At 41.4% G+C, this 267,973-nt stretch overlaps 1 protein-coding gene and 1 long non-coding RNA gene across 5 annotated transcripts; one reads left to right on the top strand and one right to left on the bottom strand.

Moving 5' to 3' along the window:
- Positions 1 to 46,217: 46,217 nt before the first annotated feature.
- Positions 46,218 to 88,990, bottom strand: LOC118026619. Its single transcript, XR_004683632.1, has 3 exons — positions 88,935 to 88,990; positions 48,217 to 48,293; positions 46,218 to 46,238 (listed from the first exon to the last, which is right to left on the bottom strand). It is a non-coding gene; the product is annotated as an uncharacterized LOC118026619 (long non-coding RNA).
- Positions 88,991 to 91,179: 2,189 nt separating this feature from the next.
- Positions 91,180 to 227,170, top strand: NRP1 (neuropilin 1). 4 transcript variants are annotated; one of them, XM_035029533.1, is made up of 17 exons: positions 91,180 to 91,717; positions 95,142 to 95,316; positions 148,295 to 148,476; positions 153,675 to 153,902; positions 160,117 to 160,272; positions 162,268 to 162,434; positions 186,649 to 186,804; positions 190,015 to 190,159; positions 196,941 to 197,272; positions 201,883 to 202,027; positions 205,232 to 205,315; positions 209,709 to 209,768; positions 214,991 to 215,128; positions 219,032 to 219,303; positions 219,801 to 219,897; positions 222,134 to 222,184; positions 224,293 to 227,170. In XM_035029533.1, the coding sequence occupies exons 1-17, from the start codon at positions 91,645 to 91,647 to the stop codon at positions 224,580 to 224,582; spliced, it is 2,751 nt and encodes a 916-aa protein (XP_034885424.1). In that variant the 5' UTR covers positions 91,180 to 91,644; the 3' UTR covers positions 224,583 to 227,170. The 4 variants fall into 4 exon arrangements, with proteins under 4 accessions (XP_034885424.1, XP_034885423.1, XP_034885421.1 ...); XM_035029532.1 differs by having other exon boundaries at positions 219,029 to 219,303; XM_035029530.1 differs by having other exon boundaries at positions 205,232 to 205,336; positions 219,029 to 219,303.
- The last annotated feature ends 40,803 nt before the right edge of the window (positions 227,171 to 267,973 follow it).

The raw sequence follows: 267,973 nt of genomic DNA, 5'->3' as shown, positions 1-267,973 counted from the left end.
GATAGATAGATAGATAGATAGATAGATAGATAGATAGATAGATAGATGATAGATAACAGATAGGGGATAGATGGATAGATAGATGATAGATGATAGATAGATAGATAGATAGATAGATAGATAGATAGATGATAGATAGATTGATTGATTGATTGATTTACAGCAAGATGCATTAACATTTACTGCCAAATATTTGCCCAGTTGGGGAAAAGGAAGTTCCCCACTTTAAGAGAGAGTAGGCTTACAGATCTCTTCACTCCATACCAAGTATAATACACGTTGTTAAGTATTAAGGGTCAGGATTCCACCACCTACGAGGGGGGTATGGCTTTATCTGCTCAGGAAAAAGACAGCAGTTCTGCTAGGCACCTTCTTTTATAATGCTCCCTGAGTCTCCTCATGGCCCTCATTGATAGTAGCCAGGCCCTTGCTGGCTGTGCTACATAAACAACTCATCAATCCCTTCAGTCATAAACTCATAATTCAATATAGGCAAACTGGGCCTAAATTTTAGCTACTACCCTACAGCTAAATTGCATTTTATTAGTAGTAGTTTAGGACTTGTGTGTTTTAACAACTGAGGGGGAATTTGGAGGCAAAGCATTTGTTTGAAGAGGCAGGTCCCATAAGGGTTTGTTTGGTTTAGGTTAGATTCCTTAGGAGTTCACCATTCACAATTTACTTACATAAATAAATTACCATATCTAAACCTTAATTGGTCAGTGGAAAAACAATGATAGAATTAGGAACTTTGTTAGACATCCCCAGCAGGATGTTTGTGAGACTTTCAATGACAATGCCTATGAAAGTTCTTAGCTAAGTTCATACCACTTGACCAACAGGAAGCAGTTTTAAGCCTGCTTCATTTCTAATATTCAAACATTAAAATTCTAATCACATTGGATATTTGTTACAATATAACCCATTTGAAGGCTAATAACTCCTACATTTTATGACCCTGAAGAAAACTTTAGTGAGCTGTTCATAGAGCCAAAACTTCTCTTAGCTTTGAAATCATGATGGGGCAGAACAAATGTGGGCCCATGACATGGCCCTGACATTAGGAAGTAAACATCACATGATGTCATATGCGTGGAATATGAAATGTGAAAGCCAAGCCATTCTTTAACCCTACCTGTCATATGTTAGGCCCTGTATTAATGTGCTCTGGCAAGATGGGATCCTTACTACTAAAGAGACATGAGAAGTTTGGACTGGGTCCAGAGGAGAACGTGACAATTATTAATGACTTGGAAAAAAGACCTATTAAGAAAGGTCAAATAAACTCAGAACTTTTCAGAGAAGACTTAAGTATTTTCACAACTTCAAAGTGGGCAATTAACCAGTAGGAAACACAAAATCAAGAAGAGTAGTCTGACTGTTAAGGTTGTCAGACAGAAGTTTCCAAGGGACAACATGGAATCTTATCTGGAGGTGATTTGGGGTTTGATGGTCTTTGGGTTGGATAGTTTCAATTTCATGTTATCTCATCTCCTAGGCTTAAACTTGTGGACCTCTTGAGGTTATTTATAAAAGGGATGTTCAGGCTTATTTGAAGGGTGATGTTTATTCCCCATGTCAGCGTGGAGTTGGAACCAAAAGGAAATTGAGACTGCTCTTTCATTCTGGTAACTAAATTGTCATTCCCTCAATATAATTTGTTGAAAGAAAAATCCACCCACTATATACAAAAATCATCTGAATGTTCAATTTTGGTTTTAGTTCTTTCCTTAAGATACCCTATTTAATGTCCCACACACATTGCTGAACACACCCTGAATTCACTCCATACTTCCTTATATCTGAACCTTTTCTTATGTTCTCTTCTCCCCCAGGAATGTCTTTGTTCACCCTTTCCATCTGTTAAAATACTACTATTTTATTTCCTATTCCTCAAGGCCAATTCAATTGGCATTTCCTCCAAGTAAACTTCCTTAGTTTTCTCCTTCTACTCTGTTGGAACTAATCTCTCCCATATGCACATATGGAAGTATAGCTTCTATAGCACTTTGTACGTTTATTTTACTTCTGCTTTTGAAAATAGATGCTCAATTATTCATTTGCTTTTCTTCTAGAGATAAAGTTCCTTGAGGACAAGAAAAACTAATTCCCTCTTCTACTCCCCATAGTGCTGTGCATATAATAAATAAGAATATTTCTCAGGGGCACCTGGGTTACTCAGTTGGTTAAACGTCTGCCTTCAGCTCAAGTCATGATCTCTGGGTCCTGGGATCGAGCCCTGAATTGGGCTTCCTCCTGCTCAATGGGGAGTCTGCTTTTCTCTCTCTCTCCCTCTCTCTGCCTCTCCCCACTGCTCATTTTCTCTCTCTCTCTCAAATAAATACATAAAATCTTTTTTTTTTAAGATTTTATGTATTTATTTGACAGAGAGAGACACAGCGACAGAGGGAACACAAGCAGAGGGAGTGGGGGAGGGAGAAGCAGGCTTCCCGCGGAGCAGGGAGCCCAATGCAGGGCTCCATCCCAGGACCCCGGGATCATGACCTGAGCCGAAGGCAGACGCTTAACGACTGAACCACCCAGGCGCCCCAAAATCTTTTTTTTTTTTAAAGAATACTTCCCAGGAAATATTCTCTGCAGTGATGGACATTATATGTCTTTGAACATTGTCTTCTATGTAACTGGAATCTGCCATCTTATCCTAAGAAAAGTAATCTGTTTTTCTCCTTTAAAACTCTGCATAGAATTTATACCTTCTATTATAATTTTTTAAACTAATTCCAATGAGATATTGGTTCACATTATCGTAGACTCTAGACCAAAATCTGTATTAGTTACCTATTGTCACATAATAAATTACCCCCAAAGCTTAGTGGCCAAAATTCTTATTATCTCACAGATTTTGTGGGTCAGGAATTGAGGTACGGTTTAGCTGGTCCTCTGCTTCATGTTCTCTCACAGATTGCAATCAGTATCCATCCAGGGTCTGCTGCTGCATCTGAAGTATCAACTGGGGAAGGATTCCCCATAGGGTTGTTGGAGAGATTCAATCTCTATGGGGCAGTTGGCCTGAGGTTCTTTGCTGGCTATTGGGAGAAGCGTCCCTCAGTGCCTTGCTACATTGCCCTCTCCAAAATGGCAGTTTGCTTCATCAAAGCTGGTAAGAGAGAAAATCTCTACAATGTAAAATTTCCACCATCTTATTCCCAGCTTATTTATTTACTTATTTAAGTGTCTCAAGCCACCTTAGATTACTGGAAAAAAAATCAATTCTTCTCTTTCTATAAGTCCTGGTGGTACACCATAGTGCACAAAGCAGGTTTGGCTAAAGATGTTCCTTGATGAAATTCAAGTAAGCTGGACAAATGTAGCAAACTATGTAACTCTAGAGAAGAGTCACAAAACAAATAATATATTAAAAGATCTGTAATATATTGCATCTCCATGGTAAAGAAAACTGTTTAATTTTGTTTTTTCTAGGGTTTCCCAAATTTTTTTGGCAAGGGACCCCTATAGCAACCTATGAAACTACTATTCTGCAGAATGTACTTCTATAAATATGGTATTAATATAACAAGAAGTCATCACTTCTGAGAATGCACCCAGAACACAAAGAAACTGAAAGCACTTGAGCGGCATTTTATTTCATGTAAGCTACCCAGGAGAGTGGGACAGAAAGCTGAGTGGTAGTTAGAAGCAGGCATCCTTGGACAAATGCTATGGAGGAGTTTGCTAAGCAGTGGTTTGGGTGAGCTCAGCACACAGGTGTGTGTAGGAGGTACACATCCATCCAGGAAGCCAAATTATGGGTCTTGCTTATGCAACCTACTTCAAATAGGTAAATTATTAACCTTCCTCTTGCAAAACTGGGGCATAGCCCCATCACTCTTTCTCCCCAGAGGACTGGTGTGGGAGCCAGGAGACCAGGGTGATATGCCATACATAACTCTGATGTGAACAGTGCCAAGCTAGGATGGGGGTGCAGTTGGGGGAACAGTGCAATAAGGCACTTCTAGCAGAGGACCAGAAGGTGTTTCAGACAGCTCTGAAATGTGCTGAGCCATGACCAACTGCCCACCAGCCACCGATTTTATCCTCCAGTGAGACTTCTTTGCTTATTCCTCCAAAGCACGGTCTTAATAAATTGTTCTGGAAAACATCAAAGTTATTTGAAAAGGTCCATTATGGCATATTATTTCTTTATGCAAAATGGCTGTTTAACAAGATTGCCTCCTTGAACTTTTCACATGAATAAGAAAGCCAATCTCATTTGCTAATGGAGGCTTTACAGCAGATCCTTTCGCTGCCCTTGTCTCTCTTTACCATTATTTTATGGCTAATAATTTACAATTTGTGTAAGCTATGGGGGAAAATACTCTAGAGCATAGGGTGACATTCTCGGTGCTGCCATATGGTGTGAACATCCCTGAGGCACATTTGAGAGAAGCCAGCCCTACCCCCGGTTGGCAGTTTGATGGGACGTGGAGAAGGGCAGGTGATCCTCGCCCCTGAGGTGAGGCCAGGGCTAACTTTGTCAGCTCCCAACCTTTGCTCAGAAACTCCCTTCATGAGATGCTGTTTGCAGCGGTTATCGTTCAGAAGGCAGTGGATTCACAAGGAAGGGGGATCTGTGCACAGAATGGATGATGTGGATAATTAGGCTTCTGCTGCTGCTAGTGATTATTCAAGTGAATGAGGGGATAGACAAGAGTGAGCAGTAGAGATATCTTCACACACAAAAAAAGTGTGCTGAATGGGGAGTGAGCACAGCACTCAGATGCTTAGTAGACACCACTTGAGTGTGGGCACCATCTATAGAAACTACTTCCTTGATATCATGGGAGGTGTTTTATGTTCTCTATTTGGGGAATTCCTATGTAATTTTATGTTAAATGGATGGATTCCCTCTGAGCAGCAAGCAAAGATGTTTTCAATTGCTTTTCAGAAGGGGGAAGAAGAGGTTGTAACAGACAGCCCTGGTTCTCTGGGTAGGAAGAGAATAAAAAGAGAGAGAATTGAATTAACGACGCAGGGTATAATAAGATAGAAAGAGAAGGAAGTTAAGGAGTTATGGAATTTAATTTTTTCAAAGGTGATGTTGTGAGCATTTGAATGATCTCTGGGATATAATTTTGGGGCAAGTGTACAATACAAATTTAAGTAATTTAGCTTTTATTTTGGTTTGGTTCTTCTAGCCACAAATACAGAGTAACTGAAAATAATATTTTGGGAGAAAGGGAAGGGTTGCAAAATTACTAGTATATCAACATTTTTATTAGGGTGAGAAGATTATTTCTGTTGTAAAACTTACTTTTATCCACGGACAAGTAGAAAACCACTGGGAAAAAAAAGTAAGTCTGTTGACCCTGATTTTGTGTACTTTGTAACAATTGTTATTTAATCTCTCCGGATGTTAGTTTCTTTGACTCTGTGTGAAATGTACCATCCTTTCGTGCAGAGGCCACCTTAATCATGGAAAGAATTGCAGGACATTCAGAAACTATGAGCCTTGGGTAGGAGCCAAAGGGCAGGGAGATATTTCTTTCCTGCAATTTCTTTTGGAGAATTTGATACTTCTTCAAGATTAGCATGATATAAGAATGCCAAATCAAAACATCAGAAAGCAAAATATGCCTTTCCTTCTTCAATCAACTTTTATCCTGTGTAGAACCACTTAAATTAAGAGTCATAACTGATTCAATAAAATAATAATTATAAAAAGAAAGCATACCAGTTAAAAATAGTTAAAATTGAAAATGGACAGTCTTGAGAAATTTTCAGTGGTATGTGTCTGTGTCTGCATGGCCAAAAGACCTACTCTAGCTGACAGAAAAAAATGGGATCAGGAAATGTACCCTTAAAAGATGAGAGATAAAGAGACCCAGTACCTAATGGTGATGCCAAAAGCCCCATCAAAATACCTGGGGATAGCGGGAGGCAATGAACCCCTTGATCAGGCAATGGTCAAGTTGATTGTCTATCGGCATGCGCATGACAAAAAGCTATCCACCATGAAACTAATCAGGTAGATGAATATTGCTGTGATTTACTTAGCAAAACATTGACATCGTTTAGCAAAAAGGTCATCATTTAATGTTTTGCATTGTGCTTACCTATTATTATAATCAAAAAGTACCAATTACCCCTCATATTGGTCAATATGGTGGTCCATGTTAATTCAAATATTTATTGAGTTCCTCCTATGTGGAAGACTTAGCACTAACCACTGTGGAAGGCACACACGCTCACACACACACATACAAACTGAATGAAACATAAATCGTGCTTCTGGCTTCTTAAAATGTATGGGTACTTTTATCAGATGACAACTTGAAAGTATTATTCCCATGGTGGGATTACTTTGAATTATATTATTTACGTAATCCTGAAGAGTTTGTATGTAAATATTCACAAACGGGATTATATTTTAAATGCTCAAAGAGAGTTTTCTAATTTAAGAATTGTAAATTGTTTTACATAAGGCAAAGAAAAGGAAGGGCAGAGAAAGAAAGAAAAACTTCTGGTAGTTCCAGTAGTCCACATTAGTTATAATTTCTGAATTTTATACTTATTTAAAAGAGAGCATACCTGTTATCTTGTAGAGAAATTCCAGTCTTTAAACAAACAGCAAAATATATCCAACTTCTCTTTTTAAAAAAACTGTAACATAAACATTGTCTTTTCACAAATGCCAGAAACGTTGCTCTAACAGGATCTACCCCAAAGGCACCTCATAAAGAGCAAAAAAGTTTCCTTTCACATGAGAGATAATTTCTAGTACATGGTGTGGCAAAGAAAATGTTTACTACTTACCCATTTAAAGAAAACGTCTTTTGTTCACTATGTTGGACAGTACTTTTATCCTGTACTGTTAAAAAGGTGAAAGCAACAGAATACATTTACACTCCTATTTTAAGAGAGAATGTTTATTTAAAAAATATCTTTTCTCTCTTAAATGAATGTGGAAACATGAAAAATGTAATTTAAATGACCTTTTTTTGCAGTAACCTAATGTACGTATTTCCTGACATAATGCTAATTTATACTACTATAGGTTTAAAAAAAAAAAAACATAAAGAACAAGCAAACATTTGCTGGTTGCAGTTGATATATATATGTAGTATACAGATATGAAGGCTTGTGTTAAAGTTTTAATGTGAAAAAATATTAGAATGCTTTCTTTTCTATGGCAACATACGTCTGCAAAGAAATGGCTATGAAGGTCAAAGAGAGATCAATCCACAGAGGCCAGTAAAGTTAGACGTAATTTAATTAGGGTTGTCTAGATCTGAAATATCATCTAATCCACTTATTGCTGGTGGGGAAATATGTGTATCTATATTTGTCAAAAGTGATTATGTACTTTTATAACCTGCGAAGAATTATACCACAAACCCCATGAAGAAGACAGCCCTACAGAAAAAAAAAAAAAAATTAAACTGGCAATATTTAATGTCATGCTCGATATTTTTTGCAAGTACAACAGCACTTTTTTCTTTCTATATAAAAAGTGCATCCTAAGAACCACAAGGGATCAGCTAAGAAGTGTTATGCCCACACAGCCCCTTGCCAACTTGTCACACTGACAAGGATGACATCACATGGTCTTTGAGTCCCTCCCAGCAGGTCACATTTCAATGTCATGTTGGTTGCCAGTGTCATAGAACCTACTGTGTTGGAGAGAGGCCAACAGGATCGGTCGTCAGCACTCACCCTGACCAGGGTAGTTTGAGAGGTGGGATTGCAGGTGAAATAGGATAGAGAGGCTGTGAGGCGGGATGCAGAACTTGGGGCCCCCGAGAAGCTTTCTGGCTTGCTGGAGCTCTCATTCACCATTTCCACAGGACACCATGTGAGTGGCCGCTCCGAAGGGCTGTGTCATTCCGCTGCGTGGCCCACCCAGGAGGTGCCGTGCGTGCCCGGTGGGCAGAGGGCGTCTGTTTCATTATTCCCTCTGTAATTCCTGAATGCTCCTGCCGACAGGGCCTTGTTAGCTAGGGGGATGTCTGTTTTACAGAAACCTCGTCATTTTCTGTACTCCGTCTTTCTTTGTAGGCACCAAATCCACAGAGAAGCTGATAAGAGAAATTATAATTAACAATAAATAAGTCTCTTCAGCAGGAAAGTCCCTTATTCCCAAAGGCTTCTAGATGCATTTAGTGACTAATTGCATAAGCAATTCTGTCACCTGTGACCTTGCATTGAGATCTCTCATTATAAAAAAGGCTTCAGAGTTAGTGACTGTGTTCCAGGAAAATGGAGTTGATGTAGAATTTCAGTCCTGCCTGTAAGAGTTTTCAAAGTGCAGACGTATGTTGCCTAGAGCTCAGCTCCAATGAGGTTTGAGGCTTTTATTAAATTATCCCCATTTCATCGAGCATTTTCCTGAGTCCTGCAAACCTCTAAGTGAATATAATGTTAGCTTTACCTCTTTTTCATGGGCCTATGTGGGGCCAAGGGAGAGAGGGGGACAAGAGAATGAGCTTTGAGTTTATTGGACCCCACAAACTTCTGAATGGGCCTCACGGTGGACAGGGACTTTTCATCCCTGAGGGGATGGTAAAATGGTCTAACTTCAGATCTGCATTTCTTTTGCAGTCCTGAATCTAAAGAGCCAAGGTTTGTAAAAGTTTAGACCTCTTTTTTTTTTTTTTTTAATGAAACAAGAAGACAGTATTTAAATGGCGACAAAGAAGGGAAGCTGTTAGACCATTCCCATGATTGGCTTCCAATGGAGCAACCAGAGTGGAACAGAACTTGAGGGTTTGGTTTTGAGTTCCAGATTGCCATATGGGTTCAGATGAAAGTTAAAGTCAATGAGTTGGCTACTTTTCAAATCAGATACATGAAGATTTGGTAGGAACACAGGGGTGGGTTTAAAAAATATACTTTAATTAAAGATCACAACATGTTTTCCACAGCTTTTCTGTGTTTAGGATTGGCAAGCCCATGAGGAGTCCACACTAATGACCACGGACAGAAAGAAAACTACTTGTGTCTCATGTTTTTATAACAGTGTTTATAGACTTCTCTTATGGTGCTTATAGATTTATGGTAAAAAGATCTTGATACATAGCACCAGACAGACCGGGTTTTGAATCCCAGGCATGCTACTCACTGTGTGACATTGGACAAGTTACTTAACTTCTTTTCTTTTTTTTTTTAAGACTTATTTATTTATTTGAGAGAGAAAGAGAGAGCGTGAACAGGTGGAGGGGCAGAGGGAGAGAGAGAAAAAGAGAGAGAAATCCTCAAGCAGACTCCCCAGTGAGCACGGATCCCAATGTGGGGCTCAGTCTCACGATCTGGAGATCATGACCTGAGCTGAAATCAAGAGTCGGTCGCTTAACCCACTGAGACACTCAGGTGCCCCAAGTTGCTTAACTTCTAAGTTTCCCTAGTGTTCTGGCTATCTATTGAAGTATGGCAAAACACCCCAGAACTTGGGGATAAGGTAACAACCACTTTATTATGCTCGTGGATTCTGTGGATCGGGAATTCAGTCAAGCCATAGCAGGGATGGAAGATGGAAGATGGAAGATACAGGCAAATGGAATCACCTGGAAGTTTTATTCAGTACCTGGGTTGGGATAAATCTAAGGCTGGCTCAACTAGGACTGGCACCCAGAGCAGCTATTTATGCCCTGGGCTTCCTAGCAGCATGGCGGCCTCATGATGTACTTCTGACATGATGGTTCTGGGCTCCATGAGCAGATGTTCCAGAGGCCAAGGCAGAAGGTGCATGGCCTTTGAAGGCATTTTATCATTTATGTTGAACTCTACTAGTCGAAGCAGTCACAAGCCTGCCTAGATTCAAGGGGAGAGGATATAGACCCCACAAAGAGGGTATCAAAGAATGTGTGGCTATGTTTTAAACCCACCAATACAACCTTACGGGAACTGTGAGGATTAAATGAGAAAATATAAAATATTATCATAGTACCAGAGAATTAACAGGTACTTCGTAGATGGAGTTCCGTTTAGTATCCTCTTGTGGTTACTACAGAACAAATCTTATCCACCCAGCTAGGAGCTCCCACAAGACAAGGTCAGGTGGGATTTCATGGGGTTGCCCTTTACTCATGCAGCACCCAGACACATGCTCCATATACCTAGCTAAACATTTACTGGTCTGTTTTTGGTTACAGGCCTGAGACTGTGAATGAATTAATGTTATTTTTGGAATCTTGTAGGAAGCAATGATACCCAAGATAGTTTATTAGGAAATACTGTTCATACCCCAAAGCACTTAAAGTGGTGCTTTAGAATTACTGACAAATTACCATTTGGACATTGATACCGATAAATGTGCCAAGGCAATGATTTAATTTCATGAATATATAAGTACGTAATTCTTTTCAAAAGCACCGGGATCGATCGCTTATTGTCACTTACCAATACCATTTAGTTCATCTTAGGAACACAAGACTTTTCCTTAAGTTCTTGTTGCTGTTATTGTTTTAATCCACACTGTCTGAGACTGTGCAAACCAATGAAAGGAGAGGTTAGATGGGAGAATTTTCCGGCCAAAATGAGTTTGCACAGCTGTGAGCAATAAAATACAGCAGCCATGGCAACCCTCTCCAGTGTCCCGATAACACATCTGAAATGAGGTTATTAGAATTATTAATTCACATTAGTGGTTATTAAAATTACTACCTGCAGATTTGCTGCCTGAAAATCCTTTTTGTGTGTGTCAGAAGAAGGCCTTGTTTCCAAAGGGATCTAGAAACTTAAATAGATGCAATCTATTGTGCGTAAGGCATTAGAGGAAGACCAGTGGATAATAAAGCTTGCAGTGAAATTGGGATAGCCGCCTTGTGAGGCAAGGAGAGCAGATGTAATGTTTTGTTCTTCCAATGATGGCAAAGGACCAATAGGGCTCTGATGGTAGGAAAGATAACTGAAGGCTCCTGAATTCCCAAGAAGGTATTACTTAAAATCCAACCCAGTGTGGGCTGTTCCATGAAATTCTGAGTGGCATATAAAATATTCTACCTTGGCAAGGCAAAAACAAAATCAAGAGAAATCAGCTGAAAAGTAAGACATTTGTAAGGGGGTTATGGGGAATCTCTGAGAGCCTATGGAGACTTGGCTAACTCCCTTCCATCCCCCATTAACTCAACTCAAAATGCAGACCCCTGCTGTTTTAAGCAAAAGAAGAAATACCATTACAGAGAGGCCTTGGTAGGAATGAATCAGGGGAAGCAGCTATACGGCTGAGAAAGAACATTTTATTTACGGAAATGAGCAGGAAACACACACACACAAGGGCAAGAAAATATACAGGTATAGGGCAGAGACAACAGCGTTGAGACCAGAGCTGCCTTGTAGCTCGCACCTGCCATGTAAGTAGTGTGTGTAGAACCGGACATCCACGGAGTGTCTTCCTGGTGACAATGGTGTCCCCCAGTCCCTGAAGCAGGAAGGAACCCCTTTCAGTTATGCAGAGTGTCAAAGAAATGGGACACACGGATAAGAGGTCCTGCATCCCTTCCTAATTCTGTTCTCATGAGTAAAAGAGGTACTCCATACTTCTGCCTCTTTGATCCAGCTCTGCTGGGTTCTTCACCCATGCAAAAGCAGTCTGCCCTTAGCTTAGGGAAAGTTGTCAGCCAGAAGCCACATTGCCAAAAAGGGGGGTCTTTTTTTTCTTTTAATTGAAGTATAATTGGGGCGCCTGGGTAGCTTGGTCCATTAAGGGTCTGCCTTTGGCTCAGGTCATGATCCCAGCTTCCTGGGATCAAGCCCCACATCGGATTCCCTGCTCCGAGGGGAGCCTGCTTCTCCCTCTGCCTCTGCGTCGCTTGTGAATAAATCAATAAAATCTTTTAAAAAGAAAAAAATAAAAATAAAAAAATCTATTAATTGAAGTATAATTAACATATAATGTTATTTTAGTTTCAGGTGTACAATATAATGATACAACAATTCTATATATTTCTCAGTGTTCATCAAGGTAAGTCTTAACCTATTTCACCCAACCCCCACCTGCCTACCTCCCCTCCAGCAGCCACCAGCTTTTTCTCTGTATTTAAGATTCTGGGGTTTTTTTTGTTTGTCTCTTTTTTTCTTTGTTCACTTGTGTTCTTTCTTAAATTCCACATACGAGTGAAATCATATGGTATTTGTCTTTCTCTGTCTGACTTATTGCATTTAACACTATACCTGCTAGGTCCATCCACTTTGGTGCCGATAGCAAGATGTCATTCCGAGAAAGGGAGCCTTTTATAACCTCTGCATAAAGTACCAGTAGAAATTGCAAGGGTTTTATCTCACCCTGCTCTGAGTCTACAGAAGTGGGTGTGGGAGCCAGGAGACCAGGGTGATATGCCATACATAACTCCAGCTGCCGCACTGTCCAACCAGAACGTCAGACGCATGATCCGCAGAGGACTTGGGTGTTGCTCCCAGATTCTCAGAGCAGTCTGAGTCATAGGCAGTTCAGAAGTCAGAAATGCTGAAATTGCTGGGACATTCCTATGGTTTGTGGGATGATTTGATAATATGTTTGAAATTGAATCTGGCCTAGAAAACCCAGAGGTATGTTTGCTCAAATAGGTCACACACGGAGACCTTCCTAAATAGGAATTTGTCATAGAGACTGACCTCAAAGAACCATTAACTTCCATCCAAGGAGAAGAGCTTCCATGACATTTTCTAGTAGCTGAGACTAGATCTTACCTCTCTAGGGTATGTACCTGCAAAACTCAACTCTATTCACAATTCCACTCCATCTAACAGGTAACTACTGAGGACTTTAAAAACATATGGTAATTGTTCTTAGTATTTCAAAATCACATTGCCTTAAAGTTCTTACCTACTGGCAAAAATGCCACACCTCTTTCATGGAACTACATGAAAAAAGATTTTTTAAAGGATTAAGTGCTTTACATACTTGGGCATTAAGATGGCTCAATCCTCCATTTGGCTTGATTTTCAGTTAGCTGGCTTTCTTAATCACAAAAAATAAATATCTATTTTTCTGATTACAAAGTAATTCAAATGTAACATCAGGCAAAAGCACAAAAGTAGAATATGACTACTATTCAAAAAATCACCACCTACAGGTAACCACCTTCTAATCATTTTCCTGTCGTGTGTGTGTGTGCGTGCGCACTTGTGTGTGTGTGTGTCTTAGTGGTCTTCAAAACTTGCCTCTTTGTCTCTTGCTCAGTATCTGCTGCATCCACTTAGATTCCAGATCCCCCAGACCTTCACCATGAGTCCCATAGGGTTCTTTTCTTCAATTGCAAAAATTCTGATGCAGCCTCAGCAATAGCTTTGTGCATCTCTGGCCCTTAAAGTCATGCATTGTGTTTACTTCTGAGTCATTGATCACTTCATTGATCAGTTCTCTGCTCGTCTTACCCTTTAGCCCTGGTGCACAAGTCAGCATCAGAAACTTCCCATCTTGTGGAACCTTCACCTGCTAATTCTGCCTTTAACTGCTGAGAATAAAGGGATGGGTGGGGGTGCTTTTGTTTCTCTAGGAAAAGGACAGGTGGCCCTGGCCATCTGGGTGTCGTTTATCCCAGACATTTGCCTCTGATTTCCCAGACGTTTTCCCCAATTTCTTCCAGAACACTTGTCCCTTTTCTCTGTCCCTTGCCACCCACTCTCCTGTTCCTTCACAGCTTGTCCTCTGTCACAGTTTTTGCCACTTCCTCTGTACTTTCAAAATCAGTCTTGTGTTTGTCTTGTCAAAATCTTATCCGCCTTCCTTCTAGCTATTTATAAAGTTTTATTCACGTTGCTACATAAAAATTCTGACTTTTATCCTTCCCTTTATCCAAGAGTTTTCCCATCTCCTCTCTGTCCATTCTTTATTAAGAATGTCCAAGATCCATTCTTTGCAACTACACAAAAAAGCCGATTCCACAACCTCTGTGATTCAGACAAATGCACTGGAAGGTACACAGATGGAGGTGCACAGAAAACAATAAAATCTGGACAATGAAGCCATCTAATAAACTCTGAGCCAATCGTGCTCATGTTCTTCGTGTTTTCACCTCTTGCTAAATTTGACCCTGAAGACTTTTCTTCTGCATTTGTGGAGTGAGTCATGCCCTGGGTGTTGCAATCCCCTCTGCCCCCTATTTCCTAGACACGTCCTCTCTCTGGTCTTGACTCTTAAATGTTTCTCCTCATACATCAAATAACCAACCTGAAAATGAACTCTGTTTGTTTCCTTTTTAAGACACCTTCTTTCCCTTCTTGACTGTCAATAACACCTCCCCGCTTCCCAAACTTGGGGGCTTGGAACCATGTATTATTCTTCCATTTCCTCCTCCGGCCACATTTCATTCCCATGGGACCATTGCTCCACTTCCTGAACAGAAATCTTACAAAGTGAACGCTTTCATTCTCACTTCCACTCGGACTTCAGTTTAGGCTGAAATAATTTCCTGCTCAACCTGCATGCAACCCCGACTTCCTACCTTCCAAACTCTCTTGCTTCTCTGTTCTCATTCCTAGGAATCTAACATTTTACTACCAAGGTATTTTATTTTGTCAACCCACTTCCATAGATGTACTCCTTTCATGTATCTGTTCTCTTAGATTTCCAGATCCGATTTTTTTTTCATTTTTCATATACAATTCAGTATTTCACGATATTTGTGTGGTCCTCCCTTTTATCTCACCCTCGGCCACCTTTCATTCCTGCCCGGCATTAGCAACCAGCTCTCATAAGCACCCTGGCACAGCATCTTTTAACTTGTAGGTTTATTTCATTTTAACTCACTTGACTTAAAGCTTGAGCGCTACCTTATACCTATTTTACATATTGTATCCCCTTCTAGAACAGTTTGATTGCAAATAACAAGGATGCCCTTTATTCCTATATAACAAATGATTTCTAAACACTTCTTTTTTTAATATAAATTCAAGTTAGTTAACATATAGTGTAGTATGGATTTAGGTTTCGGGAGTAGAATTTAGTGATTCATCACCTACATACAACACCCAATGCTCATCCCAACAAGTGCCCTCTTGAATGCCCATCACCCATTTAGCCCATCCCCCCACACACCTCCCCTCCAGCAACCCTGTTTTTTCCCTTAACTATAGAGTCTCTTATGGTTTGCCTGCCTCTCTGTTTTATCTTATTTTATTTTTCCTTCCCTTCTAAACACTTCTTGTTTTGAATCACAATAAGCAATGCCACAAGACATCATTGTTATTATTACTTTAAGAATACTCTGAGACCTTGTACGGGAAGTAGGAAGTGGGACAGTCCTAGAATAGCCTTGAGGAAATGTTGTGTTGTGGAAACTGCTATGGGGATTGCATGGGACATTTCCTAAGACCCAGGTAAAAGCAGAAGCAAGAAAAGATCATCTCAGCTGCTTCCCAGGGAGTTTTCATGCACTGAAAACCACAAGAGTGTCTCCACGGCTCACTTAATGGAGAAGGTACTTGAGACCTTGGGACTGATGTGTCTAACTTTGGTGGAGTTGGACTGGTGCCTAATAGAAGCACGAGGACAGTGGAACCAACAGCCTGCTTTCTGAAATCTTTCCCTTGGTTCCAGACACCTCCTCTGCGGTGTTTACACTAACTCTTCAGCTGGAAAATCCTTTTGACGCCTATAGCAATGAAGACCTATATTTCCTCCAGTCCATCTTAAACCTGTTCATCCATTGCGTAATAATCAGCGCCGTGTGTTCACGTTCTCCCTTTGACTTTGGACTCTTAGGTATCACCTTGAGCACAAAGATGCGTTGAAATGGCTGATGCTGTACACCTGTCACAATTGAGCACTCAGTGTAAATGTTGCTTCCTAGAAGAATCAGTGATCGTCTTAATGTTGCCCCAAGCTGGGCCCCTCAGACCACTTCTGGGGACTCCGTCCCAGTTGCTTGCGCTGTTTCACCTCTTAGATTTCAATACATATTAGCAAAATCCAAATGAGATTTTTCACTGGGGTCATTTCAATTTCTTCCCCAAGAGGGGCAGGGAAAGCAGCAGGACACTTTGCTCGCTGCAGCTTTAGCGCTTTGATGGAAGGATGCAAACTCTGTCTTTATCTCTTTATGGATCACAAAGGCCTGAACTGATTAGTACTTATTAGAAAGCCAATTAGAAATACATTTTATTTCTCCATGTGGTGTAAATGGAATATAGCAAGGTTGATTGTGGACTGAGATATGCTCTCTGGCACTAATGCAGGAGTGCAAGCTCAGGGTCTGGAGAGCACTGTGCAGAGAGTGGGGGGGGGGTTCACCCTGTAGGTGGAGGGGCACGAGCTTCTCCTTCTCACATGCAAACTGGACCCAATGCCATGCAAATGTTGGGTCTAGGGCTAGTACCCATATGCTTTGGGTAATAAATATCCTTTCCCAACTTTGATCTAACATCCCTAGCATTCCAACAGGTCCTGTTTCCACAGTATTTCTTTTCATTCACATGTTCTTCCTTCTCAAAGCTACACAGGCAGGATTTCATATAACTGACTTTAGACACCAAGAGCTACACACATGCATCGTCTCTTTCTGAGAACCTGCCATCTTCTTCCCTGACAACAATCTTATTGAGTTATCCAAAGGTGCACAATCAGGGTTGATAAATTCCTCCCTCCCCCTTTAACACTCTATCTTGTACTGACCTTAAGTGTGCTCCTGATTTTCCTCCTAGGGATGCCTTGCAAATTAGCTAGGTGATGAATCCAAAGGATTCAGAGCCATATTTCTCTATAAATTTCCCCTTCACTCAACTGATATTAGAATGCTAATGATTATTTACCAAATATAAAATTCATTATATGTCTGTGTATGTGTGTCTCTCTCCATTTGACCATCCATCTAACCATCTATATCTATACAACACTCTCTCTCTCTTTTTCTCTTTCTGTCTCTCTCTCTCTCTTTCTCGTATGTACACACTTTAATGGCAACCGATATAAGCTTAGGAGGTTGGGAGGGAGATGCCTTTTCCTGTCGTATTCCTCCTTTTGATTCCGACTTGGTAAGTAAACCATTTACTTTTTTTTTTTAAAGATTTTATTTATTTGACAGAAAGAGACACAACGAGAGAGGGAACACAAGCAGGGGGAGTGGCAGAGGGAGAAGCAGGCCTCCCGCAGAGCAGGGAGCCTGATGTGGGGCCTGATCCCAGGACCCTGGGACCATGACCTGAGCCAAAGGCAGCTGCTTAATGGCTGAGCCACCCAGACACCCCGGTAAGTAAACCATTTTCGCCCCTCCACTCACAGCCTGGGTCTTTATGTGTTTATGCTAGGTGTCACCTCTCCCCTCATTAGATGCAGTGCTTCTTACTAGCCAGCACTGTGTCCGGATCACAATGGATATCATAAGCTCAGCACCCTCCATGTGGACAAAAATTATTTGCTAATTACCAGAAGTACTTGCTCAGGAACTTGGTTGTGCCCCCCTGTTACTGCTGAGCTGACTAAGCCATCTGCTAGCCTGTTTTCTTTTATTGTACAGTTTGGGGCCTCCCATGTGTCATTCTGAAATCTGCCACTGCTACTCCCTAAATTACTTTCCACTGCTCATGTTCTTTATTGCCTTTGTCTTATTTTAGAATCGTAGATTGTTCTCATTCTTCACCTGCCTTTGAGGTTAAACAAAATTGACCCAGTTGTATGGGTCACACTTTATGGTTATTCACAGTTAAATGAAAGCCTTGGAACAGAAAGGTCTAATAAAGACATTTGCTTATTTTATCCTGTAATATCAATGCTTTGGGGAGGGGCAGGGGGGTAGGGACAGATTTTCAAGGTCTGTAACTCTAAACTAAAATGCCCAAGAAATTCCATTACCCATAAAGTACAGAATAAACAGACATCCACAGAAAGATCACATTCCTTATGCCCCTAATATTGCCTTCCATGCGCTGGCTACCTGGCTGACATTTACACTGCATTTTCTTCTAGTTTTTCCATGAGATTTGCTTCCTCCCCTCTTCTAGGCATCTCCCTGGTATCAGTTTGTTATAAGTCGAAATCTCTCACATGTTTCTTCTTATTCCAGGTGCCAAATAACACATGGAACCTCATTGGTCCCTCAGATCAACTCTTCCTTTTTGCTCCAGGACATTATCCTCTGCTTTTGTATCCCTCACTCATAGATCTTCATTTTAGACAATCAAGGGTTTACACTCATCTTGTGTTGATGAATGAGCCTTTGATTCTTGGAAGAAAAATCTGAGACTAGATTTTTGAATCATTCCTGACCCAGAGATGCTTCTAGCATTCCCCTGTCCTCAAAGCCCTATCTAATACAAAGAATGATCCAACAGAATCTGAGTTCATTGGCCACAAATTAAAAGTGTAATTCTTTCTCTTTTCAAAGATTCCAGGGCATTGGCATGCTCAACAATGAGCTCCCCAACCGTACAACATATTTCACATCATCCTTCTGTGTTACATATTATTCATTCTTTTTATGTCATCCCCAGCCAAGTTCTTTGTTATTTTATTGTTTGCTGATGCTGCACTTTTTATACATTTCTTCAGCACCATCCTCGGCTTCTCTCTGATGGGTTAAGCTCCTGCCTGTCTCTTTGAGTCCTGTTCTGTAACTTCAATGCATCATGACTGACTATTTTTCCTACCCTTCAGGCTTCAAGAAAGATCTGTAAGTGCAACGCCAGTTCTCTCCCCACTTTTCTCTGTTGGGCGATTGGACGGGTATTCCAAAACTTGTTGCTTAGCTCCCCACTGGTCCTGCTGGGACCACCCAGATCTAAGTGGCTTCTACTCTAGGGATCAGAGTGAGCTCCCAAGGTAAATGTAGCTCTTGCATTTGCAGTTTTTCTAATGCAGGGTGGGTCATCAGAGACTTGTATGGTCCCCGGGGAACTGAGACTGCTGGCATAGCAACACTTTCTGAGTAATTAAAAATGCATTTTTGTTATTTATCAGATGTGTTGGATATGATTTAAACTTCCTCAGTGATGGTTTTCATATCTAGAAATCACACATGCATTTTTAGTATCTCTGATAGATGTACACTTTTTCGAATTTGGCAATCCCGAGGAAGCGAGATTATGCCTCAGGATGATGATTTCTAGCAGTTTCTTCTATCTTTAGTTCCTTTCTTAGAGACCTGGACTTCTCGGACTTTGGGCAACAGAAGTAAATACAGCTTTTCCTGCTGCATGAGGTCACAAAGCACCACCTCACCCCGGGTACCACTGGACCAGGTGCTCACGCTTGGACTATGTGAGTCTGAGCAAATCATTAGTAATAACGTGGTCTCTGAATACACACAATGTATGTGAGCAGTATGCAACCTGCCTGTAGCTATTGCCCCCCTCCTTCCCAGAAAGTGATTTCAGAACATTTATTCCAGCTTCCCTTCGTCATCCATACCCCACATCAGTTCAGGCATCTAAGGCAATGCCTTCCTTCTGTCCATCCAACTCTGTCACCACTGATAACTGTGATCCCTCAAGGACATGCTAGCAGCTTTTATCCTTGGCCTAAGTATCGGTAACACTGCCAAGCCGGTGCTCATCTTGTCCTCCAGAAGAAGTCGGAAACCACTCTATGGCTAAAGCTGCCTCTGTACTCTCAACTCTGGAAGCTGAATCACAAGCAAAATGTGTGTGAGTCAGGGCCGGAGTTTAAATAATGAAAGTTCCCAGGACCCGTGTGCCAGGGGGGCAGACACTGACTTCTTCAGCCCTCGTCCTGGTGATGACTCCGCTTCCAGCTCTCGTGATTTGCCTGCTCTTCCCTCCGTTGGCCCATTTATCCCTCTGAAACTTGAGAGGAATTAACTGATTAATTCTACCCATGCCAGAAAATTCAGCCTCTTCAGCCAAATGTTTCCCCAACCTTGCTATTTTTCCTTCTTCCTTCTTTTTCCTTCAGGCAGTAACGACCCCCATGAGGTCGCCTGTTTATCTCTTGCCTGGCTTTTGCTGGCTGCTCCTGCTCGAAGGAGCCCCTCGCTTTTGGAGGGAGTCTGCACTCTTCCATGACATTCTGCGCAAGCCCTGATTCTCTCTGTGGCTCTCACAGCTTCCCTTACCTTCAACTCCATCACTCTCTGTGGTCTTTGTAGGAGCTCTCCCTCTCCCTCCCTCCTCCCTGCAGAGCGGCCTTCAGGTTTAGCTTATGCATCGCTCAGATTTTTGGCAACTTGCTCAGAGTATAAAACCTCAATCGCATGACTGGACTTTTAGGGAAATGGTATTTCCCATCCATCCCAAACTGTCCCTTCCAGAATGGACAGGGAAACTAAAAAATGGTCAATTTAGGTGACAAAACTATTCAGAACAAAACAAAACAAAAAACCCTATAATCAAGACTTTAAATTACAATGGCAGACAGAGTGGCAATGAACAGAGAGCTGTGAACAATCTTTCTTCAGGCAGATGGGCCAAAAAGTATGTGATCGTCTTCCTTCCTTCACCCGCACAGATACTAGAATTTTCTCAATAAAAAGCCATCCGCTCTTGGGATTTTTTCCTAACACCCTGTCTTTCCTAAGCATTCTTGGTGCCACTAAGACTGTAAGTGAGCGTAGGTAAGAATCCCTGCCCTGCCAGAGCATTAGGGGCTCCCTACCCGTCTCCATGTCAGATGAACAACAATCTCATGGAGATGGCTCAAAACTCAGTCAAAAACTGTATTGATTTTCCCCCAAAGTGGGCTCACTTTCTCACCATTTCATCCCCACCCCCTCCACTGTGGTGCAGCCAGTGTTGAGTTTACTGAGACCTTAAGGTTGGTCTCCCTTCCTTATCCCTGACATCCAGTCTGTCACTGTTTTTTAGACCCTCTCTTCTTTTTCTTTTTTTCTGTTCTTTAATTATTTTATCTCTTGCCACCTTTGATCAGAGTTTCATCACCACGCCTATCTGGTGGATAGGAACCCTGGCACCTCGTGTTTCCTGACTCCTGCCTATAATTTTGGGCCATCACATTAAGCTTCCCAGACCCTGCTCTCAGGACATCCTCTCTTGCTCAAGGATGTACCATGGCTTCATTTTACCTATATGCCAAAAGCAACCACACTTCCACTATTTGGCACTCCCTACTTGATTTCTGTCAATCTTTGCTTTCTATTGTTCCATGTTTTTCGTTAAGTGTATGCAGTGCATGATTGACCTGCTGTCCTTGTTCTTTTAAGCATTATGTAATGTCCTATTTTTGCCCCTATTAATGTTTCTGCCTTAAATTCCAATTTGTCTTATTAGTATTACCAAATGAAATCTCTTTTGGTAAATATTTCTATGGTGGTTTTTCGGGTTTGTTTTGTTTATTTCTGCTCATCTGTAGTCTTTCTGTGTGGTTTTAAATTGTCTCTTTTAAGTAATATACACCTAGATGTTTATGATATTATCCAATTGAATGATCTCTCTCTTTTAATAGATATTTAGTTCATTTACTTTTATTGAGAGTAACCATATATTTGGACTAATTTTCACCATCTTCATTACCATTTTTTTTTCCTTGACTTTTTTTCACCTTTGCCTTTCCCTGTGATAAAATGTTTCTACATTTTTGTTTATATGTTGTTTTCCTCCACTGTTTTGGTAATTAAAGCTTGTGTTTCCATTCTTTTAGTGTCAGCCTTTAATTTTTTTAACATATATACTGTGTCCCTTGATACTTATATCCTTCTCTTGACCACAACAACCATACAGTATGATTTAACACCCACTGAAGAATGACCTTCTCTCCTTATCTTATGTTTATTTGTTAGACTGTGTTTGACACCTTGTAGTTATTTTATGGTAAAAATTAATAAATAAATGTAATGTCTTTTAATCAAATTCTGTGTTATAATTGCTTTTAAATTAAATTGTTTTTAATGTGCTTTTAAAAGTTTTTATTTTGATCTCACTCTTGAGGTAGTTTAACTGGTTTTTAAATCATGCTGACAATTACTTTTCTTCAGCTATTTATCTGCCATTTTGTTCTGGATAATCAATCTTTTCTGTGTTGTGGACTTTAAAATTTGCTCTTTATCTCTGATATCTACAAGTTTATTATCAAGTGAACAGGTACAGATTTGTTTTTATTTCTCTTTCTGGATACGCAGAATGTACTTTCAATATGAATACTGATGACAGTCCTTTCTTCCCACCTTTCTCCTCCATTCTCCTCTCCTGGAACTCCTACTAGATGCATACTGGAGCTCTTAAACTGATCTCCTTGTCTCTCAAAGGCTTCTTATGCATATTTTCAAGTCAATCTCTCTCCACCCCACCCCACCTCCGTTTGGGGCATGCTGAGTATGCTATATCTTAGCAATGTCTTCCAAATCTGTGGTATGCTCTTCCACAGTACAGAGTTTATCCTGTATTTGAATTTTTATTTTTATTTAATTACTATATTCCTCAATCCCAAAATTTTAGAATTGGTTCTTGTCCATATCTACCCATTCTAGTTTTATTTCTGCAATTTGTTTCCTAATTATACTTTATGTCCGTATGGTTTCATTTATCTCTTTAAGCACCCTAAATGTAGGTCTTTGTCCAGACTTCACCTACGCTGATTTCTTGTCCAGATTTTTTGTCTTGTTTACTGTTTTTCTTACTATTAGTTTTCTCCACAGGGTTTAGAATTTTGTTTTGCTGGTTCACCTTGTTTGATTGGTTTCTTTCTCTCTTGCTCCCCCTTACACCCTTCTTAGTCCAATCATTTTGCATCTGCTTTCATTTGGTTCCTGGGTCCCCAGTGCAGAACCAGACTTTATAATGGTCCTTGGGGCCGTAGCATGTTGGAGAGAGGAGAGACGTCACCGATGGAGTTCCCACTCCTGAGACTGGGCCTCTACCTCCTACCTTCCTGGACTTCCAATTGCCATCATCTCTAGCCCCTAGGCAGCAGTTGATAACACTTTTTCCATATCCTTTTGAGAGCATGGAGAGCCCCACCTCAGCCCCTGGCTCTGGTCCCCATCTCCTGAAATTTGTTTTGTTTTTTTTTAAATCTCCTTCACCCTGTAAGAACTTAACTCCCATTGCCTGCTACCTGACCTGGACTCCATCCCACCCACGGCTTTGATCCTGCTTACCACTTTGTATTTTTGTTTCATTTTTGGTCCATGGAAATGCTTAGTAATACTTCAACTTAGCTATTTTCCCATTTAATACTCAAACATTTCTGGGTATTTGAAACAGATGGGAGGTGTGCCAAAGACCTGTGTACCTGCACAAACTTGTCCACAGTCCAACATTACTTCCAACTATTCACCAAAATAAGACCTTTGGTTCAGTTAGGAAGCCAAACGCCTCTGCCCATGCTGTATCCAGTACCCTTTGAAAATCCTTTGAGCCTTATCCCAACTCCCTGGTCCTTGGCAAAGGCTTCACCAATGCTCCAACCCTTTCACCTTCACTTCTCCTTTGAATTTCCCAAGCGCTGTAGATCTCAGGCAAATGGAAATGTCACATTCATAGCTCAGTCATTTTATGAACTATTTAGAAGGCCCACACTTTACAATAACTTGTGATTTGGTTGAGGCATAACTAAACGAGTTGTTAGTAAAACCAGATAACCCCCAATAATGCTAATCTTATTGCGCTCTATTTATCAGTTAGTTGGTTATTACCAAAAAGTGGCCAAAAACTTTCTCTTTCAGATTTAGAGAAGTTCGTTAAAGATTGCTATTAGGCATCTACTTCTATACACATAATATAGTCAAAAGTTCATTTTAGTTGGAGGATTAATTTTAATAATGTATAGTTTTTAGTTCTATACCAACATAGTTTTAAGTTTTGAATGGGACCACTGTATTTTTCAATTATATTTTATTAATGTTTCGAAAGGAGAAAAATGCATTTTATAAAATGCATTATATAAAATCTGGAGGATTTACAAACATCTAGAGACATCTTTCATCAATGTTAAGAGTCTACTCATAAAATGTTCCAGTCGGTACCCATGGCTTAGCCTCCAAATTTACTTAATAGTTCCACTCCTATTTTCAGTCTTTCCAGCTGGATTATAATCTCCTCGGTAGTAGAGAATGTTCTGCAGGGACTTGAAGAGAGGGACTCAGCTGTTTGATCATGCAAACCCAAGACTTGGCACAAGGTTTTGTACACAGAAAAAGCTCAACAAATGGTTTCTTGTTTGGTTGTTTGTTTTGCTCCAGTGCTCAATCAGTTCACTTTTATCTTCTTCAATCTTATCTGTAGTAGAGAAATAAAAATTGGCCAGCAAATGCCTGTTACTTGTGAATGGCTTTGTTCAATGTGATGCATAAACTACAGTTAGGACACGGAGACCATGATGATACTATGAGCCACTATTATTTGGGTTGTTTGAAGGAGCTTTTCATGTATCTCAAAGTTCCTCAGGGACAGGGTTTTGTCTTCTACTTATTTTTACCTCTCCCTTAATGTCTAACAAAGAAACGCATACCTATTGAGTACTCAACAAGCTCCTGTTGTGTGAATGCCACTTTCAGAGACACCTATGTGGTGAATTTGGGAGCTCGAAAAGCTCCCTGGAGGAGTCAACCTAAAACGGGATTGGGGAGACTGGCATCAGCATAAGGTAATGTTTTATTATCAGGTGTTGGACTCCAAGACATATTACTTTGCCAGTTGGATCAGCAGTGTGGCAAGCCGATCTCCAGGGTTAATATTAAATTCTCTATCTCTATGTGTACCCTTCCCCAGGTCCCCTAAGTCCGATGGCTTGACACTTTTAGATAATGCAAAACAATGGTAGTGCTTGGTCTTTGTCTGATTTGTGATTAGTTTTTCTTGGTTATTTTCGTACTTTAGCATTTCATCTGCCTCTCAAGACTTTGATGCTAGGCACATATTTTATTTATCTGAATTTTAAAACGTTACCATCCTTTGTGAGAAAAGATAAGTAAAAGTGCTTTTCAGTCCCCCTGTGGAGCTGTTCTTTGTTTTATCAGTAATGCGTGTGCTAGAGAACAACTTTAATGGGATCTGTTCTGAGTGTCTGAAGGACATATGCAGATTGGAATTCATTCCTCAGTGAATTGTCCTCAGTCTGAGAAGACTGCACTATCCTAGCTATATCTCTGCTTTTGCCTTTGATTGCTGTGGTAGGCTGAGTAACAGCCTCTGCCCCCACCCCCCAAGATGTTCATGTCCCGACTCCTAGAACCCATGAAGGTTACCTCATGTGACAAAAGGGTCTTTGCAGGTATGATCAAGTTAAGGGTCCTGAGATGGGGAGATTATCCTGGATTGCCCAAGTGGGCCCAATATAATCACAAGAGTCCTTAGAAGAGGGTAAGTGGAGGGGGATTTGATGACAGAAGAAGATGAGGTGGTATGACAATAAAAGCAGAGAGTGGAGGGGCGTCTGGGTGGATCAGTCAGTTAAGCATCTGACTCTTGATTTCGGCTCAGGTCGTGATCTCAGGGTTGTGAAATCAAGCCCCACATTGAGCTCCATGCTCAGCAGGGAGTCTGCTTGGGATTCTCCCTCTCCCTCTCCCTTTGCCTCTCCCCCGCTTAAATAAATAAATCATTTTAAAAAATCAGAGAGTGGACTGATACTCATTAAAGATGGAAAAAGCCACAAGCCAGAGAATGCAGACAGCCACTAAAGTGAAAAAGGCAAGGAAATAGATTCTCCCCTCAGAGCTACCAGAAGGAGTCAGCCCTGCTGACATCTTGACTTTAGCCCCGTGAAAGTGCACTCTGACTCCCAGAACCGTAAGAGAAAACAATTGTGTTGTTTTAAGCCACTGAGTCTATGGCAATTTGATACAGCACCAACAAGAAATTAATGCTCACCCCATACAGTGTCAGCATCCAACTTGCTTATAGAATGACAGAGAACCCTAGAAGCTCTCATTTAAACAGGGCTCTAACAGCCACATAGTCCAACAGCCCAAGTGCTGTTTGAATCCCTGTTATGTTATCCATGGCAGTAATCACTGGATGGAGGGAACGTCTGCCTGGCATGTAGTCCACTTTACCTCTGATAGCTCCATTCAGGGGGGGATAAGACATAGTACAGTAGTTTTTCCCAAGACAACCTTGATGCAATGGAAAGAGAGAGTCAGACAGATAGGTTTAAATCACCTAAGACTCCTCATCTGCACAATGAGGATAAAAACATATATCTTACAGGGTTGTCAAAAAGATTAGAGATCCTAGCAGAATCCCTGGCATGTATGAGTCACTCACCAAATGATAGGCACCATAATTTTTACTGTGCGCCAAATCAATTTTTCCTATAGCTTCGCCCAATTGGACAATCCATACTTTACCGCTATACCGGAAAAGTCTAATCCTTCCTCTTACACAGAAAACCTTTCCAATACTAAAAATAGCAATGTCTCTTGTGAGATTTTATGTATCCCAGCAAAACATTTCCAGATTCTTCAGCTACAGCTCCTATGTCCTGGTTTAAGTCTCCTTCATTATTTTACAATCTCAAACTTTATCCCACCCTTAGTATAGAAATAAGGCATGTGGATGAGGATCCATCTGAGAGGTTCACAGCACCTTTGCATGAGGAAGACAAGATATAAGCCATTAAGTCTACCACCCAGCTGCTATGGGTCAGTGCGGAGGATGGACCTATGGGTAATAAACTGCCAGATGATAACCTCTGTCTTTAATCTGACATTTGAGGGAAGATCTTTTTGTAACCCAGTACCCAGTGCCCCGAGGATAGGCTAGACTCAGGAAGAACAATTTGATGGTTGTATATATCTAAATATAATAAATTTTGTATGTATATATGCATACATATATATATGTGTGTGTGTGTGTGTGTATATACATATATATATAAAACACCTCTAAAACACAGTGCAGCGGCCTCCATGATTTCACTTTCTCGGGATAGCAAGCAAATGGTCTCAACATGCAATAAAACATTGCCCTAGTTCTGTCTTTCTCATCATGTCATTGGCCTGCATCAAGCTCGCTGATAACTGTCTTACTTGGCTCTTGCCTCCTCCTGCAGCCCTCACCTCCTGCCGCCTCGCACACATCCCCTATATCCCCACCATAGCAAACTTCCGGCAGCTTGGCAAAGTGCCACTTGCCTTCTCCTATGAGTCACCCTTCCTGGCACAATCTTCTCCTCCACTTCTATTTCACCTCCTATTTCACCTTCAAGATCCATCTCAGTCTTCCCCTCATCCAGGACCTCCTTCTTTACCCATCTCACCCCATCATCACCACAGGGAGGAATCAGAGCTCCTCTGTACGTGGGCAATACCGTGTACTCGCTGCCATCACAGCATTTATTTATATCTTACTGTATTTGATGATCATGTGTCTCTCTCCCATGTGAGTGTTTGACTTTTTGAAGGCTGGGATTTTCCATTTCTATATTGCATGTACTTAGCACAGAGCTAGACTATGGAAAGAGTTCAATGTATACATGCTGAATGCAAAGATAAGTGCTCCTGGGTTCTCTGGTACACCTTGACTCTCTTTGGTTTTCTGTCATCATGCCACCAACAGAGGTTGTCATACATCCATCCCACATGGTAGTCTAGATGCCAGTTCTATTCCAGTACAACTTCTCCAGGACGCAAATGCTCAGATAGACCCAGCAAACCCATAACTTTAAAAACTGGAAATGATTTACCCAGGAAAAACAACATGGAACAATCCTTTGAGCTCTCTAAACCAGTTGGCATCTCACAAGCTAGAATGTGGTTTCTGATTGATGTTGGGTGCTTGAATTACTTAACCCTGTCTCCCCTTTAATCAATTAATCATTTATTTTAAAAAGGCAAAATAATATAAATGATTATTTATTTATTGCTTTGATTCCCTTCTTTAAGCACTCTCTAGACTAGTCCATATTTTAGTGCATGTCAGCTCTCTTCAATCATTTTTTCTTGATACACGTCGGTTTCAGAATTGGTATTTATTACGACCTATTTAATATACCGCTGTGTGGGGTGTTTTTTTTTTTTCTGATAGCACTTAAAAATATGTGTTTATACTTCCAGAGAAATTGTTGCTAATTTTTCAATGCATGTTTATGTGATAATTTTGTTTCAAAAAGAAATGGCACAGTCTTACATAACTCCTTGGGTTATATCCTATGCTGTGGAGAAAATCTGTACAAAAGGCTATCACTGTAAGTTCATGTGGAGAAAGTGGAGAAAATCTTCTCTTACACTTTCTAGCACGTCTTTAGTAATTCGTATTCCCCTCAATTCACTAATCACTGAAGCTTGATCTTCTCTTTGTTTATCAAGTTGCATCAATGCTGATTCAGCAGTTATGACTTATTTAAGACAGGTAAAATTTATGTCTGCCTCTTGAACCCATTGGATAAAAAACCACAAATAGTAAATCTAGGACACATTTCACACAAGACACCAGAGGAGGTGAAGAGTATCAGATGCTGAGCGATGGTCTTTTCTGAGTGAGAAAATTCTGTCAGTTTCCAATCAAAACAGGCAACTATAATGGTTATTCTCTGCTCCCTACCTGCCATGCACCTAACTGCTTAGTCAACAATTTCCTTTAGAGACGCACAAATAATAAGCTTTCGTTGGGCCTGAAACCAGGCTTTTTAATCTTTTTTTTTTTTTTTCTGCTTAAGCACAAACCCCATAGAACCAGCCTAAGTAATTAGTTGCTCTTCGGCACCTGTGTATAACACAAGAGACTGGGAAACAGCCAGTGGCTTTGAGGGAAAACTAGGATGCAGGACAAATCTTATTTGTTTGTACAATAAAATGGCTCATGCATAGTAAAAGTAAACCATCTAAATGGAATGTGTGAAGTTTACTAAGACTTTTGATTCTCTCCCATGGAAAAATCTCCTTAGTGAAAAACACAAGATAAAATTTAGACCATTTTCTGATTAGATGAATGCACAGGAGGCTGGGAGTAAAAACATGCTAGAATATAACAATCAAATTAGAAAATAGGCAAAAGACATAGACACTTCACTGAAAAGGATATACAGATGGCAAATAAGCACATGAAAAGATATTCCACATCAGTAGCCATTAGGGAAACGCAAATTAAAACCACAATGCGATATCACTGCACACCTATTGGAATGGCTAAAATAAAAAAGTAACAAATGCTTATGAGAATGTTGAGAAACTGGATCTCTCAGGCATTGCTAGTGGGAATATAAAATGGCACAGCCACTCTGGAAAAGAGTATGGTTGCTTCTTAGGAAACTAAACACATGCTTCCCACAAGACCCATAAATTATACTACTAGATGTTTGTGACAGAGAAATCAAAACTGATGTTCACACAAGAACCTGTACATGAATGTTTGTGGAAGCTTTATTCCTAATAGCTAAAGCCTGGAAACAACCCAGAGGTCCTTCTATGGGTGACTAGCTAAACGAAATGTGGGCCATCTGTACCGTGGAGTACTACTCGGCAAGAAAAAGGAACTTTGAACTATTGATACAGAGAACAATTTGGATGGATCTCAAGGGAATTATTCAAATTTAAAAGGTTATATACTGTGGGCTTCTGTTTATATAACATTCTTCAAATAACCAAATTATAGAAATGAGGAACATATTGGTAGTTGTCAGGGGCCAGAGAGCAGGAAAGATGGAAGCCGTTACTGCTATAAAGGGACAGTCCAGGGTATCCTTGTGATGGAAATGTTCTGTATCTTGACTGTGGTGGTGGTCATATGAATCCACACGTGGATAAAATTGCAAAGAACTAAATAGACGCACACATAAATAAATGCATGTAAAACTGGTGGATTCTGAATACTGTTGATCAGTTTATCAGGGTCAATTTCTTGTTTGTGATACTGTAGTCTAGTTACCCTTGACGGGGAAACGGGATGAAAAGTGCACAGGATCTCTGTGTTACTTCTTACAACTGCCTATGAATCTACAATTATCCCAAAAAGAGAAGTTTAAAAAAAATGTAATGTTAGAAGAATGCTTGTAGTTTACTGATTGTTAAGATTAAGGTTTTAGGTTGATAAATTTGTTCTTCTGAAAAAACGGTCACTTTAGGGACAAGTGGCAGATGAGTGCAAGGTTTAAACATAACTCAGGGTACTAAGGCAATGGATAACAGACCTGGACATCATCCTCAATTTTTCCTTGTCTTCATCTTCTTCCACACTAACTCATCAAGTTCTACTTCCTATACATTCCTTAAACATTATGTCCTCCCTTGCTTCCACTGCCATTGTCTTGGTACCAATCATTATCATTCCTTAGAGACTATTCCAATAGTCTCCTGACCAGCCTCGAAGTCTTTGTTCTCTTCTTCTTTGGAGTCCATTATCAAAAGTGTAATAGGCTAGTCATCTTTCTTAACAGAAAACTTGCTGGGGCACCTGGGTGGCTCACTTGGTTAAGTGTCTGCCTTTGGCTCAGGTCATGATCCCAGGGTCCTGGGATCGAGTCCTGCATCAGGCTCCCTGCTCATCGGGGAGTCTGCTTCTCCCTCTCCCTCTGCTCCTCCCACATGCTTGTGTTCTCTCTTGCTCTCTCGCTTGCTCTCAAATAAATAGATAAAATCTTTAAAAAAAAAACCAACTTGCCTTTCATCTGCTTCATTGTCTCCCAGTTAACCCCAGTATAACAAATAATTCTTATGTATTAGAGAGAAGCCCCAGCATGCTCAGTATCTACCTTTATTACCCATCTCCTGCTTCTTCCCTCCCAGCACTTGATACTTCAAGGATTTTAAACTACTTGGAATTTCTATTCATACCACAAGCACTTATGCTTCCATACTTTTGTCCAACTCCTCCTTCTCCTTTGAGGGATCCATTCCACCCTCTTGCCTGCCAGCCAATCTTCTAGTCTCCTGCAAAGACCCAACTTAGATATCTTCTCTATCAAACCTCCCTTGAAGCCCTCAGAAGAATTTATCACTTCCTTTTCTATCTTAAACATACTGTTTAATTTATAATATTGTCTCATATTTGTTGGTTTGCATGTCTATTTCCCTTCTTAGACTATGAGCTCCTTGAGGGCAGATTCCATGTCCTTTCGTCTTTATCTTCTTAGGATCACATATAGTGTTTATCAAATAATAGGCACTTGATAAATGTGTGCTGAATTGAGTTAGGAAAAAACTATGGAACTCCAGCAGTCTGACTGAATTAGCTGTGGCTATTTGGTGTCAGTAATGAGAATTATAATGGTGATTAATTGCAATGATGGCCCCAATTAATAGCCTCCCATTACAATGTGCCTTTGCAGTTCCTCCCTTCAGGAAGGGTAGTCTATTTCCCCACACCTTGATTCTGAGCTGGCCTTGTGATTTGCTTTTGCAAACTGAACATGACAGAAGTGTCAGTCTGAGCCTAGGCCTTGAGAGAGCTTAAGTGATTCTGCTCTCTTTCTTGGAACCCTGCCCAGCCACTATGTGAATGAACCAGGCTGGCCTGCTGGAGGACAAGAGAGCACATGAAGGAGAGCCCAGTTTTCCTAACCAGGCCATGCCAGACAAGTCGACAGTGAGCCAGCCCCTAAGACAGGCCAATAGAGCTATCTACATGACCTGAAGCTGACAGGATATATATAAGTGAGCCAGTGTAGACTAAGAGGACCATCCAAATGACCTGTAGATCCATGAACAAGATTAAGTGATCATTATTGCATGCCACTGATGCTTGGTTGTTTCTGATATAACATTAGTTTGGTAATAAGTAACAGTGTGGAAATTAGTACCAGAAGTGGAATGTTGATGTCACCAACATCTAAAGTGTGTGGCATTGATTTTGGAACCAATGAGTGAGTGTAGGATGGGAAAGTGGTAAGCACACTGTTAGCAGAGGCTGGAGAAATGGTGTAAAAATTGTTTGCAAAGCTAGAAAAATGGTGATTGTGTTTTGAAGTAGCAAAGCTACTTGTAAAATGGTCACTCCTGCCCGTTACATGAGGTGAAAGCAGCCAGTGACAATAAAACCACATGTTATATAACTATGTTTTCATAAATGGCCAGAATAGGCCAATCAGTTGAAATAGAAATTAAATTAATTAATGTTTGCCAGGGGCTGGGGGATGGGAGTAATGGGGAGTGACTACTATTGGATACGGGGTTTCTTTTTGGAATGACAAAAATGTTCTACAATTAGATAGTAATGATGGTGGCACGATCACTGAATTATACAATTAAAAAAGTGAATTTTAGAGTATGTGAATTATTTCTCAATAATGCTGCTATGGAAAAAGCTATCACCTGAAGCAAAATAAAGTATATTTTATCAATCAATTGATAGATTGATGATTAATCAATAAATAAAGTATCATATATATATGATAAAAACCTAACAAATGCTTGATTTTGGCTAAGTGGATTCCCGAGGCAAAATGTTAAAAGTGTTAGCTGGTTGCCTCTAGTTGTATTTGGTAAGGTACATAAGAAGGAGATGAGGTAAAGAAAGAACTGGATAATTTATAAGCAGGATGACTTGATGGGTTGAAAAATAAAAGTTAACTTTTTTCCAGTCTCTTCAGATAGCAAAAGATTCCTAATGCAAAATACTGCCTGAAGACACAGATCAAATCAGGGTATCATTGTGTGACCACTTGTTAAAACCTCTGAAATAATTAAGGGACACCTTGAGATAAATGACTCAATTGCCACTGAACCAAAAGACTTCTAAAGTATTAATGGTAAAATCTCTCAAAAACCTAATCCCAAAGTAGCAGTCAGTAAATCTAGAGAGACTTATCAACAGAACAATCTTGGGTATTGGCTTTGTCTTATGAAGTGAATAAAATAATCAGATTAAATAGATGTCCACTACATTTTTAAGGAAATTATACAGGCAAAAGTGCTGCTATTCTATACTAAAAGTGATTGAGATTGTCCAAAATGTTCAAAAGACTCTGAGCATCCTACTTTCTATAGGCAGAAGCAGGTTAAGAAAGCCATTCATCTGCCAACACAGGCTATTTCTTCAGAGGTAGCCAAGAAGGATGATGGAAAAGAAAAAACATCTCAGAGTCTAGGAGCAGGAGCTCAGAGGATGGAGTAAGAACTTAAAAAAAAAAAAAAATCAAATAACCAGTCACAAGAATCAGAATCAAGGTCTAATCAGGAAACACTCTCCACCCCAGAGTTGGGGAACGTGACAACATTTACCTGGTAAGATCTCAGAATTGCTATGGGTCAATTACTGCTAGTGCCTCCCATCCTTTCTCTTCTTCAAAAGGAGTATTTATTGCAGTTGCCTTGACCCTCTGCCATAATTATATGTTGGGTCTCTGGGTGCAAGTAACTTGTCTCTACATTTCATAGACCTCCAGATCAAGAGGAGCCACATTCAAAGAGCCACATGCAGAACTAATATTGAGTTTAATGCCATGATCAGATGAGATTTTGTCAGTCTTAGAAGAGTGTGACTATATTTTGCATTTAGGACGAGTGTGAATTATTGAGACAAGAGGAAGACTGCTGTGAATTGATTGCACAGATAGCCCCAACTAACAGCCTCCCTGTATCTACCCTCTGCAATGTAACTTTTCTGCTGTTCCCATCAAGAAATGGAGGCTAGCTCCCTAGCCCCTGGATCTGCTAAATTTTCTATTTGCTTTGACTAGTAGAATATGGTGAGACCAATGTATGCCAGTTCTCTGTCTAGGTCTTGAGACCTTTCACACTTTCACTTTCTTTTATAATCTTGCTTCTGCCATAAGAACAAGCTCAGTTGCCACTGTTACTTCCTACCCAGTGACTATAGAAATTAACTAACTTCCAGAAGCAGAGCCACCAGGCCAACCTGCAGCCTACTGCAGATGCATAAAGAAGCATACCAACAACAACAATAACAACAACAAAAAAGAAGCCTGCCAAGATGAACCACACACTGAACCCAATCTAAATTGCCAGCCCAAAGAACTGTAAACTAACTTAGCATTTGTGGTTTTAGGCTACCAAGCTGGGGGTGGTTTGTTATGTAGCAGTAGTTGACTAATACAATAACTAACATAAACTGAGCACTTACTCAACGTTAGGCATTGTTTTATGTACTTTGTATGTATTAGTTCTTTATTCCTTACAAGAACTCTGAAGTAGGTGCTTTTATTATCTCTGTTTTATAGAGAATGAAACTGAATTAAAGAGAGGTGAAATAATTTGCCAAGGTTACCAGCTAGATGGTAGTAGAACCTGGATTCAAACTCAGAAAGTCTGGAGCTAGAGTCCAAGCTTTTAAGCAGTATACTATATGATGACTCATTGAGCAAGTGACTTGAGGATAAAGACTCTGATTTATTTACTTTATTTTTCCCAATGCTTGGCATCAAGTAAAGGCTCTATAAATAATGAATTTTTCATTTGTATCAAAATGTATGAGCCCATTCTTAATTTCTACATGTTACTAACTATAAGCAGCCATTACCTGAAGAATAAAGTTCAAATCCTTTAACATCTATCTACAAGGTAGCCTAAAATGTAATTTCCCCTAACTTTTCCCCTCCGTGTATATACTATTTCTTGGAAGTTGTCCATGAGTATACTACTTAGGTGTTCACAAGTGTTCAGTAAACATTGATTGAGTACATATGGTATGGTAGGGACTGGTCCTCTTGCTTTTTATGCATTACAGAGGGTTCAATTCTCACAACTCTATGGAGTATTTTATCCTAATTTATAAATGTGCACAAGTATATTATTTTTTAGGATACAAGTACAGTTATAATAACAGAACCAAAATATCAGTGATTTAAGCAATAAGGAAATTTATTTCTCACTTGTTTAAGAGTCCAAAATTAAACTGTCCAGATTCAGACACTTCTATCTTGTTACATTATCCTCAACCCACAATTTTTGCTGTATGGCCCAAGATAGGTGCATCAGTTCCAGCCATCACATCTGGATTCCAGTCATCAAGGAGAAAAATAAAGGCAAATAAGAATGCATGTTCCTTCCTTTCAAGGAAATAACCCAGAACATACCCACTTTTTTTTCCCCATGTTCCATAGGCCAGAACTTTATCATATGTTCACATCTAGTAACAGGGGAGGCTGAGAATTATAATGTTTAGCAGAGCAGCCATGAATCTAGTTTTAAAAATTGTGTGCAATGTGAGAACGAAAGAATAGGTATTGGGAACAACTTACCACTGTTGTCACATCCACTGTGTCACATTCAGTTCACAGCTCTGCCCTCCTCTCTCTTGTTCCCTTAGCAAGTTGTTTGTGCTTTTATTGAAGCACTCATACTGTCTGTGTTATAGTCGTTTCTGTGCCTATTTGTCTCAACCATGAGACTTCAGGACTCCCTGAGGTCACAGAGCTATTTTAGTCCTCATTCTTGCTCCTAAGCCTTCAGTATAATCCCAAGGATAATCATGTGCCAGGCAGTGTGCCAGACCCTTTGCATTCATTCATTCCCCACATGAAGAATACCTGACTGATATACTCATTTCAGAGACCAGGGAACTGACACTTCAAGAGATTAGGTAACTTGCCCAAGATCACGCAACTAGAAAGTGTCCAAATGGAGTTTTGCATCTGCACTGCTTGCTTCCAAAGCCCCTTTTACACTGTCCCTCCGAGGCCAAGCTCAGCCACAGAAAGTCATGATTTGCATACAGCCCTCCCATTCACGCAGTAAGCTACTTAATGATGACGCTGAAACCATTCCCTTGGGAATTATAAAGAAGAATTATTTTTGTCCTTGTTCTCCAAGATTTGTTGGGTTGACTCCATTGGTCTTCTTCTGAGAATTTACTCCTTTCTTACTTAGCCTTATACTGGCGTTTCCTGTCTGCTGATCTTATTCTTTCCTGGGGAGCTTCTTTCTCTCTTTCCTTTAAGGGCAGGTATCCCACAAGTACCTTCTCTGAGGTCTGCTTGCCCCTCTTTTTTTTTTTTTTTAAAGATTTTATTTATTTATTTGACAGAGAGAGACACAGCCAGAGAGGGAACACAAGCGGGGGAGGGGAGAGGGAGAAGCAGGCTTCCCGCCGAGCGGGGAGCCTGATGCGGGGCTCGATCCCAGGACCCTGGGATCATGACCTGAGCCGAAGGCAGACGCTTAACGACTGAGCCACCCAGGCGCCCCTGCTTGCCCCTCTTTATCCTCTCTCTGGAAGATATCTTCAGGAGCACTCCCTGGGAAGCTCTGCTCTGGGAAAGTCCCTCATGAGTCTTCCTCTCAGCCCCTCCTTGTCTCCCCACCTCTCCCGGTCCATACCCACCTGCCTGTGGGCACCTCCTCCTAGTAGCGATGCTAGCCACCTCGACTGCAACAGCTGGCCTTTGTTCCTCCTCCAACCCCACCCCAAAACTAAAAACTGACTCTTGCTTATTTTCCTTTCTGTATCAGGGTGTCGTTCTTTTCTGCATTACCCAAGCCTTCAATGCCATAGTTGCCTCTGACTTATTTTTCTCCTTAGTCCAGTCCCTTCCCCCACCCCATAAAAGTACGATTCCTTCTTTTCTCACTTTTCTTACTCTAGCGTTACCCCTGTGACAGACTCCAGACCCCTGTGACAGGGCATTGACCTCTCACAGGTCTCTCTGCTGCCCCCATGTCAGGCTTCACACTGGACAACCAGTGTGCGTTGGGACTTGGGGCCTATCTCCCTGTGGCTTTCTGTGTCCCTCCTGGGTTCCCAGAGGACTGCACCCTGGCTCCCTGGGTCCAGCCAGCCTCCTCTACCTGGCTTCTGCTCAGCAATCATGGCTACCCTCCGCTCCCAGAAGGGGGTAAGCAAAGGCTCAGGGAAGGTCACAGCTGGACACATGTGCCTTGCAGGATCTCAGGGTGGAGTGTGGCTATGGCCCTCCCTGGCCCAGGTTGGCAGTATCACCCACCATTGGATGGAAACTTGGCAGGGGGGAGGTTCTCATGCATCCTGATCCAGGAACCTAGCCCATACATCAAGGTGCAATGCCCTGAGGACCCCCATCTGCCAGGGGTTAGGACAGCAGGCCGTGGAAGGGAAGATGCATGGTTTGACTTCCTCACAACAAGCCAGGGCAAAGCACACTGGTACAACTGCTACTGGGAGAACCTAGCAGCTGCATGATGGGCTCTTGCCAAGTTGTGGAATGGGGCCCCCAGGCACCATGGAGCACGACCTTCCCTTGAGAGTATCCTGTGCCCAAGGTTGCACTAGGCTCTGTATATTATCCCCAAAACAGCCCTTCATTCTAGTATCTCCTCACTTACTGCACAACCTAGCAGACAGTCAAGCTGCAAGTGCTTTAGCCCAGTATGTAAGTTGCTCTTTGCTCTGGACTGGTGAACATCACCAGCATCATCTCTGCCTATCTTTTTCCTTCCTCCTGCTTGCTTACCTTTGCTCGTGCCGAGCTCCTTGGGAAATGGCAGTCCATGCTTCAGCCCCATTGGATTCTGCCTACCTGAATCCTGCTTGTTGCTCAGGGCTAGGTAAATATCCCCTCCATGAAGTCTCCACGATTCCCGAGGGATGAGCTCTCACCTCTGAATTCCTCTATCACTCCTGTACATTGGCTATTTTATTGCCTTATGTTTTTATCTCTTACACATGTGTTTCTCTTCATTCTAAGGGGATTTTAAACCCTCTGAGGAAACTGCCTGGGTCTTAAAGATCTTTGACTATCATCAATCTCTAGCACAGTGCTTGCACACAGAGAGTAGCTGTTGATTGTTAGAACATGGACAAGCGTGTGCAGCTCAGGCAGCCCGGGAGGGGCAAAGGGTATCTGCGAGGGCATGGGGGTGCAAATACGTGTAAGGGAGAGAAGGAGGGTACAGGGAAGGGGGTGAAAGCTCAGGGAGGAGACTTCGTGACAAGGGCTGGGGGCTCTGGCAGGGAAGTGGAGCATTTTAAGAAGTCCCACGTCACCGTATTCCAGAACTGTCAGAACGGTTCTGGAATCCTCAGCACAATTTTGCGTTCCCATTCCAGTAGCCCTCAGGTGCTGTTTTCATACACTGATCTCCCTAATTGTATCTCACTGTTCGTTTGAAATGTGATTTGCAAATCCAGCCCACCGCTTCAGAGCCTGGGTCCTGGCAACTGCCTGACGGATTCAGACAAGGCTGTGTGAGGACACGCTCCTCCCCCCACCTTGCTCATACTTGCTCAAGTCCTGTCTCTCAGAAAAGGCCTCTGTGCCACCATTTTACAATAATATTTTGGGTAAAATGTTTAGTTTCTTCTTTGTGATTCCAGTCAGAGAAGATCTGAGCTCAGTGTGCAGGAAAGGGCACAGGATCTGTAATTTTCCTTAAAACGGTTCCTGGCCAGAGCCCTTGTCTAATTTGTATGATGCATTGCTTGACAATGTTACGCAACACCATGCTGGCCTACGAGGCTAATTTATGGAAATTACAAACATGCATGGATTGGGTTCTTTTTTATATCATAAAATGGTTTGACGTTTTGAATTTTTGTTGGCTTTTTAGTCGCCGAGGGATGAGTGAGCCCAGAAACTTCCTGACATTCCCGTACATCAGAATCTTGCTAATCTTTTAGTGGTCTGTGAGTCCAAAGGCAGCAAAGCCTTTGAAAATGCCTCCTGCATTCTGTTCCACATTGCATTTCAAAGTTTCTTTTTGATGATTTTATTTTTGGAGGACCTTCAGAATCCTGTTTGTGAGTTGGCTATTTTGTTCACCTTGCTTGATATTTCACTAACATCTCAATAGACAGTACTTTTAGCCAAAAGTACCCTGGACTCATACATCAAAGAAATCCTTAATGAAAGGACATTAAAATCAGCTTTCAGGGTCTGACTTAAATCACTAGAAACACATTTACACTGTAAAAAATTTAATTGAAAGGATTTCTTTTTTTCAAAAATATATGTAGTCATCTGAGCCTAAGTATATTCCAAATCCAAGGTCATCTTTATAATAAAGCAAATAGCTACTGATTTGCTGAGCTTTGATGATAAATTCCATTTTTTTTTTCTAGGTGCAATATAAACCACCAAGGATTTGTCTATTAGGAAACAAGGGTGATGCACTGGGTTTTGTCTTGATTTACTATATAGGTAATTGCTACCTGAGATAATGTTTAAATAGGTCCTAGATACTCCTTTCATACCAAGAAAGGTAACCTACCACCTGTTTTTGTCTAAGTGAACAAGGTTTCTAAATAATAAAAATACATTTTTTGCCTCTTTAATCAATCCCTTCGTCCATCCTAGAGACCATAAAAACAAAAGCAACACGTTTCTTAAAGTCTTATATTACTCTCTCATCTTCTCCTTAAAAACTTCAATCAATTTATTCCTGAAATCTTCCTTATAATTAAAGTATGGAATATTTTACTTTTTATTCATTCATTCATACCACAGACATTTTCCCTAAGAATTCTCATTTCTCCATTCCAATTTTGGCTTTGCAAGTGAGCCTGCTATTTATTTCTGGTACTGCTTGATGTCTCTCAATTTAATCCTCAAATAATTATATTCAAACACTCAAAGAGCACAAATGCAGCAGCCTAACTATTTAACTCAAATTCTAAATCACTAGTTATTCATGTTAATGGTTATAATGAGTTTTTAAAGCATATATTATCATTACTTAACACGCCAGAAAAGGAGTTCAGTGTTTCTTTTCCCCATGAAATTTCAAAAATCACTAGAATTAAAATCGCACCAGACACTTTTGGCTGACCTGTGGGTTTCACAGGGCAGCGGTCTTTGCTTCCCATGACTTATCACCCTCTTTCTCATTCAGTGTTCTCTTAGGTAGAGAAGAAACAGCAGCAGAGGATCAAATAACCGTATCTTTTCCGTATTTTGTCCACACATTCACACAGGTCTAATTGGCAAGATAGTAAACATGATGATCATTTTCTGAAAAGAGAGCTTGTGAAATCCTGGGTATTCTCCATACCTTTACGGACAAACACACACACACACACGCACATCCAGGCACTGTTACTGCTCCCTGGCCTCACACCCTTGTGAAATTGCCCCAACTGTCTATGCTGGGAAAACTGGGAATACCAAGTCCTCACCCTGCTGCATGTCAGCTCATTCAGACAATGAAAGCCTGGAAGTGAGGACTTGGCTTTGCTCTTCTCCCCAGAAGAATGCAAATACCAGTGCTGTGACCAGGCTCTGTACCCACCTCACCGCTTCCTCCCACTTACCCTGCCTCATCCAGGTCACTCCCAAACCCAAGCCTGAACAGAGGAGAAGAGCCACAAACACTGGGGGCTTAGACCATAGTGGAGCAACAAGTGCAGAAGACTCAGTCATGATCCCAAAATGATTCCATGTCCTAACACTGCTTTTGTTACTGTACTGTACTGGGGTCCTTGGACCCAGCTGCAGTAGAAATGAGACTGGACCCAAAATTTAAAGGTACAGGCAAGGCTTTGTTGGGGACAACACCTGCCGCCAAAGGGAGACACAGTCAGGACAGAGGTGTTCAGGGAACCAGGCCTGGTTCCCTGAATAATAGCCAGGGAAAGGTGTAAAGGGGCTGATGTGCTTGAAAGGAATGATGCTTAAGCATGGAGGGGCAGAGGTCCCAAGAAAGTGGATGCAGAGGCCCAGTTGACAAAACATGCTCTGGGTGTGTTTTTTAGCATTAAAATGAGGAGGAAAGTTAGTGAAAGGTCAAATCTGGTGACCATCCTGTTTCGGATCAGTTTGAACCAGTCTGGGCTGGCTCCTTGGTCCTGCTTCACTCTGGAAAGAAAGCGGTAAGAGCCAGCAGGGAGTGCCCTGGGTGCGTAGTGGCTGTTTGTCAAGGTCCTTTCCTTTGTCTCTCCTGTTTCAGCCAGGGTTCCCACGTACTGGCCTCTAGGGCCAAACTTAGGATTTTCTTTAACCTCTCTTAAGCCTTCCTTTACCTCCCATCTATCCCCATCCCCAGTTTCCAGAATTTCTTTCACTTCCTTTCCAGAAGGCCCAAGAAGGACTACTGGAGTCCACTCTGTGGATTCACCCCATTCAGCAGCCTCTCCTAAATTGCTGGTCTGCTGGGTGACAACTATACCTATGATTCTGGAAAGAATCTCCTTGTTGGGTGTATCATCACTTCTCAGTTGTAAACAACAGTTACTGGAAGGCTGTTTGGTATATGGGCATTTGTGAGTATCATCTAGCTATGGTGCCTCGTGATGCTATCTGGCCACTTCTGAAACATATTATCTAAGCCAAACACTATAACTGAAATTTCTACTCATTCAGAATTAGCTGCCCCCACCTGCCTTTCTGAACACCAGTGACTCAGTGGGAACCTCTCTCTATCAATGTCAGAAGGTCTTTGGGATGTTCTTTTGGCTGTTTCCAATGTCATTCCAAAAAGCATTCTTTCAGTGCTGTAATAGAGGCCAGATTTGATATTCAACAGCACAAAGACTTCTTATTCCTTCCTGCCAACTTGAGACATCCTAATAGCTGTAAAGGACAAGAATAGTCAGCAACTGCCAAGACTGAATGACTCAGCCCCCAAAAGCCATAGTAAAAATTATGTAGGCAATAACTGACCAAGAAAACCCAGTACAAAACAATGGTCATTTTAAGTGTAAATTTCATGGCCTTTGTGTTACAAAAAAAACAAATTAGTAGAGACCTTAGCCTCAAGGAAATTAGCTTGGAATTTAGAAAGTGTGACAAACAAATTTAAAGATTTTAACAAAAATTGGCATTTTTTTAGCCAAAGCACAAGCCTTGTATTTCATCAAACTTCTTAGATCATAAAATGCTCCATTATGAATGTAGCGGAAACATGATGAACTATTGTTTTTGGCTTGTTTGCAAGAAAGCAATAAAGTTGCCTTTTTCTTGGCTGTCATCTAGATTGTTGTCATTATCCATGACATTGTGTGAACCTGCATTATCTTTAATTTTGTTTTTGCAAACTAATAGTCAAAAGAAAATCTCCTTTTTTTCCACTTAGTGAATTATTTTTGGTCCCTTTTTTTGGTATGACCTCAGGGAAAAGGATTTGAGGAACTCGTAGGAGACTGACAAGGGCAAGGGATTGCAGTTGGCAGGGAGAGGCATGACAGAGCCCTGGTAAATCTGTAAAATTTTGGCTTAAATATCTTAAGTACCATTATTGTTCAAAATCTGCCCCAATATAATGGTGGTAAGGAAAGACTTCCAAAATGGTGGCCAGTTGAGTGGGCACTCCCCTTCCTGTGTGACCTAGCACTGTAGGACAACTATGCTCAGGAAGCTTAACAATGATGTCTGACGGATGTGTGAACAGCCAGCCTGGCATATGAGGAGAAGGGTTTGGGCCAAAGTAGCTAAATTGGTTCTCCTTAAGACAGCAACATCGGTTCTGAGACAAACCCTTTAGTGTCTTCATATTCACCTTAAAGTCCCAAGGCCAGCCACTCTAGAGTCTTGTCTCATTGCTTACAGCTCGGGGGATATTATCCACAGAGCAAGGTGGGGGCCCATGATGGCAGCAGAAAGAGAAAATGATTATTAAAGACATTTCAAGGATCCCAATCCCTTGCAAGTTTAGAATATGAAGCAAGCAAAAGGAGAAAACTTCATGTTTATCAAACAAAAAAGCATCCTAATGGAGAAGAAATATGAAAAGCTTAACACCAAGTTAAGGCAAAAAACAACCAGGGCTGGTAAGGAAGGAGACAGGGGAAATGTGGGCAAATGCCGCTAGCATGTAGAGAGTGACCTGGCTAATCCAGGACGTTCCAGGTGGAGGAGCAGGGCTTTCCCAGGCCCTGACTTCCTTCTGTCTGCTGGGAGCCCCTTTATTTTAAAAGGTCAGTTAGTTAAAACTTTAAGACACCTACAGTAAAACTGAGCACCTTACAGGGGAAAAGGTACACCTGTAAACAAGACCCCTGGCCTTTCAAGGTCCTGGAGGATGACAAGGGAGTAGTGTAAGAGGCTAGAAATAGATACTATATGAGTACTGCGAGGGGGCCATTGAAATAGACCTTGGGGTGAGGGTGGAAGGATCCCAGAAATCATGCAATTGGCTCTAATCTTACAACTGAGGAAAGAAAGAGATTTGTTCAGGATCACACAGTTACCAGGAGAACCCGAGTCTTCTACTTCCTCTATTATGTAGCACTACCTCTCCAGGACACAAATTTCTGAGGAATAATGAGGCTAATGGAATTAGATAACTCATAACCCAATTTCTCGTTTCTCAGTGAGATCAGGAAGGGAAATATGAAGTCAGGATGTGTGTGACAACAAGATAGGGCAGTTCAAAGAAGACCAAGCGTAGACGGGGGATTGTGCTGATATCTATCAGGAAGGTGACTTCTGTCCAGGGTCTGGGAAATCTGCAGAGGTGTGCAGAAAGGGCTGAGAATTACAGCAGGTGTGCAGGGAACAGGCACAAAAGTCAGCAAAGCAGTCCAGACCAACCTTAGCACCAGATATGGTGCTAAGAAATGGAATATTTACTCAACCCAGGTCAAAGGCTCTTTGTCTCCCAGTTTTATGCTGTTAGAAACAAAAAAGACTATCCCGAAGAGAGGCATGTTTTACAGGTCCTGATAAATGCCACTCACAGAAAATCCTGGGTATCGGCTTCTAAGAATGAGGATTTAAAGAAGCGAGCAGACTTGCCCAAATAACCAATTAAACGAGAATAACTGAGAAGAATGTGTGCGTATATATTTATCAGTCTCTGGAAATAAGTAACAAAACTAATTAGAACTATTTTTCACCCAAAAAAGAGGGAAAAAGGGAAATTTATTGGCAACATACAAGCCACCCTATGGAACCCAAGGTCAAGAAAGCCTCAGGCTTCAGCGAGGGACTGGGAGTTGCCAGAACTCTCCATTTGCCCTGTCTGCTTTGCCCTGCGGATTGCTTCATTCTTCCCTCTCTGCATTCTGACTACCACTGCCTGCTATCCACACTGAGCAGGAGGCTGCCACCTCCAAAACTCCCCAATCCATGGGTCACAGCACAGCCACAAGCAGATTCTGACTGGCAGGACGGCAGGTCTCACCAACTCCCTGGAAAAGAGAATCTGTTCATTCCAGCCTGATCCCAGAGTCCATCCCTGTCCTAAATGGCTATATCCAGCCAGGAAAAGTGCTCCTGCAGAGTGAGATGGAGTTGGGGGCTGAGCAGATGGTTTCCAGAAAAAGAAGTGGTGGTAGGGCTCTGAGGCATCTACCATGTGCTCGTTTCTGGAATTTAAAACTGGGGACACCCAAGAGCTTCTGGGCCAAACCAGCCATTTTGTAAATAAAGAATGTGAGGCTCCGAGAAGTGAAATGCTGGCCAAATTTACAAAACACATATATTGCAAAGCCAGAATTAATCTGAAGTCCTCTTATTCCCTCATTCATTCATTCAACTCATGTTGACCTACAGCTTGTCAGCTTACTGCATGTCAGGCCCTCAGCCAAGGACTGGACATAAGGCTGTGTCGCACACCAGATAGGATCTTCTCCTTCTTGGAGTGTACAGACATGTACAGACAATCACACAAATAATAAAAGGATAATTCTAATCAGTGTTAAAAAAACAAAAACAAAAAACACAACAGACCATGCCTATTCTCATTTTGCTGTTACATGTCATCAGTCAGATCAAAAGAGTAGGTCCCAGCATCAGCACTCAGAAGAGGAGTTTCATCTAAATAAAATTTGATAGGCGTGACATCACCAAGATGGCAACATAGAAGGTCTCTGACTGACCTTCCTCCTATGAACACACTGAGTGTACAGCTACCCATAGATCAGTTGCCTCTGAGAGAAATCTAGAACTAGTTGAGTGACTCCTGCACATTGGATGACACAGAAAATACCCACATCAAAACAAGTTGAAAAGGCTGAGAGCCACTCTTGCCATAAACTGCACCCATGGCGTGGTGACATGCCATCGGGAGGGAACCCCCAACTCTCAGCTTCTCCCTGAGGACCAAAGAGTTTGGACCATACATATAGTATCCTAACTTTTAAGGCTGCCATTCAAGGGACAGCCTCTCACCCAAAGGACAGACTCCCAAATCACCTAGCTCTGAGAGTCAGTGAGATTGGCATTTACCAGTCCCACAGCACTATAGCAAACAAAGAAGCAGTTGTTAAATGGACATGTGAGTACTCCCCTTGGCTATATCCCCAGCTCAGTGCAGAGGGTGCAAAAACACCCATCCATCAGTTTCTTCCTGGAAGGGGTTTAACTTCATACTTTCCAAGTTGCTGCCTATGGGTCCAGCTTCTAATCAGCCCATTTCTAGGTGTTGATTGGGGTCTTCCCCAGAGCCCAAAGGAGCTGGTGGGCACTTTCCCTGCTTTCCCCCTCTGGCTCGCTCCAACAATAAAACCAAGTCTCCAGCTTCTCCCTGGAAGGAGCTTGTCCACCCAATTAATGCCCCAACTTCCCAACTTTTGTGGTGGCCGCCCAAATGGACGGGCCCTTAAATTACCTAGCTATGATAGCCAATAGGGCTCAGCATTCACAGGACCAGATCAAATAAAAAAAGCAAATTTCAATGGATTTGCAAGTACTTCCTGTAGCTATCCCCACCCTGGGCTCAGCACAAATAACAAAGGAAAATAGAGAAAACAATCCCATTTACAATAGCATCAAAAGTATTCCTAAAGTACTTAGGAATGAATTTAACCAAGGAAATGAAAGATCTATACACTAAAAACTATAAGACATTGTTGATAGAAATTGAGGAAGACTCAAGACAAAAAGATATTCTGTGCTCATGGACTGGAAGAATTCACATTGTTAAAATATCCATACTACCCAAAGTGATCTACAGATACAATGCGATTCCTATCAAAATTCCAATGGCGTTTTTCACAGAAGTAGAAAAAATAAATTCTTCTGGAACTACAAAAGACCCTGAATAGCCAAAGCACTCTTGAGAAAGAACAAAACTGGAGGCATCACACTTCCTGATTTCAAACTACACAAGGCTATCGTAATCAAAACAAAGTGTAGTAATGGCATAAAAACAGACACATAGGTCAATGGAACAGAAGAGAGAGCACAGAAATAAACCCATGCACGTTAGTCTCTTAACTTTTGACAGGGATGCCAAGAACACACAGTGGGGAAAGGACAGTCTCTTCCATAAATGGTGCTGGGAAAACTGGATATTCACACGCAAAAGAATGAAACTGGCCCTCTTGTTTTTTCTTATACCATACATAAAAATCAACTCAAAATGCATTCAAGACTTGAATATAAAGCCTGAAACTGTAAAACTTCTAGAAGAAAACACAGGTGGTAAGCTCCATAACATTGGTATTGGCAATGATTTTCTTTGGCTTTACACTAAAAGCAAAGGCAACAAAAACAAAAATACATCAAACTTACATCAAACTTAAAAGCTTCTACACAGGGGTGCCTGGGTAGTTCAGCTGGCTAAGCGTCTGCCTTCGGCTCAGGTCGTGATCCCAGGGTCCTGGGATCAAGCCCCGCATCGGGTTCCCTGCTCAGCAGGAAGTTTGATTCTCCTTCTCCTGCTCCCCTGCTTGTTCTCTTGCTCTTTCTGTCAAATAAATAAATAAATAAAGTCTTAAAAAAAACCAGCTTCTACACAGCAAAAGAAACCATTGACTGAATGAAAAGACAACCTATGGAATGGGAGAAAATATTTGCAAACCACATATCCAATAAGGGATTAATATCCAAAATATATTTTAAGAAAAAACTGATACAACTCAACAGCAAAATAAATAAATAAACATTTAAAAGTTAAAAAAAAAAATCAAAAATGGACAAAGGACCTGAATAGACATTTTCCCATTTTTCCAAAGACACACATATGACCAACAGGTACATGAAAAGGTGCTCAGCATCACTCATCATCAGGAAAATGTAAATCCAAACCACAATGAGAGATCATCTCCCACCTGTTAGGATGTCTATTATCAAAAAGACAAGAGATAGTGGAGAGGATGTGGAGAAAAGGGGACCCTTGTCCACCAGTGGTGGGAATGCAAACTGCTGCAGCCAATATGGAAAACAGTATGAAGCGTCCTCAAGAAACTAAAAATAGAACTACCATACGATCCAGGGATCTCCCTTCTGGGTATATAGCCAAAGGAAACAAAATCATTATCTTGAAAAGATATTTGTAGACCCATGTTCATTATAGTATTCTTCACAATACCCAAGGTACAGAAACAACCTAAGTCTCTGTCGAAGGGTGAATAAATAAATAAAATGTGATATATGCACATATATACACAATGAAATATTACTCAGCCTTATAAAAGAAGGAAATCCTGCCTTTTGTTAGACTATGGATGGACCTAGAGAACATTATGCTGAGTGAAATAAGTCAGACAGAGAAAGACAAATAATGCATGCTTCCCTTGTGTATGGAATTAAAAAAAAAAAATGGCCTTACAAAACAGGAGAGTAGAAAAGTGGCTGCCAGGGGCTGCGGAGTAGGAGAAATGGGGAGAGGTTGGTAAAAGAGTACAAACTTTCAGTCATAAGATGAATAAAGTCTGAGGATCTAATACATAATCTGGTGACTATAGATGATAATACTGTATTTTATAGTTGAAATTTGCTAGGAAAGTAGAACTTAGAAGTTCTCTCACACACACGCAAAAGGTAAATAGGTGAGGTGATAGATGTGTTAATGAAATCAATTGTTGGCATCCTTTAACAATGTATACATGTATCAAATCACCACATTGTATACTTTATACTACAATTGTATTTATAATAAAATAAACTTAGGCACTTTATATTGTTGTCAGTTAATATATCATATGTACATACACTATGCTATTATAGAGTCTTAAGAAATGGCTTAAAGCACCTGTCACTATGGCACAGTCCTCAAACTGTGATTGTTTACCGGCAAACAGCATCGTATCAGTAGACAATTATTTTGCGTAATTGGCATTGGCTGAACATTCAGAAGCAATGAAAATATTCTGTCAATTCAAAATACAGTCCTTTGCAAAGATTCTTATAGTACAAGCATCCTAGCTATTTCTTTTTCAGATACTTGTGACTCCTTAACTGAGACGTTGTCATCAAAAATGTAAAAGCCTATGAAAAATTGAAATGACTTTGGTTTGGCTGAGGCCCTGAGCTGGAAGGATATCACCACATGTCTTCACTTCTCTTGTATGTATGGAATTATACTTGGGAGATTTTTCTTTTCTTTTCTTCTTTTTGACTAAAACCAAGACAGTTTCAAAGTAGCCAGCTGCCATCCTTCTTAAGAAAGTACTCTTGATTTTTGTGTGTCCTTGTTCTCTCCTATCACAATGCAGTGGGTTCCTCTAAACAAGGGGCATTCCTAATCTTTCCTTCCATTCCGTGCGACACAAACTGAGTTGGAAAAAAATAACTCCAAAATAGCATCCTTCTATTTTTGCAGTTTTATATGATTATAACATGCTAGAAATGTCACTATAATTATAGCAACAAATTATTTCAACAATCCTCACAAGTGACGCTATTTATAGACAATCAGAGAAGTATATCGAGGATGAATTTACCCTGGCCGAAAACCTGCTAAGTGGCTGTGCTGGAGCCTCGGTCCAGGACCACCTGGCACCAGGTGATCAGATGCGTCCTGTGAAAACAAGAGGTTCCATGAGTCTTCATTCAAACGCAGAACATAAGAGATGGAATAAATAAAAGAGGACGTTTAACTGATTATAGCTTGGCATTCACTCCGCATTCCTCATGTGTTAGGTACTATTTAAAAAATCACAGTGGCTGCTTCACACTGCTTCAAGACTTAAACCTGATGGTTCTACCAGAGAGACCTTGCGTTCGGAAGAGGTAAATGGCAAGAGGGAAATGTTTAGGTCAGGAGAAAAAATGAGGTATCCACCGGTCTCTTACCTGCGATCACTTAGAGATTATGAAAGCTGGGAAGAATACAAACAGTTTTTATGGGCCATGCTTACTTTCTTCATGTCAGCTTAAGCAGGGGAAAAGAGTTGGCTGGAAGTGCTTGTTGGTTATCGGGTTTTCCCTTTCTTTGTCTTTAGCTTTTTTCCTTTTATGGCTTTTATATAGTTTTGCTTAACAAAGCTGTAAATTCAGGGATGAAATAAATTTCACAGTGGCTCTTTAACCTCTACTGCTAGGATGCTTTTGCAGAAACTTCACTTTGGCTCAGGGATCCAGCTTAGGATGAGGTTTAGAGAGGAGGGAACATCATTTAACCAAAAGCAATCCCTCAGTAAATCACAGTTGGCTCCAAATTATCTGCGTCTTTGCATATTGGTTGATGAAGCTCTACTCACTAAGTAGAGTTGAAAGTGTTGTCATTTGGACGGTGATGGGTAAGTAACTTCCCTTCTCTTCCCAAAAACCTGACCATGCCTCTCTGGGATGCCTCCCAGGGAAGCATGAGCACCAGCTGAAGTAGCTGATAATGGCAACTCTATGTTGGACTTTTTTTTCCTAGCAAACAAAAAAGAGGTTCCTAATTTTCCTAATCTTATTGTGAATGCCCACCTCCATGTCATTAAATGTTCATCTAGAGTATTTTAGACTCAATCAAAGATTGCTTCTTTCCTATCTGTCTTTCTCTGATGTGCATTATAGCCTGAGTACGTGAAGGTAAATTTGCCATTAGTTGACTGTCATTATGTTGTGGGCGCGTACATACAGAGTGAAGCTTAATGCAGGACACGAAGTTGAACTTCAATGACTGTTGCATGGTGCCGAGAAAGTGATCTGGGGACACACCTTATGGGTAAATGACAAGTGCGGAACGGTGCCTCCAAGGCAGAAGACAAAGATTTCTGGAATGAATTGCTAGTAGCTTCTTCTGAGCCATGTGAAGGGCCAATCTAGGTAGGAAAGATAATAACAATAACAACAACAACAGCAAAACCAAACGCAATAACATGTGTGCAGCAGGACCTGCAGCCTCAGCTCCATTTGGAATGAATAAACATGTGTTAATCATTAGAGTTTGAAACTGATCCCAGAGTATGTTGCATTATAGCTACAGACGTGAAAAATGAATCTTTGCACAGACAATAACTATGAATGTTTAGATGGAGACAAAGCCATGTCTAATAGCATGGAGCTCAGGACGGGCTGGGGAGGACAATGTGATGTCACGGGTCACATTTAAGGAAGAAGGAGATGAATTTTCTTCAGAAGCAGCAGGATGTTCCCGGGCACAAAACCTACCAGCTTTTGTAAGAGAGCTCCAGATGGATGCTGAAAATAAGATACTAAACACAGCAACACCATGCTCGTTGGACAGCTACCTGACAGCATTCGAAGAAGCCTGCCGAAAGGGTCCCTTCATTAAGCTAATAATACACCGGCTTATGTGGTTAACTGAAGCCAAGGGCTGGGGATAATTTTACAAAAAGGAAAAAATTTAGCTGCCATGGTAACCTAGACAACGACAGATCTTCTGGATGTGACAAGATTCCAGTCTGAATTACACAAAGTCACCATAAGCCCAGAAAGCAAAATGGATTTAATTAGTTGGTTAAGTCTGCAGCACTGGAAAAATGGTAACATTTGTCCTTTATTCTCTTTCCAAACTAACAACGTTTCACTAGTATGAGTGTTCCTAGAAAAGGAGCATTTTTAACTAAGCACGTGATGGCAAAATGATGCTTCACATGGGAAATCCCCAAATTTAAATTCCCTCAAAACTCCAGATCCAAATTAGCTATGACTACTTGAAGGATGCCCAGGGAACAGGCTACATTACATGTAATTTCTATACACAGAGCCTTCAAATGTCCCTCCCCATAGCCGCAGATGCCAAGATTACCACTTCCTAATTTTAAGTCTATTAAGATAACTATAGCACAACAACCTTCTTCATCTTATTAATCAAAATATATTTGGTAAGTACATATGGCGTTGTATTGAATATTAAATAAAGCAACTCTCAACAGAGCAGATTCCCATAAACTAAGATTTACTATCCAAAATAACACCCATGTTCTCATAGCCGGATCTGGGGGCGGGAGGATATTAAAGGGCACTGAAAACTTTTCTAAAATGGGAGAACTTATGGAGCTGTTGCACATGTATTTTGCCTTCCTATAACTCTCGTTTCCTTGCTGTCTTAGCTGTGTTTTATAGACTATTACCATTACATTATTATTATTATTATTATTGCTACTATTAATAGTAATTACTATTATTACTATTACTATACATCTGCTTTTTAAACTCTTCTCCTTTGGTTTTCCTAACCCCCATCCTTGAGTGCTCTTGGTCCCATCCACAGCTCTTCACAGGATCCCGTTCTCTCCTGCTCTAACATCACTGTAGGCCCCTCATCTCCCCTTTCTCCAATTGACCGTTCAATATTTACATGTCTCCCAAAGCATCCTCACATATCTAAAGGTGAATTCTTCTTCCCTTTTCCTTTATTTCCCAAGCCTTCTATCAATGCTGCCATCACTCTTCCGAGGCTTCCAGTCAGAACTTCAGAATTGGTCACCTTCACATCTCATATCTAATCTGTCACCAAGTCCTGCCGGTTCTTCCTTCAGAATCCCCCTCAAACCTGCCCACATATTTTACACTTGGCAATGTCAAAGGAACTACAGTTCTGTACACGGACCATGGTCGCTCAGGTCTGCATTCCTTGGAGTATGTGCTTTCCTCAAGTATCATTAGGTAATTAGCAATAGAAACTCAACAAAATTCTCAATAAAGGGGTATTGATTGTAAAGCTTCAGAGAAATCTTGTGCAACTTGAGGTAGGAAGCCAAGTCCAGCTGGCAGGCCTGGAGCTGAGAATGGGAAAAGGGCCAGGAACCAAGGGGGTGCTTCTCTTTACTCAAGAGGTGCTTCATTCCCTCAGTTTGCTGGAAGGCCAACTCTGTTTATTCATTAACATGCAAATGACCCCCAGGCATCAAGACCTACGAGCTCTACTTTCTGTCACCACTTGGCAACATGCCTGGGTCTCTTAGTTCAAAGTTCAAGGGAAAGAATAGATTGGACCCCCTTACCTGTTCAACCAAGACCACACATGTGTTTGGTTGCTGGACCCTCGATAGGCTGCCCTTGTCTCAGGTAGCATGTTTCTACCCCTTAAGCAATCAGCCCCGCTCAAGAAGTGGGAGCCATAAATACCACTGCTGTTTTGAAAGACTGTGGATGGAGGACAGTCTTTAGAAAGGGCCATGGAACAGGCAATGAAACAATTCTTGTCAAAAGTGCTGTTTCCTAGAATACTATTTCCCCACCCATCCACTCAGAACACTCCTCCTACTCATTCTTTGAAACCCAGAAAGGGTCACTCTTTTATTCCCCCATTTCACGTATTTTGCTCAGAGCCCCAAGCAGAAACAATCACACCAGCTCTGCGCTGTTACTCTTTCTTGAGCTCATATCTATTACTGTATATAAATCACTAAACTGTAATTATTTATTTGCATGATTGGGTCCCCCACTGGACCAGACGTCTCTTAAGGACAGTTTTGAATTTTATTCATCGCAGTATTCCCAACATTGAACACAGTATCTGGTAGTAAGTACTCAACAAATGTTTTGTTGACTGAGTTGCTTTTAATATGCTAATTAATTAATTAATATTTATGATTGTTGTCTCCTAAGTCTGCCCCTTGCTTTAGGGAATTAACTGTATGTAATTGAAAGGGCAGGAGTTGCAGTTAGAAGCAATGAATTAGAAGCATCTATAGAAATATGGACAAATCTCAAAAATATAGTCCTTAGTGAAAAACAGGAAGAAAGAGAAGATATATAATTAATATCCTTTGGATGAATTAAAAATAATGCACACAAAATGTGATAACATTTAAGAACACATACAAAAAACAAATACACAACAAGCACACTGAAATTTTTGACTATGGAAAGAGAGTAATGGAAACAAGGCATAAGAATTTTTCAAAGGGATATAAATAAATAAATAAATAAATAAATAAAATAAGGAAGGGGTCTTGCACAGATCAAAGAGAGTAATGTGCCTTAATCTGAGGAGAATGATTGACTCAACCATCTGCTTGACTTCAAAATAAAGAATAACAAATAGAATGAACTTTAACATTATAAACATTTAGGTTCCTATCATAGCTCAAGTTTGTTGGTGAATTGATACTGGGAAAGTTACTTACATCTCCTTGCACCTTAGTTTCCCTATTTATAAAATTGGGATATTATTATCAACTTCATGGGGTTGCCTTAAAATTAAGTTAGAAAATGTATATAAAACACATGTCACATAGTGACCCAAGAACTGTTCATATACATGGATTCCTACACAGTCTCCCTGACTGCTTTTGTCTTCGGGTTCTTCCAGTTCAAATTTATCCACTACCATATCGATCTTTTGAAGACAAAGACATCATGCCCCTACTCAAAATTTTTCTACTATCTCCTGCTTCTTATAGTTTCTATTTACCAGTTTATTGGAAATTGGGTGGTTAGTGGTAGCAAGGAAGAGGTGTTAGAGATGATTTCTTAAATCTCAACTGTGAGTGGAATAGAGCAAGGAAGAAGTGCCTGAGGGAGACCTTGAGAGGGCAGGGAAGGATTGTCCCTGTACCACAGAGTTAGACCATGGAGTTGGCTACTGGAACAAATCCCACACCTGTGATCAGAGTGGAGTGTCACCCAGTGATCCACTAAGCAGTGCTTGGCAACTCAAGGCCATTCTTACCAACTTCCTGTCATAAACATTGAGCTCCAGGTAAACTGATTGTGTCATCATTCTCTCTGTAGGGGCACTGACATTTCCTGGTCTATGACTTTACTGAAGATATTCTACACTTGGAATGTATTGTCTTTTGTCCCCCTGTTTCCATATTATCCATTCTTCAGGGACCAGCTGAAACCCCAGCTTCTGTAGAAAGCTTCCATAGATCCCTTCAATTTTTGAGTAAGTGCCCTTTCAAGATGGTCACACTTATTTTGGCATCATATGCCACCTTCTCATAAATTGGAGTCCTCTGTTCAATCTGAATTGTATTTATATTGGTTGTATAGACTTTTTTTATTATGTTATGTTAATCACCATACATTACATCATTAGTTTTTGATGTAGTGTTCCATGATTCATTGTTTGCGTGTAACACCCAGTGCTCCATTCAGTACATACCCTCTTTAATACCCATCACCAGGCTAACCCATCCCCTACCCCCTCCCCTCTAGAACCCTCAGTTTGTTTCAGAGTCCATATTCTCTCATGGTTCATCTCCCCCTCCAATTCCCCCCCTTCATTTTTCCCTTCCTGCTATCTTCTTCTTCTTTTTTTTTTAAAAAAAAATATAATGTATGATTTGTTTCAGAGGTACAGGTCTGTGATTCAACAGTCTTACACAATTCACAGTGCTCACCATAGCACATACCCTCCCCAATGTCTATCACCCAGCCACCCCTTCCCTCCTACCAACCCCCCGACTCCAGCAACACTCAGTTTGCTTCCCGAGATTAAGAATTCCTCCTATCAGTGAGATCATATAATACATGTTTTCTCTGATTGACATTTCGCTCAGCATAATATCCTCCAGTTCCATCCACGTCATTGCAAATGGCAAGATTACATTCCTTTTGATGGCTGCATAATATTCCATTGTATATATGAACCACATCTTCTTTATCCATTCATCTGTCGATGAACATCTTGGCCCTTTCCATAGTTTGGCTATTGAGGACATTGCTGCTATAAACATCAGCATGCATGTTGTATAGACTTTTATTCTAATGGTATCTTTGTACCTAAACAGTGATTTGTATGTAGTAAACCCTCAAAAATATTGTTTTACAAAGAAGCCACTTCAATAGCTTAAAATTACATCATTTTCAGGTGAGTTAATTGAAGACTAAAATCTCGACTTATTCAGTCAGTGGAGACAGCGGGCAGAGGAAATAATCACATCTATGAGTCAATGAATACATTTGTTCTTTTAAATTATGAGTTCCCCTGTCTTTTTCCTAATCCATCGAAGTTTACAGGGATATCTTCTTGGGATAAGACACGATCACAATGGGCCTTAGTTTCACCATTTGTAAAATGAAAGTGTTTGAATAGAACTTTCTTCAATCGAAATCTTACAGAGAAACCCAATCAACAACACACACACACACATGCACATGTGCGCGCACACACACACAAACGCATAGTTGCTGTGATTGAAGTTGGGGAGGAGATGAGATGCCCATCTTCTTGTCCTTGCTCCATTCACCAGCTTCTTGGAAGTGGAGTTTGAAACCCCCAGAATGGAACTATCCCAAAGGCTCTCAGACACTTATTAGTTGCTGACTCCATAACTGTAGGAAAATGAACGCCCTCTTGCTTCTTTCATACCACCTTTCCATTTGGCTGGCTTTCAGGGTGGTACAAATTACTTAATAGGCCATTCAAAATAGTAGGAGCTTCACTGCCTTCCCAAGGTTCTGCAAAGATCAAGTGAAATAACATAGGTTGAAGTGTTTGCCAATAATAAATCTTAGCATAAAGGCAGAGTGGTATTAATCATATTTAGGTGATGATTGTTGTCGTTTTTACTATTTTTATTACTAATTTGCAACACTATTGGGGATACTAGTTTTACTTAAAGATGAGGAAATGGGGGCTTAAAGAGGTTAACTAATCTCAAATCAATGATAAAACAGTGATTCTAATGCAGGCTTTTCTTATCCAAAATCCATATTTTCACAACAGCATGCTGCAAGTTGAATTTAAAAGGGCTACCTGAAAGAAAAGATGGTTTTTGTTTTTGTTTTTGTTTTTGTTTTTTTAAAGATCTTATTTATTTATTTGACACAGAGAGAGACACAGTGAGAGAGGGAACACAAGCAAGGGGAGTGGGAGAGGGAGAAGTGAAACAGACTTCCCGCTGATCAGGGAGCCCGATGCGGGGCTCTATCCCACAACCCTGGGATCATGACTGGAGCTGAAGGCAGACACTTAACGACTGAACCACCCCAATGCCCCAAAAAGATAGTTTTTGAAAAATATGCTTAAAAGAACACAACTTATAATGTCCTCCATGACAAGAACCCTAATTAATATCTCTGAAGAGTTTGGAGTCAATCTTGTTTGATCCTTGGGGCCACCCTGAGACATGGGACATGTTGGGGGTGATGGAGTTACAGCTTTTCATGGGCTTGGGCTGCAAAAAAAGATGTCAAAGGGAAACAAAAGCTGGCTTGTAGAATTTACCAGGAGCCAGAGATGAGTGCTTCTGGCATGAGTAAAACTCTAGTCTCTGGGCTAGTTCTCTGGTTCCTGTTTGTCATCTCTACTCTTGGTAATGGCTGGACACATTTCTATGCTCGGTTTCTAGGCACTCCCAAGCACATCCTAATAAATTTAATCTTGGCTTCCCATAGATCTGACTAATACCTCTCATAGATAAGACCTGCACACATCCACATAAGTACTTACTGCTTTGTGGTGTCAAACTTACATACTTGTTTTTCACTCTGCCAACTCAAGACCCATCAGGCATGACAGGTGACACATTGATGCTGCCTACATTACTCAGACTAAGTGACTGCCCAAAATCATAGGAACAAAGAGACAAATTCAGTGTCCAGACCCTAAATCCAGCTGTCTCTCTACCACATGGGTTTGGGATGAAGCACTAAAAACTGGCCTGCATATGACTACATTGCCATCTGATCCCATTAGTAACATACAGGCTATGGGAAATACAGTGTTTTCTTCCTTGGGAAGCCATGTGATTCTCATACCATCAAACACTGCAAATGTTTTATTTCATGTCCTTGAGATCGACGTGGATGGTGACGGAAGTGTGGCTTGTTTGGTTTCAAGAAATCTCTACATGGGGGGTGAAAGGGAGCAGGTATTGGAGAATACCCATTTGTTTGACTTCAGTTTATTTTCTTTTGCAAATCCTTTTTTAAATAATTAACTGGACCCAATGAATGGGCCTTTCTTTTCTCCTTCTAACTCTTCTCCTTCTATAACCCCCTCTGGGATCACAAAGACATCTATTCAAAGAAGAGAGCCTGAGAGGCACAGAGGGGGCCATGCCATGGAGAAAGCCTTCAGTACCTGCCCCCTCATAGGGCTCTGTGTGTTCCAACAACTCTACTTCCAGGAAGTGGTGGCATGAGCCTTCAGACCCAGACCTCTACTTACAACCTCTGCCCTACTATTTCCAGAGAACCTAACTCTTCCCTCTAAGGTTTCATTTCTGGCCTCAATACTTCAAAAAAAGGACATGTTTTCAATATAATTCATAAAAGCTAGTTACATTCCATAAATTATTAGTAAAAACTAAATAAGTTTCAGTTCAACAAAATGTGAACCTAATGTCATTAGGTGACTTCTGTGTAGAATTTCTATCAACCATGTTGAGTCTAAAACTAATACAAAGCTCTTTCAATTCACCAAATTTTAAATTTTGCATTTCAATTTAGGAGGAGAAACAGGAAATGAAGAAAGAAAATTATTACAGTTCCAAATCTCTAAAAATGTTTAACTTTAGTTTTTTTTTTAACTTGGTTTTCATTTTATTCAAATTAGTGTAGGCACTGCAAATAAAATTTTAGAATGCAGACAGAAGGTCTGTGAAGCATAAATTATAGGTGTTTTCCCAACTGGTTTGTATAAAGGATTCGCTAGATCATAAAAGTTTAATTCACTAAAACTCAATTCTTCTGAAAAATAAACTAACTTGGTTTAAAGAATCACATTCATTCACTTTAAAGAATTTATACAGGGTGCTTAGGATGTGCCAAGCATTGTGCTTAGTACCATGGGAGACACAGATATACATATTTCTGACATTAATAGGTACACAATCTAGAAGTTTGGTTGGAGTTATTTGAAAAAGAGGAGGAAAGGGACAGAAATATGTATCTGTAATACTGGAAATGCTGGGAAATCTGGTTTTTGGAAATATGGTGTATGTTGAATTTCTTCTACTGCAATTTGGTTGCATATACCTTATTTATAAAACAAATATTTGTCTAGTTTTTAAGCACTAATGATGATACAATAATGAATAATCCATAAGCTCTGTCCCCAAGGAGTTTACAATCTTGTAACCAATTTGATAACTAGGTGATTTTCAAGAAAAAGAGGAGAGCTCTCTGTTCTCCCAAAGTAAGGATGGAGAGCTCTGAATAGAGGAATTAGGGAAACAAAAGAACTAGGCAATATCTGGGTTGGATTTTGTCAAAACGGGGTCATATTCAAAAGACTAATAATTAACTTATGAGAGACAAGCTCAACATAGAAGAAAATTAGACTGGGGGAGCCTATTTCAATTCCTGGGCCAAGAATTAACTATGGCTTGGATGGATGATCCAATCTGAGAAGAATCTGTAAGAATGGCCTCTTTATCTTTACAAAGCTAGATACTTTATCTTCGGTGCCTACATGTTCTTATCAATAACGGACTGGTACCTATTTCTGGTTATAGTGAGTGATGACTCCTGTCCCCCAAAGGAGGTTCAGAGATCCAAGACTAAAGCTCAGAAACGAGAAATGCAGAATACACACTCATCCTGCTCCTCCACCTCAAGCAGAGTGCACATGGCCAGTCCTCCTTCTCAGCATCGAGAGACAAAGCTAGGCCACTGAAGGGACTACGTCATGTCCACGGTAATGGTAACAACCAATTTAGATCCTTAATGACCGTCATCCTGCACTTTCTCCCTATGCAGAATATAGATGAAATAACAAGCACATCAGAGATGAGGGAAGTAAGAAATTGAAATCATAAACTTGGACTTTAAAATTATACCTTAGTGTAACATTTAAATTTTAGTGTTAGAGATTGTCTATCTACTCATAATAATAATAATTAAAAAAAAAACAGTAAGTGTTTTAAAAATCTGGGTCAAAAACTTTTTCATGAATTGACAGATTTGAAATAGAATCTATCACAATGTGCTCTCCTGAAAACTCATGAATCACTTAGAAAAGTATTCCAGAGAACCACAGAAACTTAAGGCACGGATGTTACCTTAGGAGATAATATTCATAACTGGTTATGGGATTCTCCTGGAAATTCTCTACTGGGAATACCCACAGTATTGGTGATTCTGTACTGGAGGCTAAGGGTTACCTATCTTTCAATATTCCCCCAGCATCATCCTTGATATGAACTGCCTGGGTAAGAATCTGTGTTACTCAACATTCCTTAAAGTAATTTGCAAATGGGATTCTCTGTTTGCCTCCAAGAGTTGGAACAGGATCATTTTAACAACAAAATTTAATTTGATCTAGGAAACACACGAGGGAATTTAGCCATTCAAAGCAGAAAAAAAAAAAAAGATAATAAAGGAAGCTTTTCTTTTCCCTCACTTTCCTCAAAAACTTGAACTTCTGGCATGACCTTGTTCATTCTTTCACTTCTCAAACCCCTCATTCTCTGTTCTGAGTTTTTATCTTTTTCTTTAATACCCCATTCTCCTTATTTAAAGCCAAATGTGGAGTTATTAAAAAGCCATGTTTTTTAAAAGAAATAAAATTTGTAGAATACATACCAAAAAAACCTACATTTTATAAATTATAAATCTGAGGCATAAGGAATTTAGTGCTTTGTTTGAAGTCATACAGGGAACACATCAAAAAACCAGGAACCCAACTTCTAGGAAGATTATAGTCAGATAGACATTGGCTCTGGAGACAGAATAATAATGAGATAATGCTTGGAGATTAGCTCCAAACCTGGCATATAGTAAATACCTAATAGAAATCATTGTCATAAGTTTCTGTCCTAAAATATGTCAGGATGATAAGTGCTACAGAGAAAATTTAAAAAGATAGGGGGAGGAGAGTGGGGAGTAAGGAGGGCTGCTAACTTCATGGATGGGGATCCTATATCAGTTCATGATAACCCTTCCCCTTTTATCCTGGCTCTTTGCTTTAACACCATTTTTGCCTTATATCTTTTGCTTCATCTACTTCTTTGAATACTAAATGCTGAATACCCACTAAGATCAAAAATACCAGCTCTGCACTCAATAAAGAGAGGTGAGTGACATGGATACAAAAAATTACTTCAACAGACTGTGTAGAACTTAGCTTAATTTTTGTCAAATGTAAAAAAATGGTTTAAAGCCTTAAAAAGCAAATCCAAAATATACAAAAAAAAAAAAAAACCCACTAAATTTTGTTGAAGGCCCATTAGGCTCTGCTCATTTGTCTCAGGATAGTTGCAGAAAGGTGAGATCCATTAAAATAAGCAGTGGTCCCTAAAACAATATTTTCAAAGAATCATCTCCTCCCCCAAACTCCTCTGCCTGTGTTTCATTGACCTACTCTTATTTTTTTGAGTATCCATCAAATATAATCCCCACACACTGAATTGAAAAAAAGAGTTAGAGTCAGAGTATTCAAGCAACTTAGAATTTCTATAGCAGTTGACATCTATTAGTAAACTAATTTTTACCTGTGGGATAAAACTGAAGCGTTTTATGGGCATCTACCTTTATTTTCTTTTGAAAATAACTGAATACATGTTTTGATAATCTCTCTTTCAGACTACTCTTTTTTGAGGAGAGTAGATTCACAACAGCTCTGGCTTCTCAAGCAGGAGAGTATACTGAGGGACACAAACCTTTAAGAGCAATTTTAATGTCAGTCAGACATGATCTCATCAAACCTAAGATGGCAGCATGGAGTAGTGAGAAAATCTTTGCCCTGAGATTCTGGTGGGGTTGGGAGGGGAGACAAACCAAGGTTTCTAGTACCAAATGTGCTGGAATTTCCTATATGGCATTTGAAAAGAAACTCCTTCATTTTTCTAGGTCCCAGTTACCTCACCTATAAAATGATGGGGTTATGCCTGCTGCCAGCTTTAGGATTTTTGAAACTTTTGGAGTTGGCTTCACTACCGAAATATCTTCCCTGTCTTGCTTCTACCCCAGTCTGACCAATGCCAATCTACCTCACAAATGGAAACACCACTCACTCGGGTGGTCACACCTGTCACCTAGAAGATGTCTTCCATGCCTTTCTTTCTCTCCCAACCCAAATTCAATCCACGAGTAAAAGATTTCTGAACATATACCGAATGTGAATCTTTCTGTCTGCTATAATTGCATTCCAAGCCACCTCCCTTTCACTTCTCTCCTAACGTATTTTCCTATTCCCACTTTTGCCCTGGTAAGGTTTATTCTCTACAGAGCAGCCAGAGTGATCCTTTTAAAACATAAATCAAACCCTGTCCCTTCCCAGAACAAACTCATCCACAGGTTTCCCTTCAATCTCGGAATAGCTTGGGAAATCCTTACCATCTTCTGCAAAGGCCTACCTGGGTCAGTCCTGGCCATCCAACCAAACGTGTATATACTCTCCCTCCACCTACTGGCCTCCAACCACTGTGACCCCCCGTCGTTCCCACTCCCGGCCTTTGTACGTGCAGCTCCTCTGGCTGGAACCCTCTCCCCCACACCCTCATGGCCCCCTATTCTACTGCACGGGTCTCTGTCCTATTGTCACCTCCTCAGAGAGATTTGTGCTGACCTCCATATCTGAAATAACTGCCCTATCACTCTTTATAAATCCCTTCCCCCTTGCTTTATTTTCCTTAGTACCCCTTATCACCCATGTGTTAGATGGTTTCCACAGTGGTCCACAATCAATCATGGCTCCCGTGTCCCTGCCCATAAGTAGCTTCTTCTGAACCTGTGGGACATGAACAAATATGATGCACTTGATAAATGCTTGTTCTTTGGTGCTTGTTCCCATGGCACCCTAGAACTACCTAGCGACAAAAGACCACATGGACAGAGGAGTCCAGCCAGCCCAGCTCTGCCAGCTGAACAGCTGACCCTCCAGTTCAAAGCAGTCATATGAGTGAGCCCAGATAAGGCCAGCAGGAAAACCACAGCTCACCCACAGAATTGTGGGAAGTAATAAACCATTGCTTAAGTCACTCAGTTTGGGCTGGTTTTTTATACACTAAAACATAATCAATACAGCTCCAATGGCATATTACTTTTCTTTATTGTTATCTTCCCATTAGAATGTGTAGTCCATATACATATAGGGACTTGGTAACAGAGAAAGTTGTGATGGCAAAGTGCCAGTGAGGATAGGAAAGGTATTTGAGAAGGTAATCCCAGTCAGAATGAGTGCAGGGCAATCAGAAGTATCTTACATTTCAGTTCATTCACACAGTCAGTGCCCATGACCAAAACCACTGCTGTGCCCATCCTGTCTTCCCGCTAAATCAGAGTCCCCTCGAGCTGAAACCTTAGCTCACTGTGTTATTGATTTCTTAACATTCCCATCACTGAGCTTCTAGACCCATGGACAAAGAACAATGTACCTTTTAAGTAACAGTTATTTCCTATAGGGTATAATTATAATTTTAAACCTGCCATTCCTCCCACCACACACTCGCAACCTCAGACCCTGATGAGTAAAGAAAGCCATGTTCATGGAAAGGCTGTCATGATGATGGGGAATCTGGATTGAGAGGCCAGACCTAATACCCTGTCCCCTGCACAGCAGCCTGGTAGAGCAGACTGGGGGAACCGACCAGAGAAACAGGCACCGAAGCTTTAAATAGAGCCTTAAACTGAGCCCAGAAGTGAGCAGACAGTAGATGGCAGATACCACTTGCTTTCCATGGCCACTGCCCTTGGGGACAGCCCGGTAGCAGGAAAAGCAGATCTGTGAACTAGGGACTTGCTTGCCTGGGAGATGCTCTTGAATCTGCCCACTCCACCCGTGGCCCGGGGCAAGTTCATTCAGCTCTTTGGCTTGGAGTTTTCTTATCTGCAAGATGAGGAGATTATCCTAGATGAGATCTAAGGCCCTTTAAAGCTTAGAATATTTGGGGCCGAAATCAGTAATATCAGAAAGATACCACCCCCACCTGAGAGATGAACGATGAAGTCACTATTTTTAACAACTGTTAAGCACAAATTAATAGTCCTATGAAACAAACAGTTTTTATGAATCTGCTTCCTAGATGTTGCATTTGCATCCAAAGCAAACATCATGAATTGACTCATCCAGCATGTGTGTATCGACCATCGCTGCCAGTGTCAGTGGGTGCAAGCATGCGGGCCAGGCGGGAGGCACAGAACACAGCCCCTTGTGGGAGGCTGCAGTCAGTTAGTAAAGGATCCTGAGTCCCTAAGGGCTTTAAAGGAGGGACTGACTGGTGAGCGTGGTGCAGAGGACGCTCATTCTGGTGTCAGGGCTGCTGGAAGGGGAAGAAGCAGATGGTGGGGAAGCCAGTAAGAAGGCTGCTGCAGTAGTGTGAGCGAAAGATGAAGCATAAAGGTCTTCATCTGTTGTGCAGGCCAATTGCTGTAATGAAGAGACCCTAGCATGCCACAGCTCAACTCGAGAGGCATTTCCTGGGCGGTGGGTCAGCAGCAGGGGTAGTTCCTCCACATGGGTTCTGCCATCGGCAGCTGGCCCACCCCACGGGGCCTCATCATGAGCAACGGTCAGCTGGCAGAGGATGAAAGAGCACGGAAGCCCTTGTCCAGCAAGCTCTTAGCGACCACACCTGAAAGGAACACATGCCGTTTCTGTTCTGTGTCCCTTGGCATGGCCTGGATGACACAGTAGACCCTGGGAAAAGCATGTACTCCATGATGTGCCCGGGAAGACAAAGAGAATGGATTTTGGAGAACTATTGGAAGTTTCTGCTTACAAGATGTGAGCTGACAAAGTAGCAAAGAGGATAATATGGAGGAAGGATGGAATTAGGAGACATTTCTGAGTTTACTCACAGAACGTGGTGACACTTTGGAAGGAGACTAGGGAATGAAAGGGAGACATTTGGTAATGACCCTGAAATTTCTAGCTCAGAAAACTAAAATTAAAAAATATGGCTAGCAAGATAGAATTTTTGGAGGACAACTTAGTGTTATTCATCAAAACCTCAAGTGGAGCATATCTTTCACACACACATTCTACTCTCAGAACTTATCCTACAGAAAAATTGACTCTCTCTCTCTCTCTCACACACACACACACACACACACACACACACACACACACACACGCAAAGATGTTTATTGCAGCATAGCTTGCATTAATAAAAAAAAAAAGGAAAACAAACTAAATGTCCATCAAGAAGACAAAATATAATGAATTATACTATAGCCACGTAAGTGACAACCATTAAAAATTGCAAGAGTAATCTATATGTATTGACAAGAAAAGATGTCTAAACTGTACTGTCACATTTAAGAAGTAAGTTGCAGAATGTTATATACAACTTCGTTTTGGAATTCATTGAAGAAAAACTCTAAAAGAATGTACCAAAAACCATTAAGTCACTACTTTGAGAGTTATATATTATTTAAAAGTATTTTTACAGAGTTGCTGTCTTCACTTGGGTAATCAGGAAAATATATGATTGGAGTTTATTTATTTATTTATCTATCTATCTCTCTATTTTATTTCTTAGACTCTATAAGGCCATGCCTGTTCGGGGTAGGGGAAGGGTCAGAATGTGAGCATATATGTGTACATGTGTATATGTGTGTTATTTTTGCTGTTTCTCCAAAACACTTTGTAACATCAGCAGGTTTCCCATTTTAGAAAAGAGAAAAGAGGCTCAGAGAAGCTAATGTGCTTCCCCAAAATCACAAGCATCTATCTGAAAGATCTTTCCTAAGGCTTCAAGGGAAATATGAAGGCCTTCCTTTGCCACCCTTCCCTGCACAAGCCCTCCAGAGGCCGACATTAGTGGTGGCCTGGTGGGACAGGAGGGTGGGTGGAGTGGGCAGGGAGAGAAAGGCAATGATCAAAATAAAGACAGCTGTGCCTTCTTTCTGAAGAACGTGTTGGAATGTCAGCTAAACAACCCCTCTATTTTCACTGCCTTGTTCTTATTTCCCTTTGCTCTTCTTGCTCCTTCTCTCTGACTCTCCCACATTTTTTCCCCCTCTGCCTCTCAACAAAAGAAATAAGAAGATGATAAAGAAAAGAGATGTAAAAGACAACAAACCTTTCAGTGGTCTTCTCTATTTTGTAAATGTTGCCTTAGGATTTTTTTGTTTGTTTTGTTTTTGTTTTTGTTTCTAATCACAAGCCCTTGAGAGATACAAGCCATGCAATTTTGAAATTTTGTACCGTGTCTCCTACAGGGACATAGTCATGCCCATACAACTCTATTATTAAGCTCTTGATCACAGGTACCATCTGAGAAATAAATGGCAATTTTTGAGTTTTTTAGTTATATATTGATGCTACCATTTAATTTTTGTTTTTCTCTCCTTTCTTCTCAACGCAGTCAACTTTCTCAAATGCATTGAGTGAAATAAATAACAAGGGTGTACATTTTGTTTTATTGTCTTATTTTTGATGAATCATAAAAAGATCCATATGAAGAATGTGAAAGGAATTTCACATGCAAAGTATTTCACAAAGAATGAACCTAAGATATAAAATATCACATATATTTGTATCAGCTCACAGAAGCCTATTATTTCCATGTAATAAGACATTCCATAAGCTACATGTGAAATCTGTTTCTTAGCTTTATAGTCACTAAACACACACACACACACACACACATACACACACACACACACACTGGGGGGTGGGGAGACCGATTTGGCTTAGCAAATATCACTAATAGCCAGTATTATTGCAAATTCATCCTTACTGCTTTACTTACAAAAATAAATTTAAGTATACATTTAAGTAACTAAGGGGATGCTTTTGCATTTAATGTAACAATAAGTTTGTTACAAAAATAATCATTAGAATGCAGATGGTGAGACTTTGTTTCTAAAAAGAGTTAGCAACATCTACTGAAGATGTTTTATTAGGTTCTTTTTTAAGTAAATGAAAATGATAAGCCTCAATGTGTGTAGGGTAAGTCTGTATCACACAGGTTTACTTGGAGCATAAGAATGTATAATTGCTTCAAAGTTATTGCAGTGTATTCAGATGAGAAGAAAGAAGGTACAATATTTTAATTTGTAATGAAATTCCATGTAATATGCTTTTCAAAAAATATTATTGTGTGGATATCTTAAATGGCTATCATTTCTAGGAATCTTCTTTAGCTTTCTCTGCCCTCAAGAAAATCAAATAAATTACACTAGACCAAGCATTAATTGGTTGCCAAGATTCATTTTTGCAAAAATCATTTTGGAGTTATAAATGTTTATAAAAAGACTAATTGCAAAGTGGTTTAAATTATTGTTATTATGATTTAATTGTTCAAAACAATTTTCCCTTAGGAGTATTTTTTCCAAGTCATTTATTTCACTTTACCAAATGACCTTTTAAAAAGTTCTATAATCAGCATACTTTGTCAAGCCAAAATAGGAAATATGCAGAAATACTCTAGCACTGTTCACCCTCTTTTCTTTTCTGTCTCTGTTCCTTTCTTTCTTTCTCTGGGAAAGCCATGCTTCTTCTTGTTAAAGTAATTCAAAAAGGTAGACACCTATAAAATTAAAAATAAAAGTTCTACCTTTAATTCTCTTAGGCTTATTCAGCTTTATATGAAAAATAAAAACAGTATTTTAGAGTAGGTTACTATTTAATATGAAAACCATTTAATATGGTTTATATATAATGTTAATATGTAATCTAAAATATAAAATGCAATACATCAATATAGAATGTGAATATATTTATCTTTATGTTTCTTTCACACAAATCCTAATTGTCAGTGGAGGGTAGAATTTTGTATTTAAAGTCTTCCTTGTCGGAAATCTTTGAAAGGCCCAAAAGATTTTCCTTTCCACAGAGTACAGTTTAGTAACATTCTCTTTCTGTGTACTGACTTGTACCCAAACATTTCAATATTCAAAATATGTACAGAAAAAGAAATACAACTCAGTATATTTTCATCTGCCTATTGTGAAAATTTTTATTATATGTCATCTGAGTTCTCAAAGCAGAGGTGATTGGAACTTGATAGTCTAGCTTGTGGCTCTTTCTCTCCATACATTGACCACAGGGTCCATGGGGTAAATATGAAGATGGGGCCTGACCTTCCAATCTTATGAAGAGGCTGAGTAAAGTAATAAAGATGGGAAACAGAATGGGGTTCGTCTACAGATGATTAAACTCAACATTCTTTTACAGCTAAAAGCTGTGTGCATTTAAAATAGAATTTGTTCTCGGTAATAGTTTGAGAGTTTCATCTGTATAATATTAAATAAGAAAAACACAGATTTATCAGATTCTCTCTTTTTTGTTGTTGTTTATTTATTTATTTATTTATTTTCTCTTTTAAATCGAGTCTTATCTCTGGTGTTCATGTGGTATAAGAGGGTGGTGACCAGTGTCACATAGGCACAAAAAGTGTCTCTTACCAAAGAAATAGAAATAAAAGCATCGGCAGGTGTAGTATGCATTAACTGCTCTTTAGAACTAGGTGGCCATGGCAGGAATATGGAGGAAAAACAGAAGGTGCAAATGTATGCAGATGAAAGGATTTTGTTATGGGTTGAATTGTGCTCCTTCCCCCAAATTCATATGTTGAAGCCTTACTTCCAATGTGACTACATTTGAGTATAAGACATTTAGGGAGTGATTAAGGTTCAAAAAGGTCATATGGGTGGGGTCCTATTCCAACAGTGATGATGTCCTCATAAGAACAGAAAGAGACACCAGAGATTGTTCCCTCCACTAGTGCATAGAGGAATTCCACGTGAAGACACCATGAGAAGGTGGCCAAGTGCAAGCCAGAAAAAGAAGGTTCACCAGAAACCAACCCTAACAGCACCTTCAGCTTGGACTTCCAACCTTCAGAACTGTGAGAAAATTAACATTTTGTTGTTTAAGCCCCCCAGCCTGTAATGGCAGCCCAGAAAGACTAATACAGGATTAAAGTGTGTTTCCATTCATTAGCTAATGGAAAGCGAATGAAAAGTAAAAGATGGGAGACACAGGACAGGAGCCAGAATGGATTGAACAAGTCCCAGAGGAGACCAGAGACAATGGAGCCCTGAACATGGATCCCAGAACACAGAACACAGGTGGCTTTCATTGAATAAATGTTCCAGAAACTTTTAGACAGAACTTAGAGAATTTAATGAGCATTCTGACTTTTGGTAGGTACAATATTTTTAAAAATGCCTCAAAGTTGTACCCTTTCCCCTTTATCTCTTAAGAAGGAGCTCCTGTTCCCAAACTAAACTTTCTGTTTATGCATAGGATTTCAAAACTTCCCACCCCCTGAAGACCTCTTAGACTTTCTTTTCATTACATTCCTGGCCGGGCCTCTCCTTGAGTCTCTCTCCAACCAGCACCCAGACCCACATACCTTGTGCCCTAGTCCTGAATTTTCCAGTCTCTTGTAACTCATGAACCCTTTTCATAATGATCTAGCAAATCATCTCTTTTAAAATTTCTTCACAGTATAAAATGAAGAAATTTTAAGTTGAAAAATTTTTTTAAATTTTACATCAGTGTATTGTTAAAAACCATATTGCAAAATTCATTTAATATATTCTTCTATAATATTAATTCTATGTATAAAAACTTTAGCTTTTTTCCATTTGTTATATGACATATATTGTTGGATTTACTTTAATTATGTAAGAAAAAAGAGATGGTTTAGTAACAAATCTCAAAATGACACTGTATGCCATTTGGAGACTGATGTATGTTAAAATGTAGATTAAAATTTAATTACGTGTTACATCATCAAGATTTGACTACTTTAGTAGCTGATATTTAGAATCCCTACATTTTGCAGTTTAAAAATCAACTGGTTCATTTATATAATTGTTAAGTTCTAACGATGATATGAAAGGAGTTTTCAGGCTGTTATTTACAAGCACTTTCCAAATAACATATCTTTATTAGATGAAAAGCCAAACTAGATATGATAACTATGGTGTTTTTCTCTCTTTTTCCTGTTTATCTTTTTAAGCATCTGAGACATCTTGATGAGCTTTTTAAGAATTTTGATATATGATTTGTGGATCTGGTGAAGATCATGTTGAGGCAAATTTGCAAAATATTATCATGTGCTTTTCAATAACTTCTCACTTCAACATTCCTTACTTTATGCCTTAAACCAGAGGCCCCTTTGTCAGTCCCAGTATGAGATTGAAAAAAATCAATTAAAAAACTATATGATGATTGAAACCCAGTGGTGTTCAGCCAAGTGATAACTGCTTATTCCAATCTCCACTTACCTCCATGCTTGCCACCCTTCCCTGCACAAGCCCCCCACAGGGCACTGCTCCATCATTCTAGACTATCTGTGTTCTCCATTTGCATTCCCAGCTCCATGCCTGGCATTTCCCTCCTGGAATGCCTCCTCCCACTCTTGTCACTCCCCACTCCATCCTCTGAGCTCTACCTGATGACACCTTAGGCACTTCAAGGCAAAATTTACTGCTGCTCACTCTAGCAAGCTTTCTATTCTTCACAGAGATCCCCATGTTCTCCTCTGTGAGACAGCTAGGTGGATGCTTGCCCAGCATGCACACATTGAGGACAAACTACGGGTTAGGCTTCAAGGAAAATGTCCAGAACACAAAGATGTGTAAACTGCAGATTTTCCATTTGAGGAGACCTCATTTATGGATCTCACTCTCACTGGCTGAGTTGAAAACTCCTGGATTGTGAAAACTATGTCTTATTAATCTTTATATCCCCTAAAGAGCTTCATGAACATTTAAGCATTTAATAAGGTTACTTCTAATTTTAATTGACTCCTGAAAAATATTATTTACTTATTCAACAAATATGTATTAGATGTGCCATGATGAATGAGGCAGACCTAATCCCAGCCCTTATAATAATAAAGACAGTCATGATGATTTATTGAGTGCTTATTATCTGCCAGACACTATACTAAGTGCTTTATATTTATTAACTCATTTAAACCTCAAAACAAGTTTATATGATGGGTACTGTAATTACTTTAATTTTACATTGAGAAAGTCTAGGTAATCTGCTCAAGGTCACACAGCTAGGAAGAAAAGGAACCAGGCTTTAGAGCCCAGGCAATCCAGCCTCAGAGCCATGCCATTTACCATGATACTACAGCTGAAGAAACCTATTTTAGCAAGGGAGGTGGACAGTAATGAAGAATGAATTAAATACAATCCTACTATGAATTATGAATAAGAAGTACAAGATGCTATAATAGTATATGATGGGAGGGGCAAACACAGTGTTTGGGGATGGTCAGGAAAGGCTTTTTTGAGAAAATAATTTCTAAGCTAAAACATAAAGTACAAACAGGAGTAAAGAAAGCAAAAGAAGAGAGAGTCAAGTGGTGTTACAAGTCAAAGAAAAGCCATGTCCTTAGTTTGAAAGGAATCGAATGTTTATGTATGAAAAGATGCAGCTGAAGAGAATACCAGGGGCAGATCATTCAGACTCATACATCCTGTTGAGGATTCTGAAATCCACCCTAGGAACAATGGAAGCCCCTGCAGTTATCTATATAAGACAGTTGTATGGTGGGATGGAAAGTAACAAATACAAATATGGATAATGGCTGGTAGGCTACTGTTATAGACCTGGCAAGACAGAAACATGGCTTACATTATGGTGTTGGCAGTGAAAAAGGTGAGAAATGAACGGACTTTAGCAAGATCAAAGAGAAAAGGTAAAACTCATTGCTTAACTGAATTTGAAGGCTGAGGGAGAAGTGCCAACAAGGACTCTGGTTTCTGTCTTGCAGAGAGAGGTGACAGAGAGTGACTGAAGGGTGACTTTAAAATTGAAACCTGAGTGATAAAGAAGAACCAGAAATGTAAAGATCTAGGCAGGGAAATTGCAGGCAGAGGTGAAAGCAAGTTCCAAAGCCCTGATGTGGGAATGAGCTTGATGTGTGTGGGGAAGAGAAAGATGGCAGTGTGGCTGGGGGGCAGTGCGAGAGGGAGGGTATGGAGGAGAGTAGAAAAGGAGCCTGGACCTGGATCGTCACAGCCTTGAGAGCCAAGGCAGAGAGTTCAGAATTATTCTAAATGAAATGGGAGCCACAGAGGAGTTTTAGACAGGACAGAGAAATACACACACGTTTAAAAATTGTTCTAGCTTCTTTGTAGAGAAATGTTTATAGAGAAACCAGAGTATACATAGGAAGACTTGCAAGAATCTATGATAATAGATTAGGTGAGAGATACTGGTGGCTTAAACTAGGAAAATGGAGAGAAGACAATGGAATCCAGATATATTTTAGATGTGAACATGGTAGAAGTTACTGATGCATTTTACTTAGCAGGTAAAAGAACATGGGTGTTGGATTTTGGCCTGAACAACCTATAGATGGTGGTATTTGTTATTTACTAATATGGGGTATGCTGGGGAAGAGCCACTCTGGTGGGGGAAAATCAAGGATTCTGTGTCCAATGTGTTGTTAAGGCACCCAGAAGACTTTCCAGTGGAGTTACACTGACAAGTAGATATGTGGGTCCAGGAACTCAAGACCAGGGCTACTAAGAGTACATTTGGAGTTTTATCTAAAGCCATGGGATTGAATAAGATCACTGAGAGAGACAGGGGAGAGGAAGGGGCACAACACTGAGCTCTGGGTTATCTCAACTTGTAGATGTTGGGCAAACAGCCAAGAGAAGGACATAACCAGGAAGGTTATGACAGCAGATTCTGCTGTCACAGAAGCCAAGAAAAGGAGAGAAAGGTCCAATGTGGGACCGCTGAACGGTTAGGATGAGACTGGAGAAGTGCCACGCATATGGCCACCTGTAAGTCATTGTGACCTTGACCAGCGTGATGCCAGTAGTATGTTGGCAGTGATAGCAGCATGGAATCATAGTGAGGAGAAAACGCACTGGGAGTGATGCTGATTACTTCTGTCCTAAATTGTGTTGTGACGAAACCCAGGGGAGCGGCATGGTAGCTGGTCGGGATGTGGGAAATACTATAGCATATTTGGGTGCCAGTGAGCCAGAGTCAGTGAATAAATTGGTGATGTGACAGGGGGTGGGTAGAGAGAGAGAGAATAGCTGTAGGACTAAGTCCTTGAGAAGGCCAAAGGAGGTGACAGAAGTAGAGGAGATGGCTTTAGACAGAAAGATAGTTCGTCAATTGAAACGAGAGAAGGAATACTCTGTGGGCATGGCTAGTTAGGTTGGTACAGATACAGAGAGCAGTTGGGTGGGTAGATAAGGTGGAGGGAAGATGAATTAATTTGTTTTCACTCTCTGCTTATATTTTTTCAATGAAGAATGAGTTGAGGTCATCAGCTGAGCAGGAAGGGTAATTGAATATAGATACTTAAAGTAGATTAAAAGGTGTGACATAGTCATAGAAGCAAGTGGAAAAAGAAACTACCAGGGGAAATAAAACAGGGCATACAACAATGTCTAGTACAGATTCTGGTTATGAATTTAAGTGAAACCAGTCAGCACAATTATGTAATTTTTTTCCCCCTAACATTTCTCAGCTGCTTTGAACATGGGCCGATGGCTAATTGGCTGAAACCAGGGTGGAGATACACCAGGCAGGTACAATAAAGGAAGAGAGGCACAACAAAATGAAGGAAGTGGTTGTCATGATGGGCTGTGGAAATTAAGGTGGGTTAGGAGGGAAGGAAGAGAGATCACTAGATTTGAGATCTTGATAACATTTAAGAAACTCTGGTGGGAGGTACTAGAGCATGTGAATTAGAAGGATAGGTTGTGGTGTCTCAAGAGGGTGAGGTTTAAAACCAAGATAGCCTCTCTAGCATTATAGCTCATAATCACTTACTCAAAGCTCCTCTGGCCAGATGTATTCACTATTCAGAATTTTTCAAAGTCCCTAAAACATATGTGTATATGTGTCATATCCCAATGGGATACAGGGACACCCCCCAATCAAACACATTAATATTTCTGTAGCAAAACCATTAATTTTCACACAAAGTAGGATAAATAAAGACTATTAATAGTCTAAGAACAAGTCAGATCAGGACATCTTGCCAAGTGAGTTGTCAGATCTGGTCAGATTTGGCCTCTGAATGAGTAGCAAATAAATAAATGAATATTAAACCAAACGAAGGTGTCAGAGCTATTTGATTTGGGGATTTCAGATAAGAGACTGTGAATACAACAGCCTCTATGCCCCCAAGTCATTTGATTTTTAATTTTGTCTTGTTTTCTTTTTCTCCAAGAAACTTCATGTACTCCCTAAGACAGCCATAACACTCAAACAATAGGCATAACTTTAAATGTGCAATTTCTCTGAATGTCACACGTTTACCATTGCTCATCCAGAGAAATAAAGTCTTACACACAACCCATGAAAAACTTAACCTCCTATAAAAATATGTGAACAAAAGTAGACTTGCTTCCATTCAGAGAGGAGATAATTATCCCAGAGTGCATCAGCTCTGGAGTTGCTCTGGGGTCACCTCATCCCTCTGGTTTATATTCGTGGGGAGGATCCACCCAACAGCTGTGCTTCCATCATCTATAGAGACACTGTCTCCCATCCCCTACCCCAAGTTAGTGAATTGTAATAAAAAACAGAGTTGAATGTGCTGGTAAATATACATTATGTTCCATTGTGTAACTGTGTAATTATTGTACTATATACATGCTGTACCAGAAAATGACTGAAAACTGAAGAATTAAACAAGTTGTGGCTAAGCCTGGACCAAATCCAGCAGGCAGATGAACAGGACAATCCTGATATTTTCAAGGCCACAGCTATAGATAACTAGGGCTATAGAGCTGGGCATGGGGTAAGTGAAAGAATTAGTAGAGTGAAAGTTTAGATTAAGAGGTTGATGAATGTGACAAGTTTGTCCAGAATGATCTCTTAGGATGGGTGTTAAACAAAGAAAGAAAACCACATGAGATATGAATATTATTTTACCAATCAATAAAAAGTTATATAACCTTAAATTTTAATAATCTTTCTATGTATCAAGCAATGTTTCTATGCCAACATTTAGCAATGTTTCATAGTGTTGTTGAAAGTACCAACCTTCTTTTTTTCTTTTGTAGTTTACTGTAGTAAATCTGTTTTCTTTTAGGATAATCTTTCTAACCCAACATTCCTGACCTACCAGAGTTTGCAAGAGTGGTCCATTAAGAATTTCATTTTTCCAAAAGCTTAAGAAAACCATATATTTAATTATGTTAGGGCTAAGAAGCTAATTAACCTTGCAAGTATATTCCGGAGAAAGAGTGAGTGAAAGCAGAACGGTAGAAAGATGCACATGTCCAGGGAGCTCATTCCAGCAGGACAGAGTGTGTAGGTAGAATTAATGAAAGTGGAGAGCAGAAATGAATGTCACCAGCCAGTTTTGAGGCTCTTAAATGCTAGACTGACAAATTGGAATTTAGTTTGTTTGCAAAGATAGCATGAAGGTTTTTTAATAAGACAATGGAATTATCATATTTATATAGCTTTTTCCATAGAATTCAAACCACTTCATATTCTTCTGAGTCATTAAATACGTCTGTGGCTTTAGGGTAACATCAAGTTAATTTGAGTCCTTGTCCTAGTTTTTACTGACTTCCAAGACCTGGAATCTATAAATTAAGCCTGCCAGTGACTCAAACTCTCTGAACTTCATTTTACTTCTATGTAAGTGGGGATAATAATACTAATTTTATAAAGTCCCTGTGAGGATCAAATGAAAGAATATGTAAACCACATTGTGTAGTATATGGTACAAAGTCAGTGCTCATTATAAGTCAGTTCTCCTCCCAGGCCTTCCACGTCTTCTAATAATTAGAATGATAACATCAGAAAGAAAATATCCCCTATGTAAGCCTTTTTATTATTTCTTTATTCAATTTGAGACACTTTTATATGGCAACTTGCTAGACCCTAGGACACAAAGATGAATAAAATAAGCCTCTTTCTCTCAAGAATTCCATAGCCTAGTGAAGGAGGCAGAAACCACATCAATAAGCAGAACACCAAGTAAGGAGAATTAACAAAATACGGGGGATGTTGAGGGCGGGAGCTAATCCTAGCCAGTGGATCTGAGATTGCACACTAGAGCAGATAGTTTAGCTAGGCTTTGAGGAATGAGGAGGTAGACGTGTGAGCAAATCACAGAGGCATAAAGGGGGAGTTCCTAAAGCAAGAAGGCCAATAGGGTTCACTAATCCAATATGACTCCAGAAGGAGTATGAGACCAGGTTATTAAGGAATATATTTATCCAACTGTGAGTGTGAGTTTTATCCTGTACACAAGGAGAAACCACAGAAGGTGTTCAAGTAGATTTGATATTTTAGACAGTAGTGCAATAGGATGGACTAGAACACCAGAGCAGGAATGCCTCCCAAATCCACAGAGACCTTCTTCACATTTCCAGTGTTGGTATCATGACAGAAACTGTAACCAAGATGAAGGGTTCAAGAAGAAGTAGGGAGAAGTGGGTTGAGGAGTGAGATAAAATTGTTTGGGACTGCTTAGACTTGAACTGGCTATGGCCCAACCAGACAAAAATCTGAGTTTGAAGTTTAGGAGAAAGGTCACTATGTGTTCAAGGAATCACAGATTATAGGTGAAGGCTGGGGCCAAGCATGTGATCAGGTTCAACCATGAAAATTTGGAGTGTGAATGAAAGAGGACTAAGAGTAGAATGATGGGGCTCACAGTGTGAAACATCATGTGAAAAAAGAGAAAAGATTGATATCAATAATACAGGGGCACCTGGCTGGCTCAGTCTGTAGAGCACGCAACTCTTGATCTCAGAGTCAGGAGTTCAAGCCCCATGTTAGGTGTAGAGATTACTTAAAAAAAATAACAAATAAAATGAAAATAAATAATACAAATGGAAAGGAACCAGGAAAAAGAATGTCTAGGAAGTCAACAGAGAAAGCCAGAAAAGACCAACTGCATTTTAAGCAGAAAGAAGGTCAAAACATATTTAGAGGCAAAATACATATATATGTCTTTTTCCTTTATATATATAAAAAGTAAAAATATAATATATGATAACTATATAAAAATGAATAAGTATATAAAATAAATATATATCATATGCCCATACTACATAAAGAATATATTTTTACTAGCCATTTAAAAAACATTTAAAAAGAAATGTTTATCTCATTTTTTCCATGTCTTATGTAATGGCTCCAAATAGAAACATTTCCTGAAGAGAATATTAGTTTTTCTCATTTTTAGGTGATCTTGAAGGCACCATTCAGTCTTCCTGTGTCCACTCTCTTTATAATACAATCAATCCCATATAGTGACACAAGATACATTTTCTTGAGACTACCAAACTGCTACTTTCCTATTCAAAGAACTTTGAGTTACTCCTAATTGCTTATAGGATAAAGAATAAATCCTTATCTTTGTCATTAACCACCCTTCAGATGCAAGCAACAACCTCATGTCCTGTTAACTCTATTACATGAGTGTTCTCTCTCTGGTTTATTTAGTCCTCAAACTAATCCTATGCATCATGCTTCTAATAGTTTTTTAATACTTTAATTCCCTCCACCTTACACTTAGAAACAAACAGAAATGCTGCTATGGAATTCCAGTGCATCTTGAAGACTCAGCTCAAGTCCCATTCCTACTGAAGTCCACTCTGCTTTCTAGACCTTTGATAGTTTTTATTTGGTATTTATCAAGCCAGAGGCAAGAGGATCTGAGCTGGGCCCCTAAATGACTCTGTAACCTTTGGAAATATCTCTGGCCCTCAGTTTTCTCATCTGTAAAATGAAATAATTTTCAAGATTCTCAAGCTCCAAAATCATTTTGTGAAAGTAGGCATTAGGTTCTAACAGGATACCTGGAGACCAACAAAGAGGAAGTCATGGCCACTATCAGTCAGAGGCCCATCCTGGCAGCACTCCACAAGAAGTCAAATCAAACCAGACAGACTCAAGATGGCGGATGCCATGACAGGAAACTTCTGACCAAATTAGGAAGAAAGAGCATGAAACCCTGCTTCCCACCCCAAGTAATGAATATTCCTCCCCCTAGTTAACAACTATCAATACAAGATAGAAACCCAACCCCCCGGGGCATGCAGCTGTCTCTCCCTCTCCCTCTCTCTCTGTCACCCACTCTCATATCTCTAGAGTGTACTTTTTGCTTTAATAAACTTTCCTGCTTGTATTGCTCATCTGCTGTGTTGTACATCTGTCCTTGAAGTCTTTCTTGAGACAGGACCAAGAACCTTGGGCGCCTCCTTCAGGATGGGCTGGGTCTAGGCCCCAGGTCTCGGGGTCTCCGTGGTTCACCCAGAAACAATTTGACCCTATATGCTGTAGTGTATGTTTAGCTAAAGAGATAAGAACAAAACAAAACAAAACAAAACAAAACAAAACCATGTTACTGGGTGTGTGCACACACAAAATATTCCAGCAAGGAATGAAATTGAATATCTTCTAAAGAAATGAATGTGCTGATACTAGCACTTTGCCAATGAACTTGGGTTTGGGAAAGAACATATATACAGAATAGACTGACAGTAAATGTCATGAATCAATTCAAGCATTTCACAAAATTGGAAGCTAAAGGCCTTGAACAAACCTAAGCTTTCAAAAACATTATCAATAAAATGAATTTAGGGTTCCTGTTGCCTGACTTTGATGACCTCTTGAGACTCATCTCATATCCCCCTCTCATGCACATTGTCCCATTTTGAGGTGGAATAACCTCTCAAGTCTCTCTGAGTATACTAGTCATAGTTTCCATATTTTTTTTAAGTTCTTTTCTCCTCCCTGAATTATCTCTCTTTCCTTTGCGTCTATTTTTCTTTTCCGGTGTTTTGCTTTCATGCTGCAGGATTTTCTCAAATGCTTGGTGATCCATGGTTGGCCCTTCAGACTTAAGATGAAGGAACAAAAAAGTTGTTTATGTATCTGCTTTTCTTACTGCAACAGTAAGGTCTTTGAAGGAAAGGATTATGTTTTGTTACCTTTTTTTTTTTTTTTTTTTGCTAAAATTCTTTTGCAAACTTGGTATGCAGTGTTACAATTATAATACTTAGAACATAGTAACTGACCACTCTTTTCTATTCACACCATATTTGGAGTAAGGGTAACATTAAAAACCAATAAGGAGACTGAATCCATTATGAAATCTTTTCTGTAATCAAAAGTTGAATAAATGGAGAAGTTTCACTTGGAAAAGAGGAGGCAGAAGGAAGTAAGGGAAATGGGACATTAAAGGCAAATATCTGAATGAGTATGCCTGACTGTTGTACAAATACCATTTACTATGATAGGCACTTGCCCTATTTCAGGCACCATCCCCAAAATTAAATGTGTAACTCTTCCAATCCTATGAGGTAGGTATTATTTTCTGCCCCATTTTACAGATGTGAGATCAAAAGACAAAAATATTAAGCACTTTGCCCAAAGCCACGCTGTTCATAATTGGCAAAGCTAAAATTTGTATCCAGGCTATTCCTAGAATAGTCATTTAATCTCTGTAGACCTAATTATCATACATTAAGGGCTTTAGAATTTAGAAGTGAGTGAAATTTATTAGAATTTAGAATTTCAATTAGAAATTCAATTCAATTAGAATTTCCCAGTGATGAACTAATAGAATCAAATGGCAGGGATGTCAAGAGGGCACATTTGCAATGGTCAAGAAGTTAAGACTTCAAGATCCACTCCCAATCCAAGAGTCTCTGATGGCAGTTTTATGTGCATATATGTAATTATCGTCTCCAAATACAATGTAAGATTCAGGGGGGTATGGATAATTTCTTATCCTTTTCCATTTTCCATGTTCTTCTCTCTGTGTGTTCTCTATGCATAATAAGCACAAATACTTGTTTAATTTTGAAATACTTTCCACTGACTAGCCTTTTAGAACGGGGTCGATTATCTCCTCTCTGTGATGTTTAGCATGAAGGCAACAGAACAGATTGATGACTTCTAAAGCTTCCTTCCAGGGCTATGATTTGGTAGGGGACAAAAATAGACAGGAAAAAGCACCAACATCCTTATGTCCTTCTGTGGCACAGTTGGAGAGTGCTATACCAGGGTTTCTGATTTTAAAGGTTGTTTTAAAAAAGAGAGAGGGAGAGATAAAATGGAGATCTGAGCAAGTCTCAAAATGGCTTATTGATCATGTCATGCAGGTCTTCTAAACTCCATCCTGGATACATACAAGATATCAAATACATCTTGGGAAAAGGAGCCAACCTTTCTGATGGCTCAAGGATATGTCAGACATAAGAGCAAGCTATCTAAATATTTCTAGGCTACAACATTCAAGACAAGACAAGACAGGCAATCACAAAGATTTTACAAAACAACTGTCAGCAATAAGAACATATCTGACAAACTATAGCAGGATTGGGGGTAATATTCCTTAAATGTCTCTCTAGGTTGTTTAAATCCATTTGAAATCATCATTTTGCCTCCAAACAATGACAATTTGATATTATAAGTAGCATATTATAGTGATTTTAAAGCAAAAGTTACTGGGGTCACCTTGCAACTGACACTGTACTTGAATACATTATGTTATGCTTTTAAAGGCTAAATGAAAGTGCAAAAAATTGAGTCAAGAAAGGGAGAGTATAGGATAATAATAACCCTTTAAACCTAGTCTTGAAAATTTTAAAATAGTACATTGCATATAACTATTTTCATCCAATAACAAAAGCATAAAGACATGATTCGAGCAAAGAGAACCAGATGTTCTTGTGTTGAGAGAAAAGTGGAAGAACATACCTCAAAAGTCTTTGAAAGCATCAAACAATCCTGTAATAGTGAGATATGGTTGCTTGCAAAGTTATAATTATACCCACCTTGACTCAAACAGCTCTGAACCTCCAAATAAGCTGTTTACAAAAAGGAAGCAATTTCTACTTACCTGCCCTACCCCCCCACCCCCCACCCCCCGCCCCTCCCAAAACCACAAAGCTGTCCCTGGCCTCACTGATGACAGCTGTTCCCTCTGACCCTCTTCTTCAAGTGGATGTCTCCAGCTTTTAGGGCACTTCCTTCCAGGAATATGAGTACTCTTAGAACCTCAACCAAGCCACTATTTTTGAGCCCCACTATCTAGAAAATTCCCCCTCTCGATCCCAGGAGAGGAACCCAGCTGCCAAAGCCTAGCTTTTGTGAGCCTTCCCCTATTATTACCCTATTGACTTAGTGTCCTCGTCCTTCTTAAAAATAACCAGGTCTCTCTTAAAAATAACCAGGTTTAGGATCATAAGGGGCCTCACAGCTGAGGGCTACCAGTAATGAAAGTTCAGCTATGGGTGAGTTTAAAATGTCTTAGTGAACAGGCCTGTGGCCTATCTTTTTTAACCTTGTCTCTGTGGGGAACCATGTACAACTCTAATCAACTAATTTTGAAACAGATATCTAGAGCATAACCCATTCCCAGGCTAGGGACCACCCATAATAATAATCACCCAAAATAAGCAGCAGGAGCTGAAATTACAGAATTGAAAATATTCCACCAGGGAAAGAAGAGGAACTAAGATATTGGGAATATATATTTAATAGTTGTAGTTATAGGAAGAGAAAATAAATTGGCAAAAAAAAAAAAAGTCAAATTAAGAAGGCTTTTTAGGTGAAACTACTAGCTAATAATGCTGTCATGGGAACACTGATAAAATGCTTACATTGCAGTCTAAGAGATACCAGAATCCTCTGATGGTCTAGGAAATCAAGTTATTGAAAGCAGCATCATTTGTATTTAGAATGTCTTCTCTGCTTTAGGCTAAAAAAATGTGTCAACACTAGATGTTAACAATAACCAAAAGGAAAAGCAAGCAAGCAAACAAACAAACAAATCAGTCTCCTTTTTCTTCTTTTCAAATGGAAGCACCAGAAGAAACAGAAGAATAACAAGGCCATGGTACTAATCTAGTCAGAATTGAAAGGGACGTAATAAAGGTCACAACTGTGTAGAGTGCATGAACTCAACACCAAGAGGATTTGGAAGTCATTTGGCTTTGACTTAATACTGTAAAAGCGTTTGTGCTTAATTATGGAAGCCCTTGGGGGTTCTTCCTTTTCCCCTTCAAATATGGGGAGTCATCAGTAATGGAAATTACCTGGTTGTGAGATTAAGGAAGACAATGTACTGGTCGCCAACAAGGGGCCAACATGGTTCTGACAAATTACAGCCAAGCCTCTCTTTTAGGGCGGCAGGATATCACTCTGGGGGATTTTTCCATCAGCCAAAGTACACCTACCTGGATCTTTGTAGATGTGACCTTCAATTAAGGCAATGATTTCCTCATTACCCATTTTCCACAGGCTTATTTTACAGAGAAACTCCCAGGGAGCATGAAATAGGAAAACTCAGAGGGAACAAGAAAAGGGATTTTAAAATCAGGATAGTCATTAAAGCCTCAGGGGAAAAGGAGGAATGTTTCGGGAGCCTTTATAAAACTTTATTTTATTTATATTGTTTTCCAAGGACAGCTTTTACTAAGGGATGTGGTTGTTAAAATCACAGCAAAGACATGCTCTGTCAGATGGACGAAGCCGCTCTACTCTGATCCCCTCATGCTTTGGACCAGGATGACACAGGAATATTGTTATGTTAGCAACAAAACCTACCTCCTAGACTTAATAATATTAGGAAAATTTGCTAGAGCCAACCACCGTTTAATCAGTATGAGCCCATCTAAGATCACTAAGAACCAAAAATTGCTCCAGAAAATTCTTCTCTGTCAAAAGCGTGGTACTGCATTGGTAGATCTTTCAACCTCATGAGCAAGACTGTAATTAAGCTCAAGATTGGTCTGAAAAATAATATACTCTTGATATAGAAGCTAGAGGTAATATAAAAGGAAACCCACAAACCAGATCATTTGTCTTCAGCTTGACCTAGCACCGCCTAGGCTCCATTATTGCTCTCCTGAAGGGAAGTGGGAACAAAGGAGCAGAAAGGAGTCTGGTGCATATTCTGCTTCCATTGATAAGGGTGTCCAGAAAGACAGAGCATTTCTAGTAGCACATGATCAGAAAAAAGTAAAGACGAACAGCCATGGTTTAACCTGTATTTTCTCTATAGACCTTTGCTTAAATTTTTAATCTAGTTGACTCACAAGGATCCTTCATGAAATAAATACTCCTTTCCCCAGCTGAATAGGAATCCTGACTTGCCCTATACGTACGAGAAATCAGGCAGAGAAGAGTTTTGGTGAGGGGTGTGTTGTGGTTTCTTTATTTTGCTTTCTCCTGTGGTTTTGGCTATTCCTCCAATAGTACTATTTTATTTTATTTTATTATTTTATTCTTACTGAGAGCTGACCGTATATACAAGTAGACACAGGACACGGTCTTCAAGTCCATTTCAGAGCTTCATGGTCCACGTTAGGAACACAATTCCAGGAAGAAAATACACTGAGAAGGTTTTACATATCAGATAAGCAAAGGAGCCATTTCGTGTGAGCTATTCCATGAGCTGTCCTGGTACAGCATCCATACATTCAAGGTCTCACAGAATATTGGAAGATGACATGCCCACTCTAACTTATTTTCTAAAAACAATGTTGCAACTGATAGGCCCTGAAAGATTACTGAACCCAATGACTGTCTTTTACAGATGAAAATACTGGAAGCCCAGCAGGATGAAGCGATGTGTTCCGAACAGCACAGAGTTGTGGTAAAATGGTAGCCTGGACCATCTGGGTCTGTACTCTCAGCACAGTGCTCTGAAATTAAGTTGTGCTTTCTGCTATATGCTTTCATAGGTGAGAGTCTCCCTGACACTGTTCCCATCTCCGTTTAAGTTTTTAAAAAAAACTTAAAAAAAAAAAAAACAATCTGGCACTATAAATGTGTGTGGGCCTGTTCCAAATATATCTCAATATAGTCAAGTAATTCTTTTGTTCCATGAGGCTTAACATACCTCAAGAAAACATACCCCACAAGATTGACAGAAGAACATACTGTTCCAAGTTCCTTTTATGATGTGATTACTGTTTATTGCAAACTTCATACTAGAGTCTACCAATCATGTCACCCTAAAAACCTTTCATTTGTTGAAGAAAACAAATTATTTTATAAGTGATTCTTAGGCCATGTCTTCACGGCAATCTCTCCAAAGTAAATATGTCCTCATTTCCCCCTCCAAGGCAGCTTAACATTTTGGAACCCCAGTGGAGTATTCTGACACCAGTGTGCACAGATTCCTTATTCATATCCTTGTATCCTGGAAGGTTCCTTGCCTCTAAAACCTTCCCCACTTGGATAACATAGCCCCTGAAATCTCACCATTTATTGGGTTAAGTCTTGTGTTCTTACAGTGATCTATTTCTCTAAAGGCCTTTGTGAAGGAGCAGGGAGAAGAGAAATAAAATGCAGGAAATTCACTGAAAAGAAGGTGGAGTTAAAAATGAACTCCTTCACCTGCTTTATCCTTTTACTGACACTAACCCCAAATAAAGTTTGAAATAAAAACTATGGACTCGTCCTATCTGCCACAGTTGGATATTTGGATAAAAATCTAAAAACAAAGGAAAACAAAACAAACACGACACACTGTCATCAACCATGATAGAAGCGAAAAACTAAAAGTTTCATACACTGTCCCTCGAAAACAACAAACAATAACAAAAAGAGTGGTCTGCTGAATAATGGACACCTGTGGCTTCTGGTGACCAGGGACTCCTTCCAATTTCCTCACAGAAATCAGAGACCCTCTTTTTTCTCTTGGAGAATTCCGTCTATCATGCGCCCTCACACTCTTGTTCCCACAGCCCTGGTGGGCAAGTGACCCAGGCTGACTAACAAGAGGAACCCCTCTCCCTTGACAACTGACTGCTCCAGGGATGGGCACATAATCCAAGTGGAGCCATCTGGATTTTATAATTACATACTTTGAGAGAGAAACTACCCTATCTCTGAACCCTTTCTCTAGAATCACAATCTAGAAGGAAAGAAGCTTTAAGCATAGAGCCACCATTACCCTTAACACTGGCTGGAGAGTGCCTACTGGAGAATGAGGCCAGCTCTGATGAAAACACAGGTATCCTGCTGACTGGCACCAATTGAACCTTTGGCCCAGCTATGCCTGTGGCTAGGTCCACACCTTGATTTCCCAATTATGATCATTAAATCATCTGTTTGTTTAACCTAATCTGGACTGACAACTGACAACCCTGATTACCCCTCATCATGTATCCTGGAATTTATGAGATGCTTCCTTTTATACATGACAGGAAAGTTGCTATCTTCTATCTACATAATAAAAGATATTCACTTGACATGATTAGGACTAATATCAACTATATAGATATCAGAGTTGATCTGTCTCAGAAAGATTCCTGCTTAAAAACCCAAGGCAGACAATTTCAAACCAAGTTCCAAAGAATCTTAAAAATCAATGAGACAGGAGTTTGTTTGGCAGACAACATTAAATTTGAGTATGAGTAAATCTGAGTACAAGTTAAATTTGAGTATGTTTGAAGACATCCAGTCCATGTCTCAACCTAATTCCAAAGTCTGAGATCTCACAATGGAATTTAAAAATCCAGAAAAAGAACTACAATGGAGAAATATGCCTTTGCATACCAAACTAGAGACAATAGCACAGTATGAATTTAAGATGCCATTTGGCCACAGAAAACACAACCTAATGGATATTACTGTGAATTTTCAAAAGAATAAACCAATTGTGTTAAACTTATTTTATAGCTTTACTTCTACCTTCTTTAAAACATAAACATAAATTCAAAACATGAATTTCCCACAGATTATTCCATCACAGAATTGCTGCATAATCTTGCCAAATTTGAACTCTCAATGTATTTGATTCTTCTACCTGTGGCATAAGAAGGAGAAATGATGCATTTAGAGGCTGGTGAGACCCAGGTCCACTTTGAAACTCTGAATGCAAATTATAAGTAGAAAGTTCTGATGGACACTTGCTTCTTCTTTTTTTTTTTTTTTTGGCTTTACATTTCAAAATGCAAACCTATATATTTCGTCTTCTCACCTATCACTTAACAACTTTGCAGTCTCAACTTTTACATGTCTATTATTTTCAATTTCTACAACTGAAAGTTACACTGAAAAAAACTGAGAAGAGAAAGTGCAGGAATGTCTCCTACCAAATATTTTTCCTTCCTGTCTACATTGCTATTTACTGTCCCTGCTGAGGTGTTTATAACATTTGTGCAGAAGGAGAACATGCCTGCAAAAGGTAACTTATGAATAGTCTGAAGACTTTTTACAATACAAAAGTTCCAAAAAGGCCTGCCTTGTTTTGCATGACTTCCTCAGATCATATGAACGTTGGTGTGGCATTAGCGCAAGGCCATCAAGGCAATGAATTTTGTAGCTGAAAATCAACCAGCAAGTATTAATTTATCACTTCTTACATAGGAGGCAAGGCACTTTGACAATCTGATGGTTTAGCATAATAAACTAAAGGAAGTAGGCTTTGTTGAAAATGATGTACACTGACAAGTAGTCTACCCAATACACTTGATTGAACTTGATAGGCGGGAAATTGTAGAACAACTCAAAGCAAGCAAAACAATCACATATGTATTTACAAAAAGTGTGTGCAATGTTGTTGAATCTTGACTTTACAAAATTGAAGAAACATTTTAGGTTATTTAATATGGAATATCCAAACAAGCAAGTCTGTGGATGTCTGGTATAGGGGGTGAATGACCATTTAAAATTCTTCTTGAGTCATCTCTAGAAAGATAAAGGACAAAGAAGAGATTGGGTGGGAGTGGAAGACACTATTGCAAAGAGTTGTTGGGAGTGACACTTTCCTGTACATTAATTTGTTATAAATAATAGAAAAATTCCATTTTCTTCAAGGATTATTGAGCACCTACGTTGAGTCACAAAACTGAAATAATACCATTAATATTCTATTACTACTTTAGGAGGAGTTAAGCAAACTTTGTTCCATGAAATACTAGCCAATTTTTCTAGGAAAATGTGTTCCTAGCCCAAATTTGCAGCCTACCAAATTATCAAAACAATAGCAACAGCTTCTCTGGTCAGTCTGCTCTTCATTTTAATTACATTCCTCTCCGGAAACTTTCAATATCTCCCCCTGTCCCTCTTATTACATGAGACAGGAGAAAATGGAAGACAGTAGGGAGAAACCACCCCCCTCCCAGAAGGGCAAACTTGCTTGCAATTATACTCATCAGCTCCTCTTTCCCTACACAGTTATGACAGAGGAGCTGTCCCACTTCCAATCTAGGGTAAGTCTGTCCTTCTGGCCTCTATACTATATCTCCTCCTGCCTTCTCAAGCAATTTACATCCTGATTATCTTTTCTGTGACTTATTTTCAATACCTTCTCCAATACTAGATTCTACCCATTAGCATTCAAGAATGTCCAAGGGCACCCATCTTAAAAGCAAACAAAAAAGAAAAAGAACCAACCTCCCTCCACACCTCTTCCTTCCAGATCTATTGTCTGTCTCCCCTACCTTCAGTAGAAACTTTCAGAGAGAATTATCTTTGCTCCTTGTCCCTATTCCCTTACCTTCCCCTCACTCACTAGTCCACTCCATTCTGGCCTCTAGCCCTGTCTTTCCATCACTCCACTGAAAAGGCTCTTATTAAAGTCCCTCTCAGTAACCATCTGGCACTATATCCAATTGGATTTCAGTCTTCATCCAGCTAGGACTCTGAACAGTATTCAACTCATTTGTCTAGCACTTCCTTTTAGAAAGCTCCCTTCTACTTGAATTTTATGACAATATACTCTCCTGGTTTTCCTCCTACCTCTCCAGCTGCTCATTCTCAAGATCTTTTGTTGAGTCATCCTGACAATCCAGCCTTGAAATGTTCTTCATCATTCTGTCTTGGCCTCCTTTTCCAATTTCCTTAGCAATTTCATCCATTCCTTCCACTTTGATTACTAATTTATTATAGTTACTGTATTGTGATATCATGATATATTACTACATATCAGCAACACACAAATTTATATCTCCCATCCAAACCACTCTTCTGTATTCCTTCTACATTTGATTGTCTCAAAGATACTAAACACTAAACCTAGATCAGATCAAACTCATGATCTTCCTTCCACACTAGTCTGCTAGTGTCCCTTGCCTATTTAAAGGCTATCACCAACACCCATCGGGTTATGAAAGCCAGAACCTTAGGGGTTGTCCTTGACCACACCCTCTCCTTCACTGGCATATCCATCTCACTATCTGCCCTGTTGATTATACCTTCTAAATACACCAGAAATACATCCTTTTCCAACCTCCACAGCTACAATCCTTGCTCATGTTCATATTTAGATATACCATAGTTACTTCCTAACTGGTCTCTTCATTTCTTCCCTTGTTCTACTCATAACCCATTCTCCATGTAGCCCCTGAAGTTATCTGATAAGAATACAAAATAAAACTAAATTCTGTTAGGATAAATTTGACAATTCTTAACTGTGGGTTTGTGTTCTTTCATTGGTTGTTTTGGTCTTTGTTTTAAATTTTAAAATTATTTTTTACTCATTTTTTTCAAAATTCCTTAAAATTTTAGTTCTCTTTATAAAACTGTAATTAAATGTTAAGAGAGAGCTACTTCCCTGCTTAATTACTCAAATTATATTTTATAGATTCTCCTATTTAAAAACAGTCCTACGGAAATTTTGAATGTGTTCTCTCTAATGATGTTTTTATTGGTCTGATGAGTGTTTCTACTGGTTATTATCATCTTAATTTTGCTAATTAAAAAGTAATTAAGTGAAGGCAGAATAATCTAAGATTGTTCTTTCAGACAAATAAAAATACACAGCTTTCAAATTCTAGCCCTAACCTCTAACACCAAAAAATGTTTTGAATCCACTAACACTATTCAAATTTTAGCATTGTCTTCCTGCATCTTATTAATGCACGTGCTTTAATACAAAAACTCCGTATGATAACGTTAGATGGTAGTATTTTCTCCAATATTTGAAGAATTTTTTTGAGATTTATTTATTTATTTTAGAGCGAGAGGAGAGAGAATGTGGGGAGGGGCAGAGGGAGAGGGAGAGAGAGTCTCAAGCTGACTCATGCTGAGCAGGAAGCCCCACGTGGGGCTCGATCTCCCAACCCTGAGATCAGGACCTTAGCCCAAACCGAGTGGGAGGCTTAACCGACTGTGCCACCCAGGTGCCCCAGCAGAACTGTCATTTTTAGTAGAAATTTTAAAAATAATAGTAGGGGCTCCTGGCTGGCTGAATGAGAGCATGTGACTCTTGCTCTGCGGGGTTGTGACACCGAACCCCACACTGGGTGTAGAGATTACTAAGAATAAATAAACTTAAAAAATAAAATAATAGTAAATTATAAATTTTTAATCTTTTCCCAGTTTCACTTCTTCCATTCTTCTATTTCAAATGTAGGTTAGCTCCTACTAAAAATATGTTGTTTTATTGCTTTTCTGAAATATGTGGGTTTGATGCTTTAAAAAACTTGACTAGACTTGATATAGTTTTGAAATACCAGCCTCAATCTCCATATTGCATCAACCTGAAATACTTTGAGGAAGTTAGTGACTCAAATAGCCCTCTGGGAGCAATGGATCTCATCTTATTTCTGACAAATTGATGAGAGCTTGATGAAAAGAACCTAACATTTACCACCCAGTCTATTCTTAAAAGTGGGCAAAGATTTCAGCCCTGCTCAGGAGGTCTGAGTGCCTTATTCCTGCAGCAGCTCCTGCGTGGGAGTCTATGAGGCTGGGTATTGCCCACCCAAGGCCCAGGCCTGGCATTGTGGAAGTGTGCTCCTTGAATCTTCCCTTCAATGGAACTAGGTCCTATCTAGTCTGGGGATTTGTGATGTCAGAAAGAGTGATGTGTTCGTAAGATCAAAATAAAATCAACTTAGGAACACTGCCAAATTCTTCCTCTGTCTATCACTTATTCTCATATAAAGGTCGGTCTGTCTCCGTTGCTGGATAATTGCAGAAATCTAAAACTGACCCTTTTCAGCACTTAGTGGAATCTAACAGCAGAGGAAAGAGGTTGTTAGCAAGGACGATTTGCTCTGTACAAACCCACTAGCTGGCAATTATCAATCAGTGTGGTAGGGCTCCATTACCCAGTACTGTGGAGAAACTAAGGAGTCTAGAAAAGCCTCAGATCAGGTAAGACCAGAAAAATCAGAGGCAGAACTTAAACTTGATATTTCCTCCACAGCACATAGTGCATGTCTTATTAGTTGGTTGGAGAAAGCCTGGCGAAAGTGCTCAGACGGTGAGCAAGAAAGGAGACAGGGGTTTTCTGCGTGTTGACATACTGGAGGAGCCCTTCCCCGGGAAGAGCGGAAAGGGAGCCAGAGAGAGCCAGGTTGCGGAGTGGGGGCAGTCCCTCTCTGCGTGCATGATCCGGTGGCTTTATTTGTTAGCGTGGTGGGTCCAGGCTGGGAAATGCACACTCAGCACGGAAAGGGGAAGAGAGATTGGCGGCAATTTTATAAAAACAATACAGCTCAAGTCTCCCGCGTGTGCCCGCTCGCTCACCCCGCCGAGGCGCAGTCCGGTCAGAAACGGCTCCCCGGAGCGAGTGCGGCCTCCTAGTTCCCACCAGGAAGAAGGCGGGGTATTTGTGACTCGAGGACGCCCTGACCGCTGCACACACCCCCATTCCCCTTCTCTGTCAACCTGCCAGTTCTGAAAGGCGCCTCTCTCTCTCTGAGCCTTGGACTGAGGTCGCTCTGGGTCACCCCAAATCTGATGATGCAGGGACTGGGACTGGCGGGGTGCGCTAGGGGCAGAGAGGACACGGGGAGGAGGCGACGTGCGCCCGTCGGAGCCCAGCGCCGGGGCTTTCCTCAAGAGCGCTTGCTCCCCCGGGTCTGCGCTGGGCGCGGCTGGCGTCCGGGTCTCGCCTCCTTCCCGCCCGCCCTCCCGCCTCCCGGGGCCCGGACGCTGGGCTCCCCGCGGCCCCGCCACTGTCCCTTACGCTCGACCCAAGCATTTGATTCCCGGCCTCGAAGTACCACCTCCCCACCCAGCGCCTCCCGGGGGGCCGAGAGCCAAGACCCGGGAAACTGGTGAGGGAAAAGAGGAGCCCGGGGGCAGGGCCCGCTCTCGGCGCGCCAGGGGGCCGGGTCTCCAGCTTGGAGGCGGGGGCTCCCCGCGCGCGGGCAGGCGAAGGAAAAGCTGGACCCAGAGAGAGAGCGCGGCGAGCGCTGGCGCCGAGGGTGCACCTCCGCCCGGCGCCCAGCCGGCCGGCACCCCAAGGGGCGCGCCTCATCGCGCCCAGCCGGGCCCGCGCGCCTTGGGCTGCCCTTCTCCCGTCCCGCCCCTAGTTCTTCCGCCAAAACCCTTGACCAGAGTCCCCTTGCCAACATTCTTATATGTCTTGTGCCAGCTCTTTGCGCCAGGTAGGAATAAGGCTCTGCTTTCAGGGTGTGTACATAAACGCCAATTCCCAGAAGGTGTAGTGACCTTTTCACCTTCCCCACGAACTCCTTGGGAAGAGGTCCTTGGGAGGGCATTCACCCCCTCAAAGGCCAGATTGGTGGCCGAAACCTGTTTGTTCCCTGAAATGTCTTTGCTATTCATATCCTCAGGGGCCTTCTGCAGCAGTTCCCGGAAAGCCCTTGGGGTGGAACTGGGGGGCATCCAGCCCACAGTGAGGACGCGCCGCCGTGGGAGGTGGGGGTGGACAGGAGCTAGAGGACTGGCGTGACAACTGCCTGTGGCCTGGGGTGGGCACCGTGCGGGCCCTGCCAAAAGCCCTCCTCCCCCACCACTGTTCTCCCTCCCCCGAGAGGCACCGAAACGGGGGCCACTGGACCCCTAATTGCCAACCCCGGGAACACCTGGGCTCCATAGAGACATGAGGCTGGGCGGGGTCGGGCGACGGCTGCCCCCTAGCTGGAGAGGCGCATCACCTCCCACCCTCCGGCGTTCCCTCTGTCCCGGAGGAGAGGGCACCAAATCTCGGTTAACAATGGAGTCCTCGGTGTGCGGCGGGCACCCGGGCACGACTGGCGCCCGGCAGCGCGCCCTGCTACCCGGCAGAGAGGCCGAGTGCGGCTGCAGCCCAGCCTCGCCCGATCGAATGGCCTGACTCGGCTTTACGCGGCAGCGACGCTGTCGACCCTCGCCCGGCTCTGTGGTGCGTCTCCCACTCCAGCCTAGCTTTCCCGGGTCTCCGCAGGCCCGGCCCAGAGCGTCAGCGGCGCCCTGCTGCTCTCTGCCCCGGGCCTCGGGCCGGCACAGCGGGAGTGACGCGACTGGCCCCGCGCTCCTCGCCGCCGCCGGCCGGGGATTCGGAGTTGGGAGAAACTGCAGCCACCTCCCGGGCGCGCCGCACTCCTCCGCGGCTGGATCCCGGAGATCCTCCGCGAGCTGCCGGTCTCCCCCGCCCCCCCCCCCCCGCCCCCTGGTCCTGAGCGAGCAAGCGGAGGTAGGCTAGCCCGACCCAGTCGCTGGCACCGACCTCGCAACCTCCTCTCCAAACACACACCCACACCCACACGCCCTGGGCGCAGACCCCCAACGCCTCCCTTCCCGCGGAGATCCTTCGGGGCCTCCGGGAGAGAAGGACAGACGGACGGGGCAAGCACACGGAGGGAAACTTGTTCCTCCCAATCTCCTGTCAGGCAATTACTGGCGAGCCTGTGCCGGCAGAGGGGAGGGAGGAAGCGAGGGAAGGGCTCCAGAAGGGGAGGGGGAGGACGGAGGAGGTGGGGGAGGCGGGGGTGCAGTTGGTGAAACTCCTCTGTCTCCCGCTCATCTTTTCATTGCTTGCTCCTCTCCTTCGCGCAGACACCCCGGACCTCCCCTGGGCGCCAGCTCCTCGGTTCCAACGGGTCCAGAAACAAGTCGGATTTTTTTTTTTTTCTTTCTGGAAATTGGCTTTGGTGTGTTTCCCTACCTCCCTCCTCCCTCAGCTAGCCCCCCTCCTTTTTTTTTTTTTTTTTTTTTTTTTTTGAGACATGGCCCGGGCAGTGGCTCCTGGAAGAGGAACAAGTGTGGGAAAAGAGAGAGGAAACCGGAGCTAAATGACAGGATGCAGGCGACTTGAGACACAAAAAGAGAAGCATTTCTCTGGCATCAAGGCATTGCCTCGCTGCCCTCTTTTCTCCAAGACGGACTGAGGATTTCACAGCTCTAGGCGGAGTTGAAGCTCTTCAGATTGTTTAGACTCCCCCTTTGCTCTATTTTCCCCGCACGTTCTCGTTCTCCCGCTTCTGCCTGGGGATCCGGCGAAGGGAGAATGGAGAGGGGGCTGCCGCTCCTCTGCGCCGCGCTTGCCGTCGCCCTCGCCCCGGCCAGCGCTTTTCGCAACGGTAAGTGACAGGCGGAGGCGCGTGTGACAGCGCGGCGCCCGGGCTCACCGGTTGCCCGCGTCCGGCCGGGGTTTGGCTTCCCGCCCCAGCCGCGGGACTCACGCAGAGCTGCCGGGGCGAACCGGCAATAGCCACCTCCTGGGCGAAGGAAACTTTTGTCCAGGAGGAGAAATAAAGAAGTAAGATAGTCGGTTTAGGGCAGGAAGATTTCAAGGCCACTGCCTCCCTTCTGAAGTTGCTTGTTTGGTTATGGGGGTTTTCCTGCCTGTTACACGGCAGAGCTGCCTACCTTCTATGATCAGCACACCAATTATCTTAATAATGTTTCCTCCCAAAGGCAATTAGATGAGACTCCCTTTCAAAAATTTGATGGCTGTTGAAAGTTAATGAACACTTTACCAGGAGAACTTCCTGGTTCTTCTGCAGCTCTTCGAAACCGTTTCCTCGGGTGGGTGCCTGCAAGAGATAGCGGGTTTTTTGGTTGCTGGAACTCCCTCCTCCGCCTTTGCAAATCGCCCCTAATGTGTCTGTAGTATGAATGAAAGTTACATAGTGTCAATAAAGGAATCTGATATATACAGTGTAAGACACCAGGATATCTGAAAATCCCTAACCTAGTTGCAGCTTCCACTTAGCTTTTAAAACCACTAACTGTTAAGTAAATGAAAGAATGCTGGGTTATAAACAGTATCCCCTAACCTAAATAATGTATTTTAAAATGTGATCTGGTTGTAGGCATGTTTAACTTAGGCTTTAAAGTAGGTGAAGGCAAGAGTATGAAATTATCTTTACAGTAAGTCTTCAGCAATTATTATTAACTAATTATCAAATATTTACTTTTGTCTGGCTTAGATTTCAATCAAAGTAATTAGAAGAAAAGAACACCCACTACTTACTGTGGTATATTGTTTTAATAAGGGACCACAAGTGGAGGGGTTCATACCAAGAGGAATTTAAATCACGTCTTTATGATGGAAGTTAATCTCTTTAATATGCTTTTTGGAGGTTTTATGATTGAAGCAATAGATTTCCCCCCAATAGCTACCAAGCGGTGTTCTAAAAGATATGCTTAGAGGCAACACACATACACACACACACACACACACACACACTGTGAATGTGGAGTTCAATTTATTAATGAACCTGAGTTGGTGGCATCTTTCTATAATCTGGCAAAGGATAACATTCTCCTCCAATTGAAAGAGGTCAAGTGGTTAGACTTTAGAAATTACAGTAACCCAACCTCTGCCCTCTACAACTCCTGAGATTAAATCCATAGTCAAGATGTTAACAGGATGGATTTGAAACCTAATGCAAATAACTTCCAGACTTTAGGTTGTGAACTCCATGTATATGTGTGTGTATGTGAATGTATACACAAATGTATATATATATGAAATATATTTTTAAATTTTCTTAGCAGAAATCTAGGGAATGCTGAGAACCTGAGCCTCAGTCTGTGAGCGTGACTGGTTAAAGCCATGTTGCTATGCTTGCAGTGACCAGAGTCAGTAAATGCCTCTATAACACAGCAGACCTCTTAAAGCCATGTCCACCTCCTCGGAGTACCAGTGTCTGCTAAATTAATTCATTAACCTTATTTAGGTCTAATGGTCCAGAGTCATTAGAAATTGCTCTTTCTTAATCAACTGTTAGAGAGATTTAACAGAGCCAGGGAGTCTAGCAGTCCACATTATCTTATTACACTGTCACTTTCTCAGAAGTCACAGATTAAAGAGCTCTGGTGTGGTACCGAGTCCACCTAAATGTCTTCTGAAGTGACTCTGTGGAGTGACTAGAAGCAGTACTGTTTTATTTCACTCCTCTAACGGATGCCAGACACTGCCATGATGTTTGTATAGAGCTGGAGGAGACTTAATGAGATGGGGTCACTTTCCAAGTTTTCTGCACATTTAAAATAATGGAAGAGCCTCAGTAGAATCACATAACAGAGTCCAATATAATCATTAGTTGAGATTCCGAACTCCAGTTGCAACATTTCTTCTTGGCAAACCTTAAGCCTTTAAAAGCTAAGGCAAAGGAAACCAGTATAAGGGTACCCCCAGTCTAAGAAACATGGTCAGAAATATCTAGCAATTGAGAAAAACAATATGATTTATATTGTCTTCTTTTTAATTTATGAGAAATGATTTCTGTAATGCATGTAGCTTTATGCATTTTTGATGTGCACTTCATCTTTCATTTCCATTTGACCTGGTTTTCCTGTAATAAAATTCTGTAGATTTATAAATTCATGCTGAGAGCAAAGAATGCCATTCTCTTTCCACAGGGAATCTATTAGATGCAATATTAAAATCTATATATACCATTACTGAAAATTTGTGATTGATAGGCTTATATATTTCACTGCTTTCATACCTATTCCTCTTACATAGTTTATGCACCAAATTTTTATTGCTTAAAATTAAGCATCAGTAAATGTGGCAGCATTTCGGGCTGAGACTTTCCAGCATGAAATTCATCATAAAAAGTGACAATGAGAATCTACACTGAACAATAAAGCAGCCCAGTGACTGGTTTATTTGGCTCTCAGTGAATCACTTCAGCATTTGGGTTTTTTGAAATGAGGGCTCAAAACTAGTTAGCTCACCTTTCCCAGAATGTGAGACTGTGGCTTACCATATGTGATATCCAGACCTTGGTGTGGTGGGTTGCTGTTGTTGTTGTTGTTGTTGTTTTTCCCCAACATCTAGGTAATTAGAATTAATGCTATGTGGCTATTTATTTTTCTTTCTGCCCAGTTGCTTTGATCTGGTCTCTAAGACTGAACAACTTTACTTGGAGCAGTAGAGCAGAATTATTTCTGCTTCACCAAATACACTTTGTTCTTTGTTGATCTGGATCTCCAGAGCAGAGATAACTCGAAATCACTTAGATTTATGGGAAGATAAAACAACAACACAAAAGGTTTGGCTTTAAGCCAATCGAAGTCTTGGATGACAATCCCCACTGATCAATGACATAGACCAGGCTTATCATCAAAAAGCCACACAAGGGGTCGAATAGCTTCTTTTAGTCACCTTCCACTCAGAACTTGCTACTTAATGCGATTACACTTCTTGGGGGGGATAATTAAGTCTAGCAGGAGCTCCCTGGGGACCATGTTAACATCCATTGAGAGGATTTAATGTTTTTAACGCTGGAAGACCTTTTTCTTGGGAAGGAACTTTGTGGGGGGTAAGGGTGGAGTCCTGTCAGATCTTAGTCTACTTTTCTCCTGACCTAACCTTCCTGGGATCAAAGAGTGTTCCTTGGCGGCGGGGTTGTATCAGTGCCACCTGAAGGACCCACGGGGAGTTCCCCCTAAAAAGTTATGGAATAATAACCAGTAATTTATATATAAAGCTAGAATACCTAAGTGGTTGTCAGGGGAAGATTTACCAAAATGTTATTTTTATTACAGATAAGTGTGGCGATACGATAAAAATTGAAAGCCCCGGGTACCTTACATCTCCTGGTTATCCTCATTCTTATCATCCAAGTGAAAAATGTGAATGGCTGATTCAGGCTCCCGACCCATACCAGAGAATTATGATCAACTTCAACCCTCACTTTGATTTGGAGGACAGAGACTGCAAGTAAGTGAGAAAGTATTTGAACAGGGCACCACACCGCCATCTCGTGGTCATGGATGTCTAAGGGGGAAAGTCAGTGTGTACAGTATGGGGTATAAATGAATCCAGGAGGGATTCTAATCTAGGCCAGATCATATGTCAATGGTATGGAAATTAAATTATGGTAAGCGATTTCTGAGTTCCCCAAACTAGGAATATTATGTTGAAATGTATAATCCCTCATATTCTTTCTCCTGTTAACACTTTTGGTTTCAGAACTCTTTTGTTAAGAAATGTGTCTATGTGCTTCTTTTTCTCTTTGTTTTCCCCTGAAAAGAGGAAGAATGGAAACCCAAACTTTCGCTTGAGTTTTTATTAAATATTGTGGGTTACTAGCATATATAGCATCAACAGATGGTGAGGTTGGATATTTTTTAACAAATCTGTGACACATTTTGTGATTTAAGGACTGTATCTTATTGAGTTTGACATGACAAAAACAAATTGTCATTGAATAAAAATGAGGCATATAGTATAAGTCAGACGAGGGTTTTTTTTAGTAGATTAATGATTGCAAGTCTTAATGGAAAACGCAAAAAAAAATTGTTAATGCACAGTGAATACAATGGGGCTCAATTATAAATTGATATTTCATCCATCAGCTTTAGTCTTGCTAACTCCTTCTATTGTTAAGTAACTAAGCATCAATTTATGTCAGATTTCATTATTATGAAAACATTCTCACTATAGAGACAGCCTAAATTATATTTCCTCACTTTATATGAAAGTACTAGTTGTGCAAGTTTTGCTTTGCACAGTATGGAAAACGTATTTTAACTTTGCAGGCGCAAGCAGTCCACTCAGATCCAGGTTTGCTCTTCTCTCTGGACACCAAGCAGACCACCTGTCTCTGTCTTGCCCACATTACCCCATTCTGCCAACCTGCACAGGTTATATTCTGCAGATACTTGAACCTGAATATCTATCTTTAATGAAGTTTGGATATAGAAATAGTTTTAGCAAAGGAAAACAATCTACTTAAATCTCAGTTCCAAAGTGTTTCTCAGGGACTGATATGTTTTCCGAAGTTTTAAAATGGGTCAGTTTGATATAACTGTATACAATGTAAATAGGTTACAAGTTCCGTTGGATATAAACATTATTGTACAGGGACATTCATTATTAAAAGTGTTCTATTTGCAAACACATAGCCCTTTTAGGGAAGAACAGAATGATATGAAAAGGTTCCCACCTGTAGGAGGTCCTTAACAACCTATTGAGTTGGTGCGGTAAAACTAGTGTTTTGTGCGCAGGGAAATGAGGTCATCTGGTTAGTTCAACATTCTGGTGTGTAAAGAATTAGCATATATTCATCGATCAATTTCCAGATAATCAGCATACACTACAGTGTAATAGAATTATGCCAATTCCAATTTAATCCTTGTTCTGTGCTTCAGGGCATTATATTGACTTCTTAATCTTGTATGAAAGTTTCCATTAATAGTGTTCAGTGACTGCTAGGAAACAGGGAGTTTGTTGTTGTTGTTGTTGTTGACGATATTCTGTATGGTGATTTTACAATGTCAGTCACCTAGACAACCTAGAGATTTGTTTTCTCTTTCATTTTATTTTCGTTTGTTTTATTTTATTTTTTTTTTGCTTTTTGACAATACTTAAATTTCTCTAAAAGATATTTTTAAGAAACTCAACGTAAAACATACTCAAGTAATAACATTATTCCCAAAGATAAGGTGCCATTACATTTTAGTAAACTCATGTCTACTAAATCCTGATCTGAGAGTCGTGACCATGTCTGTGTATAATATAATAGTTCAAAAATTCAGAATAATCAGGAGTCACTAACAGTGGTGTGCTGGTCAATGCTGAATGACCGGATCTTGAAAGGGGGTGGTTCAAGACCTCATTTGTAATATTTAACAATTCCTGTCGTGTAAATATTCCCACTGTGACCAGTTTCAAACTATCCATGTGATGTCACTGTACGCAGACTTGTGTACTTGTGTAGTCCTAAAGAGACATGTGCGATGGGTTCTTGTGAGCTGGTACAAGCCAGTTCCAGCACATAACTGGGGAAGCCAGTATGAAGGGGAAGCCAGTCGAGTGAATTAATACATGTTAAGTGCTTATAACAGTGCCTGGCACACAGTAAGTCTTCAATAACTATTTGCTGTATCATGATGTGAGGTGGAGTATGGTGGAATTGGAACCTTCTCAGTTTTCCTTCTTCCTTCCTTTCCTTCCTTCCTTCCTTCCTTCCTTCCTTCCTTCCTTCCTTCCTTCTTTCTTTTTCTTTCTTCCTTCCTTTCTTTCTTTCTTTCTTTCTTTCTTTCTTTTAACATTTTGACGCCTTCTTTTTCTTTTTAATTTTATCTATTTATTTTAAGATAGAGAAAGAGAAGGAGTGTACACACATGAGTGGGGGCAGGGGTGGAGGGAGCAGAGGCAGAGGGAGAGAATCCCAAGCTGACTCCACGCTGAGCATGGCGCCCGAGGTGGGGCTCAATCCCAGGACGCTGAGATCATGACCCAGGCTGAAATCAAGAATCAGATGCTTAACTGGCTGAGCCACCCAGGTGCCCCTCAGTTTTCCTTTTGAAAAATGACAAGAAAAAGGATAATTAATATTTATAGGAAGGGACAATTTTAGTGATATCAGCATGGTATTCAAGAAACTGATATGGGCAAGAAGATTGTTTCTGTCATTCCACTGGTGAGACTTTTTTAAGGCTACCAAGTGAAGTGGTTTCTTAACTCTAGCAACTGGAGGGTTTGTTTTCTCTGAAGGTGCCATCTCCTGGCCAGCCTCAGAAGGCTGATATATTTAGCCTGATGAAGTCAATGGAGATTATGGCATAGAAAATATTTTTCTGCTGTGTTTGGAAGTGTTGCTATCTGACTGTTTTATCAATGAAAATCCCAAAAATGATAGAGGAAGAGCAACTGAAGACATTGCTGTCACTATCTTTCCAGGTTGGTCCACATGACTCCTGGTCACTGTTGAAGGTTGCAGTTGAGATTCTACAAATGGGGCACAATTCTTACAGTCTTTTGTGAAGTCTGCAAGAAGAATCCACAGCTTTAATTTAAAGTTAAAATTCCCTACAAAAATAGAAAATACCAATAACCCTTGGAAGAACAAATTCATAGACTTCAAAATTTTATGTTGAATGTGCAAAAGCATAGTTTCGTTTTTGTTTTTGTTTTTATTTTAGTGGGCTTGGGGCTTGTTTTTTGTTGTTTTTTTTTTTTTTGTAATTTACATTAGGCTACTTCCATAAAAGGAATTTGAGATAATACAAAATTAGGTACAACAAACCACATCCAACGAGCTAGCAAGCTTGTAGTTACATTCCTGTTGAGATCAAGCTGTTTGTCTTATTGGAGATATTTAATATCTGTTTCAGCTATATTATGTGTCTAATAGCAATAAAAAGTACTTGCTTTACCAATGTAATCAGGTTATTGGTAAGATAAAATGGGGGAGTGGATACGAAAGCCTTTTGAAAAGTTGAAAGCTTTCCTCAAAAGAAGTTATCATTGCTATTATGATATCTTGAACAACTTGGTGATAGTTAGAACATTTGGAAATATGAAACTTAAGCATATGTCAAACTAAATATATAGATCCAGTAATGGGATGACCTGCATAAAATACACCCAGCAATTTCTCTCGAAACCATCCAGTATATGTACAGTCAACTTCCACCATGTGAAAACTTAAGAAATCAATTCCTTAGCACATTTGCTTGTTGAGAAACATCCTTAAAAGCCAAGTAAACAGATTTTTTTGTGGAGTGTAGGGATGGATGAGTAATTATTTTTATTGTTATGTTAATCACCATACATTACATCATTAGTTTTTGATGTAGTGTTCCATGATTCATTGTTTGTGCATAACACCCAGTGCTCCATGCAGAACGTGCCCTCTTCAATACCCATCACCAGGCTAACCCATCCTCCCACCCCTCAGTTTGTTTTTCAGAGTCCATCGTCTCTCATGGTTCGTGTCCCCCTCCGATTCCCCCCCTTCATTCCTCCCCTCCTGCTATCTTCTTCTTTTTTTTTTTAACATATATTGCATTATTTGTTTCAGAGGTACAGATCTGTGATTCAACAGTCTTGAACAATTCACAGCGCTCACCATAGCACATACCCTCCCCAACATCTATCACCCAGCCACCCCATCACTCCCACCCCACCACCCACTCCAGCAACCCTCAGTTTGTTTCCTGAGATTAAGAATTCCTCATATCAGTGAGGTCATATGATATATGTCTTTCTCTGATTGACTTATTTCACTCAGCATAACACACTCCAGTTCCATCCACATCGTTGCAAATGGCAAGATCTCATTCCTTTTGATGGCTGCATAATATTCCATTGTATATATATACCACAACTTCTTTAGGGATGGATGAGCAATTAAATAGATGAATTCTAGGAGGAATTTTTATTTTTATTTAAATTTGTATTGTTTTATTTATAATTAAATTAAGAACCATTTCATAGTTTTAACAATACAGTAAAATGTACACAGTTACTACTTTTCATGTGAAGATCATGAAGACTGACCTAATACATAAACAAACTATGAACCTAACCTTACAAAAAGTTTTTAGAGTGAGTATCAAGGGGCATGATTTCCTTAGGAAAGATGAATGTTCAGGTTGTGCTGGTAGTTTTAAAATGCAACAATCTATGTTTCAGGTTCCATTATGAGTCAGGTTTCATGACAAATAAGCATCAAAAACATAGTATTATAGCTCCCTGAATTCTTTTATTGAACATAGTGTGGTATCGATCAATCAATCAGTCAGGCAGGAGAACATCTGTCTGTGGGCTAACGCTGTGCTAGGATGTGTAGCAATACCAGCTGGTTTTATTGTTATGTTGATAAAAGGTGGTTAGAGAATGTTCTGAAGGAGAAGGTGTGGAGGGAATGCACCCTCAAAATCCTCCATGCTTGTGAAGTATCGAAGCACAGTTACAAGCAGAAAAGGAAGAAAAAAGCAACCTGCTGGGTGTTTTTCAGAAAGCAATGTTCATTGTGCACTGTAAATGGTTTTCTGCATTTACACTGAGCTAGTTAGATCTTACTCAGTGATAGTTTTCTTCGGTGGTAACACAGACATCTTGAATCTCATAAAAGTTTATATCTGCATAATAAACAAGAATGTCATTGATACAGTAGTTAGAATTTATGGAACTTTTCCGGTTTCCCAGTAATGCAAACTATCAGCATGATAATTTATAATGGGTTGTGACAAATACCGCTGAGCAAAGAGGTGTGTGATTACATTCAGATCAGATGTCATCATCTGGGGAGCAATAAAAATTTCACAGACATTGGGTTAAAAACATTAAGAAAATGAATGTGGAGCTCCAGAAAGAGTCTAAAAAGGTGGTAGTATTGGAGGGAGAAAGCTCAGTAGTGGTCTTCTTACTCACTGGTTCCTGACTTCAATGCCTGATTTGTCAGTGCCGTTTTGTAGGATTTCACCAAGACTCAGGCTAACGTGGCACAGATGCTTTTCTGTCTATAACTTGGATGTGTAATCCTTTCTTAGTGGAACCAAAAATAGGTGTTTTTTTCCTAATTCAAAGCAATCAAAGGGAGGTTTCACTTTTGGAACTTCGTATGAAGTTTAATTACAAGAAAATCTTAACTAAATGAGATGATATTCAAGTTTTGGAATTTTGTTGGAATAAATCACACATCGTTTCTTTAATGCTACTTTTAAAATTACCTAAGTTATAAAAAATAAATAAAATAAAATTACCTAAGTTATTACAAACTTTGAAACACTGGTCATTTCATTTATTTTCATAGACCATAAACTCACTGAATGAAAATTAATCTTCCATTAGTTTCTCAGATCTGATAATTTTCACAAATTGAATTATACAGTGGCCACTTTGTCATTTATTGGCAATTTGGGGAATATAAGTTCCATTTTTTGTATCCCTGAGTACTATTTTTGTTTCCATCCTTTCTTTTTTTACTTTGTTCAGCATGGGTTTTTTCATTAATTTTAATTTTTAAAATGCTGTGTTAAAATATTATTTACCTTGATTGGTGAGTTTTTGGCTTTTTGTATATGAGGCGAGTGCCTTACTCTAGTCCCAGTCTTGTGTTTTAGAGTATCACTTAGACCAAAATGAAGTCTTTGTTTTATGGAAAACAGTGAGTATTTTAAGCCAAAATATTTCTCCATTTTCCGTATTAAGTATGGAAGTCTATGTACTTTTAATTAAAGTACAAGATGTATGTAGAAAAATACACACAGTATAAAGTTTGATAAAATTTTACAAGGTGAGCACAACCACATAACCAATCCAGAGTAAACATTTCCAGCTTCCTACAAAGAATCCCCCTTATGTTCATCTAGCCTTGGGCTTCAAGGATGACTACTGTCCTAACTTGTGTGATTCCATTTTTATAAATTTCAAAATGAGACAAAACTAAACTATAGTCTTAGAAATCTGTAGGCACTATCCTTTGAATGTGGTAAAACTCTTTGGCATAGAGATAGAACAATGAATACCATTCCTTTTCTAATAAAAAAAAAGAGTCATACTGAAGTGTATTCTAATGTTTTTCAGTGACTACTGTAGAAATATCTTGTATTCGTTACATATACTATGGGAATGTTAAAATACGCACAAAGTTTTCGATCTAGGGCTTGTTTTAGATGCAAGGCAAACACAGAAAAATCTTCCCCTTGCTTTATTTTTCAGTTTTTCATTGTTGGTTTTCATCTCAAGTAATTTCCCAACATGGGCAATGTGGGAGGAACCACCACCAAACTCGATTCAATTAAAAAACTTTTAATTGGCTGAGAATGAACCCTTCTCAGAACAACTGCTGGACAATGTTGTTGCTACCACCTGCAGCATCCTTGGTTACTACTCAGGCAGATAATTATCTACTTTCTTCCTTTTGATATTTTTCCCTATTAGCACTTATTTAATTTGAACAAAACCCCATGTGTTTAATAAAGTTAATGTTCCTTTATTATTTTTTTACTATAAGCAATCACATTTGATCATAATGAATTTTGAGCATTACAAGGCTGTTGTGTGTTAGGCATTTCTGTAATTTGAAAGAAGCAACCTTTATGAGAAGCTAAAAGAGAAGGTTACTTGAAATCTTATCAAATTGAATCAACATGTGCATGGCATTTCCAACCAGATTTCACTTGGGGAGCAGACACTTAAAAATTGATCCAAGTGAGACATATGCCTTCAGCCGGCGTGCACATTCGCAGCTCCTTTTTTTTTTTTTTCCGGCATAAAACTTGATACTTGCCTGCATGCTGACATACTCCGGCAGAAGCACACACACAAACACATATGTGCATGTGTGTGTGTGCTTGTGAAGGAGGCTACAAAATAAACTTAACTAATTGCCGTTGTAGTTATTCATCAAGGCTGATCATTAAGCCCAAAGAAGAACAAGAGACAAGATTAGTGTTCAGATCAGGTTCCAAATGCCTTCTAATTGGGTGTTTGTAATCAATCCTGATTGTAGGAGTCAGTGACTTGGCAGAACATAGCACCTCCAAAAAAAGATTTTTCCTGCTCTTCTGTGGTTGATGGAACTGTGTCTAGTATCTAGGTCAGTTAGGGATGGCATGAGGTCAGGATGACTCTCAGATTGGCTGTGAAGCATGCCAAACACATTATGCTGGCTTATGGTTGAAATCAGTCTTTGCAGTTAGCTTAGCAATTGAACTTCCTTCATTCAGAACTCTACAAAATTCTGCAGAAGAGCAGAGAGGAAAAATAATCTTTTGGCTTCTCTCCACTCAATTGCCTTTTAACTTAACTATTTTTCCCGCTCGAGCCTAGGTCTATATTGTACACATCTTATATCTTATTCAGCCACCATGTTTAATTTTCTCCCTTAATTTAAGTAATCAATAGAGTGTTTGGGAAGGAATGGTCATGGCTGGTTCTTCCTGTCAGGTCCTCAGTCTATGCCCTCCATGACACCCACTAAGCACTCTGTGCACATGATCTCACTCAATCTTCCTGTCATCCCCATTTTACAGATGGCAGCACTGAGGTTTAGAAAAGTTAGATCAACTGAACCCAAACGCTCAGCAGCTGCACCAAGTTATTTTTCCACCTTTGTGACTGATGGGGCTTGGGACGTGCCTTTTGAAGGAGGAAGTTCTTATGAAGTGTTGCCAGCTCATCTGGTATCCAAACAGCCATTTTCTTCTATGAAAGACCTCACAAAAGTTTGAATACAAACTAACTCATTCTGAGGAAGGACTTAATTTTTAAACTCTCGGTTCAGATTAGGTAAGAACTGCTAAAAACTGTGCACAGAAACTTCCAGCCAATTGGTGATTTTCCACTCAGTAAAAACTTGCCTGAACCTGGGGATGAAATCCTAGCAGAAAATATCTAAATTCCACTCCTTTTGGTTGATGGAGTTTGAAAGCACAAAGCACATACAAACACAATATTTACTTAAAGCCTGATAACCAGGCAGCACAAGGGTTCGATTTATACAGTTGGTTCGAGGGATGTGTGAGATCCAGCTGCATGCTGCGCTTCCTCACTGCCCGAAGTCAGAAGGCTGCCTTGTCTTCCAAGTACTGCTCGTTGACTTCATCTCAGGCAAATGTCAGGCAAGTTTTGCTCTCCCACATCTCCCCTGTTTGTAAAATTTCAATACTTGTATTTGCCATGATGACTCTGAAGGGTTAAAAGGGAGAATGTTTGCTCAGGCACTGGATTCCTATGAGAAACAGAAGAGTGTTTTTTGAGAAGAAACAGATGCTCCAGAGTATTTTGTTTTTATCTGGTCAGATACTTGTATAATCAGCCGGCCAGGTTGGAGGTGATGGCTTGTTGCTTCTGTGAGTGACTGGCATGTCATGGAGAGAGCAGCCAGTCCCAGGCTGAAAGAGGACGCTAAATGTCTCCTTCTTCAAGTTGTTAAATTTCTTTAGAACAGCCAGAGGTGGCAAAGGCCAGGCAATATATTCCCGATTCCAACTTCTTGCTTGACTCTCCAACCAACAGATGCTACGAGCTGGGAAAGTATTGTGTGCAGTAGAAGCAATCACTGAAATGGCATGGAAAAAAATAAAATGTGGTCAAAACCTTAGTCCTCCAGAGATAATTTGTTTTTTAATTAAAAGCACTAACTTCCCAAATTTAAAGAAAAAAAGAACACGTTCTTGACTCGAAGAAAATAAAGGACACAAAGCCCCCCAAGCTCGGTCACTTGACTTCCTCTCACTTGGGGTGATGTTGTTTTAGATGGAGCAACACCTGGCAAATGAGGCTGCTGTTTGGCCTTTTCTCTCAGTTCAGACCTGCCCATCTGTTCTTGAATAACTTGGGAAAGTGGGCGTTTATTTGTAACACAGATGGTCACAGACAAAGATGATTAAAATATATGAAAACTTCAATTTCTGGATCAATCCACTCTTGGAAAAAATGGCAGCCACCAGAAATGGCAAGTCCTCATGAATTCGACAGTGAGGCTGTTATGCATGCGGCTCTCACAGACCACCCATCTGCCCAGGTTCATCATTCTAACTGTACAGGTAAGGGTTGGTCTCCCCATTAGGTGGTGAGCTCTTTTAGGGCAGACACCGTGTCTGACTTATATCAGTCCCCACAATGCTTTGCACATAGCAGGCACTAGATTAATGGGCCTCCACAGCTGACAGTTTTACCGAGATTGAAGACCAGAAAGAATAGAGGAGAAGCAAACAGTGTTGAGACAAGTAGAGTCCACGGTTCACCGTAGGCAGTCTGGAGGAGAGAATAGCAAAATTCAGTGAAGGGAGAGCAAAAGGGGCAATTTTGAAAACTACTCAAGCGGGTGGTCAGTTGGTCTGAGCGCCAGCCCTTCGAAAAGACTTGACACCAGCCACTTCCTGGACACAGAGGTGGTAGCTGCATTTTTGTGTTCTCAAAATCTGTCCGGGTCCCTCCTCCTCCATCCCCACCTACCCAGTCAGAGCCATCGGAACTGGGACTTTGGAGCTTCAGTCCACAGCCACAGGCAGGAGGGGCCGAGCCGGAGGGGCAGGCTCCCCACCCGTACAGCCTGCTGCCCCTCTACTGTCTATGTTTGAAACGCATTTTAGCCCCGGCTCCACGGGAGCCAAATCATCACTAAAACTGCCCTAGCAGCTTCTTCACTTCTACGAAAGGTAGCCCCTAATTTTATTTTCCATTGAAGGTTGTTGACCCTGGGCAGAGGGAAGAGTGGGGGTTTTTAGCACTGATTGGATTTTTCTTTTTTTTTTTTTTTCTTTTAAGATTTTATTTATTTATTTGCGAGAGAGAGCACGAGTAGGAGGGATGGGCAAAGGGAGAGGGAGAAGCAGACTCCCAGCTGAGCAGGGAGCCTAATGTGGGGCTCGATCCCAGGACCCTGAGATCATGACCCAAGCCGAAGGCAGATGCTTAACCAATTGAGCCACCCGGTCACCCCCCCCCCTTTTTTAAGGAAGAAGTTTTACATTTTCCTTATCCTTTATTCCACTGCCAATTTCTTTGTCCCTGAGTAATTGTTAGGTGATCTTGGTTCAGTCCTTTAAGACACATCCTCATTTCCTTCTTTAGCTCTTCTAGCCTCATACCTAGTGTGTGCGTTAGTTCATTAACTCGAGCTGGGGATTTCTGACTGTCAGGGGACTCTGTTAGCAGCTCCTGTGAAAAGTGTTCTGGTGAGGATCAGGGGCGTGTGGATCATAATTGCATGTCTGCCCATCATCCCCATCTGTGAGGCAGGATTCCGGGCAGGAGGGCTGGCTCACAGTCCGTGAACGGCTTGGTTATGGCCGTGAATACCGTGGCTTTGACAGTGTCGACCAGTTCAGCTCAGGAGGATGTAGCATCAGGCTCTGATGGACCCTCACAGCACAGACACAGCCTCAGTTCATCTTTTTCCTTCTCTTTTTGAAGAAAAAAAAAAATGCTTTCCTTCCCCTACCTATCTCAGTGACACAGTGTTGATGACATAATGAAGGTGGAAGTATCTTATGAATACAAAAGAAATATGTTACATAAAGCCTAGGTATTACTATAACAGGAAGTGCATCCGCAGGTTTTGTTCCTTAAAATAAGTTCAGACTATAAACAATAACGTCTGCATCCTCAGCAGGAGGCACTTATAAATATTTCAAAAGCACCGCACATGTCCGCAACAGATAGTATCTCATGCTCAGCGTGTATTCAGCAACCAAGAGTTTCTGAATGTTCGTATAATAAGTTGGCTGGATAAGTGGGTTATAATTGCCATCTTCTAAAACTCCTGATGGGTGGAGTTTCTGGAAAAGTCCCACAGAAGATACTATCTCAATGTCACAAACTTGATAATAGCATTAATGGCTTTAAAGAAATCATAATTTCTTCAAGTGTGCCTGCGAACTTATAAATATATTTGGCACATCCAGATGGTAAAGCAGTCCATACTTTATGTAAAGCAGGAGCCAGGATCATGGTTGCTGTTACCACAAGGATGCCAGTCCTTTCCCATCAGTTAACCAAAACTCTGCCATTACATTCATGTGCAAGAAGGAGGAAATTAGGTGGATTTTGTATTATAAATCCATAGAGAAAAGCAACTAGGAAAATACATGTTTTTAAATTGATGGTCCATCCCATTCTCGTCCCTTTCCCTCCACTTCTGGTGACCCCAGGTCCTTTAACTTTGCCATCTCCTTCCCACATTTCTGGTTGGGTTGGATTTCCCAGTAGTGAGGAGGGTCTCAGTGACTATGATGAAAAGCTACTTCATCCAGCAGAAGGGGTTTGCTTTCCTTCTCGTGGGACCGTTGTGGGCCTCTTCGGGTCAAAGAGATTCTGTGGGGCTTTCCTACTCATGAGTAAAAGAAGTCCTCCTGGGAACTTGTTACCCTTCAAACAAATATTTCATCCTCTGCCTTCCCCATTATGGTCACAGGTACTGAAAGGAGCATCTACACTCTACCACTCTACCTTCTCTCTTAAAACTTTCAGCATCATTTCTGAACCCTCCAGTTGACTGAAACTGCTTGCTTAACTGTTCCATTCCAATTACTCTTCTAATGTCCAGACCACTGGCTTTGCCTTGACCCTGATTTCTTCACCCTTTATACAACATTACACGCAATTGGCTACTCTCTATACATCGGAGCTTTCTTCTTCCCTGCATCTTGTCATACTGCACCATCTTGGATTCCTCCCTACCTCTCTTTTTGGACTTTCTCTTTCTCCTCTAACACTAAAAGACAGGCATTGGCCAAGGTTTTGCCTTTGCCCTGAATGTCTTCTCCCTGAATAGCTTTATTGATCTTAGCCACTCAGCTCAAATAATACCCAAATTTAGGTCCAACCCTACATTTGACCTAAGCATTAGACTCAAACTTCCAAATCCATTCTAGACAATGTTGACTGCCTGAGTGGTAGACCATTGCCACAAATGAAAAAATCTGATTTTGCACCACCCCTGCCTTTTCTTTCTCTTATTGAATCCTTCCTTTCCTGTGTATCCAAATTTGACTCTCTGGAATGTCTCCCAATTCCTATTTGTCCCCCAGGTGCTGTCAGTTTAAGGTCTCTGCATTACAAATCTAAAATACCCTTCTTGTTTATCTTTTCTGTTCCATTTCTACTGCTACTGCTCAAATCCTAACACTTTTCAACCCATTCTTGGTGCTATTGCAGTAACCTCATAAAGGGACTTTTCTCGATTCTTCCTCTTTTAAAATCTTGAGCTTCCTGTTCCCTGCCCTGCTCTGTCTGTGCTTCTCAGTCTTCTACAACATAACTTCATCCTGTCCCTCTGGTCTATCTCCTGTGGCACCCCGATATAGTCTTGCCAAAATATATTGTAGTTCTTTAGACACTCCTGCTTTCTCACCCCATGCCTATTCATTGAATGTGTTCTTCACAGATGTGGGAAGGGTAAACGCCCTTCACATACCTTGTGTCCCTGTCAAAATGTTACACATCTTTCTAGTTCCATCTGAAATGCTTCCTTTGTAAAGCCATTTCTGATAACCAACGACCAATTAAATGTGGTCTCTCTTTCTCTGTCCTCCAACCCCCCGCCCCAAGAACCGTGTTTCTACAACTTCCATGTTCTTTAAAATATTGTCCTGTCATAATGTCATAATCATTAATATTCTGCTACTCTTCACCCAACTAGTTCATAAGATGCTCAAGAACAGAGAAGGATATTGTTTTCTACCACTCGCAGAGCCTAGCGTAGTGTTTGGCCTGTAATAGGTGCTTAATTAACATTTCCGAATTGAATGGACCAACTGAAGCCTAGAGAGTCTTCTCGAGGGTGTTCACCTAGCATGGAAGAACCAAGTCAGCTTTTTAGGAAAAGCTCTCACTTAATCAGACTTCTCATTTACATGGTAAACCCTTGGCTTCTCATTTACATGGTAAATCCTTGCTTTTTGTGGGTAGTGGAGTCAACTTTACATTTTTCCCCTAAAAATCTTTATTTTAAAAAAACCTAAGATTTCTACATGTCAATAGCTTTAGCTAAATCTCAACAAATAGGCAGAGGTAGTGCTTGACTGAAAGTTTTGCTTTCTGTCTCATACTCATCTCCATAATCTGTTTTGGAGTTAGAGTCATCACATGTATTAACGGTACAGGCATATGTCCTAATTGCTGAGTGTTTTCTGACATCCCCACAACTCTCGGGACTTTGTGTCACTACTCTGGAAACTTTGTCCATTGTATGTTCATATCTGGGCTCATGGCCAAGCCACCTTTATATAAATTTAGCACAAATAATTTAGAGCCTTGTTCCATTCCAGCTGGCAACCCCAATACGTGCACGTTAACTTAACAGCAGGCTTGCTGGGGAAGTTGTATAAAGTGAGACTCTCCGGGACAGAAGTCAACACAGGATGCATAGTGTGCAGAATGGTGTAAATATGTTAGTCTGTATTGCCAGCTAAATACCAAGCCCCAAGTCTTGGTGCAACTGCATGAAGATACTACTCTGGGGAGATACTAGACTGAGCTAGCCCAGAGGTTGCTGCAGGGGGTGATTTCTGAAATAGACAATAAGGGGTTTTAGCTGCTCCCCTGGTTCACACCATCCCAATGTTTCCTAAGTGTTTCCTAAAACTGTGTGTCACAATGAACTGGTGTCAACCCAAGAGGAAGAGATGAAGAGTGGCGGGTGCATGGTTACATCTACAATAGTGAGTCATCCCTGCCACCACAGCTCATTTTGTATTTCTTACTACCTTATACTGAGTTCTCTGGGATACTTCCAAATGTTTCTGCTCTCTGTCTAGTCTAGAAACCCATAGCACACCCCCATCCTCCCATCTCCAGGTTGTCCACAACCGGGGAACAGAATGTTTAGATGATAAACTCTTGCATTTCCATGGGGGTAAAAAATGAGCTGGGGCAGAGGCAGAAGTGCTGCCTGATCATGCCCTTGATTTATTCTCCGTTGTGCCAGTCCCGTGTTGACCACGTTCATCATTCCCTTGGGAGACTTGCTTAGCTAACAGTGTGGCCTTCATGTGTGATGCCTATAGGATCCCATCGAGATCCTGAATTCTAGAAGTGACTCAGCCTTTATATAACTGTGGGCTGTTTCATCTTTCTGGGCCTGCATTTCGTCATCTGTGAAACGAGAGGTGGGTTCTGTGCTTTCAGCCCCTTTGCCTCTAATTTAACAGGGTTCTGTGTGTGCAGGGGAATCCTGTTGCCATAAGAGCATATTCCAAAGATGTCTTTTCTGATGATTTAGTCTCACCCTGATCCCTGGTCCTTCCTTTGTCTTTGACAAGACCCCCCACACCTTTTCTCTTTTGTCTCTCTTAGCTCTAAGCTACCCCAGCTCAGTCCAGACCCTCCCTGCCTTTTGCAAAATAGCCGCTCCCCTTTCCTTACTATTTCTTTTCCTCCGAGACACTCTTTTATGTCAGTTTTCTACCCCTAAATTTTATCAGACATTTTAGATTCTATTTCGGCAACATTTATTCCAGGGAATTGCCCATTTCCCCACCTTGACCTTAATCTTCTCCATTAACAGGGGATTATTTTAACTAATCGGTTATTTGGAAGAACTGGGAATGTGCTCCTAAGAAATGCTCGTTTCTTGTTCTGCTGTCACTAAATATGATATTTGCAAGCAGTGGAAATTCTGTGTAGGAATGAGCTGTTTATTCTTGAAACTAGATGGGCCACAGGCCAAGTTCGAGGTATAATTTCACTGCAGATGATAACCTAAGTGTTAATCAAAACTCGGATTTGATCACTAACACAGAAGTAGCTCTACCTTACCTTTCTGTTCAGCATAGCTTATTAAAATTAGATTGTAAAAAATAGAAATTACATTGGAAAAAATACAAAGGAATGACAACAGCGATTTTGTTAATGAATCCCACCTCACTCTTTATGTCTCAGAGGCAGCGTAAACTATGTAATAAGCTATGCATCTATTTGTAAAACAGTCTTGAATTAAGGAGCTTATTCAGATGCCATTGTAAAAATAATTTTCTGAAATTGTGGTCTATCAACAGGAGATAAGATGGCACTTTGTTGTCGCCTGCTGGGGCCCATTATGAATATTCTATTTCAGAGGCAAATCACACCGTAAATACAATGTTCAGATTCATTTATTTCCACAATAGCATTTTTGCAAAGGTGCAATTTCATAATTTGATTTAGCACTGATAGCACATCATCATTTCAAAGCTCTTTATAACCACTGGTTAATTCACACATCCTTGGGAAATTGTTTGTACCAGATCCATTTTAAAGTGAAATCACCAACAACATATAAAGATAAAGAAACTTGCCAAAGGGGATAGAGATGTGATTAAAATGTGCTGTCCTTCTATCTGTATCCTTTCCTTAGCACATGTGACTAGGCACTTCTGAACATGCATGTGTTCCCAATAAAAATGAAGGGCTCTATTAATGATTCTATTACAGGCAGGAAACTTGGTTTAAAACAATAAATCCAAATCATTCGAGATGCAAATGCAAGCAGGACCTGAAATGAAAGAATGTATTAATTGTACTTTTCACCTCTGTTGGGTCCTCCTGAGCCAGATTTTTATTAAAGCAAATGATCAATGGTGGACAAAGGCTAAAGTTATTTAGCTAATTCCCAGCATTAATTGGAAAATGTCTAGCATTTCTAAACACCTCAATAAAAAAAGAACTTGAACTGTCAACCCCCATTATTTTTGTCACTACATCTTTCCTAAGACGGACCTTGAGATTTAAGCTATTTATGTTTCTTACCCATGTTGTTTCAGGGTTTGGTGTAGATACTGATTATACAGGCCCTGAGACTGATGATGAACGTGAGTTCACTGTTCAACATCCATCACAACATATAGTCAAGAAAAATATATGGTAATAAATTCAGAACTTATAAACTTTTAAGTTGAGGTAAATTCAGGCACTTTCCAAAGCACTGTTTATTTGGATACCAAAACTCTTCCTCTGAATACCTCAACTGTTGCCTGCTACTTCATTCATTCATTCATTCATTCATTCAGCAAGTGTTTATTGACCACAGAGTATGTGCCAATTACTGTTTAGTGATAGAGCAGTGAACATAACAGACATCATCCCCTGCCTTCATGGTACTTACATTCTAGAAAGACGATGATAAACAAAGGAGAGCTGTTTGTCAGGAGATGTCCTTTGTGTTCACCCTGTGCCCTCCAGCTTGATCCTCATTATCCTCATCTGCAGTACCAAGACAGGCCTAGTCTCTCTGGGACCTGACTCTCACTCCAAACAAGATGTATATAAAAATATCTGGCTGAGGCAATTGTTGGTTGAATGTCACGTGTGTTTCTGGTTGCTCATGCTCTCTGCTTGTAACCTCTGCTGGGGTTCCAGACATTCTACAATTCAACCCTCAGCCACTACTCTTGCTTCCCAAGTTCACTCAATCTCCAGCCCTAAATACTTGACCAGTACATGAAAACTCTCCACACCCGGTACTGGCTAGCAAGGTCTCGCTTCAGACCTTGGCTCCTTTGTCTATAATTATGGATCCCAGTCCATCTTCTTTTACTCTCCAGCAGGCCCTGAGTGACAGGCCTCAGGAAGCAATGGACAAGGACACAGTGAACATGTGGCTTCCAAAGCTTCAGGATGATTTGGGGTTGCTTTACAATATATGTTTGCCAGAGCTGGCTCAGAGGGGCTGCTGGGGATATGGCCTCTGGGTGATTCATATATAGGAATCTCTCAGTGGGAACCAAGCACAGTCAGGTCTCATGTTCTGGAGTTGGTTTATAGTCTCGGCAACCATTTTACTGGCTCTTCAAGTGGCACAAATTAAATAGAAGACAGAAGGAAACTATAGGAAATCTTTTCTGCCTCATATCCCTAGTATAAAAATAATAATTCTTCAACAAAAATATTAATGACTAAATAAATGAGAAAATGCTTTATCTTACCATTCCATCTTTGACTCTTTCCACGAAAGGCCCCCACCCATCTCCTGAATGTAGCTAGTGGTGATAGAAACAGAAATGAAAAGATAGCCTTAAGAAGACATGGACAGGGGTGCCTGGGTGGCTCAGTTGGTTAAGCGACTGCCTTCGGCTCAGGTCATGATCCTGGAGTCCTGGGATCGAGTCCCGCATCGGGCTCCCTGCTCGGCAGGGAGTCTGCTTCTCCCTCTGACCCTCCTCCCTCTCATGCTCTCTGTCTCTCATTCTCTCTCTCTCAAATAAATAAATAAAATCTTTAAAAAAAAAAAAAAAAAAGAAGACATGGACAAAACCTGACCAGTGATTGGATTTGAGGGGAGACGGAGGCTGGGCGTTAGTGACTCTCAGTGTCCCTATCTTCAGGCCTAAAAAAACAATAGTACCAGCAACATAACTAGTAAAAAAGCAAGACGGTAGGTCCCATTGTGGGCATTTTGAGATGCTTTTGAAATATACACATAACATTCTATTGCTTTGGAAGTAATGTGATCAAGTTCAATGGTGATAAAAATGGGTTTGACCACTTCGTCTTAATGGAAGAAGGAAAACTAGGATTAACTTACCAAACCTGTGACGTGGCCCTGTGTAGGATGGCAAATCTGTTCAGTATGGATTAGCAGTGACCTTCGGTAGTGCATCTGAGAAAACTGCTTGGCGAGGAATAGCACAGTATACTGCAGTGCCTCCCACGGGCTTGAAAAGATGTGGTAGCGATCTCCATCTTTAATCTGTACACAGAAGGGCCTCTTCCGGAGACAGGCTAACCACAGAATGGTAGAGAAGAGTTTTATTTGGAACAAACATTTTGTTGATTAAATTAAAAGGCATGCAACTTATTTTTCTTGAGCACAGAGTTATCAGAAATAAAGTTTTATATTTAATTCCTTTGTTTTAAAAAAAGTCTAATGTATGTATTCTATAGAATCAATTTTTAAAACTCAAGATTTGCAGATACTGGAAAAATATATGTTATCATTCTTATAGTTCTAAATAAAGATTTGTTCTGTGGTTTGGCAAACCCTACATTCTGTTTTACACAATAGGCCTTTTATGGAGACATACACATCACACTGAGGTCGCCTCTATGTCTGATGGAATTGGGCCTCATATTTTTCCTTTGAATAAATATTGGGGGGAAAAACACAAGAAAATAAGTCACCCATAATCATACCACTCAAAGATAACACTATCTTCGTTTTGTTTATCTGTTTTTAGCCTTTTCTCTTTGCATCTAGAAATATGCGTATGTTAAAAAAGTTGAGATAGACACTTTTTATCCTACCATTTTCTCTTAAAATTACATTTTAAGTATTATATTAGGCCCTTAAGTAGTTTTAAAACATGCCTTTTATAAATCACATTATCTTTGCAAAATAATAATTTTTATCAAACTGCTTAGGACATATTTTCAATTACTCAAAATTAAAAGTAATAACAATAATGGTGAAATGATATCTCTATGAATATCTTTATGTATCTTTGAGAATTTCTTTAGAAGAGATTTCTAGAAGTATGATTTCTGAACTGAACAATAAGGACAGTATTAAGACTCTTGATACAAATTACCGGCTTATGTGAGAGGGTAATTCTCAGGATAGGGGAAGTTGGTGACATTTACTTTAAAACTACATCTACATTTCAAAGAAGTTGATATTTGTATGACATAAATTGCGATTTTATTTTTTTTAAGGATTTTATTTATTTATTTGACAGAGAGAGACACAGCGAGAAAGGGAACACAAGCAGGGGGAGTGGGAGAGGGAGAAGCAGGCTTCCCGCTGAGCAGGGAGCCCGACGCGGGGCTCGTCGCGGGGCTCGATCCCAGGACCCTGAGATCATGACCTGAGCTGAAGGCAGACGCTTAACGACTGAACCACCCAGGCGCCCCATAAATTGTTATTTTAAATCAGGAATTGGCACACTTTCTGAAAAGGATCAGATAGTAAATATTTTAGGCTTTGCTGACAAGATGGTCTCAACCTGAACTTCTCAGCTCCTCCATTATAGTGTGAAAGCCCGAGACAAGTAAATCAATGAGCATGGCTGTGTTTCATTAAACTTTATTTATAAAAACAGGCTGTCAGACAGATTTGGTGTATAGGCCATAGTTTGCCAACCCCTGTCTTAATTGAAAATTCTGCCATGCTATGAAAAGATCTAAATTTGTCACCAGCAAGATTTGGGAGCAAGTGTTCCCTTTGTAAAAATTTGAGCTTATAGGATTGTGAATCCCAACTATAGTCTAGGGAAGGGAGTAAATTTTCTTTTGTTGCAAGGCAATTTGGAAACCAAGCAAGGAAGCTATGAATCAGCCTGTTGCTTTAACATAGGTAGAATATGGAGAAGTCTATACAGTTAGGCTTCTGTTTGCCTCTGTTAGGCAACTGTAGCTCTGCCTTGTATCTTTTCTCAGTGTGCTTTCTTGAGGAATTCACTCTAACTCTCAAGAAAGTAGTCACATGTATGTATACAAACTATTTTCACTCAATATTGATTCAATCAAGGGCTCCATCACTCATTAATACAAGCATTACTGCACAATTCCTAGGAAAACAAATCTGATGCTGGAAGAAAAAGAAAATCTTATGAGAAATAACTTTGTTCTCATGAAACCTACCAAACAGGGAATATTTTCCCCAGATGTTAAGCATGCAATTGCTTTTCCTTAGGTGACCCTTTATGGAACAGCTAAAAGACTACCTTTAACAAAGGTGTAAAACAAAGGAAATAAACCAAGTGTAATCTCAATAATGTCATTGTGTCATAGATAATTAGCAATTATCTGTCAAGGAAATTAGTAAACTGACCAAGGGGATGATATATATTTTATTAGTCTTTATGGCAAAATAGAGGATGAAGGAAATTGCTTTCAGGGACTATCAGATCTTCCGTAGATGTGCGTGTGTGTGTGTGTGTGTGTGTGCACATACATATCCTTCTGACCTCAAGAATGCAAAAGCAGCTGCTTTGGTAAACACCACATCTGAGTCCAGCAGTAGTTTTATGCTCATTGTTTCTGTCTCTTTTATTTATGCTAGAGAAACAATGCGAGCTAGATGCAGACAGCTCTCTGCCAATAATAGAAGTGTGTTTGCCGGTGAGCCCAAGCAAGTAACAAAGAATTGGAAAAAAATGGATTTGACCTTAGCAAATTAATATAAACAATAACTTCCCTACACACATCACACACACTCATACACACACACACACCATATATGTATAACAGCTACAGTCACAATTTTGGTTAGAAATACTTTTTTTTTTTTTTTTGCTAGAAGACCCCAAATTGTGTTCCCATCATAAGCTTTTAGACCTAACACACAGTTTTTAAAATGTGCAGACGTTATAAACACATATACTGTTTGGCAGCTAGCTAAGAAGGTAACCTCAGATTTATATTCCGACCCTTCTGTTTGATGGATGAAGAAACTGGAGTTTTGAAAGTGAGTGACTTGCCCAGGGAGTGGGTCTGTGGTACAAACTTATTTCTCCTGATTCCCAGAACGATGATCTCCTCACCCATTCGTGCTTCCTCTTTGGCTATGTTGCTTTTCCTGTTTGTTATTCGGTCCAGGTAGTGCATATTCGTCATTCGTTGTTTGGGCATACGTGCACTCCTTTTGCAGCTAGTCCATCAGGGGTTGAGAACTTACTCTGTGTCATCTTGAAGGGTAGAAATTCTAGTCCTAATACCCCATAACAAACCTTCTAACTTTCATAAAATATGACTTTCTGGGAACATAGTTTCAATCTTGAGCTAGTTCAACTTGAAAGGTTTACACATTTGAAAAAAAATGATTTTAGTACATTATATATGTTTGTACAAATGCAACTCAGGGCCTTATAATAGTTGTTACATGACAGCCAATCTTCAGGCGGGGTTATCACGAGGTCACCCTAAATCACCGATTCCACTACCACTGTGAGCTGTGCACTGGGCCATGGTAAGGCCTCAGAGAGCCTGTCTGTAGCCTGGCAGCACCCCCATCATGATGCGCAGTTCTATAGCAAATCACTCTTCAATGACAAAGAATTTATTTGATTCTTTACATTACTTTAAATCCATCTGGTTACATGGATGCTTTTGCTTTTTTTTTTTTTTTTTTGGCTTTCATTGTTTAGATTCAAAGTATATGGTTCTCTACTCCATTTCTACTCCGGTGAGGGACTGTCTCATAAAGTGGTGAGCTCCCCTTACCCCAGAAGCTTTCAAGTAATGGCTTGCTGCCATCCGTGAGGAGTGCCATGCATTCCTGGACTGAATTGGGCTCACAAATAAATGGAGATGAGTAGATTGAGTGCCAACCCCACGGCTGCTGGTTTGGATGGGGTCATTTTCATTTCATTCCCCAGAGCACATAATGAAAGACACAACTTATCTCAGAGCTAAGTTCGAATTGAATAATGGCATCACAACAGGGCAATCATCGTGTTCTAGATTCCTGTGCCCCTGGCTGCTGAGGAGCAACGGAACCAGTGAGGCAGTATTGGTTAAAAATAAGTAAAAAAATAAAAGGCATCCCAGCCAGGAGGGGTCTTGTAGAGCAGGACAGACACGGCTGACAGAGGACCTCGTGGAAGACAAAATGCTACCAGGTTTCTCTTACGGTGGCGTTTGTTTTCTTCCCCGTTCTTCTCCTAGCTTTCTGTTTTTTGCAGTGATGATTTAGTACTTCTGGGGGTAGAGGTTCGATTCAAATAAAGAAAAGTATATCAGTGAAAGGAGAGGAAATGGAAAACAAAAATAGAAAGTATTGCAGTGAAAACATGTCTTGGGTCAAACCCTAAACTAATTCTTATAATGGATTTCGGTTATTTTCAACTGTTCGGCCTTTGTTCATGTGTTGACCAAATTACCTTTCATTCCCAAGAACAGCTGAGCATCACACAGGGAATACCTGTTCTGTCATACGATTTGGTTGAATGCCCCGTTTATATCTTGATGGGAAGACAGGCTCTCAAAATTTGAAAAAAAATCAGAATCTTCATTTCTTCTTTCTCATCAGCATGCCAATATTGTTTGATCATATTCAGGAACAACAACAACAACAACAAAAAGGCAGGGGTGTGTATCATATGTCAGTACCACAGTCAGCCCTGGGTGCGGGAAGATGAATAATGCCTCGTTCACTGTCCTAGAAGGGGTCACGGCAGATGGGGGAGACAGGACTGGTAAACGGATATTTTACAGTTTCAGACGGCAAATGCCGTAACGGGTGCATAAACGAGATGGTTTCTAAGTTGCTACCCAGTTTGGTTGTGTGGGCAAACCTTCCCTTTTTTCTCCAGCCGCTTCCACCACATTTAACATTACCAACCTCTCATTTAGAGAGGAAACTGAATATCCATTCCCAGGCCCACAAGTTTTGGCCACCCTTGCTTCATTTCCCTATTATCATGAAAGAAGGCCCCAGTCATTGTCAACTGGAAATGAAATGAGGTAGAGAAACGTGAAATTGTTACTGATCCGTAGTAGCTACGAAGCCTGGAAGGGAGAGACAAAGAATTGTACCCTGGGATTCATCCCTTGGGATTTACAAGTTAATCATCTCTTTCGGAAGATGGAGTTTATCCCAGTAATAAGATAGCGAACGAAACAAGGCCGTCTGTAAGTGCCAGCCGAGTGTTACACAGGAATGTGCGATAAGAATTCAAAGTGCCCGTTTTTCTTGTCAGGTAATTAAAAAGAAGAATGAGTTCTATAGATAAGACCAATACAAGAAAGGTCTCCTAAAAATGTTTGTTTGTTTGGGTACACTTTGATCTATTTGCCCAATTTAGAAAGAAGATAACTGATAGTGTTGATTGCTCTCTCTCACTTCACTCTTACATAATGAGGTTCTCACACAGGTGAGATTAACTAGAAAGGAATGCAAAATATCGCTACTGTGGAGGGACCAATTTTGCCTGAAATTTGTAGATCGTAATGAAATTACAGAGGGACGATTAGTTAACCGCCTTGGACAAAGAGGTGCTCAACTTTAAAAATGGGAGCTGTGACTATAAAGTAATAAAGTTTCCTCGACAAACAAACATACCTGGAATTTTTGCATGGGATGACGTCTCCAACTTTTACGTCATTGACTGTGCTCCCATTTCTCTAAATCACTTGTGAAGTGGCCTCAGGGCATTTGCTAATCACAGGGATAAAAGCGATCTTTATGTTTAGAGTTATTATTCTTACTTCCAACCGTTGGGGTCCCCATGGTTGCCAGAGCCCCTCCCACAACTTCTCCGTCCCCCTTTGTACTGGGAACAGGTCTGATGGGAGTGCCCTCCCCAAACGTTAACCAGGAGGGGCTCCAAGCCCGGGCCCTGGCTCAGAGGAAACCTTTGCTTTTCTCCTGGCCCCACCTCCTCATTAACAGACAGAGCAGCTGCAACTTACCCTCCTGCAATGTCTGTGGGGCCCTTGCACTCCTGGCAAGATGCCGGCCCCTCTGCCGCGGATGGTAGGAATGTGCCCCCCAAGAGAACGTCTGATCTGCAAAGTGTTAATGGCTAAGAACCGGGGGGAAGTCCTTATCCAAAAGCCATCTTTGGATCAAGGAGGGGCCCTCTGCCTCAGAGGAAATCTTTCCTGTTTACAGACTTCTGGGGCCTTTGAAAAGCCTTGGCAGGTTATGGACCAGGCTCCTTAGCTTTTACGCAAAGGGGCAAACAGGATGAGACCAGGATGGAAACTACATATCATAGGAACCCAGAAGGGCAGGAAGCAGCAACATAAGAGGGAACTCTTGATTAAAAGTATAACTGGAAATGTTCGTGTTAGGTAGGAAGGGGATAATAGCATTAAAATATGTCTGTAGATTTTGTACGTGTTTGTAATAATACAACCATTAGCCCACCTTTCCTTCAGTTGGTTTTTTTTTTGTCACATTATTCTCCACTTTGGAAAAATCTGATTCCACACCCCCACCCCCGCCCCCCACCCCCACCGCCACCCCCGCCCTGCCCCGCATGGAGATTCTGCGCTAAGTCTATTTGGGAGAAAACACAGTCAAACTACATTCTTTTTATTATTGTTAATTTCTGTGTGAGATGGAACCCGGGAAAGACCTTATTATCCTTAGTAGAATTAATTATTCTAGAATAATTAGGAGATCAAAAATAAAAGAAGTATGTAAAGGATGAGGTTGCTATTTATTCACTATGCTTTTTCTACATTCTGTTCTCCAAGAATGCCATAGATGTTTGTGAGTTCTTTTTAATAAAATGGCGTAGACATTACTATGAAAGGAACAAATTTTTTGCTTCAAAAAACTCTGTGTGTGTGGTGGTGGAGGCGGCCGTAGTGGCCGTTGAGATCCCCCGTGTGGAGTGGGGATGTCCACGAAACGCCCCACTAATTTTATAATCCCTTTGCTGGCTCCACCCAGCCTGCATGTGACCATGAGCCACACCCACCCAGCTCTACACCCCCCACCACAGGATGAGCCACGATCATCTGTTTCCAGACAGAAGTCGGTAGTAACATGTTTTATAATTGTAGTCCTATGCCAACTAGAGAATAAATTGTCATTACCAGATGGCTCCGTGGTGCAGAAAATGTGCTCGTACAGAATTCTGCATCAGCCTCCTTGACTTGCACCCAGCAGGTGATATTTATGGACTGTTTACAAGTTGCTCACATATGGCATTCTAAAGAGGTTTGTAACTTTTATATGCTGTCATCCAGTTTATTTATTTTATGAAAATCCCACTCCAAAGGTCAGCCTCCCTCTATCTACCTCCCTAACTTCAGACTGGAGGAAAAATCCTGAATGTGATCTCAGGACAGAGTTGCTAAACAAAGAGGCTTTCAAGGCCTCCAAATGTAGTGCTCCCCCCACACACGTCCCTGATAGGCTGCTCGTCCTGACTGCAGGCAGAACCCCAGTGAGAATGGGGGTAGCCTCCTTACTTATTCAAATGATACAACATTTGTGTTCTTTTGTGTGGAAATGATTTGTCAGCTTTGGGCTTGGGTCAGCTCCTGTGGAGGAGAGAATGGGGCAGGCACCTCGCAGAAAGGAGGTGGCCAGTGTCCTGGGAGGGCATGCAAGCCAGGGGCACTCAGGTGGGCCCAGGCCAGCAGGTGGGAGTCCTTCTCAAATCCTTTCCTGGCCACTGCCCAGAGTGGAGCCTCAGAGTTCCCACGGAGGCAGCGACAGGTCTGCACCTGAAAATAGTTCTTCCTGACACAGATGGGCGTTGTTCTGGACATTGGCATTCCTGACTTAATCATCCTCAGTCCAGGTAGCCACTCAAAGTGGGTAGAAGTTTTATTCATTTGTAGGTCAGTGGAAATAGGACGAAGGTATTTTCTTGTCCTCGTGAAAGCAAATCTAGAGGAGTGACGTTATTTGGTCATTGGAAAGATTTCAATACTGAGACAAACACAGGGTGTCCCCATGGTGGAGGAAAGGGGGAGCAGGCTGTGCAGGAGCCCCGGGAACTGTGGAGATTGCAGACATCTTGAAAGTCATGTCAAGTTCTTCACCTTCATTTGGTAGGAAGTAGGACACAGCAGGAAATTTTTTAGAGTGTGAACTTTCTCAAGTGACTTTTCCAAGTCACACAGGTAATCTTTTCCTTTTCACGTATTTCTTTAGGTAATTAGAGAGCATTTAATAACACAGATTTCAGATGGGGAAAAGGGAGAGGTCAGCGGCTCTACAGTCCCATAGGCTCTGTCAGCCAACCAGGATCTGTTTGTGATGCTTAACCAAACACACCCCTCAAATCAGTTGCCTGCAGCAATTTTCAAAAAATACCTAAAATTAGGCCCTGCCTCAGATATACTGAACTAAGAGACGGGGATGGCACTCAAGCAAGGATGGGAGACAATCCCGGTGAACAGCACAGACAGAGACCTGTCTCAGCACCTAGGCCTCTGACCTGCAAGCCCATATGCTGCACCCAGCCTGCAGGGCAGATGGACCGCTGCTTGGGGGAGCCAGGGGATGGGAGGAAGGTTAGTTCTGGGGGCAGGGGGCAAGGCTTCTGTGGTGGGGGATGAGGCAGGTTCGGCTCAGCCTCCAGAAAGAGTACGGCTCTGTTTAGCCAGGCTCAGCCACTTACTCTGTGACTTTGGGCAATGTGACCTCATTAAGTCTCATTTCTCTCAAGGACAAAGTGGACGTAAAAATAGTACCTTTGTGGGTTTATTGCAGTATGCAATGAGATTATAGAGGGCAAGCGCCTAGCAAAGTTCCTGGCATGAGTAAATGCTCATGAATAGTAGTGGTGGTGGTGGTAGGAGTATTCTGATTAGTGGGAAGAATACGGAGTTTACATTCTGGCACCGTTCCAGCCTCAGCCTATAACAAAAACAGCGACAGTTCACGTGGTGTCTACGGTGTGCCTGACGGTGGGTGTGTATCTTTAATCCTCACAAGCACACTGCAAGATACTGTCATCCCCATTTCACAAAAGAGAAATGAAGCATAAAAAAGGTAAAAGCTCTGGCTAAGATTACAGAACTTGAAGTGGCAGAACAAGGCTTTGAAGCCAGGTCCTTCTGATGCCAACCCACCATACCGTCTGCGATACCCAACGAGATACTGAATTATGGGACCTTGTGTTCCCTTCCAGCTGACCGGAGGAGATCCCAGAGCCCTTGACTGCATGACTGGTCCTAATGTACTTATTTCCTGGGCAGTAACTGAAAAGCACTTGGGATCTTGGGAATTAGGCATGACATAAGGTCAGGGCATTAAATGGGCCCTTCGACTACGAGGTTGAAAATTCATCAGGCTTTTCTCAGGGTGAAGGATGGCTGTGAAGAATGGACAGAGGCTGTGGAGAAGGGTGGGGGCTGCCTGCACACAGCCAGGTCCCTCAGATCCCCCAGACTCCCTTCAGCCTGGGCAGCATGTCCCGGTGAAGCAGAGACTGCAGGAGGCCCGCCTGCATCTCTGGTGGTCCATCCAGTAAGTCCCTGGTCAGTCAGGGCAGAAATAAGTCTAATGTGACATCCACATGCTGCTCCCAGGACCAGGGCTGAAAATAGGTTCTCTTGCAGTTCCCTTTCACCAACTGAAAAAAAATATTTCTAGGGGATCCCAAGATCTTAAAACCCTGCTTGGCTCCAGAAAAACAGGTATGCTTTAACGCCTGCCAAAATGAGAAAGATTAATAGGATATCTGAATTTCCACTGTGAACTGAAGTCGATAAGTATATTATTAATAGGAAGATGTAGTACTCATTTTCAAAGACTAATGTAATTCCTGTGAATTTTTTCTTAGAGCAACATCCAAGAGTCTAATTTTCTAGAGCCATGAAGCCAAACTCCATCTGACTATCCCAGTAGCTCACGGAGCAGGCGGCCCTCTGTTTCACCCTCCCCTCCGTCTACCCTCAGGCCTGCACAATTTAAGGTAGTTAACCCTACCTTGAAACCCAAAGTGTTTGAAGGAAAAGTAGGTTTGCTGGAACAAGGTGTACTTTGACTACATAAGTTGTAAGATTGGAAGTAAAAACTGCAGAGGCTCCAGAAATATTTCAGGATCCATATTTATATTCAGTCGAAATCTAAAGAAACTGAGAAATTCATAGCGAATGGCTTCTAGGAACATCCTTGGAGAAAACTGTTCATTCACAGGCTATAGATGAAATATTCACCCCTTAAAAGTGTCCTGCTTCTTATAATAAGACACACAGCCTGTGGCTGTAACTAAATTTGCCATAAGTTATATGGCATCACCACAGATAGTCGTGTTTAGTGTTTGGTTTGTGTTACAGATTGTGTGGACTTCCAATCTGTAATTTATAATCAATTTGTAGAGTATTTAAAGTTGCACTGAATGAAAGATTTTGTCCTTGTTTAAACTGGATTATTAGGACTGAAATGCTAATCCTCTCTGAGCTCTGGTGGCCCCAGTAGGCGCCTTCCAGGGAACGGACTGACTTGCCTAAACCAAACTTGGTGTGTAGTCTTGGAGCACTCAGCTTCCACATCGCCTGTTCCCATCCTACCCCTCAAGCTCTAGAGTAAGAATAGACCCCCCGGGCCACCCCCGGGGCAGTTACTGCTCCAGATCAACCTTCTCGGCTCTGCTGTCTGCATCCAGGCCAACCCCAAGAGTCCAGAAACTTCTTGTCTTCATCAGAGAGCAAGCCTGTTTCCAGATGGCTCTGGGCTGGCTTGGGTATAAGAAGTAGGATTAAGATGAAAAGAATCATTTTTCATAGGTCCACTTGAAGTAACCAAATGGAAAAAGGAGACTCTAGAGAGTTCCAGAACAATCAGACTAACTAGAGAGGTCAATGGACCAATGGGCAGCCTGCTTTCAAACAGACCTTCTTGTCTGGCTGTCAGGTCCTGTCCTCACTGAAAAACCTGAGGATACAGCTCAAAGAAAAGTATTTCCCAAACTTAAGGAGTATACTGACCACCCTTTCAAGAAAAGCATTCCCACCAATCTTGAGTGTTGAAAATTATATTTTTATTATATTGCTTACTACATATGTACAGAAAACATATTCATACCTTACTTATGTTTAGCGTTCCCATAGAATAAATAAAATAATGCAAGTTTACACATTAATCCTAACATAACAACAAAACCAAAACACTCAGATGACAACATCAATTTGACGTGATGAATCATGGCATTTGGCAGAAACAAAATAATAAAAAATTATTATGTCATTGGGTAACATAATAATAGTATGATGTGTTTGCAATTTTATGCTTTACTTAGTATTAACTTAATTTCCTTGAGTTTCAGCATGATGGACAACCCTTTTAGCTATTATCATCGTCTTTGCTGGTTTTTAAAAATTTTTTGTTTAATTTGTTGTAGCCACTGATGGTGGTTCAAAGTAATAGTGTATTAACAATGGATTAACTTAATGGTGTAGCCCAAAATACTACATTGGAAAATAAATACCTTTGTAATGAAAAGTCCTTTATTGCCTATTTATGTCTAGAATTGTTACTTGTGAACTACCGCTTATGAATTTCCCAGTGACTTAGACCATTGTGCCAATGGCCAGGATGTCGGTGCTTTGGAGGTCAGTTGTATGTTACTCCCGTGTTCCCAGGTGACGGATGACTCACCCATCCCAACCACTTGTATCTGTTTGAATGAATGGGAAGCTTTTGTCCACACAGACAGCCATGCCTTCATGTGGTCCGCACTGGGCGCTCATTTAATCATAAACAAATACACACGTGGCCACAAAAAGACATGACAGTGTTTCTTATATGGTGGTTATCTAGGTGATCTAGAACATGTTCACAGTGAAGTTTTTAAAAGATAATCATCAGAAGGAAAACCTAAAATTTTTAAATTCTTTTATAACTGTTCAACACTTGAAGAATGACTGGCCTTGGGTCCAGCTACCCATGTCTGACATAGTAGAAGTGGTTTCCGGGCAAGTCACAGGCTCTAGACCTTGATCAGAGCTATGATAAAACCAGAGTCAACATGACTATTTTTGAGTCCTAGTGTGTTGTTAATGAAAAGGGCTTTTGAGATCTTCTAGGGCAATCCCTTTAGGTTACAGATGAGGAAACAAAGACCCAGACAGGTCAAGTGACTTGCCCAGCATTACCCCACTGTTGAATGGCAGAGTCCAATTTGGAACTCTGCCCTCCTGACTTTTTGACCTAGGCTCTCTCATCACAGCGCTGGCTTTGGCTGGGCAGTCAACTCCGACAGCTCAGCAGGTTGGTAGCTATGGTGCTGAGGAAATGCTGCTTGTTTAATGTGATTGGTTTTGCTCAGATTCAAAACGGATGTTGGTTCTCTCCCAGGTTCACGTACATATAGGGTGAAACCTTCAGGATTTCACAAGAGTGGCATATTACTGCTTTTCTTCCTCATTAACTTTCCAATGCTTACTCTTCTGGCCCCTTGTATGTCTCAGCACAGTTATTAGAAATGAGTTTTGCTGAAGCATTATTCTGTAAAAAGATCAAGCCCCAGAATGAGGACTGAGGCACGTTAGCAGAACGTCAGATGTCACTTTAGACTCTGTTACAATTCTCACATTCTAAGAGCTTATCAGAAGCATTTGGAAAATGTAGGAATCTCACCACTACATAAAACATCACATATACATAAAAACCAGTAGGAGATCAACATCTTATATTGAAAGAAATACAGCGATTTTAACTTGAGGTCACAAACCACACTCTGATTGTATATAAAGTTCTACTTAGTTGAATTTGCTCTCAATGGTATTGTTCAGTGCTAACATGAAGTAAAGAATGTATTTAATTGGTATTAGTGACCTCTTGGTTTGCCTGAAGAAAGAACATTATCCACACCATAACTGTGATGGATAAAAGACTCCACACGTCGGGTATGGATGAGTGAAATTCATTCATTCACATGGTAATGCAGAAATTGATAAATCCACAGTATGGTAATAGTGCCACATCCCTATCATACAAATTGGCTATGTTTTAAGGGATTTTTGTGGATTTTGAGCGCACCCATGCTTGTGTGTGTGTGTGTTCACTGTTAGCAGATGCCAAGCATTCTTCTTTCAAACATAACAAATATGTTTTCTGTCTTCCTCCACTGAATGCTGAGTGTGTTTTAATAGAAGCGCTGGATTTAGGAGACAGAATCCAAAGTCCAATTCTGCTGCTGTCTCAGGGTCGTATGACCCGGAGCGGTCCACAGGGGCTCTGTTTCCTTATCTGTAACATTTAAGAGCAGAGAAGATGCCCTCCAAATTCCCTTCTGTAATTCTTGTTCATGAGTTTTCTTTGTTTCTAGCACAATAAAACAAATTGTGTGTGATTAAATATGCCATCACCGTTACAAAGATGTAACAGTCCACACAGGTTGTAAAATTCTAAGGAAGCACCCTGTTTCTGTTTTCCTCCTCACTAGAAGCCAAGATATCTACTAAAGATGTTAGAATCAAAATTGGCTGGGCCAAAAACATTCCAAGGAAGGAAAAGCCTGGAAAAGTCCCTGTCCAGATTACTGTGTTAAAGTTTATATTTTACAAATGTCTCTTATCTTGTCTGAAAAGAAATAGAGAATCTAAGTATTCTGGGATAAAAATAGATTGTGTTATTTAAGTGTATGTGCATGTGTACATTTAAATAAATTGGAAAAAAGAAGAAATTTTCTGAAACTGAAATGAAACAGATTGGAACTGTCTTCAAAAATTTTCTTCAAAGTAGAGGTTACAGAATGCAGGAATAAGTTACTAGGGATGCTGTGGAATTTCTTTCTTCGATGGGTTTTTAAAGTAGGACAGACATGGGGTGCCTGGGTGACTCAATCCGTTAAGCATCTGACCCTGATTTCGGTTCAGGTCATGATCTCAGGGTCCTGAGATTGAGCCCTGCATTGGGTTCTGTGCTCAGCAGGTAGCCTGCTGGAGATTCTCTCCCTCTGCCCCTCCCCCTGCTCTCTCTCTCTCTGTCTCAAATAACAAATAAATAAGTCTTTAAAAAAATAAATAAAGCAGGACAGACACAAATCTGCTCATCTGCCTCAACTGGATTAGGTTCTACAAATGAACTCAAGTCTTTTGATGTTCATTTCCACTAAGATGCTCAGATGCCTTTCTCTGCCCATTAAGATTCAGGGTCAAAGTCAGCCCAGTGGCACATGCATAAAAAAGTTAATTTTCTCTCTACCTTTATTTGTAATTAAATATTAACTGAGCCCATCAGAATGCTTGAAAACATGTATTTTTTTGAGTGGAGATTTTAAAAATCACTTTGCTTAGTGTTCAAAATACGCTAGAGATTTAAGAGAGCCCACAACTGCAGAATTCTGATCTTCAAGAAAAATCGGGACAGAAATACATTTGTAGAGAAAGTTCACATTCTTAAACTGCACAAGTGAGAAACATATTTGGAAACTCTGTGGAAAAGTAGTAGATAGAGAATCAGAAGACCTGAGCCTTTAGATGCTAAAACTTACTATTCCACCTCTCTGTCTCAGTTTCCATATTAAAAAATAAGGAGATCAAACCAATTTTGCAGGTCATTTCAACTTGAAAATAGATATATATAATCTTCTCTCTCTTCCTCTCTCTCTCTTTTTATACACACACACACACACACATATGACTATATAACAATATATAAAACATATGTGCATGTAGATATATATAAAATTCTTCTAAATTTTGTCCCCATTTAATTGACTTTCTGCTTCCAGGAAACACTCTTGACCTATGTTTTAAATGTTTATTAAAAAGGAGTTTGCAAGCTCTCTGAGTTTTCTCCAGAATTCACACCAATGCACTTTTGAGGATTCTATTTGCATCTACTCTATGTGCCCCCACTAATGTCTTACTGCACTCCATGTCCCCACAACACAGCTCTGTTTAGTGGCGCGCTATGGTTGCTGTTGTTCCTAGTTGTCTGGAAAAGTCTTGTCTCCAAATTACAATGGCTTTCTTTTTTCTTGCCCTGAAGCAACAAATGATGGGAGAAATATGTATATGTTTCTGTTCTTCAGAGTCAGAGCTGCCTCGAGCATAGAATTCTTAACCCTCTAGTTTATTCCAAATGCAATGAATCACTAAGTAAATGAGAGCCACGGGCTGCATATCAGGGCAATTGTGTAAGTTAAATTAATTTTTAGAACCAGATTGCATTTGTTAAGCCGGGGCTCTTAATGTGTGCCGACAAAAATGTCCAATCAGCTTACCAAGGTGCCAGAGACATATTGCCCAGATAATAGCTGAAAATTTGAACTTGGCAGTTTTATGGATTGGTTTGTATCTAAAAAGCAGGCAGCTTTTAAAAGCCCTGAATAAACATTGCTTTCTGTGGACACCTATGGCGTAACTATTTATAAAAGTACCCAATCATTTTTCCCCTCCTAAAAGTGCTATTGGCAGAAGAGGGCTTGGTATTTAATCCATAACCTGCAATGCACTGCACCCTACAGTGGCAAAGAACACACAGAGCCAGAAGAAAGGGATCAAGAAAGCATTAAAAATGTCAGGCCACAAGACCATGTTTAAATTATTAGGTGAGATGCCGTCCTGCATTTAACAATGGCCCAGCACACCTCGAGGCCCAACTTCCTCTCCACTTGCTCTGTTTTGATGGGTTATTGCAATCTGTTCTGAAACTGAATTTTGGTTTGTTTCAGTAGCATTTTGCAGTAAATAAGGGTGACTCTGGTATCTTGTTTGTGAATCTTGATGTAATAATCAGAGGTAATTGAAGTATGCACAAGCCACAGAGACTTATGACATGTTTTTAAACAAGTATTGACTGATATGAAACTAATTTAACAAAAACTGGAAATCAGACTCCTCTGAGAAGGCGTGCACAGAATACAGGGTCTGTTGCAGTTGGACTTTTTAGAGCTGGCCTCTAAAAAACAGCTTGTTCAAGTTTCCTTACCTTTCCTGAAGGAGTTTAGGTGCAAGTTACTGGCAGCCAAGGTTGTGACCCCATGGATAGGGCTAATCATCTGACAACCAGAATTAATCATTTGTCAGTCCTGTGGTTTGGATTAACTGGGGTCGGTCATCCCCTACTGCCTCGGTGGCTCCTATGGATAAGAAAATCTCTTGGTGTCAGAGGCACACAAAATCAACTCCAAATGGCAACATTTTGTGTAAACCAGCATAGCTTTGGAATCTTTTTATTTTGTAAATTAATTTTCTTTAGATAAGATTGCAATCTTTTGTATTTATGTTCATGCTTATACGGTTATATATATATATAGACATATCCCATAAAAGCATTATATACATTCTCACTTGCAAAATGCCCGCTGGACTTATATTCCATTTTAATGCTAGTTAGATACTAAAAAGGAGAAATAACAGAGCAAAACCTGTAATTTACATCTCTAAGCCTTAGTACAGACAAAGATTATTAGAACAGGTCGTGCTATTCTCCCTAGGCTCTGGATTTAAAGCGGGTGAAAAGCATTTGAGGATCAGAATTTGAAATTCAAATGATGAAAAAAATAGTCTAAGATGTTGGCTCCCACAGATACTGACCTTACGTACAAATGGTGGTGAATTTTTTTGTTCATGCACTAAAGAGAAGAGAATGGATTGTGTGTAGTTCACTCCGAAGATTGGTGATAAAGCCTCTTAAACCTTTTGCTGCTTGTCCCCTAATTGAAGGAAGTAGAGGAGATGGATAATGCAGGGAGGGAACATAACGGGAAGAAAATAATTAGCAGCTTCATTAGGCAAATTTTACCATTTGAGTGTGTTTCTAGCACACACTAATGTCAGTTACATTGAGACTTTATGCAGAGCAAATGTCCTTAAAAGACAATGAATTAAAACATAAAATTTGAAATGCATCAATGCCACCCTTATCAGTAACACTGCCAGAGATCCCAGAAAAGTTGAGATCTAAACAGTTTATTTTTCTAAATAGAAATCTTGCAGATGTGGACCTCATTAGAACTATCATTCCACCTGTGGAAACTGAAACAGGATTGACAGAGTGACTAGGGATTTATAGACGTAATACTTATTATCGCTAATAGGAGTTAGGTACCCGAATCCCAGGATGATAGATGCAACTATGCCCTTAAGTGTTTGGTATGCTCTTCAGCAGAAGTGTTGTTGTCATGATGGCTATTTTAATAAGGTTTCATGTAATTGGAACAAAAGCAGAACCACCCAGTGTCTTTGCGTTTTCCCCAAAGTGATTTATATCATTTGTAGAAAAAATTTCTGAAAGGGTAAGACGTTTTCCTTCACAACCATTTAGTAAACAAGTTAGAGGATTCAGTTTCAATGTTGTTAAAATCAATACGAAGGAGTTGGACTACCTGAGTTATGCGATGTTTATTCTGGTTTTTCTTGTTTATTCATTTTCTCCGTAAGCATGAACTTTTTTCCCGGGAACAGTTTTATTTCTGATTCTCATAAAAGCCCAAGATAAATAGACATATTTTCTACCTGCAAGAAGGATGATTGGGGTGCCTGGGTGACTCAGTCAGTTAAGCATCAGACTCTCGATTTCGGCTCAGGTCATGATCTCAGGATGGTGAGATCAAGCCCCTGCATCAGGCTCCACACTCAGTGTAGAGTCTGCTGGAGATTCTCTCTCTCCCTCCATCCGCCGCTCCCCCTGTTCCCGTGTGCTCTCTAAACAAGTAAGTAAATAAAATCTTAAAAAAAAAAAAGGGGGATGATCTTATCAGGGAAAAAAACTATGGCATGGCAGCACCTAAACAATAATTCCAGTGCAACACTGGGCAAACATAATTAACTAGTCCATACTGGCTAAGTTAGGGCTCCATAAACTCAAGTGGAGGAAACATTTACAGGTGACTGAGGATAAGAAAAGCCTCACAGAACAGATGAACCTTAAATTGGGCTTTGAAAGAATGGAATTTGGTTCTGCAAAAATAAGAAAAGAGAAACTTCTAGGAAACTTGATGCCAGAACAGTTCTGTGCAGTTATCCTTAGGTAAGGGGCATCAGGGCAGCTGTCTCTGACCTTTGGAAGAGCTGGTACCATCCCAGGGGTGGTGACTGGGCAGAGGCTCAGAGCAGAGACCCACAGGACTTGCCGGGGGAAGCCTCTTTCAGTTTGTGCCTTAAAACGAAAACCCTGTAACTAATACCTGGCCATGCATTTGACTACAAGTCGTCCTTTCTATTTTCCTTTTTACCCTGCCATTTCTCTACTAGGATTCATATTTTATCTTTTTCCTTTTTTAAGGTCATTATCAAAATTTGTTTTATCTACATTCAAACAGTTTTTCTTTCCTTTTTTTTTTTTTTTTTAAGATTTTATTCATTTATTTGAGAGAGGGAAGAGTGAGAGTCAGAGGGAGAAGCAGACTCTCCGCTGAGCAGGGAGCCGATGTGGGGCTTGATCCCGGCACTCCAGGATCATGACTTGAGCGGAAGGCAGACACTTAACTGACTGAGCCACCCAGGTGCCCCAAACACTGTTTTTCAAAAGTCTGGGTTAGAACATAGAGGGAGATGCTCCATGTTGTTTGCAGCCCTAGGAGAACCAGGCTTAATGCTACCTCGAGCTCTGAAGTTTTGAATGAGCAGAGCGTGTTCAGGAGGCAGTAGAAAACACGTTACTAGAGAAATGTCATCTAATTATCTTCAACTGGCACGACTTTTATTTTTTTTACTTCCTCTCTAGCATCCATGTTATTGGTTCGCTTCTGGGTCACTGACAGTGAAGTCCAGAGCCAAGGATGAGGAGTTGGCTCTGTCTATACCACCACTCATCCCCTTGACTCTATTCCAGGCACTTCTGTGTGACTCTAGGTGAACAATTCAGGAGTTAATGCAGCGGATTCATTAGTCAATTCAGTAAAGAATCGCCTGTGACACCAGTGGTTTTACAAAATCGACCAGCTATTCTAGTCGTGATGGGGACACAGCTGCAGTAAAGACACGCTCACATGTCGCAGGATACTACCTGTTCACTTTGTCCTTTCAAGCCTATATAACAATGCCAAGTCTGAAAGCTCTCTCAGCTTTTCAAAAAAGAGAACTACATAAATATAAACTATTATTTTTTTCACCAAAAATTATATATACATATACATATACCACACAATGCTAAGAATACTTTCCTCCTTAATTGCAAAGCGTAATGGGAATAAAAATCAAAGCTTTTGCTAATGGTCTACCATTTGTACAGAAAATTTCCATTGAACAGATCAATATTATTGCTGTTCAAACATTTACACAGTCTGTGTTTAACATGTCTGTCACCCATTAAAGGGAAGTATTTTTGCAGACATTGGATTTTAAAGAAGAAAAATTAGAAAAACATCAAATTGAAGTTATTATTTTTAATGATTGCCAAACCCAACATTATTTCTGCTTTGATAGTATTTGAACTGTTAACCTATGTTTCTGGAGTGTATGTTCATCAGTGAATAATTAGGGAGGAATTCAGTAGTAAGTAACCGATATAAAGGCCATTTGACATATAAATTTACAAAAGCCTATTTTAAGGTTAAAAAAAATAATGAAGTCTATGTATGTGCTTAATTAGTGAAAATAGGTATTTGGCCTATGTCTGGCAAGGAGAATTATTACAACCTGTCATTAGGAAAATATCCTGAATCAATGACATTTTTACCATACAGCCATAATCTTACTGTATTACACACACACACACACACACACAAATGTTAAAGGGACTAGCAGTTGGCATGAAATTACATAGTAGTATGAGGAGGGAGGGAGTAAGAGAAAATTCATTCTAGAAATTTAACAGTTACAAAAATAGGAACATTCTCAGGCCAGAATTTGGAGTTCTTGGCTGGTGTGCCTAGTTTGTAAAAGAAGCATCAGCAGAATAAGTTAAATTCTTTCTCTGGCATCAGAAAGCCAACCCTCAAAATGGATGTGGAAAATGCTTGTGTTAAATTGTCACCCGGGCGTCTCTCTGGCCCTCTGGCTCCTCCATGGGGAGACCCAGATCAGCCCTTCCTCTGCCTTGCACCTCTCTCCATTACCTGGGTCCTTGCTCCACTGAACCGATTTGTCATTCCCATGGCAAGACCCTGCGTCAAGATTGCCGAGTCCCAAGTCAGTAAGAAGGGCAGAGGCTGGAGAGTGTGGGAATGGAGGGAGAAGGACGGCACGGTGGGCTGTGGAACAGAGGAGAATACAAGTCTAGCCACCTACCCTGCCTTTTGCAGCACAGCCACAACTCCAAGCCCCCAGAACAGTTACAGAGCCTTTGAAATACATCAAAGTGCTCACCAACCTTGTCATTGCTAGAAGAAGGTTGTCTGGACAACCTTTGAGCAATTAGAGAAGTGGTCTTCTTACTTATCGATGGTTTTGCCTGTTTTTAAAAAGTGTCAGCCTCATATATTGGTTCTTTAATTTTTTCTCTTCTTACAATACCAAAAACGTTAGAAACGTTAGGGTCACGATGCTTATCCACAGATATCTGAAGGGCTCTCCTGTGGAGGAGTAATTAAATGTAGTCTTAGGATAATGATGGAAGCTACACTAAATACTGAAGAAACATTTATTGAGGGAACAGAGCCAAGGCCAAGTAATGAACACAGTAATCATCAGGGCGCCAAGGACAGAACGAGCTATCCTCTCTGGACTCATGTGCCTCCTCTTCCTATAGGTTTTGGAGCAAGGCTGAGCATTCCCCTAGTAGGATTTTCAAATCAGAAGCAAACCCAGATGAACATAAAGATCCTCTCTCATCATCTCCTCACAAATGAGAGGTAGTGGTTTGTTTTTCATCAAAATACAGTAGAATGGAGGGGCGCCTGGGTGGCTCAGTCGTTAAGCGTCTGCCTTCGGCTCAGGTCATGATCCCAAAGTCCTGGGATGGAGCCCTGCATTGGGCTCCCTGCTCAGCGGGAAGCCTGCTTCTCCCTCTCCCACTCCCCCTGCTTGTGTTCCTTCTCTGGCCGTGTCTCTGTCTATCAAATAAATAAATAAAATCTTCTAAAAAATACAGTAGAATGTACTGGTTCTTCTGCTAACTGGATTTGAAATGTTGTTCCAGTCCTCTTAAGTGTTCTGGGCTTTAGCTTTCTCATCTATAGACTGTAATATTGGTCTACTGTCCCTTAGATCTCTTCCCACTGTACAATTTTGCTAGTTCTATTCATGGTGGTCACCGTAACATGAACTACAAAGTAAAAACCAGGACATTTCCAATTCCCTGCTCTCAGAGAAGCAAACTGGAGTAATCTATGCCAAGGACATCTGTCAGGCACAGGCCAGCCTATTTTACCAAGTATAGGCAGTCTTCAGTATCAGCATTGTACTTGTTTAGTTAGAAACAGTTGCTAAAACAGTTCTCCAAGCACTGATTAAAATTAAATTCCTAACATTTAAGGCAGAAAAGAAGAAGGAATTAGGTTGCCAAATTTATCTCTGTCTTCTCAAATTTGTCATCACATACAAAATCGATTCCCTTATGAATGTTTTATTACTGCTGACCTGTGGCTAGTACAAAGTCAGTGACTTTCCAAAACAGGACATTGAAAATATTTTCTTTTTTTTTTTTTTTAAGATTTTATTTATTTATTTGAGACAGAGAGAATGAGAGACAGAGAGCATGAGAGGGAGGAGGGTCAGAGGGAGAAGCAGACTCCCCGCCGAGCAGGGAGCCTGATGCGGGACTCGATCCCGGGACTCCAGGATCATGACCTGAGCCAAAGGCAGTCGCTTAACCAACTGAGCCACCCAGGCGCCCCGAAAATATTTTCTGATGAACACTTGTTCCACAGGTATTCTGTAATAAAAGAGTCTTAAGACCAATGAGATAGGCATATGTTGGGTTAAATCAAGTTAAATCCAGGTTTCATACCTGTGGGACTCCTCAGAGCTTTTAATATACTGACATAAATTGTGAAGATTCATGAAAGGAACATTATGACATGTAACATTCCCAAGTGATTTGGGGGAAAAAAAAACCTTATTTTTTCCTTGAAACATTTCATAAGATAAGTATTCTGGGGAATACATTTTAGGACCAATTCTCTACTATTTCTACTTCTTACTACCAAAAAAAGGGCGAGGCGCCTGGGTGACTCAGTTGGTAAAGCATTCAACTCTTGATTTCAGTTTAGGTCATGATCTCAGGGTTGTGAGATCAAGCCCCACATCAGGCTCTGCGCTGGGTTTGGAGCTTGCTTCAGATTCTCTCTCTCCCTCTCCCTCTGCCCTCGACCCCCCACTGGTACATGCACACACTCTTTCTCTCTAAAAAAAAAAAAAAAAGCAAACACAACAGATTGGGAAGTGATGAAAACAATAATATGATCTATGTAATTTGCCATTACTAGAGAAAAAAGCAATCAGAATTCATGAAATATCTGAAATGGATATTTTTAATGTAATATGACAATTTTAAGAACTTACAATGTTTTAAATAAGTTTTCCCTGGAAGGATTCTCAAGGGGCCTGTTTTATTGTACATTTGTAAGCAAGCACTTATTTGTCCCCAAATAATTCAAGAACTAAAATGCTGAAAAACCACCTTGTGATTTTACACCATCAATTCTCTTAAGAAACCTTTATTTATAGATAAAGTGCAGTAAACTTGAACCCTCTACATTAAAAGAAGAAATTCATTTCAAAGAAATTAGGCTGTTTAAATGTAGTGAAATGTTAAATCGTTTTATGTATTCTGGTTTGTAATGCAAAAAAAAAAAATCACTTTCCTTATGGAATAATTAGTCAAAGCAAGGAAGGTAAAGCACAAACTTCTCTCTCCTTTGCCTATCTGTCTTGTTTTTACAGCTGAGTCTTTAGTGTTATCAAGAGGAAATTTTTTATGCCTTTCTCTAGCTTACGTTGTACTAAAGAGAAGACTGTATTTGGAATCCTCCCTCTATGCTCCCTTTTATTTTTAATGAACTTGACCATAATCCCTTTTCCTTTTTGTTAAGCTTGCCATAAAGATACCTTAGGGTCGGGGAGTACTTTAGATGGTAGGTCTGAGATTGTCTGATCTCCCCATTGAGTTAAATCCATGCTCCAACTACAGAGCCATTTCGGCGAGCTGACCCTCTTTGTGCTCATATGGTTAAACTTAGGTGGTGTTCCTGCTCTTAGGCTACTGGCAATGTTTATGGCCACTGCTTTCTTTTCTTCTAAACACACAATTAGTCCTTAAAGTCTGTATAAATCATGAGGCCGCCTAGGTCATTAAAATCCTTTCTTCCCTCCATGAGCTCACTCCTAACACACAGATTGTTCAAATCTTGCTCTTATGCCAATTAATTACTAAGTCTGTCGTGCAAGTCAATGATAAAAAAAAAAAAAAACCATACAAACTAATGTTTAGGCCAGTAACCGACGAGTCTCTGAATATTTTGTTTTTTAACTGAGTTGCATGTTGTAATATAGAAAAAAAGCCCTAGTTGACATTTAAAGTATTTTATGTCCACAGATACACTTCTCATTATACATTTTTTTCTCCGTATTACAAATTGACTTGGGGTTTCAGAATACATGCATGCTAGGTAGTAAAACTAATAGTGGCCCAGTCATGTGCAGCTGATACACCTGCCTTTTGAGTTAATAGAATTTTAAATAATGAAAATAAATAGAACAAATACTATACACATGGATGTATCAGACTCTAAAGACGACTTAATTGCAAACAGTATGCTGCTTTCAATAAACATTAGGGATTAAGGAAAAGGTAGATCTCCCTGTGACATGATCTATTTTTCTCATGTGCATTTCTTTCTAGTATCATCAATGCATTAGGCTAAAAGATTTGTGTTTCTTGGTTATGGGTAGATTGGTGGTTTGTACCCTGAGTAAACTTCAGGGTCTACTGAACAGAATAGCAGAATTCCAACTTCGGTCAGTGTCCCCTGCCCAACTTAAAATTCAACTCAAGTTTGCTTTCACTACTGGTGTCACTAAAAGGAAAAGAAATCTAATCTGTGTCACTAGACCCATTTTTCTTCAGCATTTTTTTCTTTTCACTTTTTCAGAAAAGATGGGTAGTCATTTCAGGGTAAGGGATTTCTGCTTTCCAGAATGAATAATCTCACCTACCTGACACCAAAATGGGTCTTTTGTAATTACTGCCCCCCCAAAAAAAGAAAGAAAAAGAAAAGAAAAACCTTTAAAAAATGAATATTTGCCAACTTTAGTTCCTGCAGCTTTGATTTGCAAACTACCTAGATCCCCACTGAATAATTACTAATTAATCAGGAGGATATTTTAAAAATTATTATAATTAGCACATTAGGTCCTATAGTCTAAAACAGAATTATTGCTTTATTTATTTTTCCAAAGGATGAGAAAGGAAACTTGAGGATTTTGATGTTGTGACACCATCAGCCAGAGTCACTGCCTTTCTAGAATGGGCAGTTTCACTCTGGGTGCTTCTATCATACCTAATAATTAAGGGGGCTTTTTGAGCAAATTCAGCACTGCCTGCTAATAGCACTAATCCAACTGCAGATCATTAAATCAGTTGGGTACATCAGTGAATATACTTAACAGATTTAGTGATTTAAAAAAACATATCGTGGTTATATATAAATTGATTTCTTTAATTCCATTATTGACAGTGGCTTTAATTGATTGATTTTTGGTGGTGGTACTGGAGCAGGACCTACTGTCATTCCAAATAGTACTTTTCAGAATAACAGGTTCCGGTCATATTCTGAGAGTTAGCCATCTGACTGACAGGTCCCCCTGGGAGCGGACAGGAGCTATAATTCCTGCACCAACTCGACTACAGTCGGTTTTGAACTGGGTAGTATACCTTTTGGAAAACAAAACTGTGCTCCCTCTTCTTTTTATGTCTTTGTCTCTTTCCTTCTCCTGCATTCCACCCTCACTTGGGAAGGGACATCAAGCCCTGTAAAGACATTATGTCATCTAATCCTCTCTATCAGCCTGTAGGTTAATTATCATGTTGACCATTTTACAGGTGAGCAACTGAGGCTCACAGAGGTTGGTTAGTGACCTGCCCAAGACACTCAGCTGGCCAGGGTCAGAGTGTGAGGACTTGGATCATAGTCATCCCACTTTGACTAAGTTGACTGCCTGATGGTCAGGCAGGTGGCACTTCCTTGCCTCATTGGCCCCTTTGACACTTTGTAAGAGGTCAAATATAGTGACACTTCTTGATAGATCAGAGGTGCAGGAGTGGCTCCTGAAGTTCAGAGCCTCAACCGAAACGCAGTCCTTCCTGCCCCAGCTCTCTCAAGCGGACCATGTTAAAAGAGGCTCAGTTAACTTAAAAAAACACAAAATTATTCCCTGTGGACAGCCGAGAGGAGAGGAGCAGAGAGAATATCCTTTATAGAAAAAAAAAAAAAAAACCCTTAAAGATATAAGGATTTAAAATAAGTAAGAAGGAAGTAAATGTGTCCAAAAAGCCCCCTCTGTCACTTCCTGATGGCTTGACTTGCTATATAAACCCATCTTGAGACAATCCATACAAGTAATTCCTTTTTTTTTCCCCTGAGAACAGTGGAAAGTTGGCAAGAAGTAAAAATTCTCTATGAAACAGGGAGGCGAACAAGTTGTAAATGATGTTAATATCTTCCAGATGGCACAGTTTAACTTGGGAACTGAATTTATTGTAATTAAAGGCATGTGAATTTTTCTATAAATACTGAACTTCGCAAATTTGACACTGGAAGACTCCATCACTTCTAGAGCATAGTTGTTTTAAGGGAGGCCTTCCTTCTCTTCCATTTAAAATGCATCATTGGATTTCATAATCTGAGTTAAATCATAGAAATATTTTCCCATGCGGAAGACTTTTTTTATCTTCCATGCCAATAAATCTTAATTACGAAGTGAGATTCCTCAGAAATGAGAAATTTAAACTCTAAACATTTTCTATTAAAATTATGTATTTTGACCATTATTTTACACCACATGTCTTGAATTCCTTTATATATTTATTTTTAAATTAAGCTATTATCACTTTTCTGTCTCCAGACATATGTGTTGGGCAATCTTGGAAGTTCTGTTTTTGCTTCAATCAGGAGACTCTGGCTCACTCCAGAACCTTGCTTTCCTTTACACTGCAAGCAATGCTTACAGGCTCAGAGCTCCCAAACCAGCAGCCAACATGACATGAGAACATGAAAATTACTTGCACAATTACTTCGGTTTCCTAATCCCACCCTTAGTCTTACCCTGGATCTACTAGTCTCTGCTCTATCGGGTAATGCAAGAGGATGATCCCTCTTGGCTTTGGTTTCTACTGCGTCTTCCAAGCTCCAGGTGTCCTACCAGAGCTTGGTCTGTGTGGTAGGCAGAATTCAAAAAAAGGCCCCCAGGGTCTTTAGCCCCTGGGATGCACACACCTCCTCCCAGTTATTCATTAATACAGGGGCTGCTACAAAGGGATTTTGCAGATTTAATTAAGTTACCAAACCAGCTGACCTCAAGAAAGGGAGGCTATTTTAGATGAGCCTGACCTAATCAGGTGAACCCTTAGAAAGGATTGAGCTTTTCCTGAAGAGCATTAGCATGAGAAGAATTCATTGTGAGGCAGATTTTCTGCTGTTGGCTTTGAAGCTGGAGAGGGCCATATGATGACAAATGCAGGTGGTCCGTAGGATCAGTCCCCAGCTGACAGCCAGCAAGAAAGTGGGGAGTACAGTCTTGCAACTGCAAGAGACTGAATTCTGCCCTAACGGTGTGGGCTTTGACAAGGACACCAAGCTCAAGATAAGAACGCAACCCCGCCAACAGCTTGATTTTGGTCTTGGGATACCCCGAGCAAGGAACCCCCCAGCCAAGCCATGCCAGACTTCTGCACTATGGAAATGGGACCTAATAAATGTATGTCATTTTAGCCCTTCCATTTGTGGTGATTTGTTATGCAGCAGTAGGAAACTGTCTATTACTTGCTGGACATTTATTGCCTCAGTTTCTCTCCTGTCCTGGTCTATGCTGGTCTTGACTGGCAATGACCCATGGCAGCCCACGGGATCAGTTGTCATCCCTTTGCACTGTTGCAGGGAGAGCCATTTAATATCTCTTTTAATTTTACTCCAGTAAAACTTTTTTCTTTAACATTTTCTTTCTTCACTTTAGTAATGCCTCATTTCCTGGGACTGTTAACTCTTGTACATATTATTATGTTACTATCTAGACTATTAATCATCAGTTTTCTATAGCTGCAATAAAGTTATGGATATTCATTATTATGACCCTGAGGCATCACAAAAGCTTAAAGATGAAAATTTTAATGTGTGAGATTAGCTTTATGAGTTTTACTATACTCTGATTATTGAGAACAAGTTCTCAACTACCTACATATAGAAACTCTTACTCTACGGTATCTGCAGAGCCACCTTCTGGAAAAGATGCTAGGGAGACTGTATTGTGTTGGGATTTCCTGGAGGAGAATTATCTGGAAGCCTGTAGACCAGTGCAAGATTAACACCATGTGGGCCTTTGAGGAGGACAATGAGAAGACAAAAGACAGAAGTGTTTGCAACAGTTTTTTTGTTCCGAGAGAGGTGAGGGGGTTGGTGTCCCATTTACAATCAGTGGAGTTGGTTACAGGAGAGATGGTTTGGCTTCGGTATATCCAGCAGCCCCTGAGCAAAGCTACCTGTTTTCTTTAGCACCAAGTACTTCCCAAGCTCTGTGGCATGGACCCAGCTAGCCAGGGTGTCCTCCTTGCACTCTGGAACTTGTCCTCTGTACTGAGGAACTCCGGGGTGGGGAAATGGAAATGCTGATAAAATGTTACTCTCCTACAATGAATGGGGTCACCAATATGGCAGGCAGCTACCCCCACTGAAAAACCTGACACCTCATGCCCTGACAGTGTCAAGAGCATATTACTTAGTGCAAATAGGCATAAACACATAATAAGTATAGATATGGTTAGGCTATGGACTAAAAGTTAGGGGTGCATCAAAAGGATAACTAGACTTGGGATGTATCAAAAGAATTGCCAGAACAGAAGTAAGGGAGACTGAATTTTAGAAAAGGTCAATACACGTGAAAAGGAGCGCTAGTTCAAAGACTAATGTCCTATAGTCCTGCTTATAATAATACACAGTGTGCATACAGGAAGAAAAAAAAAAAATATATATATATATGAAAAAATATGTATCTTTAGGAAGGTATTTCCCATTATTTTAATGGGGGGAAAATTACTTTCTAAACTTAGAAACAAACCTTAAAGGGGAATATGACAAAATAATAAACAAAGCAGTATTTTGTCTATTGTACAAATTTTAAAATGTTGTCAGATTCAGAATGGCTTGCATAGACATTGGCATTTGGTAGAACAGGCCAGGTCATAACCCAGGCTCTGTGTTCCTCCGAAAACGTGGAGGACTCTCTGGCCAGGCCCTCTCCCTGCTCTGAGTTTGGGGTGTTGCCTGTAACCTCCTCCAGGAGGGGGAGTGACCCAGGCCAGCTCCAGCCCCCCCCCCCACCCCAGGGCCTGCCCTTCCCACTTAGCCATCCCAGGGAGCGCAGCCCAGCCTGCATAACCCAGGCTCCGGCCCCGCTCCATCTTCACTGGAGCCATCTGTGCTCAGGGCGCCGCATGCTGGCACTGGGAAGAAACCCAAATTCCAGCTGGTCTTCGGCACCCCTCCCCTGCTTCATGTCGATTCTCTACTGCCAAACCTGGGCTGGGCTTCTCATCACGTCGTCGCTGAACATCCAGCCGAGCGGGAGGACCACGACCAGGACTACGATAGCTCTAGAAGGAGGCCCATTCAATGGTCACCATCAATTCCACTGCAACTTTCCACTCATGTGACTCCCTGGGGGCCAAGGGCTCTCTCTGTCTCTGTCTCTGTCTCTCTCCGTCTCTTACATATACACACGCACATAGACCTCTACACACCGAAGATGTCTGTGTCTATAGGTCTAGTGCACTGGTACAAAAAATCAATGAAATATTAGTTGATGTGTCATGTTTCTAGCAACAATGACCAGTTACAAAATGAATTGAGCTGTGAATGAATAATTCTAAATTGATAAGGTTATACTCATCCTCTCCACCCCCCAAAAAATATGTATGAAAGGGAGTAACAAGAGCAGAAATTGGAATCAAATTTGCCCAAAAGTAGGCAATGTCGAAAGGATACAAATTACTCCATCTCTATGCCTCCCCCCAGTGTTTCCCCAAGGCTGTGCTCCCTCTGGGCTGCCGCCTGACAGGTGCCTTCCTGGGATCACCGGACAGACTATGGTAGACAGTACATCTGACAGCACTTTGTAACACGGAAATTACTGAACAAATGGCAAGTGTTACTGCCAGCATCTCAGACAGTATAAGATCAAATCTGATTCATTTTAACATTCGAGTACAAAAAATAATAATAAAATTTTTAAGTGCTGTGAATTGTGTAAGACTGTTGAATCACAGACCTGTACCTCTGAAACAAATAATATATGTTACAAAAAAAAAAAAGAAGATAGCAGGAGGGGAAGAATGAAGGGGGGGAATCGGTGGGGGAGATGAACCATGAGAGACTATGGACTCTGAGAAACAAACTGAGGGTTCTAGAGGAGAGGGGGGTGGGAGGATGGGTTAGCCTGGTGATGGGTATTAAAGAGGGCACGTACTGAATGGAGCACCGGGTGTTATATGCAAACAGTGATCATGGAACACTACATCAAAAACTAATGATGTAATGCATGGTGATTAACATAACATAATAAAAAAGCACTAATGATGTATTGTATGGTGACTAACATAACATAATAAAATTAAATTAAATTAAAAAAATTTTTTTAGGGCGCCTGGGTGGCTCAGTTGGTTAAGTGACTGCCTTCGGCTCAGGTCATGATCCTGGAGTCCCTGGATCGAGTCCCGCATCGGGCTCCCTGCCCTGCAGAGAGTCTGCTTCTCCCTCTGACCCTCCCCCCTCTCATGTGCTCTCTCTCTCATTCTCTCTGTCTCAAATAAATAAATAAAATCTTAAAAAAAAAAAAATTTTTAGGGCACCTGGGTGGCTCAGATGGTTAAGCATCTGCCTTCGGCTAAGGTCATGATCCCAGGGCCCTGGGATCTAGTCCCACATCGGGCTCCCTGCTCAGCGGGAAGTCTGCTTCTCCCTCTGCTTCTCTCTCTCTCTCTCTCTCTGTCTCTCATGAATAAATAAATAAAAATCTTAAAAAAATTTTTTTTTTAATTTTAAAAAAACACACAGAGACTTTCCATGATCTAGTTGTTTTAAAAAAAAAAGGTAAAGCCTTTGATTTACTTCCAAATAAAATATCATAAAAAATAGTGTCTTCTGACCAAGAAATAAAAAAATTATTAGCTAGGCAATAGGTATTGATTTGCTACTTTATATATAGGTAATTAATAATTTTCAAAAAAACTTCTATTTGGTTACAAAGGAACACTTACTTGGGTGCCTGGATGGCTCAGTTGGTTAAGCATCTGACTCTTGATCTCAGCTCAGGCCTTGATCTCAGGGTTGTGAGTTCAAGTTCCACATTGGGATCCATACTTAAATAATAAATATAAATAAATAAATAAATAAATAAATAAATAAATAAAGGAACACTTACCCATTGTAAAAATTTTGAAAAATACAGAAATAACTAAGGAACATCATCTCACTACGCAGAGATAATCACTTATTCACACGGCTCGACATACTTCCAATTCTTTTTCTGCATATGACTAAGAACTGAGAATATACTGTAGATAGGGGTTTATGTTCTGATTTTTCACTTAATGATATCATTAACGTTTTTCCTATGTTATAAAAAATATTTTATTGAATAGGCTTTTTAATGACTGAATAATATTCCATGATATGATTGTATATAAATTTCTTCTTGTTTTTTTCCTGCCTGCCTTATGTCCATTTTCCCCCCATTATTCTAAATAAAGCTTCAGGCATTGGTTTTGCATAAATATTTGACATTATTCCAGGTTATTTCCTTTGAATGGATTTCTCAAAATTGCTTTTACTAAATAAGAGGCTATGAACCTTGTAAGCCTCTTCATATATCTTGATTAGGACACTGCAAGCAAGCCAGAACTTAGGGGTGAATCTCATGTAAAATCGCTCAGAAACACAGATGCAGACTAATTGGCTCCTCCTAGCTCCATCATTGTATATTTTTATTTCCAAATCCTCTCTCTAATGCTCTGAGAGTAAAATCTGTTCTCTTCTGGGGAATATGTAAGGTAATTCTTGGACAGTGGCGTAGTAATCGTTTACAGGTTGTTCAGTAGGGATAGCTACTAATGCCTGGTGCAAAATAAACCAAAGATCCAAAGAAACACATTTTTGCAGGTGAAAATTATGTTAGCCAACATCATTTCTCACTCTGGTTTATGATGTCAGGTATCAAATTTCTCCATTATTAATGTACAGATGCACATGGGGGTAGATCCTCCTGGAAGGAGATTAAAAAGCCGCCAGCACCTATAACCCCTCTACCTAGTCATGCGAGCATGTCCAGGAGCTGTGAGGGGTTGGTACAGTAGCTCCCCCATCCAGACAACACCCTGCAGAGGATTAGCTTTCTTTCCATTAGTGGGCTCCACCACGGAGAGTCAGGGGTCATTGTACTCGCAAGAGAAAGCCTGACTTGAGTAAAATGTGCTATCCGTCTGTTCAGCACTGCTTACCTATAAAGCCTCTGAAACCGCTCTTTAGTGACGGAGTACATTTCTCATTTTCCCATCACTTCTCCCCCTACTTGGCTATTTTCCTAAAACTCTAATTCAAACTTTCCGAAAGAAAAAATAATCTCTGGGTAATCCTTTCAAGAGTTCTTAGAAGGAAATCTTTATTCTTTTATCACTCTTAGGGGAAACCTAACTCGTGATTAGTATTAGGATTCAGAGTGTTTTTACCATGCGCATATAGGGTGAGAGCTGGGGAGTCTGGGAACAAAAAGTCCTTTGGCTTAAGGAGCTTGCACTCTCAAGCTGGGGACGCTCCTGATAAGAACCACCGGCGTACTCTGCCCTAAAATGGGAACCATGGAAAGGTATCCTTTAATTGTAAAAAAGTTTGTTCCTAGTAAATATGGGCTGCTTTACCACTATGAGCACAGAAAGAAAAAGTATTTAGGCAGGAGATTTAAGAAAAGAAATGGCAGGATGCCTAAAGGGGGAGGAGAGGTTGGTTGTCGTCTGAAATATTCAAAATACCCACATGACATTTACATTCCTGTGATGGTAAGTGGGCAGGATGAGGTTTGAGGAAGGGCTTTCCTGGCCGGGACCCATGTCTGCTCTGGCCCAGGCCCCTGCACAGAAGGGTGGTGCCCTTTGGACTCAGACACGGCTCCCCTGGCACCTGGAGCATTCGCTTTCTGGAGCAGGGCTCCGAACGGACAGACGCGTCCACTTGCTGACCCCTTGTCTAGCTTTTGTGTGTCAGATTCCCGAGACGCAATTCCCAGCTCTCCTCTGGCAGCTGTAACGTGTCGGTTCAGAATGAGAGGCACACACATGCCCCTGTTGTCACCTGCGTAGGTCCCGCTGTCATGACCAGGGATCTTGGACATTCCAAGAAATGCAGCGTCTGCCACGCTGGAGCAGTAACAGAGCAATGTACAGCAGGCTGGGGGAGCGAAATTTGCAAACTCAGGATCCTGGGCCTCAGGCCAAGGCAGGCTGGGTGCGTTGCTGTGGTGACACATTTAGTCTCTAGGGAGGGATGCTGGCACACTGGCTGCATTCCTGGCACCACGTTTGCCAGCAAGAAACTTATGGAGTGGAACTGGTATCAACTCCAGAGGGAGATGCAAGCTGCTTTCCTAACTTCCTTGGCAGTACTACCCTTTGCAACTTGTGCACTTAAATCCTCCTGAATATTTACATGAACTGCTATTTGTGACACTCTTTGGGGCCCTGTTGGATGGTACTTTGAAGGGAAGTGCTAAAATGATAGCAGCATTCCAGTTTATAAATGTAACTATTGTGTCCCTGAATAATTCAATTTCCTAAAATTGGCACTTAATGATGAAATGACTTATCTCTTGCTGGGAGGAGATTCTAATCCCTCTCCTCCTTTTAAAAATAGCTTTTCCTGTTGCCAAGAGGAGAGCCTGGTATTTACTATTAGAAGATACGTGAATTAAAATACCAGCTTCTTTCCCTGTCACAACTCACTAGCACTATATTAGCTGAGCTCTCTCCTACCTGGGAGAAAAGGTTCCTCCCAGAAGCGCCCTTACTTCTTAGGAAAGCCTGACCCACCTCTCTTACTGGTGCCTGGAAAGCAAAATGCACTCGGAGTTGGCCACTTAATATTCAGACCATGTCAAGATTCAAGTAAAAAAGCCTGTATTGCATCGTCACCAGACCCAACCCAACCAACAGTTCAAATCACAGTTAAATCACAAGCAAGCGTGGGGCAAAGCGTGCAGACCTGTCTAGTCAATGAAGCAGTAGAGATAAAAGGAATTACTACCTAAATGCCAACGAGGAGGCTTTAACGAATACAGAGATGGTGTTCTTTCCAGGTGCCCCCAGTCGACTGTAAAAGGCTCATAAGGATTTTGAACCTAATGCTTTCTTCCTCCTCATCCTCCACTTTTTCTTCTCCTCCTCCTGCTTCATCTTCTTTTAACATGCAAAGCATCTCCCAAAGTACCGAGAACTGAACAGTTCCTCTGTGTATGTCCATAGTTTTGCAAAGGGACAGTGATGCTAACAGACCAGTGATTACTACTGGAAACATCAGATGCAGCAAAGGAAATGCAGTTAATACAATAATTCACATATGTTAATGCTTAGTTCCATCAATGTCAGCTTTCTTTTCTTCTTGATATACACAAAGCTGGCAGACAATTTTAACTGATGAGGTAATGTCATTTTTAATTTAGAGAGCCTTAAGCTGTCCACTCTAACTAGTGATATCATCTTTGCAGTTCTCTCGTGAGGCTTTATGTAAACATAAGTAATGTGTCCTGGACAGTTTGAAAAGAGATTGTTAAAGATGACATTGGTCATCATGAAGATTTCCCCCACTTTGATCTCTTTTAAATTGCCAGATACAGTTTATATTGCTGCCATATTTTAGCCATTCCTGTAATTAATATATGCCAGGACTTTTGAACCAAGTTAAACACAGAAATAAAACGAAGGTTTGAAATGAGCGGATTGTAATGTTTTCATGTCAGTTCTGGAAGAAAAATGGAAGACAGCTCAGATTGTCTGGCTCCTAGGTGACTTGGTAAATAACAAGAGAGGAAAGAGAAAGACACTAAGAAAAGGATAACACCAAACAAACAAGAATCTTCCTGTTTTCCAGGAGGATGCCAGTCTACTGGAGACAGCCCCCCACCTTTTGGAGATAAAGAAACATATGTGTTAACTCAGTGCAATATTTAGAATAATATTTTATCGTGACTTCCTTTACCATTTGTCTCCTCAGTGTATTATTATTCAGCCTGAATTTTTTTTTTAATCACATCACTTTGATGACTTCAAGTGTGTCATATTTCCTTTTCAAACAACAATGTTCCTTTAAAGATTGAGGCTGGTGGGTGTAAACAAAGTAACTTCCCATTTTTAAATAAACGTTTTTCTTCAGAGAGATTATGTTCTGCAATTCCAGATAGTTTGGGGGAAGATGATCTGTGTTTTAACCACTGTGGATACCGAGAGAGGGTTTTTTCCTAAGAGTCTGGAGTTTGGTAGAACTGAGTTAAATAGTAAAGAATCTGTTTATTATTCTGTGGCCATATGTTTAGAGGGTTGCTCACAGAAATCAAAGTATTGTTCATGGAGAGCTCCAGCCAAGGAGACATTTTGAATCCATAAAAGAACTTCACAGTTTGAAAAGAATGCATAACATTATGTATTGACACCCCACCACCATAGACAAAGGAACACAATTTAATAATAAAGAATTATGCTCATGAGATTTTTCTTGTTAATTGGTTACTTTAAGTGACATTGTCTGCAAGTATAATGGACACCATTATTCTTAATAGTTCTGTGTTGCCAGATGATGTATACAGACATGATGTAGTCCATTTTAATTATTTCATTTTGCTGAATTTTTCTCCCTCCATGAAGTACAATGGTGAATGCAGATAGCACTGTTTTCCTGTGCTGGATGATGCTGCCTGCTAAATCATTCAAATTAGAAGGGCATTTCTCGCTCACCTGTTATTTCCTTCCATATTTATGTGCTAGGTATGACTACGTGGAAGTCATCGATGGAGAAAATGAAAATGGACGCTTATGGGGGAAGTTCTGTGGGAAGATCGCCCCTTCTCCTGTAGTGTCTTCAGGGCCATTTCTTTTTATCAAATTTGTCTCTGATTATGAGACACATGGCGCTGGATTTTCCATACGTTATGAAATCTTCAAGAGAGGTGAGTGACTTCCAGTAGAACAAGTGTGGCTCAATGTTCATTCACATTGTTTGATTCCATGAAAGACAGCGAAAAGAAGACAAGGCGTAATACTTTTATCTTTTTGTAAAAAATCATACATTCTCACTACAAAACTGTTGAAAAATACTTTACACAAAGAAAAACTACCTGATGTATGGAGGAAGTTATGTTTAAATATTTTTTTCAGTATTTCAGGACTCAAAATTGCATCATACTAATATGCTGACCAATGTTTATAAGGCATGCATTCTGTAAAACTCTTTTAAGAGCCTTTATTCTTAGCTTGCTTCTTCAAAAATAAGTCTAGTCTGCTCTCGAGGTTTGATTTCCTTCATTAAAAATGCGTGAGTCCCTTTTACCTTAAAGCCATGTACATCCTGATCCCTTTGTTTTATTACAAAATTCAAAACTGGTATTTCCCAGGAAAAGCAAAGCAGTTCACTAGGCTTAGAGTTTCTAAAGCTATTGAAGGAAGAAGAGCTTTTCTATTAATGTCTGTTAAGAAGAATAATAGTTGAGGAAAGAAGCTCTTGGAGGAAACAGAACAGTAAAGCTTTAAATGGTATTCCCCTTAGGAAATAAAGATCCTTCTCCCCCTCCAATATAATCACTTAGTAATCTATTCCAATGGTATATATTGAGATGGATAGAATCTGACAATTCATAGTCTCCCAGCTTTGAGGAATTGAACGCACATATCAGTCGATTGATAAACAATGTATCTTTATCTGGATGTCACTGTTTTTCACAAGAGCTAGTAGATTCCTTTAATGTGTTAAATTCAGCCTTCCCTTTTAAGTTGACAGTAATGTGGGGGGTGGAGGGGTGGCAATCCAGGGCCAGAGGTTCAACGTTTGAGTGTGTTGTCCTAGAATATAGGAGAAAGCCTTTTTTAATAGAAAAAAAAATCTAGCCACACCAATTACAGATTCTCAGCAGCAACTGAGAATAAAAAAAGGAGTCATTAAGAGTTTCTGGGAACACTGGTACAACTTCTTAAAATTTCAAAGAAATCTGACACTGTCGCCATATAAGTATGGATAGATGGAGACAACTTTTCTTCAAAAATTTATATAAGCACAAACTTAGAAAACCTATAGCATAAATAATAGTCTATATACAACATCAGTATGTGTAGCTGATTACATATGTACATACCTTCTTGTGTGGAAAGCTGCTTGACCTGTTATATCTGAGCCTCAGATTCCTTATCCGGTAAATGGACAACAGTGTCTAGCACAAGTTTGTGGTGAAGATCAGTTGAAATGAAAACGTGGGAAACATGGAGCCAGTGCCTGTCACCAAAAATGTCTTCAGTAAACACGAGCCATTACAATGCTTATGGATAGAGATGGTGCTATCAGATTTCAGAGCCCTTGCTCCCTAACAGTTTATGTCCCTTAACCTCCAGGGAAACCTGGCTCTAAACTTATTCTTCTCAGGAAGCTTTTCCTAATTCTTCTACTTTTTTTTCCTACATTTCTACCCAACTTGTTCCCTACACATGCACACAACACACACATATGATACACATATATGCATACTATATATATATATATATATACACACACACACATACATATACAGATGTGTTTCACTAACCATTATGTTTCTCCTTAATATTTTCAAATTTGTTCATGTGTGCATAGTCCATTTCCCAACCAGATTGGTACCACCTGAAAAATGCAAAGAAAATATCTTCCCCCCCACCTCACTGTACATACTGCATCCTAATAGGTGCTCCATAGAAAGTCATTAACTAACACAATACACTTATGCATACATATACGAGTTCATGGACATTTTTTTCCTCAAAAGCCATTTAATGATATTATAGAATCCATGAATCTCCTTAAAAACAAAAAAAAACAAAAAACAAAAAAACACCACTTCTTCCAGAATGCAGCAATTTCAAGTCTCCTCAAAACACATAAATTATACTAATCATAGTTGAACCAATAAATGAGTCTTTTCACCTGTCGAGCTTGAGGTTTTCTGCAATAGATTACAGTTCTAAGGAATATTTAGGCCATTCCTGCATCCCTAAGGTTGCATTTCTAGAAGACCACCTTTAACTGACAGCAAAGCCAGTCCCCACCTCTTCCCATGCCTCCTGGAGCCACCCTGGACACCTAATTTTCTCCCCAGGTACCCCACTTTCCCCTTCTCCATGTCTTTTCCTAGACGCTGAAAGCTTGGGCCACTGCCCTAAAATTATTCCCACTCACTTAAAAAAATTTCTCCACGAAACCCATGCTTCCCACCCTATCACTCTTCCTCTGTTCTTCCCTTGGCCTGAGTCATCCCAGCTCAACTGCTGGAAGAAGCTGGAGACATTTTCTGTGGGTTTCTATGCGGGGAAGGCACATTTGTTGAGAGCAAGATTGGTCACTTCTTACATTATTTGATTAAGAGTATCTCCAAAGAGAGTATCTTAGCTATTATTATTGTATATCCTAATGTCATTAACAGTGAAGCATGGCCTTCTCACAGCTGCACAAGGTCCCCTAAGTCTTACAAATAACATCAAAAGCGCAGTGCTCACGGGCTGCCAATGCCACGTGTGCATCTCTCAAGCAGCAGCTCACTCCCTCATAGGCATGTGGGGCTGCTAGACTCCCTCCTATTTAGTGCTCGTGTACTCTCTGCAGAATTCCTTAACCCATGCCCCTGCCTTGCTCCTTTTTGGGAAGTGCTTGCTCAACAGTGGCAAGCCTATACAACAGTGAACAAGAAAAATATCAACACAAATCTTGATGTTTCCTGGAGGAAGCAGGAAATTATAGAATCTTTAAGTTTGAAGGGCTCTTTTTTCCAAATCCCAAAGCCCACCTCCCAGTTGTTATACACAGAATCTGAGGACAAGGAAGGTTAGGAGGCCACCTAAGTTTACACAACAGGTTAGCAGTAAAGGCAGCACTGGAACTCAGATCTGGTGCTCAATCCAGTTCTCTTCCATTACCCCATGGAATTTCTCCAATTTTTGTCACATACCTGGGCTAGCTTCAGTGAAAGCATTGAAATTTATTTGATTTTGAAAGTATGCCCTTGGGGCACCTGGGTGGCTAAGTTGGTTGAGCATCTGCCTGCTGCTCAGGTCATGATCCCAGAGTCCTGGGATCCAGCCCCGCATCCGGCTCTCTGCTCAACGGGGAGCCTCTTCGCCCTCTCCCTCTGCCTATTGCTCCCCCGGCTTGTGCGCGCGCTCTCTCTCTCTCTCTTTCCTCTGTCAAATAAATAAGTAAAATCTTTAAAAAAAAAAAAGTATGCCCTTAATTCTTGTCATTTTTTTTTCTCTCATCAAATCTTGATCTCGCCTAGGCATTTTATCTTTTTAAGAAGGAGAAAATATTAGTATCTGAATGAAACCCTGCTATCAGCTTTGCCTTACAAGGGCCTAGCCAAGCATTATTTTTGCCCTGGGGAGGAAGCTGGAGGTCTCCAGGGTCATTGTTCCTACATTTAAAAAAAAAATAAAAGGGCTTCCAGTATCATATATATATTATTTGTAAATTGATGGTTTACATTAGCATAGTCACTGTCATCTTAGAAGCAACCCATTAACTTGGAAACAGATTATAAACAGTATAGCACATTTCATAATCTTCTCACCTGTAATTGACATGGTAAAATGCCACATGTTAGTAACTTTAACTATAATCAAATAGATAAGTATCTGAAGCCATCATGGTGAAGGGTGAGCCACATCTGAAAAGGCTTTCAGAGGCATTTTAAACAAGTCAGACCTCTACAGGCCAGGTTTATTGTGCACAGTTAATACGTTTTATTCTTCTGCATCTCCAGGGCCATAGACATCTAATATGTACATGGGGAGCAAGAAATTGATTTGTTTCTTCAAAAGGCTGCCAGATGCACTGAGGTGGAGATTCAGTCTACCAACCCTAGACACTAAAAATAGAGATCTGCTAGTTAAATTTAATCTGTATTGATGACCACACTGTTGCCTCTAAAGTACTTGGCTCTGTGGGAGAATATTTAGTTGTGAACACTCTCAGCAAACCTCCTTATTTAGGGTTGAACCCATGCATACCATCACAGGATGCCCATCAGTGAGACAATGGCCCAGGAAAAGAATTGTTGAATTGGACATTCCCCCAGGTTGGATTTGAGGTTCAAAAGGGTCAAGTCATCTCTGATTCCAGGAGAGTCTTAAGATCTCTTTGAAAATCATGGCAGTGGTGGCAGTGGAAAGGGCCAAGTTGAGGTGCTCACAGTCTTGCAGATGGGCCATTTTCAATGGTGGTGAGGACCACCCCATGTGGTCCTGGATGCCGTGAACTGAAATTGTGGTCATCCGTACCGTCAAAAGGTCAACTTGCAATATATGTGTGTATGAGCTTGACCAATTTAAATTACAAATTACCATAATTTGTATTGATAACACTGACTAGTCATTAAAATTATGCTCTATAAATATACACATTATACACCCACACATATATATTAAAAAATAATTTTAGAATGGCGCTGTATCTGATACTTTGGGGAAGGCAACGATGTCAACATTGATATCAAGTGACTTCTAGCAACACGGCCTGTAATCACAGTTTATCGTGCCCTCACTAACAGCCACACTTTACCGGCACACCTGTGTCAACACCACTCAGAATGAGTCACTCACCCTGGGTACATGTACGAATTACCTTTCACATTTAGTTTGTCAAAGAGGCATAGGTCACATCTGGCAGAGTTACTGAGTCACTGGTGTAGGAATCTGAAACCCAAACTCCCTCCACTGAATTCTCTCCCTCGCCTTTGTAAATGTTCTATTTCACCAATAAAGGGCTGTCAGCCTCAAGATTTAAAGATTCAAGCTTGAAGGGGCTATAATTATTTCTCTAGGGCTCTGTCGAGATTTCTGTAGCTTACTCATTCATTGTTCCCACATGATTTTATATTTGTCATTTTTTTCCTCTGCAACAGCAGAAGTTTTTAAATTGCTTCACACAAATGGAAAACTAAGGGGAACACAATAAATCTGAACTTGACTTTCCATACCTATCACTCCTATGAAAAGGCTGATAATGAATGATTGGGACAGTGATTATAATAGTGAGCTTTTATTAGAAAGATATGCTGCCTTTGCTCAGGTTATTTCTCGGTGAAGTCGTGTGAGTGGGATTTTCACTTTGCTCCTTCTTTTCTTTTACTCACAGGTCCTGAATGTTCCCAGAATTACACAGCACCTAATGGAGTGATAAAGTCGCCTGGATTCCCTGAAAAATATCCCAACAGCCTTGAATGCACTTATATTATCTTTGCACCAAAGATGTCAGAGATTATCCTGGAATTTGAAAGCTTTGACCTGGAGCTCGACTCAAATCCTCCGGGGGGGATGTTCTGTCGCTATGACCGGCTAGAAATCTGGGATGGATTCCCTGATGGTAAGAAGGGCAGGAAGCATCCCAAAAAGGGAAGAATCTGGGGGAAGGGCACTCGGATCCTTTTACAAGTGTCATGATACATGCATCATTTGAAAAAAAAAAATAGCTCAAAAGGAGGAGGGAAAAGAAACCAAAATGGTAACTCTCTTTATGCACAGCAGCGATGAAATATTTGAACTTAAAAGACAGTAATTATCTTGTCCAATTTCTTCATTTTATAGATAAGGAAACTGAGGCCATGAAAGATTATACATATGGTGTCATAGCATTTGTGTGCATGTGTGTGTGGTAGAATTGGGACCAACACGTGGTTTTCCTGACTAAAGTATTTTGCTCATTTCATTGACCTTCCTACTGGTCATTAATTCATAGACCCTAAGAGAGCAATTAAGTCAAACCATTCACTTTACAAATGCAGAGACTAAGGACCAGAGAGGTTAAGTACTTGATATAATTTTAAGGGGGAAATGTGCGTCTGTTACGTAGTTACCAAAAATTTAGAAATTTAGAAAAGGAATGAGAATGTTTGAACATTCCTAATTTTGGGGGGGTGGGGGGCATTGCTAATTTAGACAGATTCCTTGTCTGCTCCTAGGGAATTTTTATCTTTGGCAATTTGAATCGCCTCAAAACATCCTCTATCTACATTGCTCTTATCATCTAAATTCATCCTACATTTTAAAAATATTGACTGAACACCTACCACGTACCAGGCACTGATCTAGCCACCTGCTAAATAGAACAATCAAAGATGACTGCCCTCTCAGAGTTTCAGTTCTGCCAGGGGAACGGGACAATAAACAATACACATTATAGATGAATGAATTATGTGACTGGAATGTCAGAAGGTGAGAAGTTCTATAAACAACAACAGCAGCAAAAATGGAAAGAAAGAAAAAGTAGAGGAGAGCAAAAGCATGAAAAGTGCTAGGGTTAGGAAGAGGGATGTGTAGGTTGAAATTTTAAATAAGGTGGTCAGGTTCAGCCTTATTACAAAAAATGCCATTTTAGTAAAGATTTGAAGAAGGGGGTGGGTAGCCATGTGGACAGCTAAATGAAAGTTTTCCATTTGATTCCTTGTGAATTAGGAGGTGAATGGCAAAAATACACACCCAAATCCTGAACAGAGGGAGATAATATCAAATAATTTGTTGCAGCTGCATTACTTGTCTTGTGTTTAGTCTGGTTTAATATTAAGATTTCTCTAGAGAACACACTCTACACAGATCAGAAAGGGCAGCTTGGAAGTTCGTACAAATCATGCAGTTAGAGATGTATAACCATCTATAAAATAAAGTCAGATATTATGATCAGGCTGGAGGGAGGAATATTTAAATAAATATTAAATTGTAAATGAAGGGCAAGTATCACGTGAAAGAGATTGCCTTTGCCTTTGAAATGACATTAAAATTATCAAGGTAATTCAATTCAGCTGTGTTCCTCAGCAGTAAACAGCAATGGAGATAAACTGGGTTTAGAGAAAGCTTATATTGTCATTGGAGTAAATGGGTGAGCTATCACTGGTTTAGTTTCTTCTTTGGTCTATTACTATATAAATAGGGTTATGATGATCTTATCGAAACTCATTCATTAAGTAATGAGATTTGCCCAAACAGAGTGCTGATTGATTTCCAAGTATTCAATCTGATAATTAGGAAAACAATATTATAATAGTATTGTAATAATAGTTGGAACATTTAATAATGGGTTTGTTTGTTCACAACCCAAATTTGCAGCCTTCCTTTCCAGAACTTACATTTAAATTGACATCTGAAAAGGAGGTCCAATCAACCAACTTATTTAGAATACTTTCAGAAAGAAGCACATTGTTATTAGTGTCAAGGGTTTTTCAAAGTAGTAATTTTCTGGCTCTAGAAAATCACTGAGTTGAAGCGAGGAACAATTAACAATAAGAGTTATCAGCCTTGCAATTCTCATGTTTTAAACTATGGTGCACTTGACTTATTCCCAGAGAAAACTGGCCTTGGAATGTGAAAACTGTGTTTGTATATTTGTTAAAACTTATCTGGCTTCGTCCAGCCTACGCCAGCAAAAACAGCTCTCTTGTTTTTAGGCAAAATGGCAGACTGCCCCTCCTGGGTTTCTTGTCAGTGGCACTAGAAACATTTTTGTCATACTAGTTCAACACATACAGTTCCTTGCCAACAAAACTGCTTTTACTCTTTGATACCCCTTCTAAAAACAACAACCAGAACATGCTGAAGGCTTTCAACCATCAAGTGATTTTTAGGTTGCGTTTTATCATACACATTGAATGAGATGACTAAGTAATTGAAAGCTATTCATTGATTCAGATTGACTTTGAAGAAAAGCAATTTTACTCCCGAACTCAAAATCCGAGGCATGCACGGGGTGAATCACACATCCCCATGTATCACTCTCTGAAGCTCCACGGATTCACAAGTAGCGACCCTGAAGTAATTGGTGGAAGTTTACATATGGTTTGTGAGCCATGAGCTGAGCGTGCCACCCTGGTGGGTGTTGCAAATGTTTGTGCTGAATTATGGAGCCAAACACGAATGCTTAGCTCACATGGTGTGGGCATGCATGAAGTCAGCTTTCCATCTAGGCTGGGCCAAAGAACTGGAAATGCAGTTGTTACCTACATTCCAAAAATTATCAACTATTTGAGGAATAGGTTTCATGAAAACTAGATTGAGTTCTGTTTGGTTTTTATTGACTTACTATTAATATTAAAATTAACCTTCTGAGATAGAAATATAAAAGTGATATCAGCACAAAATATACACATTCCAAAATATAAATGACACAAATGTGCACATTTTTTTTCTGGGGAAGAGTTGCAAAGTCCAGATATTCTCCAACAAAAAGTTTACTATTGTAGGAGAAGAGTACATGGTCTATTTTGTACCTTTTCAAAATGATTCCCTTCCTTGTTTAGTTATTCAGAATGTCTCATTTTAAAAGTACATCTTCATAGTAGATTCCTGCCCTTTTTTATCCATATAGAAAGGGGGCAGAAAGCAAGTTTTCTGATTCAGAGGTGGGGTTATAATTACTGGAAAGATTAATGGAAAAATACAGAGAACAGGGTACTGCCATTCAGGGTTGCTGGTATATCCTTTAAACAGCATAAATACTGTATTGCCTTCACACCTGAAAAGATATGATCACTGTGGACCTACTGTCCCCACAAGAGATTGCTTAGCACACATTGCTTGCTTAAATTATTCAAGAATACAATTTTTGAGTTCTACTGCTGTTTTTGTGACAGTTTCCATTCATGTCCTTGGCCTTTGGGTCTACAATAACGGAAGTAGGAAATCCAATAGCTGTGTTCATGTAAATACACAAATGAGCACACACAGGAGATGGATAGGAATACTGCATCCACTCTTGCTCAGATCAATATTGCATTAGCTTGCTCAGCTAAGGTCTTGCTGTTGTTCAGGAAAATTCAATACTTCTTTGTCTGATGGTCGAAAAAGCCTTTTCACTCTCATATCTCGAGGGCTCCTAAAGAGAGTTGCGCACTGCTGTCCGGGGGCAATGTTCTAAAGGACAGAAGGCAGATTTACCCAGCATGTCTTAAACATTATAAACCAGTGAGTCATGGAGACTCTCTAAATTATGAGTCTGCATTAGACAAGTTCTCTTCTGTTTGCTCTTTCAAAGGGACTTCCCCTCCCCTCCCTTCCCCAGAGGAATGGGGTGGTAGTGGAGGGGAAGAATCTGCAGCTTAAGGGGGCAAGGCAGCTTCCCTTGTGCACTTGTATTCTTGGAGGGGTCAGTGGCTGTGGGGATTAGAGAATGCCTCCAAGGACTCAGGCTGTCAAAGTTTGCCCACAGACTAAAGAAAAGGAAAGTTATGAAGCCACAATAATAGAATTTAAACGAGGGAAAAGAGTGAGAGCATATGAATGGACTCTGGGCCTCTCGTTAAGATTGTAGATCAGAAATGGGATTATTTGTGAGGAAAAGAAAGACCTGAGTTCATGGCTCTAGCATGATGTTTTCATGAATGTGTCATGGGCAACTTTGCATTCCATAGGGAAGAAAAAAAAGTGTTGAATTCATTCAGGATGAAGAAAATCTGGCAAACATGGGGCGCCTGGGTGGTTCAGTCATTAAGCGTCTGCCTTCAGCTCAGGTCATGATCCCAGGGTCCTGGGATCCAGTCCCACATCGGGCTCCCTGCTTGGTGGGAAGCCTGCTTCTCTCTCTCCCACTCCCCCTGCTTGTGTTCCCTCTTTCGCTGTGTCTCTCTCTGTCAAATAAATAAATAAAATCTTTAAAAAAAAAGAAAGAAAGAAAGAAAATCTGGCAAACAACTAACACTTGTAGAAGAACCTGAGGCTCAGATTAAAGCTGAAGAGAAACAAAACAGAGTTTCATCTCCTGAGATGCTTTCTTCTGCCAGCTGGGAAGTCTGATATAACAACATTTTCTTCCCATGATGCAGAGCCACTGTTCATGACCACGTGGTGCCCTGTAGATAATAGGTATATCGATGCCACTAATGGGCTATGTCCTTGTTTTCTTCATGATAAAGCAGTCTACACACACACACACAATGTTTGGTTGCTGGAGAGCGAGGGGTTTCAGTAGAGAAAATTCTTAGAACTCAATCAAATCAATTACTGTGAATGCATGGAGAAGTTATCAGATATTCAATGTAACCACTTTACACTAACTCAAATGTGGAAACACTTTGGTTGGTTTTTTTGTTTTTTGAGTTTTTTTGTTTTGTTTTGTTTTATTCTGTTTTAAGTGGGTTGGCCAAGAGCTGAAAACCTGTTAGCCAAGGATCTGAGTACTCTAAAAAGCAGGGTGCTCAGACTAGCCAGCTGCCTACCAGGAACTCAGCGGGTACGTGCGGCTCCAGGGAGATCAGCTCTTCTGAGGCTCACTTTTTCAATCACATTTGAAGCTTCTCCTAGTCCCCATCAGCTGCCTTCTGCATCCAAGTTACACACACAGGCCTTGGCACACTGTGTCCCCATCCCTCCAGAGAGGGGTCCACCTACTGTGCTTCCTTGAACAAAGCAATAACTCTTACTTGAAATGCAGAGAACCATGGATTTCTTGGAGGGGAAAATGGTCCACACCAGATTGTCCTTCTAAGCCCAAACCATCTGGTATGTTTTTACCATATGTGCAAAAAAAAAAAAAAAAAAAAAAAACCTACAGAAAAGGGGATTTTTTTTTTTTTTCTTTTTTGCCTTGTTGATGATCTGGACAGGGAATTGGAAAGTTCTCCAAGCCCAGAGGGCTTGTGTACTGTCTATAAGGCAACTCACAATTACTAATTGCCAAGGTTTATCTAAAAGCTCTTCAATAAAGGGGTGGCCAATTTAAGCCAAACAGCAGTTTGACTTATCAAAATTAATCAGTGTTCCCAATCTTTCACTGCCTTGGGTCCTTCCTTTTTTCCCATAGTCTAATGGCTGCGTTGGGCCGTCTTTTGGCCACAGGACACAAGTGCAATGCAGTCACTTCTCTTACATTTGGGAAAGAAAAAACTGGAAGAAAAGTCAGATGCTTTTTCTTTTCGTTTTGTTTACAACTTATTGTTATGTATAAATTATTGGTATCTGTAGCTTGTATTTTTTTCAACTGTTACAATTATTAATTAGCCTGTAGATAGAGCCCTGAGTAGGACATCATCCTTTGTCCAAGTCTGTGATGTTCCTTGTAATAAAGCTCCAGGACTAAAAGATGGAATGAAGAAGGACATCAGGGTTACTCACTGCTGGATCATATTCCTGATACTGGTCTGGTTCCATCCAGGACCAGTTCCCAGGATCTCCTCCTAGTGTGGGAGAAGTTGAGTAAGGCAACTTCAGGAACCCTCGGTGATCACAGCATCTCTGGAATCTCAGCACTGGGCAGTGTGTGCAGTCTGGTCCTGGAGATGAATGTCAAGGTGCCCCTTGACGGCCCAAATCTCATACTTTGCAGTTGAAGCAAGCATTTCGATTCTGTTCCTAAACACAGTCCTGCTCAGTGAGAAATGTAGTTACATTTGTGATTGCCCTTCTGAGCACACTTTAAAATCCTCTCCACAAACCTGACCAGTATGTTCATTGCAAACCAATTAACCAGGGAAGGCTTGCTTTGGGTAAGAAAACACTTCTGGGTTCTGCAGGGACCCATGTTCGCAAATGGTTATTCTTGCATCTGCTGTGGAACAAAAGATATTTAAATGTTCTCTGCATTTCTCCCTTTCTAGTTGGCCCTCACATTGGGCGTTACTGTGGACAGAAGACACCAGGTCGGATCCGTTCCTCATCAGGCATTCTCTCCATGGTTTTTTATACTGACAGTGCAATCGCAAAAGAAGGCTTCTCAGCAAACTACAGTGTCTTGCAGAGCAGTGTCTCAGAAGGTCAGTATTTCTTCATCTTGCAAAGCGCTGTGGTAAACACTCCCTGTTATTCCTCCTCACACACCTTGTGGCCACAGGAAACACTAAAGAAATGCTTTGTGAATTGGAGTGCCAAGTATTTGTTTTTCTCTTTTAAATGGTTTTTATGAACATCAATAGGAAAAACTATTTGGTGTGCCTTCTTAAGAAAATCGTGGATGAGAAGGCTGCTTGTAAGCCTCTGAAATTATGGGAGAAAATGGAAAATGGCAAAACAGGGCCCTGAAACAATGAACTATAGCCAGACCTGTCTGGCACCCTTGAATGTGTATTGGGTTGAGAATCATAGATGGACAGGCTTCAATCAGAAGTGACAGGAACACATATGTGGTGGCTTATTGACAGGGCAGGCTTATAGGATAGATGCTAACACATATGGTTTGGGTTATGAAGACCCAGACGGAAGCCATTTTGTTTTTCTTTCTTATGTGAATAGAAGTGGATATTTGTGTAAAAGAAGCATGTTTCAATTCCTGATCTAACTTTCCACAAAAGAAAGAGAAAGTAATATGTTTCGCATCTTATTAAAATACGCAACTCAACAAACTCAACCCTTCCATGTGGTGTCCGGCTCTTTCAAGGGCCCAAGGAAAACATCAGAAAGAACAATGAATAAAATTGAGTGTTTCAACATATCTAGCTTTAGGTTGTATATGACCTAGCCTGTAGGACAGGTCTCCAAACATCCCCCATCCTCTTCGCTAAGTTATAGCCAGACCACCTGTCTGGCACCCTTGAATGTGTATTGGGTTGAGAATCATAGATGGACAGGTTTCAATCAGACATGATAGGAACACATATGTGGTGGTTTATTGACAGGGCAGGCTTACAGGATAGATGCTGTAGCAAAGAGGACGGGGGATGTTTGGAGACCTGTCCTACAGGCTAGTCTCTTTTTTACCAGATCTTACTGAAAGATAAAAAGGCCAATTAAATCACAAAATCTTATTTGTACTTAATTTGATTAATTAATCTATGTATCTTTGTGTCTATAAATATTTCTATTACAAAATAACAAACCTAAGCTTAAAAGTATGAAACCGGTGAAAGAAAACATTTTATGCCCTAAAACTTTATCTATTATGATAAAACATTCAGAAAATGTGGAAGTTTGGTTAATTGAGAGTTTTCTTGATCGTTGAGAATCTTTAATCTCTAAAGCTTTTTTTCACCTTAGCACTTTAGATTCACATTTCCTAAAGTTGATTATTAATCTCCCTTTATCATATTTCATATCAATGTCATATTTCATTGTTTCACTGAGTATATGAGGCCTAATGGAATACATGCTTTTGTGATTCATCGTCATCATTGTGAGTGTTATTATTTTATGTTGTAAAGTGGTGGTCCTCTTTGGGACTATATGATACTGCAGTTTACTTCTGATGGATACTCCCGTGTTTTAATGATATAAACTAAAGACGTGAATAATCATGCCCAGGCCAGAGGCAGGAGGCATGAGAATGAAGGGAGTCAAGGAGAGGTTGCCTGGGTGCCAAATACAAGGAATCTGAAAAACAGAGAGTTAAGGTCTGCTGTCCACCAAATATGGATTATAACACAGACATGGGGTCTTTTTCACTTTTATTAGATATTGAAGAAAATAGTAAAATTTTATTTAAATATAGCTTCTATGTTAAACTTTGAAAATAAATAAAAATTCCCATTATTTCCTAATAAATTTCTAATAGTATTTCTGTCAACCTAGGTCCAGTGAGGAAAATAACTAATCACTATGAGATCTTCATAGCCTTGCTTTTAAAAATTATTGCCATTATTACTATTATTGTCACATATCAGTGCTACGTCCCAGTAAGTCCTTCACTGTTATCTTCTGGAAGATATTGTTGGTGAACATCAAAATGGTTTTAGTCTGCCAGATTATAAGAAGAAATATGCATCTCGGTCGGGTCCCTTATGTTGTGATGACTTTGAGCCCTTTTACTTCCCCTTCAGATTTCAAATGTATGGAAGCGCTGGGCATGGAATCGGGGGAGATTCATTCTGACCAAATCACAGCTTCTTCCCAGTATAGCACCAACTGGTCTGCAGAACGTTCTCGCCTGAACTACCCCGAAAACGGGTGGACTCCTGGGGAAGACTCCTACAGAGAGTGGATACAGGTACGTAGCACGAGACCTGGCACACATAGGGTGGAAGATTTAGGTCATCTAGAAGGGTTGCTGAAAAAAAACAGTGCCATTCCAAATGCCTTCAAAAGCGAAGAGAGGAACAATGGGTACCGAGTGTAATCTCCCTGCAGGATCATCGCGTCACCACAATCTGAGAAAAGCAGGCCCAGTTGATGTCCCTGAAAATGCATTTGTTTTCTCAGATACGTATATACAACTCTTCAGAGAATTTGAGCACAGATGTCTCACTTCGGTAACAACTAAAAGATCTGATTTTTCCCCACAACTACACATTTTCTATTCATACACTTCCTCCTACAACAGATTTTTATTTCCTTGATGAAATACATTAGCTCTAGCAGACTTGCATGAAATAATTGTATCTAAGTATAAGGCTTCTTATTTGTTTGTTTGTTCTGAGTAGAAGAAGGGAAGAAAGGGGTTGAGGTTTACTTTTCCTATAGGTATACATAGCACATGCCCAAGGCAGCAGTCTGATTGAGGGCTCGGGTCTCTGTGGATTATGTATATACACATATAAGTATGAAATGGACACATTTGTATCCTTATGATGTTGCTTCTGCTTTGCTTCCTTTGCCCTGGCCCTCCCTTCCCTGCCCTTGTCTCACATTCCCCAGAGACTCTCCTCCCCTGCACCACGACTCCCCTGCCCCGACTCATCCTTGGCACCACTCCTAATATGCCTCAGCTTTTCCAGCCTTGAGGTCTGGATACTCCCACCCAAGGCCTGACGCTCATGTTCTTGACTTTTTCACCCACTGTCAAATGAAACATCCATATCTGGATGTGGGGGTTTAACTGTGGGCAAATTATACAGAGTTATTTGCTGAAGGATCCAGGCTTCCTTCTCAGAGAGTAGGCAAAGCTTGACTTACATTCATTGCTAAATATATAAAAATGACTAATTCCCAGAGAGAGTTTCTAAGCAAGAAAAAAACCACGATGATTAATCCCCTACTTTCTACATCTATTGCTGCTTCAGTCTTTTGAGCACAAATACCAGATTTTGTTTTACTTTGAGAAGGTCAATATTAGTTTAACATACACTTAAAGTGAAATGGCCTATTACGGAAGACTGAACTCCTGCTAACCTCTAAATGATAACACTGAGAAATGTGTCGAGAGTGAGAAAAGATGAGACTTGTACCTGTGGATTGCTGAATCCAGCTCTAGATTAAGTGAGAAGTTAAATGAATTTGCCTATGTCAAAATAGCTCTTGGCAACTTGTTTTTCCACATCCCCAAACCAACAAATAGTTCCATATGATTGACAGACGCGCCTCTAGAGGAGAGCTTGGATTTTGCAGTGCTAAGCATCTTTGCATGGTAACGTAGTCCTATTGGTAATGTGGAGAGTGCTAGATAATTTAGGGACAGTGGTCTTGCAAGAGTTCTGAAATTGCAACTGTAGCAATTCTTCTGTGCAGGGCAATTCTATGTCAGGAGAAACACGGAGACAAAATGGGCTCTCACAAAGCATTTGTCAACAGGACAGGATTCACATCATTCTCAGGAGTTAGGCAGAAGAAAAAAATCTGAAACGGCCCAACTCTTTCCACCAAAGCATAGAAAGCAATGGTTAGGAGAAGCTAGGTAATCAAGCCCCCCCAAAATGAGGTTTAGTTCAAGCTCAAGCTTCTTGCCCTCTTCAACTCCAGTCGGCTGGGGGTCTGCTCCACATCTCACCCCAGGACCCAGACAGAGGGAGTGGCCATCATCCCAAACGTTGCTTGTCACCAAGCAGAGGGAAAAAGAGAGGACGGCCATCGTGCTAGCTCTTAAGTTCCCCTCGAAGAACACTTCCACTATTTTCATTGCCAAAGCACGTCCCATGGCCACACTTAGCTTCTGAGGGGCAGCAATTCGATGTGTGCTGGAGGAAGGAGAGCTAGAAATTTGGTGAACAGCATTCATGACAATTGTGCCATTCATAGAATAGTTATCATTTATTGAGTGTTTACTATGGGGCCCAACTTCTGCGGAGTACTTGACATATTTGCATTTAATCCTCCCAGCGATCCTGGGAACAAGGTGCAATTATCCTCATTTTAAAAATGAGGACACTGAGGTTCGGAGAGATTAGTAAATGCCCAAGGTCACAGTGAATGACCGGGCTGTCAGACTCCCAACACCTGCTTCTTTACACGTTGGTCTGCTCTGTTCTATCATGCGTTACCTTTCATATAAATTCAGGTGTATCTTGCGACACGACTCCCTTTATGCTTTTCCTCGGGAGAAGACGCACCGAGATGAGCTGGGTGCTTACTGTTTCTGAACCTAGAATTCAGTGCCTTTATGCCCTCTCCATCCCTATGGAAGATGAATGTCAGAGAAACTTAGCATCAGTGCACCTTGAGGTAAAATTATCTTGTGCTCTTTCTGGAGCTGAGCAGGCTCATTTCCATGCTTGTTGTGTCTGCGTACGTGGTGGGGGTTCTTATCGTCACCCATCACCTAATTATGAATAATTTCATATGTTTCCAGCTTTTCTGAAACTCCTTGGAAGTGGTTGGCTTGTTGTTTTCTCTGGATAGATGTTTTAAATTAACCAACAAGTAAAGCATAATTGAGGCTGAGGGCAAGAGGCACATACCTCTAGTCACAGGAAAGTTAGCGCACATACATTTCTGTTTATATGCACATCAGTATGCGGATGGTATTTGTTTTCTTTTTCCACTTCTTCACATTTTGCATGAAATATACCCCACAAAACATGTTGCTGTAGCAACAAGGACAAACACTTGCATGTGTTAAATTAATAAGGCAGTATTGGAAGCCGACTTTCCTTCAAGACAGGAACAGTCTTTGGTTGCCATTGTTTTCTCTAGGAAATTACTGAGTGACATAAAAAAACAATGCGTCGTTAACCATGGGTATGAACGTCCACCGTGGGGCTTCCTGTGAGATCTGTTGTCTGCCAGAAAGCTTAAAAACAAGTCAAGAGGCAGTTTGGTGGGAAGGGGCATAAGGGAAGTCCCGGCTCGGAGCTTTGCACATGGTCATATCCTGCTCAAAAGGCCACTTCATATCCTGAGCAGCTAAAACCTCTTAATTGTCCACAGCAGAGTTAATCACACTGTGAAATTCGCCCATGTTTTTCAGAGTATGCCATTCTGTCCTGTGTCCTAGAGCTGCTTATCTAATTGTTAATTTAATCTTTTTCTTCCTTTTGTTTCTGGTTAAACAATCAAGGATTCAAAGTAAAGACTCAGGATATCAGTGGTGCTGTAACAATTCTTCATTTTCGAGCACCTCATTAGAGCGCAAGCCATTAACTTCACTGAAGCTGAGTTTCTTCCCCTGTAAAAATAAAGGTACTGTAGGCTTCTCCATTCAAGCTCTAGCCATTCGTGATACTGTGAATCTTGGAGAGAAGCAGTCTCCGTTTTTCTTCTCCTCTCTGTATACTAAGTGCGTTGCGTACTGTCTGCTCAGGGAACATGTTCTTATAGATGCTAAGTGTAGCCATTCACACACAATGCAGAATTTAATTCGTTAATTATTTCAATGTTTTATTAATGATAGTGTTCACACACTGTAAACAGATTTATCCTTCTCACTTTAATTAAAGCTCTTGGGAGTGCTTTCCTCAAAACAACTGTGACTTTTCCCTGATTAAAATGCCAGGAGACAAGGGGGGAAAAAAGGCAAGATATAAAATGCCTGGATGGGATATGAACTTTGTTGATCCAAAGACATAAAAATGGCGCCAGGGACTAATTGATTACCACACCCCCAGTGACTTTAGAAATAGAATTACTTGATAAACCAACTCAGGCTGGAATTCCGCTCTTCCCCAGATTTGGGGGCATTGTCTTTTGTGGGAAAATTTTGGGTACTAGATTATTTATGCCCTCACTTATTCCAGAGAAGCAGAAAACGAAAGCGGTTGGCTCCTAAACCCTATCCTGTTTGGTTTGGTGAGACAGCCCTCATTGATTAATCACACAGAAGAAGAAAGCCTCATGAAGACACTCTGTAGCTCTAAGAATACATCAGCAAGCCCCCGGAGCAAAAGTGCCTTCTCTCTCTACTACATTTCCTTGCATAGATGTTCATTCTGAAGTATGAGGAGGAGGAAAACTCCAGAAGAGAGGAGGTAGTGCTAACTTTATGGGGAAGCTTGTTTCTGTGTTTTCCCTTTGCCTTATATGTATTTCTCTTGGATAATATTCCACATTTTCTAACTGAAGGAACTTGGAAAGCAGACATGAGCAGCAAAAGGCCTTAGTGTGTGGAAAGGAGGTAGTCTGAACTGAGTCAGAACACACCCACACAGCACATGCACATTCCGTTTACTCACTGGCAACTGTAGCATCGAAGACAGTAGGTGCCCTTGTTCACACTCAGTATGAGAAACTGGCCAAATCCAGGAGGCCTTTAGGTTGCTTTGTGGATTTTAAAATTCATTGTAAGACGTGTTCTAACAACAAAGCCTTATGTTTCTATAGCACTTCTCCTTTATTAAAGCACCTTTTTGGACGCAGCCCATTTTAGTCTTCAAATGTACGTTAAATAGACCAAAGATTCACATCCCCATCTTCACGTGAGAGAACAGAGGTTCAGAGAAGTTCAATGGTTCATGAATCCCAACGTGGGGAAAAGATGCGACTTGTGGGAAAGGACGTGGACTTCCTTCCTCAGACTTGGGAATGGAGTCAGTGGGCACCGAGAGGTCTGGAAGGCAGACAGCAGCTGCTGAATCACCACTTGTGGTCAGGCCTGACACAGGCCCAGTGCTCAGCTGGCCTTTGTGTAGCTCTCTGACCATTCGAATTGTGGGGCTTTTCACCTTACGCTGCCTCAAATGAGGTAAGCGGGGCAATTGCCCCACTCCACCTCTACAGAGAAAAACTACAGAGCCTTCAAAGTTGTGGGGCCTGCCAGGTCCCAGAGGAGTTTGTATTCAAATAGCCAGGTTCCTAGAACCCCCAGCCCCAAGGGGCTTTCCTCTAATGCCAGGAGGTTCACTTCCCAGAAGCTCCCCCCAACATCCCTCCGGGGCTGTGTGTTGTATCTCCCAGTAACATCAGGCTCTGTCATCATTCAGAAATAGAATTAACAGTTACAACTTACTGAGAACAGAGACAAAAGTTAATTTAAAGGTGTGGGCTTGATTTCAGGAGCTGAGGAGAGGCCAGCTGGATGCCCTGTAAGTAACTAATGGAATGAAATAACTCATGAGTTCTTGGAAATATTCCCTCTGACACGTGGAATTATTACACATTTTTAGCAAATCTTAGGTGGGAGAAGGGAGTGCTGCTCATTCAATGAAAAGAATTTGTTATTTGGAACCCTGGGTTTTTATCTTTCAAGTTAGTTGCCTTCCAAAATTAAAAGTAGAAACTGGAGTCATTTATCTTAAAGCTTTAGAATGTCATCTATTTTAACAAGTTTCATATATAATTTTCTTTCCTTCAAAACTTCCCGGAAACATCTTTTGTTCTCATAATAATGTGTTAAGTATGGAACAGGTATCTCCAATGAAATAGTTTTTGACTTTTCATTCAATTGCTAGTTTTTAGCAAGTTTATAATCTGTATGCTATATTCAAAATTGGTTCCGTTTGCTAAATTGACTAATCCAGAACATATATTGAGCCAGGTTATCCTGATTGTAAACATGCTGCTTATAAACCAGACACTTCAGAAGGTACATTATCTCATTCAAATCATTAGTAAATTGCTGAAATTGCAATAAAATGATCCTTTATAAATGTGTAACTAGAGAACTGACAAAAATAGCTCACTGGTTTACCCAAATGTGGAATGATGCATGTAAAATATAATGTTGGCAAATTTAGGGAAAATACAGCTGTTCAACTGAACGTTTATTCCCCAGGTGTGCTGTGTGTGTGTGTGTGTGTGTGTGTGTTGCAACTAATATTAATATGCTATTTTAGCTGAAACATTGATCTGGAAGGGAGACAATTTGCTTTTTAAAAAATCCCCCAGGTAAGCCTTTGGTTGTCTTACCCTGATTCTGCAGTGACCTCTACTTCCTGCATAAAACGAATGCTTAACGTCCTATCCTTAGTGCATCATAGGTCAGTTTTCAGTGACTAGGGTTCCACCCAGGAAGTCCCTGTTCCAAAAATTCCTCTCTCGAGGAAATTTTCCTAATGCTTTCTCTGGTACCTTGGTTTCTCATGTAATAGGAAGTCATTTGAAGGAAATACATATAGGAAATGCATGTAGGGATGGATTAAATTCAGAGTTTTTTGCTGCTTTAAAGGAGGATATGATTTGGGGAACACAGAATAAGTATATGACATAATTCTTTAGATATTTTTAACTGATTGTTTTGTCATACAGAAAATACCAGGATGATTGTAACCATTTTGATTAAGTCGACCACTTAATTCAGTTTTAAAAATCAGTCAAATGATTTTACTAATTAGTATTTCTTGTCAACACACCCTAAAGAAAATGTATAAAATTTAAATAAACCTCTTAGATTTTTATGATGAAGCACCACTGGAAAGATAATATTGAAAGAACCACAACTGTTCAGCTAGAATTACACTTAAAATAGATTAATTTGCATACCACACACATTCCATTTTGCTTACAGTTTTGGCTTCTTATTATTTTATGCTGTGTCTATTTGGAACCAGTATTCATAGTTATATTCTAGAGAAGAATTGTTTTTTTTTCCAGGATAGCTCAACTTTAAATGTAAGACTAAAAGCAGATGTAAACGTCATCTTGTCTGAATTCCTTATTTTGCGTAGGTTCAGAGGTTAAGTGATTTGCAAGACCACATAGCAAGTTAATGACAGAACCTGGACTAAAATCTTAGTAGCCTTGCTGCCCCTGCTTTGTTGTTGCTCAATTGTAATAATATGCAAAAATGGATTTAGATCCTTTTTGAAGATGGTATCCTGAAGACCGTTTATATCCCAGCGTATACCTGCTCAGTCAGTGATTGGTAAGTGATGTCTATCAAATTGAACAGTCACTGCGGAAGCTGTACTTAAACCAATGATTGGATTGTGTCTAGAGCAGGTTTTCTTGGTCTGGACAATACTGACATTTTAGAATAGATAATTCTTTGTTGTGGAGGCTATCCTGGGCGTTATAGGATATTTAGCAGTATCCCTGGTCTTCACCCACTAGAAGTCAGTAACACACACACACACACATACACACACACACACACACACACACCCCTCCTTATGACAGCCAAAAATGTCTCCAGGCATTGTCAAATGTCCTATTGGGGAAAAAAAAATCACCCTCGGTTGAAAACCACTGGTGTAGAAGACACCCTAAGTCCTAATCAAGTCATTTTTTAAATAATAAGGTTGATCACTGTTTTGAAAGAAAAAGTAAATTGGTTGCTTGGCTGTTTGTTGTCACTTCAACAGCTTATCAAAGATATCATTTGAACAGAATTGTAGTTCTTTTGTTTTCCAAAAATACTGATGCATCTGTTTACCTTATGCAGGAAAATAGCATCATAAACCTCCTTGCTTATTTATCTTAAGCTTCACTATTTTTAGCTTTTAAAAGTGAACTGTCTTTAGCTAAATATATACAGATGTGATTTTACAATACTGTGGCCTGGGCTTCCAAATGCACTGATAAGGATTGGATTAAGGAAAGGAAACACAAGGATAAAATCACAAGTCATCGTTGACAAGATTTAGGAAAAATAAGACTGAAATGAGCTCCTCCACACCTGGACATTGTGTGTCACTGACCTTTGCCGACGTATTTTAATTTTTTGCAGTATGTAAATCAAATGCGTGTGTGTGCGTGTGTGTGTGTATTTTCACTTCCAAGTAATGGAGAGTAAGGAACTGTGTTTGAAAAGCTTGCCTATTGCTTATTACCTTATCTTTTCATGGGAAAAATACTATTAAGTTTCCAATTTTGTAACCTAAACAACAACACATTAAGAGCTATCAATTACCAACCAGTTTCATATCTGTGGACCAATAAGAAGGCAAGGTTGATGGTTTCACATCTGTTTTGGGTGAAAGGCTGTTCCTGTCTGTGGTATTTAAAATTTAAAGAACTTCTGTTATTATACAATTGGGAATCCTCAGGGAGTAAAATGTTAATGAAATCCATAACATGCACAGATTTTATGATAGCAGTTTTAAGAAATTCCTTTAGTGGGGTTTGTAGATTTCTGTCCCGGCGGTAATAATTGTACCTTTTACAGAGTGCATTAATGTTCACATTTAGGAGCAATGGCTACGTTTATGCAGCGTGTAATGTAACACACGAACTCCTAAGCTTTAAATAACTCTCATACCGTAATTTGAAAGCCCCAGGGCGAAAAATGTATGTTCTTTAGAATTGGCACAACCCACAGTTTAAAACTTGTCTGGCATGTTCAAGGCAACCTCCTGCAAAGGTGAAAAAGGTATACCCTGGAAATTCCAAAGCCAGGATGTGGATGGGTCTTCCATGCCCATAGTTCTCATTTAATGCACCATTTGAAAGCTCCACATCAAAACGACAATTTTGATCCACATCAAAATAACAATTAGGGATGCTGACCTGCAACAGGGACAGAAACGCATACTTATTTCCTTTCTCCACTCCCACCCCGCCCCCAGCTTTCAAATTTCATTCAGTTCTATGTTCAGATAAAGAGAAGAAAGTTAAATCAAAAATGCTCTATACATCCCAATAGTAATAAAATGCTTTTATATTTCCAGCTATTGAACAGAATAAGATTTGAGACTACTTGCACATATTATGACTGAGAATAATCACATATGTACTTGTGTAAGTGATGTGAAGATTTGTTTGGTGTTTTTTGTGGGGTTTTTTTGTTTTGAGGGTTTTTAGCTCTCTTTGCCTTAAGGGGTTAAAAAGCTCATTTATGACACTCTTCTATTTGCCTTTCTTCAGAAGAATGAAGTATTAATTTTACCAAAATTGTATTTTCTTACAATTCTAATGCTTTAGATTTCTAACTGTTTTCTGGATTTAGCAGAAAAATAAATAAGCACCTTTATTCTTTCAGCAGGCCTGAGAAGGGCTATAGATAAAATTCTTCAGGGGAGGGGTGATTGGACCAGACAGCTTCTACTGTCTATTCAAGCATTTAAGATTCTGTGATTGTATTAAAAATAAATGTACTTTATCAACTGGTGCCCTGGGCTTGCCTAAATGAAAACAAATTTATGAAGCATAACTGGAATTCATTTTAAATGCTACCAGTTATCGTGTGAGGCAGCACAAAGGAAAAATTTACTTTTAATTAAAAAGATTTTCTCTCCTTAGATCAAGTAATTGTTTAGTTTGGCTTCATCATGAAGCCTCTCTGAGGATTTCACATAGAAACTCCACTAGTGGTTTTCCTTGGTTCTTTGGTACCAGCTCTCAGGGATATGCAGCCCATTAGGGGGATAAAAGGAAGCCCAGAGAGTTCATGTTTCGTGTCTTTCCAATCTTTGAAGGAACTATCCGTAGGGCATAGGCTCACCAACCATTTCAGACTGTTCACACCTTCAAGTCCTGCCCATACCCAGTCTTTCCTTCCTTAAGAAAACAAATACCACACGCAATTCTAAGGACATTATGGGCCATCATACTAGCCCAGAAAAGTGACAGAACAAAAAAGCAGCCCCAAGGGTCCTGGATGAAGCTGTGTGAAGGACATTACAGTTGTCTTATGCCTCTAAGACTTGACTCTGGGCTAAAGCTAATGCAGATAGATCCTTCTCAGAAGAGAGAAAGACCAAGACCCAGGTAGACACATAGCCTTATGGCTATAGGTACAAGAAATTTGACAGAACCTTCAGTTTGAGAATCTGGAAATGAAACATAAAATTTGCAGTGGGAAGTACTCATGATAATAAAAAGAAGCTAGAGCATCATGAAATGTGAAATACTGAAGAAAATGTTTTTGATATTTTAGGAGATACACCAAGCTCTTGTGTAGAAGGGAAAATTTTTTTTTTTAAGTTCGCAATCTTAAAAAATGAAGATACAGCATGCAGGATTTTCCTGGCCTAATTATTTAAACATTATTTTAAAAATCCAGACTGCTCTCAATCAGCAACATTCTATTGCACATATATTACACTATTTCTGTAGCTTTACCTTACGTTTCCAAATATTGCATTCATTTATAAGGACGCTTTTATTTATTCAGAAAGCTTCAATTGCCAATACGGCAAGAATTCATTTACTTAACAATTCCATTTCCATGTAAAGAAAAACCAGTCAATACATTTGTGCATTTAACATGATATTTCCTCTCCATCAGCCACTAGGAAATAAATGAATCTCATTTATTGTGACAAAAATGGAAGGCGTCTTATACGATCTCCACTTGCACATTACTGTGCCTTCTGGGCAGTAGGACAAAAAGGAGAAGGAGGCAGGAATAGGTAATTTGGGGTTCCTGTATCTGCTAAATTTCAACTGTGATTATCAACTTCTGTAATACAATAATACAGTCTCCTTAGTCTAAGAACTTTGCTGCTTTCAAGAAGAATTTACATGAGCATCTGTTTATCTACTTACCTTTCTTTGAAGTGTCTAGATTTATAATATCCATATGTGGCATATACAATTCATCTGAATTAAAATCTTTTTATCAAAAGTAAAATTCAAACAGATTATGAACCAGTTCATTCAATTTCTTTTTAATACTGGCAGTTTTAGTAAAACCATGCATAGTGATGTGTTCTTATCCTTAACTTTGCATCTAAAAGTATAGTAACAATAGGATAGGATTCTTACTGTTCTGAAAACCTGCAAGGTTATATGAAAGGAATGCTTAGCATTTCCAAATATGTGCCTCAGCTCCCTGTTTTTCTGTCAAGAAGCACCCCTCCCCCCCACACACACACGAGTGTGGCCATGTTCACCAAGAAAGCATTTCACCTCTTGTCACCTCCAAGTATGTGGCTGAAATAGATGTATCCAACCACATGTTAAGAATGGTTCCAGTGGATAAATGCAAGTCACAGCTTCCATTATGTTAAGGACTTTAGGCAGTGCTAGAGGACAAATAACACGATATGCTTAGTGTAACATCTGTGCTTATTCTCCTGTGGTTTGAAAGTAGTCGCGCAGATGCATTTTTCCCATTGTCTGACCCAGGCTGAAATGCATGAAATTAATATAGGTAGATTTTTTTTTCACACCACATTTGGATAGCAAAGCAGCATATCTTCAGAGCACAGAATGATGCCGTGCTTTGTCCCTTTCTTCCAAGAGGAGCCTGGAAATCCCTAATCATTATATAACATTTCTCCTTTCCTTGTTTTCATTTTCCACCTGCATCACAGAGCTGGTCAGTCCAAAACTGCAGAACATCAATTGTGAAATGTAATTGCAAACGATTCTCTTAGAGAGTAATTTTTTTTTTTTTAAATGCACTATTTCAAGGCTTTTCCTACCTCCCTTTATAAGTGATCTTCAAAAAAGAATCGGTATATACTTCCTGGCCGAATGGTCAGCTTCCAACAGGGAAAACCAAATAGTATATCGTGAAGTTCATTTCATCTGCTCTCAGGAATGACTGGCATCCCTTCCAAGACTGAGTGTTTACACGCACTTTCTGACAGCCGGCTGCACCTAGGCTGCCTGTTCTTTCTCTCCTTTCTTGTCTCTGGGGCAGCATTCGTTATAACCTTAGGCGGGTGACCGACTTTAATCTCAATAATCCCATCAGCTCCTCGCAGGATTGTTAATGCCAAGGAAAGGAGTTTTCTTGGACACCTGCACTTGCAGATTCTCCATCAGCACATGAAATTCTCATTAACGTGACAGGCCCACCTAGATCCCTGAAGAAATACATGGAAAATCAGTGTAAAAGGAGGCCGTCAGAGTTTATAGGCCAAGAGGCTGATTTAGAGCATCACCCCCATCTGCAAGTCTTTAGTTTCCAGAAATTCATCCTTGTGTTTGTTTTTGAAACCAAGCTTTTAGGAGGAGGGAGAAAAATTAAAGGCTTGACTTACTGGAAAACTAATAATAAACAAGTCATTTTGTTTGTGCTGGAATAGACAGATGCTGTTTGAGTACAAATGTGTGTTTATCTGGAGGCATTTAGGGATCTCCCCACTAGTGCAGATGAAACTTTATGGATAACATGGAACCACAGCTTCTGAAACAGAAATATACTTTACCTGCACAGGACATTTAATAGTTTCTTGGTCTTTTAGATTTGAAAATCTCTTTGAACTGCCAATAGATTGGAAAGATGTGTATGTCCGTAACTGAAGTCATTGCTCGTAGAAAGGGGTTATGCAGCCTTACCTGGGGGCGGAGTCAGCTCCAGTATTTCTCCCGTGAGGCTTGCTTGTGAAGCTGCTTCTCTGAGACCATAAGACAGACAAACACAAAGATCGCAAAAGGCCCGAAATCTGCATTTGTTTCCTAGCCACACACAGCTATAATTGCAACATCTTTTTTTAAAGATTTTATTTATTTATTTGAGAGAGAGAGAATGAGAGAGACAGAGAGAGAACACGAGAGGGGGAGGGTCAGAGGGAGAAGCAGACATCCCCCCCACCCCTTGCTGAGCAGGGAGCCCAATGTGGGACTCCATCCTGGGACTCCAGGATCATGACCTGAACCGAAGGCAGTCGCTTAGCCAACTGAGCCACCCAGACGCCTTATAATTGCAACATCTTATAAAGACCACACATTAATTAGGTAAAACCATAGAGATCTATAGTTATGCAGTGAAATTTTAATGTTGCTCTCTTTTAAAAAACACAGGAAGAGTATGGGAAAAGTCTAAGATACCAGATACATAAACATCCAAAACATAAACATCCTGTGCACATCACGCTTGCAAATATCTTAGCTCTAGAGTAAAAGGTTTGCATGAGATTTGGAGCATGATAGATATTGTGAAAAAAATCATTTAAGTCCTACTGTCCTCTGGGGTGACTTCTAGGAGGAAGGATACATACTAAGTTACTGAGAGGCCATTTGAGAAATAAGTAAAAAGGAATACTTCACACAGCATGAGCCTAGCCAGTGAAACTCATTGTTCAGCAGACTCCAGCATCAAGTAGTAGACTTTTCAAAGGACTGGAAATTTTATGAGTAGTTCTAATATTTGCAGTTATAAACACCAAGATAAAAATAATCGAATTCCTAGCTTATGTGTACAAGCTAGTTGCTCAAACACTAACTTCAACTTTAATGACAGGCAGTTGGCTTTTGTTTGGAAGAAAGGAGTTTCAGACCTTGCCAGCAAGGCTGGACTGACACAGCATTGAATTTAAATTCAAAAGAATATATTGAGCATCTGCTAAGGATTAGATGCTATAGGTAAGGGCCAGGTGAATTTAAAATGAAAGATTCTGTCCCTCCTTCAAAAGTTATAATCTAGGTACCACAGGCAAAACCACACACACACCCACACACACCCCAATTATCCAAGTGACTGAGAGAAAAAAAAATTTAGGGTCACATTCTTATGGTTAATGTGTGTACGAATGCTTCATAATGATCCTCATAATAACTGCGCGTTGCAACTAAATGGAGTAAGCCTTGGTATTTTTGTTGGCAAGAGAAGACTAAGGCTTGGGATGGCTAATTAACTTGTGTAACATTGTCCAGGTCACTTTTTAATGTCGAAGCGACAGAGGTACTTCTGGGGGCCTGCGCTTTATGCCACCACATGCTGCCTGCATCCCCCCAATTTTTTCCTTGTGGTCTAGAATTTATTGAGCATTTTTAATGCAGTCTACCCACTTTGTATTGAGATTTATTGTTTACTTGACTTTTTCCCCTACTGACTAAAGGGCAGGAATCTGGGAACCTTCCCTTTCTTTCACCCAAGTATCCAGCACTCATTTGTGTGATAATTGAGTAATTGCCGGTCACCAACTTCCCTCCACAGAAACAAAAATACCCACCATTATACGCTCATGTTCTGAACTCATTGCCTGCTCCTTAAATGTTTGAGGAGTGAACGGCATGATTTCAACAGCAGTGTGAATCCCTGAAGAAACATAACTGTTTTTATGCCACTTTGCTGAAATGTTTTCTTTTAAATGTAGATATAAAGATAAGGCAGGACCAGACCGCGGAGTGTGCAATTAGGGCCCCCGAGGGAAGTCCCTGACTCACGCAGAATGAGGTTGAGGTGTGTCCCCTGGAATGCTGGGATTCCCAGAGGCAGGGAAAGCATGCACTGCAGCAGAATGACCTCAGCAGTGCAGTGCATGCTCATGAGCTCAAAGCTCCATTACAAGTGAGATTTCACTGTCTCTCTGTCACCAGCCAAGCCCTTATTGGCCTGGACTTGTGGACCACATGAAGGCCCACGCAAAGGGTGATGTGTGTTGGGAGCACGGGGTGGGTTGGAACCTTAAACTTGCCCTCGAAAAGTAGATATTAGTTAGAAGGAAAATATTCATCATATCAGATATTTCGAAATACAGGCAGCTGGGTGGGATATTTTTCCAGCTGATTCTGCCTTGAGCTCATCAATCTTGGCCTTTTCCCTGGCCAAAGTCTTACCCTATCTTACGAGATCCGGTTTGAATGACTCAATTGACCCCTTTTCCATAAAACCCATTCTTTCGGAGTCTTTCTTCTTTGGAATCCCATAATGCCTCATCTGTCAGCATGGTGGCACTTTTTACTTTGTGTTGTATTATCATTATTTCCACATAGGCCTACTTGCTTCCAGAGCCTGGCAAACAATAAATGCGTGTTGAGTTTAATGGACTAGACGTTTCTATCTGGACACTCGGCATCCTTCAGTTTAATTTCACACTTTGAGTTCAAGCATCCCTGATACGTGAAACCCTATGATTGAGCTGTAAGAGCACATCGACGTGAGCATGCCCCCGGCTCTGTTCATTAGCTTATAGTTTGCCCCCAAATGTTTTAGTAAGAAGAAGAACAATAATTGATGTTTATCTACATAATACAGTCCTACTGAAATTATGTGCAGAGATAATAAATTGTGCTAAGTTGTAAAATGGTTGTAACCCAGACAGCCCTTTATCCATTCTTCCATACTGTACTTTTTTGGTTTGGGCAGAGACAGGTATCAGGAGCCAGAGATCTGTATACACAATCTGCTCGATCTTACGGGATATCTAGTGTTGCATCCCTGCTGTCTGCTAGATCAGTATCACTGGACCCGCTGGCTTGCTCATGCCGACCTCCCCCATACAATTCCTAAACTTCAGGTCTTCTACTAGGAGAACACTTTCCAAGTTTTCGTGGGTCCCGGTGGAACCAAGAGTTATGGCAAGAGAGCACTACGCCAGTGCATGCCCTCCATGTAGTAGGCACTCACTGAAGCTTTGCTGCGAACCCACCTAACAAGAGCACATGCTATGACTCTAGGAGGTGTTTCACTAGGAGATCTACATGGTTTATACATATTTGAACTGGTTGCAATTATTTCTTTTTTTTTTTAAAGACTTTATTTGACAGAGAGAGACACAGTGAGAAAGGGAACACAAGCAGGGAGAGTGGGAGAGGGAGAAGCAGGCTTCCCGCCGAGCAGGGAGCCCGATGTGGGGCTCGATCCCAGGACCCCGGGATCATGACCTGAGCCGAAGGCAGACCCTTAACAACTGAGCCACCTAGGCGCCCCTGGTTGCAATTATTTCTAACCTGTAGCATACTTCCTTTTCTCTCTTAAAAAATTCCAATTAAGCAATTTTTACTGTAACATTTTTAAGTTAGAATCTTAACTGAGTTTCTAGAAGTTGCATTTGGTCTGTTCTGAATACTTGTCCTCTTCCCACATCAAAGGATTAGGCTCAGGTTTTAAATTTAATGTAACTTACAAACACGCATTCAAAAAATGTTAATTGAAGGTTTTAAGTCCCCGAGTCCTTTACTGCCCAGCAAGAGTCCCTGAAAATCTTAGTTGGAAAAGGGGGCCATTTAAGTGTCATCTTTGTGACTGAGCTACTGAAGGTTTCAGAGGTACCCATGTGCAAAGTGACATGTTATTGAAGCAACGAAGCTTCTTCATTTTAAAGAAGAAAGGAGGGGGCACCTGGGTGGCTCAGTCATTAAGCATCTGCCTTCGGCTCGGGTCATGATCCCGGGGTCCTGGGATCGAGCCCCGCATCGGGCTCCCTGCTCAGCAGAGAGCCTGCTTCTCCCTCTCCCACTCCCCCTGCTTGTGTTCCCTCTCTCTTTCTCTCTCAAATAAATAAATAAAATCTTTAAAAAAAAAAAAAAAAAGAAGAAAGGAGTTCACAGGTCGGTGAATGTCTTAAAAGTATTCATCTTTTCTCAAGATCTGGGCATGGGGATTTAACCAGCCTTTCTCTTCAACTCTACAGGAGAGTTTCAACTTGTCTTTGATGCTGTTTACTTGTATCCCAGAGTCTAGAGAAACCCCAATACATTTCATTTTCTCCTCCTTTTTTATCAGAATAGATTGCATCCTGATGTCCAGATTTGATAGGTTTCTCATGTAAAAAAGGAATTCAAATGGAATATCTGTCTGATTTTTCTGTACACAATTATATCTGTCCAAGAAAATATGGAAGGAAAACAAACAAACAAGCAAAAAACTCAGGTTTTGCAGAGTATGTGAGGACTTTTTGCCCAAACATGTCTTAAATATGTTTCATAAACTAAGATGAGCATTTTGGGGTGGGTGTGTCAAACCAAAGGTCTTCAAAGCCTAATGCTGTCTCCATCACACTGAGGAAATGTAGACCAGTGGTGGTGCCTCCATTCTAGAACATTCGATCTTTATGGTTTCCATATTGGAGTGATTTGAGTAGCTGGATTCTGGAAATGTCTCTAGCTGAAATGCGAAAGTATTAACCTGCTGCACGGAGTCCCTTTTGTTTCCTTTTTTGCCTATGCCACTTGCCAATTTTAACAACTACAGCAGATTTTACTATTTAAACAAAACCAGATGGAACTCCAGTTCAAAGAACATATCAGAATTAAATATTTCTTTTTTAATTAGTCGCTTCTGATTTATGCAAAAAAAAATAACATGAGATCGAAAGAATGTGCAATAAATTCAGACACAAAGGAGCCCACGTAAGCATTATCTCTCTTTATCAGCCAAAAAAGACAAAGGTCAGCCCTTGTTTGGGGACTTAGTTTTTCTTGCCCCTTTCCTTGTTCTTGTGCTGTAAGTACAGTGGCAAGTCAAGGAAACCAGCCTTTCCACAGCATTTGTGCTCTGACAGCCTTATCTAATGTTATTCTAAGTGGCTGGCTCACGGCTTCCAATAGAATTCATCTTTCATTCATGTAGGATTGTTTTACTACCAGAGTTTTGTTACAACCAGTAGTTTGTTTCCACCCGAGGAAATGCTTTCCTTTAATTTAGCTATGAAAAAGAGAGAGAGGGAGATGAATGCAGGCAATTAAGACCAGAAAAGAAAATTGGCGAGGCTCTTCCTGCATTACACTTTTCTCATACTTGGATATTTTTACTCTTTACCAGCATTTTAAAAACGTTTCCTCATTATCTTTTGCTAACAATGATCCATCTCTACCATCTTGTTTTTCAACAGCGTAACTGAATCATTTGCAAAGGTTTGCTTTCTGGTAGCCAGTGTAAATATTAAACCCTAAGTCAAGGTAATCATAAATGGTTTCAAATTCTCTGTAATTATACAAAAATGTATTTTTTTTAAAAAAAAGAAGAATCAGATTTCATTATTGTTGAGGAAGCAATCTCTTTCAGTAATTACCACGTTTTACCACACGAATGGGGCAACAGCATGGATATAGTGTTTGTACATGGGCCACTGATCTGATCTGGGTAAGTCCTGGCTCAGTCACTGGCGACTTATGTGACTCTGGGCAGGGTCCACACATCACTTTGTTCCTCAGTTGCTTTGTCCATAAAACCTTCCATGCATGACTGTTGTGAGAATTGAAAGAAGTGATGATTGTAAATTTAGCCCTTAATAAAATGCTGGACACAAAGGGATTGCCCTATGATTTTTCTATTAATATAGTAACTTTAGCCATCAGTATTTTTTTATGTGATACAGTAATAATGAAAAAATACATAAAGAGATAGAGAACTATGTCACTGGCTATAAAGTGATTACATTCCAGTTGGTCACTATACAAAGTCCAAGATGTTAAGTTAAGGAATGCAATGATCAGATGCTTGATTTAAGCCCACGGATCCTAGAACAGCATTGATGTTAAAATGCTCAGGCTCTATCAGAAAATATGTGTGTTATCTAAGGAAATGAGACAATTGCTTAAAAATATTTTCTTTAGCTTGTAGTGTCTAGTGATGAATTAAACAGCTCTTTGAGTCATCAGAGATGCTCTAAAAAAAAACCCGACATGCTCTCCCTGCTTCAAAATATTTTTCCTGTTTTTAATCAGACTTCAGTCCTTTGTCCTGTATTTTTTCAGGCTCTTGTACTGACCTGCTTTGGGAATGTTAAAAGCTAGTAAACACTCTCTGGCCAATGCTAGCTCAATGGGCAGTATTTTATTGAGCAAGACAGATTTTCATTTTAGAAATGAGGCTTTCCACATTATGACATTACCAATAGCTGGTTATGTATTATTACAGAAAGCAACGATATTCATTTCATGGCTCGGAGGCTGCATGCTGGTGTTTAACCAGCAGTTTGCAGAGGTTTGCTACATGATTTACTACACAATGCTGAAACATGCGCTTTGTCCTCAAATGATTCCCAGTAAAAAGTGTGCCTCTCCTGGCTTCTCTTTATCTGGGGAATGTGTTTCCTGTCATTCTTAACACAATGCCATGGCCATAAAGAGCTTGTGGATTATACGTGTAGACATCTTCCAACAAAGAGCAAGTTGGGATCATGGTCAGGATCCATGCCATGGGGGGCCCTCCAGCCACAGGAGTGGCTAGGAACCCATCCATGGCCCCCCAGAAGTGGACGAGGACAGCTGCTTTCTTCTACTAGGGCACCTCTCCCCAAGCCCAAAATGAAAGTTGGGCTTTCCTCTTCTGTCTCCGCTGTCTAGCGATACCATCTTCTTGGGGGTGGAGCACAGTGAAAGTAAGATGTGGGTAGACAGCCTACCAACAGTGTTAGAATTTTATATTTATATTGGAAACAGGATATCATATTGGGTCACTTCTGCTGATGGGGCTATATAAGCTAAGCCAGAGAGTGTCTGCCAGAATTCAAAAGGAGTGTGCTGGACTTCTGTAAAATAGTCTACACACTCCCAGATAAGTACCAGATGTTTATGTTCGTCACACACACAGAGTGAAGCATTCAACAATTTTAGTGAATGCATTGATGCGCGGCTCCATGCATCCCCCCTCCCATCCTCACACCCCCTCACCATCACCCTTAATGTTAAACAGAAGTGCATCAAACTCAGATGTGAGATCACATCCATCTTCCAATTAAAAATAAAGCAGCTGTGGAATAATGATATTCTTTCAGAATGAGAAGATAGTGATTGGAACGGAGCTGATTGGATTTAGGGAAAGCAGGTTACTTAATTATGGTTATTGTGTGTCTGAGTTTTTATGGAAAGAAAGGAAGTATTGTTCAGGACGATGAACCCTCCAGAACACAGAGGGGTGGCATTATGTAAAACCGTTCTGGGGTTGTAGCTTTATCTTTCCAGCTGTCTGTCTTGGGTCGCCAATCTTGTCTATTATGATGTGAGGTTGGTGAGATCTCATCATAATTCAAAAAGCTAAACCACCAAGAGGATGGCCAGTGGCTGATTTTGAATAGTTTTCATGAAAACTAATTATTTCGGCTTGAAAATGACCAGAGCGCAATACTCTTAAAAGAGCAATACACTTCTTAAAAACAAAACAAAGAGCAATACACTTCTTGACAAAAAAGGGCTATAGTGGTGAAGGAAACACAATAAGTTGTTTAGGGTCCGTTTATTTCATTCATTCATTTCCTCCTGCTTACCTCGGCACCTCCTGATCCTCCTTCTCACCAGAACATTCTTTCCCTTTTGTGCCATTTGCCAGCTTCTACTGTGTATCCTCCAACACCTGTCTTAGACATCAGTGTCCGCTGCAAAATGTCAGCAGTGCGTTGACTCCTTCCTCTGTGCAATGCCCCATTCAGTCATCGCGTGTGTGTGTCGGGGGGGGGGGGGGGGGTCCCCACACTCTTACTGCTCTTTCTGTCCTCACCACTTACTCTAGAACTTAGAGGAGAAGTGGTATGAAGTGTCCACTGAGTGAATGTCAATTAAGTTGAATGAAAATGTTCATGGGTAGCAGACCAATTAAATAGATTATGTTACAGCCTCACTGTGGACTACCACATGAAGCCATTGAAAAATACTTTGGGCATGAAAATATATCCAGCAAACTAAACAAAAAGCAAGTTATCAAACCTAGAGGTAATACAACCTTATTTTTATAATGACAAAACATACATACACCATCCACATATATTTTGCATAGAAAAAAATATTCTGGGAGGCTGTTACCTAAGGTGGCTTTTTCCTAATGTTGGTCTTATGGAGATTTTATTTTCTTCTTTAATCTTCTCTGTATCTTACAAGTTTTCACTAGGCAGCTATTACTTTTCTCTATAGAAAAGCAGATACTCCCTAGAAGAAATCTTAAAAGTCTAGATGGAAGTAGAGCAAAAACACAACATGATGAATTCAGCGGTGGAGACATGAACTATGCACCAAACATCCCCAGAGAAGAAGGGACTTCGTTCTGCCTACCAAACCAGAAAGAGAAAAGAGTCATTTGTAGTCAGAAAAGAAGAAAAGTTTATTTTAGGTCAAGAGAACTTCACGTGGCAAGGCAAGGAAACAGAAGGGCTCATCTTGTGTGAGGAATAACAAATAATTTAACGTGGCGGGAAGGTACGGTTGGAGAGGGATAGATGCAGCAGGTGGGATGAAAGAGGTCGACGGAGGCCAATGTCATGATTTGCGGAGCCGGCTTCACTGGTGAGAAGAGTGTGAACAGCCAGGCTTTAGGCAGCAAGGCCTTCTGGGTCTCCTGACACAGACACGGGAAGTGTGAGCAGCAGGGCTTCTGAGGCTGATGGTGATGCATCTCTCCCAAGCCCAAATGCTGTGAGGGCACTCCTCGAAGATACTTAGGGAGAAGAGACTTGAAAGAACTTCCCTGGTGTTGCCAGTGTGAGGGCCCCCATAGTGCCAGGGAGGCTGTGTCTTGTTAGAGCTCTGCGTACATCCGGTTTTAATTGCAAAGGTTCAGGCCCCAGCCCTAATCATTTGGGAGGTTCCTCATTCATCCTTACTAAATCCAGTGGCAGTAATGTGAGGAAGAAAAATGAAATGAAATTTCAAGTATCCCAGTGTGGGATAAATAAGAGAATCTGCAGAGTTTTAAAGCACAGCAGGAAATTTTAGCAATTACAAGGGGAGGTTGCTAATGCATTTCATTGCTGTTGAGAAAAGAAAATATTTTTTTCTTTTTTACAAGGGATTCTTGCACATGTTTTGGGGGCCTTTCTATCTGGGACATTGGACATTTCCCGTGTTGGATACCCTGTTAATTTCAGTCAGTTACTCCTTCCTTTAAAGTCAATTGTTTCTAATGCCTAGGATTTTTCTAGTTGACAACCAATTAACTTCTTTCCTACCTGGTAACCAAATTTTACCCTAAAAACAAAATTTAAAAATTAGGAAAAGGGACAGCCAGGGAATGAAGTTCTAGAGTTATTTCAAATCAGCCTGAGCTGAATATGCACTCTTGGGGATTTAATCATTTCCACACTGAAGAGCCATTTGTAAGTTTGACAGGAAGAGTTTATTTAAATAGCTCTGCTTCATGCTCCCTTGGACGTCAAGATTTTAAGGGCCCTTCAGCATGAAAGTGGATATGGCATTGGGCATGACTCAATGGATAGTCAGTAAAGCACTAAGTGTTCTGAGAGCATTTGAAAAGAGTTGAAATTGTTGAGTGCAACCATGTCCAGAGTACCCATTAACTTTCAGATCGCAGTGTTAGGAAATCAAGAGAGTTTTTGCAGCAACTTAAAATCCCCTGATTATTTGTCTGGAATAGAGTTAGATTTAGGGTTGCCAGATAACATACAGAACATCCGGTTAAATTTGAAGTTCAAGTAAACAATGAACCAGCTGTCAGTATGCCCCCATATTGCACAGGACATACATGTACTAAAAATATTTGTTGTTTCTCTGAAATTCAAATTTAACTGAAGATCCTCTATTTTTATTTGCTAAATCTGGCAAACGTGGATTGCCTCCCTTTTTTGAAATTTGTGCACAAATTCATACAAAGTCTTATGGTTCATTTGTGAAAAAAAATCAAATTTCAGTTAACGAGTAGAGGCCCTTGGTAAAAATGTACTGGGTAAATATTTATTTGTTAAATTAAGATTAAAGCATCTACCATTATTATCCTAAACTATTAATTTCTATTAAAATCTTGCTCTTTTTTCCTCTTAAATCTGGCGATAGCAACCATAGCATAGACTTTATATCTTTAAAATCAAGTAAATGAAATAAGGACAGTTTTACATTGAATGGTGCTCCCTTCCTTTCTAGATGAAATCTGCCATTGTTGAATTGTGTAACTTTAAGTTGGCTTTTATGGACTAGTGATATAGCTGTTTTAGTGATATAGCTGTTTTTCCTGGATGTAACTCTTTGTTCAGTTTTTGAAGTGAATTGGCAACATGTTGATTTAACTACTCCAAGGACCTTCAGGAAAAAGCAATTCATGAAAGACAATAGTCATTCTTCATAAGGCTGGAAATGGAACGGAGCTGATTGGATTTAGGGAAAGCAGGTTTAATGTGCTTGTTAGGGTTAATTGAAATTTTGTTTTCTGAAAATTGGGTTGTCATGCAGTAAGTGGAAAACGGGATTCAGAAGTGGTGGTGATGGGTAGGGGGTATGTTTGGGGTTTTTTTGTTTTTGTCTTTTTGGCTTTTGTTGCTGTTCTCACTGGAAAATGGCATTCTTTTACCTCTTAATAATGAATGTGCTATTGAAACATTTTGTTAATGTTAAGCAGTTGTAACGTGCAGTTACTTTCTGTGTCCTTTAAAAGTATTTGCCATATACTTGTGTATCATTTCTTTAAAGTATCTGCATTATACACAAATAAAATAGAGGGTATAATAAATGAGGGAAACAATTTTAAACAAATAATCAAATGTATCTCTAAAAGGAAATTGAAAATATTTCTAATATATAGACACTAGTAATGATTTTTGTTTTAAGATGATTCTTGGTTACTAATGATGGAAATAAGAAAGGTATAAGAAAAAAAAAAAACTATGGTTGACTCTTGAACAACCTGGGTTTGAGCTGTGAGGGTACACTAATAAGTGGATTTTTTTTTTTTTTTTGTCTGCACACCTCTGGCAGGAAATCATGGACCTTGAGGCTTTGGTCACCCTCTGTCATCACTGCTGTGCTGCCCTTCAAGCAGCCCAGCCTTCTGGGGTGTGAGACAGGCTAGTAAGAGATGAAGACAGGTGCTGGTGTTGCGGAACTCCACTGGAAACTTACAGTTGGAGCTCGCGAGCCCTAGACATTGTCACATGGAGGCATCAGTCTTTCCCAGATGACGCCTTGGAATCCACCTTCTTCTCGAGCCCAACTGCAATAAAGACCATGGGAAGATAGGGGGAAGGAAGAAATTTAAAGATGAAACAAAAATCCTTACTTTGCCTTCCTTGTCTGCCCTCCATTCCGGATTATAAATCTCTGGCCCATTCTCTAAACCACAACACTCACAGTGCTTTCAGAGACATATAATTTCTGTCTGCAATCTGGGAGGGGGTAGATGCTGACCAGTGTAATAGGATCCCTTAGACCTGAGTTCTAGTCCAAGCCTCTCGAAAGTCCAATGTGCAAATTTGTCTTGATTTTCTAATTGTAAAATAATGTATGCTAATGTGTTGTTAGGAAGATATTTTTATTTATTTTTTTAAAGATTTTATTTATTTATTTGAGAGAGAGAGAGAGAAGAGAGAGCACGAGTGGGGGGAGAGGGAGAAGCAGGCTCCCCACTGAGCAGAGAGCCTGACGTGGGGCTCCATACCAGGCCCTGGGATCATGACCTGAGCCGAAGGCAGCTGCTTAATGGACTGAGCCACCCAGGCGCCCCATATCTGTGCCTACCTTTAGAAGGAATGAAATGGGGAAATTAGAGGTTGTTGACGCCAGATGGATTTAGGGCCTATTGCTCTGAGGTGGATGAAAACTACACTGGGGAATCCACAGGAAAAGATTTTTCAGGTTATGGTGGTGCAGGGTGAGTGACTGACCATGCTTGTATTGTTTTGCAGGTAGACTTGGGTCTTCTGCGCTTTGTCACTGCTGTTGGGACACAGGGAGCCATTTCAAAGGAAACCAAGAAGAAATATTACGTCAAGACTTATAGAATAGACATTAGCTCCAATGGGGAAGACTGGATCACCATAAAAGAAGGAAATAAACCTGTTGTAAGTGTGGCCGCCACCCACCCCCCAACCAATTAAGTCTTTGAAATGGATGATCAATTTTTACTTGTTTGTTTGGGAGCTTTCTGTCTGGCCTGGTTTAGCTTTGGATTGATTTAAAATGAAAAGTGCAATTAGAGGTTTATATCTGACCAAGGGGGTCTCATGTTCCCAGATCCAGAAGCCAAGAGGAAATTATACAGATGTTTCCAAGAAAAGTCAATACCTGCCAAATTAAGTGTCAGACTCAAGAATCAGTTTAAACCTCCCATGGGGATAGGGACTATGCATAGGATAAGCACTGTCCTCTTAGAACCTTAGGCATATTGTTTTGTTTGATTTCCCTGTGTTTCTTCATTCTCTTTCATAGATTCCTTCTTTCTTCCTCTTCGTAATGAGCTGGTTTTAGAAAACTCTTTTTCATCTACCCTCTGTGGCCCACAAACTAATTTACAAGTGTGTTTGGCTGCTTCTGTTAGAATGAAGGGAACGAAAGGCAGTTCACAGTGTTCCCTCAGATCACACAAACGCCTGACGCTCACTCCTCACGGCTCTTAACCAAAGAAGCCACACCAACCGGGCCCCGCCCCGGGCACCCTGCCCTAAGTCATTTGGAACTGAGATGTTCTTCTCAGTCTGCCTGTTTTTTTGAAGTTGCGCTTGCTCTGATTTACTAATCAAAAGATTTCTGAGAACACATATTCACTGTTTCCCCCAAATTGAAAGCTTGCCCTGAAGCCAAGCAAAATGCATGGAATTGATAAGGATAGTAGCAAAGATCCAGGTAACTTGAAATTCCGAGTTTGGGAAGAGGCCAATTAACACGTCTTTGTCTCCTTTTGAGCATATGTGGCCCGGTTTTCTCCTCCTAACTAAGAAAAGCCTCCTGAGTGTGAAGTGAAAGAACTGTTAATTCCCTTTGATTAGCTGCGAAGCCCCCACGCTTACTGAGGGCAAACAAGATGAAAGTAGATATATAGACAGCTACTTTGTGTGAGGCAACTTCTATGGATAGCAAGTTCAAGGCCACTGCCTAGCCCTGGAGGACATGGAACCAATCCTCCATCTGGAAAAGAGAAACCCTCACAGCCAACACAACACTAAAGCTTGTGAAGCTTTAGCAAGTAAATTTTGACCCTAAGTTTCATGACTTATTCTTGAAGTATTTTTTGGAAGACATGCCTTAGTTTCAAACAAATAAACCAAAACATTGATGCCAAGGACATACCAACAAACAAAAGAATCTAGAGAGAGTAAGGAGAACCGACCTCAGGCCTTCAGGCCATTTCTTTAAAACATGAGGGCTGCTTCTCCAACACGTCCTCGTCGGCTGTTGGCCATCGGTTGTCTGCATGGCCCAGAACTCACAGGTTCTGGTGGGGGGCGGGGGAGTGTCTGGCAATGCACACAGCTAGGCCCACAATCTGGAGCATCCTGGGATGCAGAAGGGCTTCCAGAGTGGGAGGCAGACAGATTAAAGAAGGATTCAGCAAAAATATAGGTGTGTCATCTGTCTGAGCACATTCGTTGAAGCTAAATGCAATCCGAACATCCACCTGTAGTCTCGTTATTGTTGCCCACCCTCCTTCCCTTGTACATTGGGGCCTCTCCGACCGTGGCCTCCACCCTCTTCCCTGCCTTCTTCAGGGAGAGTTGGCCGTACCTCATCAAGACCAGCCTTCAATCAACGACAACTCCAGCCGTCCTCCTTATGTTGAACGGAATGTATGCCCTTAACATGGTTTTCAGCAAACGTAAAGTTCCCTCAGTGTGAGCCAGAGTTCACCCCCCAACCTGTGCTGGAGGATGCAGCCCTCTTAACTGACTGCCGGTCTCTCCCTGAAGTGGACTTGTTGACCCTTCAAGCATTACGGTTTGGGACTCTACTCCCTCTGGTAGCTACCCATTATTCTTTGTCACACAAAAATGCTCCCACACAGATTGTTTCCCAGAGAGATTTGCTGAAGTAGGACAGAAATCTAAAGGCCATCACAGGCTAGATAAATTATGATATTAAACCATCTCTGGAGAGGGATCAGGCTAACGGCCAACTTCGTAAAGCATTTGACCACCTTCTGTCGTGCAGGCCACTTAAGCTAAATGAAGCAAAAACATCGTCCCGACTTTTAGAAGTCTTCTCTCCCGGGGGAAGAACAAGCCCTGGGAAATTGTGCTCCTCCTCTGAGAACTTATCTGGAAAGGTGGGGAGGAATCTCCAGGCCTCCGAGGGGCCCAGCAACGCCCAAGTGACACAACCTAACTGGAATATGGCGCGGCTAGGCTGTGTGAGAAGCAAAGTGCTAGTTGCTTTTACTTTCACGTGGGCTCTCCCCAGTTCAGGGCTGAAGTAAATACCAGAGAAGTGGAGGCCTTCAGCTCCTCCAGAGGTAGTCTAGTGCCAGAGTGTTCCAGCATGGCAAACAGTCTGCACTCCTCAGAGACCTTGCTAGAGAACAGGCTGTGGTGCCATGCCCAGGCAGCGTGGCCCCAACAGATCTTGTGGGAAACTCATTCGTGACTGGCACTTACTACATTTGAAGTTACATGCCTCCTCTTTCTTAGAATAAAATGACTCATTTTTAAAACTAGAGGCAGGAGCCCTAGAAAAGCTGATTTCTAGTTGCATATCATTTCTAATTCGGTTTAGATTTTGACCACTAAAACATGATTTTACCAATAACCCAAAAAAGATGGAAGTGATTAATTAATGTCAGGGATAAGATTTTCCATCAAGAAATGGAGTTAAAAGTGGGGAGACCACTTGCCCCAGTGTTGTAGCTGGGAACATAGCCTAGAATTTTCAAAAAGCTAGACCCTACACTGAATTCCAAAAGTACTCCTTCTGGGGGTTCCTGGGAAAGTAAAGTAGTGTGAGTTTCCATGAAATGTCTATAGTATTCTGTAGGTCCTTATGATAAAGTTAATAACCTCCAACTTTTTTAGATGATTGCATTTAGCCTTTAACAAATGTTACCTTTGTAATAGGGTTTTTGGAGGCTCTAGGCTCTCAGAAAATTGAATAGATGATTAGGGCAACATTCTGTATTACACATGAATTTTCTGATTGCTATCATTTGAAAAAATAACATGACAAGTTTTTAATGTCGTCTCAACCTTGATGGACAATGCTGAAGTTGTAAATAATTTTATAGGCATTTGTGAAAACATATTTTTGTATTCATCTTAAATCGGGCCTTTTCTTTCTCTATATAGATCTTTCAGGGAAACACCAACCCCACAGATGTTGTGTTTGGAGTTTTCCCTAAACCACTAATAACTCGATTCGTCCGAATCAAACCTGTGACTTGGGAAACTGGCATTTCTATGCGGTTTGAAGTATATGGCTGCAAGATCACAGGTAAGCTCCAGCTTGAAGATGGCCTCATTTTGACTTACGTGAACTTTTAAATATAAGCAGTTATTTTATACAAATGTGGTCATTTTCATTTGGTGGCTAAGAGTATGCCCTTTGGATTTAGACAGATCTGACGTTAAGTCCTGTTTGTACCCCTCGCTAGCTTATCTGGGGAGAGAATTGACTATCTTCCAAAGCCTTACTTATCTCACCTAGGAAACATGACAGTGGACGCCATGCAGGGTTGTTGGGATAATGGATTAGCTCATGGGTCTAAAGCACTCAGCACAGTCTGGCGTGTGGCAGGTGTTTGTTAAAGCAGCGCCTTCCCACTAGTCTGCAAACTCCATGAAGGCGAGCACCAAGCTTCCGTCCCCATTTCCTGGATGCACGGCCCACTGACAGGTGCTCAGTAGAGTTGCAATTAAAAATTATTACATGACATGCTCTCCATCGCTTTATCTTTTTAATTTTGAAGGCTACAGGTGGCTCTGTCGGCCAAGATCAAGGAGCAGTTTAACTCCTTTACTTACTAATTCCCCTGACAACTCTGTGTCTCAGTATCTATCCATCCTTTGCGGAGTGCATATATTAATGTTAGAAATTGATCTGTCAACGTTTCTAGTTTTTTGTTTGTTTCTTCTGATATGAATAGGACTTTAAAAGTTTCTGTTAAATTGCTGTAAGTAGAGGGATTCTACCCATTTGAGAGATGAAGAAGGTGCACTCTGGAGGCATTAAGTGACTAAAAGGGTAGGCCAGGCGGGGCAGAGCTGAAAATAAAAGAGCCATCACGACTGTTATTCTCGCTGTATTCCTGTGGCAATCAATGCAGCCATGACTTGTCCACTGACCTTGCTGTATGATCCTGCTGTATTCTGGAGTATTCTAATAGCAGTCACACCAGAATTCCTTTTCTTTTAAGTAAATAAATTGCAAAAGTTTCATTTAAAAAAAAGCAATCCAATATAACCTTCAAAGTAGGTTTAAAAGTTAAACAGAATCAGTAACTGATTCACCAAAAAGTCATTACAAGTGAATAACTTTTAAAAGTCTCTGAACTATCTTTAAACACTATGTTAGTATACATAGTTAGGGCATTTAATATCTTCTTCCATGAATGCCAACACTATTGCTTTTATTTTTATCCTCCTTAGTATAATTATGTCTACAGAAGGAAAACACTGATTTTTGAAGGTGGGGAAAAACACCCAGCTGGGCAGTTTTCAATGAAATTACAAGCCATTTGGAGAAAAGCACCTCGAGAAAAAACTAAGGAGAAAAAAACTATACTAGTTTTTAGGAGATTCCATTTTGGAAAGTAAAAACTAACATCGGATTTCTTACCAAAATCGTATTTATTTCCATCCCAGAGACAGACTTGTTTATTGTTTTAGGTTCAAAGACTCAGAAAGTTCAAGGCCTTGGAGGCAGGAGGAGTTGGGTGGAAAGAGGTTTGGAGAAACAAGGAACATTGAAAAGTTAGATATAACCTTGGCTTGATTTTTGATCAGCAGTTACATGAGGAAAAGTTCTAGGTAATTTTCAGAGCATTAGAAATTTGAGAAGCCACCCATAAATTCATAGAAACAAGGCCATTTGAGGTCAGGGTGGAAATTTCGGGCTCATTTCTAATTTTATGTCACTATACCAAAAAAAAAAAAAAGAAAGAAAGAAAAAGAAGAAGAAACTTCGTGATTCTAAGCATGTTGGTCTGAACTCGGACTCCTGAGGTTCTCCCTTCAGTTAAATAAGACATTCACTTAAACTTGAACTGGTCTTTTCCATTTTCACAAGGATTTCGCTGAGAGTTCATTCTAGGCATGTGAGTCTTCACATCTGAGGAAGGTGAATAATTTATTGGATTTTTAAAATGAAAATGTTAATGATTTAGTGGAACATGTTAAAGGATTAGGTGAATGACCTATTTATTTAAACATCGATGTCTACAACAGCATATTCTTATTTTCACATGTATTTTATTTTATAATCATTTTAAGCAGCTATTTGTTTCCCTCAAAAGATACTGCTTTTAGGCTCATAGTGCTAATCTCTTTATCATGACCCCTGATATATTTTAGATACTCCTGTCTAGGACAGTAGCTACAGTCTCCAAATAATTGACCAAAGCAGGTTTTTGGGGAAGGCAGTATGTTATAATGATAGTCACATGGACAGAAAGTGTGCAGACATTTACCCAGGCCTCACTCTGGACTGTCCGTTGGGTGAATGTGTGACCACGGGGAAGACATTTTGTCTCTCTGACCTCCATTTCCTGGTCAATAAGATTGACCTTAATTCAGCTGTAATGAAGATTAAGTTGAAAGAATATAACACACTTGGCTTAGAGTAAATGCTCCCTAAACGGTACCCAGTAAATGACAGAGGTCATGGTGCTCGATGAACGGGGCCTAGAACAAGTCCCAGCAAGCAGAGCCTCTGAGGAGACGATGATATCAGTGTTTTCTTCTTGGTTGCCAGAAGCAGATAGTTTTCACCTTCAGAGGCCACGGTCCCCTCAGAGTGGAGACCAATGCAAGAGAAACAAGGCTTCAGTATCCCTGCTGAACCGGGAGACCCGTGGAAGCAGGGGCCATGTTTGCCTTATCTTCTATTGTGTCCTGTAATGCCTGGACCATAACACGTGATCAACACACTTATTTTTGAATGAATGAATGAATGGATGGAACGATGGTTGACTTGCATTTCTATCCACAAACAAATGACTGAATTTCAAAATATCACCCTCTCCTCTTGGGTTGGCAAGTCTTAACTCAAACTGGATTAAAACCAACAAAAACTATTGAATTAAAAGTTACCCCATGAATACATCACTTGACTCCAAAGTCTCCAGAGCCCTCAAGTTTTCACCTAATTTTTGTATTCAGAAATTATTTTTTAAAAAATACAATAATCCTAGAAAATCCAGAGTATACAGTGGGTGTCACCATAAAAAGATATAAAGAAAATAAGATTGAGGCAAACCATTCTGCTTTATAGATGATTGACAAAGGAGCATTTTCATTATTTTGACAAAGCAGGCTTCCTCGTTTTGGCAGATATGGATATTGAGGAAAATAACCTTGAAGAGTTACTGCTTGATGTATGAGAACATACTGCAAACTCTGTTAACTTGTGTTTGTTAACCGGAAGTCTCTTAACTGGCGTTTCTGCACACATCATTGTGTTCCTATGTTAGCCAAAGTTTGCAAGGATGACCTCAGGCACCACAATACCCTGAGTCATCATGGGAAGATTACATTATGCTCATTCAGTTTCATCCATCAAATGCAGCTATCACCTTCTCATTCTTGGAAACTGAGTATTTGGTTTACCAGTATATCTCAGTTTTAAAACTGAGTACAGAGATTTTGCTATAAAACAATATCAATGGAAAGAACTACCTTAATTCCCCACCACAGAACTCATCTCTCCCTAGGAGAGGATTGCTTTTAAGCTATCCAAACAGGGTTGCCAAGTAAAATACAGAATGTCCAGTTAAATTTGATTCAGATAAGTGACAAATCATTTCTTAGTACAAGCATATCCCATGCAGTATTTGGGACATACTTATACTAAAAAATGATTCATTATTTTAAGTTCTAATTTAGTGTGCCATCCTGCTTCTTGTTTTGTTGTTTTTCTTGGATTGTTTGTTTTCTAAATTTGGCAACACTACTTCCAAAGGCTTTGACATGTAGCCACGCACAGCTGAGCCAGCCTGCTATGGAAGAATAGAAGTAGATCCTAGTATCTCATTCAGACTTTGAAATGTTAATGTAATTTTTCTCCTAATCATTGCTAAAAGTGAGTCACATAATTTTTAGTCAAAGGCAAATCAAGGTGCCTCTTCATTGTTCTTTTTGGATGAGGCAGGCTTATAAGAAGGAATGGGTATCTAACTGCATGTGGGCTGAATGGGGGCAGGGCATCACATGGTCTGTGGATATGTAAACTGCGCCCTAGCCAAGTCTGCATTAGAGAAAGGACGTTAATCTGGTAAAGGTTGTGCTCTCCTTACAATATTCAGGTTATTGTGCATTTCTCCAGATGGTAACATCTGGTCCTTATTACCAGCTAAACATTTTCTTTATAAAGGCTGATTCTGAATCAGTCAGGTGTGACCACAGTGACCAAAAATGTGACTTCTATTTTTAGCACTATAGTTTCATAGACCCTCAGTAAAATGCTTTTTATAATTTTTTTTTAATCCCCATTGAGTTTATCCTTGGTTTCCAGATCCCAGCCTGGAGCAAATACTGTGACTGAATTGCAGGAAGGGGCGCTTGACAGAAACTGGCCACTGCCTTTATTGTGTTAATAAGTTGATTCATTCAACAAATATTTGTTAAGCAAATACCATAAAGAAAGCAGGGCTCAAGGAGTCATAGAAAATTTTTAGATATGACTTGGTTCATGTCCCCAAAGAACTTAAAATCTGGTGAGGCAAGTAACAGCAATCCAAGGAACAGAATATGGTCATCAGTCTAGGAGAAATGCAGATCAAGTGCTAATAAAGAGTCTTAGAAAAGGAAAACCACACCTAGTTGGAAAGATGGGGAAAACTGTAGCATTTGAAAACCACTCAAGATTTCTAGTGGTTTAGACAGTGGGAAGGGCAAGATAATGGGGACATTCTAGTGGAGGGAACAAAATGAGAGAAAGCCTCCCTCCATTCCACTACTGTAAGGAAGTGCTTTATTCCATTTGCCTCTAGCAAAAGCGGTAAATGAGGAGAGGCTTTGCAAAGCCATGATCTGGAAGGCCTGGCAGGCTTGGTTGACAGGACATGCATAATTCCTAGATGAGCTGGGACTGAATGCTTGGATAAAGAAATCACATGACCTGAAATGTACAACTCATCTGGAAAGTGTCTGAGTAATTCATTCTTAAGGGCAGCTGATAACATGGACACAGTTTAATTGCATTAAATATGTGCTTCTCACTTAGGATGGTTATATTTTTAAGCTAAATTTTGATTATATTATGCAGAATTGAGTTATTTCAAAGAAAAAATAGGTTATCGTTCCTATGCATGTCCTTGATTGAGGTGTACAGTTTTGAAAGGAGAATGATTGAACGGTTTGTTATTAAGTCGCCAATAAATCAATGATTGATACTCTCCTTATGCTCAGAAGCTTCTTGGGCTGCTGTAGAAGATGTAGAAAGATCTGATGCTGTTCCTTGCCTTTGAGGAATTTATAATCTAGCTGTGGATACAAGATGACCAGTCTTAAAAACAAGGAGAGAACAGTTTAATGCGAAACTCTGAGCTACTTCTCGCACGGGCAGTCATATTTCTGAGAAGGGAGACTTCAGAATAAAGGCTAGAGTAGTTTGAGAAGTTTTCATGAAGAGTCTGAGGCCGGGTTCTAATGTCCTAGCAGACCTTATTTCTGTCCACAAGAGGATAAGGAGAAGCAGGAACATTTTGAGCAAAGGCAATGGTGAGGATTGGAGAAGAAAATGGATTAGCTGGAATATGCTGTCAGTAAGAGGAAATAAAGTTAGATAAACAGTGTGAAACCAAAATGAAGGTCTCAAAAGCTGGATAGAGACTTTTTATATGGTCCTATAAATAATGGAGAGCCATGGAAATTTTCTAAAGCTCTGTCTTTTATTATTGTGGTAAATATGCATTACATAAAATTTACCATTTTAACCATTTTAAGTGTACAATTGAGTTGTGTTGAGTACAATCATATTACTGTGCAACCATCACCACCATCCATTGCCAGAGCTTTTCATTATCCCAAACTAAAACCCTGTACCCGTTAAATTCTACCCCCGTTCTTGCCTCCTACCAGCTCCTGGCAAACACCACTCTACTTCCTCTCTTTATGTATCTGACTATTCTAGGTACCTGATATCAGTGGACTCATACAGTATTTGTCCTTTTGAGTCTGGCTTATTTTACTTAGCGATGGAAGATTTGGGGACATAAGAATGATACTGCAGAAAAATTTTTAGGAAAAATGAATTGGCAGTTATGGGTGGTGTAGATTCACAACTGGTGTCTAACAGGCCATTGAGCACCCTGGCCAGGAGGGCGCAGACCAGGATAATGCATAAGGAAAGGGGGACCACAAGGCAGGGCCAACAGATTTCTTCTTCTTCTTCTTTTTTTTTTTTTTTTTTTTTTTGGTTAACAAAAACATGACAGATTTTAGTAGCAGAACAGGAAAGCAAAAATGTAAAATAGGGATAGACAAGATGACTAGGCAGGAACTAGCTGGTTGGTGGTTCCACTGGTTAAAACACAGAGTTTGATAAAGGGATTCAGTGTCAAGGGAAAAGGACCATTGGGGTTTGGACACGGTACATTTGAGATGACAATGGATATTTGTGTGGAAACTTCCTAATGCTGTTAGAATGAGGGGTGGGCAGGACAGCATCCTGTTGCTGTAATTACTGATTTCACATCTCGTGCCCATCATAAACTGAAACTCTGTTGTCCAGGGCCTGTACTGGATCTGGGAATAAGTTCTGGATACCAAAGGGATAGAAACATCAATACTTTGACATTAAATCTGGAAGAACTCAGAAAGGCAGAAATGTGTGCCCTTACGGAAGATTTTCTCTATTGGAACGTGGTCCTGGGAGGGGGGTTCTGCCAGTGTAGGAGAAAGGTTTGAGGGAGGGAAGGCCCTGGTTTAATGTCAAATGACCCAGAACGTGTGTATGAACGGGAACAGACAACGTGCCTATTCCATCTGTGGCATTCTCTAAGCATGGAGACTTGTAGAAAACGATCTTACGCCGTCTGTTTCATTCCACCCTCTAGATTATCCTTGCTCTGGCATGTTGGGGATGGTGTCTGGACTTATCTCTGACTCCCAGATAACAGCATCAAACCAAGGGGAGAGAAACTGGATGCCTGAAAATATTCGCCTGGTAACCAGTCGCTCCGGCTGGGCACTGCCGCCCGCGCCCCACCCATACATAAACGAGTGGCTCCAGGTGGACTTGGGGGAAGAGAAGATTGTGAGGGGCATCATCATTCAGGGGGGGAAGCACCGGGAGAACAAAGTGTTCATGAGGAAATTCAAGATCGGGTACAGCAACAATGGCTCAGACTGGAAAATGATCATGGATGACAGCAAGCGCAAGGCTAAGGTGAGGTCCAGGGACGGGGGCGGCTGCAGGGCAGGGAGTCCCTTCCCGCGTCGTTGCCTTAGATCAAGGACCTCCTGCATTTTCCTGAAGAAGTACGACTTTGTATTTCTTTTAAGCCGTGACATCAGTGGAGGTGTTCGATGGTGTCCATAAGACCTCCATTCTAGGGAAGCCAGGAATGAGGTGCTAAACATGGTCTCTGAGAGCATTGCTGCTCACTTTTCCTTCCTTAGGGAACAGCAGAAAGATCAACACTCAGGAGGCAGGGCGGCCCAGAGGCTGGGGGTCTGGGGGCTGACAGGGCCAGTAGAAACTCAGAATCTCTCTGCAGATTCTATTCTCTTAGCACCCCACAAATCCCTTTCCCCTTCTCTTACCCTTCCCTCATTTAAATGTGGTTTTTTTTTTTTTTTTTTTTACCTTTTAATTGTGGTGAAATACACATAACATAAAATTTACCATCTTAACCTTTTCAGGTATACAGGTCAATTGTGTTAAGTACATTCATACTGCTGTGCAACCAATCTCCAGAACTTCGTCATCTTGCAAAATTGAAACTCTAGACCCACCAAGCAATAACTCCCATCCCCTGACCCTCAGCTCCTGGCAACCACCATTTCACTTTCTGTCTCTATGAATCTGACTTCTCTAGGAGCCTCACATAAGTGGGATCATACAATATTTGAACTTTCGTGATTGTCTTATTTTACTTAGCACAACGTCCTCAAGTTGTAGCATGTGGCAGGATTCCATTTATTTTAAGCTGAATGATACTCTCTTGTACACATGTACCACACTTCGTGTATCCATTCTTCCACCGATGGACCCTATCATTGCTTCTGCCTTTTGGCTTTTGTGAACCGTGCTTCCATATGTTTTTTATACATTGGAACCTTTTAAAATACAGTTGGTTCTTGAGGTGAAAAGGGAGATATTCCAACATTCCCCGCAACATGTCGTATCATTTTTTTCAACCAAACAGATCTTCTTTAGTGATTACGTTTTAGTTAGACTGACGATCAAACTTATTTGCATTCCCTGAGCACACAACACCAACCAGGAGAAGACACCCAAGAGTATGCTGGGTGGCCTGATAGCTGGTTTAAGGATGAAGTAAGTAACAACCCCCAGACCATCCATTCTGTCTGCACTGTGGGAATGGTATTCAGCCCATGGTACTTCTCACACCCAACACAACTGGTTTCCCATCCCTGCTTTGCCCGGGACCTACTCCTTTTGTGAAAAGATCTTAGCCCGTTGGCGGGAACGTTACCCTTGCTCCCCCTCTAAGCGAGTGTGGGAATGTGGCTTGATATAAGTGACTCAGGCCAAGGGCATTGCAGGCAGGAAACAGAAGCCTGCGGGGACCGCCAGCTCCACGTCTGTCTCTGCAGAGCCCGCCTGTCCCCCACGAGCTGTGGTCAGCACCAGTGCAGCGGGCCACTGAGAGCCGGGGCGCTGTCAGAAATGTAAGAAATTCTCTCTCATCTCACCCCTGCTTCACTTGTGGTTTCCAAAACATTTCCAGTGTTTTTTTTTTAATCTACGTGCAGCTACTCTCTTTCTTGTGTTCATTTCATTTCCCCCTTTTGTGTCTGCAAAAGAAAAAGTAAAATAAACATCAGACACTGGAGTTCCCCTAAGAGCCGATCTTTCCTGAGGAGCTGTGAGCCTTCTGACTTTATCACTAAGCATGACTATGCCACCCATCAGCAGCGTCCAGAAGCTGATGCTCTTGTGACACGTATGTTTTATCCAAAGCATACAGTAGGCTTCATTGCGTCTTCAATCAAGTCTAAAGCTAAAGCTATCACTCTGTTGTAGTACATTGCCTTTGGAAGTCCCCTGGAAGCCAGCACACAGTTTTCAGTTTCAACAACAACAATAAAAAACTCCATTCATGAGTATGTGAGGTTTTTCTCCTAAAACATTATTTTATCCATCATTATCGTCTTCCTAGGATATTTAAAACCACGAAAACGTCTAAATTATTTACATAGAGCCTAATCTGTGATTCCTAACATGTCCTTCTCCTGAAATAAAATCTTTAAGATGCAAAAGGACACGGGTAAAACCTTCAGTTTAGGAGCAGTACATATTACTGAATTGTATAATGACATTTAACACATAGCTATATTTAAACTTACAAATGAAGGTTACCTGCTTAGACTGCCAAGTACCTTTTATGTGATACTAGAATGAGTACTGGGTTTTAATAAATAAAACAGCACTTTGATGGATTGAAAATCCTCTATACCTGCTCCTCACTTCCTACCCTCAAGTAGCACGTGATGGACAAGGTATATCAGAGTCTCTGAATTAACTGGACTTCTCAGGAGCAGATAGGAGATCTAAAGCCTCAAAGCCCTCTTCTTCTAAACATAATTAGTAAAAGGACACGAAGATATTTCATAAACAGCGTTATCTTAACGAAGTTAGCCCAGTTCCATATGGCTGTTCACGGCTAGTATTCTTCCCAGCTCATCCCCAACAGCTTTTATGTTTTTACATTGTGCTAATTCTTTACTCAAGTTAAAATGAGAAGAAGAGCCCGGATTCCATAACTATAAGTGCTTTTCTCCTATGATTGTTGGAGCTGTGTTAACATCAAGAGAACACACGTGTGTAGCAGTGTTGTTTTCATCATAATTATACCTCGCTGATGACACTTAATTGGGCCTAACAATAACGTATGTCAGATTCTCAATGACTAGAAGCAACTGTGCTCTATCAAGAGGGCAGAACCCCAATCGTGAGTTAACTCTTGAAAATAATACAAGGACGCTTTAAGGGGGAGAACTGGATCTATGTTAACTACGTCCTTTTAGATTCCTGGAGGCTTTTCTGAATTGGAAAAGGCTGATTAATTTCCTTCTAGAACACAGAGAACCTCTGGTTATGTCACAGCCGACCCAGTCTGTCTATCTTCTCTTACATGTGTGCGCCTTTTAGCCCTGATATTTCTACCACTGAATGATCATATCTTTTGCTGGTTTAGGACTTCTTGACCCAGCAATTGGGTACAGTCCCCGCTCCTGATTGACATAGCCTGGGGCTGGCCATCCACTCAATCTGATCGATCAGATTTGGTAGCCCCAACTGCAATACATGTAAAGAAACATTAAGGAAACTAAATATGTAGCCTTGGTTGTAGACCTCAATTTCCTGAATTTAATGAGATTAGACTAGATCATTTCTAAGGGTAGATATCACAGCAGGGTGGTGAAGGGCCCCAGTTAAGACTGCCAAGGTTTGAACCCTGGCTCGGACACTTACAGTGTCCATGGGCACATTACTTGACCTCTCTGTGCCTCATCTGTAAGCTGAGGCTAGTGATGGAACCTACCTCATGGAGTTGTTTTGAGGATTAAATGAATTCATATATTTTCAGCACTTAGAACAATGCCTCGCACCCATAAATATCATGCAATGTTTGATGTATAATAAGACACTCCCAATGATAAGGCTATTTGAGTCTTCTAATCCCCCTTCCCCACCTCCCATCCTGGACAGGATTAAGAATGATGCTGAGAGGGGCGCCTGGGTGGCTCAGTCGTTAAGCGTCTGCCTTCGGCTCAGGTCATGATCCCGGGGTCCTGAGATTGAGCCCCACATCGGGCTCCCTGCTCCACGGAGAGCCTGCTTCTCCCTCTCCCACTCCCCCTGCTTGTGTTCCCTCTCTCTCTGTGTCTCTCTCTGTCAAATAAATAAAATCTTAAAAAAAAAAAAAAAAAGAATGATGCTGAGAGAAGAGGATATAAGAAGGCTTATCTATTTCTTGCAAAAGTTATTATTCCACTTTCTTATGATTCCACTCAAGGATTTTGACCTTCCTGTCAGTGTAAAAAGTCGCCGCCCTGGCAATGGGTGGCTTGGCTCCGGAAGAAGGTCACAGTGTCTTCAAGTTAGGAATGTACTTCAAAAAGAGGAGCCCATTCACACTGCAGTTCGGGACCACCTGCGTCAGGACCTCCTTCAATAGTCAGGACCTTTGTTACCTTCCTGAGATGAGAAGGTCTTTTATCTACAAATGCCTCCCACGGGTGGTACCGCTTCAGTAAATAGCAATTTCAGTGGGTTTGGATAACCCCAGTTCCTGACTAAATAGCACTTGCATGACATTAAATTTAATATCTCCAACTTCAGGAGTTTAATCTCTCCACCTTCTACAGTCTTAGCAAAACTAGGACCCGCTCCTTTAAGAGAATGTAACCGGCATCCTTGTTGGAAATGTAGTGTCTATTATAGCTCTGAAAAATGGCAGCTTCTCTTCCTGAGTTATCTTCCTCCTCCTCAAGGAAGGGTCACTTCTCCCAGACACATCAGCATATCATTGAAAACATGTCTCATTAAATCTTCAGCTTCTGTGATAGCCTCAGTGTGTGCGCCGAAGTTTCTGAGAAATGACATCTGTCACTTCTTGGAAAAGCCTTAATTGTTTTGTTTTATTTTGTTTTGTTTTTCACTTGCTCATTTATGACAAAGGTGTCAGCCGTTTTATGAAGTGGTGGGATGGGGTCTATTTCTCTGCCCTATTAAGAGTCCTAAAGGAGGGACTCTTCTGCTGAAAGCGAGGTCTTATTGATAACGGCGTTTCTCATACTTCACAGTCTTTTGAAGGCAACAACAACTACGATACACCTGAGCTACGGACTTTTTCACCTCTTTCCACACGATTCATCAGGATCTACCCTGAGAGAGCCACTCACGGAGGACTAGGGCTGAGGATGGAGCTGCTGGGCTGTGAAGTGGAAGGTAATTACAATTTCCAGAGTCCCATCTCGTTTCCCACTTTTTAAATCTCTGTCTTCATGCATTTATGCCCCTGATGGGGCTGCTGCAAGTGGCCAGCTTTTTCCCCTGCGTGACCCTGCCTCTGGGTCTGCCAGCCCGTGGGGCGCAACATTCCAGCCCACTCCACGCAACAGTACCTCGTATTGGTTGTTGGCAGAACTCTCTGCAGATTCTGTGGGTTGCCTCCTTTGACTTTTTAAAAAATAATTTATTGAGGTGAGATTCGCATAATACAAAACTGACCATTTCTTAGTGAACAGTTCAGTGGCATTTAGCACATTCACAATTATTTATGCAACCACCACCTCTGTCTAGTTCCAAAACATTCCCATCACTCTAAAGTAAACCCCCCCACCCATTAAGCAGTTTGCCCTTGACCCCTGGAAACCACCAGCTCCTTTGACTTTTTAAGTGTTGTTTAGCCCTCTATGTCCAATTCAAGTTTCTGTCTGCAGTGGTGACTACATCACATACTAGTGGGAAGGAGCATCTGATAGACTAAAATACCAGCATTACCTTGAATGAATTTCTTAGGCCGCTGCAGAGAAACAAAACTTTACATGCGATCATACGTCTGAATGTGCGGTGAGATCCGCTTAAGGATATTACTGCATACACTTATCATATGAAAGTCATACCAAGGACAAATTCATTTCACACGCTGACCTCAGAACTGCACGCAGCTCTGCCTTTTTATCACATAATACATAAGAGGAATGTTTGAAAAAACCAATGCTGTGTTTGTTTATTGTACCATCTAATGCTTTTGTGCCTTAGAATTCCCATCTGCCTTAGATTTGGGCATCAGTGAGTAACCAACTTTTCCATCCCCATAAAGGTCTTTCTTCAGGTTAGCTCAAAGGATGGCTATTGTTGGTACCCAGATGTTCATCAATTGAGCATATGCTCATGGTTGTTTTGAAGAATGCTTTTTAATATCACCTTCTTATGGTTTCAAAATTATTTGTGTTTTGAGCTACCCAAATATAATTACATTCTTGAGCACGTTAAACATCATAAAACTCTTCTTATGCACTAGAGAATCTTAAGCTATAAATCACCACACTAGTGAATAATTCATAGCTACTTTCGTATGTATTTATTTTAAAGCAGGCCATTATCTCCCATTCTTTATTGTGTAGTTGTTTCTATATCTGGAGTCATGTCTCAGACCTCTGAATTATCCAGTCACTATCAACACAGACTAAGAATGACTATGTGCCAGGACTTTGGCAAAGATACCGAGAAGAAGAAGAGATGGGCAGATCGAACCAGCTGCAGACATATTCATTCCATTGGCTGAGAAATGTGCTCATCTGGAAAAGGGAGTCTGCTGCTATGAGGCAGGTCCTTAGCCTGGATTCTGGACAGCAGCACTGATTTAAGAGGTGGAATGAATGGTTGGTGGAAAAGACTGAGAAAGTTTGCCAGGGTCAACTCTGTAGCGAGGTGGAAATGGCTGGTGAAGAGATTTGCTGCAAGCGTTCCCAAGCACTCACAGAAGTGAGGAAGTTGCCCTGAGCCATAAGAGAAGCCAACATCCGGGGAAAGTCATGTCAAAGCTTTTTGACACGATTGGTGAAAGGGAGGGTTTTTTTGTTTTTGTTTTTGTTTTCTTCCTTAAGAACAATTAACAGGCCCTTAATAAATATCTGCTCTGTGCCTCGTGCTCTGAAAGACACCTAGAGGGATACAGAAAGAGGGGGAGCTACAACTCAGCCTTGCACACGTGTCCATCCTACTTTGGGCTAGCATTTATGAGAAACAATTAGAGAATCACAGAAGAGAAAATATATTCAAGTAGTAAAATTGGGGAAAAAAAAATTATTCACTTTCTACTTTTTCAATTTAAACCAGGTCCTACCCTGGGCCTCTTCCAATGAGGATCTCCTCCCCAATAAATACCATAAGGAATGCAGATGAATAGAGTTTTAAATACTTAAAAGTGGCACAAAACTTAGTTAAGACCAGCATCTGGATTGCCAGAGAGGGTTCCCTTGATCCAGTGATAGTGACAAGTAGAGCCCAGAATGTGTGTGTAGACATTTTACAAAGTCTACATTGGATGCCTAGATGGTACGCACATTCTCCCTAGTTATTATTGGTGATTTCCTAGTTATTATTGGTGTGTGTTCTGGGCAGTTGGGGAAGTTGAAACTAGCTACATTTCTATATTTGTCATAACTCTGCTCAGTAATTAAGCACAATAACAAAGAGTATCCAATTTTTATTGAGAAGGAAGCCGTTACCGATGCATTCCTACTGGCCAGAAGCTCTCAGAGAACAGGCTCCCCCACCCTTCCGCTCCCAGTATCTTGTCTGGTTCTCAGACATCAAGAGCGCTATACCTTATCTCAAGTCTTGTAAAGTGAAATGGAATGCCGAAAACTGTAAAATATTAAACAGATTGCAAGAATGAGTAACAGGCTGAAAAATAATAGACCAAACTAATTTAAAGAACTTCAAAAGCAGTCTTTGATTAATGTTGCCTACCTTTCAACTGCCAACTCAAAGATACAAGAATACCTGCCAGGGGTGGAATGCAACCCCCCAGGGGGCTCAGGGAAAATGACCCCAGGATATCTAAGACAGCTCCTCTCAAACACCTGCACAGGAGAGGAGGAATCCCAAGTTGAGGGAAATGGAGTCACTCAAAACAATTAGGAAAAAAAAGAACAATATTGTACTAAAAGAGAATCTTGAGACTCCCTTTTAGGGAAAAATTATAATACCAGCTTAGCAAATACTAAGAATGTAAAAGAGTTCATGACAAGCGAGTTCTCTAGCACAATGAAAACAAAAGGAGAAACAGTTGAAGCAGAATCTCTATCATCAACGTTCTCAATTCCAGGGTCATGAATAAATAACCAGTGAGAGAATTCAAGCACTTTTCAGAAAAAGGATGTTTATGTAGATAGCAATGTATAAAATGCTAGGGCTGCCAACTCTCCTCGGCAGATACAGATCAAATACTAAAACAAAGCAGTCCCCAATGCATTCTGCCAAATCCAAGTATATTTAGCTCCTGAAAGAGAGGCAAACCATGCTCGTGGCCTTCTTACCACGGATTGGAGTTTTCTGCAAAGGCATTAGTGGATTCCCTAGCCAGAGCCCTGCGAATACATTGCAGAGGTGTGAGATCATAACCCTTGGATCTTGTTGCAGCACCTACAGCTGGACCGACCACTCCCAACGGGAACCTGGTGGACGAATGTGATGACGACCAGGCCAACTGCCACAGCGGAACAGGTGATGACTTCCAGCTCACAGGTGCAGAAACCATCTTCATCCCATTGCTGTGCCATTTCAGTCACGTTGCGGTTGAGACCGGCTAGTTCATGTCTCTGTGTGTTTGCATAACTCCTCCCGGCCGTGGCCATGGTCGGGGTGGTGGCTGGCATCTTCCTTCCCTTGTGCTATCCTGCCACCACCATTCAAAACAATAATTTGAGCCATTTTCAGAGCCAGAGGCTAGGATGGTCTTCATCGAGTAAGAATTTCTCCACCATGGCTAAACGCGCTCAACTCATCCTCATCTTCAAACCCCTGCCCCAGAACACACGCACGACCCATACATAACCACACACTTTGGATTGTTTATTTTCATTTTCTAACAAGGGTAAAATGTCTTGAGAGGAACCTTTACCCAACGAATTGATGAAACTGGGCTTATATTTGAAATGCTGCTTTTACGTGAGGATTTTGTAAATCCTGTTACATTAAAATTTACAAAGGCAGAATTAGTTGCTATTTCACATCAGAAATAACTAGCAAATGTATCAGGGATGGTGGGTGCCAAATACCTCACTAATTCATTTAGAGTATTACTCCATAACATTCTAAAACCCTAAGAGCTAGAGAGTGACCTTCTCTTCTCCTTGGAATGGCGGAGGAAATATTAGACAAGGGGGGAAATAGGATTGTACCACTTGGAAATGGGCCAAGGCAGTAGGATTTTCACCCTATTGTGGCCAAAGGCGCTGTGGGACCTTTACTGCCACCTGAGTCAAAATGCGGTTCCATCTAGCATCTGACTCTCATTTTAGATTAAACATGAGCCCTTGGCTGCAGGTCTGTATTTTTACCCAGAAGGGACTCAGAGAGCCCACATAATTAATTTCCATGGGCGAAACTAAAGGTGTTACCATGTAACTTTGTAACCTCGCCATGTTATTGGCTAATGCATTAATGTAAAATCTGCAAGGAAACGTCCCACAGTACATTTCCAATTACTTCAAAAGCTCTCCTCTGAAGGAGTGAGAGAGCTTGGCACTCAGATAGAATAAGGGGTCAAATCTAGCTCAGAAATTTAGTACCATGAACCGGGTTCCCATTTAAATCCCAGCTCCTAAGGCTGCCTCCCTCTAAATTTCCAGGATAATCGCCTACAGTCATAGGTCCAGTAAATGTTACCATGGGATTTTGAAAACAAATCTTGTATGTAAGTAGCCACAAGCCACAAAAATTAATTAATGCAGAGGCATTTTCTTTGTGAGATGTCAAGTTCAAGCTGAAAACCCTACAGCTAGAGTTAAGAACAGAGTACCATTTTGTGAACCAGGTCCTGTGGAACCTTCCCAGGATTGCTTGTAAACACCCTGCCACAGACCTCAGGCCTTCTGTGGACCCTGTCACACATCCGTAGTGAAATTCCTCATAAAAAGGAACGACTATAGTCATCACAGTATACCCTTTCAATTGCCCTCTTGTGGAGAGGTTCTTTTCTTTATAAACCCTAAAGTGGTCAGTTAATATTGATTAGAAACAAAGCCTCAGATTTACTCCTCATATCAGAACAACCAACCTTCTCATTTTTGCATCAGTTCATGACTGAATCAATTGAAACTAAAGCCTTTGAATGAAACAGAGCAAGTATGTTAGCCTGGAGCAAATTATGTATGGCAACGAGTAACACACCACAGAAAATGGGTCATTTATGGTGGAAACACTGACAGTCCTCTAAAAGTACAAGGTTATAGTTTATCTATAACATTTAAAACCATTTACTGGTTAGATAGAAAAAAGTTCTAATTATTTTTTTATGTATTACCATGGCAAAAAAAAACACAAAAAAACAAAACCATGCCCATTTGTCTATTTCTATAAATACATACATATATGAAGAATTTCCAGAGGTCTTGTTAATGCCCGCTCCACGCCCCCATTAAGAAGAGGTGATTTCAGAAGGAATCTCATGTTTCAACTTCATTTGCTGCAACTTGGGTTTTGTCTTTGTCTTTGTTTTTGTTTTGTTTTGTTTTTTTACTTATTTTGTTTTATGGAGCTATGGGTTATCCTCTGAGAAAGGGTGTGCTCATATGTAATCATTTTTGTGAGGAGCAAAAGCCTCCCGTCACCCAGATATCCTCTTGCATGGGAGCAGCTCACGTCCTAGGCTCACACACAGCTCTGCAGCCTTCTTGCTCCTTCCGTCCCAGCCTCAAACTTGGCACGTTGAGTGTAATGGAGCCAAAGTAAAAACATCCTCACTTTAACCCTGAGAGGAGGGAAGGTGGAGAGGAGGATGAAGGCCCTCTCGCGAGGTGGTGTTTGGTTCCTTCACGCAGATGGTGTCACTTTAATCTCTCCTCCTGGGGTGACCGCTTTGAATATAGTGGGAAATAAGTATTATAGCAAAATGCTCATTACTTACAAACAACACTGAATTCCAGGTGAACTGTACAGAATGCATGGAAATGAGGAGAGATTTCACTCTCCGGTACTTGCTTGCCAAGGTGAAAATTCACCCCTGAAGTTACTCATCTGCAAATGCCTTTGAAGTCATTAGATAATACAATTGGTTTCAAAGGCACCAGGAGGCCAAATTTCACATTCGATCTGTGCGTACCCAACAGCGGAATTTGGCTCCCAACCTATAACAAAACTGATAATGCATATCGGTTTTAAAAAGTGAATTTTCACCTTGAGTCTTTCTCCCATAAGACCACTAGGAACAGAACGCTAATGTATTCTGGCCTCCCTCCAATTCTGCCATTATAGATTCACCTTCTTAACCCATAATATATATAATTCCTTCTTCCTAGCACCTGCCTCATTCAGGCCACACACACGTGTGACCACTCATCCAGCATATTTACTGGGAAAGCAAGGGTAACATGACTTGGTGCTGCAGTCGATTAGCTCCAAAATCTTCCTACCATCCCAAGAGCACGATTTTACAGCTCTCTGATTCACGAGCTGGATGATTTCTGATCTGTGGAAGCCGCAGGGTAAAACGAAGACCCGGCCAGAATAGAGATGATCACAGAGCTTGACTGAACGGTACTATTGGGAGGTGTACGATGGCACCTGAGAACGACCTCGACAGCGTTCTGTGATACTCAGGAGCCCACCGCATGCCCTGCCCCGGAGTCTACCCAGGGCTTTATCTCTTAGGGCAACAAATAGATGATCTCGGACCATAGCAGGTACACGCTAGGAGAAATGGCTTTCTCAAACACCTAAGTAATAAACAGCACACCAGCTTCTCCCACACTTAATGGGTTCTAAGACCCACCTGAGAAGCTTTCAAAAATTCAGATTTCAAGGCCTTACCTCGGATTCTGGTTCAGTGAGATCTGAGGAGGATTAGTGGATTGGCAACCACAGCTTCAACAGGCCCTCAGGTGATTCTTATGGTTGGCAAGGTCAAGAACACTACTTTAAAACAGAGGTTTAGGGGCACGGGAGTGGCTCAGTCAGTTAGGTGTCTGCCTTCGGCTCAGGTCATGATCCCAAGGTCCTGGGATCGAGCCCCGCATCGGGCTCCCTGCTCGGTGGGGAGCCTGCTTCTCCCTCTCCCTCTGCCGCTCCCCCTGCTTGTGCTCTCTCCCTCTGTCAAATAAATAAATAAAATCTAAAAAAAACCAAAAACACAGAGGTTTAATGAAGAGGAGCAGAAAATGGAAGTGCCAAGATGCAGAACAAAAGAGGGTGAAGCTAGATTGTCACGTGGTTCCCTCACCAGGAATCCCAGAGTCAACCCCAACTGACTGGAAGCTGACAATGTTCAGGAGGTTATTTGTGCCATCTTCCAGTGCTCTGGGCCTGTGAGGCAGGGTTTCTGCTCTTGCCTTTTTGTGCAGCTTGTCCAAATCACATGCTGGGCAGAATATTTGTCCTTGGGAAAAGCAAACAACTCCAAGCAGCTAAAGAAAGGAGGAACTGCTACCACCCACTTAAACCTTCAGTTTTTAAAATAGATTGTGGGGAGCAGCCCTGCGTGTGCATTTGAGACCTTGGGAAACTATTTGAAGCTCAGAGGCCCGGGTCTAGTTTAATTCCCAAGTCACTGAGGATGTGTGGAGGCTTTTGCTTTTCATGGGTACAGTTGTGTAGCACGCTTAACCTGGGAATCAGGGAATGCCCTTGGAAGGAAGCCTCAGACTCTCCATACCGCCTGGATGCTTTTAGGAATACATGTGTTGAGTAAAACATCGTGGTTTATTTGCGCTTGATCTTGTGGTGGGCAAAATCTAAGTAAAACGATTACCACAGGCGGAATTAAAGGAAGGAGTTTCTACGGAGAAGTTTGCCTCCAACAGATGTACGTCAGCATAGAGCATTTCTTTACTGTGTATTATCCACAATGCTTCCTTTTTCTGATTTTCGTATGTTACTGTTTTGTTTGTTTGTTTTTCAGGCGGTACCACTGTGCTGGCCACAGAAAAGCCAACCATAATAGACAGCACCATACAATCAGGTATCAAAAAAAAAAACCCAACAACAACAAAAAAACAGAATATGGGGTAGATTTCACGTGTGCCTCTCCGCCCCCCACCCCCAAGTAGTGCATTGCCGCGCTTCTCAATTTCAGTTTCTCTCAAAGTCCTAGAAGAGAGATGCCACGCAGCATCTGGTCTCCAAGCATGAGCCATAAATATTGCTTTCCTTTCATCCACATGTATATGCAGCAGGGAGTGAGGTTTCCTTCTCCATCAGTAATTGCCAAATGGTGACAATCCCAGCTCTCGGAGGAAGGAACTGGGTAACATACTTTGTTTAACGCAGCACATCTAGGACATGGACTGTGTTTGCAAACTCCGAGAGAAGGAAAGCTCACAGGCAGCAGCCTGACTATTTATTTTCATCACAATTCTGCAAAACCGAGACAGGCAAAGTTTGTCAGTTTTGCCTGCCACGGAGTTGGCAGTTTGACAACAGCGTTTCCAGTGGGCGTGCCACGAAATGGGGTGCGGAAGCCACGGCTGCGATTGTGCGCGGGGAGAGCGGCGCCCTGGGGAGCAGCACCTCCGCATCCTTTTGTTAATAGAAAAGCCTAATGACTTTTCAAACCCGTGGCTTGCTGTTTACCAGGGGCTGGCCGCAGTTAAAAGGCAGCCTCCCCCGCCTTCTGTATTTTGCTGGTATTCGGTAAAATTCTTCCCCACAGACACACACGAAGGGAAATCGTCGGTGCAAGCAATCAGAGGTTTTAAATACTTTAAAGTTAATCATTAGAGTAAGGTGAACAGGTCAGTTTTCCAGCTTCTCCCATTTCCTTTATCGAAGCTCACTGAGCCTTGGCCTCCACAGTCATTTATTAATGGGGTGTGTGGTGTATATCAATGTTTCCTCAACAGTATGACACCACCCAGCGAGGCAGAAAGTAGAAAGGGCTACTCTAATTAGTATGCTTCCTTAAAGGATGCTGTCACTGTTGACCTGATTAAACTGCAAAACAAACTTCTCTATGGTTGAACTTAACCCTGAGTTTCCCTGTGGTGGGCTCAGGTTGACAGAATTCCTCTGACCCCACGGTTCAAACACCCCCAGCTACCAAAAGGTGAAACAAAGGAATATCTGTTCCCCTTAATTCAGAAAACACTGTAGTCCAAAGGACACTCTTTCTGAGGTCTAAGATACGGGCTTCAGGGTTGCACCATCACCCTGCATGGACCCTCAGGAGTCTGGCCTCTCGCTCACTTCCTGCCTTCCCTGAGGGTCCTGGGCCTTCTCGGGTGGTTCTCTGTGGAGTACCCACTGGCTGGCTGTCTGGGACCCTCTGTCATAAGGAAGAGGGCTGAGGTGACAAACTGAAGTTCTAGTAACCTAACAAACGTGTTAACTGCCCTGTTAGTTTTTTCTCTTGCCAGAGAGTTAATTAAAACCCCTCTAAAGCTGCCAGCGAACTTGTCTTATCTCTTCTCTCTTCTTGCCTATCAAAAGAGCTAGGGATCATTGAAAAACTGAAAGTTGAGCAACAGCTCTGGAGACAAGAGAAAGGTACACACCAGATTCCAAAGTGGAATAATTCCCCCTGGACGTTGAAAGTCAGCAATGACTTTGTGAACACATGTGGTTTGTGTGTGAGTTCAAGGACCAGCCATCCTGTGGGGTGTACTGTGGTCAGAGCGCAGACAGACAAATCCCAAATCAGGAAGACCCATGGCCACCACCATCTGAATCAGTTCATGTCAAACCGCAGAGCTTACTGATAGAAGGGGTCTGCTCCGGTTTTGAGTTCCACGGTCAGCCCAGAGTCCTTTCCAAATCACCCTGGTTTCTCATTTTTTCATTGCCTGAGTCATGAACCTGTCTCCCAGTCTTTGTGGATAATGGACCGTCTGACCTTCTTTGAGGAGCTCTGTTCATTGTCACCATCTGGCTAAGCCAGTGTTCAGAGCAGTTCTCGAGGCCCTGCATGTGAATCAAGTCCGAGGTTAAGCCTAACTTTGAGCTGTTCACCCAGGGTGGGACCCACCTCTCTGATAGTTTGATCCACTCTCTTCTGCGGGTTTCAGATTCTCCAGGCATATTTACAAGCAGCAAATTGGACCCCTAAACTTTCATCTAATCTGATTTTGCTGAAGCCATTATAGACTCAAGTAAAGTCTTAAGATTTCATTTTTGAGGATTCTTATCAATATCATCAACTCAGTGGGCCTATAATACTCAGATACTGTCTAGGTTGTGATCAAATGCATCAAAGCCTATTAATGCTCTGCCAGAAAATGAGGAGAAACCCTGCATTTTCCAGCCAGCTCGCCCCACTGAAAGGTCTCACGCTCTGAGGATCTTCAAACACTCCTAGAGCAGCTCAGGGTCGATTCGTAACCTATGATTGCATGGGCCTAAGCATCTCCACTTATTTGGACTGAAAGACCCGTCCGAGAGTAAGCTAGTTAACATCCTCAAAAGACGTTTTGAATACCAGGTTCCAAAATTAAATCCTTGTGCATATATGGTGCTAATGATTCAAATGCGGGCAGGATAGTTTCCACAAGCGCAGCTGGGGCCGGCGCGCAGCGGCTATAAATTTGTTTTAAGTTCAGAATATTGTTTCCTGCTATTTTTAAGAGTCAAGAAGGGATTTAGCCAGATTATTCCCAATGAATTTAATAAGAATTGTGCAGCCACAGGGCCTGGGTAATATTTTGAAGACTGAAAGGTCACTAGTCCTCTATACTTACTTCATTCCTCGGTTTGCTTTTTTTCTCTTTCTTTCTCTCTCTCCTCTTTTCTCTTCTGCTTCTCTCCTTCTTTCTTCCTCTCTGTCTCTCTTTCTTTCTTTCTCCTCCCTATAAATGTTTGTGTGTGTTTTATGTGTCTCATAGCCTTTCGGGCCAGCCCTGAACTGTCAACATCTTCTCACCCCACACTCCTCCCCCACCATATGCATGGGTTAAAAAAAAAGAATAGTTCTTTTAAATTAACAAGACTGCCGTAGATTATATGATCGGGACAAGAAGATGAAAGGGTAGTAAAATACAAAAGGTTAGAGCAGATCCCCTTGTTACAGTCATAGGATCGGAGAGCACATGAGAAGATCAACGTGGACCGTCACTCAGGACAGCTGCAGAAATGCTTGAGCCCTCCTCTCAAACAAGGCTGTCCTATGTCCTGGTCATTAGCAACACATCCAAACTCATAGATTTTATGGTATCACCAGAATATTAAGAGCCAAAATAATGCATGGTGTGGTTTCTATACTGTACGATAAATTTAATGTATTAGCCAGAAATACAGCCAGAAATGTGTGTGCTGTAATGGCTGGCTGCCGTCCTGCATGTGCACGTCTTATAAACTACATTTTAAGGAGGAAACCCAAAACCACACACGTATTAACATTTTCCAATATTAACACTTTCTAATAGGAGATTATGCAACAGTACATTCTAGGTTCATGGGTGCTGACATCCAAGGTTGCTCAACCATTCAGGCACTGTTCAATTGACTATAGTTCATCTGCATAACTCAATCTTGCTGCTCAAAAGTGTGGTAAATTTTGGAGAAGGTTTCTCATGCTTTAAGAAGCCCTATTTCATGGTTATGATAGACGAGACATGAAATATATCTCTCCGGTGACACCATAGCTGTGAAATACAGCCCTTCTGCACTCACCGAAAGTACTCACCTTAGACACGTCATGTGGCTCACTAGAGTGACTTTCCCAAACTAGCTCTGCGCACCTTTGGGAGGTCTTATTGTCACCAGAAGGGGGAGTCCATCCTGCTCCATTTTGACAATGCATATGGTGCATTCCTTCCAAAATTCTACATTAGCGTTTGCAAAGGGTTCCTTGGAAGCGAAACATGCAAGGTAAATCATCCTTATCTATTCAATGAATCTTCCCATAAAAATCCCTACTGCCATTGTTAAAGTGGGGGAGGGGGCCATGGCGACGGGGCTCCCAGAAGAACGCAAGCAAGCCCTGTCGTGTTAAACACGGACAAAGTTAAAGAAAAGATCAAAACAAGATCTAATCTCAGCCTGACCCTAATACAGCGTACGACACTATACTTCCCTTATTGTACATACGAATGGTTTTGAGACATGTTCAAGATTAACTGGCAAGGTGCCCTAGGCACCTTTCTCTCCGTTTCAATGCTGCCATCTTGTGGACTACCTAAACTCAATGAGAAGCAGTGACCTCCCTTCATTAGAGAAAACAGCTGCTTTGTGTGTTTAATTTTACATGGGGGGAGGAGTAGGACTGACTGAATTTTATCTTTAAGATTATTTTAATTATTAGCTTCAGATTACCGAAAACAAATTCCAAGCCACAATGATTTCATTTCTTTCATACTTAAAAAGTTAAGCTACTTCTTAAAAAAAAAGGGGGGGGGAGTGAAAAATAAAGCTATAGAGGCTTAAAAACACGACAGTCAAATAGCACCTTGTAGAACACACAAGACAGATCATTCCTGAGAATCCATTCATATTTTCTTTTCAAATTCAAAGGAAACATTTTTTTTAACATTAAAAGAAACTTTTAAGTGGACAGCTCTTTAAAAATGCTTTGGCTCTACATAAACTTGCATGGAGGTTTTAATTTACATGCAAATTTTAAAATTCACTAAAAAAGCAGAAACTTACACTTGAAATTAATTGACCTGATACGAAGCACAGGAGACTAAATAACCTTAAGAAACGCTTCAGAGATTTGACATAAAGACCTGAAGTGTTACCCAGTGTGGTAAGAATACAGATAGCCTCCAGAATGAGACATCCAGCCAAGTCACATTTCTTCACTTTTGAGGTTCACGGGTCAATCTGTACTTAAGATTCTTCTCATTGGTGGATAACAATGTATATGATTCATTCTCACGAACAGAGTATCTTTCATATTAAATATCATGGGCATAGGGAGAATGTTATAGATGTAATACATCTGCCTTGGAAAGTAACCTTCCTGGAAATTTTATGTAAAACCAATTTGACAGGCAGTCCATAATCTTTTTAAAGCTGGATAAAAAAAAAAAAAAAAAATCCAAAACGTGATTTTGCAAACATTTTGACATCTCCATGCAGTCTTTTGAGTTTCCTGGTAATCCTGGGTTTTGAGGCTTTCCCAGAATTTTCAAACAGACGTTAAGTTATATAAGTCGTGCCTTTCGTGAGCAAATTAAGGGCCTTTCTGACCTAAATGATTAAATTTGTCTTTCTCTGCTTGTCTCTATTTTTCCTTTCCACCCACTGAAGAGTTTCCAACATATGGTTTTAACTGTGAATTTGGCTGGGGTTCTCACAAGACATTCTGTCACTGGGAACACGACAATCACGTGCAGCTCAAGTGGAGTGTGTTGACCAGCAAAACCGGACCCATTCAGGATCACACAGGTAATGGAGAGTTCACTGCGGCCTCATTGCTTTAAATTAGAGAGGGTGTTATTGTGGAGGGTTTCTGGGGTCTGTGAGATTAGGGGTGTTAGAAAACACTCCCGAGCATTCACTTCGTGCTTTCATTTCCTGGAATTACTGAGATCTCCTTTCCTAGAAGAGGTGCTCCGATGCCTGGTAGCAGAGAAGGCCCGATTAAATCTGGCAACTGATTGCCTCTCGGAAAAATAGCAAACTGGGCAAAGATGTGTGAATAAATACCTGTTTTATACTTTTCCTGACCGTTTTCATGGAAATTTCAAATACATTCAAAAGCAGAGAAGGCTTAGTGACATGAACCCTGTATGCATATAACCCAGGTTCAACAAGCACCGAGTCACAGGACTCTTACTTTATGTCTAGCACCCCTGCCTCTGGATTATTTTGAAGCAAATCCGGGCATGGGTCATCTCATTTATTTTGCAGCTAAAGAAACAGTAAGTGAGCCTCCTGCTCCCTCTCTCTTGAGCCTTGAAGATGAAATGGAACAAGGTGGGGTGGGATTCTTATTCATTTGAGGAAGACTGTAAATCTGGCCCATTTTTTTCTGAGCGGGTGGAAACCTCACCCCACCCTGCCCCACCTCCTGTCTTACTTTCCTGCTAGGATTAATTAGTGGCAGAGGGATGGGCTGGGGGTCACTGGGGGCTGACTGCCACTCCAGTGAACTCTTTATCCACTGCCATCCTGCTTTCCTCTTAGTCATTTTGTCATCCAGCTTGAGGTGCTGCATGAAGATCCAGCGGTTGTCCTTACAATGCCCACACATACACACGCTCCCACACACTCACCACGAACACTCAACCAACCGACATCTCCCCGACTCAGTGAAACTTAAGGGACTGTTTGCTCAAGAGGTGGCTTCCCAAATGATACACCAGAGAGCCATTTGCTGATGCTGAGAAATCTCATTAAACAAAATTCCCCCATGCTGGGGCTTTGGATGAGTGGGTCAGTGGGCCAATGCGTTGGCAGAGGGCACTTCATGCCTTTCCCATTTTGTCATTCACTTTTTTCCCCCCAGTGAACATAACCATTAAGTAGGTTGAATTGGCCTCCTTCCACCACAGCTACCTCTTTGCCTAATGAGAATGACAAGGAAATTGGATAAAATTGGACTCCTTCAATTCTGAGACACTTTCAATTGAATCTTAAGACAAGCAGTTTTAGAAAACTTAAAATACTTTGACTGTAAATGGCACTGTACATATAAATGGCATCAAATTAACCAAATGCAATTAGCTGAAATGAAGGCAGTAATGGTGGAAAAATTGATGCAAAGTGAAGCAAAATGGCTCAGTAGGATCTGACATTCAAAGGAGGTTAAAAGCTATGTTAGCCAGAGACAAAAGCTAAAAGGCTTGCCGAAGTAAAGTGCTAATTGAGAAAATGAAGACAGAGTTCCTGACCCAGAACTGTGATAAAACCCCTGAAAGGAAAAATATCAACGCTTTATGCGTTGGAGTATCAGAAAAGGGGGGCTTGTCTTAGAGTAACAGCTGAGAAGTGTGATTCCTTCGGAAGGATTTGTCTCTTTTGTTCTCCCAGACACCCAAATTTACTTGGCTGTGGTGCCAGGTCTGCTCTGACGGGAAAAAGCCTCCTACAGCCCTAGAAACACAAGCATTTTCTGAGAGAGGGGGAGTGAGCCCAACATCTGAAAGGCAGGAACTTGTTAACATTAAAAAAAAAAAAAAGTAGATGAAAAGAGCAGCCCACATGCACACAGACGGACATTAGACAATATTCTGCAATTTGCAAATCAGGAGATTTCTTTAAATTAACACAATCTAGGTAAAATATCCTGCTGTTCAATTTGGAATTTATTGGAAGGAATCCCACTTGGTTTTCTGCATTTGACTTCTAAGAGGGAAGCGATGTACCTCCTTACAGAGGATTCCTGAAACCCAGCATCTTCCCTGGTTTGTCGAACAAGTGTTATTTGAGGAGCCCTATTACTTGGTAGATGCTGCACCAGGCACTGGAGATGTGAGAATAAAGGAGGGGGGCCCTGCCCTGAGGAGCTCACGGTCTGCTTGCACAAGGTGGGAAATGATTACCGCGCAGGGGGTGAGGGGGCCCCAGGCGGAGGTGAGCGGCGATGGGAGAGATAACATGGGGGCTCAGAGAAAGCAGTCCTGTCCCAGAGAGTCTGGGCTAGGATTGGCGTGCGCGGGTATGGAGGAGAGCTTGCAGGTGGTGTGGGGGGACAGGCTTCTCTGTGAAGCCGTTAGCTATATGGCAGGGGTGTGCAGCCTCGGGTGCCCCATGAAGGAGTGTGGCTAGGCTAACGGTCTTGAGGAGCCACTGAGAAGCTTCGAGCAGAACAGTGACATGAACATGTTTTTAAAAGCCCACAGAGGTGTCAGGGCAGAGGCCAGGAGAGATTTCCCAGGCAGCCTTCCCCCCTCTACCCAGGTCCAGTTTTCTCCTCCTTTCTCCCACCTGTTCTCTGATGAGCCAGAATAAACGTCATGGGCTCCATCTATGTGCCCCCCTCTCTGCAGCATCTCCAACCTCAGTATTTTTCCCTAAGAATGGGGGTATGGGGCACAGAGGCAAGACGGGTGCCTTTTTCACCTGTCCCTCTTGGGGGACTGAGACCCGACTGGCCTCAGTGAGATGGTGCTGTCACACAGTTAGGGAACCACCACTTGGTAAAGAGAAGCAAACCCCAAGAGCGACTGGGTCTGCGTGGTCACAGGGGGCGCTTCGTAAAGACCGCGTCAAACATGCCGCCGGAGCCGTGAGTTTTATTTCCACCCTCCTTTTATTATTCCACCCGTTGCTTCTCTTAAGAGGGTCTTGGTGCAATCTCGTTTAAGCAGCCAGGTGAGGGAAGGAAGTTGCCCGCTGACACACCCACTTCTACCTGGAAACTTGGACACAGGCGAAAAGATACAAGGACGTGCCCACATGTGCACGGGGAAAAAGTATCTCACAAACACGCAAAGCCCTTGGGCAGCAAACAAAACCTCCCGCTGCCCACTGAGGCCTGAGCATCAGATTCACACTTACATCAGGTGAGGCCTTAGAGTAGGTATTTCTATTTGCAGAGCAAACAGTGAAACATGAGTTGTGTATGTAGACCAGGTGGTGGCAGGAGGAAATGTTCCCACCGGGGGTAATTAAAAGCAAAGCCAAGAGTAAGTCCTTGCAGCTCGGCAAGTATCTGCGTTGCCAAAATGGCACGTTCTAATAAGCCTCAAAAATGCAACCTTGCCTCTCCTTGAACCAGAAGCCCACATCAAACAGGAGTGGGGCTTGCAGCTGAGATTCAAACTCTCAGGTGCATGTAAGGGATTTATAAGCCATTAAAATAAACTAGGGAAAGTCATCTGAATTTGTGGGAAGAAGATTACTAGATGATTTGGAAACACAGCAACTTTATTACTATCAAGCAGTTATAGTAACCAGAGTATCAACACCCAGCTCAAACGATAAGTAAGAAAACATCTAAATTATTCCATGTCATGTCTGTGTTCGTATCTGTGCTGCTGAAACTGTTTTAAAGTGGCCTGAAAATAGGTCTGCCCTCTGCTTTCAATGGGCTTCCAACGAGGCAAAGGCCAATGGGAGTCGTCATCTATGGCCACGTGAAAATGCCTTCCAAATCCCGGGTGCCCGAATTAGTGCGGCTTCACAGCCCTCTCCCCATCAAACACCCCACTCACAGAGGCTTGGCGCACAGCCTTAGGTACCAAAAAGGTTCCCCCAAAACCGCACACTCTTCCCTTTCCACCGCATATTTGGGTTCTTGGTGCTCAGCCTCGGAGAGAAGGTTCAAGTCGTGGAACTTAAAAGAAGAGATGGAGGAGTCGTGAATGTGGCCACTATCCCTAACCTGGTTTTTTGTCACAGCAGGTGATGGCAACTTCATCTATTCCCAGGCGGATGAAAACCAGAAGGGCAAAGTTGCTCGTCTGGTGAGCCCCGTGGTTTATTCCCAGAACTCTGCGCACTGCATGACCTTCTGGTATCACATGTCTGGTTCGCACGTGGGCACGCTGCGGGTCAAGCTGCACTACCAGAAGCCAGAGGAGTATGATCAGCTGGTCTGGATGGCCATCGGGCACCAAGGAGACCACTGGAAGGAAGGGCGGGTCCTGCTCCACAAGTCTCTGAAACTTTATCAGGTGTGATGTCCTCCCCGGGTGGGAGGACAGCTCCTTCAGGGAGACGGGAGATGGGGATGATATTTTGGAAATTATGTAAATGAGATGCGGGAATTATTCCAACAATTATTTCAGGTGTTTCCCAAACCTGGGATTTTGCCGCAGCGATGATCCTCCCAGTAGCATATTTCAGTCTCTAAGATTACAGGAATAGAACCAATTTGCTGTGAAAGAAGGGAGAATACTACTTTATAATCTATTTCTGGGCTGTCACAATGAACATTCCTTTTATTCGCTGCTCTCCTCAGTTTTAAATTTTGAATTATGGAAAGAGAGTGTTAGGAGAAGTTTTATGCCATCACCAGGCAGTTAATATAGATTGATGAGCAAAGCGCGTGCTTCGGTGAAATCTCATGAATTTAATTTACGTGCCATAGATTGAACTGAACAAGCATTTGTAAACACTGCTACTCGGGACTGAACATTTCAATACTGTGAAAATGATCTTATCTTGTTAGGTGATTTTTGAAGGTGAAATTGGAAAAGGAAATCTTGGTGGGATTGCAGTGGATGACATTAGTATTAACAACCACATTTCCCAAGAGGACTGTGCAAGTGAGTATGAACTGCTGTACAAGCCAGGACATGCTTGCCCAGGGCATGAAGATTTTCATGCAAGGGTCTTTGTCTTGCTCATTTAGACCTAGAATTTCAATGTGGGCTATAAGCACATCATATGAAACGCATATTTTGCTGCAACAGGGCATAAAACCAGGTCGGTTTACCTTTAGTTACCCCATTCCCTAACCTCGTTCATTTAGTGCCTGCTTGGTACCTGCAAAACCACATAAATAATGTGGAATCCAAAAATTATAGCTAAAAAGAAAGACTCACAAAAAAAAGAAAGAAAGAAAGAAAGAAAGAAAGAGAAAACTCACAGCTCACAGGCTATATATTCCATACCAAAACATTTTGATGAAAAGTGGAAAACTCAGACATCTGGATGATTCCAAATATCTGGGTGTATAAACAAAACAGCAGGTCTTTGAAAATTTTGAGCACAGTGAACTTAATTAAGATTACATTGTTCATGAATCATAGAAGCCATAATTCTTTGCTCTATTACAAATAAGTAGATGTTTTTGACTCTAAAAGTAGTTGAAATGACTCAAAAGAATAAGTGAAATTTTGAGACCTTGCCTAGTGCTACAGAGTTTATGAGTTTGTATTGGCCTGGTATATGGATGAAAGTTGACATCGAAAACCAATGCGTACTCCCTGGTTCTTGATGTATAATTATAAATAGCATCACTAATGGCAATGTAATCGCACAGTAATTAGTCTTAAGCTCCATTTGCTACACTTCAACTTTTGCTATATATCATATAATAGGATGTTAATTATAACAAAATGGAATAAGCCTATTGGGCAAATTTAAGACAAAGGAGGTCTGTTGGCTGTAACAGGTTTTTGGTCATTTCAGCAATTTACAAAGCTTTTATTATACAATATATTGAACATATGTAATCCTAAAGTGGCAATAATTTGATATGGTTGATTAAAGAAAATGGGGGAAAAAGAACAGTGAATAAAGATCTGCTTTTTCGTACTACGTAAGGGGATCTACTTAATGCTACACATTTAGCCAATCTTCACAGAAAATGATAAGACTTAAGATGTCAGTTGAGATTACGCTCCAGATTGCCCACACCCAGGTCTACACTGTTGTGAAAATATGTATTTCATGTAGTTACACAGTGTATGCAATGCGCTGCTTTCCTAGCCCAAAATGAAAATGAGGTTTTTAGAATGTGCTAGCAAACTCCATAAACGAAAACAAAGAAAGAAAATTTAATTCCAATTCAACAAGTTTTAGCGGACTGCATACTGTAGGCAAGGCAGCATCCAAGTGCTCCAGGGAATATAGAAAGGGATAAGACAACTCGATGAGCCTTTTTCTTCTCATGGGACTGGTCCACATGGCTGTCGTTGTTGCTGGGCATTATACTCAGAAAGTCACAACTAAAGCACCATCAAAATACTCTATGTTGCTGTCCCGATAAAAAGATGCCTCAGATAATTGTATAATGAGTCACCAAATATGTATCCTTGAATATTTAGCTATGGATGCTATGAAACTTTCAACTATTTATTAGTTATCCACACATTTATGCAACAAATATTTTTAAGGCACCTTTTCTGTTCTGGACACTATTACAAATGTTGGGAATATAGCAGTGAATAAAGTACTCAAAACTCCCTGCCCTCTCCTCAAAACCACATGGGCTACTGGGACTCTACTCCCAGAGATTTCATTTATTTTACTTTATTATTTTAATTATTATTTTAGAATTATTATTATTATTTGGGGAGGGGAGGTAAGACCTAGAACACAGTCTCTTGCCTCAAAGAGCTTATAATACTATTTGGGAAAACAAACTAGCCCTCACCAAATTTAGGAAGAAGTTCTCTACAAAAGCACAAGATGGTAGCCCCACGCACAACCCCATTACTGTTTCTTGTTTCCATCAGCTTTCCCCCACACTCCAGGTGCCAGAACTATTTCGCTCCACTCTTTTCTTCTGAAACAACACGCTCTGCTAACAGCAGTGCTTGCTGGATTTTGATGTGACATCAGTTTCCTAGTCCTTTGACACCACCTCTCCATTGTTCTGCAGTTATGTGGTGGGGCTGGATTGCACTACAAACTACCAAGGAAATCCAGCAGAACCGTTAGTCTGAGTGTGTGTGTGTGTATGTGTGTGTGTGTGTGTAAGGGTTTATGTAGTTTGTGTGTATTGGATTTTGTTGGCAGTTCAAATATCCCTTTCAATTTTGTTTGACTTGGCAGAACCGGCTGACCTGGATAAAAGGAACCCAGAAAGCAAAATCGATGAAACAGGTAAGTTTATCTTGCTGACCAATTAAAAATTTACTATGGCTTTCATTATATTTATGAAGCAACTTTCTGGAGCTCTAGTGCACTGGTAGATCAAAGCGGTTCAAATAAAATAAAAATCTCTGCCCGTGCTGCTGTGCATTGGACTCTTGTCACAGAGGGCTCTCTTCTAAGCCGCCTGGAGATCTAGGGGAGCACCGGGGCCCCAGGGGAGCGTGCTCGCGCTGTCCCTGTCCTGTCTGAGCTGAAGGAGGACTTAGAGGATGACCACGTGAAATACTCTCCCTTTACATCTATGGAAATAGGAAACCAGTGAAGCCCATGACCTACCCAAAGACCGACACTGATTTTCTTACGGTAATTTGAAACCCTCCTAAATTCTTGTCTGGTTGATATCCTGATATGATCTTTGAGGACCAGAGTCCAATTTTTGTGATAAGCTGTTGTGTTTGATCCATTTGTGGCCCTCCTTCTCTCCATGGGAACCCTAACTTCATGATAATGAAGACAGTGATGATGATGATGATGATGATGATGATGGTAAGGATTTATTGAGGAGCTAGTATGCCCCAAGCACTTTACAGGTGTTATCTTGTACGCTGTCTGAGGCATATTGATCCCATTTTGCAGATGAGGAGGCTGGAACCAGGAATCGCCCTCAGTAGCCCAGTTAATTGGGTGGTAGCCTCCGACTTTACACCGATTAATCTGAAAATGTGTGTTTTCCTTGACTACTTTGTGATCAGATACAGGACATTTGACCAGAGTTGGGCCCTGCCTCATGTTATTTTATTTCTAGAAGCTTCCACCCCTCCCAGCCAGCACCTGTGGGTTGTTGGAGACTTGCCCCAGCATCACTCACAGCTGCTGCCAGCAATTCTGTGTTGTCCTGCCCGTCAACATCAGCACCTGTGGCCGGTAGAAATGTGGACCCACCATAGTCAGTCTAGGACTTGATAGAGACAAATAAGTACGGCACTGTACTAAGCTGTTAATAACATTAACATGCGGCTCATCGAGCTTAGTTACACAGCCCATGCTGAGATGTAAACTTTATTAGAGGTTGTTTCAAAACAATGTTTCAAGGGAGAGAATATTAATATGCCCCAAGGCTTGTTTTCCCCTGTTTAGGGACTTGCATCTCATATTTTTAGTTGTCTTTGATTGGAATCTTTGTTGATCAGAACACCATTAAGTAAACACTATGCATGTTGTGCATTAACATTTTAGTCTTGTTTCTAGTACCACATAATTAGGCTCAAAGCTCCCATGTTAATAATTTCTCATGTTCCACTCTAAAGAAAACATTTCCCCAGTGACTGAACTGCAAAGCAGAGTGACTGTCTCCCGTGAAACCACCAAGGCTGCAAAGATGCTGATTATTAAATGTGTTCTGTTCAGCACAACACAAGACACGCTCGCTCTCTAGCTTGGAGCCATAACCCATTTTAAATGTCAGCCGCAAGCATCTGCTTTGTTCTGAAAGATCTGTCCTTCTTGAGTGAAACCATGCTGGACTAGGGGGGGTTGGAATCTGTTTGACTGGAAGATTTTACATGTGGGGGAGCAAACACGTGTATAACCCGTGCCCGGACACACTGGAGACGGCACGGCACGAGGGGCAGCTTGGAAGGTCTCCTTGGGCCTGGTTTGGGGAGCAGGCAAATGCACAGGGCAGGGTGAAATCCCCCCACTAGCCAAATGTGTGATTAAGCATCTTGCAAAGCTTTAACGACCTGGCTGGTCTCTAGCCAGGGACTATAAACACAGATTATAATCTAGTGCAGGTGGTGGGCTGTGTGGAATCTGAATTAGATTAGAACCCAGCCCTCCGTGTTCGTCCAGAATCCGTGGTTTCCGTGTGCTGAGCTATGTATTAGAATCACAGCGCCTGCCACGCCTCAGTTCGCAACGAGTCAAACACAAATGTTGGTGTTTTCCGGCGATGCCGAGCCAGACCCCACTTAGAAATCCCCCACAGGCTCTCGAGAGAGGACAGGCCAATGTGGAGCATGTGATTTGCTTTTTGTCTCCTTTTTCTCTGGTCTTCTGTCTGCTTCCGTCTGGTTATGTTGGCGGTGCTCACGGGGCCCATTTTGCTTCTCCCCTAGGGAGCACCCCCGGCTATGAAGGCCCACGAGAGGGTGATGAGAACATCTCCAGGAAGCCGGGCAACGTGCTGAAGACCTTGGATCCCATCCTCATCACCATCATAGCCATGAGCGCGCTGGGTGTCCTCCTGGGCGCCGTGTGCGGAGTAGTGCTCTACTGTGCCTGTTGGCACAACGGGCTCTCAGAGAGAAACTTGTCTGCCCTGGAGAACTATAACTTCGAACTCGTGGATGGCGTGAAGTTGAAAAAAGACAAATTGAACCCACAGAGTACTTATTCGGAGGCCTGAAGACAGACGGAGGCAAAGACGAGTCGGAGAACTGACGTGGAAGGAGAGAACTTGAGCGTGCTGGGGAACTGTTGATCTCTCTCACTGTCCAGGCTGGGAAGTGCGTTGATGACGCTGAGCCAGGCTTTTCTCAGGAGCTTCGAGGAGTATGGCCGACAGACAGGAACAAGTTCGCCGTGTTCACAATCGGAATCATGTACAGTCAGCTTTTTTCTGTTGGTTTCATTTGAATAATCAAATGCTGGTGTTGAGACCAAGTATGAATGACTTAATAATTCATTTCGACTCTCCCTCCCCTTCTCTCTCCTCTTCCTTTGATGGATTCCTTTCGGAAACTGTGCAAAATCCAAGATGCTGGCACCAAGTGTATTCAGTGGGGCCCTTTTGACGGACATGCTACCTGCAGCCCAGTGCCCAGAATCTCATAGAAAAACCGCCCTTCAGTGGACTCCTGAAGCCGTAGTTGTGTATAATTGCCCACGTCGTACGTAGGCAGAGAAGGATTAGGATGTTTCACGTGGACGTACTGTATCGCCTCAGTACCGCTATCGTGTGTCAGCTCTGTTTACAAAGCAATACCGTCAAATTTTCTTGATGTTTTCCAGTGTTGTACTAAACCTCGTGCTTGTGAACTCCATACAGGAAACCGTGCCATCACCGAACACTGCTGGCCACCGCAACGGCAACTCCTTGGCACTGGCTAGTCTATGTCCTCTCAAGTGCCTTTTTGTTTGTACTGGTTCTCATTGTGTTACATGAACGTTTCTCGCTGGTGAAAGCCCTACTCTTTAATCAAACCCTGGTGGCCCACTGACTAAGAAGAAAGTATAATTTAGTGTGAGATGTCAGCCCCCCGCCCCCGGGAGGGCAAGGGCTCCGAAGATTTGGCAATGTGGCTTAATTGCTCTGCTTTTTTCTGTGGTTCAATTTCATGTCTCTTGACCCTTTTGTATAAAGCTGCAATATTCTCTCTTATTGGTCTTTCATATGGAATGTATTTTCAAATGTAAATTCTTTCTCTCCTCTCTCTCTCTCTCTGTCTGTCTTTCTTCTCTCTTAGAACTTAAGCATTTGCCATTGTCCAGAAAAGAAACTTGCAGCTTTAACCTGCTGGTAATGGCAAACAATTTTGCTAGACTTTATGTTTAAAAATAAATAAATAAGGGAAATTCCTAACTTTGCCCTCCAAAGTCTAACTTTGGTTTTCTTGTTAACTGGTTAAAGTGACAGTATCTTTTTTCCTTAAGCCATTTGTCTGTCTGCTCCAATCAAAATGATCTGTGATAGAAGCATTTGCATTTAATAGAAAGAGAGATAAGCTGAGGGAAGAAGTAATACTAATTGGCTTTCAAGTGAGACCCAAAGGAAAGACTGAATACAATTCTCCAAATATCCAAATATATGAGATTTTTACATCCAAAGCTACAAAATGGCCCTTGAGAACCTGCTTGTTTTGCTATTGAATCAGACAAGGGAAGTAGAAGAAAGAACAGTTAATTTAAGAAAGTGACTATAAATCCTGGTGCCTGGGGTGAAGTATTTTAAGATAAGACGGGGAAAGAAAACGAGTAGAGTCAAAACAAATCTTTAAAAACATCCATTCAGGAGCAACCCTGAAAAAACAGAGACTTGAATGAATGCATCTAGAAACTTCCAGTGGCTCACAAAGAAAAAGCCTGCCATGGGGCTGGTTAAGACCGAAGCCTCGAACAACAGCACAGAGAAGTAAATATCTTATCAGGCAGCATGTGAATTAATCCAAAGAAGGCTGTGGTTGTTTTCAGAATGTTCCTGTCAGGCCATGGTGTACAGAAGAACTTTTAGATTTTCCTCCCTTTCTACATTGCTGTGGGGTCCCGTTCAGATACATCTGTGGGAGTCACATTTGCATCATGGATGGGTCAGTCCATTCATCTTGGTTTAATTGGATTAAGGATGCCTTTTGTTTCCAGGAAAGTATCGATCACCATGAAAAAAGAATAGATTTTTATCCCCAGAGGCATTCATTCAGTTGTTAGGATCCTACGGGGATGAAAGCACTAAGTAAGACCTGATTTTTTTTTTTTTTAAGGCAACAGACTTAAAGTTGTCCTTAGCCAAGGAAAAATGATACTGCGACTTTAAATTTTAAAGTATCTTGCACTGATAAATATATTTAAAAATTATATGTTTATAAAGTTATTAATTTGTAAAGGCAGTGTTACAAAATGTTCAGTTTATATTGTTTTAGATTGTTTCGTAATTTTTAAAGGTGTAAAATAACATATTTTTTCTTTATTGAAATCTATAAGACTTTCTGTAGTAAAATGTTTTCATTTTACTGGTATATGATTGCTTCATGTTTTGTACCATCATCAAATTTTGTGCAAATTTTTTTTACAGAAATTTTTATTTTCTATGACAATATGACACTTGTAAATTGTTGTTTCAAAATGAACAGCGAAGCCTTAACTTTAAATGACATTTGTATTCTCAGACACTGAGTAGCATAAAAACCATATAGAACCGAACTGTAACTTCAATCCCAAACTATGACTACTACATTCCAAAGAGACAGTTGAATTAAACATTTTCATAAAATACCCACACCTGATGGCTTTTGTTCTATTAGCTTTGTTATTGTTAAAGAAGTTGGTATTATTCCAGCGTTGGATAACTTTCAAGATTTTTTAAAGTTCTTTTTGAAAAAGTATATCCTAGTAAGGAGAGAAGATTAAGAAGACATATGCTGAAAGTAGACAATCAACCCAAATCGGACCCTGTCAGGATAAGGAATAGAGAACTTAGCCTTCTACGTGCAAAGTTTCCAACCCCAAATCTTGTGTCACATGGTCTATCGCTATTCCACTTTTTTAAAGGAAATTCACAAATACCTGTTGGTGAGTTTTGTTCTTGCAGAAAACAAATAATAAACTGATAGCGTTTATGTGTGTGCCGATGCTAAATGTAGGCGTAAGGCAAAGGTGAGCATGGCATTGTAACTGGCTATTTGGTAGTTCTTGGGAAAATTCCAGTTCCATCTGGGACCAAAATAATAGTAATAGTAATAATAACAACAACAGCAGCAGCAACAACAAAGCAACGGATGTGTTAAGCCAAAGCATGCTGAGTAAGGCCCTTTATAAAACTTGCTCCAACAAAATTGGCCTAGGCTAAACTCTACTCTCCACAGACCAATAATTCTTCCGTTACCATTGTAGGAAAATTTGAAAGCATAGGAACTTCTTGAAAAGTAAGCTGCTCTGCACAGCTCTTTGCAGTGATTCAATATTCCTGCTTCTCTCTGGACATTTTTGCCTTTTGCGTTTTCCCAGATTTATCCAAGAATAGGATATTTACCCTATTGAGGGGATTTTCAGAACTCTCTGCTTAGAGAGAAGAGTCAGAGAGAGACAGAGCTGGGTAATCACTTCACTGAAGTTAAATTCTACCTACCTTCCAGGATGTTCCCAGAAAGCATGATGACTTGCAAGGAGTCTACCAGGATTAATCTAGAGATGCTTTCTGAAAATTGCCAAGGGTCCTCGAGTAACACGATCTCCATTTCACTGTTTGAAAAGGCCTTAAACATACGTGCTTTTCACCCGTCCATCACCCCTGGTTAGCTGCTAGGCTAGGTTCTTCTTACTGGGTTAAATGAGCTACATCATTGTGTAATACTTCCCAAAGTCAGGCATTAAATGTGTCACGAGGGTTGAAACATTTAACTTAAAGCATGAAAATTATTTATTGTTCCATCTCCTGTCTTCCCTAATAACTTATTAATTGCCACTCGGGCTGAATTGCACTGGGTCTTTCTGCAAATCAAATGGATTTTGTAACATCCCATAATGTGTCTGCTTCCCAATGGTAATTATAGCTGTTGTGTAGCATTAAAAAGCAGTTCTGCTAAGAATTAGCTCTAGTTCCCTAAACTATATCCACTAAGGGATCTTTACCAGCTTTTCAACTTGACGGTGGAGAAAGGGAGTGAAGGGAGCCTCAAAGTAAGTACAACCAAGCACCAAAAGCAGGCAAGATCAGACTAATAACCTTTTTAAAAAACTATTCCAAAGAAGCAAAGCAAGATGATGCAAATGGGTGCATCTTACTATCACACGCATGTAACGTGTTAGCAATGCAGGTCCAGTGAACCGATCCTAACATTTTAGGAGGAAAGGAGTAAACTCCACTTCACGAGAATCTTCTACGGCCATGTCATTGTACTTTTTATTGAGAGCATTCGCTATTCTCACAGCAGCTCTGTGAGGAATCCAAAGTTGAGGGAGGTTGAGTGATGAGTTCAGTATGTATCTGATCTCATCTTCCCTTCCATTGCTTCTACCACCTCCCAGCGCTGCATTAGCTTGCAAGGTGCTCACACAGGGCCTTGCTACTCAAAGCGGAGCCCAAGAATCAGCATCAGTGGTAGCATCATCCAGACACCTGTCAGAACTACAGAATCTCGGGCCGTACCCCAGACACACCGAGTCATTTTAACAATACCCCCAGATGACCCCTACTCCCCTCCATTCGGGTTTGAGAAGGTGCAACATGGTCTGCAGTTACCCTAAGCCGGGACTGAGAGTGTGCCTTGCTTCCAACGGTGATTTTGAGACCCTCAAAGATGGGGAAAATATCCCTGTGAGTTTCATGGAACACTTTTCAGAAGAGTCCGAGCATGATGCAGCCTGGAAAACAGACAGTAAAATTAGTAAACCCGAAATCCCACTCCGAGCACGTTGTGGCCATCGGCCTGATGGCTCAGCAGGGATCTACACATGGGCTTTTCTGAGGGTGAAGAAATAGTGCTGATCAAGTATTTTGCTGGGCAAACATTTGAAAGTGCTACCGGGCACAGCAAATACTCTGTGACTCATCGGAGTGTGGTCAGGGAGGAAAAGGAAGACCAGTTTGTGAAGAGCCAAAGCCTCCTCTCCAAAAGAAATTGCCTTATTTACTGGACACACACAGTTTACTACTTTACAAAGATGTTAAAGTCCTGAATGGTCAAACTAGACTGAATCCTATTTAATCTTTCTCTTTTTTTTTTTTTTTAAAGATTTTATTTATTTGACGAGAGAGTACAAGCAGGGGTAGCGGCAGGCAGAGGGAGAAGCAGGCTTCCCGCTGAGCAGGGAGCCCGACGCGGGGCTCGATCCCAGGACCCTGGGATCATGACCTGAGCCGAAGGCAGATGCTTAACGACTGAGCCACCCAGGCGTCCTGCTATTTAATCTTTCTTTGGTGATTTCTAATCTTGTTCCTTAAGGTCCTTGTTACAGGTCATAGAGCTTCGTTGTCAAACAGTGACTCCTGAAGAAGGTTTCCTCTACAGAAAGATTGTCTCTCATCTGTACAGCTGAATGAAATGGTGCCTGTTATGATATAGGAGTTCAAGAAATGCGTGCCATTTATAGCCGGTATCTGCGTGTATCCCTGCCCTGTTCATAGAGTTGGGAAGTCGCTTGCTGCTGCAGAGTGTTGGTGGGAATGAACCTGCTGTCCCGTGAGTTGAGTTGAGTCTCGCCCTGGTGCTGCGTGAATGAGACGACTTGCCCAGATGGAAAGCAGGCCCTGGTGCCCTGGGATGCTCCTTTCACTGATTTGGACATCTCCCCCGACCCGCCACTTCGGACACCTCTAATGCCACACCTTTCTTCAAGACCCCATCATCATCTTGCAGAGATGCGGTGCTGGCACTGCCAGTGATCTTGATGTAATCCTGTCGGGAAACGGCGCCATTGTTAATTAGGGCTATCATTTCCCTAAGCTTGTCCAGCTTCTGAAAAATCATCAATGTTGATTAAATTGCTTCTGGGCTTCGAATATGTGATATCTTTAAAGCAGATTCATCCATTATCCTCAGGTCTTTCTTGTAATTCTTCTGTGATTCAAGCCCTCCATCTAAAAGGATCTTATTTTTGGAGACAAACATAATTTTTGTTGGGTCAACTTGTAATCCTCTATGTCACCTAAATTGCTATTAACTGTAAGAAGAAATACTCTTTCTGGTATCCAAATAACAAATCAGTCCTTTGATTTAGTTTCACCTATTGATTAGGAAGTTTGGGTAGGTGGAGGGGTCCAGGAAGTAACACCAGTTCTGTCTTTTCCCTGGTCTCTAGCATACAGACTATGACATCAGATGTGTTTGTTTTAACTAATGAGTGAGCACATGGCCACATCTACTTGGCATAAATTTCTCAACCCCTTATCATCATAACCATTATAGGTTCCTGAATGTTCACTGTGTACCAAACTTTACTAGATGTCTCGATTAACCCTCAAAACAACGTTATTATGATTGAAGTCTACACAATTGAAGTCCAGAAATGCTGAGAAATATAATTAATGTCACACAACTAGTTGGTAAGTGACATTTCCAAGATTCAAACCCAGCTCTACCATCCTAAATGCTCCTCGAAACCGCCTCCTCAGCTGAAGAAAAGGTCTTCTTGTTACCAATGTCAATTGTAGGAATGTTCTGGAATGTAGAGAACTGTGATCTTACTTTACTATCGGGCCAAGTGTTAGCTTAGGCGAGGCTATGCAGTGGTAAGAAATCAACTCCCAAGCATTACTGGCTCAACACATAAAGGTATATGTTTTTTTTACACAAAGGCTACCGTGAATCAGGTGACTGTGCGGGACATTTGTATTCCAAGCAGTGACTCAAGGATCTAGGCTGTTTGCCTCTTTCTGCAATACCAACCAGAACATGTAGCTTCTAGTCTCCATGCAAGAGAGGACTAGAAATTTGTTCACTGTCTCTTGCATGCTACAGGCTGGAATTGACACATGGCCCTAGTTTTAAGGTCTCTGACAAAAGTGGGGGAGCACATGCAGACTCAAGAATAGGAGGGGTCTCTGCCACAACTTGCAAGGGCAAAGCCACCCTCCTACTGTAGAAGGGAGCAGGGATTAGTCACTACGCCTGCCTCCTAGGGAAGTGAGGTCTCTCAGACTGGAAACCTCAGGGAGAGAAATAACCAAGGCTGAGCAGTCACATGAGATGAGATGTCTCCTATCGAAGATGAGACCCCTGAACGTTGGAGTAGGAGGGGGCATCCTCCATGTGGAGGTGGGTCAGGAGACTGGAAGTATGGAATCATGTCAAACCGATGGGACCAGAGAATAGGGACCTTAGGAGGCAGTATGTGAGAGCTCTCTGTGAGTTTGGGGAGCCAACTTTTATATTTTTCATGCCTTCTGTGTGTTTCTATTTGACTTTCCTGTAATATTTAGTTATTTAGTCATTTTAGTACTATTTAGTAATTGTTAAAGTCCCTATACATCTCAGCTATCCAAATAGGAGACAGGGAAATGTTTTTGTCCATATGCAGCCAAAACATAAGAAAAGAAGGCAAACGATACCCAGAGTTCTACCTATCCTTCTCCATTGTAGTTTTCATCTCCACTCCCTATTATATTTCTTTCTATAGAATGTGTCACCTGACTTTATTTATGTATATTATTATCCATCCACACTAAGAATGCAAATTCCATGAGGGCAGTGATAAATATTTGTTGAATAAAGGAGCCGTGGTGAACAGCTGATGTAAGAGAATTTTGATGGAAATGAGACATGAAGAGACAAAGTTAGGGGCAGGCTTAACCTACTGGGAGATTCTTCTGGAGCAAGAACTTGGAGGCTTGATATACCGCAATTTTTTCTTAAAAGAAATTTCTTTCACACCCTGCTTGTTACAGACTTCCTCTATAACAGGATGGAGTCTCCTCTAATATTTATCTCTTGCATAGAGGCAAGCAATCCTCCTGCCCAAATTTCTTTTTCTTATTCTTACCCAATGGCAACATCGTCATCACATACGGTTTATCAAGTGAGAAATCAACCCCGGTCTCATAGCTGCCCATCTCCTAACAACCATGGAAAGATGAACTTCCTAGATATCCTGTTGAAGAAGGCATATCAGTTTAGCTCTGTGGGATGCCAACACTAGAGATGAATTTTGGGAACACAACTGGGCCACCAGCAGGATCAGTGAGGGAAGAAGACATCTTCCTGAGTGATGTTGCTTGAGGATTACTGAAAGATCTCTGTATACCTAGCTTTGACCCTGCTTCTAATTCCAGAAGAGATGTGAAGCATAAGCTAGTATTTTCTCTTCTCCCAAGATTTCACTTTATATATAAAAATGATACTTTCAAAATAATAAAACTGTGGTATGGCTAGAAATAGAAAAACAAGTACACTTGCAGAATGGAAAAGTTGAGGAAATCTAGGAAGATGGAAAATAAGCAAGTTAGACTCTGGACCTTCTGAGTTAAAATAGCAAGTAGTTTTAACAGCCTCACATGAGTGCAGGGGAGAACATTAAGCAAAGAGGGAGACAGAGAACACTAGGAGGGGAGCTTAAATAGTAAAAGAGAAAATAGAGAAAAACTGTAATTAAAAAAACCCTGTATCACAAACTTTCCTTCCTTGATGAGATTAAAAATATAAAAAAACCAGCAAAAATAATCATGAAAAGTAACTAAAACTGGTACTGACTTAAACCTACTTCAATTAACTTCAAAACCTGGAACCAAACAAACAGAAAACTCTAGAACATCCAGGAGCAGCCCGGGGGAGGGGGGTGAACACAGCCTGGCTTCTCACCTGATTCTACTCCCAGAGGGACACATCCAGGTGAGTGGAAGACATACCAAGGATTCTCATTAACAGTGCCAAATATTGAGTTAAACAAACTAAACAGATGTGCCCATCTTTTTTCCTTTTTCAACTGAGAAGTGTAAACGACTTTGGAAATTATTTGCCAAAATAAAGGGAAAACTGGTGGGTTGGGAAGAGGAGGGCACCATGAAGCTCTCTGAACTGGGGAAGGCATGTGAAGCCCAAGAATACATGCACCCCGGGAAAGAGCTACACTCCACCATTAGGTGAAGGGAAACTTGGTGAGGCAGAGCCTGCTGCTTCTCCAATTTCTTCCTTTAATAAAAGAATTCCCAAATTTCACCTGCACACAGGATTGCCCAGAAGAAAGACTACATTTCCCAGACCCCTTGCAGCTAAGTGTGGCCATGTGACTATGCCCTAGCCAATCATATGGAAGAAGGGATGCTTGATACCTCAGGTTAATGGCTTTAAAAAAGAGAGCAATCATGCCGTTTCCTTCCTCTTTCTCCCTTTGCACTGGTTGGATACGGGTGTGCTATAACATCGGATTAGATATGTAATTTAGAACTTTTAACAAAATCTTAGAAGAGAGAACTGAGCGCAGATACTGACCAACAGATCAACCAAGATGACCTTGTTTCCTTTCTCATTTCATTTTCTTTCTTTTGGTTTTTAAAGATTTTATTTATTTATTTATTTATTTATTTATTTATTTATTTGGGAGAGAGAGAGAAAACACAAGTAGGGGGAGGGGCAGAGGGAAAGGGAGAAGCAGACTCCCCACCAAGGGTGGAGCCCCATGCGGGGCTGGATGGGGGGGCTGGATCCTGGGACCCTGAGATCATGACTTGAGCCGAAGTCAGACGTTAAACGACTGAGCCACCCAGGAGCCCCTCCTTTCTCATTTTCTCATGCTATGGGTCAGATATAGTGGGGAAAGAGTCAAGAATTGCCCACTCTAAATCAGAGCAAAGGGAAGGTCCAGGCCAAGTGGTCCGAGCGTAAATAAGATAAAAAGAAGCACGATGGCACCAGGAAAACAAATAACAGAAAGTATGAAAACATCATGAAAAAAACAAGTAACATAATCTAGAAGAAAACAGAAATCAAAAACCAAAAGAGATTTACTCACAATTATTAGGTCTTATGTAGAGAACATGAACATAATAAACAAAAATATAAAATGACAGAAATGGGGCTTTCAAACTTAAGACACATTGAGGAGCAAAATAGCATTATTTCAGGTTTAATAAATAACTTAAGAAAAATCAAAATGCTATTGAAAGTAGAATTACCGACAGGGAAAGCCAAGGTTTGAGATAATTTTGATAACTGCAGATGAAAAAGAAAAATATATTAAAGCAATTCGATTAACACTACTATAAACGGAAAATAAAATGCAGTCCAGTATAAAAACACATTGTGTGCCTAAATGAGAGAATCTACCTAAGGAAAAGAAGGTGTATTGAGAGATAATATAAGAAAATGACCTTGAAATAAAGAGGATACTGAATCTGCTTATTGAAAAGAATACTGTGTTTCAGGAAAACATGGTACCGAGTGTCGACGATGAGCTAGATCCTAGTTAGGCTGTTGGACTACAAGAATACTAATGAATGTTTCAGATATCCAAGCAATAAAGGCAAATTACTAAGAAATAAGGGGAAAAGTCAGTTTGGCCTCAGTCTTCTTCAGAATAACATGCAAGACTCCATTCAAAACAATGGAGTGAAGCTTACACAGTGCCAAAGGGAAGAAAATGTAACACCAAGAAACTCTGCCAATCTAGAACGTTATTCAAAAGTAAAGCAAACAAAGAGACATTCTTAAAAACAAAAAATGAGAAGAGCACAGTACCCATGAGCTGCTATTGAAAGAACTACTGAACACTCAAATTCATACAAGTCAGGGCGCCTGGGTGGCTCAGTCAATTACACATCTGACTCCTGATTTCGGCTCAGATCATGATCTCAGGGTCATAAGATCGAGGCCCGTATCAGTCTCCATGCCGGACGTAGAGCCTGCTTAAGATTTTCTCTCTTTCCTTCCCCCTCAGTTCTTCCCCCACCTGTTTGCATGTGCTCTCTCTCTTTCTCTAAAAAATAAAAAATAAAAAAATGTAGTATACTCATTTAAAAAAAAACTTTATACAAGTAAGAGATGAATTGAAAATAAGAAAGCCAAGAAGAGAGAAAATGGCAAACGGTAAAAGCCACTTGGGAATTAAAGTTGCACTACAGAATGTAAATGTTATATATCTAAATAATGTAGAACTAATGATATGGCTAGAATATATATATTAGGATGTAGGGAGAGTGGGTAGAGAGAGTGCAAGAGATTGCTGATGCCCTCTTCTTTCAGATCTAGGATTCAGAATGTGTCGCTTTAGATTACAACACCTGTTTGTTCTTTTTCACAACTCTGACTTCCCCAAACTCCTTTGTTGAACATAAACTGATCTTTTAGTCACTAATATTACTCGTAGTAAAGAACCATTTTTGAAGTTCCACATTTCCTTTGTTTTCCTTTAATTTTTTCCCATTGAGTAAAACTGAATTTGAGTGAACTAAAATTTACTTTTCATTGAAATTGCATCTACAATATAATCGTATTTATATAAAATAATTCTATCAATCCATTTATCAATCTGTATTATATCTTTACTGTTCTAAAAGTAGGAATATTAATGACTGTTATTTTTTAACCTGTATTTTTCTGTACTTAAAAAAGAAATTTACAAGGTGGGGCACCTGGGTGGCTCAGTCAGTTAAGCATCTGCCTCCTGCTCAGGTCATGATCTCAAGGTCCTGGGATCAAGCCCCGCATCGGGCTCCCTGTTTCTTGAGGTATCTGCTTCTGCTTTTCCCTCTCCTTCTGTCCCTTCTTCTGCAGCCCCCCATGCTCTCTTTCTCTGTCTCAAATAAATAAATAAAATCTCTTTTTAAAAAGTTTACAGGGGGCTTGGGTGGCTCAGTCGTTAAGTGGCCGACTCTTGATCTCGGCTCAGGTTTTCATCTCAGGGTCGTGAGTTCAAGCCTCACATTGGGCTCCATGCTGGGTGTGGAGCCTACTTACAAAAGAAAATAAATAAATAAACAAACAAACAAATAAATAAATGAATGAAAGAAACTTGTATCTGACTGGTGAAAACACCCGGTGTGCTGTGGCAATTTATTGACTCACAGTATGTGCTTCTTTTACTATCTATTTTTCCTTTTCCTCTCACTTTTAGCAGGCAACTGTAATTCCTCACCTCCAGCATTTTTGCTAGGTGACAAGCAGCTGATGTCAACTTTGCAAAAACATTAATCCAATAAAAATTAACATTAAGAATCTTACAGTGAGAGAGAAGAGGGAAAAGATTTGGGGGCCAAGGAATGATGTTATTGAGGTTCGCTCAGATTGGAAATGGAAGGAAAGTCTTTGAGTTCTAGACAACCCACAATGGCATCTAAGAAGGGAGGGGAGATCCTACAGGCCTACAGTTTCTCACAGCCCGAAGGTGAGAACAATGAAGACATTTTCAAACAAAATTGAAATGAATATTTATTACCTTGTAAATAAGAAAATGCATTGTCAAAATAATGAAAAGCATCAGTCTAAGTTTAAAGTCCCCACTTGGGTTCTTTTCTTAAGGCATTTGCATTACTAAGAAGATAATGTATTAGCTGGTTGAAACCTTGCTAGGGCTTGGTTTATCTCATAACGCTAGTTTTACCCACTATCACTGAATGCAAGTGTGGCTCTTAGAAGATGACTCATCAGGTCAAGAAGACCTTCTGGAGAGCAAGGAAACCAGGAGCATGACGTGTTGTCCAAGCTGTGTTACACAGCTCTGGAGGGGGCCCTGGATACCTGGACAAAGTATCAAGAAGGGAAAGAAGATTCCAAAAAGGGAAGGAGGCATAAAAACCAAAAACAAATTGTTTGTATTCTCATTTCTCAAGCAGGTCCCAGGAAGAAGATGAGTTGTTGGTTACCTTGGTTTTCCAAACCAGTAGGTTGTCAATCCACACAGCCTGGCACAAAGTAGGAGCTCAGTGAGTTAAGAAGTAAATGGGAGGGGTGCCTGGGTGGCTCAGTTGTTAAGTGTCTGCCTTCGGCTCAGGTCATGATCCCCGGGTCCTGGGATCGAGCCCCACATGGTATTCTCCACTCGGCGGGAAGCCTCCTTTGCCCTCTCCCACTCCCTTGCTGTGTTCCCTCCCTCGCTGTGTCTTTATCAAATAAATAAATAAAATCTTTAAAAAAAAAAAAGAAGTAAATGGGAAACTCTATAAATAAGTTAATAAATGATTGGAAAATTCCATAATCCATAGAATATAAGGTTCCATGGAGTGGGGTCTAGATGGTTATATTTGGCTGGCCAATGTAAATCACAAGAAAGAAACAACCGCTCGTAATAAAGCATCTAAATAGTACTGGCCTCAAGACCATCTTTGTTTTATAAACCCACCTGGGGGGTGCCTGGGAGGCTCAGTCAGTTAAGTGTCTGCCTTCTCAGGTCATGATCTCAGGGTCCTGGGATTGAGCCCTGAGTTGGGCTCCCTGCTCAGCGGAGAATCTGCTCCCTCCGCCGCAACCCCACCCCCACCCCCAGCTTGTTTGCTCTCTCTCAGATAAATAAAATCTTAAAAAAAAAGGAAACCACCGTGGGAGTAATTTACTCTAGATAGGAGAAGCTATGACAGCCGTCAGAGTTGAGGGTACCACGCCCATTAATCTCACTCCATTGTCACACTTCATTGTCAAATCCTTGGCCTTTGAAGGTCACCTTGAAGGTGGCATTCTTTGTTCCTTCACATGACAGTGTTACCCCACTAAGTCACCCAAGTTGGTAAGTCCTTGCTGTAAATTCCTGCATCTCCCCTCTTTTTAGCTTATGCATGTCTATCATAGGTAAAGCACCTTGCAGGTAAGCACCTTAGAAAAGGAGCTTTTCCAAAAGGAAATGTTATCATTAGGTCCAATTTTCCCATCATGCTCAGAATTCCTTTTGAATTCCGTGAAAGCTCTTTGTGGAGTAGCCCAAGCACAGAGTTGTGCCTGCTTACCTTGGGAGCCATTCCTCCATCCTGGGGGGATGGGGCAGGGAGATGGAGGGAATATTTACAAAATACAGGTCCACAGAGAGACACTTGCAAGTGCAAAGTATTCTTATTATGAAGTCAGAAGGTAAAGAGCACCTCCTAAACCAGCCGATTTGTCACGCTGGGTGGCATCCATTTCAGGTTGTTACTCTGAGCTCTGCGGAATACATGTCAAATGCTACCATTAAGCCCCTCTGACCCATTCTTATTAGTACACTGGGCAGAAACCATAAGTGAAAAGAGTTACAAACACAATGATCTATCTATTATTTAAATCAACTAGAGTGCTATAGATCTTAAAGAAACTCTAAATGATTCCATTTTACTTCTCAAATACATAAAGGATTGTTGGATGAAGGAAAACAAAGCAAAACGTTAATGTTTATATAGTGACGTTTCAATCCATTCTCACACCTAGTTGGCAGCAGGTATCTTGAATGATCTGCATTGTACAAATCTTATTTCTAAATTCACACACTGCCATTTAAGTGGTGGAGATAAATTTCTTTGTTAAACTTAACATTAACTCTTCACAACTCATACTAACTTGCAAGTCAACACATGCTACTTTAAATCAATATATTCATATTTCCTCACATAAAAGAAAGATGGAAACCAGAAATGTATCAAGATAATTCAATGTAGGCTTATACCTTGCATTTCTTCTGATCAATAATATTCAAGGTAGCATTTAGCATAGCGGAGAGGACAATAGCTTTGTCCTCAGGAGACCTGAGTGTTTATCTAATTCCTCTGTTCCTTCTTCCCTCTCTCCTCCCTCCTTCCTTTTTCCCTCCCTCCCTCTCTCCTTCCTTCCTTTCTTCCTCCTTCCCCCCCTTCCTTTCTCCATAAATATTCACTAAAACCTACCTACACAAGGTGTTATGTGATATAAAAAGATATATAAGATCCAGTTTGTGCCCTCAAGTGATCTGTAGATTTGTATGGGAAATATGAGTGACAGGATGATAAAGACATCACATGGGTTTGAAATTTACCAGTCTTAGATGAAAATGCAAATGTAATTGTGCACAGACTGTGTAACTTCATTCACATTACTTAACTTGGTTAAACCTCAGTTTACTCATCAAAATGAAGCTTACTTATAAAAATGAAGGTAATTCTGACTCAAAGACTGCCTGTGGAGTGTAAATTGGCAATGTGTCTAAAATACCCAGCAAATTGTCCAGCAAGTTCTTTTCTTAAAAGAATCCTAGACTTGAAGTCAGAAGAGCTGGATACAAATTCTGACTCTCCCATAAGAATAATGAGGTCCTATGACCTCTCCAGATCCTGAAATCTCCCTCAGTGCAAGAACAGTATTGAGTTCACTGATGCTTAACACATCTTCCATTCTAAAAGTTACTTTTATCTGCCATTGGAGAGACACTTGGGATATTTGGCAGAAGAATTACTTAGGTTGATTAGAAAGGTTTAATTAGGTAGCAGTAGATTGAGCAGGGGATGTGAGTAGAGTAAGGAGAAAAGACAAGGATATCCATTAGGAAAAATCTCCTTTCCCCACATCACAAAACAGCCCCCTAAATAAGCAGCACTCACCATTTGTTGTTTTTTGATTTCCCCAAAGAACCATGCCTGCAAGCTATTACTTATAACAGAGTTTTATTTAAAGATTGGGAGTAAAGTGAGTGTGTGTGTGTGTGTGTGTGTGTTGGGGGTGGGGTAGTAGGAAGCAGACACAGGAGCCATGTCATATCAAATGATTTAAAACAGAATTATACCAAAATAAAAAAAAAAAAAAAAAACAGAATTGCGCATGATACATCCCTTAAAAGTCCCGAAGAAGCCATTCCCAACACTGGGGAACTTCTCCATGGGCCTCTCTTCTCAGAAAGCCCTGGGGCCCACAAGCCACCCCATGCAGTCCCTCGGCTGCTAAGATGCATGGGTACATTTTCTGTTCCTTCTTTCCTGGCACTGCTCCTGCTTCACCCCTCCCCAGCCCAACCCTAGTGACAGCTGATATTTATTTAGTGTTGACAACATTACCGATATGTAAGAGCTTACCGTGTACCTGGCACTATTTTAAGCATGTATTATTTAATCCCTACAACAGTTCTGTGAGTTGAGTATCATTATGATCATTGCTGTCCTCATTTACAAAGTCTGAAACGTAGGTACAAGGAGGCTCAGGAATATGACAAAGGTGGCCCCGGTAAAGACATGGAGGCAGAACTCAGGGATAAGCAATCTGGAGTTCAAGGTCACGTGGCATGCTTCCCTAACCCACCATGTCTCTCCTTACCAGAGACTCTTGGTCTCTCTTTTACTGACCTTCCAGGCCCCAAGCTAAAAACTCTTCCCAGTGTTTGGTGCCCAGAAATGTCAGCTTTCTTGTCTTGTCCTCATCCAATCCCATGGCCTTGACTAAAGCAAGGCACGGTCTTGGGCCTCTGACTGATGTCCTCTACTGGCCACATTCCCGGTTGCTCTTCCTGGGATGAACCTGTTTTTCGCTGATTCCTGCTCTCCCTGGGCAAGATGGGCTGCCTCCCAGGGCTCCCTGACTTCTGCCCCAAAGCCATAGTCAATAGACAACGACCAAGACACAAGGAAAACATGCAGGTGTCTTGCTGTCCCCTCGCCCATAACTGTAATCAGACTGCCACTCATCTCAGTCTGAATATAAATAACGTGATGAAAGGTGACTCACAGCCAAGTCATTCATTAATTTCTGTCTGAAACTGGGCCATCCCCTAGGGTTTATTATAAAAGGATTGTACCACTGTCCTTCAACATCAAGAAAGAGATCAATGTACTAACCTTGAAATAAGAAAAAATTTTAAAGACCTTAAAATTGTAAGGAACAGGAGGAAAATTTGGGGATCTTGTCATATTAAGTCATGGAGAGGTGATACATAAATTCCTGGAATTGTAGAGGTTCACAATTCATTAGCTCTTAGAGGAATAGCATCAGAATATGGCACAGTTCCACTGGGACTGAAACTTGTCAGTTCATGCTGAGAACACTGATTTTTATTTATTAGGTGCCAAGGTGTCTAACATGAAAGATAAGGTACATTGATGGAACCACTGCTGTAAAGAAGGCTTGGGATAACATAATCATTTTGCACATGAGAGAGTGGGCTCTCTAGAGGCTGCCACAGGGCATTTTCACTTCCCTGGTGCAAAGATTCTCCAAAAAGCACTCAAGTGTCTCACTGCAAACATGAGAAGAAGGGGGACCAAACACTACTGTGTTGTAGAGCAAACAAAGGAAATGAAATCAGTGGGCTGATTGAAGAAGAAAAAGAGGAGAGAAAGCCTCCTCACCAAAAGTTTCCAAAGGAATCTTGGTTATTTGAGATACTTCTATAAAAAGGATTCTGTGAACTAATGTTTTTGAGAAACACTACATCCAACTACATCCTTCTTGAAGAACGAATCACAGCTGCTTTGATATGCTAATGTACGCTTTAATCTTTAATTCAGAATTTCCCCACATTTATTTACCCATGGAAAAATTCTGTGTGTGCAATACTTTGATAACATCCCCATTCTGAGAAATGGTTACATAGTAATAGACTAAAAGATATATTTAGTTGCATGAAAGAAAAGACAGAAATATCAGGGCACGTCATGGTTGGAAACGTTGCCTCAAAATGAAGTGGTCCTTCAGATCCTTTGTTCTGGTTGAGCAGATAAAGGACCAAAAAACACAAGAGAATTATTGATGAGGGGGCACAGATGTTTAGGAATTTTAGGCAAGAACTTACAGAATTTACAACTCGTTCCCTATTCCCTTCTTTCAACAGATTGTTTATGCTAATGAACGCTGCATTATCACTCATCATCATCGCCTTGCTTAATCGCCCTTGATTGCCTCTGTTGTGCGTTCAGAACCTCAGGTTCAACAACGCAGACAAGACTTTCCTCTTCCCTGACTATGACAGGGTATCATAATTGAGCCATTTCTGCCTCTCTGGTCACCTTCATATTCTCCCAAGCGCATCCTCTGTACATTAATCTGCTAGTTAAATATTGATAGCAAGCGGCTCCCTTAATATTTACTTTGTTGCTCCATTATTGCTACACACAGGGTGATTATTTGTTTCTGTCTTTCCAGCCTGTTTAATCAGAACTGAGTCAACTTTCCTCTGTTTAACCTCCTTGTCCAATCAGAGTCAGGGAGCGTGTGGTGTGGGTTCCGACATCAGCTCAGAAACAATCCTCTAGGCCTAGTGCGTGTGCCATGATAGCCAGCAGGGGTCAGAAGGGCACTTCTCTCTGGGGTCAAGTGGCTGGTAGTGAGAAAGGGAAACCCTGGAGGCATCGTCTGGAGTTGAGCATCTCTCTTTGAGCCTTGTCTCCTAAATGGAGCCTAAGAGAGATTAGAATGTTGGCCCTGGAGCTCCTGGTAAAGTGAGAGCAAGAATGGCCATCCCTACCAGGACTGTGGAACGGTGGAATACCTACCATAAATAAAGAGACCTATGTGCAACCCCTGGTCTTGATGAGTCTATTGGAGGCTCTGGGGCAAATAGCTGAACTGTCTCCATTCGCCTCACAGGGCCATATGGAAACATCAAGTGCTAAGTGAACTGAAGCATCTTTGAAAATATACCTTTCTCTGCTGCTAGAGCATAGAACTGTAAATATCCTCCTCAAAGGCAAGCAAACAAATACTTCCGCTTTGTACTGATTGGGGGGGCGGGCATCTGGGTGGCTTAGTCGATTAAACGGCTGACTCTTGGTTTCTGCTCAAGTCCTGATCTCAGGGTCGTGGGATTGAGCCCCACCACAGGCTCTGTGCTCAGCGGGGAGGTTGCTTGAGATCCTCTCTCCCTCCCTCTCTCTCTGCCTCTCTCCCTGCTCTCTCTCTCTCTCAAATAATAAATAAATAAATCTTAAAAAATAAAAAAAAGAATGATATGGGCGGCTGTCTTCAAATCTTGTTTCTCTAGCTGGAAGCTTCGACACCTGCTCCCAGCAGAAAGACCACCGTTGCCTTGTGGAGGTGTGTATTTGGGGGAGGGGGTGATGATTAAATTTGAGACACATTCTTTCTTGCTGATTTTGATGCCTGTCAGAAGAGAAGACTTCATTGGTCATTGAAGATTAAATTTGAGACACATTTGTCTTACTATCAAAAGAAAAAGATTAAACAGTTGTGCTCTGGGCTGTTTCTAAGCCCTGGGTCTGGTTGGCTTATCAGTGACTGGGAAAGTGTCCCTCTGCCTCTCCACTCCATAGCAGAACAAAGGTAAGCAAGAAGTGAATCTTCTAGGAGGTTACTATCTGATTTTCTTTATTTTTTTTTAAGATTTTATTTATTTAGTAGAGAGAGAGAGAGAGAGATCACAAGTGGGGGAGAAGGGTAGAGGGAGAAGAAGACTCTCCACTGAGCAGAGAGCCGGACGCGGGACTGGATCCCAGGACCCTGGGATCATGACCTGAGCCGAAGGCAGACGCCCAACCAACTGAGCCACCCAGGTGCCCCACTATGATTCTCAACAAGAGTGCCTTGCCGTGTAGAGATTTTAAGTAACTTAGGAATCATATGCATGTACAGTGGTTGCTGATACAGAAAACAGTCCTTTGTATTGACAGAGTGAGTGAAGGACACAGTGCTAACTTTTCTGTGTGAGTCCTCCCATCCTCTGCATCCTGGGAAATTTAAGGCTTCTGTTGGCAGTAGAGACACCTACAGTCACAGAAACTGGAACCTAAAGAGCTATCCTCTGAGTAGTCTCCTCATTTGTGCCGGGCCCATCCTTCGACAGTTTTCCATTATTTGCTGTTCCTCTGAACTCCATGTTCGATCACATTGCCATGCTTGTTGCAAATGACAGGAATCTCCCTCCTCTCCTGCTTCCTCCTCACAGTTGATTGTCTTGGAACTTCCTACTCATTCTTGGAGCTGCAATTCAAATTTCCCATTTGATAGAAGCCTTCCTAGTCCCCACAACTGAGAGAGAGTCACTGTCTAGGTCCCCGTAGCACCTTGCACAGACTCTGTTTATGGTAGCGTCACATTAACTTTATAACTATGTGTTTCCTCCCTGTATTGGTCAGCCTCCAGACAATAACATACAGCCCACTCCAGGTGGTTCAATAGGAGGAATTCAGTGCAATCACCCAGTTACAAAGGTGTTCAAAGAGTTGAGAAGCCACAGAGGGAAGAAGGAGACAATGCAGATTTTAGTGACACTAGAAAGGGCCAGCGAGCTTCCGGGGCTGGATGAACAGAGGTAAAAGGAGTTGTTATGAGAGCCCAGAAGCCACGGCCAGATCTGGTCCATGAGAGCTGGGCCCACTGTGAGGGCACCCAAAGCAGAGAGACAGGGGGACAGATACGCTGGCATCTCCCTAACGCCCATCTCCAATCTCCCGCCAGTGCTCCCACGGCCTTAACTGTGGTCCCGAGCCGGTTGCTAAGGGGCCTGGAAAAGGCAGCTCTCAGGAGAAGGTGTGATATGGGATCTGAGAGCCAAGAAGCCAGTGACTGGCTTGCCTCAGTTTTCTCCCTCAGGAGACTGTAACTTCATTTCGGTATCCCCAGCCTAAGAAAGACACTACATGAATCTGTTGAGTAAAGTACTGAAAAAGTGAGGTCTATTTTCCCTGTGCTCTTGTCAAAGGGGCTTACACCGTTTCAGAAAATAATATCAACCTTCTTGGCCTACCTTAAACCACTTTCTTTTTCTTCATCAAATTGAAAAGTACGCTTTTTTTCTTTTAGTGACGGTTTTTCCATCTTTGTCTGTGGGCTTCTCACTGTTCCTGCATTCCCAGAGTTCCAAGAGGATGATAAGAAGCCGCTGGTAATCTTGTTGGAAATTTGCCCTGAGTTCAGGCCTCTGTTCCCCAGGGCCCTGCTCTGTAGGCCGGTCAGGCTAAGAAAGGAGCTGCTTTGCTATCAGACACTCTTTAAGCCTCTTCATTACCAATTCGCCGGTACGGCAGGTAATGAGCCCTTGCAGCGGAGGATGGGGAGTTCACTCCTCAGCCAAATGGCTGACTTCAAGCTGCCACATCACGGACCATTATCTATAATTACTTCATGGGTATTCCACACAGATAATTTTCTTTGAAGGATAAAAAAAGGCAGGTCTTGAGGAGGATTTTGTAGATTAAGCCCTGGGCAAAGCAAGATGAGCTGGTGTTGATATCTAAGTGGAGGTGTTTCTTTTTTCCAGGACAAAACCATTTGGCCTCTGCCTTCGCCATGAAACCACCATCAGTGAAACATATGTCGTCAGTGACAGCTAGCTGGATGCATAATTACTAGGCTCTAAAGCTCGGGGTTCCTTGCTCTTTGCCAATTTTTATATGCAAGTTCTCTATCCATGAGTATCGTATCTATTTCAGTCATAACATTTCTCGGAACTTGCTTATACATCAGCAAAGTGCCAGATACCTCACACAAATTCCGGGGAAGAAAAGAACATAGGCTACTCCACGGAGAAACAAATTCTGGGAAACTCAACGAAGGCTAAAAAAAGTTCTGGCTTGAGAAAGGCGGGTGAGGAGGTGGCAGTGGTGGGGGGCACCCACTTAACGTGGGCTTCCCAAAAGTGGACTGTGCGCGGCCCTCCCCATCCCCATGTTCAGTGAAGCCACACTGGTAGCTGGAAATGGATCAGAGTGGGCGTACTGACACCACACACATTGCCAAGCACTACACATCAGGGCTTTCTCCTTTTCCTTTCTTTCGGAGATCTAGTTGTGAAACATTTACCAGTGCAGCACCGCGAGGAGAAGCATCCCATTTGTGCCAATGTCTGCCCTTTGATAAAGCCCACCAGGAACACACCTGCAGCCAAACAAATTCGGGTTTATGAACTTGCTGCACCAAGGGTGAAGGGGCACCATGGGCACTGTGGAACATCTCATTAAGACAGAGTTGGATCCCTCGGCATCAGGGAAGTACAGATCAAAACCACAATGAGATACCACCTCACATGTGTCAGAATGGCTAAAATTAACAACTCAGGAAACAACAGGTGTTGGCGAGAATATAGAGAAAGGGGAACCCTTTTGCACTGTTGGTAGGAAGGTAAACTGGTGCAGCCACTCTGGAAAACAGTATGGAGTTTCCTCAAAAAGTTAAAAATAAAGCTACCCTACGACCCAGCAATTGCACTCCTAGGGATTTATCCAAGGGATACAAACATAGTGATTCAAAGGGGCACCTGCAGGCCAGTGTTTATAGCAGGAATGTCCACAATAGCCAAACTATGAAAAGAGCCCAGATGTCCATCGACAGATGAATGGATATATATACAATGGAATATTACTTGGCTGTCAAAAAGAATGAAATCTTGCCATTCGCAATGACATGGATAGAACTAGAGGGTATTATGCTAAGCAAAATAAGTCAGTCAGAGAAAGAAATACCATATGATTTCACTCACATGTGGAATTTAAGAAACAAAACATGAACACAGGGGAAGGGAAGGGAAAAATACAATAAGACAAAAACAGAGAGGGAGGCAGACCCTAAGAGACCCTTAACTCTAGGGAACAAACTGAGGGTTGCTGGCGGGGAGGTGGGTGGGGGCGTGGGGTAAGTGGGTGATGGGCATTAAGGAGGGCACTTCACGTAATGAGCACTGGGTGTTATATGCAACTGATGAACTGCTGAATTCTACCCCTGAAACTAGTAATACACTATACATTAATTAAATTGAATTTAAATAAAAAAATTTTTAAAAAGAGGGAGTTGGAAAGGGCCCATTGTGGGCTTTGGGCTCATGTAAAATGAGTTTTAAGAGGGACTGGGGAAGGGGGGACAGTGTTACATCAGAGACTGCCATGAAGCAAGGGCAGGTTCGGAACGGGGTGTGTGGCAGTCGTCCCGTTGTTCAGGAGGCAGAAGGCAGTGGGGCTGAGGAAGCCACTGGGACAAATGCTGCCCTTAGGTAAGAAAGCAGGGATCATTTGACAGGAGAGAGGTCACCCCATCGTTTTGCAGCTGTGGAATTGCCTTGGAGATACCCTGTCTCTGTGGCCTTGGACACACCCCATCAGAAACTTTTTTTTTTAGGTTCTAGGAACATCACAGTCTAATTAGCAGCAGTGCTAAGAAGTGAACTCGGGGTCCTGTTTTCTTGGAAACCGCCAAGTTAAGCTAACTGCACGATGCTGTGTCCACACCCATCATTGCCTGGGGTGGTATCCAAGGCTGCATCCCTGTGTCAAGGTGACCCACCGGCTCAGAGCCTCCAGGCAAGAGTGGGGCGTTCATTCCCACTGAAATGAATCAAAAGCAAAGCTTCTCACAGCCTGGGATGGGAGAAAAGAGTTTCTCAGCATAATTTCACTGCTTTTAATGAACAAAGGCAGTTTTCCCCGGTTCACACCTTCTACCAACCTCTTCCTGCTCACCATCACGAGCTTCAGACTCACCGGTCTGGCCACTGGCTTCACAGGGAACATGGCTGCATTTTTACCCCAAGTGTAGACACAGTGAAAGTTTTTAAGAGCTCTGTGTCTTAAACACCTTCAGTCTCCAGCGCCTGGCACAAACTCAGTGCCTAATGAATGCTGGTAGAATTCAGTGCTCCTGGCTGGGGGTACTGGGAACAGAAATGGGACTTTGGGCACTTCTCAGACCATCCTGTTTGGACACTTCTACGCTCTGTACATTTATACGTTGTTTGTTACCATCCCTGCCAAGTTCCTTTTTCTGTAGAGGGGGCCACTGCAATACCACACGGATAGGAAGGCAAGTGTGGTATTTGCAGCTGTGCCCTCTAGGTGTGGCCCTTGTTGCAAGTAAACATACAGCCCGATTGTTTTCTAGACTTCAAATCCATACGGCCACAAATGATCAGAACCTTACAGCAGGGTTTCCCTTAATGTGGTCCACCACCCACCTGCGCAGGGATCACCTGAGATGCTTGTTTACGAAGCGCAGATTCCCGTCTTCAACCCACATGGGCTGAATTGGAACCTCTAGCCCTGAAAACCGGGGTCCGCGGTTTTCACAAACTCCCCTTCGTGTTGTCCGTGTGCACTAGTGTTTGAGAACAGTTCATCCAGACGGCGTGATTTTTTTTTTTTTTCCCTGCAAGTTCTGCTTATCTAATAAAGCAACAGCAATCTATTGATTCACTTGTCCATTCAACCAACACTCACTGAGTGCCAGGTGCAGAGAAAAAGACAGTCGGGGAGCTTCCAGTCTTCCAGTAAACTCATCTGTCAAGACCACTGGCCATGATGTGAGAGAGATTTTATTTTCCTTTTTTGAGACCAAAAAGAAAAAAAAATGGAGTCATGCTTCCCGACCAATGATCAGAATTGCTAATGTTCACAAGCTAAGCTGTTTACAGTGATTACTTCTCAGAGGATGGAATTGCTTGGTGGTAGGAAGAGAAATGGACTTCATTGTCCCGCCCCAGGTTGAACTGCATCCTCCACTCCAGTCCACTCTCCACATCCTGACTCCGCTGACAGCTCGGTGCTGTGTCTGGCATCCAGGCCACTGGCTTACCCCCTCGCACTGCCAGTTGCCTCAGTCTCCCCCCACATTCTGTGGCCCTGGCCCTGACGGTCGCTGAGGCAGGAACCAGAGCTCCCGTGCCTTGGCCCTACCTGCCCAAACTCCCTGGAAAATCTGCTTCTCCCCTCACCTCCAGGCTCTCAGGATGCTCCCTGTAGTGTGTGGGATCTCACTTGCTCAAAGGCTAGTAGGGGAAGGAGGTGTCCCACAGAGGGCAAACTTTGACTAATAAGGGACAAGACAAGGAAGAGCCATCAGAGAAATATCCAGCCATCCCACCTCCAACACACACACCCATGGACTGTTCCAGGCAAGGGGGTCCCTAAAGTCTGTCAGAGATGCCGCATTGTCCCTTCCCTTTTTTCCTTATTGCTGCCCTAGGAGAGCACCCCTAGGTACTAGCATATAAGCTCTGCCTCCGGCTCTGTTGTCCAAGAAAACCAGGCTAAGACAGCAGCTCCATTTCAAAATTAATTTCTTCCAATTTGTCTACTAAAGTATTTAAAGCATCTAACTGTGGCATTATGGCCGAGTGTCCATCTCTCTCTTGAAGTCGGGGGTGGTGCCTGGCTCATATTTGTTTTTCCAGCCCAAGAATCCTGCTTTCAACACAGTAGGAAGTCAGTAAGCGTGCATTTGATTAAAGAATGCAAAATCTCTGCCTTTGAGAGGCTTGCGATCAGAATTGTCAGGCACCTGGAGCCATCCTTGAAAGGGGCGTGGTCCCTCAGTCAGGCCCCTGGACAGTGAGCTAGAGCCACCCTATGTGATCATGCCATGACAGGAGTCAAAAATGGGTGGGAGCATGGCAAGAAAATAACAGGTTATGGATGATAACTTCCCAATTCCCAAAATGAACTGTTAAGGGGCCTGTGATTGTCCCGGGCTATGACAGTCACCTGTGCACCACAGGATCCTCCGAACCACTTCCACACCAAGAGTAGTCAGGGGAAGTCATTGAGAGGCTCATCCCATAGACAAGCTCATCTCTAGATTTTAATGTGTAAATTACCCCAACCTTATCTTCCCAAGGACTTCCTATTTCGTAAATTTTCATACATTGAGAACACTCTTTTTGGTTATTTATATTTTTGTCAAACACAGATTTTGCATCCTACGTGGTTTTTAAAAAATCAAATTGTTTTAAAAGGCAGTCTCCTGCCCCTCCAAGTCCCAATGATCTAGGCACTGTCCCCAGAGCTAACTATAATCAGCTTTCTTGGCTGTGCCCCCAAGTATTTATGGTCATGTTTCTAAACAATAGATTGCTATTTCTAATTCTTGATTGTCCACTTTAGACATTAACTATTAACATCCCACTGTGGTATATTAGAACTGACCTCTTACTCCCCATATCCCTGCTGCGTTCCCCCACCCTTCAGACCAGACTTCTCACAGTATTTAGCTGTATCAATAGTCAATTGCATATGCTTATATAATTATCATTCACCACTGAGCCCATTAGTACACAGGTCAATACTCCTTTCCTACAAATTCTTGTCCTGGGGTTAGTAATTACTCCCATTAATTCATTTGCCTGATTTTCTTCATGAATATCCTAGTTTCTCTCCAGATACTCCAATAATTCTGTCAGATGTCTATAAATTTTCCTCTGCCATACACTTACAAATATGTCCCCCTCCACAGGTCTCCATCCTGTTTGGACAATGGCCTGGGGTCCTTTGGACCTTGCCTAACTGTGCAGCCGTCACCTTTGGACTCCTCTACTTTGGGTCTCCTGTTTCTTAGATTATTTCCTGTCCAATAAATTTAAGGGTGGAATAAAGACATCTGCTGACAGGTAGGGACTCAAATTATCCATTTCCCTAGGAAATTATTGGAGGATGTGCTCCTGCCAAATGAGAGAGTAAACCAAGAAACAGGAGGTCACAGACCCTAGTCACAGGAGTTCGAGAACAGGAGAATGGCTAAAGGAAGCTGAATCATTTCTCTGCTGGGAAAAGACCCCTTTAACACTATCCCAAGGAGCAGATGACCACAATGTATCCATATATCAAATCAACACCATGTATACTTGAAATATCTTTTTTTTTTAAAAAAAAAGATTTTATTTATTTATTTATTTGAGACAGAGAGAATGAGAGACAGAGAGCATGAGAGGGAGGAGGGTCAAAGGGAGAAGCAGACTCCCTGCCGAGCAGGGACCCCGATGCGGGACTCGATCCCAGGACTCCAGGATCATGACCTGAGCCGAAGGCAGTCGCTTAACCAACTGAGCCACCCAGGCGCCCTATACTTGAAATATCTTAACAATTTTGTATGTCAGTTATAAAACAAAACTGAAATTAAAAAAAAAAAAAAAAGAAAGAAAGAAAGAACAGAGGAACCGAAAATGCTTTTTAAAAAGTATTTGATAGCAAAGATTCTTTCTTAGTCTGACTTGCTCAGAGCAGAGCCATGGGAATAAATAATCTTACAAGAATTCGGTTTAGATGTCAATATGATTACCAGCATATTCTTATTGGTGGACTGAGCAGAGAATTAGAGGTTGGAAATCATTTTCCCAGGGCATACCAAAGGCTTTGATCCATCATATCCTGCCTTATCGTGTCACAGTGAAGTTCGGTGCTGTTCCCATTCCCACACCTTTGTATGTGACCTGTTTCTGGAATCTTTTAGGGTGATTTTATTACCCCAAGCTCCATAATGCTATACCTCGAGGTGGGCCTTTCTTTAGTCCTCAGAGTATCATTGTGAGCACACCGTGGGCCCTTTCGATCTAGACACTCATGCCCTTTGGTTCTGGGAAATTGTCTTGAATTAATCTCTTTTGTAATTCTGTGCACTTCATTTGCTTTGTTTTCTGTTTCTGGAACTCTTGTCCATCAGATACTCAACCTCCTACATCTGTAAATTCCTAGTTCTTCATTTCCTTATGTCCATTTGTCCTTTTACCCTTTCTTTTCTAGGGTGTTTCCTTCTCTTCTCTCCTGATCTTCCTAATAGAATGTCTCCTAGTTTTAATTTCCATGATCTCTTTCCTGTTTTCTGATTATTCCCTTTTTTATCTTTTTTAACATTATGGTCAAATACACCTAGCATAAACATTTTCCATTTTAACTGTTTTTAAATGTGCAATTCAGTTGCATTAAGTACACTCACAATGTTGCGCAAGCACCGCCACTCTCCATTTCCAGAACTTTCTCATGATCCCAGACTGAAGCTCTGTATCCATTAAACAACAACTCCCCAGGCAGTCCCCTGCCCTGTCCCCAACAGCCCCTAACAACCACCATCCTACTTTCTCTCTGTGTGAGTGTACTACTCTAGGTACCTCATTTAAGTGAATTCATACAATATTCATCTCCTCATGTCTGGCTATATCACCCAGCATAATGTTCTCAGGGTTCGTCCACACTGTAGCATGCATCAGAATTTCATGCGTTTTTAAGGCTGAAGAATATTCCATTGCATGTACCCACATTTTGTTAATCCATTCTTCCATTAGGGCCATTCGGGTTGCTTCCACCTTTTGGCAATGGTGACTGCTGTGAACATTGGAGTACAAATATCTTCTTACACATTAGTGGACAAACATGTTCAAGTTCCTGCTTTCAAGCTTGGGGAGTCTATAACCCCAAAGTGGAATTGCTGGATCACACGCAGTTCTGTTTCATTTGGGGTGGGGAGCGGTAGAGTGAGGGGAACCATAATGTTTTCCACAGCAGCTCTACCATTTCGCATTTCTAGATGCCTAAGTGTTCTGTTTCTCCATGTCCTATTCAACACTTGCTATTTTTCTGATTTTTTTTTTTTTTTATAATAGTGATCCTAACAGGAATGAAATGTTGCCTCATTATGGCTTTGGTTCACATTTCCCAGACTGGTGATGTTAGGTAATTTCTCATGTGCTCATTGGCCGTATGTTTATTTTCTTTGGAGAAATGCCTAGTGAAGTACTTTGCCCATTTTTAAACTGGGTTGTTTTTGTTGTTGTTGAGTTGTGAGTGTTCTTTATATATTCTGATTATTAATCCTTATCAGATATATGATGTGCAAATATATTTCCCGTTCTGTGGGTTGTCTTCTCACTCTCCAATAGTGTCCTTTGATGCAGAAAACTTTTGATGAGTCCAACTTACCTATTTTTCCCCCTTTTGTGCCTCTGCTTTTGGTGTATGTCTAATTTCCTTTTTAATACTAATGCAATCTAGTTTCGTGGCTGTGATAGCATCTTTCGTCTTGCAAGTATATTAGTTGCAAATTTGCTTGTTTGATTTTTTACATTTTCTTCTGTTGCCTGAATTATCTCTGTTTTCTTCAGTGTCACTGTTCCTGGTTTGTTTTGTATTGTTTGGTTGGTTTTTTGTTTTGGGTTTTGGTTCTGTCTTTCATAATGGAGTTTTTCCTTAAATACTTACTAAGCCTTAGCAGTTATTCAGATTTAAAGGTGAGATATTAAGAGCCTGATGGGGACTCACTGGGCATGAGTGACAATGAACAGAACAAAATAGTGGGCTTTACTCTAAGATGATAAAATGGCAATTCAGCCTTTTTAAGGGATGAATCACTAAATGTCAATACAAGCATTTCTCTGGGGTGTCCAAATTCTTCCATAGAAGAATCTTCTACCATCTGATGTCCTGATTTGGGGTCATTAGCTTGGCTATCAGTACTATGGAAGCAGGGTGGGGGTGGGGGAAAGGGATATTGAGCCCATCATTCATTATAAATACATTTACTTTAATATTCTTGTTTTCATGTGTGTCCTCCTCTATTCCCCACCCTCTATATCTTTGTCTGATGTCTTGGAATTCAGAGCCTCTTGGGTTCAACTGCCCCCCCAAAAGAATGAACTTCTAGTTCTTGATGAAAGAGGACACAAGAAAAGGAAATGTACCCAGGGACCCAACATTTCTTCATGTAGAATTGCTATTGGCTTCCATATTATAGCACCTGTCTAAGTCAGCTTAAGCCGCTAAAATAGAATACCATACATGAGACGGCTAATAACAGAAATTTGTTTCTCACAGTTTAGGAGGTTGTACATCCAAGATCAGGGTGCCCAGGTGGCTGGGTTCTGGTGAGGACCTCGTCCAGTTTGCAGACTGCTGGCTTCGCATAGCCTCACATGTGGAGAACAGAGATGGAAGGCAAACTCTCTGGTGACTCCTATAAGGGCACTAATCCCATCTATGAAGGCCCCACACTCATGATCTCATCTGATCCTTATAATTACCTCCCCAAAGGCCCTACCTCCTAATAACCGTTGTTTAAGGGTTCAGGTTTCAATATAGGAATTTGGTGGTGGTGGTGGTGGTGGGGTGGGGGGTCCAAACATTCACTCCATAACAGCATCTCATCTAACCAACTATGTTTTAAAGCAATATCTTGTGCCTCCCAATTCTGCGCTTCCCTGGGTGATGTGGGTAAATCAGCTCTCCTCTCAACAGTAACTCCTCCTGCTAGGTTTCAGCTCCCTTCACTTTCCTAAATCATTGTCATCTCCATGGGCTTTGCATTTCCCAGGAATTTATTAGGATGCTTTGCTCACTGTTGTCTTCTACTGCCTTTGAGAGTTTAAATCTTTCTTTTTTCTTATTCCTTTGCTGGCACATTGGGAGAGGAAAAAGATACATGAGGTCAATTTACCTTGTCTTACCAGAAGTTTTCACTACCTTCCTGAGTTCCTGCATGTCCTTTTCTTTGTGATTGCTCTAGCCAACCATTTCCCAAAGGACATTTTGAGGAACAGTGGTTACACGGGCTGTTAATAAAGATATGTAAAGGAAGGATCTCATGGCCAAATAAGCATGGGAGACGTTAGACCACAGACAGCTTCCAGCAATGCCAATATCTTTCGAACAAGTTGAGTAGCACTCTTCAAGAAATGCCTCCAGAGCCAGCTTAAAATCCGTATAAGAAAATCATTCTCATTGCATGTGGCACACCTCTTTCATGATATCACACACACACACACACACACACACACACACAACTTAGATTAGATTAGACTCAGCTTGCACATCTATCTTAGTTCCCAGATTTGACTCTAAGTTATTTTAAATCTAAAATATTCAAAAGAATGTGCTTTAGTCTCTGAAGAATTCCAAGCATGTTTTGAGTGATGACATAGTCAGCTTAAGTCTCAAGCCACCAAAGATAAGTACTTTGAAAGGGACAGCACACCATCGAATTCATAAGCCCTGCTTATGAATATTTTGTAAGTCTTTTGATTTTATGGCTACATGTTATACTCAAATGAGGCACATCCAGTACAAGAGCTTCCAACTCCCTAAGAAAACAAGGATTAATCTTCAATGACCAATGAAGTCTTCTCTTCTGACAGGCATCAAAATCAGCAAGGGTTTGGCCTCTGTTTTCTTTATTCTTTCTGTTAAGCTCTTCCTATGAAGTTGTCCCACATTTGATGTGTTCTTTGTTAAATACCACTCATTCTCTGCCAATTTCGAAAAAACACTCTTTAGTTCTACTGCTACAAATGAAAGGGAGAAGAAAAAAGGGCCTGGGACTTTTTTCTTTCAAGAGTAGGTGGGGAGAAGCATTTCCAAAGGCACCCAGTGATTTTCTCCATTCCCAATTTTGACATTTCTTTCATGGTTTGTCTCTTTTCTGAGGAAAAGACGCTTCTTGTATGCCAAAATGCCACTTGTTACAAATGCAGTCAGCGTCCCTGAAGCACTCATAGGGTGACTTCATGATCTGCTGAAGTGTCTGGCTGACACACAGTGCAGCTCGGCTGCCAGGCCCTAAATGAATGCCGATTACAATTAAATGCAAATTAGCTCAATAGTACATACATAATTTCTTCAGCTGCCTCCATATTCCAAAGCACAAATGCCATTCCAGACTGTTATAATTAATTACCCCCGGATAAGTGTAAAGCAAGGATATCCCTATCATTTCATCTTTCATCATCGATTTACAAGTCTGACATGGGGAGCATGTCGTTTGCCAGTTAGGCAGTTTAATTAGGTTAATTGACGCAGCCACCAGTATGCTATGGAAGTCACTAGACCCGTTGCTACCCACCCACCTTGTTTTCCTACAGCACAGCAAGCTCATGCTGGACCGCAGCTGACGCCGAGCACCAGTCCAGCAGTGGGCAGCCCAGCCCTCCGTCAGCCTCATGTCCAGTGTTTCTACAGGGCTCGGAATGGTGCATGGCACGTCATATGTGCTTATTAAATTCATTGGCTAAATGGATGAATGGATGTTCTAGAGGCTCACTTTCCTCACTGCAATGCCTGACTTCCATGAGAAATCAGAGAAGCTCTGTGAACGAAGGGGCCAGAGGCTATGCAGACAGAATAGCTGGTGAAGACAGAGCCTGTGACAAGCGTCCAGTCTTACCACATTTCTGCAGCCACCAAGCCAAGCCTAAAGTCTGGCTAGCCCGGGGGTTCTACTGGAATGTGTTAAAGGTGGAGAGTGTCAGAATGCCATCTGGGCACCACATGGCCACACTTTCCCATTAAGCAGAACCTCAAGTGCTCACAGCAGGATGCTGTTTTCTCTGCCAACACCCTACAAAGTGTCTTTGCAGATGTCTCCATTTGACCAGTGAAGCATTACAATGGGCCCATTCATGAAATGAAAAAGCTCCTTATTGCATGTGGCAGAGGTTCCTAGCTACACCCAGAATATGGGTTTTCCTGCCATCCTTGTCCCTTTCAAGTGGCTGCCCAAGGGCTATATTATCTAAGCTGGTCTTGCATCTAGATGGCTTCATTCGACTATTTCTTACCAATAGAATTCTGATGGGTCATATTATCTAAAGTCATCCACGCCAATAGGTCTCATTTCACACAGTCTTATAATGAGACATTGTCCTCCTGCACCAAGCAAGGAGCTCTATGTTCTCTCCCTTTCATCTGGGTGAGCTTGTGAAGTTTATCAGGCCAAATCATAAAAGGTGACACAGCTTCTGTCCAGTCCTCTTGGGACACTCACCCTTGGAACCCAGCCACCATGCTGTGTGGCCCCACACACCACGATCCCACAGCCACATGGAAAGTCCAAGCGTAGATGTTCTGGCCATAGCCACAGCTGATGTACCAGCAGACACCAGCCTATGGCAGAAGGAGTGAGTTGGCCAACAGACTCTAGTCCTCAGACTTCGAGTCATGCCAGGAGACACCAAATGGAAGAGAAATAAGCTGTCCCCACCAATCCCTGTCCAAACTGCAAATTCATGAGCAAAACAAATGTCATTGTTGTAAGCCACTAAGTTTGGGGTGATTGTTATGCATCAACAAAGAACCGGGACAGGAATGCAAGTGACAACGATGTGTGTCATTTCTAAGATGAAGCACTGAAGAACTAGGGGTGTCTTCTCTATAGGAACCCTTTCCCCAAGGCCCTAAGGCAGCTGGACCACAAAAGGGAGTGACCCAAGTATCTCGATGGCCACGCTGTAGCAAGCTTTCCATCACTCAAGAATGCCTGCAAACTGTTGGAGATAGAAATAAATGTCTGTTGTGTTAAGACATTAAAACTCAAGAGTTTATATTTTTACAGCATCTAGGGTTATCCTACATAATTCAATACATTTTTTCTGATCGCCCCCAAATCTTCTACTCTGACCGGTATCTTCCTGTCCTTTAGTATCCCAGTTGTCTGCATAATACTAACTGTTGTCACTTGGGCTCCTGTTCAGTTATCCTCACACCGATAGATGAACCCTGTGTATTATCAGAAGGACAATACTTAAAAACTTCAAATCTCCTAGAGGATGTATAGGCAGAGGGCAAAGAAAGGGTAGGAACTCACCTCTCTTACCCCTCCTCAATACCTCACTGACGAGGGCAGCATTGGCCCAGCACACAAGAGGGAGGGAACCACTGTGCTACATAGACGTAAGCCAACACAGCTCAGCGGACGGGCTCCCCAGGCTCCCTTGTGGAGGCAGCCTTATAGACTGAGGCCGAAACTGTCACATATAGACCATTAAGAGTAGACCATGTTGATGTCCTTGCCATGTTACATAACCAGTTTGGAGGGAGCAGAAAGATCTTTGGTTCCCATGGGCTTTGGTGCCAAACAGAGGGCTAAGAAAATTCGAGGCCCAGGACAGCATTGGCACCCCCAGTGTCTAGCGCCTTGTCCACAGGTCTCGGGGATCTGGGTCTAGTGTTCATTCCCTCAGCTCTCCCTTGAGAATCTTCCTCCTTCCTGGTCCTGAAGCACCACACGCCACCCAACCTTCCCAAATCATGACAATGCAATGAGCTATAACATCATTTCTGACATTGGGAACACAAAAGCAGAGAATGCTGGCTCATTTTTAAATATTAACTTGAGTCAGTGCTATGGGAGGTGACGATGAGCCTCAGTGGGTCTTTTTCGGCATTTCTGAATTCTGAGAGATCGCCAAAGGTCTTGCCCTCTGCCTAACATTAAAATTCACTCCCTAACCTGATGGGGAACTCACACTGTGTCCCTGTCACTCAGGAGGGGAATCTTGGTGTGAACCATGCTGTTCCAGGAAGTGGCTTTTTGAATGTTCAGCATAGAATATGTTCCGCATAAAATATCAGTGCCTGACCTGATACCTGCCCCGTGCATCCTCCTAGCACCAGGGGACCTGCCCCACAACCGCCTGCGGCTTCCTTCCTGATGATACCACTCACCTCTATTACTTATAGCTACCTAAAGCCTTCTCTGCTTAATTTTTATTTTTCTTTTCAACACCGTATGGCAGCTATCCAGAGAGCCCTTGGGATCCAATCCAAGATGACAAAGCTTCACCACTAAATACCCCTGGTTCATGTTTACTTTTTGAATTACTTCATCAGTGAGTTCCAAATCCTCTAAACTCACAACTGCCTGGCATTTTGGGGCACCATCCCAAGCAAGGGTCTGTGGGGTTTGCTCTGTGCTGCCAGCCCAGAAACAGTATGAAACGATATCACGTGCCATTTCCCCAGATGGCCTGTGGGAGAATTTTTTGGTTTTTATGCTTCAACAGAGACCCCAGAGTGGAATTCAGCTTTTCACAGTTCATTCCTAAGTTGAACAAACCCCTTTTCTATGGGGACCTCAAGAATGTTAGAGATTCCCTCATCTTTCCCTGGTTCCAAGCGTGGTCTAATCCCTTATCTCTTCATGAGCTGTTTGGCTCACGCTGTTTTGATTTCACCGGAACGGCTGAGCCTCTGAGATCCCTAGCTCTGGCCTCCTCTCTTCAATGGGTCCCTCTGGGCCTCTGGGCTTAATGTCTTCAATGGAGATCTTGTGGGATAATGTTTCCAAATTTGTTTTCCAGAGCCTCAGCCCCTGGGAGCAGACTTGCCTGGGTTTTGTCAGTCCCTGCCTGGGCCCTCCCCATCAATCTCTCCTCGCCCCCCTTCTCCTCCATCAGCAGCTTCCTCCCTGTTGGCTCCATCATTCCCTGCTGACCTTGGAGAAGCGATAAAGGCTTTGGTGGCAGTGCTCAGCTGGGGAGATGCGGAGGTGCCAAAAGTCAATTTCTAGTTTTCAGCCGCTTCTATCTTTCACTAGCTCCTAACAGATTTGAGGGTTTTAAAGGCTTTGTCAATCCAGGAAACCTCTTAATGTCTTCAATGGAGACATCCTTGAAACTCCTCGCTCAAGGACCAGGCCCCTGTTGATAAGACTCTGTGTCTTGGGGCGCCTGGGTGGCTCAGTCATTAAGCGCCTGTCTTCGGCTCAGGTCATGATCCCAGGGCCCTGGGATCGAGCCCCACATCAGGCTCCCTGCTCCACGGAGAGCCTGCTTCTCCCTCTCCGACTCCCCCTGCTTGTGTTCCCTCTCTCACTGTCTCTCTCTCTGTCAAATGAATTAAAAAAAAAAAAAAAGAAGAAGAAGAAAAGAAAAGACTCTGTGTCTTTTTAGGCCTGATCTGCTTTTGTGCTGCACAGTGCCCCTGAGTGAATGGTAGCCTCACTGAAGCCCCAGGACTAGGTCAAGCCATTACCCCACGTCTGGTGTTCTAGTTGGCCCGAAAACTACGTGGGGGCTGGGAGAGTCTTCCTAGGTGGCCCGCCCACCAGCGTTGCCCTCTCCCTTCTTACAGACCTAGGTCCGTCTGCACTCCAGGTGTGCTCGGCAAATAAGAGCATCTGCCTGAAGCAAAGGAGTCAAGAGCCTTGACAAGTCCAGATTCCCTAGCAAATCAGATGAAGAGGAATGTAAATCAGGCATGGCGCTCATTATGCCTTAGACCCCGTGTCACTCAGGTCATAGGCTCCCAGCTATACGACTCTTTTTTGCCTTCAAGTTATAACCAGGTTTCAAAACTGACCCTCCATACCCTGACTAGCATACTTCAAAAGTAGAAGTGGTTAAAGTCTGAGAGTCACAAAGGAAATGAAGAAGGGACTACTCTAACCATGTATTTCCCAGACGCAGACGCTCACACCCAAAGGATGGCTCAATCAAAGCCACCTTTCGAGTCATCTGAGCACTCAGTTTAGGAGCGCTTATAAAACGGGATAGACATAGCCCCAGCCTATTTGGAAACCCAGACTTCTTCCACACCCAGCCTCCAGCCCACACCTCCCTGAAAATCTCTGGAGCTGAGCCTCAGGATATACCTTTTTAAAACACCACAGATCATCCTGATGTTCACTCGGGGTTGGGAAGTCCTGAAAGTACACACAGAACGTGATCGCAGGAGGAAGGAGGAACAGCTCCCCTATCTAGACGGAAGGGGAGAAGAGCACAGAAGACCAGGGGAGTTATGTCAAGAAGTCATTCATTCCTTCATCAAGAACTCAAGAATTCATTTATTGAGAGCTGATGACGTGCCGGCCAGTCTCCTGAGTGCTGGGACTATGCTGGTACACGAAAAAGATGGTAAAAAAATCTTTGTTCTCATAGAGATGATGGACCTTAGCCTCCTTGAAGAGGGCCTAGAGTGGGGAGAGGTGAGAGAGGAAGAAGGGGATTCTACTTTCAGGGTGAAATTGAGGAAACCAAAGCTTTGACGCTTACAAAGTGGCAAAGGGAAGGTGTAAACGTGGGCCTCCCAACCCCACTACACGCTGCTACATAAAAGGACTAGTTAAGACGCTGCTCACAGAGCCCTAGCAAAACCCACACAGGTGCTGGCATTTCATGTGGTTGGGAGTTTGGTTCTTCAGTTATTTTTCCCTTCTGAACAGAACTTTCTGGGGACACAAGGGTTACCAATGTATCCATTTTTTGCTCAGCACTTTTAGCATTAGCTTCCAGGCCTATCGGGTAGAGATATTCATCTACACAAATAACACGATTCCCTTAAGGAATTCAAGGCATTTTAGAAACTGCAATCAAATTTGTAAAATAAGGCAAAGCAAAGCATAACAAAAAACCAACAAAAAATTATGTAACCATTTTTTTGTTTTGCAAAGCTATAATTAAGAACAAAAATTAGACAGATATACAAGGGAAGAACATAGGGTTTATCAGTGTATTATTTTGGGGACAAACTATAAAAGCAAACATGCATATTCAGGGAATTTCACATATGTGTGATTCCCACACAAAAACTGAAATTCCTGTTTTCACAAAAAGTTACCTTCCTCCACTAGAGAAGTAAAGCATGGAATACATAGGGTACTTTCCAGCCCTTTCTTTCAATTCTAAACTGGTTACAGGAAAGGATACACTTTGTTATGGAAATGTAGCACCAGCTTGGTTTTAAGAGGAAAACTGAGATACACGCGTACCTACCTGTGGTTACTTCCCCTAGAAGAGAAAGAAAACAAACCCCAAAGGCTTGAGGTGATAACCAACGGTTAGTTTTACTTCACAGGCAATAACAATGTGTCCTTTCATAAGCAGAAGATGCAAAAACTGGACTGTGTGTTACTTCTTTTTCCGTGGATGGGCAGGTCCATGAACTTGCCTTCTCTAACAGCGCCTTGCACCTCTGCCCCGCCATCACTCAGCTCCTACCGACTTACTCCACCGCAATGTGGCTCCCGTGGGCACATCCTCTGCAACCCCTTCTGTGCCCCTATCTCCCTGTCCCCTCGGTTTTTCCTCTTCCCCCAGTGGTCCTGCTCTGCATCTCCACAGAAGCCCCTGTCTCTAGGCTCCTTTTCCTCCCAATCACCCCTCCGGCCATCCCTACTCAGTAAAGCTGTTCTTCATCTATCGCTTGCACCTCTCCCATCTCACTCTACTGCTCTCTGTCTTTAGGATTCCCTCTCCTTCTTTTGCCTCTCCACCAAACTGAACCCTATTCAAGGATATCAAGGCCCACCATCTCCACAGGGATGAGAACAGGGATTGTTTTTTTTTTCATCTGTTTTGTTCACTGCCATAGTCCTAACACCCAGAAGAGTGTCTGGCACATGGTCAGCTCTCAATAAATAGCTACTGAATGAATGAATGAATGAATGAATGAATGGACAACTTCACTGCTTAATTCCCCTGGTCCTCCGCACCATTCTCTCTTTCCCTTTGGCTGGGTCACCTGCCCCTCCTTTGTTTTCCCATCATATTCTGTGTTCACCTCTAGGATTTCTCAACCCTGAGCAAAGTCTGGTGCATAGCAAAGGCTTACCCTGGGTAGCTGTATGAATATCATGATCTCAATGTCTACGGGTCTTCTCCTCACATCCCCAGGGGCCCAGGAGTCTGGCAATCAATCCCAAAACCCCCTTCAAAGCTTCTCCCAGACAGGGAAACCTCAAATTGTAGGGGAACTAACATTCTGACCGAAAATCCTAGAGCCCCTGAGGCAATATGGTAGCATGCGTGTAGGGTCCCAAATAATCCTAGAAAATAAAAGTCTTGTTCTTTTGATATGTATGATTTTCCAAAGGGAGAGAGTATATTTCAGAGGGAAGAGCATTGGGTTTGGAGACCTGGTACTGGGGTTTGAGATCTGTCTCCATCTCTTCCTAGCTTTGTGATGTAGAGTGACTCACTTAGCTTCTTTCAGTTGTCCCCATCTGCTAAAGGAGATACTAGCCATCTCCAGGGTTTTTGTTAGAATTACATATAAATGTAAAAATTCAATGTAAACATTGACCAAAAAAGGAGGATAAGTCAGAACATAGGTGAGGCGCACTTAATGGTTGCTAATTAATCTCTGCATCCCTTCCTTTTCCTGTAACCTTCCCACCTGCCACCCACACACCCAACCCCTTGATCATTTCACTGCCTCTTCCAACAGAAAGGATGTATAAGAAACATGCATTCTTAGTTTTAAATCCCAACCAATTACTTAATGGAAGATAAAAGAGGTTATGTCTGTTTGGGTTGAAAAGAGTTTTATGAGCAAGTTGCAGACTGCTTGGTTAGCCATGCCCGCCCCATAATTTCCATGGAGAGAGGCTGCACTCGGAGCATACACCTGTCTCCTGTCATGTTGTATCCGAATCAGCTCTTCATTTTACATTAGCAGGCTTTCTCTTCAAAGCACTCCATTTTGCTACTACATGACCCCCTCTTGTGCGGGGGAGTTTGCCACGCACTGCTCGTCAACATGGGTCTGTGCTCATAATTGCATCTTCTCCGTGGCTTGGCACATCTACCCCAATAGCTTTGATTAGTTTCACTCTCTCTTAACAGTAACAGTTGTGTCCTCCAAGGGAGGCTAGACTTGGGCTTAGACGAAACCAATTAGCAGCAAGACCCCCACTCCGCCTGCCTTTCTGCTCTGCCCGTGCATCAATGCCTGAATTAGCAGCATGAGCAATCTCCACAGCAGCTGTGCCAAGTTCTAAGCCAGGACTTCCGAAGCCCTTGCCTGGCCTCCGTCACCTCTGGACACAACCTTTGAGACCCCTGGCCGGTCTGGGCTGAGCCTCGCTGTTTCTGCCATGAGCTACATTTTCTGTAAGGTGCTCTTCTGATGGTTTCTGTAACTCATAGCACAGTTGGATGCTGGCCTCTACTTAGCTTCACCCAGTAGAGCAAAGTGGCATGGCTGTTTTAAATGGGATTCCAGTTATAGAATATTCTTTGAACCCCGAAGCCCCTTGAATAGGTAAAAGCCCCCAGTTTTAGGTCAGTGCCAGGGGGCTGCACGGGTGAGAAAGGAGCCACGGTGTATGCGCAAGTGGGCAGAGGAGCTGGAAGTGAAAGTGATCGCCTTGCCACCTCCGGTCCCTTTGAGCTGGCTGAGCTCCAGAGCTGAGCTCCAAACAGAATCTAGAGATGACTGGTTATCTCCTGTTTATTGACGATCGTTGACTGGAAAGTATTACTGAGTGTTGAACTGGCACTGACTTACTTTGAAATGACTAAGCTTGCATGAGTCGGATGAGTCACAGGCACTGCCAGCTTTCAGGCACAGGCCCCAGGGCTGGGTTTTTATTACCTAGTTGAGGGTTCAGGCCTCGTCCAATTGGGACTCAAGAGCTGCCTGTCCCTTCTTCCTCCATTATGAAGGAGGTGACAAAGTTGAGCGCAGCACAGGGTGGATAACAATTTTTAACCCCTGGGGAAAGCGAGATTTCTGCCCCCTGCTCATCACTTCTGTTCAGATTTGGCAAGTCTATGGGTGCCTTTGCCCCTTGCTCACAGCCAGAACTGGGTCTTCCTGTCTGATAGTTGGAGAATTTATTCCTTTCTTTATTTGGTCACTAGATCTCCACTCTGAAACCTCAGGAGATTTACCTTCAATGACCAGCATGTCATCTTTCTCCTCCCTTTGTATTTTATTTCCAAGGGGGCAGGATGGTAGTGGTGTGGTGCGTTTTTATTTAATTAGCTAAAAGGGTCTTTGTCTACCTCCACTGCCCATAAATTCATGCCCATTGTAAATGCCATTTATAGAAACCTTCAAGGTTAGGATTAGCATGTCAAGAGCTGGAGCTTGATCTTCATCATTAGTCCCTGTCCTGTCCAAAGGAAACAAGTGGCTGATAGACCAAGGACAAGAATCTGTGAATCATATAACATCACATAAGCAGAGCCAAGTAGAAAACATATTGTCCCCAGCTCAGATGGGCTGCTGCTGGACTGAAGGTTCCAACTGCTCTGCTAGTGGTAAATTCAGGGTGCTGTGGGCACCAGGGAGCCACATCCCACCCATTCTGGTGATGAAATGCTGGAGACCTCCCCTGCGTTGAGCCCCGAGGTTCCGTAGGAATTGGCCATGTGAAGGTGTGAGCTTACCATGCAGAGGGATCAGCAAAGCTGAAAGCTCAGAGGAGTGAGGATGTGTGAGATGTTCAGCCTAGCTGCAGAGGTGGAGAGGGTTGAATGAGGGCTCTAAAGAGGAAGGCAGGACTGGATCAAGAAGGGTCTGTGTGACTTGCAGGAAGGGTTTGAAGCAGGAGAGCCACAGGACCAGAAGTGCAGTTGATCGAGTCTACTCTGGTGGAGGAGCGAAGGAGGCAGGAGTAGAAGCAGAACCATCAGGAGGGAAGTCCAGAAAGAAACGTGGATGACTTGGAATCCAAGCCTTGCTGGTAACGAGGAAAGGAGTTGGAACAGAGGACCCGTGAGACGTTCCATGACATGTGGGGGTTGGTGAGGGGCGGAGGGTGGGGTGCACCTGGTCTCCCAGGCTTCCGGCTTGAGCATCTAGAAGAACATCAGAGCCACTTGCTGAGACTAGGCACACAGCAAGGGGAGCAGGTCAGCAGAAGCGGGACAGGGAGGGGGAGGCGGGGATGATGAGTTCCATCTGAGAAGGTTAACGTGTTAAACTGGAAGCTCCCAGGTTCCTCGATTTCTGGTCCAATGCAGCATGCATGCCTGTGGTCCAGAGTCACAGGTGTGGGTAGTTGTAGACCCTCCGTGCCCCGTGGGACCCTCGCTCCCCATTCCCAGAGGGGACACAGCACGATGAACTGTAGGTAAGTGTAGTGCAGGACTGGGAAACAGGTCAGCTACTAGTATTCTCTGAATCACATAAACACAAAGGGAACTGTATTAGTGCACACCATCGAAACGCTATGCAGTTCATGAAATTAAAAGTTAATATAAAAGACTACAATCACTTTTGTGACATGAAGCAAAAACTATAACTCCATTACAAATTCTGAATGAGCTGACTGGTAGGATTCAATGTTGCTACATTAGTAAAAGCATCAAGATTCAGGTAGCCAACCAGTAAATAATTAATAACACCTACTATGTGAAAAAGCATCTAGGAGCCGCAAAGATGTGGCGATGGCCCACATCCTCGAAGAATTTGTAATTTTAAAGGCATTCATGAATACAAATAGGTATAAATACAGGTAGTATTTCATAAGTATCGAGAGCCAACTATCAGCAAAACCCCAGGGTGGGAGAGATTACTTCTGATTGGGGTGATGGGAAATCATGAGAGGCTTCATAGGCCTCGGGTCGCCTGGGCTGACGATGCTTTTATGAATCAGACTGGACCTTTGAGCAAGAGTAGGATTTCATTCTAGATGCCACATGGGCTCTTTCTACCTCCATGAAGTGAAAAGATCACAGTCAAGTCTCAAGTGCACACCCTAGGTCAAATAATATGAAACTGCCATTTTTTTTTTTTTTGAGGCAAATATAGTTGAAAATCAACAATCTCATGAAATTCAATACAATAATCCTATCTGGTCTGAGGCCTCCGTTCAAAGAAACCCCAACAGGTGCTATGGCTCCCACAGCCTGCTGAAGAGGTGTGGCTGGTGCTGATCCCCAGCATCTTCACATCGGCTTCCAAGGGAACAACTTTCCCGGGAACCCACTCCTTCTGCTGGAACAAATTCACATGGTTGGAAACCTCTGGACAGTTTGGAAAATTCACTGGTGACATCTGCATCATTCCTCAGATTCCCGGTCTCGTGGGCATAAAGGAAAATCAATTTGGGTAGGTTACATTCTTGATGGTGAATGCTCCTGACAGGTCTTGCCTCTGAAATTCTCACTAAAACAAACTCTTTTAAGCCTCAGCAGCTTCTGGGAAATCCACGTTAACTTCTTGCTTAATCTTTGGTGGAGGAGATTAATCACAAACCTACCACCACTGTCTCAACCCTGCTTTGCTAGAACTTGCCCGGTGTAGAAAAAACTCCATTGAACCCAAGCCTGCATCCCACAGGAGAGTCCTATAAAGGCCAGGGCTGAGTCAGGCTCTTTGAAGCATGCTTTTTGGAGCTGACTGATTACTGATGCTGTCAACTGATGAGGACGGAATCATTCCCCGAAGCCAAGGTCTTGAACCGAGAGCTTATTTTTAAAACTGTAATATTAGAGAACCATTTCAATATCCATGCGGGGATGAGAAAAAACTTTTTTTTTTTTAATAAATAATTTAAATGGTTACATTTTGGCCCTGCCGGGGATCGTGGATTCAACCACAGCTTGTCGACGGGATTATTGTCCACAACATATTTAAATTCACCCCACAAATGGCCTTGTTTCTTTTTTTAAAGGGGCAGTCTCATTCTAGAACTAGAAAGAAAAAGGCTTAGGAAACCCAACGATCTGTCAAACGTTTTCAGACATTACTTCATTGGCCCCCACAGCATCTTTTATAGCTCCTGCTTGGCTCCGCTGGGATGCTGAGGCAAAGTGGGGAGCTGAGCCAAGGTCACCCCCCTGCAGGGGCAGGGCTGCGCCTGGCCGAGAATGGCACGCGCGCTGTGACAGCCTCAGAAAGCGCTGCCTCAGCAGCTCAGTGAGATTAGTAGCTGATTTCCTTCCGTCCCCATGGCACCTAACATGGGCAGGAAAGAAGGAGAAAAATACTGCCAGTGCTGACGTCAGTGGTGGAATGAGTTGGTGACTTGGAGCCTGAAGTGTTGGAAGGGCAGGATGCTCGCGTGTCCCTGACGGTGACTGCGGCCGGCTGACCGCCCTGCGCGTGGCCTGCGTGTGGCCTCACCGACGTCCCGTGGGACCGCGCCACCTGGGGAGTGGCTCCGGGCCCCCAGGGGAAGCGGGAACCCCGGCCCCCGCCCGGCCCTGTGGGAACCGAGACCCCGGAGCTGATCACCACCCCCTGTCCCCGGCACTACGCACACAGAGCTTCATCCGACACAGTGGATGCCCATTTTCTAAGTGAGCAAAGTGCTCCTGCTCGTCGTCAGGCTGGGGAGGCCCAGCCCTGCTCCACGGGCCGATCTTCCTGTGTCCGCACCCGCCGCTCGCCAGGACCCGGCGCCTGCCCACCGCCTTCCTGGCCCCGCGTACCGGCCGGCAGGTGGGAGGCAGCGAGCGGAGAGAGCAAAGGAAATGCTCCTGCTCCTTTTCTGTGATCCCAAACAAGAATCTTCCATGTCGTGAAAGAGAGAGAGCGAGAGAGAGGAAGGAAGGAAGGAAGGAAGGAAGGAAGGAAGGAAGGAAGGAAGG

Source organism: Mirounga leonina, unplaced genomic scaffold, assembly GCF_011800145.1.
Source record: "Mirounga leonina isolate KUSES-001 unplaced genomic scaffold, KU_Mleo_1.0 Mir_260, whole genome shotgun sequence".
NCBI classification, from domain to species: Eukaryota; Metazoa; Chordata; class Mammalia; order Carnivora; family Phocidae; genus Mirounga; species Mirounga leonina.
This window is presented reverse-complemented; position numbering and strand designations above follow the sequence as displayed.

Excerpts from the sequence above, each read along its gene's own strand:
- NRP1 (XM_035029530.1), top strand. The coding sequence starts at position 91,645 with ATGGAGAGGGGGCTGCCGCTCCTCTGCGCCGCGCTTGCCGTCGCCCTC. Across the intron at positions 162,435-186,648 it reads CCTACAGAGAGTGGATACAG|GTAGACTTGGGTCTTCTGCG; the intron begins GTACGTAGCACG and ends ATTGTTTTGCAG. Across the intron at positions 219,898-222,133 it reads TTCCCAAGAGGACTGTGCAA|AACCGGCTGACCTGGATAAA; the intron begins GTGAGTATGAAC and ends TTGACTTGGCAG.